A 240,179-nucleotide genomic window follows, 5' to 3' on the forward strand; every position below is an offset into this window, starting at 1 on the left:
GGCTCTGGTTGCAACAGAGCAATGCCCCAGATGGGCAGAGCATCACCCCCTGGTGGGCATGCCGGGTGGATCCCAGTCGGGCACATGCGGGAGTCTGTCTGACTGCCTCCCCGTTTCCAACTTCAGAAAAATACAAAAAATTTAAAAAAATTAAAAAATAAGAGAGTGTTGCCAAATCTTTTCTAATTTAACCTGTCTTCCTAACAACCTTGGGAGAAAGGAATGCTCCCATTTTACAGATGTAGAAAAGCAACCTCAAGTGAGAGCCTAGGAAAAACCAACTTAACATACTTACCTGGGTTCAAATTTCAGCTTTGACATGTAATGTCTGATCATAGGGAAGTGACTTCAATTCTCCCTCAATTTCCTTATCTATGCAATGGAATTAATACCCAGAGTCAGTTAAATAATGCATGAAAAACCCCTAACACAGTTCAAGTACCTAGCACCCAGCACTAGTGAGCCATGTAGCATTCGGATACCTGCCCAACATCAAACAACTGAGGCAGAGCTCAGAAATTTACATCTTTAATGTCACTGGTGTTCTGATGCCCAGGCCATGCTTTCATGCAGTAGATGTTGTGTACATAATATGTAAGTGTCCTGGACAAAGAGCAGTGAACAAAACAGGCATGGTGCCTGCCCTCTTGGCATTTGTCTAGTGCAGGAGACAGATATTAGATCATTACACAACTAATTATGTAAATTATAATTGTGATGGCAGCTCAAAGGAAAAATATGAGACACTTTAAAAGTATTTGCAACCTAGCAGCAGAACTTTTTCTTCTAAGGAAATATATTGAACTGCAGAAACGAAAACACACCCAAGAAGAATAGTTTCCCACCCAATGGAGCACCAAGGCCTCCATGGAACGGTTAGAAAATTCTACATTCCTTTGTGATGGTTGCTGAGTGTGCAACGCAGACTGGCTCTCATTCCTTCCCACTCCCCCACTCACCTGGGAAAGACCTCAGCTGGGTCCCTCTCTGGGAACTGCCTGTGTTGAAGAGCTACCTAGCTCATGGTGATGCCTCCTCCAGGCAGTCTGCCTCCAATGACTGATTGAAGGGAAAGGGGTGTACAAAGGCCTGGTTCTTTTACCTCCATTTGAAACAACTCTAAAGGATTAGCCCAGCTCTAGTGCTCCCTTGAGAATCAGCTGAGGCCAGCATGGCAGCCCAGTTTCCCCTGCCCAGCCCTGCTTCTCACTGGGCTATGATACTGATCCCCAGTAAATCCTTCTCAGAGGCTGCTTATACTTGACTTAAGACTCTCTTATCACAGATGGTGAAAATAAAAACCAGAAAGGGGAAATGACTTGCTTGAGGTCTCACAAGCCTGGACCTTCAGATCCTTTTCATAGTTTGTCAGCACTCTGTGTCCGAGTCCTACAACTTCCTGTGTAGACTTTCTTCCTGAGGTTGGAGGTGACAGCTGCAATGGTAAAAGGGCCACCCCCAGTCCCATGGCTGGAGACCTTGGGCAAGTCACTTCCCCTCTCTGGGGAGGTTAAATGCACTGCCTGAGTGCTCCATCTTCTCCCAAGTCAGCCCGTGCGTGATGCCCCTGGTCCTGAGAAAAACCATGTCTCAGCTGGTTATAGCAGCAGAAGTTCTTTCTCTTGTGTACGAATCACCTCTGACCTCACTGCTGGTTCCAGCTGCGGGAAGCCTTGACCTTCTGTCCCAATTCTGAGTTAGCTAAACTCATGTGTCAAGAAGGAACCCCTTGTTTGACCTCTGATGGCGCAGTGGATAAAGCGTCGACCTGGAAATGCTGAGGTCGCCGGTTTAAAACCCTGGGCTTGCCTGGTCAAGGCACATATGGGAGTTGAAGCTTCCAGCTCCCCCCCCCCCCTTCTCTCTCTCTGTCTCTCCTCTCTCTCTCTCTCTCTCCCTCTCCTCTCTAAAATGAATAAATAAATAAATAAATGAAAAAAAAAGAAGGAACCCTTGCCTTTGTTCACGCCAACATTATGGAGTGCTTTTTTGTCCCAGACACTGCTAGATGGCTGGCAGGACAGCAGTGAATGAGACAAACAGTCCAGGCCCTCACAGGACTTGAAGTCCCGTGGAAAAGATGAACATCACACAGGAATGTGATGAAACAGGCAAGCAGCAGCTAAAGTGGAGCAACTATGAGTTGATACTTCTCGCCACCCCCTTATAAAATCAATAAATAAAATCTTTATATATATATAAAAGAAACTTGTGATGAGTCCTGGGGGAGTAAAAAGCACCAGGAGCTATGAGAGAGTGAAGCAAGGGAAGCCCCACATTCAGAGTGGGAGTTTCCAGAGAAACTTCCAGACCTGAAGGATAAGAAGAGACTGGCCAAGGATGGGAAGAAAGAAGTGTGGGACGAAGATTCCTGGCAGAGGAAACAGCATGGGAGAAGACTGGAAGGAGAAGGAGAAGGCAGCCTGACAGGGACAAGGGAGCCGAGAGAATGGGAGGAAGGGCAAGGCTGAAAAGGAAGCCCAAGGCAGGTCTGGCATGGCCTTGCAGGGTATGTTAAGGACTTTGGACTTTATCCTATGGGCAGTGAGAAGTCTTCAAAGGAGATTTTGTTGTTTATTACAAAATAGATGTTATGGACTGAGTGTTCATGTCTCCCTCCAATTCATAGGTTGAAACAACCCTAGTACCCAGAGGCCTTTGTGAACTGATTAGGTCATGACTGTGAAGCCCTCATGATGGGATTAAGGCCCTTAAAAAAAGTGACAGAAGAGATTTTCCTCCTTCTCTCTCCTTCCATGTGAGGAAATAACCAAGACAAGGGGTCTAGTGCTCGCTTCGGCAGCACATATACTAAAATTGGAACGATACAGAGAAGATTAGCATGGCCCCTGCGCAAGGGGTCTCATCAGGAACTGTATTGGCTGATACTTTGATCCTGGACTTCCCAGCCTCCAGAATTGTGAGAAATAAATTTCTCTTTAAGCCACTCAGTCTAAAGTACTTTTGTTCTAGTAGCCCAAACTGACAAAGGAAATAGATAATATTTATTAGAAGACGTGGACAAAGTAGTAGGACTTACCTAGGAATTCCTATGTGCCAGATACTCTTCTAGGTACTTCTCAGGCATGACCTCATTTAATCCTCACAACAGATCTATATAGTAGAGCCTATTATTACCTATTATCTCCATTTTAATAATGGGCATAATCAGACCTGAACTCAAAAGTCCTCTTATCTAGCCTGATCAGTGGTGGCACAGTGGATAGAGCATCAATCTGACGCTGAGGTCCCAGGTTCAAAACCCTGAGGGGGCAGGCTTGAGCCTGGGCTCACCAGCTTGAGCACAGGGTTGCTGGCTTGAGCAAGGGGTCACTGGTTTGGCTGGAGCACTCCACTCCCGTCAAGGCATATGTGAAAAGCAATCATTGAACAACTAAAGTGCCACAACTACAAGTTGGTGCTTCTCATCTCTCTCCCTGTGTGTCTCTCTCTATAAAAAAAAAAAAAGTTCTCTCATCCAAAAAAGTTTCTCTAGCTCCCATCCCCACCACCCAGGGCATACCTCTTCTTCCTCTGAATTAAGCTTACCAATTGCTTCTGTTTTTCCAAGACATTTCTTTTCTGTCTAATATAATCATTCGTGTGGCTCACTCATCTCCCCATTCAATTTCAAGCCCCGTGAAGACAGGGGTTTTTGTCTAGTGTGTTCACTGCTATACCTTCAGAGCGTAGAGCAGGACCTGGCATGTAGTAGGGGCCGAGTAAATAAACTAGGTATGGAATATGTGTTTGTGTCCACCAGGATGCCTGGTCTAGGGCCTGGTGGTGGTGTTCCAGAACTAAGAGCCTCCCCATGTTTTGGACTCAGCCTTTGCTCTGACTGTCTCTCCCTGGCTGATTGTCTGTTAAGTTGCCAGCTCTCAGATACTCAGTGTCAGTCTGGTGTCAGGAAAAGAGCTTGGACTTTGGAACCAGACAGATGAGGCTCAAATCTGAGTGCACCTCCATCTGGAATGAGGCCGAGTGTAAATAAACAGAACCAAGTATATGACCTTTGATAGCTTTCTTTAATTTCCTCATCTATAAAATGGGAGCATTACTATCCAAAATTATTGTTAGGATCAAATGAGAAAATGCCTACAGAGAACTTGTTTATTTAATTTAGTTCCTCCCTTTGGTGGAAGATAGGGATTGGGCCAATGTCATCTTCTTAGACTAGCAGCCTCAGTTTCCACATCTGTGAAATGGGAGTTGTGAAATGCAAGATAATATAGAATCCCTATAACCTAAAATGTTCTTCTCCCAGATCTGTGTGGGAGTAGCTTTCTCTTGTTCTTCTTTTTTCTTTTTTTAGATTCTTTTGTTGATTAAATGATTTTTATTTATTTATTTTTATAGAGAGAAAAAAATGGGAGAAAGAGAGAAAGAAAAGAAATGGGAGAGAAAGGAATGGGGTTGGGGTTGGGGGTGGGAAGCATCAACTTGTAGTAATTGCTTCCCGTATGTGTCTTGACTGGGCAAGCCTGGGGATTCAAACTATAGACCTCAGCGTTCCAGGTTGCCACTTTATCCACTGTACCATCAAAGGTTAGGTGGCAATATATATAAGATTTTACTTGTTCATTATAGAGAGGGGAGGGGGGGAGAAGCAGGAAGCATCATCTCCCATATGTGCCTTGACCAGGCAAGCCCAGGGTTTTGAACCGGCAACCTCAGCGTTTCCAGGTTGACGCTTTATCCACTGCACCACCACAGGTCAGGCCTAGGTGGCAATATTTTAAATTTAATTTAAATATTTATTTATTATTATTATTTTTTTTAGATTTTATTCATTTTAGAGAGGAGAGAGAGAGAGAGAGAGAGAGAGAGAGAGAGAGACAAAGGAGAAGCAGGAAGCATCAACTCCCATAAGTACCTTGACCAGGGAAACCAGGGTTTTGAACTGGCAACCTCAGAGTTCTAGGTCATCACTTTATCCACTGCGCCACCACAGGTCAGGCTAATTTAATTTAAATATTTTTAAAGAGAAGGCATTTGAAAAGAATTAGGGATCAATACACATGATTCAATTTTTCTGGTTTCTTCTTTTAATTTCATGATACACAAATTAAAAATGATCTTAAAATTTCAAAGAAATGTCTACTTAAGGAAGAAATAGGGAGAAATGAGAAAGTTCTGTATAAGAGTCTGTTGTTAAATAAGAAGACAAAGAAATAGTAAATAAGCAGGAGAGGTGTTTATTCTAAATCTAAGGTGCTTAATGCTGAAACAATACCTGGACTATGTTATTGGGATAAATTATAGCAACTTTTTAAAAAATATTTAACACTTTTTAAAATGAAAAAAGCAACAAATTATATGAGAAAAAAAAAACAAATTGTCTTATTGTTTTAATCACATCAAATAAGTTTTAAGTAATCTGTCTTGTGTATGTAATTCTCCTGCTTAAATGTGTTCAATGAATTTCTTCCGCCATCCATTCCTTTAGTTTTGCATTAAATACAGATTAGTTTTGCCTGTTTTCTAATTTCATATAAGTGAAATTATAAAGAATGTACATTTTGTATGGTTTCTTTTTAATTGATTTTTAGAGAGAGAGGAAGAGAGAGATAGAAAGAGAAACATTGATTCATTATTCTACTTATTTATGCATACCTTGGTTGATTCTTGTAAATATGCCCTGATTGGGGATCAAACCACCACTTTAGTGTATTGGATCAATGCTCTAACCAACTGAGCTAATCTGCCAGGGCTGTATGGTTTCTCTGGCTCAGTATAATGTTTTCATAAAGATTTTATTTATTGATTTTACAGAAGGGGAGGGGTAGTGAGAAGTATCAATTCATATTTGCTTCACTATAGTTGTTCACTGCTTGCTGGTCATATGTGCCTTGACCAGGCAAGCCCAGGGTTTTGAACCTGTGACCTCAGTGTTCCAGGTCGATGGTCCATCCACTGTGGCACCACAGATCAGGCAGCATAATGTTGTTTTTTTGTTTTTTGTTTTTTGTTTTTTCCATTTTTCTGAAGCTGGAAACAGGGAGAGACAGTCAGACAGACTCCCGCATGCGCCCGACCGGGATCCACCCGGCACGCCCACCAGGGGCGACGCTCTACCCACCAGGGGGCGATGCTCTGCCCATCCTGGGCGTCGCCATGTTGCGACCAGAGCCACTCTAGCGCCTGGGGCAGAGGCAAAGGAGCCATCCCCAGCGCCCGGGCCATTTTGCTCCAGTGGAGCCTTGGCTGCGGGAGGGGAAGAGAGAGACAGAGAGGAAGGCGCGGCGGAGGGGTGGAGAAGCAAATGGGCGTTTCTCCTGTGTGCCCTGGCCGGGAATCGAACCCGGGTCCTCTGCACGCTAGGCCGACGCTCTACCGCTGAGCCAACCGGCCAGGGCTGTTTTTTTAATATTTTATTTATTGATTTTTAGAGAGAGAGAGAGAGAAAGAGAAGGGGGAGGAGCAGGAAGCATCAACTCCCATATGTGCCTTGACCAGGCAAGCCCAAGGTTTCGAACCGGCGACCTCAGTGTTCCAGGTCGACGCTTTATCCCACTGCGCCACCACAGGTCAGGCCAGCATAATGTTTTTAAAGTTTATTTGTGAGTTTCCTACATCATTAAGTCTTCCCATTTTATAACTGAGTACTGTTTCATTGCATGAATACACCGCAAGTTGTTCCTCTGTTCACCAGTTAATATTTGGCCTGTTTCCTGTTTTTGGAGCTATTTAAATTAAGCTACTATGAAGTTATAAGTGTTTTTGAGGAAACATATTTGCTTTTCTCTTAGCTAAACACCTAGAAGTGGAATTTCTGGGTAAATGTATGTGTAACTTCACAAAAACTGCCAGTTTCCTAAAGTGGTGTAATATTTTACACTCACCAACAATATTCAAGGGTACCGGTAGCTTCGCATCCTCAATACTTGATAGACTTGGTCTTTTCCATCTTAGCCATTCTAACAGGTTTGTCATGGCGTCAAAAAAAAATTTTTTTTTTAAGATTTTACTTATAGATTTTACAGAGAGAGAAGAAAGAGAGGGGGTGGAGCAAGAAGTATCAACTCATAGTTTCTTCACTTTAGTTGTTCATTGACTGCTTTTTGCATATGTGCTTTGACTGGGCAAGCCCAGGGTTTTGAACCAGCAACTGCAGCATTCCAGGTGGACACTGTAGTCACTGTGCCACCACAACTCAAGCAAAAGTTAAATGAGCCTTCTTGAGGTATAATTTGCATATAGTACATTCCACCCATTGTAAGTGTAGAGTTCGTTGAGTTTTGACCAACGTATACAGTTATGTAACCATCACCACAATCACGATACGGAATATTTTAATCTGCCTTCCCTCAATATTTCCTTTACTGTCAGTTTCTCCAACCAGTCCTATCCCTTAGCAACCACTGATCAGCCTCTATAGCTTCACTTTTCTAGAATTTTATATAAATGAAAGTATTCATTGTGTCATCTTTTGTGGCAGGCTTTCAGTTAGCATATGCTTGAGATTTGTCATATTGTGTGTATCAGTCATTTATTCTTTTTTATTGCTGAGTAGATTACTGTGTGTAGACACATTACAATTTGTTTATTCACTTACCAGTTAATGGACATTTGCTTACATTTTTGGCTGTTATGAACAAAACTGTTATTTGTGTAGGCATAAGTTTTCATTTACCTTGGATAAAAACACAGGACTGAAATTGTTGTGGCATGTGGTAAGTGTATATTTGATTTTATTTTTTAATTTTTTTTAAATATTTTTTATTTATTCATTTTAGAGAGACAGACAGACAGACAGACAGAAAGGAGGAGCAGGAAGCATCAACTCCCATATGTGCCTTGACCAGGCAAGCCCAGGGTTTTGAACCGGCAACCTCAGTGTTTCCAGGTCGAAACTTTATCCACTGCGCCACCACAAGACAGGCTATATTTGATTTTATAAGAAATTCTCTCCCTGGCAGGATGGCTTGGTTGGTTAGAGTGTCGTCCCAGTATAGAAAGGTTGCTGGTTTGATCTGGGGTCAGGGCACATACAGGAACAGATCAATGTTTCTGTCTTTCTCTCGCTGTCTTCCTTCCTCCTTCTCAAATCAATAAAAAATTAACATAAAAAAAGAAACTTCCAAATCATTTTCCAAAGTGGCCGTATCATTTTGTATTCCCACCAGCAACATAGAGGAATTTCAGTTGCTTTCCATCCTTGTCAACATTTAGTATTGTCAGCCTTTTTCATTTTAGCCGTTCTCATGGGTGGGTAACGGTATCTCATGATTTTTTTTATTTTTTTTATTATTATTATTTTTTTTGGTATTTTTCTGAAGTTGGAAACGGGGAGAGACAGTGAGACAGACTCCCGCATGCGCCCGACTGGGATCCACCCAGCACGCCCACCAGGGGGTGATGCTCTGCCCCTCCGGGGCGTCATTCTGTTGCGACCAGAGCCACTCCAGCGCCTGAGGCAGAGGCCAAGGAGCCATCCCCAGCGCCTGGGCCATCTTTGCTCCATTGGAGCCTCGCTGAGGGAGGGGAAGAGAGAGACAGAGAGGAAGGAGAGAGGGAGGGGTGGAGAAGCAGATGGGCGCTTCTCCTGTGTGCCCTGGCCGGGAATCGAACCGGGACTTCTGCATGCCAGGCCGACGCTCTACCACTGAGCCAACCGGCCAGGGCCTCATGATTTTTTTTTTAATTTTTTTTTTTTACTTAGACAGAGAGTGAGTCAGAGAAAGGGATAGACAGGGACAGACAGACAGGATTGGAGAGAGATGAGAAGCATCAATCATTAGTTTTTCATTGCGCATTGCAACACCTTAGTTGTTCATTGATTGCTTTCTTATACGTGCCTTGACCGCGGGCCTTCAGCAGACTGAGTAACCCCTTTGCTGGAGCCAGCGACCTTGGGCTCAAGCTGGTGGGCTTTTGCTCAAACCAGATGAGCCGGCGCTCAAGCTGGCGACCTTGGGGTCTCGAACCTGGGTCCTCTGCATCCCAGTTCGATGCTCTATCCACTGCACCACCGCCTGGTCAGGCTCTCATGATTTTTAATATGTATTTCTGTGATGACTAATGATGTTGAGCATCTTTTCATGTATTTATTGACCATTTGTATATTTTGTGTATCTATCAAAATGTCTGTTTTAAAATTTAATTCCATTCATTTGGCATTACCAAATTTTATTGATTGATATTTAGAGAGCCAAATGAAAGAGAAAAAGAAAGAAGCATTCATTTATTGTTCCACTTAATTGTGTGTTCATTGGTCACTTCCCTTATGTGCCCTGACCAGGGATCAAACCTGCAACGTTGGTGTTTTGGAACAGTGCTCTAACCAACTGAGCTAACTGGCTAGGGCTGTTGAAATGTCTTTTAAAATCTTTTGCTGATCTTCTCTGTAAGTGCTGCTTATTTTATTTATTTATTTATTACAGGGACAGAGAGAGTCAGAGAGAGGGATAGACAGGGACAGACAGACAGGAACGGAGAGATGAGAAGCATCAATCATTAGTTTTTCATTGCGCATTGCAACACCTTAGTTGTTCATTGATTGCTTTCTCATATGTGCCTTGACTGCGGGCCTTCAGCAGACCAGTGACCCCTTGCCCGAGCCAGCAACCTTGGGTCCAAGCTGGTGAGCTTTTGCTCAAACCGGATGAGCCCGTGCTCAAGCTGGCGACCTTGGGGTCTCAAACCTGGGTCCTCTGCATCCCAGTCTGATGCTCTATCCACTGCGCCACCACCTGGTCAGGTGAGTGCTGCTTATTTTATTATTAAGTAGTAAGAGTTCTTTTTTATACAGTGTGTCCATAAAGTCATGGTGCACTTTTGACCAGTCACAGGAAAGCAACAAAAGACGATAGAAATGTGAAATCTGCACCAATTAAAAGGAAAACTCTCCCAGTTTCATACCTATTCAGTGCAGCTCGATGTGGGCTCACACACAGATTTTTTAGGGCTCCTTAGATAGCTATCCCGTATAGCCTCTACAGACTCGTCACTGACTGATGGCCTACCAGAACAAGGTTTCTCCACCAAACTGCCGGTTTCCTTCAACTGCTTTTCCCACCGAGTAATGTTATTTCTATGTGGTGGCGCTTCGTTATAAACACGTAGATATTCATGTTGCACTTTGGTCACGAATTCGAATTTAGCGAGCCAAAGAACACACTGAACTTTCCTCTGTACCGTCCACATCTCGACTGGCATGGCCATGGGCTGCTCCGCTGTATACACGGTGTTATGTCATCATCTGCACATGCACACATGCTGCCACATCATCCTCCAGAAACTGGGAGGGTTTTCCTTACTTACACACTGTATATTCTAGATATATGCATTGCAAGTATTCTCTTCCAAACTATGGCTTGTCTTTTCATTCTATGAAAGAGCAGAAGATTTTAATTTTGATGAATCTCTTTTTTTTTTTATTTTGTGGTTTAGATGTTTCGTGTTCTAAAAAATCTTACCTAATCTAAGGTCACAGATATATTCTCCTATGGGTCTCTTTTCCCAGAAATTTTACCTTTAACATTTAGATCCATGATTCATTTCATGTTAATTTTTATATATGGAATGAGGTAATAGTAGAGGTTCATTTTATTTTTCTTCAAATATCCAGTTTTTCAGTACCATCTATTAAAAAAACTATCCTTTCTCCATTCAATTTTAGTATTACCTTTGTTGAAAATCAATTGACTACACTGTGCGAGTTTACTTCTGATTTCTTTAATATGTTCCATTGATTTATATGTCAATACTGGCCCTAATGTTTAAATTTTTAATGTATTGTTCACTATTTTATTACATATATTTTCTGTAAGTAAATTTCATTCCTTTGTGGAACCACACACAAAAACTAAAGAGATGTTTTCTATTCATTATTTTAAAAAATACAAATAAGCAACTTGACCTGTGGTGGCCCAGTGGATAAAGCATCGACCTGGAATGCTGAGATCACCAGTTTGAAACCCTGGGCTTGCTCAGTCAAGGCACATACAAGAAGTAATTACTATGAGTTCATGCTTCCTGATTCCCCCCTTCTCTCTCTCTCTCTCTCTCTCTCTCTCTCTCTCTCTGTCTCTGTCTTTCTCTTCTCTCTATCTAAAAATCAGTCAATAAATAAAAAAGTACAAATAAGCAGAAATAGTTTTGGCTGGTTGGCTCAGTTGTCACAAAACACCAAGGTTGCAGGTCTGATCCCTAGTCAGGGCATATACAAGAAGCAACCAATGAAAGCACAATTAAAAGCACATCTAAGTGGAGCAACAAATTAATGCTTCCCTCTTTCTCTCTACCTTCCTTTCTAAAATCAATCAATAAAAAATTTTTCTTAAACAAATAAACAGAAATAATAAAATTAATAAGAAAATAAAAGTTGTTAATAACCCACCCCTATAGAGTACTACTGTTATTTTTTATAGACTTTATCTTCTAGATCTTCCTTCTATGTTGAAATATGCTAACAAAGTGGCAACATATTAAACAGTCTGTCTTACAATCTGTTTTCCCCAACCACAGTATCTTGTGGAGTATATTCAATTAAATGAGTGGTGCGATGATTTGCCCCACACATTTGGCAAAGTTTGGAGACATTTTCTGGTTAGTATAAATGGGAGGGTGCTGTAACATCTAATGGGTAGAGGCCAGGGATGCTGGCAGGCATTCTACAATGCTCAGGACAGTCCCTGGAACAAAGAATTATTCAGTTCAAAGAGTTAATCGTCTCGAGGTTGAGAAATCCTGAATTAACTAGTGTACATAATATGTTCAATACAATACTTGGCACATATTGACTGCTTTGCAAAAGTAAAACGAGTAATTTTGGGGGGAAAAATGTTTCCAGAAGCAGGAATACGAGTTTGGTGGATCCAGAGTCGCACGGTGCTTTCCTCAAATACCTAGCCATGAGGCTGTTATGCGGTGAGAGGCTCACAATGAAGTGGTTTTGTCACCACAAATTCCTGGTAAACCAAAGGTGAGCAATACCTTCAAGACAAGAGACCTGCAGCTGTGGACCTTGGACTCTTCTGTGTGGGGTAGGATGTGCAGGCTCACACATTCCCCCTCCCCGACCAGGCAGCATCTCACTTGGCCAGAGTTCCAGCTGTTGTCTGGGTTAGTGCAAACAAAGACCTTTGGGCTGTCCCAGATTCAGAATTTATCACCCATGAGCCCCTCCCAGTTTACAGAAGTGCTAGGAAGACACATTCTAGGTCAGCAGGAATTAAGTGGGGCCCCTGGGGGGGGGTGTCACGTGGGCAGATGACACAAGCAGGATGAACTGGAGAGAGACAAACCGCAGTCCAGGGGAAAGTGCAGCCCGAGCGCAGTTTGAGCGCAGTTTGATTCAATTCAACAAAGCTAAGTGTTTAGCAATATTTATTGCATTCCTACTGTGAGGAAGGCTGTTTGGAATAGTGGTTAGAAGCATAGTCTGTAAGAAAGGGACATTTCAGTCCCAGGTTTGCCAGCACTAGGTGTTTGCCTTTTATAAGGCACATCATGTCTCTGACACACATAGTACATATGTGCTCAATAAATCATGTATGTGTGTTGTTCAGTGCTCAGACACAAAAAAGTTGAGCTCAGGGACATTTTTACACCTATTTTACAAAAGAATAAAGCAAGGCTCAAACAGGTGAAGGGTTTTGCCTGATGTCACAGGCCAAAGTAAGTGGAGAGAAGCGCTGTGACCAACATGGAAAATAGAAAGATGAAAATGATGCAGTCCTTGTCATCAAACAACCAGAGTCTCATAGGGGAGGTAAAGACAGGTCAAAGTCTAATTCCAAGCAAAGAGATGATGAGAGAGGTGCTATCAAAGAATGTTCAGGCCCTGGCCGGTTGGCTCAGCGGTAGAGCGTCGGCCTGGCGTGCAGGGGACCCGGGTTCGATTCCCGGCCAGGGCACATAGGAGAAGCGCCCATTTGCTTCTCCACCCCCCCTCCTTCCTCTCTGTCTCTCTCTTCCCCTCCCGCAGCCAAGGCTCCATTGGAGCAGGGTTGGCCCAGGCGCTGAGGATGGCTCTGTGGCCTCTGCCTCAGGCGTTAGAATGGCTCTGGTTGCAACAGAGCGACACCGCAGATGGGCAGAGCATTCCCCCCTGGTGGGCATGCCGGGTAGATCCCAGTCGGGCGCATGCGGGAGTTTCTGACTGCCTCCCCGTTTCCAACTTCAGAAAAATGCAAAGAAAAAAAAATGTTCAGGTGGGATGGGGCAGGTTGGAGGTCAATACTAGGTGGGGGCAACCAGGAAGGCTCCATGGAGGAACTGGTGGTCTTTGAAGATGGGTAGGCTTGGCTCTGGCTGGATAGCTCAGTTGGTTAGAGAATCCTCCCCAAGCACAGAGGTTGCAAGTTCCATTCCCAGTCAGGGCACATATAGGAGCAGATCAATGTTTCTGTCTCTCTCTTCCTCTCTCCTTTCTTCTTTCTCTCTAAAATCAATACAATAAGCATTATATAAAAAAGAAGAAGAAGAAGAAGATGGGTAGGCTTGAGAGTAGGCAGCCAGCCACATCCTTCAGAGTGATGTCCTAAGAAGTATGACCAGTGGGTTGGGCCATAGGATGTGTGTCTATGGCGGCAGGAAGACATGATCTGGCTGAGAAAGTTAATAAATTAGGGCAAGACTATTTGTTTGGTGGAAATAGGAAAGGGGTAATGTTCGAAATAATTTCAAACCAAAAGGGCACAGGCACCACCTGATCACAATGGATACTAAGCTGAAAACAACCCCATGGCCATGAGGGTGGAGGCAAACTGAATACCACACTAAATATCCTGGAGAGGTAGGCATCAACCTACGAAGACTCCCTTACAGCTTTTGGCAACAGCCCGTTCCTATACTGGTTTATAGATCCAGTTATCCTATTCTCATTATTTTTTTAACTATTGATTGATTTTTTTTTTTTAGAGAGAGAGGAACGTAGAGTGAGAGAGAAACATTGATCTGTTCTTGTATGTGGCCTGACCAGGGATTGAACAGCAATACTGCACATTAGGGTGATGCTCTAACCAACTAAGCTGCCCAGCCAGGGCTGATTTTATATTTTGTTTTCTTTCTTAAATTACATAATAAGTATTTTTTCATGTCAAAATGCTTTAAAGCCGGACAAGGCGATGGCGCAGTGGATAGAATGTCGGACTGGGATGCCGAGAACCCAGGTTCGAGATCCCAAGGTTGCCAACTTGAGCGTGGGCTCATCTGGTTTGAGCAAAAGCTCACCAGCTTGGACCCAAGGTCGCTGGCTTGAGCAAGGGGTTACTCAGTCTGCTGAAGGCCTGCGGTCAAGGCACATATGAGAAAACAATCAATGAACAACTAAGGTATCGCAATGCTCAATGAAAAACTAATGATTGATGCTTCTCATCTCTCCATTCCTGTCTGTTTATCCCTATCTATTTCTCTCCCTGACTCTCTCTCTCTGCCTCTGTAAAATAAATAAATAAATAAATAAAAATTAATATGTCTGATTATTTTTTAAAAAACGCTTTAGAAATATTTTAATGACTGCATTCTATCCTATAGTATATATTCATATAAATTTAGATAACCATATTTATTATACTTTAAATATAACTTAAAATTTTTTTATTATTTATTCATTTTAGAAAGGTAGGGGAAGAGTGAGAGGGAGAGAGAGAGAGAGAGAGAGAGAGAGAGAGAGAAGGGTGGGAGAGAAGCGGGAAGCATCAACTCCCATCTGTGCCTTAACCAGGCAAGCCCAGGGCTTTTGACAAGATCGGGCGCGTTCAGGGTGGTATGGCCGTAGACGCTTTAGCCCAGGGATTTTGAATCAGCAACCTCAGCATTCCAGGTTGATGCTTTATCCACTGCACCACCACAGGTAAAGCTAACTTTTTTGTTTTTAAGTGAAGGAGAGAGAGAGAGAGATGGACAGACAGAAAGGGAGAGAGATAAGAAGCATCAACTCATAGTTGTGTCACTTTAGTTGTTCATTGATTGCTTTCTCATGTGCGCCTTGACCACGGGGAGGGCTCCAGCTGAGCCAGTGACCCCTTGCTCAAGCCAGCAACCTTGTGCTCCAGCTAGTGACCTTGGTTTCAAGACAGCGACCTCTGGGCTCAATCCAGTGACCTTAGGATCATGTTGATGAACCCACACTCAAGCTAGATGAGCCCACACTCAAGGTGGCAACCTCAGGGTTTCAAACCTGGGACCACAGTATCCCAGGTCGATGGCTCTACCCACTGCACCACCACCTGTCAGGCAAGAGAAAAAATCCATTTTTTTAAAAAGATTTTATGTATTCTTTTTTTTTTTTTTTTTTTTTTGGTATTTTTCTGAAGCTGGAAACGGGGAGGCAGTCAGACAAACTCCCGCATGCACCCGACCAGGATCCACCCGGCACGCCCACCGGGGGGCGATGCTCTGCGCATCCGGGGCGTCACTCTGTCGTGACCAGAGCCACTCTAGCACCTGGGGCAGAGGCCAAGGAGCCATCCCCAGCGCCTGGGCCATCTTTTGCTCCAATGGAGCCTCGGCTGCGGGAGGGGAAGAGAGAGACAGAGAGGAAGGAGAGGGGGAGGGGTGGAGAAGCAGATGGGTGCCTCTCCTGTGTGCCCTGGCTGAGAATCGAACCAGGGACTTCCGCACGCCAGGCCGACGCTCTACCACTGAGCCAACCTGCCAGGGCTATGTATTCATTTTTGAGAGGAGAGAGAGTGTGAGCAAGAAGATGGGGGGGGGGAGCAGAAAGCATCAACTCTCATATGTGCCTTGACCAGGCAAGCCTGAGGTTTTGAACCAACATGACCTCAGCGTTCCACTGCGTCACCACAAGTCAGGCAAGGTTGGCATTTTTTCATTTGCAACCAAAAGACTTCTGACTAATACAATTATGAGGGATCTCAACTGTCATTCTAAGGAGTCCTACATAGACTCTAGAGAGACATGAAAGGGAGGGGAAAGCAGCCAGGAAAAAGGAAAAAGAAGATGTGATCATTACTGAAGCAAACTCTCTAGCGGGTAAAGAAAATTGAAGTGACAGTATAGGAAAGTAGAGGGAGCATCTACAGACCCCTCTTGTCAGAAAAAGAGGGCACCTAAGTTTTTGCTTAGATTTAAAGAGACAGGATCCAATAAATTAGTCTTTGCCATCATCCAGTTGTTTCTTCCTGAACCAGCACTTAAATGTTGGATCTGATTTTAAGTGTACCAAGATAAAGTCAGAGAGACTTCTGTATGTTACAGAACTCAAAATACTCACAAATATCATTTAGCCATTAAAATTACGTTATAAATGAATATGTATAATCATGGAAGATATAGCCAATATATCATTAAGGGATAAATCAAGTTACAAAATAGTATGTATAGCATGAAAGACATTATAACAGAATATTGTTATGGATCCAAAATCTCTTTCCTCTTTCTTCTTTGGTCATTGAATTCCAAGTTTGTTCAGGTATTCACCTTTTCGAACAGGTGTCCATATCTAGAACTTAACTAAAGATTTAACTTTAAGCCAGTCATGGTAATGCTAGTGATTGTTTTGGGGGCAGCCATGTGTGGGATTTTGTCTGGCCAATAAGAGGAAGGCGAATCTGCTGGAGAGCTACTGGTTTCCTGCTAGTTTAAAAAGAAGACTTAGCCTGACCAGGCGGTGGCTCAGTAGATAGAGCGTCGGACTGGGATGCAGAGGACCCAGGTTCGAAACCCTGAGATCACCAGCTTGAGTGCAGGCTCATCTGCTTTGAACAAAAGCTCACCAACTTGGACCCAAGGTCGCTGGCTTGAGCAAGGGGTTACTTGGTCTGCTGTAACCCCATGGTCAAGGCACATATGAGAGAGCAATCAATGAACAACTAAGGTGTTGCAATGAAAAACTAATGATTGATGCTTCTCCATCTCTCTCCTTTCCTGTCTGTCTGTCCCTATCTATTCCTCTCTCTGACTCTCTCTCTGTCTCTGTAAATAAATAAATAAATAAATAAATAAATAAATAAATAAATAAATAAATAAATAAAATAAAATAAAAAGAAGACTTACTCAAAAAGTAAAACACAGTTACCATATGACCCAGCAATTTTACTCTTAGGTATGTACCCCAAGAGAATTGAAAACATCTGTCTACATAAAAACTTACATACAAATGTTCACAGCAGCAGTATAATAGTCTAAAAATAGAAACAACCCAAATGTCCATCCACTGATGCATGGACAAAGAAAATCTATATTATAGAAAATTATTTAACCATCTAAAGGCATGAAGTACTGATACATTTTACAACATGAATGAACCTTGAAAACATTACACTAAATGAAATAAGTCAGTCACAAAAGATCACATACTTTAAGATTCTATTTAAATGAAACATCCAGAATAGGCAAATCCATAGGGACAGAAAGTGGATTAGTTGTTGCCTACGGTTGGGGATGGGGAGTATTTTGAGGAGAAATATTATAGCTAATGGATACTAAGTTTTTTCCTGGAGTGATAGAATGTTCTAAAATTGATTGTGTTGATGGTTACATAAATCTCCAAATATACTAAAAATAATTTAATTATATATTTAAAATTTTTTATTGATTGATTTTAGAGAGAAAGAGAGAGGAAGGGGGAGAGACAGAGACAGAGGGGGACAGAAAGGAAGAGAGACAGAAGCATCAACTCATAGTTGCATCACTTGAATGTTCATTGATTGCTTCTCATACGTGCCTTCACTAGGGAGCACCAGAGGACCCAGTGGCCCCTTGCTCAAGCCAGCAACCTTGGGCTTCAAGCCAGCGACCTTTGGGCTCAAGCCAGTGATCATGGTGTCATGTCAATGATCCCACACTCAAACCTATGTTTTTATTCTCAAGCTGGTGAGCCCATGCTCAAGCTAACGACCTCAGGGTTTTTACCCTGGGACCTCAGCGTCCCAGGCCAATGCTCTATCCACTGCAACACCACTAGTAAGACAAAAACCCTCACAATTTTAATTTTTAATTAAAATATTCACAGGGCCTTTACACAGTGGAATACACATAGCAAGATCTGTTGAACTGCTGACCCTGGGAGAGCTTAAGCTCTTAGTCTCTTCTCCAGTATGTGGTCTCTGGGGGCCTCCAGGTGCCAGGGTCAGTAGAATATGCTCAGTGCTCACCAAATCCTTAGGAAGCCTCTGCTCTGCTCTGCTCTGGTGTGGGTAACATTTGATCTTTTATGAATCAGGGCCCTTTTGAGTGTAAGTAACAGAAACATGCCAGGCTTAAGGCTAAAAAAGGGAATCTGTTATGAAGATACAAATAGTGCAGCTGAGGCACTAGGAAGTGGAAAATTCTGAAGATATAATCAGCAGCAGCCAGAGGGGCCAGTCCCATGATGCAAGTGTGCCACAGGCAAACAAAATGGCACAGAAGTCCAATGATTTGAGATGAAATCCTGGTTCTACCACTTACAAGCTGTGTGACCTCGGGCAAGTTATTTAACCCAGTTTTCTGATCTTAAAATGCAATAATAGCACCTACGTTATTGGGTTCATATGGGGAACTAATGGAGTTAATATATGTAAAATGCTTTAAAATGGTACCTTTTATGTAGCAAGTACTAAGGTTAATTCTTTATTATTATTGTTCCAGAATTAAATGAGAAGGCACTTAAACAATAGCACATTGTCTGGCTAGTATCCAGTAAATGTTTGATATTAGTATTATTTTTAACAACTTTATTTAGATACAATTTCCATACCATGCAATTCAATGGTTTTTAGCATATTCACAGAAATGTGCAATCATCACAGTAGACTTGAGAACATTTTCATTACCCCCAAAGGAACCTGCATGTCTTAGCCATCACCCCTAAATCTTTACATTCTCCCAGCCCTGAGCAACTACTGATATACATATTTTCTATCCCTTTAGATTTGCCCATTCTGATTATTTCATATAAATGGAACCATACAATATGTAAGTAATCCTTTGTGACTGGCTTTTTTCCTTAGCTTAATGTTTTCATTCATCCACTTATAGTATGTGTCAATACTTTATTCCTTTTCATTGTTGAGTAACATTTCATTGTGTGAATATGTACCAAAAGTATTAATTTTTATAATTAATAAGACAAATAGAGCCCTATTTAGTTTTCTATTGCTGTTGTAATTAATTACCAAAAATTTGGTAGCTTAAAGCGATAGAAATGTATAGTTCTTGGAGGCCAGAGGTCACACATGAGTCTTATAGGGCTAAAACCAAGGTGGCAGAACCGGTTCTTTCTAGAGACTCCAGGGAAAAACACATTTCTTACCCTTTCCAACTTCAGGGGTTGCTCAGATTCCTTGGATTGCAGACACATCACTCTAATCTCTGCTGCTGTCATCACAATGCCTAGTCCTCTTTTGCAGTTAATATTCCTCTATCCTCCTCTCATAAGGACACTTATGATTACATTTAGGGAACACCTGAATATTCATGCCATATAAATGTCCTTAACTTAATTAAATCTACAAAGTCTCTTTTGCCATATAAGGTAAAATTCATAGGTTCCAGAGATGAGGATCTGGATATCTTTGGGGGCCGATTATCAGTGTAGTATACTCTGTAATTAAAAATGTCTCGGCCCTGGCCGGTTGGCTCAGTGGTAGAGCGTCGGCCTGGCGTGCAGGAGTCCCAGGTTCGATTCCAGGCCAGGGCACACAGGAGAAGCGCCCATCTGCTTCTCCACTCTCCCCCTCTCCTTCCTCTCTGTCTCTCTCTTCCCCTCCCCCAGCCGAGGCTCCATTGGAGCAAATTTGGCCCTGGCGCTGAGGATGGCTCTATGGCCTCTGCCTCAGGCGCTAGAATGCCTCTGGTTGCAACAGAGCAACGCCCCAGATGGGCAGAGCATCGCCCCCTAGTGGGCATGCCGGGTGGATCCCGGTCGGGCACATGTGGGAGTCTGACTGCCTCCCGTTTTCAACTTCAGAAAAATACAAAAAAAAAGTCTCTTTATTGCCTCACCACTGGAGGTGCAATGGATAAAACATCAACTTGAGATGTTGAGGACTCAGGTTTGAAACCCCAAAGTCGCCAGCTTGAACATGGAATCATCAGCATGATCCTGGGTCACTGGCTTGAGCCCAAAGGTCACTGGCTTGAAGCCCAAGGTTGCTGGCTTGAGCCCAAAGTCATTGGCTTGAGCAAGGGATCACTGGCTTGGCTGGAGCTCCCCGGTCAAGGCACATATGAGAAGCAATCAATGAACAACTAAGGTGCCACAACTATGAGTTGATGCTTCTCATCTCTCTCCTTTCCTTCCTCTTTCTCAAGAAAAAACAAATGTCTCTTTCTCTTCTATTATTAGGAAATGAATCCTATAATCAATAGAATAGCAATAATACAACTGACTTGGGGCATGCATATATGACAACTGTACTGGTTGCTTTATCACCATGTCTAGCTAAGTAGGACAGTGCCACTGTGACATAAACCCTTGGCTCAGGAGGTGCAATTTCAGTTTGGAATGAACTAAGGGCCAGAGTTTTGCACAGTATCTTAATAACAATTTATGAAGAGGCTTTTTTTTTATATATAGGGACAGAGATAGAGAGGGATAGATAAGGACAGACAGACAGGAACAGAGAGAGATGAGAAGCATCAATCATCAGTTTTTCATTGCAACACCTTAGTTGTTCATTGATTGCTTTCTCATATGTGCCTTGACCATGGGCCTTCAGCCGACCGAGTAACCCTTGCTCGAGCCAGTGACCTTGGGTTCAAGCTGGTGAGCTTTTTTCTCAAGCCAGATGAGCCAGTGCTCAAGCTGGTGACCTCGGGGTCTCGAACCTGGGTCCTCCACATCCCAGTCTGACGCTCTATCCACTGCACCACTGCCTGGTCAGGCTGAAGAGTCTTCTATAGCCCAAGAAATTTACAGCTTTTACCTTTATAAGACAATTTTGCAAGGTGGACATTTTATAGAATAAGGAAATTAAAATTTAGCAAGGGTAAGCCACCTGCCCAAGGTCACAAGTGCAATAAGCAGCAGGATCTGAACTCAGGTCTGCATAATGTGGACACTGAAAGATCAGGCCCCAGTCACCATATCAAACAGCCTCTTGAGAAATAGGAGCTCCCTGGTTGTTAGACCAGAATAACAACCAAGAGAGGTATACAACTTGGGCATCCAGTTCAGTCATCTGTGACGCCTTAAGGGCCAGAGTTCACAGTTTGTGCTTGGTACCCTTGTCAGGGTTTTGACAGGCAATGTGTTTGTTAGACATGGTGTCCTTTCAAGACTGAACCAAACAGCCTCAGCCTGCCTGCACTGACCAGCAGAACAGGCCCCTCAGCTGAGTCACTGCCCTTGTTGTTTCACAACCTGTTTGTGCACTGAGGTGGCAGAGGCAGGGAAGGTCACCGTGGGTAGTGTCTTCTTGAGCTCCTGGATAGAGAGGAGACTCTCCGTGCCAGGTGCAAGGAGAGCTTGGCTCACCCTATGACCACCCAATTCTCACGTAGAAGTTTCTTGAATTTATTCTAGGCTCTCTTTTTGACCTTTGGTCCTATCCTGAACCAAGGGAAGTTTCAAAAAGCCTCAGTCAGTTCCTCATCTGTAAAGTGTGAAATGTATACATATTTAAGACATTGTGCACTCTACATCAACTATATAATCTCATATTTACAGCAAACCAGTGAGATAGATGCTATTATTTCACTTTACAAATGCAAATACTGAACATCAGAGATGTTCTATCACACAGCTAGTTAGTGCAGGGTCAATAATCAACCCCAAATCTGTATGATTTAAGAGCTTGGGTACAAAAGGAAATAGCAAGAAAAATTCTGTTCAGGGCCTGCCAGTCTATGCTGAGTCATTTAGCTAAGTCCCTTCTGCTCCTTGGACCTTGTTTTCCCCATATACTGTATTCTGTGGGTGGAGGAGAGGAAACTAAACTAGGAGGCTGAAAGCTCACTTTAAGTTTTTGATTCTATGATTTCATGTCAGAAGGTCTTTCCCTAAGTCACTCCTTAGGCATGGTCTCTATTCCCTACCCAGCCCATTCTTGCTTCTTCTGAGTGAAGAGCAGACAACACTGATGAAGAATTCCTCTAACATGGAGATTTCTCAGAAAGTCTCAGCTCTTGCTTACAATTTTTTCATGACTTGCATTGAGCCATGCCACATCCATAAAACTGGGATGAGTATAATACCAGCAACCCAGTTGCAGAACATACCACTGTGCTAGATGTGTCATACACATTTCCTTTTATCTTCATAATGGCCATAGGAGAGGATGTCACTGCTTGAGGTCATTTGGCTTATAAGAGGTGGAGTTGGCATCTCAGCCAAAGTGAGGTGTGTCCTTATCCTTTGCCTCATTGCTTCTCTTATATCTTACTCCTGATGGTGGGAGAATGGGCTGAAATGAATGGAAAGTACTTGGTGAACTGTAATTGCTGTAGACATGTGAACTATTAAAAGTTATTATTAGTTCTCTTTTCCCCAATCCAGCAGGAGCTCAGTTCTGAGTCTTCAACCATTATTGTGTCTGCAAATTGTGCCAAGATGAGCGGCTTTCTGTGGGTTCTTGGTGTATAATTGCCTACTGATATAATTCACAAGGACAAATAGGTGCGATCAGTCAGTGATACATAGGCCACACAGGAAAGATAATGATGTTGGGAATTAGCTCTGTGGGTGACTTGGTCACTACCAAGGACTCTATGCCCGTTTCATCCCTCATTTATTCTCAGCTTTTCTCTGCCATTATGATTTTGCCATTATGGCCACATTCTCACTCTTTCCCCAATGAAATGGGAAGAAAGAATTCTCAGAACAAGTGTAAAAGCCAATCAAATACACTTCCTTATCAGTTCCCCTATTCTGACTTTTATTCTCACTTCTTTCTTGCCTGTTGTGGTCTCATAGAGGTCACACACCTGTCCTGTCATCCCTGACAGCCTCATCCTCCAGCAGGGTTTCTTCTAGATTAACAGATTTCGCTGGCTGTTCCACTCTATTCACTCTTTTCTGCTTCCTAATGAAATTCTGTGTGTGTGTGTGTGTGTGTGTGTGTGTGTGTGTGTGTGTGTGTGTGTGACAGAGACAGAAAGACAGAGATAGCGACAGATAGGGACAGACAGAAAGGCAGACAGATGAGAAGCATCAATTCTTCATTGTAGTACCTTAGTTATTCATTGATTGCTTTCTCATGTGTGCCTTGACCTGGGGGCTACATCAGAGCAAGTGACCCTCTTGCTCAAGGCCAGCGATCTTGGGTTTCAAGTCAGCGACCATGGGATCATGTCTATGATCTCACGCTCAAGCCAATGACCCTGTGGTCAAGCGGGCAACCTCGGGGCTTCGAACCAGGGTCCTCTGCAACCCAGTCTCTATCCACTATCCACTGAATCACTGCCTGGTCAGGCCTGTAACTCTGTTTTTTAATTTACCAGTACTCACTGTGTACCAAACTCTGTGTTTAGAGTGACATTCCAATTTTTCAAAATGGAGAAAAATAATTTTTTCCTAAATACTAGAATTTTTTCTAAAATAGTAGAATTTCTTGCCTGGCCTGTGGTGGCACAGAATGCTCAGGTTGCTGGTTCAAAACACTGGGCTTACATGGTCAAGGCACATATGGCGAGGAATCAATCAATAAACAACTAAAGTGAAGCAACTATGAGTTAATACTTCTTGATCCCCATCCTTCTCTCTCCTCTTTCTGTAAAATCAATAAAAAAAATCTTAAAAAATAAAATATTAGAATTTCTTACAATAAGCATGTAATGATCTTGTAACCAGAAAATAACTATGCATTTTTCATTAAATTTTACTTACATAAAATTAAAATGCACCAATTTAAATGTACAGCTTGAAGAGTTTTGACTAATATACATATCTGAGTAACCACCACCACAATCAAAATATAGAATATTTCCATTTTCCTAAAAAGCTCCTTGTGTCCCTTTGCAATTAATCCTGCCCACTCCCTACTCCAGGCAAGCAGAGATCTGTTTTCACAATGAATTCGTTTTGTCTGCTCTGGAACTTCATATAAATGGAGTCACAAGTTATAGACTTTTTTGATGCCTGACTTCTTTCACTTAGAATGTAAGATTCATCCACTTGTTGTATCTATCAGTAGTTTTTTCTTTTTTTATTACTGAGTAATATTTCATTGCATAAATATATTAAATTTGTTTATCCATTTACCTGTAAATGGACATTTGGTTTGTTTTAAGGTTTTTTTTTTAAGTAACACATGTTCATCAAAAAATTGGAAAACAGAGACAAGTGGACGAAAAATAATCTTTGGCCTCATTAACCAAACAAAAGACAATTATTGTTAGCATTAGAGTGTGTTGTTTTTTCCTCAGTGCTCATATGTTTTGGAGATTCCATACAGTTAAAATCATATTGCACATATGACTTTGTAACTGGCTTTTTAGTTGACATGGAGACCAGAAACAAACACTTTTACTTCCAAAGATACTGCATGACAGACATAATTCATGCAGCTATGAAACTGGAAGAGCACCCCATGCTTCAAAAGGCTGGTATGAGGAGTAAATGAGTGTTGGGCAAACAAGTGTGTTAGGCTTGCTCGTTTTTTGTTGTTGTTGTTGTTGTTGTTTTTGTATTTTTCTGAAGTTGGAAACGGGGAGGCAGTCAGACAGATTCCTGCATGCACCCGACCGGGATCCACCCGGCGTGCCCACCAGGGGGCGATGCTCTGCCCATCTGGGGCTTCGCTCTGTTGCAACCAGAGCCATTCTATTGCCTGAGGCAGAGGCCACAGAGCCATCCTTAGCGCCCAAGCCAACTTTGCTCCAATGAAGCCTTGGCTGCGGGAGGGGAAGAGAGAGACAGAGAGGAAGGAGAGGGGAAGGGGTGGAGAAGCAGATGGGCGCTTCTCCTGTGTGCCCTGGCGGGAATCAAACCTGAGACTCCTGCACACCAGGCCGACGCTCTACCACTGAGCAAACCGGCCAGGGCCGGCTTGCTCATTTTTACTTTGCCTGATTGGTGCATGAGCACGGGGCAGCACCATGTGTGTATAGTCTATGTAAGACTGCAGGTGCTTGCCCTCAGAGTGGCAAATTGTAGATTGCAGATTGCCTGCCACCATTGGGAGGGGCCGTTTTTTGCTATTGTTTGTCAGAGAAGGGTTCCCCAACCCCCGGTCCTCTGTTGCAAGACTGTAATAAACGGAATGGCCCACCATCCTCCAGCTCCACAGTTCCTTTACCGTCTGCTTGAATTCAATGTGAACCTGCATGGCCATCGCCACCAGCCTTACAATGAGGGATCCAGATTCACAGAAAGTGCTTATCTCAGAGCTGTCACGGTAGGCAGTAAGCACACACTAAAGGGGAGTTGTCAAAGGGTCTCCATCTAGGAAATTTAAGAATCAGTGGGTTAATCATCTTCAGACAGAAAACAACATTGACTTCCCCAGACAGACCTGGGAGGGGATAAACCCAAACAGACAGTTACAGTTCACCTAAAACAGAGCTAATCGTTAATCTTTTATGGATATGTGTAATATATTAACTATTATAGCCTATCCCCCTTGAGGCACCTCAACACCTGGTCAACCAGAGGCTGAGGTTGGGTTGGCTGGGCTAAGTGGACAGGAACGAGTAAATAGGTCGACTAACCTTCTGCAACAGACTTTCTTAGGTCCCTACTTTAAGATTAATAAGAGGATGAAATGGTTGATGCTGCCTGTCATATGGGGTTAGGGAGGGGAACTCTTAACTCAGCAGTCGATGAAGACTATTAGGCACAAAATAACCTGGGCTATCTTACCTGTCTCTCAGAAACCAAACTCCTTAAGAGCAAGAATTGTATCATGTATTGTCATCGGGTGTTTGCTCTTGGTGGTTACTATTTATAATGATGCTGTCATTTTCATAACAGGAAAAAAATCCAAAGGTTAAGAATTACTAAGGCTAGGTATCTCTATGAATTATGAAAGATTCAACTACCATATTTTTTCAACTCTAACATGTACTTTGTGTCCATGTTTATTAGGCTTTGTCTTATAATACGTCACTTATAATGTGTCACTCTGTCTAATGTACATGGAGATGTTTCTCAATTGCCTGGAACTCTGTTATTAAGTAAATGCTGGAACTTAGACTGGATGTTGTCTAAGAACTGAGGCAATGTAATAGTGCAGTTTTCCATTCCAGGCAAGAATTCTTTCTACCATCATCTCTCCTTTAATATTTCCACTGGAACTAAGTTTACTTCTCATCCTTTCCATCACTGGATACCATCACTGTGATCAGTTGTTCCTCATATGAAGCTGAAATCTGTCTCCCATTTCCAACCAGCATTTCTAGTCCTGTCTTCTGGAACTACACAAAATAAGTCCAATTTGCTTAGGAGGGAGAGTGGCTTAGGACAGTAAACAAAGTCTCTGAAGGCAGGCAGATTTGGGTTTTAATCCTGACTCTGCCACTTATTAGCAAGTAACTTAACTTCTGTTTCCTCTTCTGTTAAGTGAGTTGAAGCACATATTGTCATGAGATTTAAATAAGATAAATATGTATAAAGAATCTGGCACCTGTTGCTCACTAAATATAAGATACTCTTCTTTTCTTTCTCTCCCCTCTCTCCTTGTTGGCATTGTTATAATCTTATATACTTGAAGATAAATGTATGTTCCCCCATTTTCAAGTCTTTTCCAAATTAAACACTCCTCAGTTCCTAAACCATTCTCCTAATTATGACTCTGATTCATGGCACACCTCCAACATACAGTATGTGCCACACATTGCCAAAGGCCTAAGAAGTGAAATAACTTGCCTAAAGCCATGTAATCAGTGGACAGGATTCAAACCTCGTTCTATCTGGCTCTCATCCCACACTTTTAAATCTAGACCAGTGCCGTCCAATAGAAATATATTGTTAACCACATATGTAATTTTAAGTATTCTAGGAGCCACATTAAAAAAAAAAGGTAACAAGAAACAGGTGAAATTAAATTTAATAATATATTTTATCAAACCCCAAATATCCAAAATATCATTTCAACATGTAATCAATATAAAAAATTATTGGGCTATTTCACATTCCTCTTTGCATAGTAAGTGTACAAAATCTCAATTGAAACTAGTCACATTTCAAGTGCTTAATCACCACGTAGGGCTCATGGCTGCTATGCTGTACAGCACTTACCTAGAGGACAGGTGCAATATCCCCTGCCTGGAAGTGAAGGACTTAGGTTCCAACCCTGAATTCAGTGCTAACTAAATATAGGAGGCCAAGAAAATTATTTAATAACCCCTTTGCTAACTTCTGTTATTCTCTCAACAAAAACAGTATTTATCAAGTGCCTACACTGTGTCAGGCATCATTCCAGTAGCTGGAGACATTGCAGTGAATAAAACCAAGCCCCTGGTAAGTAGGCATTGTGTCACCTAATTTATAAAGAAAAATACAGCAGAGTTTGAGGGGTGGGGCCAAGTCAGACAGCAGATTGCATTTTGAAATACAGTGTGTCCGTAAAGTCATGGTGCATTTTTGATCGGTCACAGGAAAGCAACAAAAGACGATAGAAATGTGAAATCTGCACCAAATAAAAGGAAAACCCTCCCACTTTCTGTAGGATGATGTGGCAGCATGTGCGCATGTGCAGATGATGACGTAACACCGTGTATACAGCGGAGCAGCCCACGGCCATGCCAGTCGAGATGTGGACGGTACAGAGGAAAGTTCAGTGTGTTCTGTGGCTCGCTAAATTCGAATCCGTGACCAAGGTGCAACGTGAATATCAGCGCGTTTATAACGAAGCGCCACCACATAGGAATAACATTACTTGGTGGGATAAGCAGTTGAAGGAAACCGGCAGTTTGGTGGAGAAACCCCGTTCTGGTAGGCCATCAGTCAGTGATGGGTCTGTAGAGACTATACGGGATAGCTACCTAAGGAGCCCTAAAAAATCTGTGCGTGAGCCCACATCAAACTGCACTGAATAGGTATGAAACTGGGAGAGTTTTTCTTTTATTTGGTGCAGATTTCACATTTCTGTCGTCTTTTGTCGCTTTCCTGTGACTGGTCAAAGTGCACCATGAGGCCCTGGCCAGTTGGCTCAGCGGTAGAGCGTCGGCCTGGCGTGCGGGGGACCCAGGTTCGACTCCCGGCCGGGGCACATAGGAGAAGCGCCCATTTGCTTCTCCACCCCGCCCCCTCCTTCCTCTCTGTCTCTCTCTTCCCCTCCCGCAGCCAAGGCTACATTGGAGCAAAGATGGCCCGGGCGCTGGGGATGGCTCCTTGGCCTCTGCCCCAGGTGCTAGAGTGGCTCTGGTCGTGGCAGAGCGACGCCCCGGAGGGGCAGAGCATCGCCCCCTGGTGGGCAGAGCGTCGCCCCTGGTGGGCGTGCTGGGTGGATCCGGGTCGGGCGCATGCGGGAGTCTGTCTGACTGTCTCTCCCCGTTTCCAGCTTCAGAAAAATACAAAAAAAAAAAAAGTGCACCATGACTTTACAGACACACTGTAGGTGATAAGGGAAGGCCTTTCTAATAAAGATTTGAGCAGAGACCAGAAGGAAGGAATCTCAGACTACCAGCCTCCAGAACTGTAAAAAAATAAATTTCTGTCATTTATAATCCACCAGTTTGTGGTATTTTGTTATATTAGCCTGAGCTAAGACATACACATAAAGAACATACATGATTCCTCCATTCTAAGATGTTTACAATCTATCCAGGGAGGTACAAAATATTTTCAATAAGATAGAATGTATTTGCTGAATTAAAAGTTATAAAATATATTAATAATAATAGCTACCATGTATTGATTGCTTACAGGCCAGGAACTATGCTGTGTTTCATAAACGTCATTTTATTTTTGCAACCTCTGCCTTAGAAAGTTTTTTTAATCTCTATTTTACAAAAAAAGGAAGCTGAGACTCAGAGAAGAAAAGTGAATTGCTCAAGGTTGCACAGCTGGGTAGTGGCAAAGGACAGAGTGAGTCCCATTCTAAGCTCCAGACCTCACATCCTTATCAGAGAAATTTATCACTATAACTTCTAGGCCTTGTCCAAATTTTACCATATTGTTCATCCATTTCCTGTCTATCATTTTTTTAATTTAACCTATTTCACAATGCTAGATTTGAGTAAAATACTATGGTGCCTCAAAGGACTCATAATTCACTGAAGTTCCCGTTCTTTTTTTTTTTTTTTTTTTTTTTGAGAGAGAGAGAGAAAGATTGAAAGAGAAACAGACAGACAGACAGGCAGGCAGGCAGGAGGGAGGGAGATGAGAAGCATCAATTCTTCGATGTGGGACCTCAGCATCCCAGGCCAATGCTCTATCCACTGTGCCACCACCTGGTCAGGCTGAAGTTTCCATTCTGAAGTTAGTGTCTGTATAGAAAAAGAGAGCCCAGCAATTTTACAGCCTCTTCCAATCATTAATTGCACCATTAGGAGTTCATCACTCTGTCTAATACTGTGAACCACCAGGCTGATTAGGAGGCACACCCTAAGCCCTGGTATATGCAGAGTCGCATGCAAGATCCAGGTCTTAGCTATCTTCTCTTCCTACTTATACTCTTCCAGGATGATCTCATTCTCACACCTTCAGCTACCATCTATGAAGCCCTGACTATGAAATCTCTATCTCTAGCCCAGCTCTCGCTCCTCTGAACTCCAGCTTGCCACTGCCACTTCGGTGTCCCATAAACACCTCATGCTTAATGTTATCTACATGTGAACTCATCTTTCTTGCCTCACCTACACTGCAATGTTTTCTAGCACAGAAAAAGGCACTACCATGGCCACCCAAGATAAAAATCTAGGCATTTGTGACTCCTCCCTATCTTTATCTCTGGTTACTCACTCTCTTTTATATTTTAAAATCTGTCTTTCCTTCTGCAGTTATCTCACAGCTGTGCCAAAGCTCCTAACTGCTCGTTCTCCAAGCTGTCCTTCCTGAAGATTTTCTCCACAATGTAACCAGAGTGATTTTTGTGTGTGTGTGAGAGAGAGACAGACAGACAGAAAGGGAGAGAGATGAGAAGCATCAACTCATAGTTGTGGCACCATAGCTGTTCATTGATTGCTTCTCATATGTGCCTTGACTAGGGGGGCTCCAGCTGAACCAGTGACCCCTTGCTCAAGACAGCGACCTTAGGCTCAAGCCAGCAACCGTGGGGCTCATGTCTATGACCCCACACTCAAGCTGGTGACCTCAGGGTTTCAAACCTGGGTCCTCAGTGTCCCAGACCATAGCTCTAGCCACAGTGCCACCACCTGGTCAGGAAAGAGTGATCTTTTTAAAGCTCATATCTGTGCTTTTGGTTGGCCATGCAAAGTCCTTCAGTATCTGGGCCCGACCTCTTCTCCAGAAATTTCTTACCCTTCCCAACTTCAAATTCTGTATCTTAATTCTACTTAATGACCTTTTGTACATGTTCCCATTATCTGGAATTCCTTTTTCTCCTTTCTTTATCTGGCTGACATCTATTGTTCCTTTGGGCATTAATTACCTTTTCTGGTAATCCTTCTCTTATGCCTCTAAGACGGATCAAGTGTCCTGACTGCTTCTGAAGCAGGTGAGCTGTTTATGTCCCATTGAATCAAATCACATGGTACTGTTTCCTTTAATTCTCTGATTGCCACAATTTGCCTATAAACTCTTTCGAGAGCAAAGTCAACAGCTAATAAAATGTCTAAAACATAATAGACTTTCAAGAAATATTCAATTTTAAAAAGTAAGTGAATGGGGCCCTGGCTGGTTTGCTCAGTGGTGAAGCGTCGGCCTGGCGTGCGGGAGTCCTGGGTTCGATTCTAGGCCAGGGCACACAGGAGAGGTGCCCATCTGCTTCTCCATCCCTCCCCCTCTCTTTCCTCTCTGTCTCTCTCTTCCCCTCCCGAAGCCAAGGCTCCACTGGAGCAAAGTTGGCCAGGGCGCTGAGGATGGCTCTGTGGCCTCTGCCTCAGGTGCTGGAATGGCTCTGGTCGCAACAGAGCTACGCCCCAAGATGGGCAGAGCATCACCCCCTGGTGGGCATGCTGGGTGGATCCCAGTCGGGCACATGCGGGAGTCTGTCTGATTGCCTCCCCGTTTCCAACTTCAAAAAAATACAAAAAAAAGTAAGCGAATGGGAAGTAGTATAGGTTATAGTGGGGGAACTAGAGCTAGAAGTGGCAATTTTGTGAAGTAATAAGAGAGGTACACTCTGAAGTCAGTGGCTTAGATCTGTATCTTCACCTCTCCACTCCCTTGCATGTATTTTTAATTTTTTTTTTTTAGACAGAGATTGAGAAGGACAGAGAAACATTGATTTTTTTTTTTATTCCATTTATTCAGCCGTCATTGATTGATTCCTGTTATGTACCCTGAGTTGCTGAGTTGGGATCAAACCCGTAACCTTAGCATGACAGTCCATGCTCTAACCAACAGAACTACCCGCCCAGAGCCCCCTTGCATGCTATTTAAGGTCTCGTTGCCTAACTTTCCCCATCAGTAAAATTACAGTAATAACTGTACTTGGTTCATAGGGCTGCTATAAAGATCAGTTTTACATTTTTGGTATTTTGTTTAAGGTTTCTTTTGTATTAAAAATTTAAAATATTGCATTAAAACATTATTTATCTTGACTACTGAGATTTTTGGTGTTCCCTTAAATTGGTCTGCAGACTGCCTCACTGACTGACTTCTAGTGCCCACTTCGTCCATATCTTATATGCTTGACAGGTAAGCAGGGTTCAGTATTCCTTGTATTTACTTATTTCCCTGTATTTTAAAATTGAAGTAAAATATGCACAGCAAAGTGAACAAATACTACGTATATTGCTGAGCTCCCTAGTTGTTCATAATATTATGCGAAGCAGTAAAGGGGGGTCTTCCAGTTTCACCTTCGGGTACCCAACAAAAAGTGTTTTATAAGAGTCTCCCCTTTTTTCGGCAGCTTCCTGCCCCAAGCTCTCTTTCCCCCCGTCAGTTCCAAGAAATTTCCCAGACAAAAACATCTCCAGGGGTTGTCGAAACTGGAAAAAAATAAATATTTTCCGGGAGGATGGCCCATGACGTAAACTTCTCCTCCCGGCCCCCTCCCGGCCGCCGGTAACGCCCCGAAGAACGCTTCAAAGCAGGCCGCCATCTTTCATAGCAGCATCGCACCTTGCGCATGCGCTTCTGCTTACTGGACTAAGAGAAAGTTTTAATCCCTCTCGGCACCCTTACATTGCGGGACGGAAATGAGAGGTTTGCGCGATTTCGGCTTCTTGCCGGAAGCTAGAAAAGGAAGAGGAAGTATTGCACTGTGCGGAGGGTGTGCCGAGGGCGTGCGAAGGGCTTTAACTTTAGGGTTAGGGGCTACTTGTCTCTCAAAATCTCCGAGGTGCTTGGGTGAATATAACTGCCCACTTTGCGAGAAGAGGCTACAGGGCGCGGGGAGGTGTGTTTCTGGTGTAAGTGGGTACGTGTTCTCGGTGCTGGCTTAGGAGGACCTATACCATCCTGAAAGAACAGCTTCTGCCTGGCTCGCTTTAAAAGGCATCCTGGGAGAGGCGGAAGGCCTAGACTGTTGTATGCTCCAGCCTCTGCCACTATTTGTTGTGTGTCCTTGGGTCCCTATCCGAGTCTCAATATCTTCATCTATAAGTTGAAGGGTGTCCCTTAAGTCACCATTCAGTTCTTTTGAATGTTATCATTTCAGCCACAAAGCCTTGGGGTTTTTAAAATATCATTGGCCCCAGATAATAAGACATTGAATCTCAGAGTGAGAAGTTTGATGACTTCCTCAAGATTGCACAGAAATGCCCTTGCTCAGTTGGTGGTTAGAGTGTCATCCTGACTTGCCAAGGTTGTGGGTTCGATTCTCTGGTCAGGGCACATACAAGAATCAATGAATGCATAAATAAGTGGAAAAATAAATCAATGTTTCCTTCTCTCTAAAATAAAATGTTTTAAAATGTTAGAGGTTTCAGACCTTGAGACTAGAGTATTGTACTATAACTCCATGATCAGGTCTCCATTGTATATCTGTATCATCAGTTCCTGAAATTGGCCTATAGCAGTAACTCAAAAAGTTTTGAATGGATGAATGAATCTTTTGATGTCAAGGCCAATGACAAAAGCATATCTGGTGTCTCCATGACTCTGATATATTAACAAATGTAACTCTTCTCCAGGTGTATCCTGTGTTTTACTCGACTGGGGACTCCTAGTCCAGTCTAAGTTCTTTAACTTAACCAGACACTATGGAGGCACCTCCTGTCACCATGATGCCTGTCACTGGAGGCACTATTAACATGATGGAGTACCTGCTGCAGGGTAAGTAAACGAGGGAGCTTGTTTTCCCCTTTTCTGTTCACCTGTGGAGATGAGAAGCTGTTATACAAAGGCAGCCTACATCATTTCTAACATCCAATAGATAACTTAAAAAAAAAATTTTACTCTTAATCATGGTCACAAATGCATAAAATTAAATTACCATTGTAAACATTTTTTTCTTCTATTCAGTTAGAGGGGAGGCAGAGACAGACTCCCATATGCGCCCCCACCGGATCCACCTGACAAACCCAGTAAAGGGCAGTGCTCTGTCCATCTGGGGCTTTGCTCCGTTGCTCAGCAACCAAGCTCTTCTTAGAGCCTAAGGCGGAGGCCATGGAGTCATCCTCAGCACAGGGGCCAACTTGCTCCAATCAATCCATGGCTGCAGGAGGGGAATAGAAAGAGAGAGACAGAGAAGTGAGAGGGGGAGTGGTGGAGAAGCAGATGGTTACTTCTCCTGTGTGCCCTGACTGAGAATTGAATCTGGGACATCCACATGCCAGGCTGACGCTCTACCACTGAGCCAATGGGCCAGGGCCCACCATCTTAAACATTTTTAAGTAGTGTTGTTATATTCACATTGGTATAGCCAATCTCTAGAACTTTTTCATCTTGCAGAACTGTACCCATTAAACCCGAATTCCCCTTCCTTCTTCCCCCAGCCTTTGGCAACCACCTTTCTACTTTCTGTTTCTGATTTTGACACTTTAGATAGATATCTCACATGAGTGGAATCATACAGTTTTTGTTTTTATGACTGACATTTCACTTAGTATAATGTACTCGAGGTCTATCCATATTTGTAACGTGACAGGATCTCCTTTTTTAAGGCTGAATAATTTTCCATTACTGTATATGTACATACCACATTTCTTTTGTGTGTGTGTGTGTGTGTGTGTGTGTGTGTGTGTGTGACAGAGACAAGAGAAAGAGAGACAGAGAGAGAGACAGATAAGGACAAACAGACCAGAAGGGAGAGAAATGAGAAGAATCAATTCTTCGTTGGGGCTCTTTGTTGCAGCTCCATAGTGATTCATTGAGTGCTTTCTCATACGTACCTTGACTGGAGGGCTACAGCAGAATGTGTGACCCCCTGCTCAAGCCAGGAACCTTGGGCTCATGCTAGCAACCTTGGGCTTCAAGCCAGTGACCCCTGGGCTCAAGTCAGTCACCATGGGGTCATGTCCATGATCCCACACTCAAGCCAGCGACCTCACGCTCAAGCTGGTGAGCCCATGCTCAAGCAAGATGAGCCCGCACTCAAGCCAGCAACCTCAGGGTTTCGAACCTGGGTCGTCCATGTCCCAATCTGATGCTCCATCCACTGCACCACCACCTAGTCAGATCATACCACGTTTCTTTATCAGTTCATCTGCCGATGTACATTTGGGTTGCCTCCACCTCTTGGTTGTTGTGATAATGTTGCATTCAACATGAGTGTACACATATGCCTTTAAGATTCTGCTTTGAATTATTTTGGATATATACCTGAAAGTGGGCTTACTGGATCACATGATAATTCTATGATACTATTATTAGCTTCATCTTACAGATCAGGAGACAAAGGTAAAGTAACTTGCCCAGATGAGAAAACTCAAGACCCAAAAAGGGTAATGATTTCAGAAGGTCATATATTTAGTGGAAGAGTTTAGGCTTTAATTAAGATAATTTATTTAGTAACTTCAGAGGAATGAAACAGGCTATTTTAATTCCTAAGCTGCCCTTCCTTCAGTCTTTTCTCATCTCAGTTAAGTGCCACTGTCATTCACCAGTTGCTCAAGCCAAGCATTCAGGAGTCAATCTCCATTTTTTTACTTTATCCCACATCTAGTTTATCCCTAAGTCCTATTCATTTTATTTCCAAAATATATATTTCTTTAATTAATTAATTAATTAATTATTTTAGCATGCATGCGAGAGAGACAGGGACAGACAAAAAGGAAGAGAGATGAGAAGCATCAACTTGTTGCTGCAGCACTTTAGTTGTTCGTTGATTGCTTTCTCATATGTGCCTTGACTAGGGGCTCCAGCTGAGCCAGTGACCCCTTGCTCAAGCCAGCGACCTTGAGCTTCAAGCCAGTGATTTTTGAGCTCAAGCCAGCGTTCATGAGATGTCTATGTTCCCAGCTCAAGCCAGCAACCCAGAGCTCAAGCCAGTGACCTGAGGGTTTCAAAAAAGTGTCCTCAGCGTCCTAGGTCAACGCTCTATCCTCTGTTCTACCTCCTGGTCAGGCTAAAAAATATATTTTATTTATTTATTTATTTATTTTTGTATTTCTCTGAAGCTGGAAACAGGGAGAGACAGTCAGACAGACTCCCGCATGCGCCCAACCGGGATTCACCTGGCACGCCCACCAGGGGCGACGCTCTGCCCACCAGGGGGCGATGCTCTGACCCTCCGGGGCATCGCTCTGCCGCGACCAGAGCCACTCTAGCACCTGGGGCAGAGGCCAAGGAGCCATCCCCAGCGCCCGGGCCATCTTTGCTCCAATGGAGCCTCCGCTGCAGGAGGGGAAGAGAGAGACAGAGAGGAAGGAGAGGGGGAGAGGTGGAGAAGCAGATGGGCGCTTCTCCTGTGTGCCCTGGCCGGGAATCGAACCCGGGACCCCTGCACGCCAGGCCGACGCTCTACCACTGAGCCAACCAGCCAGGGCTACAAAATATATTTTAAATGTCTTTTCTTCACCTACAGTACCACACTCTGGTTTATCATCCTTTGACTGAACTACTTTAGCATGCTTTTGCCTCTTTGCACTTCTGATCATGTCTCTTCTTTTTTTAAAATTTTTATTTATTGATTTTAGAGAAAGAAAGAGTGGAGCGAGAGAGAAAGAAAGAAACATAGATATGTTGTTTCACTTATTTATGTATTCATTGATTGATTCTTCTATGTGTGTTGACTGGGAATCTAACCTGCAACATTAGCATATTGGGATGACACTGAGCAACTGAGCTTTCTGGCCAGGGCCTGAACAAGTCTCTTCTCATAGAACAGCTAGTCTTCTTTTAAAAAGTTGTTTTACATTTATTTATTTATTTATTTATTTATCTATCTATCTATCTATCTATCTATTTATTTTAGGTGAGAGGAGGGGAAATAGTGAGGCAGACTTCCACATTCACCCAGACCGGGTCCACCCAGCAGCCCCATCTGGGGCCAATGCTCCAATACCAAGCTATTTTTAGTGCCTGAAGCTGATGCACTCCAACGGAGCTAACCTCAGCACCTGGGCCATGCTCAAACCAATGAGTCATTGGCTGCAGGAGGGGTAAGAGGGAGAGAAGAGGGAGAGGGAGGAGGAGAGAAGCTGATTGTCACCTCTCCTATGTGCCCTGACTGGGAATCAAACCCAAGACGTCCATATGCCAGGCCGACTTGCTATCCATTGAGCCACTGTCCAGAGCCGAAACTTGTTTTATTATTAAAAATTCAAACATACCCTGACCAGGCGGTGGTGCAGTGGATAGAGCGTCAGACTGGGATGCGGAAGGACCCAGGTTCAAGACCCCCGAGGTCGCCAGCTTGAGCGCAGGATCATCTGGTTTGAGCAAAAGCTCATCAGCTTGGACCCAAGGTCGCTGGCTCGAGCAAGGGGTTAGTCAGTCTGCTGAAGGCCTGTGGTCAAGGCACGTATGAGAAAGCAATCAATGAACAACTAACGTGTCACAATGAAAAACTGATGATTGATGCTTCTCATCTCTCTCCGTTCCTGTCTGTCTGTCCCTGTCTATCCCTCTCTCTGACTCTCTCTCTGTCTCTGTAAAAAAAAATAATAAAATTCAAACATAGCCTGACCAGGCAGTGGCGCAGTGGATAGAGTATTGGACTGGGATGCAAAGGACGCAGGTTCGAGACTCCGAGGTCACCAGCTTGAGCGCGGGCTCATCTGGTTTGAGCAAAGCTCACCAGCTTGCGCCCAAGGTCACTGGCTCAAGCAAGGGGTCACTCACTCTGCTATAGCCCCTGGGTCAAGGCACATTTGAGAAAGCAATCAATGAACAACTAAGGTGCCGCAACAAAGAATTGATGCTTCTTATCTCTCTCCATTCCTGTCTGTCTGTCCCTATCTGTCCCTCTCTCTGACTCTCTCTGTCTTTGTCACAAAAAAAAAAAAAAAAATTCAAACATAAAGAGAGTAGCCTGACCAGTGGTAAAGAGGATAAAGCATCAACCTGGAATGCTAGGTTGCCATTTCAAAATCCTGGACTTGTCTGGTCAGGGCACGTAGGGAAAGCAACCATGAGTTGTTGCTTCCTGCTCCGGCCCCCTTCCACCCTCACCCCTTTCTCTCTCTCTTATTTCTCTAAAAAAATCATTAAAATTAAAAAAAAAAAGAAAATATAAACTAATATAGTGACCACTCCATTTCCATCATCTAGATTTCAGTTTTATCATTTTGCCATATTTGCTTCATTTTCTTTTGCTTTTTAAATTTTTTAAAATTTATTTTATTTTTAAGATTGTATTTATTGATTTTAGACAGGGGAGAGAGAAAGTGAGAGGACAGGGGTGAAGAGTGGGAAGCATCAGCTTGTAGTTGCTTCTTGTATGTGCCTTGACTAGGAAAGCCCGGGGTTTTGAACCAGCGACCTTACCATTTCAGGTCAATTCTTTATCCACTGTACCACCACAGTTCAAGCATTTTTTTTTTTTTTTTTTTTCATTTTTAGAGAGAAAAGAGGGGGAGGAGCAGGAAGTATCAACTCCCATATGTGCCTTGACTGGTCAAGCCCAGGGTTTCAAACTGGTGACCTTAGCATTACAGGTCAACACTTTATCACTGCATCACCATAGGCTACACTGTTTTTTCTTTTTTTTTAAAGAAAACTTTAAGCAGTTAGAGGAAAAGTGGAAGAGAAGATGGGATCAGAGAAGGGAAAGAGATTAGTGAAATTATATAAACATAACATAGCATTATAGAGAATAGGACAGCAAATCCTGAAGGGAAGGGGGAAGGCATTGGGGGGAGGGGGCCAAGGGGAACACGGGGATGGGGGATGATATATTCGGTGGGACACTTGAATCTATGTAAACACAAGTTAAAATTTTAAAAAAATTAAAAAATAAAGATGGGAAAGAATGTGGATGATGCTGGAAGGTCCTGGCGCACCGTGCCATCTGCATATGGGGAAGTGTCTAAGGAAGAACACACAGGAATAAACGTTGCAGTAAATCTTAAAAAGAAAAAAGAAAAGAAAAGAAAATTTTAGACCTCCTAACATGTTACCCCTGGGCACTTCAGTATACATCTCAAAAAAACAAGGATGTATTTCTTTTTCTTTTTTTTTAAAGATATTTATTTATTTATTTACTTACTTACAGAGACAGAGAGAGGGATAGATAGGGACAGACAGACAGGAACGGAGAGAGATGAGAAGCATCAATCATCAGTTTTTTGTTGCGACACCTTAGTTGTTCATTGATTGCTTTCTCATATGTGCCTTGACCGCGGGCCTTCAGCAGACCAAGTAACCCCTTGCTCGAGCCAGCCACCTCGAGTCCAAGCTGGTGAGCTTTTGTTCAACCAGATGAGCCACCACTCAAGCTGGTGACCTCAGGGTCTTGAACTTGGGTCCTCCACATCTCAGTCCGACGATCTATCCACTGCGCCACCGCTTGGTCAGGCTAAGATGTATTTCTTCATAACCAAATTACCATTGTTATTATCTAAAAAAAATTAATAATATATTTTTAGTATCATCTAATATCTAGTCCATATTAAAAAGTTTCCAGCTAATTGTGCCAAAGATGTGTTTTGTAACCAAGATACAATCAAGTGTCTTGCATTACATTGGATAATTGTGTCTCTTAAATCTCTCTTAATCTGGACCAGTCTACCCTCGCCCCCACTTTTTTTCCTCATGACCATATCTTGTTGAAGAGTCCATACCAGTTTTTCTGGAATAATTTTTTTTTTTTTTTTTTTTTTTTACAGAGACAGAGAGAGAGTCAGAGACAGGGATAGATAGGGACAGACAGACAGGAACTGAGAGAGATGAGAAGCATCAATCATCAGTTTTTCGTTGTGACACCTTAGTTGTTCATTGATTGCTTTCTCATATGTATGTGCCTTGACCATAGGCCTTCAGCAGACTGAGTAACCCCTTGCTCAAGCCAGCGACCTTGGGTCCAAGCTGATGAGCCTTGCTCAAACCAGATGATCCTGCGCTCAAGCTGGCGACCTCGGGGTCTTGAACCTGGGTCCTCCGCATCCCAGTTTGACACTCTATCCGCTGCGCCACCACCTGGTCAGGCTGGAATGATTTTTTAAAATGTAAATGTAGTCATGTTCTTCTCTTTTGTGTGGAGAATAAAGTGTGAAACTAATCGCTGCCCAATAACTTTAGAATAAAACACAGCCTCTCGCATGGACTGTGTGTTAGGCCTGTGTTTGGCCTGTGCCGCATCCTCATTTCAGTACCATATTCCATCTCACGGCACTTCAGCCACACTGCCATTCTTTCATTTCCTTGGATTCCCCAGCCCTTTTTTCTGCCTCTGTGCCTTTGCATTTGATGATCCTTCTGTCTCAATACTTTTTTCCAGCTTTTCAAATAATCATCTCAATTTTGTCCTTCCAGTCTCAGCTCAGTTGTCATTTTCTTTTTTCTTTTTTTTTTTCAGAGACAAGAGAGAGTCAGAGAGAGGGATAGACAGGGACAGACAGACAGGAACGGAGAGATGAGAAACATCAATCATTAGTTTTTCATTGCGCATTGCAACACCTTAGTTGTTCATTGATTGCTTTCTCATATGTGCCTTGACTGCGGGCCTTCAGCAGACTGAGTAACCCCTTGCTCGAGCCAGCGACCTTGGGTCCAAGCTGGTGAGCTTTTTGCTCAAACCAGATGAGCTCGTGCTCAAGCTGGTGACCTCGGAGTCTTGAACCTGGGTCCTCCGCATCCCAGTCCAACGCTCTATCCACTGCGCCACCACCTGGTCAGGCTCAGTTGTCATTTTCTTAGAGAGACCTTCTTTGACTACTCTAACCCCTAAGAGAGGTCTCCTCGTATCCACCCCCACCAGTTGTTCTCTATCTTATCTCTCTTATTATTTTTTGTTTCTGTTTATTTGTTTACTTATTTATTTTTTATTTCCTCCACTAAACTATAGTCTCTGTGAAGGCAGGGTCCCCTACTTCTTCATATAGTGTCTGGCACAGCATTCAGTAAGTATATGTTACATGAGCTAAAAGCTCATGAAATGTTTGCAGAATGAACAGACACTTTTCTGACACTGTCCTGAATGTAAGACACAATGTATTGTATATAGGACCCATTCCCTGCTCCCATGTTCTCCTCTCCTATGATTACTGGGACCTGATCTGTGGCTTTTCCTTCAGCGCTACCCATTTCCAAAAATTTATTCAAGTGAGTCTTACTATAACTAGTTCCCATAGTTACATTAGTATAGCTTTCTTTTCTTCAACAGATTTATTCAATAAATATTTAATATGTCCCTAGAATTGGAGTATTAGCAGTCGAGGAAGAAAGATAACTAAAAATCAATATATTTAAGGATGACTGAAAAATAGAGGCGATAGTGCTAAAGAAAAATAAAGCAGGGCCTGACTCGGCAGTGGCACAATGGATAGAGCATCAGACCGGGATGTGGAAGACCCACGTTTGAAACCCCAAAGTCATTGGCTTCAGCATGGGGTTGCTGGCTTGAATGTGGAATTATAGACATGACCCCATGGTTGCTGGCTTGAGCCCAAAGGTCACTGGCCTGAGCCCAAGGTCGCTGGCTTGAGCAAGGGATAACTCGGTCTGCTGTAGCCCCTGCTCAAGGCACATATGAGAAGGCAATCAATGAACAACTAAGGTGCAGCCACAAAGAAATGATGCTTCTCATCTCTCTCCCTTCCTGTCTCTCTGTCCCTATCTCTGACTCTCTCTCTGTCTTTGTCAAAAATAAAAAAGAAAAAGAAAAAGCAGGGAAATGGAAAGAGATTTGAGGTAAATATGCTATTTTCTTTTTTTTCCCGATTTTTATTTATTGATTTTTAGAGAGGGGGAGAGAGAAATGGGGACGAAGCAGGAAGCATTAACTTGTAGTAGTTGCTTCCTGTATGTGCATTGACCAGGCAGGCCCAGGGTTTCAAACCAGTGACCTCACCATTCTAGGTTGACACTTTATCCACTGCATCACCACAGGGCAGGCAAAATACGCTATTTTCTTTGGGTGATTAGAAAGATCTCTCTGATAATATGACACAAGCAAAGACCTAAAGAAAGTGACCGGGTGAGACATGCAGATATCTGAGAGAAAAACATTCTAAGCATAGGGACTAAGGGAAGAGCCTATGAAGAGAAATACTTTGTTAAATATGTGGCATTTCCAGGAAATAGCAGGAAGATCCCTGTGGCTGCAGAGAGAGTAATGTAGGGGGAATAGTGGAAGGAAATTACGTTGGACAGGTAGCAAAGACAATATATAGGTCCATATAGATGATGGTAAAGATTTTGGGATTTATTCTGAGTGGCATGGAAGCCATTGGAGGGTTCTTGGCAGAGGTTTGTCATTATCTATCTGCCTTTTATTCTAAAGAGACATCTTGGTTATGGAGAAGAGAAGAAAGCAAAAGTAGAAGCAGGGTATTGTAAAATCAGGCAAGAAATGGAGGAGACTTGGACTAAGTGGAAGAGATTGAGGGAGTGAGAAGTGGTTGGATTCTGCATATATTTTAAAAATTTGGATTGGATGTAGGATGTGGGAGAAAGAAAGGAGTCAAGATGATCTGTGGCTTTTGGCTTGGGCAACTGGAAGCAGAGTTGCCCTTTACGTTGGGGAAGGCTGAAGGGGATTAAGATCGTGGAGGAAAAATCAGCAATTTCATATTGAACATATTAAGATGAAGAGCCTGACCTGTGGTGGCGCAGTGGATAAAGCATAGATCTGGGCCTGACCAGGCGGTGGCGCAGTGGATAGAGCGTCGGACTGGGATGCAGAGGACCCAGGTTTGAGACCCCAAGGTCGCCAGCTTGAGCACGGGCTCATCTGGTTTGAGCAAAAGCCCACCAGCTTGAACCCAAGGTCGCTAGCTCCAGCAAGGGGTTACTCGGTCTGCTGAAGGCCCGCGGTCAAGGCACATATGAGAAAGCAATCAATGAACAACTAAGGTGTTGCAACGCGCAACAAAAAACTGATGATTGATGCTTCTCATCTCTTCATTCCTGTCTGTCTGTCCCTGTCTATCCCTCTCTCTGACTCTCTCTCTGTCTCTTTAAAAACAAAAACAAAAACAAAAAAAGCATAGACCTAGAACACTGAGGTCACTGGTTCAAAGCCCTGGGCTTGCCTGGTCAAGGCACATATGGGAGTTGATGCTTCCTGCTCTTCCCCTGCTTCTCTCTCTTCTCTCTAAACTGAATAAATAAAATCTTTAAAAAAATAAAAGAGATGAAGATGTCTATTAGGCATCTAAGTGAAGAAGTTGGGTACATAATTGGACATATGAGTCTGTAGTTCATGAGATATAAATGTGGAGTCCTCAGGCATAACTGATATTTAAAGCCACAGGACTGAGTCCTAGGATCCTCCAATATTTAGGGAAAATCTTTAAGGAAGACTCAGCAAAGAAGACTTAAAATGAATGGTCAGCCCTGGCTGGATAGCTCAGTTGGTTAAGAGCGTCATATCGAAGCACAGAGGTTGCCTGTTTGATCCCCAGTCAGGGCACATACAGGAACAGATTAATGTTCCAGTCTGTCTCTCTCTCTCTTTCTTTCCTCCTGCTTCTGTTACTAAAATCAATAAATTTTTAAAAATTAAGAATAAAATGGTCAGTGAGTTAGGTGAGGAACGAGGAGAGTGTTGTGTACCAGAGGCTAAGGGAAGAAGAGATTGAGAAATGGGTATGATCTGTAACAACTATGTCAAGTGTTGCCAGGAGGATAAATAAGATGAGAACAGAGATTGGTATATTTCTGTGAAGCAGTTCCTTCTCCTTTTTTTTTTTTTTTTTTTTTTTTTTGGTATTTTTCCGAAGTTAGAAGCGGGGAGGCAGTCAGATAGACTCCCGCATGTGCTCCACCTGGATCCACCCGGCATGTTCACCAGGGGATGATGCTCTGCCCATCTGGGGCGTTGCTCTGTTGCGGCCGAAGCCATTCTAGCACCTGAGGTGGAGGCCATGGAGCTGTCCTCAGCACCCAGGCCAACTTTGCTCCAATGTAGCTTTGGCTGTAGGAGGAGAAGAGAGAGACAGAGAGAAGAGAGAGGGGGAAGGGTGGAGAAGCAGATGGGTACTTCTCCTATGTGCCCTGACTGGGAATTGAACCTGGGACTTCCACATGCCAGGCCGATGCTCTACCACTGAGTCAGCAGCCAGGGCCAGTTCCTTCTCTTTACTTAAATATATTACATAAAAAAGGAAACATATTTCTTCTATAAATGGAAACTTTTGCTATTGGAAATAGAATATAATTATGAAAATAAAGGACAACAAAAGAGTAGTATTAAAAAAAAAAGAGTAGCCTGATCTGTGGTGGCGCAGTGGATAAAACGTCAACCTGGAAATGTTGAGGTTGCTGGTTCAAAACCCTGGGCTTGCCTGGTCAAGGCACATATGGGAGTTGATATTTCCTGCTCCTCCCTCACCTCTCTCTTTCTCTCTTTCTCTCCTCTCTCTAAAATGAATAAATAAAATCTAAAAAAGAAAAAAAAGAATAGTATTGCATTCTAAATAGATACTTGTGCCTGTTAAAAAATCTGAGCCCCTGGCCCTGGCCGGTTGACTCAGCGGTAGAGTGTCGGCCTGGCGTGCAGGAGTCCCGAGTTTGATTCCCAGCCAGAGCACACAGGAGAAGCGCCCATCTGCTTCTCCACCCCTCCCCCTCTCCTTCCTCTCTGTCTTTCTCTTCCCCTCCCACAGCCGAGGCTCCATTGGAGCAAAGATGGCCCAGGCACTGAGGATGGCTCTGTGGCCTCTGCCTCAGGCGCTAGAATGGCTCTGGATGCAACAGAGCGACGCCCCAGAGGGGCAGAGCATTGCCCCCGGTGGGCATGCCGGGTGGATTCTGGTCGGGCGCATGCGGGAGTCTGTCTGACTGCCTCCCCATTTCCAGCTTCGGAAAAATGAAAAAAATTAAAAATCAATAAATATTTAAAAAATAAAAATAAAAATAAATAAAAATCTGAGCCCCAAGCCTGCTGGAGATTAACATTGTTAGAGAAGGCCTGAAGACTTCTTAGTACCAACTGACCTGTGGTAGCCACAGTGGATAAAGCATTGACCGGGAACACTGAGGTTGCTGATTCAAAACCCTGGTCTTGCCTGGTCGAGGCACATAAGGGAGTTGATGCTTCCTGCTCCTCTTTCTTTCTCTCTCTCCTCTCTAAAAATGAGAAAAAGGGATTAACTTTCTTATAATGTTATACAATATTGTGGCAGTATGACCCCTCTCATATACTACACTACATGTATGCTTTATAAAACACTTCACTTAAATGTCTGGTTCAGCCTAACCAGGTGGTGGCGCAGTGGATAGAGCATTGGACTGGCATGTGGAGGACCCAGGTTTGAGATCCCAAGGTCGCCAGCTTGAGCGCGGGCTCATCTGGTTTGAGCAAAGCTCACCAGCTTGAGCCCAAGGTCTCTGGCTCGAGCAAGGGGTCACTCGGTCTGCTGAAGGCCCACACTCAAGGCACATATGAGAAATCAATCAATGAACAACTAAGGAGCCGCAGTGAAGAATTAATGTTTCTCATCTCTCTCCCTTCCTGTCTGTCTGTCCCTATCTGTCCCTGTCTCTGACTCTCTCTGTCTCTGCCACACACACACACACAAATAAGTGTTTGGTTCACTTAAGTTTTTTCAAACTTTTATTAATTGCATTACCCAGAATGGAAGATGGGACTCAACAGTGCTTTTTCCTTCTCCAGGAAGCGTTTTAGATCACAGCCTGGAGAGCCTTATCCATCGCCTTCGTGGTTTGTGTGACAACATGGAACCTGAGACTTTCCTTGACCATGAGATGGTGTTCCTCCTTAAAGGCCAGCAGGCCAGTCCATTTGTTCTGAGGGCCCGACGCTCCATGGATAGGGCGGGGGCACCCTGGCATCTACGCTACCTGGGACAGCCTGAAGTGGGAGACAAGAACCGCCATGCCCTAGTGCGAAACTGCGTGGACATTGCAACATCCGAGAACCTCACTGACTTCCTGATGGAAATGGGCTTCCGCATGGACCATGAGTTTGTAGCCAAGGGACACTTGTTCCGTAAGGGCATCATGAAGATTATGGTGTACAAGATCTTCCGTCTCCTGGTGCCGGGGAACACAGACAGCACTGAGGCCTTGTCACTCTCCTATCTAGTGGAACTAAGTGTTGTTGCACCAGCTGGGCAGGACATGGTGTCTGATGACATGAGGAACTTTGCAGAGCAGCTGAAACCTCTAGTTCACCTAGAGAAAATAGACCCCAAACGGCTCATGTGACTAAGACAGTCCGTCCGCCATTGGGGCCTGTCTTCGCCTGTTACAAAGAAGACATGATAAATGCCCGACTGCCAGCCTGGCACTCTTCCCTCAGGAAGGAGGACGGTGAAAAGTTAATTGGTTCTTTTTCCTCATGTGGCTAGTTCCCCTTTTACGACAGCTTTTCTAAATTAAAGGCTCAGAAAAACATGGAGAATCTTCATAATCCTTCTGCCTAAAGAGGGAAAATGGAGATAAATTAGCTTCTGGGAAGAAAAATCTCTTAATTGTTTTGTCATTTGTGTATGAGGTTTTTAAAATAAGGCTGAGCTCATATTGTGTGATAATAAAGACTGTGAAGGGAAATGTCTGTATTTCTGACTCTACCCCATTACTGTGCTACTTTGGAATTAATTCATTACCGATTGGAGGAAAAAAAATGACAGTTTTTAGTTTTAATTTCAGTAGAGATGATACTTTTTACCTCATAAAAGTAGCATGTTTGTTATTGAAAAAAATTTAAATACAAAAATAAGAAAAATAACTTGTAATCCTATTAAAAGAGATGTGTTTCTATTTTGGTATAGATCCTTGTGGTCTATTTTTGTAAACTTCTGTATATCAGAAATACTTATAAAAATATTCTGTATATACTGGTTTATACCTATTTTTATTATTAACATCTTTCTAGGACATTAGACTATAGTATCCTTCTAAAAAATTAAAAACTCATTTATTGAGTTTTTATATGTCAGCGCTATCCAAAGTGCTTTAGGTAATGTTAATTAATCTTTTTTTTTTTTTTTTTCAGAGACAGAGAATCAAAGAGAGGGATAGACAGGGACAGAGAGATGAGAAGCATCAATCATTAGTTTTTTTTCATTGTGCGTTGCAACACCTTAGTTGTTCATTGATTGCTTTCTCATATGTGCCTTGACCACGGGCCTTCAGCAGACCTAGTAACCCCTTGCTGGAGCCAGTGACCTTGGCTCCAAGCTGGTGAGCTTTTGTACAAACCAGATGAGCCAGCGCTCAAGCTCGTGAGCTCGGGGTCTCGAACCTGGGTCCTCTGCATCCCAGTCCGACGCTCTATCCACTGCGCCACCGCCTGGTCAGGTTAATGTTAATTAATCTTTACAACAGACCCATATTCTTATTATTTTTTAAATGTGTAATTAAAATTTTTTTTGTTGTTTATCAATTTTAGGGAGAGAGAGAAAAAAACCGTGGATTTTTTTTTTTTTCGGAGACAGAGAGAGGGATAGATAGGGACAGACAGGAACAGAGAGAGATGAGAAGCATCAATCATCACTTTTTCGTTGTGACACCTTAGTTGTTCATTGATTGCTTTCTCATATGTGCCTTGACCGCAGGCCTTCAGTCGACCGAGTAACATCTTGCTTGAGCCAGCGACCTTGGGTCTAAGCTGGTGAGCTTTTTGCTCAAGCCAGATGAGCCTGTGCTCAAGCTGGCGACCTCGGGGTCTGGAACCTGGGTCTTCCGCTTCCCAGTTCAACGCTCTATCTATTGCGCCACCGCCTGGTCAGGCGAAAAACCGTGGATTTGTTGTTTCACTTATCTATGCATTCACTGGTTGAGTCTCAGATATTCCCTGACCGAGGATCGGACCCACAACCTTGGCATATCGTGATGACGCTCTAACCAACTTAACTACCATGCCAGGGAAACTGAAGTGCAAAGAGATTAATTATCTTTCCTTGAGCTATACAGATACTAATTAGCAGAGCTGGTATTTAAATATTGAGAATTCTAATTGCTATCTGTATCTCACCATATGGGTTTTTCCATAACTTAATTGATTCTGCTACTTTGGGATTTTCAATTTGATCTCAATTTTTTGCTTTTCTCAACAATCCTCCAATGCTAGTGCTTTTAATTAAATCTTTGTTGACATCTATGATTATTCTTTCGAATAAGTACTAGGGAACAGCTGAGTCAAAGGGTATGCATTTTTTGCACTATTTTAAGACTTCTGCCATGCATTGCCAAATGCCTTCCAAAAATGTCCCAGTTTTCACTCCTACCAGCTGTAAGTGAGGTTTCCAACACAACTGTGAAAACTGGGTGCGACCAAAAAATCTTTTTTCCATTTGATGATAAATGGTAACTAGTTTTTTTTGTTGTTGTTTTGTGGGGTTTTTTTTGGTATTTTTTCTGAAGCTAGAAACGGGGAGAGACAGACAGACTCCCGCATGCACCCGACCGGGATCCACCCGGCACGCCCACCAGGGGTGACGCTCTGCCCACCAGGGGGCGATGCTCTGCCCCTCCGGGGCGTCGCTCTGCTGTGACCAGAGCCACTCTAGCGCCCGGGGCAGAGGCCAAGGAGCCATCCCCGGCGCCCGAGCCATCTTTGCTCCAATGGAGCCTTGGCTGCGGGAGGGGAAGAGAGAGACAGAGAGGAAGGAGGGGAGGGGGTGGAGAAGCAAATGGGCGCTTCTCCTATGTGCCCTGGCCGGGAATCGAACCCGGGTCCCCCCGCACGCCAGGCCGACGCTCTACCGCTGAGCCAACCGGCCAGGGCCAAATGGTAACTAGTTTTAATTTTCAAAGTATTCAATTGTGCGATTTAAATTTTTATGTTTGTTAGACATTTTTTCTTATATAAATTTTCTTTTTTAATGGATTTTTTTTGAGAAAGAAAGAGAAACATGGATTTGTTGTTCCACTTACTTATGCACTTACTAGTTGATTTTTTTATGTGCCCTGACCAGGAATTGAACCCACAACCTGGTATATTGAGATGATGCTCTAACCAACATTAGCTACCCGGGGCCAGCGCCTCTTCTTCTTATTATTATTTTTTTTTAGTGAGAGAGAGGGACAGACAGGAAGGAAGAGAGATAAAAAGCATCAACTCATAGTTGTGGCATTTTAGTTGTTCTTTGATTGCTTTCTCATATGTGCCTTGACGGGGCGGGGCAGGGTGACTCCAGCTTAGCCAGTTACCCCTTGCTCAAGCCAGTGACCATGAGGTCGTGTCTATGATCCCATGCTCAAGCCAGCTACCCCACTTTCAAGCTGGTGAGTTGCACTCAGGCCCATGACCTTGGGGTTTCAAACCTGGGTCCTCAACATCTCAGGTCGGCACTCTATTCACTGTGCCACCACCTGGTCAGACTCTTATTTTTTAAAATTAACATTGCTTTTGTAATATGCTAACTTCCAACTCACATATGCTTTCATATTAACAGTGATATTAACACTTAATAGTCTTAACTCTGTGGCAGGTGCTTTATTTATTTATTTATTTATTTGAACCACCAAAGACCCAGAGATTTGGAACTCCCAGGTTCATTCTTCTTCTTCTTCTTCTTTTTTTTTTTTTTTTTTTCGTGGCAGAGAGAGTCAGAGAGAGGGAGAGATAGGGACAGACAGACAGGAAGGGAGAGAGATGAGAAACATCAATTCTTCGTTGCGGTTCCTTAGTTGTTCATTGATTTCTCATATGTGCCTTGACCGGGGGGCTACAGCAGACCGGGTGACCCCTTGCTCGAGCCAGCAACCTTGGGCTCAAGGTTGAGTCCTGCTTGAGTCCTGCTCAAACCAGATGAGCCTGATCTGAAGCTGGCGACCTTGGGGTCTCGAAACTGGGTCCTCCACATCCCAGTCCAATGCTCTATCCACTGTGCCACCACCTGGTCAGGTTGTGGCAGGTGCTTTAAATGTTTTAACTCATATACTTCCTACAACCACCATGTGCAGTAGATGTTATTACTACCACATTATAGGTGAGAGTGAGACAGAGAGGTTACCCAAATTTTCTACTTCCTTTTTTTAAAAATTAAATTTATTTGGTGAACTTGGTTAATAAAATTACTTCCATTCTTCAAAGTCAGAACTATTGAGTGGTGGAGGTGAATTTCAACTCAGGCAGCCTAGCTCCAGAATCCAGGCACATAGCCACAGTACATCTGACATGCTTTCCTTGTTCAGTCACTTCATAGAACCTTATACTGCCTTCACCTCTATTATCATAAAAAATGCTAAAATAAGCTAATTTGTAAATTGATGGGACTATTCCTCTGAGTCATATAGCTATGGACATGTTTCAACTTTTGCCAGATATTGCCAGATTACTTTTGAGAATGGCTGTACTATTTACATTCCTATCGCCAGTGCACAAGAACTCATAAGCTTTGGTGTTAGCCATCTTTCTAATTTTTGACAGTTTGATGAATGAAAAGTAGTAGCTCTTGTTTGTTCTTGTTGTTGGTTTTTTATTGAAGTACTATTGACATACAATATGATGTTGGTTTCAGGTATACATCATGATTCAACATTTCTATACATTGTGCAATAATCATCACCATAGGTCTAGTTACTCTGTAATTGTTCAGTGTTAATATTATTGACTAGGCCCTGGCCGGCTGGCTCAGCGGTAGAGCGTCGGCCTGGCATGCGGGGGAACCTGGTTCGATTCCTGGCCAGGGCACATAGGAGAAGCGCCCATTTGCTTCTCCACCCCCACCCCCTCCTTTCTCTCTGTCTCTCTCTTCCCCTCCCGCAGCCAAGGCTCCATTGGAGCAAAGATGGCCCCGGGCGCTGGGGATGGCTCCTTGGCCTCTACCCCAGGCGCTAGAGTGGCTCTGGTAGCGACAGAGCTTGGCCTCTACCCCAGGCGCTAGAGTAGCTCTGGTCGCGGCAGAACGACGCCCTGGAGGGGCAGAGCATCGCCCCCTGGTGGGCAGAGCATCGCCCCTGGTGGGCGTGCCGGGTGGATCCCGGTTGGGTGCATGCGGGAGTCTGTCTGACTGTCTCTCCTTGTTTCCAGCTTCAGAAAAATACAAAATATATATATATATATTATTGACTATATTGCCCATACTGTACATTATATCCCTGTGACTTACTTATTTTAAACTGGAAATTTGTACCTCTTGATCCTGACTTCATCCATTTCAACCTGCTCCTGTCAAAGTACTTGTTTGTTTTGATCTGTATTTCTATGATTATAATTAAATTTCAGCCCTTTTTTATATACTTTTCTGTATATGAAATTGTATAGACCAGTGGTCCTCAAGCTTTTTTGGGCCACGGACCGGTTTAATGTCAGAAAATATTTTCACGAACCGGCCTTTAGGGTGGGACAGATAAATGCACAAAATAAAATTATGCGACTGGCGTAAAAACTGTGGTGTTTTTAAATATAATTGTCGAACTTACGAGACAATCATCAAGAGTGATTCTTAGACGGATGTAACAGAGGGAATGTGGTCATTTTTTAAAAATAAAACATCGTTCAGACTTAAATATAAATAAAACAGAAATAATGTAAGTTATTTATTCTTTCTCTGTGGACCGGTACCAAATGGCCCACGGACTGGTACTGGTCCGCGGCCCAGGGGTTGGGGACCACTGGTATAGACTATTTAGTATGTGAAAGTAAGATATCTATAACCTTTGCCTATTTTTCTATTTGCTCCCCTGTCTTGTTGGTTTATAGGAATCCTTTGTGTATTCTAGACATTAATTTTTTGTTAGTTTTTAACATTGCAAATATTTCCTCCCAGTATCTACTTACATCCTTTGCCTATTTTTTTCTATTTGATTGCCTGTCTTGTTGTTTCGTAGGAATTGTGTTTTTTAGACATTATTCCTTGTTTATTTTAAACATTGCAGGCACATAAACAAAAAGTAAAAAAAAACATTGCAGGTATATTCTCCATTTTGTCACCTTCCTGTCAACTCTGTGAGTCACTAATTAAGCAGATGTCCTAAATTTTGGCCTTATACTTTAGTCTTGTTTAGGAATTCTTTATTTACCCCTAGGTAACATAGGTTTTCCTCTATTAGCTTTATTTATCTTTCACATGTAAAGCTTTAATCTATCTGGAGTCCCCTTTAATATAGTTTCAAGTAAAAATCCAGCTTTTTCCTCCATATGATGAATTTGTTTTTCTATCACCATCTGAAAAACAACATTATTAGTGCTTCGTGATGCCACCTTTATCACATATTAGGTTCCCATGGATATACTTTATTTCTAGGCTGTCCATTCGGTCCATTGGTCTTTTTCTTTGTTTCAGTGCCAGCAACACAATGTTTTTTTATTATGGTGGCTTTGTGGTAGAGCCAGTTCTACTAGTAGAGCAGGTATCCCTGCTTTTATTTCACCCTCAAATTAGACTTAGCTTTCATGGGCCTTTTATTCTTTTGTATTCATTTTAGAGTAAGTTTTAGTTTCTCTACATTATTTCTGGAATTTTTATTGGAATATCATTAACAAGATATAGATTAATTTGGGGGAGAACTGACATCTTTGATTGGAGCACTGCCTCCCCAGAATTCAATGTGGGAGGCTTCTTGCACCTCTTTCAGGTCTTTGCTAACATCAGATATGCCTTTCCTGACCAATCTAATTAAGTACCACACTCACTCCCCACCACTCTACTTTTATCTTACTTCATCTTTTCCATAGCATTTGTTACTAAACAACTTTCGATTATTCACTGCTTCTTTACCAGAATGTAAGACTCATGATGAAAGGTATTTTGTTTTGTTCTCTGCTGTATCCCTAGTACCCAAAACAATGCTTGGCCTTTGGTAGTCACTCTGAATATTTGTTAAATCAGTGGTCCTCAACCCCCAGGCCATGGAGCAGTACCAGTCCGTGGGCCATTTGATACCGGTCCGCAGAGAAAGAGTAAATAACTTACATTATTTCTGTTTTATTAAGTCTGAACGATGTTTTATTTTTTAAAAATGACCAGATTCCCTCTGTTACATCTGTCTAAGACTCACTCTTGAAGCTTGTCTCGTAAGTTCAACAATTATATTTAAAAATACCACAGTTTTTACGCCGGTCGCATAATTTTATTTTGTGCATTTATCTGTCCCACCCTAAAGGCCGGTCCGTGAAAATATTTTCTGACATTAAACCGGTCCATGGCCCAAAAATGGTTGGGGATCACTGTGTTAAATGAATTAATTCTTTACGGAGGTTATCCTAATTATAACATTTATTCTGGCCTGACTTGTGCAGTGGATAAAGTGTCAACCTGGAATGCTGAGATCACTAGCGCAAAACCCCAGGCTTGCCCTGTCAAGGCACTCACGAGAAGCAACTACTATGAGTTTATGCTTCCCTCTCCTCAATCCCTTTCTTTCTCCTTCCTTCTCTCTCCTTTCTGTAAAAAATCAATAAATAAAATCTTAAAAAAAAAAAAAAAGCACATTTATTCTGGTCTTCTTATGTCCTTTTATGGAGTTTATATTTTTTCTTGATAAACTTCTTGGGCATTGCTTTTAGGCCAATTACTATAGGCCAGGAACTGGCATATTATACCTGTGCATGTGAGCCTGCTGTTTGTTGTTGTCAATATAGTTTTATTGGAATATCCACATGCATTAATTTAAATATTGTATATGGTTTGTTCTGTACTACAATGACAAAGATGAGTGACTGCAACAGACACCATATGGAAACTTTATTGTCTGGGCCTTTACAAAGAAAGTTTGCTGATCTTTACCATAGACTGTCATTTAGTTGCTAGTGTATGTAGATTATGTTATAGTTTCATTACTTTGTGTGTGTGTGTGTGTAGTGACAGAGACAGAGAGAGTCAGAGAGAGGGACAGACAGACAGGAAGGGAGAGAGATGAGAAACATCAATTTCTCGTTGCGGCTCCTTAGTTGTTCATTGATTGCTTTCTCATATGTGCCTTGACCGAGGGGCTACAGCAGACCGAGTGACCCCTTGCTCGAGCCAGCGACCCTGGGTGCAAGCTGGTGAGCCTTGCTCAAACCAGATGAGCCCACGACCTCGGGGTCCTCCATATCCCAGTCCAACACTCTACCCACTGCGCCACCGCCTGGCCAGGCTAGTTTCATTACATTTTAAGGTAGTGTTCTTGGTATAGAAGAACACTATTGATTTTTGTAAGATGATTTCTATTCTTGCAAACTTGATAACTTTTTTATAGTTCTGATAGTTTGCCTGCTGATTATGTTGTGTTTTCCATATAGACTATTGTACCATTAGCAAGAGTGGCAAGCAGAAAGAGTACATGTCTTTCACCTTTTTCTGGTCTAAAAGAATTGAGCAGATTCTCAAATACTTTAGCTGATGCTAGTGAAAGTAATGAGATCCATGACTTAGCCCTGATTTTAATGCTATTGCATCAAGTTTCTCTATTATGTATGAAAAAATCGTGTGATTTTTATCCTTTAGTCCATTAATGTGGTAAATTATATTGACAGATTTTCTGTTGTTGGGCCATCCTTGTATTCCTGAGATAATTTCTATGCATCATAATATTATCTTTTAAATACACTGCTAGATTTGAGCACCTATTATTATTTGGTTTAGGATATCTGCATTCTGGGCTACCTTAATTGCCATCCAGAGATCTATGCAGTTTGCCTACTCCCTATTTTTCTAACCTCTCTGCTGGAACTGCAGTCTAAGCACTGTACAAGATGCTGGGTTACAGCAATGGCTAAGATACAGTCCCTGTCCATAATACTCCCATTATCATGGCAAAAACAGATTTATACAATTCAAATAGTCATAAAAGCTATGTGAACAAAAGGCTTCTTCCCAAAACAAACAAATCTTTAGCCTGACCAAGCAGGTCTGCTTCCTTTTCCTTGGATATACTTCAATACTCTTGCTTATGTATTATTTTTCTTTTTATTATTTAGTTTTTAAATTTTTTATTGAATTTATAGGGTAACATTGGCTAATAAAATTATACAGATTTCAGTTGCACAATTCCACAATACATACACTGTGCGTTGATCACTGTGTTATCTTTCTTAATGCCCTTTCACCTTTGCCTTTTCCACTCGTCTCTGCATATGTGACTCCTTCACAACCAAAAATCAAGATTGAACAATGGAAAGCATGTAACATAGTGGTTAAGGACTCAGGCTTGAGAGACAAACAGGTTCCAATTCTGGCCATACCATATACTAGCTATGTGACCTTGGTTGGACATACTTCATTACCTCCCAAAGAATCCATTTCCTCATCAGCAAAATTAAACATAATAACACCTTCATTACATAGAGGATACAATGAACTAACCTGTGTGAAGGCTTTCAACACAGGGCCTGACAAGTCACCAGGATTTTCCCTTTCTGTCCTGTGATTGTTCCTGGACCACAAGAAGGTCACAAAGTCTCTTTCCTCTGACTTCTGATGTTTGATGGCAGCTAAGTAGCATCACTTGTCTCATGTTTCATCATGTTCCCTATACAGTAATTCTTTATATTGTGGCTTCTAGTGCTACAGTTGAATAGCTGTTTGTTTCTTGGTCAAATTATTTAAACTCTCAGAACATCTATTTTTTCATCTGTAAAACAATCATAATTACAATACCTACATCGTAGTTGTCATATAAATTAAATGATCAATATACATAAAGACCTGGCAGAGTGCTTAACACATACCGTATTTCCCCAGGTTTAAGGCACTCCCATGTATAAGACACACCTTAATATTGAGGCCCGCCTGGCCGGTTGGCTCAGCGGTAGAGCGTCGGCCTAGCGTGCGGAGGACCCGGGTTCGATTCCCGGCCAGGGCACACAGGGGAAGCGCCCATTTGCTTCTCCACCCCTCCACCGCGCTTTCCCTCTCTGTCTCTCTCTTCCCCTCCCGCAGCCGAGGCTCCATTGGAGCAAAGATGGCCCGGGCGCTGGGGATGGCTCTGTGGCCTCTGCCCCAGGCGCTAGAGTGGCTCTGGTCGCAACATGGCGACGCCCAGGATGGGCAGAGCATCGCCCCCTGGTGGGCAGAGCATCGCCCCTGGTGGGCGTGCCGGGTGGATCCCGGTCGGGCGCATGCGGGAGTCTGTCTGACTGTCTCTCCCTGTTTCCAGCTTCAGAAAAATGAAAAAAAAAAAAAAAAAAAAAAAAATTGAGGCCCGAAATTTGAAAAAAAAACAAAACTATTACATAAAGTTATTGAACTCAAGTTTTTTTCATCATAAAATTCATACAAGTGTGAAGAAGCGGGAAATACAAGTTAAAAAATCTACAACCACTGTATAAGATGCACCCAGTTTTTAGACCCCAAATTTTTCAAAAAAGGGTGTGTCTTATACATGGGAAATGCAGTAAGTGCTTAATACTTATTATCCAATTTAAATTTTAGTATTATTGTCCATGTCCCTGAGTCTCATTTTTATGTCCCACCTATGTATGGAATCATATAGTTCTTAGTTTTTTCTGATTTACTTATTTCACTCAGTATAATGTAATCAAGGTCCATCCATGTTGTTGTAAATGATCCCATGTCATCATTTCTTATGTCTGAGTAGTATTCCATAAAAGTGTGGTGGTTACAGGGTGGGGGGGAGAGGAGGGACCTGTGTTGAAAGCCTTCACACAGGTTAGTTCATTGTATCCTCTATGTAATGAAGGTGTTATTATGTTTAATTTTGCTGATGAGGAAATGGATTCTTTGGAGATAATGCAGTATGTCCAACCAAGGTCACATAGCTAGTATATGGTATGGCCAGAATTGGAACCTGTTTGTCTCTCAAGCCTGAGTCCTTAACCACTATGTTACATGCTTTCCATTGTTCAATCTTGATTTCATCTGTAATCAAGATAGAAAGAAAACCAGATAGAAAGTGACAGAAGACAATTTGACTTTGGGTGATGGGTATGCAACATAATCAAATGTCAAAATAACCTGGAGATGTTTTCTCTGAACCTATGTACCCTGATTGATCAATGTCACCCCATTAAAATTAAGTTAAAAATTTTAAAAAGGAATAAACTCCTATTATTAAAAGTTAAAAATAGTCACTCCAATAAATTCAATTAAAAAAAAAAACAAGCCTGACCAGGCGGTGGCACAGTGGATAGAGCGTCAGATTGGGGTGCAGAGGACCCAGGTTTGAGACCCCAAGGTTGCCAGCTTGAGCGCGGGCTCATCTGGTTTGAACAAAGCTCACCAGCTTGGACCCAAGGTCGCTGGATCAAGCAAGGGGTTACTTGGTCTGCTGTAGCCCCGCGGTCAAGGCACATATGAGAAAGCAATCAATGAACAACTAAGGTGTTGCAACGCACAATGAAAAACTAATGATTGATGCTTCTCATCCCTCTCTGTTCCTGTCTGTCTGTCCCTGTCTATCCCTCTCTCTGACTCACTCTCTGTCTCTGTAAAAAACAACAACAACAAAAATTTTAGTATTATTAACAAGACTGTATGCTTCTTTTTATTTTATTTTATTTTATTTTTGTATTTTTCTGAAGCTGGAAACAGGGAGGCAGTCAGACTCCCGCATGCGCCCGACGGGGATCCACCCGGCACGCCCACCAGGGGGCGATGCTCTGCCCACCATGGGGCATCGCTCTGTCGCGACCAGAGCCACTCTAGCGCCTGGGGCAGAGGCCAAGGAGCCATCCCCAGCGCTCGGGCCATCTTTGCTCCAATGGAGTCTCGGCTGCGGGAGGGGAAGAGAGAGACAGAGAGAAAGGAGAGGGGGAGGGGTGGAGAAGCAGATGGGTGCCTCTCCTGTGTGGTGTGCCCTGGCCGGGAATCGAACCCGGGACTTCCGCACGCCAGGCCGAAGACTGTATGCTTCTTAAGGAAAGAAATTGTGTTTACAGTACAATAACATAAGAGCACAGACCCTGGAGTCTTGTGTTCAAACTGAACACAACCACAAGTATGTTGCTCAAGCTAGGTAAACCTTTCTAGACCTTAGTTTTCTTACCTACAAAATAGGGAGGATAATAGAACCCAGTTCCTGGAGGTTGTTCAGATAATCCACTCATTTAGCATTTAGCATTTAGCACAGTGTCTGGCAATAAATATTGATTTATTGATCAATTGTTATGTGCCAGGTACTATGCTAACTGTTTTAGTTAACACTATTCTCATCCTGGCTGATCGGCTCAGTGGTAGAGCCTCAGCCTGGTATGTGGATGTCCTGGGTTCGATTCCTGGTTGAGACACACAGGAGAAGTGCCCATCTGCTTCTCCACCCCTCCCCCTCTCGCTTCTCTCTTTCTCTGCCCCTCCTGCAGCCGTGGCTCAATTGGAGTGAGTTGGTCCCAGGTGCTGAGGATGGCTTCATGGCCTCCGCTTCAGTTGCTAAGAAGAGCTCAGTTGCTTAGCAATAGAGCAGCAATGCCCCAGATGGGCAGAGCATTGCCCCCTAGTGGACTTGCGGGTTAGATCCTGGTTGGGGTATACCTGGGGGTCTCTGTGCATCCCCTCCTCTCACTGAATTAAAAAAAAATTGTTCTAAATATTTTACTTCTGCCCTGGTCGGTGGCACTGTGGACTGAATAACCTCCCAGAGCACAAATGTTGCCCACTCGATTCCAAGGGCGCTGGCTTGACCCCAAGGTCACTAGTTCAAGCCCTGGTCAGGGCACCTATAGGAAGCAATCAATGGGTGCATAACTAAGTGGAACAACAAGTTGACTTCTCTCTCTCCCTTCCCCCTCCCCTTCCTCTCACTCAAAACTATAAAAATTTTATTTCTGTAAACCCCATAACTCTTGCCTACCTTAGTGCTACTCATATAATAACCTTTCAAATATTCATTGAATGAATGAGTGAGTGAATTAGTGAATGCTGAGTGGTAGACCACAAGAATCTTGCCTGCGTAAGCTGTTTTGTCCCAGGTTAACATTCCTCATTCCTGGGTGATGAGTTAGTGTGTAAACCATGACATTCAGCATCTGTAAAAAGCTGGTAGAGATTATGGAAATGGAGCCATTTTATATCCTGGCTCTTTTACTCTAGAGCAGGGGTAGTCAACCTTTTTATACCTACCACCCACTTTTGTATCTCTGTTAGTAGTAAAATTTTCTAACCGCCCACTGGTTCCACAGTAATGGTGATTTATAAAGTAGAGAAGTAACTTGACTTTATAAAATTTATAAAGCAGAGTTACAGCAAGTTAAAGCATATAATAATAATTACTGACCAAGTACTTTATGTCGGATTTTTGCTAAGTTTGGCAGAATAAATCTTTATAAAACAACTTACTATAGTTAAAATCTATCTTTTTATTTATACTTTGGTTGCTCTGCTATGGCCCACCATGAAAGCTGGAACGCCCACTAGTGGGCAGTAGGGACCAGGTTGACTACCACTGCTCTAGAGAAATTACTCATCCATTAGTGCTTGAATTTACTTATCAGAACTAGTAAAATGAATTTTTAAAAGTAGCTGTAGGCAAAAGTGCTAATATTTACAACATTCAAGGTCATGGAAAATATGGAGAAAGGAACACCTTTTTTGAAGGAAATAAAAATTAATGCAGCTGTTTTTGAGGGCATTTAGCTTAAGGAAATAAATAAGGATGTGCACAAAAGTGTAGTATAAGGCTGGTCATTTTAGTGATGGGTATAATAGCAAAAAAGGGTAATAATCTAGATGTCTCATAAATGGAGACAGAACAACTAAATGATACTTCATCCATACAATGAGATATGTTGCAGCCATTCAACATTTATAAACATGAATTTAACAACGTGGAAAAACATTCCAGATAGTTAATTTACTAACTTTGTGACCTTAGGCAAATTACTTAACTTCTCTGTTTCAATTTCCTTGTCATTAAATGGAAACACTAATATTGCCTTCCTTATAGAGGTATCATGAGGGTTAAAGGAGTTATTATGTGTAAAAATTCTTAGAATGTGATGCAGTGGATAGAGCATCGGACTGGGATGCGGAGGACCCAGGTTCGAGACCCCGAGGTTGCCAGCTTGAGCATGGGCTCATCTGGTTTGAGCAAAGCTCACCAGCTTGGACCCAAGGTTGCTGGCTCGAGCAAGGGGTTACGTGGTCTGCTGTAGCCCCCAGGTCAAGGCACATATGAGAAAGCAATCAATGAACAACTAAGGCATTGCAACGAAAAACTGATGATTGATGCTTCTCATCTCTCTCCGTTCCTGTCTGTCTGTCCCTATCTGACTCTCTGTTCCTGTAAAAAAAAAAATTTTTTTTTTAAATCTTAGCATCCTACCTGGCCCATGGTAAATGTTATATAGACTATAATTATTATTATGTAAACAAGAAATATTCAAAACAACATAAGTTATGCTATTATTTATAAAATATGTACATAGAGCCTGACCTGTGATGGTGCAGTGGATAAACTGTCGACCTGGAAGGCTGAGATCGCAGGTTCAAAACCCTGGACTTGCCCAATCAAGGCACATATGACAAGCAAGCAATGAACTAGTGAAGCAATTATGAGTTGATCATTCTTGCCCCCCTCCTTGTCTCTCTGTGAAAATCAATAAAGAAAATCTTTTTAAAAAAGCACATAGAGGCCCTGGCCAGTTGGCTCAGTGGTAGAGCGTCGGCCTGGCATGGAGTCCGGGTTCAATTCCCGGCCAGGGCACACAGGAGAAGTGCCCATCTGCTTCTTCACCCCTCCCCCTCTCCTTCCTCTCTGTCTCTCTCTTTCCCTCCCACAGCCAAGGCTCCATTGGAGCAAAGTTGGCCCGGGCACTGAGGATGGCTCCATGGCCTCTGCCTCAGGCGCTAGAATGGTCCTGGTTGCAACAGAGCAATGCCCCAGATGGGCAGAGCATTGCCCCCTGGTGGGCATGCTGGGTGGATCCCAGTCAGGCGCATGCGGGAGTCTGACTGTCTCCCCATTTCCAACTTCAGAAAAATACAAAAAATACAAAAAAAAAATTCTTAAAAAAAAAAAAGCACATAGAGAAAATGGTATAAGAGTAAATACTTCAAAATGTTCAAAGTTATTGCTTGGTGTTGGAAACATGCTGTCCATTTTGTTGTTTTTGCCTGTCTTTTTTATAACAAAGACAAAACAGAAAAAGATTATTGCTTTAGTAAGGAAGTAAGGGTTTCTGGAATTTCCCACCCTTCTGTGCCCTGATGTTTTGCCAGTGTGGCTACTGGAAGAATGTGAAGGAGGGGTCAGTCTTCTCAATTCACTTTAAATAGTGATCCCACTTCTTTTAGATTTGAGAAACTGCCACTCCCAGGATGCTTTTAGACAGTGACAGGTTCTTAGCAGTATGGGGCCCAACAATATGGTGCCAAGGCTGAACTCTAGAGGTAGACAGGATGTGAGTCATCACACTGGCATTTTTTGTCAAGTTGACTACAAGTGTTTCTGTGTTTTTCCTTGGAGGTGTGAATGTGAAGTGATGAGATTAATTTTTTAAACAAACAAATACATCAGAAGATAAACATCTAAATAAGTAGTTCCCTTCACAGTACTTATTTTGAGAACTCACACACTTATTTACAAATTTTACCATTTGCTCAAATAATTTTTCTTTATTTGGTGGGGGAAAGGGAAGTAAAACCTATTGACTTCAAAATCAATTTATGACACCATGGCCGGTTAGCTCAGTGGATAGTGCCTCAGCCCAGTGTGAGAACATTCTAGGTTCGATCCTCAGTCAGGGCACACATGAGAAGCGACCATCTGCTTCTCTTCCCCTTCCTCTCTCCCTATTCTTTCTCTTCCCCTCTCACAGCCAGTGGCTCAATTGGTTTGAGTGTCAGCCCTGGGCCCTGAGGATAGCTCAGTTGATTCAAGCATCAGCCCCAGATGGGAGTTGCTGGGTGGATCCTGGTCAAGGCGCATACAGGAGTCTGTCTATCTCCCCTCCTCTCACTTAAAAAAATCAGTTTATATAAAATATTTTTCTAGCTCCTAATGTATTAAAATTGTGATAACAAGTGCTTTCTTTTTGATGCAGTTAGATGGGTATTCTAATGTTTCTAGTGGCATTATAAATTAGTGAAAACCTATTAGAAAGCAATTTGTAAGTCAATACCTAGAATCATCAAATCCTTATACCCTTTGATCAACATTCCCCATCAGTAATTTGCAGTAATTGGAGGGGAGATAGACATGTACTTGCTTACTGTGTAACTTGGGAAGTTGCTTTACCTCCTGAACATCTGTCTCTTTCCTGTAAAACAGGTAATAGTTCTTATACCGTAGGGTTCTCATGAAGATTAAATGAAATAATGTATGAGAAGTGCCCTGTACAGTGCCTGGCTCATAGTATGCACTCAATGAATGAAAGCTATCATTATTGTTTTAGTAATAGAATAATTATAATAAGTAATTTGTGATTGTTGTTGTGATAGAAGGTCTGAACTCTTTCTACAGTATTAAATGAATTGTTTGTGGGTGGGTGTGTGTTTAGTGAGAGAGAGAAAGAAACGGGCAAGAAGAGAGATGAGAAGGATCAACTTGTAGTTGCAACACTTTAGTTGTTCATTGATTGCTTCTCAAAAGTGCCTTGACTGGGGCTCCAACCAAGCCAGTGACCTCTTGCTCAAGCCAGCAACCTTGTGGTTTCAATCCTGGGACCTCAGCATCCCAAGTTGACACTCTATCCACTGCGCCACCACTGATCAGGCAAAATGAATTGTTGAGATAATAATATAGCATATACAAAGTGGCACTCAATAAATATTAGTATCTTTTCTTGCATTTTTATGTTGAGACAAAGGGTAAATAAGCAGGTAAAAACACATGCATCGCCTGACCAGGCGGTGGCGCAGTGGATAGACCGTCGGATTGGGGTGCGGAAGATGCAGGTTCGAGACCCTGAGGTCTCACCAGCTTGAGCGCGGGCTCATCTGGTTTGAACAAAAGCTCACCAGCTTGAACCCAAGGTCGCTGGCTCGAGCAAGGGGTTACTCAGTCTACTGAAGGCCCACGGTCAAGGCACATATGAGAAAGCAATCAATGAACAACTAAGGTGTTGCAACTAAAAACTAATGATTGATGCTTCTCATCTCTCTCTGTTCCTGTCTGTCCCTATCTATCCCTCTCTCTGACTCTCTCTCTGTCTCTGTAAAGATAAAAATAAAAAAATTAAAATAAATAAATAAAAAACACATGCATCGTATATTTGAACACAACAGTAATCTTCCTGGTCCATGTGTCACAGAGCCAATTCTGGTCACTTCCTTAGCTACACAGATTTCACCTCTGGCCATATCTGAACATATGGAATGAGGCTGCATACCTCTCTGCCCACAGTAATCATGGAAACAGGATGTTCATATGGCTCAGGGCTGATGGCTGCCTCCTGCAGGGCACTATTTTCTCCCAGCTTTCTAAGCACAGCTTGCACCCCCTCACTTACTTGCTTGACACTGACTTTTGTTATATAGTTCCTTTTCTTTCCTGCATAGATATAAAACAAGGACTAGAGGAAGAGTATCTTGATACCAAAAATTTTGAGTTTTTGTTACTAATTAAATTTAAAGAGAATTCTAGAGGCAGATTTAGGCAGAATTAAGTGATAGAAATAACAGTATAAATATTTTGGCTGGACTCCCTGTTTTAGGGCTTAATTATTATACTATCTTATCACTAGATACATGTTGACATATTTCTCCCTTTGTTTTTTTTACTTCTCTGGAGAGTTTTACATTGATATTTGGCCTCTCTGGCCTAACCAGTGATGGTGCAGTGAATAGAGTGTTGACCTGGGATACTGAGGTCCTAGGTTTGAAAGCCCAAGGTCCCTGGCTTGAGCACAGGCTCATCTGGCTTGAGCACAGACCCAGCTTTAGTGCAGGGTCACTGGCTTGAGTGTGGGATCATTGCCAGGATCCCATGCTTGCTGACTTGAGCCCAAAATCACTGGCTTGAGCAAGGGGTCACTGGCTCAGCTGGAGCCCCCCGGTCAAGGCGCATATGAGAAAGAATCAATGAACAGCTAAAGTGCTGCAAGTATGAGTTGATGCTTCTCATCTCATCTCTCTCTCTTGCATGTGCGCTAGAAAAATAAATAAAGAAATAAACAATATTTCTCCTGTCTGCATGTGTGTATCTGGCTATGCAGATCATACCACATTTCCCTGGTTTTTTTGTTTGTTTTGTTTTGTTTTGTTTTTACAGGGACAGAGAGAGAGTCAGAGAGAGGGATAGATAGGGACAGACAGACAGGACCGGAGAGAGATGAGAAGCATCAAAATCAGTTTTTCGTTGCGACTTGCTTTCTCATCTGTGCCTTGACCACGGGCCTTCAGCAGACCAAGTAACCCCTTGCTTGAGCCAGCGACCTTGGGCTCAAGCTGGTGAGATTTTTGCTCAAGCCAGATGAGCCCGCGCTCAAGCTGGCGACCTCGGGGTCTCGAACCCGGGCCTTCCGCATCCCAGTTTGACGCTCTATCCACTGCGCCACCGCCTAGTCAGGCCATTTCCCTGTTTTTAACAAGCTAATTCTCCTTGCAGATATAGTATGGTGCGATGGTCTAGAGCCCAAGTTTTGGAATCAGGCAGACCTGAGTTTGAACTCTAGCTCAATTTACTAGCTCTGGGATCTGAGGTAAAAATCCTTGATGCTCAACTTTCTCATCTGTAAAATGGGCAATATTATTATCGTTAATACTCTGATATTAGCATGATAGAATGAACATAGATTAAAAGGATGAGGTTAAAACAGATAATATGTCTGAGCTGTGGTGCTGCAGTGGATAGAGCATCGACCTGGAATACTGAGGTCAACCTGGAATGCTAAGTTGCTGGTTTGAAACCCCAGGCTTGCCTGGTCAAGGCACATATGAGAAATAACTAATGAATTGATGCTTTCCACCTCTTTCTCTTTCTCCTTCTCTAAAATTAATAAAATCTTAAACTAAAAGCAAGAAAGATAATACATGTGAACTGCTCAACACAGTCTCACAGTATGTGTTTTTTAGTTTTTAGTTAAGATCAGGATCATGTTTATTTTCATTAACATATTTCATGCAATGCTTGGCACATGGTTGATGCTCGAAACCCTGTAGGTATTACAATAAGTTATCAAAGTTTCTAATTGTCAGAATTATGCCTTTGTTATTTAATGTTTTTCATTTGTTAGCAATTAAGACAATCTTTAGCCTAGTACTTAGGGACGTGTTTCATCACTGTAAATCTGACAGTGTTTGGCACCATTCCTGGCACATAGTAGGTACTCAGTACACAGCAGTTGAATCATATTCAGTTGACCTGATCATCCATTCAGACATTAGCACAAGAGCTGGGTCACTAAATAGCTGTCATTTCAGAACTGACAGCCAACCCTGACACAGACATGCTTGCACAGTTTGTAAGCCATGATTTCAACTTCCTGCATTGCAGACATTTCAGTCAACAGTCCATTCCACCCACATGATCCTTAGAAGGAAAGGACAAACTGATAGAAATATCTGCTAAGAAACAGCAGCTAAGAGAATGAGCTTTGGTCTAGGTATAGATCTGACTTACATCCTGGCTCCAGCACTGCCTAGTGGGTCAGTTACTTAATCTCTTTGAGAAAATCAGTTTTCTCATCCCTGAAAAGGGTATATTCATAGCATCTATATATCTTTTTTTTTTTTTTATTTATTTTAATTTATTCATTTTTAGAAAGGAGAGAGAGGGGGAGAGAGACAGAGAGGGAGAGAGAGACAGAGAGAGAGAAGGAGGGAGGAACTGGAAGCATCAACTCCCATATGTGCCTTGACCAGGCAAGCCCAGGGTTTTGAACCGGCAACCTCAGCATTTCCAGGTAAACGCTTTATCCACTGCGCCACCACAGGTCAGGCGCATCTATATATCTTACCAGGTTATTGTGAAAATAGTCACTTCTTTCAGAAAACCTCCCTGCCACCCATGGTAGGTTGGGTTCACTGGTATACTCTCCCTATAATACCTGGCAATTACCCTTTGTAATTACTTCAACTATTCATTTCCTTTATGGATTGTAAACTCCCACAGGACAGGGATGGTGATTAATTCTCTCTCTCTTTTTTAAGATTGTATTTATTCATTTTAGAGAGAGGACAGAGAGAGAGAGAGAGGGAAAGAGAGAAAGAGAGAGAGAGAGAGAGAGAGAGAGAGAGAGAGAAAGGGGTGTATGGGGGAAGAAGTGGGAAGCATCAACTTGTAATAGTTGCTTCCCGTATGTGCCTTGACCGGGCAAGCCCGGGGTTTTGAATTGGAGACTCAGTGTTCTAGGCTCATGCTTTATCCACTGCGCCACCACAGGTCAGGCAGTGATTAATTCCTGTGTCCCCAGTGCCCAACAATCCCTTATTACATAGTATTTTGGGTGGATATATTTGTTAACTGAGTGAAATAATGAGATAATAGTGCATACAAACACAGAAGCTAAATTTAGCAAGCTTTCAACAAATGGTATATGTTATTATTAACAATATAGTATTGGTGCTGAGTTTATTCATCTTGAGAAAACTATTATAGTTAAAGGAGGAACAAATTAAAGGTAAGTATTGTGAAGCTAGCTCTGTATCTCATCTGTTGTATGTCCTTGACCAAATCTTTATTTTTGTCATCTTTCCACTATTAGAACACAACATATTCACCTTGGTGTCTTACCTAACTTGGTTCTTATAAAGTCTACCCTTTGCCAGATGACACCTGACAGGCTGTCCTGTGTATGCCCAGAGTTTCTAGATATACTGTAGATTCTATACTGCACTAGTATACTCCTCTGCTTTCTTAGCTGCTAATTGTTAATCCCTGACCCTTCTCCAGTCTGACCCTATCTAGCCAATTGGCTATCTCCTAGATTCCAGCCCTGAACTATGCTTGTCCTCACAATAAAGTCCAAAATCCTCAAGGTGCTGAACAGAGCCTAAACGTCACCTTTTCCTTGCTCACTGTGCTCCAGCCACCAGGATTTTCTGATGTTACCTGATGGCATCAATCTTCCTGATTCAGTGCCTTTGGACCCACCAGTTTCTTCTTGGAACACTGTTCCCTTTACTCAACCTTCATGTCTTAGATTTTTTTTTTAATTTTTAAAAAATTTATTGATTTTAGAGAGAGAAACATTGATTTTCTTGTTCCACTTATTTATGCCTTCATTGGTTAATTCTTGTATGTGCCCTGACCAGGATCAAACCCACAACCTTGGCGTATCAGGGCGATGCTCTAACTTGCTGAGCTACCAGCCAGGGCTCATGTCTCAGCTTTAACATCACTGCTCAGGGAGCATTAGTTGACAACCTTGGCAGAAATGTTTTTTCCATGTTTATGCCGTCTTCCTTGCAGATCTGGTGTGGTACACTATTAGAGCTTCATATTTTAAAAGAGAAGTTAAGAATCCAGACTAAATGTGAAAATTTTGTTTTTATGGATGGCAGGTAATTTAAAACTTGTAAGTGCAAAAGGCTGAATGAAAATATCTTCAGGTTAGTGACCTTCTGCAGCCTGCCCATTTGCAAACTGAGTTGTCCACTCTTTGGCTCTACTTGGCAACTATAGCTGTATTAATCATCACTCCACTTGCTAACTGTCCAATCAATGTCAAGCACTATGCTTGGTGCTTTACATAGATGATTTCATGTAATATCCAAAAACACCTGTGAGGTCAAGTAAGGTTCAGAAAGGTGTAGACACTTGCCCAAGGTTACAAGCCTTAAGTGCTACTGTGTGTCAAGGTACAATTTGTTGGTTTAGAATGACAGAGGCTTCTGATGTTTTGGCTAACAACAACAACTACTAGTATTTGTTATATGCTCAGTATGTGCCAGGCGTTGTGCTAAGCTCTTTACATGATCTGATTCAATCAACATACATAGGAGCTTCTGTTATCATCCTCATTTTAAAAAAACTTTATTGATTGATTTTAGAGAAAGAAGAAAGGACAGAGACTGAGAGAGAAACATTGATTGGTTGTTGTACTTATTCATACCATCATTGGTTGATTTTTTTTTAAGTTTATTTTTTTAATTTTTTACAGAGACAGAAAGTGGGATAGATAGGGACAAACAGATAGGAACAGAGAGAGATGAGAACCATCAATCATCAGTTTTTCGTTGTGACACTTTAGTTGTTCATTGATTGCTTTCTCATATGTGCTTTGACCATGGGCCTTCAGCAGACCAAGTAACCCCTTGCTGGAGCCAGCTACCTTGGGTCCAAGCTGGTGAGCTTTTTGCTCAAGCCAGATGAGCCCACGCTCAAGCTGGCGACCTCGGGGTCTCGAACCTAGGTCCTCTGCATCCCAGTCTGACGCTCTATCCACTGCGCCACCGCCCGGTCAGGCCATTGGTTGATTTTCTTTTTTATGTTTTTTTTTCATCCTTTTATTTATTTATTTATTATATTTTACAGGGACAGAGAGAGGGATAGATAGGGACAGACAGGAACGGAGAGAGATGAGAAGCCTCAATCATCAGTTTTTTGTTGTGACACCTTAGTTGTTCATTGATTGCTTTCTCATATGTGCCTTGACCAGGGGGGCTACAGCAGACCGAGTAACCCCTTGCTCGAGCCAGCGACCTTGGGTCCAAGCTGGTGAGCTTTTTGCTCAAGCCAGATGAGCCCACACTCAAGCTGGCAACTTCGGGGTCTCAAACCTGGGTCCTCTGCATCCCAGTCCAATGCACCACCGCCTGGTCAGGTTGGTTGATTTTTATATTGTGCCCTGATAGGGGATTGAACCCACAACCTTGGCAGGTCCGGACAAGGCTCTAATGAACTAAGCTATCCAGCCAGGGCTCATACTCATTGGGAAACTGAGGTATAGAACAGGTCTCTGATTTACCCAAGGTAAAGTCTGATTTAAACCCAGACAATCTGACGCCACAGTTGCTACTCATAGGAGCCCCTATCACCAATTTGGGTTTGAATTGAAGGGGAAACAGGGGGAAAAAAATTTTTTTTAATCCAATGAGAGGAGGGGAGGCAGAGAGACAGACTCCCACGTGCACCAGGACCCAGGATCAACTCGGCAAGCCCACTAGGCGGTGATGCTCTGCCCTTCTGGGGCTTTGCTCCATTGCTCAGCAACTGAGGCAGAGGCCATCCTCAGCACTTGGGGCCAACTCGCTCCAATTGAGCCATAGCCATGGAGGTTATGGAGGGAGAGGGAGAGAGAGAGAGAGAGAGAGAGAGAGAGAGAAGCGATAGGGGGAGGGGTTGGGAAGCAGATAGGTGCTTCTCCTGTGTGCCCTGACCGGGAATTGAACCCGGGACCTCCACAGGCCCGGGGCCGATGTTCTACCACTGAACCAACTGGCCATGGCCAAAAAGGGAAAAAATTTTAAGTCATTCTTTCTTCAATCCAGAGCCCCAACAGAGGCTAAATTCCAGGCCCTACACCTCGGGCTATTTCCATGAGCCTGTTATTTATTTATTTATTTATAGATTTCATTTATTCTTTTTTAGAGAACGAGAGAGGAAAGAGAGAGAACAGAGGGAGGAGCAGGAAGAATCAACTCCTATATGTACCTTGATCAGACAAGTCCAGGGTTTTGAACCACTGACCTCAGCATTCCAAGTCAACAGTTTAACCACTGTGCCACCACAAGTCTGGCCATGAGCCTGTTATTGAGATGTGGCCTGCAGGTGGCAGCAACACCAAGTCTCTAAATTTTGCAAAACTCGAGTGAGGAAGTTTTATACAGATTCACTCGTTTGCATATTGTTCTCTGATTAGCCCAACTAATTCTTTGCCAGTTAATTGGACTTGGTTCTCAGCCCAGTGAGACCAGCCAGGCATGTAGAAGCCATTCTTAGCTGTGAAAGAGACCCCAAAGGATTTGAAACTACTATGAAGTCTTCCAGTCCAGCAACCATCCTGATGATTTTCAACTCTGTTGTGTAGAACCATGATTCAGTAGTCACCCCAAAACTTTTTGAGTTTTTAGATTTTTAAAAAACTTTTCCTCTTTTTTTGTTGTTATCATAAAGATACCATAAAGCATACATTTAAGGAAAAACTCAATAGTACAAAAGGATACACAGCACAGTTAGTCTATCATGGTCACCCCAAGTCACACTACAGTGTGTCTGTAAAGTCATGGTGCACTTTTGACCGGTCACAGGAAAGCAACAAAAGACGATAGAAATGTGAAATCTGCACCAAATAAAAGGAAAACTCTCCCAGTTTCATACCTATTCAGTGCAGTTCGATGTGGGCTCACGCACAGACTTTTTAGGGCTCCTTAGGTAGCTATCCCGTATAGCCTCTACAGACTCGTCACTGACTGATGGCCTACCAGAATGGGGTTTCTCCACCAAACTGCCGGTTTCCTTCAACTGCTTATCCCACCAGTAATGTTATTCCTATGTGGTGGTACTTCATTATAAACGCACCAATATTCACGTTGCACTTTGGTCATGGATTCAAGTTTAGCGAGCCAAAGAACACACTGAACTTTCCTCTGTACCACCCACATCTCGACTGGCATGGCCGTGGGCTGCTCCGCTGTATACACGGTGTTACGTCATCATCTGCGCATGCGCACATGCTGCCACATCATCCTACAGAAACTGGGAAGGTTTTCCTTTTACTTGGTGCAGATTTCACATTTCTATCATCTTTTGTTGCTTTCCTGTGACCGGTCAAAAGTGCACCATGACTTTATGGACAGACTATATTTTTCTATCCCAGAGGAAAGAATGTGTATGTATCCTTACAAGTATAAACGAAGAATATAAAAGTTCTGTATATGCATATATCCTTCTAAAGAAATAAATGATGACCTTAAACTATAAACTTCTATAGGAAAATATAGGGGGGGTGTCTTTCGCTGGGTGTTAGCCTCACCAGCCTCTCCCGCAGAAGGCTACTGCAGTCAGCCAGCCCCTGCTCCACTGTAACCATGTATGACTGAAAGGTGATGATCAACAATACTGATATGTTGAAGAAGACCTCACCAGACTACGTGAAATGTGCTACTCAGGCATTGGAGACATATACATATAGAAGAATATTGTGGCCCATATTAAGAAGGAGTTTGACAAGAAGTACAACCCCACCTGGCACTGCATCGTGGGGAAGAAATTCAGCAATTATGTGACATATGAATCCTAACACTTCATCTACTTATACCTGGGCCAAGGGGCCATTCTTTTGTTCAATCTGGTAAAGGCATGGACTGTACCGCACACCCAGTGATCCATCCAAAAATAAGGACTGCAGCCTAAATTCGAAATACCAGTTATTGAAATCTTCAGCCTATCCTAAAGGAAATCCTTAATTTTGAAATATTATTGTATTTTTTTCCCAAAGTTAGAAGTGGGGAGGCAGTCAGACAGACTCCTGCATGCGCCCGAACGGGATCCACCCAGCATGTCCACCAAGGGGCGATGCTCTGCCCATCTGGGCATTGCTCTGTTGCAGCCGGAGCCATTCTAGTGCCTGAGGCAGAGGCCATGGAGCCATCCTCAGCGCCTGGGTGAACCTTTGCTCCAATGGAGCCTTGGCTGTGGGAGGGGAACAAAGAGAGAGGAAGGGTGGAGAAGCAGATGGGCGCTTCTCCTGTGTGCCCTGCCTGGGAATCGAACCCTGGGATTTCCACAGGCTGGACTGACGCTCTACTACTGAGCCAACTGGCCGGGGCCTATTGTATTGTTTTATACAGGGCATTCTCTGTACTCATTTGTTGTGGTTATAAGACAATTTGAAAAAAAGAAAATATAGTGGTAAATTTTTGTGATCTTGGGTTAGGCAAAGATTTCGAAGATATGACATGATTCACAAGAGAAAAAAGACAAATTCAACTTAATCAAAAGTTTAAAACTCTGTACTGTGGCCCTGACCGGATAGTTCAGTTGGTTAGAGTATCATCCCAAAGCACAGTTTGACAATTCGATCCCCAGTCAGGGAACATACAGGAACAGATCTATGTTCTGGTCTCCTCTCTCACTTGCTCTCTAAAATCAATAAATAAAATAATGAAATTCTGCTTGGTGAAATATGCTAAGACAAACCACAGACCGGCAGAAAACATTTGTAAATCACATATCTAATAAAACTCTCATACCTAGAATATATAGGGTGGGGGAAAAGAAGGTTTAGTTATTCATATGGAAAGTAATACAATAATTAATAAATAATAATACAAGAATAAACTCTGTTTCATGTGTTTACAACTGTAAACCTACTTTTGCCCCCCCATAAAGAATTCTTACAACTCATTAATAATAAGAAAACACCCTATAAAAAAATGGGCACAGCCCTGGCCGGTTGGCTCAGTGGTAGAGCGTCAGCCTAGCGTGCAAGGGGTCCCGGGTTCAATTCCCGGCCGGGGCACACAGGAGAAGCGCCCATCTGCTTCTCCACCTCTCCCCCTCTCCTTCCTCTCTGTCTCTCTCTTCCCCTCCCGCAGTGAGGCTCCATTGGAGCAAGGATGGCCCGGGCGCTGGGGATGGCTCCTTGGCCTCTGCCCCAGGCACTAGAGTGGCTCTGGTCGCAGCGGAGCGACACCCCTTAGGGGCAGAGCATGGCCCCCTGGTGGGCGTGCCGGGTGGATCCTGGTCGGGCGCATGCGGGAGTCTGTCTGACTGTTTCTCCCCGTTTCCAACTTCGGAAAAATACAAAAAAAAAAAAAAAAAAAAAAAAAAAATGGGCACAGCCTGACCAGGCAGTGGCGCAGTGGATAGAGCATAGAACTAGGATCCAGCTTCTAAACCCCGAGATCACTGGCTTGAGTGCAGGTTCATCCGGCTTGAGCCTGAGCTCACCAGCTTGAGCGCGGGGTTGCTGGCTTGAGCATAAGATCATAGACGTGACCCCATGGTCACTAGCTTGAACCCAAAGGTCACTGGCTTGAGCAAGGGATCACTCAGTCTGCTGTAGCCCCCCCCAGTCAAGGCACATATGAGAAAGTGATCAGTGAACATCTAAGGTGCAGCAACGAAGAACTGATGCTTCTCATCTCTCTCCCTTTCTGTCTGTCCCTATCTTCCCCTCTCTCTGACTCTGTCTCTGTCAAAAAATTTTAAAAAACTAAAAAGAACGGCATAACTAATACAGATACTTCACTAAAGAAGATGACAAATCAGCATATGAAAAGAGGCTGAATATCATTAGTTGTTAGGGAAATATCAATTATCGATATACCACTACATACATATTGGAGTAGCTAAAAACAATAATTAAAAAATAATATGACAAGCTTCACCAGGCGGTGGCTCAGTGGATAGAACTTCAGACTGGGACGCAGAGGTCCCAGGTTTGAAATCCTGAGGTCACCAGCTTGAGTTCAGGCTCATCTGCTTTGAGCACGGGCTCACCAGCTTGAGCACGGGGTCACTGGCTTGAGTGTGGGATCATAGACATGACCCCATGGTTGCTGCCTTGAACCCAAAAGTTGCTGGCTTGAAACCCACAGTCACTGGCTTGAGCAAGGGGCCATTCACTATGCTGTAGCCTCCAGGTCAAGGTACAGTTGAGAAAGCAATCAATGAACAATTAAGAAGCCACAACAAAGAATTGATACTTCTCATCTCTCTCCCTTCGTGTCTGTCTGCCCCATCTGTCCCTCTCTCTGTTTCTCTGTCTCTGTCACACAAAAAAATGAATACAACAATATCAAATACTGATAAACATTACAGAGCAACTAGAGCTTTTATTCTTGCTGGTGAAAATTCCAAATTGTGTAGCTATTTTGAAAAAGAGTTTGAGTTTTTAAAAATAAAGTTACAGCCTGACCAGGCGGTGGCACAGTGGATGGAGCATTGGACTGGGATGCGGAAGGACCCAGGTTCGAGACCCCGAGGTTGCCAGCTTGAGCGCAGGCTCATCTGACTTGAGCAAAAAGCTCACCAGCTTGGACCCAAGGTCGCTGGCTCCAGCAAGGGGTTACTCGGTCTGCTGAAGGCCAGCGGTCAAGGCACATATGAGAAAGCAGTCAATGAACAACTAAGGTGTCGCAGCATGCAACGAAAGGCTGGTGAATGATGCTTTTCATCTCTCTCCATTCCTGTCTGTCTGTCCCTGTCTATCCCTCTCTCTGACTCTCTCTCTCTGTCTCTGTAAAAAAAAAATAGTAATAAAGGAAAAAAATAAAAATAAAGTTACATGTACACTTACCATGCAACTCAACAATCCTACTTCTCAGGATTTACCTAAAATAAAAGTTATGTTTATACAAAAAACTGTGCACAAATGTTTATGCTAATTCCATTCATAGTTGAAAAAACTATAAACAATTTCAATGGTATAAACTAGTGAATAAACATACAATGATACATTTATACAATGGAATACTAAGAAGGAACAACCTACTGATACGTGCAACAACATGGATGATTTCACATGCATTACTAAGTGAAAGTAGTCAGACTAAAACTCTACATACTTTTTTTTATTCCATTTGTATGACTTTCTGGGGAAAAAAAACCCAAACTACAATACAGAAAACAGATCAGCAGATGCCATGGTTGGGGGGAGAGGTTGATTATGAAAGATAGCATGAGGGAATATTTTGGAGGTAATGAGTAATTTAGATTATTATGGTGTTAGTTACCCAAGTGCCTGCATTTAATTCATAGAACTAAACACCAAAAAATGCAATTTACTGGCCCTGGCCAGTTGGCTCAGTGGTAGAGCGTCAGCCTGGCTTGCAGGAGTCCCGGGTTTGATTCCCAGCCAGAGCACACAGGAGAAGCACCCATCTGCTTCTCCACCCCTCCCCCTGTCCTTCCTCTCTGTCTCTCTCTTCCCCTCCTGCAGCCAAGGCTCCATTGGAGCAAAGTTGGCCCGGGCGCTGAGGATGGCCCTGTGGCCTCTACCTCAGGCGCTAAAATGGCTCTGGTTGCAACAGAGCAACACCCCAGATGGGCAGAGCATCGCCCCCAGTGGGCATGCCGGGTGGATCCCGGTCGGGCGCATGCGGTAGTCTGTCTGACTGCCTCCCAGTTTCCAACTTCAGAAAAAATAAAATAAAATAAAATAATGAAATTTACTGTATGTAAATAAAATCTGTTTAAAAAACAAAAACCCAACATTCCCACTACCCCTGATGACCACTACCACTGTGATAACCATTGATTTCAAGTTGGCATTTTGCCTTATTTTTCAAACAATTTTTTCAAGAAGTAAAATATCAGAGATATGTGTTTGTTTTTTTCTTTTGACAGAGACAGAGAGAAGGACAGACAGACAGGAAGGGAGATGAGAAGCATCAATTCTTTGTTGTGGCACCTTAGTTGTTTTCCTTTTTGTTTTGTTTTTTTTGTATTTTTCTGAAGCTGGAAACAGGGAGGCAGTCAGACAGACTCCCGCATGCGCCCGACCGGGATCCACCCGGCACGCCCACCAGGGGGTGATGTTCTGCCCATTTGGGGCGTCGTTCTGTTGTGACCAAAGCCGTTCCAGCGCCTGAGGTAGAGGCCACAGGGCCATCCCCAGCGCCCGGGGCCATCCTTGCTCCAATGGAGCCTCGGCTGCGGGAGGGGAAGAGAGAGACAGAGAGGAAGGAGAGGGGGAGGGGTGGAGAAGCAGATGGGTGCTTCTCCTGTGTGCCCTGGCCTGGAATCGAACCTGGGACTTCCGCACGCCAGGCTGATGCTCTACCACTGAGCCAACTGGCCAGGGCTTTTTTTTTCTTTTTTATTTCTATTTGGGTTTTTGGGGGGTGGTTTGTGGCAGAGATAGAGTCAGAGAGAGGGACAGACAGACAGGAAGGGAGAGAAATGAGAAACATCAATTCTTCATTGCAGTTCCTTAGTTGCTCATTGATTGATTTCTCATATGTACCTTGACTGGGGGGGGGGGGCTACAGCAGACCGAGTGACCCCTTGCTTGAGCCAGTGACCTTGGGTCCAAGCTGGTGAGCTTTTTGCTCAAACCCGATGAGCCCACACTCAAGCTGGCGACCTCGGGGTCTCAAACCTGGGTCCTCCGTGTCCCAGTCCGACACTCTATCCACTGCGCCACCACCTGGTCAGGCTGATTGCTTTCTCATGTGTTCCTTGACCGGGGCTACAGCCGAGCCAGTGACCCCTTGCTCAAGCCAGTAACCCCTTGCTCAAGCCAGTGACCTTGGGCTTCAAGCCAGTGACCTTTGAGCTCAAGGCAGCGACTATGGGGTCATGTCTAAGATCCCATGCTCAAGCTCGTGAGCCCGTGCTTAAGCTGGTGACCTCCGCATCCCAGTCTGACTCTCTATCCACTGCGCCATCCTGGTCTGGCTCAGAGATATGTTTGAAGCCCCAATGTATTCCTCCTTTCACCAACCGCTTTTCTTCTCTCCTTAGAAGTAATTGCTTGTGACGGTTTTATTTCCACATGATTTTTAAAACTATGTATGTATGTATGAATCCTTAAGTAGGTTATAGTGTTGTTTGTTGTCGATCAGGCATCCCTGATTCGACTTCCCTGTGCAGTGGGACACTCCTGCTTATCAGCAGCTCTGGCAGCCTCTTTGAGACTATTCTTGAGGCAGCTATGAGGATGCTACTGTTAAGTAGCTCTGGAGGAAAGACACTACCAACACACAAATTAGTTGCAATCAGACAGGCAATTTATTACTCACAAATTCACAAATCCTTTTGGCGTGTCTGGGTACAGCTCCAAGCTGATGAGCTTTTTGCTCAAACCAGATGAGCCTGCGCTCAAACTGGCGACCTCGGGGTCTCCAACCTGGGTTCGCCACATCCCAGTCCGATGCTCCATCCACTGCACCACCGCCTGGTCAGGCCATCTAACCACTTTTTAAGATGTTCTTATTTGCCTGACCTGTGGTGGCGCAGTGGATAAAGCGTCGACCTGGAAATGCTGAGGTCGCCGGTTCGAAACCCTGGGCTTGCCTCGTCAAGGCACATATGGGAGTTGATGCTTCCAGCTCCTCCCCCCTTCTCTCTCTCTGTCTCTCCTCTCTCTCTCTCCCTCTGTCTCTCCCTCTCCTCTCTAAAATGAATAATAAAAAATAAAAAAAAATGTTCTTATTTACATTAATTTACAACATTAATGTAAATAACACCAAGCCACTTCTTATCTATGTATAACTTCATACACATACTAACTGGGTAGTGCTTGTAAGTCAGAGTCTGTTTATCACAATACAGAGTTATGGCGCAAAGCCACTATATTAATTCCTATCCAAATGGCATAACTTTATTTAATTTTAATAATTATTTTTAATATCATTTTAATTACTTTTATATATTTTCCATATTTTTATATTTCTATATATTTAATTACTATAACCTTATATTACTACATTTGTCATATTTTAAATTTTTATATACATGGTGTCAAGCTGTATATAACCAGCTTTTCTCAACATTTTGTTTTATTCATGCTGTTATCTGTAGTTTTGGTTTATTTGGTTTATATTATGACTATATCACAGTAGATTTGCCCATTCTTTAGTAGATGAATGTTTAGATTGTCTCTATTATTATTATTTTGTAATTTCAAACATTGCTGCAGTGAACACCTTAATTCCTGCAGCCTGTGTCCATGTTCATTATTTTATTTATTTATTTTTTTTCATTTTTCCGAAGCTGGAAACAGGGAGGCAGTCAGACAGACTCCTGCATGCGCCCGACCGGGATCCACCCGGCATGCCCACCAGGGGGCGATGTTCTGCCCCTCTGGGGCGTCGCTCTGTTGCATCCAGAGCCATTCCAGCGCCTGAGGCAGAGGCCACAGAGCCATCCCCAGAGCCTGGGCCATCTTTGCTCCAATGGAGCCTCGGCTGCTGCGGGAGGGGAAGAGAGAGAGACAGAGAGGAAGGAGAGGGGGAGGGGCAGAGAAGCAGATGGGCGCTTCTCCTGTGTGCCCTGTCCGGGAATCGAACCTGGGACTCCTGCACGCCAGGCCGACGCTCTACCGTGAGCCAACCGGCAGGGCCCATGTTCATTATTGAAAAATATATATATAAAGATGAAAACTAGTATTACCCACCATAATAGTTATTGTTGATTGAGTATTTAACATGTATCAGGTATAGTGTTGGGCACCTTATGTGTGTTACTTTAATTCTCACACCAACCAACATATTAGGAACTATTATGTTTGCTATTGTACAAAGAGGAAACTGAATCTTAATGAGTTTAAATAACTTGGCCAAGGGCACACAGATAGGAAGTGGCAGAACAGGTTTCTGCTGCCAAAGCCTCTGCTTTTTTTTTTTTTTTTTTTTTTTTTACAGAGACAGGGAGAGTCAGAGAGGGGGATAAATAGGGACAGACAGACAGGAACAGAGAGAGATGAGAAGCATCAATCATCAGTTTTTTGTTGCGACACCTTAGTTGTTCATTGATTGCTTTCTCATATGTGCCTTGACCACGGGCCTTCCGCAGACTGAGTAACCCCTTGCTCGAGCCAGCGACCTTGGGTCCAAGCTGGCGGACTTTTTGCTCAAGCCAGATGAGCCCGCGCTCAAGCTGGCGACCTCGGGGGTCTCGAACCTGGGTCCTTCTGCAACCCAGTTCGAAAAGCCTCTGCTCTTAACATTATGCTCCAGTAGTGCCTCTAAGCTCCAATCCAGAAATGATAAAGGTTAGAAATAGTCGTTACTGTTAATTGGTCTCCCAGAAGACAAGAGAGGCCTGACCTAGGCCACTTTCCATTTAAAAAATTAATTTGGAGATCTCTGGCCAGATAAATTCAGTTGTTAAAGCATAGTCTCAATACACATAGGTTGTGGGTTCAGTCCCTGCTCAGGGCACATACAAGAAACAACCAATAAATGCATAAATAAGTGAAACAACAAACGAATGTGTCCGCCCCTTTCTCTCTAAAAATCAATAAGACATTTTTTAAAATAAAAAATTATATTGGGAGGCCTGACCAGGCGGTGGCGCAGTGGATAGAGCTTTGGACTGGGATGCGGAGGACCCAGGTTCGAGACCCCGAGGTTGCCAGCTTGAGCGCGGGGTCATCTGGTTTGAGCAAAACTCACCAGCTTGGACCCAAGGTCACTGGCTCAAGCAAGGGGTTACTCGGTCTGCTGAAGGCCCAATGTCAAGGCACATATGAGAAAGCAATCAATGAACAACTAAGGTGTCGCAACAAAAAACTGATGATTGATGCTTCTCATCTCTCTCCGTTCCTATCTGTCCCTATCTATCCCTCTCTCTGACTCTGTAAAAAAAAAAAAATATATTGGGAGTATAATATACATGCAGAAAAGTATAGTTTAAGTACAGAAAAATATACATATCCCAACTGGTGAATTTTCACAAACTGAATACATCCATGTGGATGAAAAAGGACTCTGGAATAAATCTGAGGGTCACATCTCAGGGTGATCTGATCATAAATTCCTAACTGGGCAGGTCCTGAAGAGTAGTCAAGTATCAGTCCTCAGTTCCCTAGTAAAAGGTTATCTTTGCCTTAACCAAGCCCTGTCCATTATTTTTGTGCATCTAGGTTAATACCCCTTTGAAATGCCTCTTTTTTTAAAGACCCCTGCAAAGCATAACCACCCTCAAGAGAGCACATAATCTTGCTAACTAACCCTAATTCAATCACAGAGATTTCCCTGCCTTGCTTTCTCCTGAAGGCATGAAACGAATTCGACTTGGAGTGATGTTGGTGGAATCCTAAAGGTAGCTGAGAAAACGGGAAGGAACTGAGGTATTTGGGATGTAGGATAATTGATTCAATGGGCTGAAGGAGGTATCAGGAATGATTCAGGAGTTTCTTCCTTATGCATAAAATTGAGGGAATTTGCTTCTACATTTTTTGCACTTCAAATTGGCCTTCAGTAGTTTTTTTTTCTTTGGGGGAGATTATACTTGAAATTTAGCGGCTCAGTTTTCTAAAACAGCACACTAACAGCAGCTTCCACCTGAGGTACTGACTGGAAATATACTGAACTTTGTCCTTCCAAATCCAAACACCTTTGTCTCCTCAGTACCAGGAATGGAGACTAAAATCTTTTCCACTCGGGGCTCCAGCAGGCGGCGCATGCCCAGAGAGGCCATGCGCGACGATAGCCCGGAGAAGCAAACGGGGAGAGATTTCCGCCATTTTGTCCGGCCTGGACACTGCTGGCCCCGGCTGGAGACTACAAGTTCCGTGAGCCCCCGCGGTGACACTTCCTACCCCCTCACTGTCCGGCCTGCTCCCTCTTTCCCCCCTCCTGGGGGCCGAAGACTCTGGCTGCCGTTGGTGGCTGGCGGGCCAAGTAGGATTTCCGGGGGAAACTATTGTGGAGGCTGAGGAGGCGGCGGCGGCGGCGACCCAGGTGAGTCCGGCGACCAAGGAAAGTGAGCGGGAAGTGCCCGGATTCGGGCTGCATCCACCTTTTAGGCTGGGACCGCATTCTTGATTCAGCCAGGGGGTCGCAATCAGGGGGAGGGAATGGCTCGGGCCGCGGTCGCGTTCGGCGGCAGACGGGGCGGGCCCGGGCCACCGCCTCCTCCTCTGCCCTCCCACAACGGTCCCGCGCTGGCTTCTCCTGCAGCTCGCCCCGCGCGGGCTCTGCCTCTCCGCTCCAGTCGACTTGGCGCGGCTCTTTTGTCTGGGCTGCTTTGCACCCCTTTGTGCCTGTGCTTGGAGTTGCCTCCTTGGGAGAGCCCCGGGGTCGGTCCCTGCCGGGGACCTGTCCCTGGGGGATCCGGTTACGGTAACCAGATCGGGTCAAAGTCCATTTTTCAAAACTGCCCGGCTTCAGACCTGGGCATCCAGGCTGGGCAGAGAGGAAGCTTCGGAGCCAGGCTGAGGCAGACGGAGTTTTTGTTGAAAACCTCGAGGTTATTGTCTCTTAAACATCAGCCCCGGGCAGCTTCAAGGCTCGAATCGTAAGGGTATTTTCGGTGTGGGAATGGACTTTGGAAAAGAAGTGAGTCCCACTCCCAGGGAAAAGTGGGAAGGGATAGAATTGGCTGCGATGTCTGTTCGGGGCGCAGCTGTGACCGAGGAACCGAAGAAACAATGCGGATGGGTTCGATGGTAGTACACCTCTCGAATCTCGGAGGAGAGAAAGGGATTTATTGCGGCGAGCAGCCTTTTCATTCATCCCACGCAGAGAAAGGCTACAGTTCTTCACCCAATTTCTCAATTTCTCGCTCTAATCCTTTATTATTTCTTCTGCTTAAAAAGTCGAAAGAAAACGTCTATTTAATAGAACGGTCTGCTTTATAGAGACAATAGAAACTAGTGGCTTCTAGAAAGCAAAAGAAAGGATTATTTCACCAAGTAATAGGAATGAAACCAGTCTGCGGGAGGAGAGGTAGTAAGTAGATTCTACAGCAATCCGTGAATTTTGTGGATTTGATCAAACTTTGTTAGATAGTGGTAACTTTATGTATGTCCTGTTGGAAGACTGAACTGCCATATATTTAGCTTAAAATAACGCTTTATAACGCCATTGCAGATACTCCTTAAAAAAAATAGATTTAGCACTTCAAGTCTCTGAAATGAGGACAGCAAGGACTCCTTTACACGAATCAGGGAAGGTTATTGGAGTTGTATAGGTTAAATTCCCATCCTAGCCATGTAAGCAAACAAAGCCCTTTGTATTTTATTACTTCCGTATCTCATAATGGAAGTGATTTACTCTAAGAATACCAGATTGTGTTAGTAAAATTGTATAGGGATGCAGGTCTTTAATGCAGTGTTCTTCAGTTTTTAATCTGGCAGTGAATGGGGATTGTTTGTGTTTCCCGGCTATGATTTAGAGAAGTATCCATAGAGTTGTTCTAGGAGTTTTAGAAATAATCTGAGGAATAGCAGTTGCTAATGACTGGCTCTTATTTGTTTCTTCAAGCATGACATTATTTTTTGAAAACAGCTCATAAACATGTAATTTTCACTACAATTCTGTGAGGTGGTTGTTCTCTCATTTTGTGGCTGACAATGTTAAGTTTACAGCCTCTAAATGATCTGTGACTTGCCCAAGGTTACAGATCACCTAGAAAGGAAATAGTAGAGTAAACCATACAAGTCCAGTATTATTATTATTATTATTATTATTATTATTATTTTTACAGAGACAGAGAGAGAGAGTCAGAGAGAGGGACAGATAGGAACAGACAGACAGGAACTGAGAGAGATGAGAAGCATCAATCATCAGTTTTTTGTTGTGGCACTTTAGTTGTTCATTGATTGCTTTCTCATTGATTGCCTTGACCATGGGCCTTCAGCAGACCGAGTGACCCCTTGCTCAAGCCAGTGACCTTGGGTCCAAGCTGGTGAGCTTTGCTCAAACCAGATGAGCTCGCGCTCAAGCTGGCGACCTTGAGACCTCGAACCTTGGTCCTCTGCATCCTAGTCTGACGCTCTATCCATTGCGTCACCACCTGGTTAGGCAAGTCCAGTATTCTTTCCATTATCTCGCCCCTAGTGCAGTAACACGTTGTACCACCACCAACACTTTTTGATTTACTGAAATTTAAGTGTTGGAGAAAATAATGAAAATACTTTCCAGTCAAAGCAAACTGATTTAGAAGGAACTGGAGTTTCTAGAATCATAAACAAGACCACATTGAACCATAGGTAAAAGTGAACATTGGTGCCATTACCTTATCTTATGGTATGCTGTGATTATCTTGTACCTAGACAGAAGGGCAATTTTATGGATCCTAAGGGTGCAGAGGGTGGTCGTTTCCTTGGCTGATGTTTTGACTAATTATTATGAACAGATTTTGACTAACCTTTTGCTTAAAAAGAAATACTATATTATATATACAGTAGTTTTGGCTCCTGGAACTAACATTGAAGAAAGACCTGAAATTCAGAAACTTTTCTAGACAAAGAGTCAAGAACCAAGATAATGTTTTCTTTACTTTTTACTTTTTATAAAAACTTTAAAAAAAAAAGCAAAACAAAAAAAACCCTTTTAATCGGTTTTAAATCTTCTCTTTAAGTCTTGGATTTATGTCAGAACATGCCATGAATGTGACATCAGAAATAGAAACTTACTTCACCTCCCTTACTTAAATTCTTTTTAGGTAAAATGCATAACATGCCAATGGAATGGAGTCAGTACAATTAGTCTAGCCTTTCTAACTAGTAAAAGCCTGTTTTAAATCTCTTACTATGCTACCATAATGGAATGGGTCATTTTGTCTTGTGGTTTTTTTGTTTGGTTTTTTTTTTTTTTTGCTGTAGGTCTTCCTTATTTCCAAAGCAATTCATTTAGTCAGTCAACAAATATTTAGTGAAAGCCTATTGTGTTCTAAGTACTATTGTAGACCAACCCTAAGGATAAAGCAGGGAAAACAAAGGAAATCTTTTCCCTTTTGGGGCTTATGGACTGGTTAGGGGTAGGTGGAAAGACAGAAGAGTCAGATACTTAAGTACTGTACTAAATAAAATTCTATTTTATTTACTCTGCAACTTGGAGGAGTAACCTCTTTGAACTTTATTTTTCTCATCTTTAACATAGAAATAATTTTCTCTGCCCCTACCCTCAATGCTCAGCTATAGAATATTCATTTTTTCTTGCTTAGTATATCTCTCTCACAGTCATCTAGCAAAACTTTTGTTGCACAAACACAGTTCTTAACAATTAAGTATACAATGGAAAGGTCTGATTTTACAGAACATGAAATGTTTAAGAATAGTACATGATACTAGGGTTACAAGAAGGGTGGTAATATCTTTCATTCACTTTGCTGTTTTATTCTCTTTTTTAAACATTAATCTCTGAAGTCTGTCAAGACTTACTCTCATTTTTCTCTTCTTCCAGTGTCAGTGTAACAATTTGAGTTCTCCTGCCTGGGGAAAAGAAAAATTATTCACTTAAAAGGGACATTTATTGACATCTAGCTGTTAGAACACAGACCACAGCACAAGTCAGTCATGCACAGGTGACTTATTACACTGGCATTGGTCCATGATCTCTACACGCTGTTGAAGAAGGAGGTTGAGTTCCTAAGATCCAGGACTAATACAATGTACTTGGCCAGCAGCTTCTCCCATTCTTGGGCACCTGGAATTTCCTCTGGGTAGGCTGGATGTAGGTTGTAGGCTTCTTCTCATGGTTCAGCAGCATATGAAACAGCTCTTGCCCATTGACCTCTGTCCTGGCAGAGGTCTTCATGAAGGCGCAGTTTTGCTCCAACATGTAGACAGTGCCATTCCTCTCTGTCAGATCCCAGTAGTGGCTGTCATCGCATTTGTTGCCCACCGGCACTATCGGGCACTTATGCAGGTTTCTATCTCTGATCTCGCTGACTCAGCTCATGGAAGGGCTTCAGCTCCTCCAGGGTTTGCTTCTTCGTGACCTAGCAGACCAGGATGAAGGTGTGGCCCCTGGCAATGGCAAGGTGCTGCAAGCCAAGTGACCACCAGCCGTGTTGGTAATATGCAGCATGCCCATGCAGCAATTGCTGCCCAGCACTTGGTGGTAGGTAGGTATCTTCTATAGTTGGCACGGACTTTTCACAAAAGTTGCCTTGCACCCATCTCTGCACCAGTGCACTCTTGGGAACACTCATGGAGCCTGGGGGATCACCATGCTGAGCTCTTTGCTTTTCCTCTGGGGCATGACAGTGTGTGGATGATCAGCAAAGTGGGCAGAGACTGCAGCCACAGTATCAGCTTTTCCTTGAAGCCAAAGCAGAAGTTGCCCATTGTCAGAAATGGGCATGAAGATGCCCACACAACTTTTCTGGCACTGAGCCAGCAGTAGGCAAGTCTCACAAAGATAGGAAGCCACCGGGTAAAACACTGGCTTCTGGCTCACAGTATCCTGCAGCATTTTCTATTTTCTCCACCAAGGTAAATCCCCAAGGGGTTTTAGGAGAGGAAGTGTGTTTAGTGGCTATTTGATATTTTAGGGAAGAGGTGATTGAAACTATACAGCTTTCAGATTCAAGCTCAATTTTCAGTTTGACTTCTTCAGTATGTTTAAAGTACCTTTTTTTGTGGCAGAGACAGAGTCAGAGAGAGGGACAGATAGGGACAAACAGACAGGAAGGGAGAGAGATGAGAAACATCAATTCTTCATTGTGGTTCCTTAGTTGTCCATTGATTGCTTTCTCCTATGTGCCTTGACCAGGGGGCTACATCAGACCAAGTGACCCCTTGCTCGAGGCAGCAACTTTGGGCTCAAGCTGGTGAGCTTTGCTCAAACCAGATGAGCCCGCTCTCAAGCTGGCGACCTCGGGGTCTCGAACCTGGGTCCTCCACATCCCAGTCTGTTGCTCTATCCACTGCACCATCACCTGGTCAGGCTAAAGTACTGTGTTTTTGAAGCCATTGAGATCTTGCTTCCCAGCATGTCATCAGTTTGGCTCAAATAAACTTATAAAAATTCAGACAAAAGAAAGCACACCAGCTGTTTTTCTGACATATTTACTCAACAAAATGCACTTACTACATTTGGAGTCTGAAGACCAAGGTTCTAGTTCCAGCTTTATCACATTTCACGGCTGTGAATACCAACTAAAATCTTTAAACTTTAGTTTCCTCATTTATAAAATAGGGATAGTAACAATTTCTTCAGAGCTGTCAGGTAGGGTAATGGATGTAAGAGGTCTTTATGAACTGTTTAGTGTTTAATAAGTATGAGAAAAGTTATCTCTGGCAAAGGAAAAGGGATCTAGTACCGTAACCAGTGCCGCACTAGGGACGGCGGGAGAGAACACTTGTTTGAAGTGCATCCTTTGATTCTAGAGTACTGAGTGGTAAGGAAAATCTCTCAGGTGTGAACCGTCAGGGCACTGAATTTAGAAATTTATTTGTAGTATATGATGTTGCTGGGTGTTTTTTCAAGTATATATTTAAAATAGAATCTAATCTTGAGTCAAATCTGTGACTTAAAAAAAACTCCATTGTTAAAGATTCTCTATATTTATTCTCTCAAATGTGCACTTGTTAGCCAAATTTCATGGACTATTTTTTAGATGGAATTTGACTCTTTTATTTAAGGGTAGATAACAATTTAATGATTGTTGGAAAGAACAATGCATTGCCTGGTATGTTTCCTCTATGGATGGCTAATTCTGATAGAACTCATTTAGTCTCTTACAGAGGACTCCCTGGGCTTGCCTTGACTCTGCACATGCCATCTAGTTGGTAACCAGTGTACTTGATTTTCCCTGCCCAGCTGCCTAACTCCCTTCTTTGCACTTTGGTTGACAACAGTGTCACAAATTGGTAGAAATGATTAATGATTCATCCTTACCTTGAGTGATCCCAAAGCACTTTGTTCATATTTCTGCAGGACATTTTTCCCTGTGTTATTTACTTCTCTATTCTCCCTATTAAACTACCTGTATATGAAAATAAAGTGAGTTTAAAGATTCCTAATGTTGTTGGTTTTAATTTATTTAACCATTACAAATGTTAAATAGTTATTATAAGTAATGCTATAAACAGTTCTATGTACATGTAATGTTTTTCTTTTAATATGCAATAACTGGATTAGTAGGTATGAACATTTATATATTTATCGGTATTGCCAAATTGTCAACAGTAATACTCTAATTTTCATTGCTGCTAACAGATTATAGTACTTGTTTATTTACAGCCAACCTTGCTAGTAATGGATTTTAATATTTTAAAAGAAATGTATTTCCAGCATCCTTGGGCTTCAGGCCAGCAACCATGGGAGCATGTCCATGATCCCGCGCTCAGCTGGCGACCCCGCGCTCAAGCTGGATGAGCCCTTGCTCAAGCCTGCAACCTCGGGGTTTTGAACCTGGGTCCTCAGTGTCCCACATTATTATTGCTCTATCCACTGTGCCACTGCCTAGTCAGGCACAATTTGTTTCTGTTTTTATTCAACAATATGTTGAATATATTCTTTTATGTTGGAACATAGTAGATATCTTGTATTTTTTAAGAGGATTTTAAAAATTGATGGAAGAGAGGAAAAGAGAGAGAGGGAAGAAACATTGATTTGTTGTTCCACTTATTTCTGCATTCATTGGTGGTTGTTGTTTTTTTTGTTTTTGTTTTTTTGTTTTTTGTATTTTTCTGAAGCTGGAAACGGGGAGAGACAGTCAGACAGACTCCCGCATGCACCCGACCGGGATCTACCTGGCACACCCACCAGGGGCGACGCTCTGCCCACCAGGGAGCGATGCTCTGCCCTTCCGGGGCGTCGCTCTGCCATGACCAGAGCCACTCTAGCGCCTGGGGCAGAGGCCAAGGAGCCATCCCCAGCGCCCGGGCCATCTTTGCTCCAATGGAGCCTTGGCTGCAGGAGGGGAAAAGAGAGACAGAGAGGAAGGAGGGGGGAGGCGGTTGAGAAGCAAATGGGTGCTTCTCCTATGTGCCCTGGCCGGGAATCCAACCCAGGTCCCCCGCATGCCAGGCCGACGCTCTACCGCTGAGCCAACCGGCCAGGGCCCATTGGTTGTTTCTTGTATATGCTCTGACCCAGCATTGAACCCAGAATCTTGGCATATAGGGATGACGCTTTAACCGAGTTACCAGGCCAGGGCTCTTTTATGCTTTATTTAATGTCTATGTAATATGCTATGTATAATATAAAGGTTGCGTACTTTAACCATTTTGCTGTTGACAGACATTCAAGTGTGTCTCCAATTTTTGCCAGTATAAATAGTGCTGCCACAATATCTTTGTGAGTAGAATAGTTTTTCTGTAGTTAGAATTGGAATTGTTGGGTCAAAGGTTCAAACATTTTGCATTTAATTGGTATTGCCAGAATGCCCCCCAGCCCTGGCCAATGGCTCAGAGGATAGTGTTGTGCTAGAGCACTGAAGTGTCCAGTTAGATCTCTGGGGTTGCCAGCTTGATCTTGAGGTTGCCGGCTAGAACCCCAACTGGCTGGAACCCTAGGTTGCCAGTTCAGTCCAGGGTGGCTGGCCTGATCCCCAGTCAGGGCTACAGTTAATAATAATATATTGCATACTTGAAATATGCTGGCCCTGGCTGGTGGCTCAGTGATAGAGTGTCGGCCCAGTGTGTCGATGTCTCAGGTTCAATTCCTCCGTCAAGGCACACAGGAGAAGTGACCATCTGGTTCTCCACCCCTCTCTCTCCCCCTTTCTTCTCTCTCTTCCTCTTTTCTCTCTCTCTCTCTCCCCCTTTTCTCTCTTTCCCTCCTGCAGCCAGTGGCTCTATTGGTTGGAGCCTCGGCCCCAGGCACTGAGGATAGCTCATGGGAGCACACCAGCCTCAGGTGCTAAAAATAGGTCAGTTGTCACCATGGGCCCCAGATGGGCAGAGCATCAGCCCTAGACTGGGGTTGCTGGGTATTTACTGGTCGGGGTGCATGCAAGAGTCTGTTTCTCTAGCTCCTTACCTCTTACTTGGAAAAGAAGAAATTAATAATAACTGTAGTCGCCATGCTGTACATCAAATCTCCAGAATTTATTCATCAACATCTCTTCTGCATCCCAGTTTGATGCTCTATCCACTGCGCCACTGCCTGGTCAGTGATCAGCATCTCTTATTCCCCCTACTCTCCCCACATACTTAAAAAAAAATCTTCATACTTTTAGTGATACTGATAAGCAGAAAAATCTAAAATAACTCATTTTATATTGGAATTTCTCTTATTAATAATTAGATCGAACATATTTTCATGTTGATTAGACATTTGTATTCAGTGATTTCCCTGTAATCATTCCATTTTATCTATTCATGTATTTTAATCACATAACTATTTTAAAAGGTCAAATTGATAGGGCCCTGGCTGGTTGGCTCAGCAGTAGAGCGTCGGCCCAGAGTGTTTAAGTCCTGGGTTTGATTGCCAGCCAGGACACACAGGAGAAGTGTCCATCTGCTTCTCCACTCCTCTCCTTCTCCTTCCTCTCTCTCTCTCTCTCTCTCCCCCTCCCTCAGTCAAGGCTCCATGGGAGCAAAGTTGGCCCGGGTGCTGAGGATGGCTCTGTGGCCTCCACCTCAGGTGCTAGAATGGCTCCGGTTGCAACGGAGCAACGGCCCAGATGGGCAGAGCATCACCCCTAGTGGGCATGCCGGGTGGATCCCAGTCAGGCGCATGCGGGAGTCTGTCTCTCTGCCTCCCTGCTTCTCACTTCAGAAAAATACAACAACAAAAAAGGTCACATTGGTAACAAATATGACTTTTGTTCCTTTACATTTTTAGTTTGGGGATAGAATTCTATTTAGAGATTTTATAAATAGTATTCTCAGTTAATATTTACTGCCAAATTTGTTTTTTTGTGTGTGTCTCTTTGGGGTTTTTTTGTGTGACAGAGACAGAGTGACAGAGAGAGACAGATAAGGACAGACAGACAGAAAGGAAGAGAGGTGAGAAGCATCAATTCTTTGTTGTAGCACTTTAGTTCATTGATTGCTTTCTCATATATGCCTTGACCAGGGGGCTACAGCAGAGTGAGTGACCCCTTGCTTAAGCCAGCGACCTTGGGCTCAAGCTGGTGAGCCTTGCTCAAACCAGATGAGACCACGCTCAAGCTGGCAACCTCGGGATTTTGAACCTGGGTCCTCCATGTCCCAATCCGATGCTTTATCCACTGCGCCACTGCCTGGTTTTTTTAAAAAATAATTTTATTTATTGATTTTTAGAGAGAAAGGCAGGGAGGAGAGAGAGAAAAAAAAGAAACCAATTTGTTCCACTTACTTATGCTTTTACTGGTTGATTCTTGTGTATGTGCCTTGACCAGGGTTCAAACCCACAACATCGGTGTATGGGGCTACCTGGCCAGTGCCCCAAACTTTTTTTTTTTTTTTTTTAGTAAGTGAGAGGCAGGGAGGCAGAGAGACAGACTTCCGTGTGCACCCTGACCAGGATCCACCCAGCAAGCCTCCTACCAGGGCAATGCTCTGCCCATCTGGGGCCGCTGCTCCATTGCTCTGCAACTGAGCTATTTTAGTGCTTGAGGCGAGGCCATGGAGCCATTCTCAGTGCCCGGGGCCAACTTGCTCGAACCATTGAGCCATGGCTTAAGAAGAAGAGAGGGAGAAGGAGAAAGAGTGGAGAAGCAGATGGTTGCTTCTCCTGTATGCCTTGACCAAGAATTAAATCTGGGACTTCCACACACTGGGCCAATGCTCTACCACTGAGCCAACCGGCCAGGGCACCAAATTTGGTTTTTAAAGAAGATTTGATGTATCACTGAACACTGTAGGTTTTTTTTTAAGATTTTGTTTATCGCCTGACCAGGCGGTGGCGCAGTGTATAGAGCTTCGGACTGGGATGCGGAAGACCCAGGTTGGAGACCCCGAGGTCGCCAGCTTGAGCGTGAGATCATCTGGTTTGAGCAAAAATTCACCAGCTTGGACCCAAGGTCGCTGGCTCAAGCAAGGGGTTACCTGGTCTGCTGAAGGCCCATGGTCAAGGCACATATGAGAAAGCAATCAGTGAACAACTAAGGTGTCGCAATGTGCAACGAAAAACTAATGATTGATGCTTCTCATCTCTCCATTCCTGTCTGTCTGTCCCTGTCTATCTCTCACTCTGACACTCTCTCTGTCTCCATAAAAAAAATAAAAACTAAAAAATAAAAAAAAGATTTTGTTTATCGAGCCTGACCAGGTGGTGGCACAGTGGATAGAGCTTCAGACTGGGATGCAGAGGACCCAGGTTCGAGACCCCGAGGTTGCCAGCTTGAGCGCAGGCTCATCTGGTTTGAGCAAAACGCTCACCAGCTTGGACCCAAGGTCGCTGGCTTAAGCGAGGGGTTACTTGGACTGCTGTAGCCCCCCTCCCCCTATCAAGGCACATATGAGAAAGCAATCAGTGAACAATTAAAAGTGCCACAATGAAAAACTGATGATTGATGCTTCTCATCTCTCTCCATTCCTGTCTGTCTGTCCCTATCTATATCCCTCTCTCTGACTCTGTCTCTGTAAAAAAAAAAAAAGAAAGAGAGAGAGAGAGATTTTTGTTTATTGATTTTTAGAGAAGGAGGAGGAGTGGGAAGCATCAACTCAGTAGCTGCTTCTCAGATGTGCCTTGACCCTGCAAACCTGGGGTTTTGAACTAGCAACCTCAGCATTCCAAGTTGATGCTTTATCCACTGTACCACCAACATTCAGGCTGAATATTGTAACTTTTTTTTTAAATCCAATCAGTGGAATTTAATTAGGTCTGTGTTTAACATAATTTTAGTCAATTGAATACTGTAACTTTAAAAAAAACTCTTTTTTTAATTTTAATTTAATTTAATTTTTTTAGAGGCAGAGAGAGAGTCAGAGTGAGGGATAGACAGGGACAGACAGACAGGAACAGAGAGATGAGAAGCATCAATCATTAGTTGCGCATTGCAACACCTTAGTTGTTCATTGATTGCTTTCTCATATGTGCCATGACCGTGGGCCTTCAGCAGACCGAGTAACCCCTTGCTCTAGCCAGTGACCTTGGGTCCAAGCTGGTGAGCTTTGTTCAAACCAGATGAGCTCGTGCTCAAGCTGGCGACCTCGGGGTCTCGAACCTGGATCTTCCGCATACCAGTCTGACGCTCTATTCCCTGTGCCACCGCCTGGTCAGGCAATGAATACTGTAACTTTTAAAAGTATGTTTTGTTTGGGGGCATTTTTCTCAAATGTGATATAAATAATTCCAGAAAGAAACAGCTGCATTTTTCTAGATGTGGATTTTGTCATACTCACTGATGACAAATTACCCTTGCTGAGGTATGTATTTTTCCTGAAAGTAATATTTTTTTTTAATTCACTGATTATATTTCCTGAGAGTACTTTTGCTTATCAGTGAGCCACACCTCTATTTTAAAGAGGTGATTCATGTCTCTTAGTGGGAACAGGAGGACTATGTTTAACTCTGAGGAGGAGGTCACAGTTTTTCTTGAAAGGAGAAATTAGTCCCTTTTTTATGTCTTTACAATATGTTAGTTATTATTTGTGCTTAAAAGTAAACTTTTCTTGAGTGCAGTTTATTTTTGTTTTATTGATTAATTTTAGAGAGAGGGAGAGAGAAACATTGATTTGTTGTGCCACTAATTTATGCATTCATTGATTGCTTCTTGTATGTGCTCTGACTGGGGATCGAACCTGCAACTTTGGCATATCAGGACTGTGATCTAAGCAATGGAGCTACCTGGCCAGGACAAGTGTAACTTCTTTTTTTTTATTATTTATTAATTGATTTCGGAGAGACAGGTAGAAGAAGGGAGAGAGAGAGGCATCTATTTATTGTTCTGCTTAGTAGTTGTACATTCATTGGTTGCTTCCTGTATGTGCCCTGACCAGGGATCGAACCCGTATCAGAATGAGATGCTCTATCCAACTGAGTTAACTGGCCAAGGCCTAGTGTAACTTTTTTCTTTTTAATTTGTAGTAAAAATAATATATATATATATTTATTTTATTTAGAAAATTAACTTTAACAGGGTGACATTGATCAACAAGAGTACATGGGTTTCATGTGAACATTTGTATAACACTTGTAATGTTGATTATGTTGTATACCCATCACCCATAGTCAAATCATTTTCCATCACCTTATATTTGTTCCTCTTTACACCCTTCTCCCCACCCTCTCCCCCAAGTGTAACTTCTTTTAATTTTTTTTATTTTACAGAGACACAGAAAGAGAGATAGGTAGGGACAGACAGACAGGAATGGAGAGATGAGAAGCATCAATCATTAGTTTTTCATTGCGCGTTGTGACACCTTAGTTGTTCATTGATTGCTTTCTCATATGTGCCTTGACCGTGGGCCTTCAACAAACCGAGCAACCCCTTGCTTGAGCCAGAGACCTTTGGCTGAAGCTGGTGAGCCTTGCTTGCTCAAACCAGATGAGCCCGTGCTCATGCTGGCGATCTCGGGGTCTCGAACCTGGGTCCTTTCGCATCCCAGTCCGACGCTCTATCCACTGCGCTACCGCCTGGTCAGGCCCAAGTGTAACTTTTTTTAACACACTTTTTAAAAGACATTTGTAAAACTTCATCTTTATTAAGAACATAATTATAAATCTCTGTTTCATTTTCTTTGTGATGAGGCAAAAACAAATTAAGTCATAAATTCATTCTATTTGTAGCTACCAAATTTCTGTGCAGAATATTAACAAAAAGAAAGCCATTTTAGGAAAGTAGGAGTTTTCTATGGCTTTCTATCTTCCAGTCAAAAGGGTAGATTCTGTAGTGATATAATAAGGATACATGTAGATTATAGTATTTACTCCTTGTATTAAGGTAGTAGTACCTGTGAACAAGTGTAGGTCTCTGAAAGAGCCGATGATACATTGTTTCTTTTTCTTTTTTACAGAGACAGAAAGAGAGTCAGAGAGAAGGATAGACAGGGACAGACAGGAAGGGAGAGATGAGAAGCATCAATCATTAGTTTTTTGTTGTGCATTGCAACACCTTAGTTCATTGATTGCTTTCTCATATGTGCCTTGACTGCGGGCCTTCAGCAGACTGAGTAACCCCTTGCTTGAGCCAGCGACCTTGGGTCCAAGCTGGTGAACTTTTGCTCCGAGATGAGTCCACACTCAAGCTGGTGACCTCAGGTTCTTGAACCTGGGTCCTCCGCATCCCAGTCCGACGCTCTATCCCCTACGCCACCACCTGGTCAGGTTATTTGTTTCTTAATTATGTTTATTTAATGATGTAAGTCAAGTCTAAGGAATAAACTGAAATGATACTTTAATTTTCTCTTCTCTTCAAATTAAATTGGCTTCATTATCTTTTTTTTTTTAAGATTTTATTTATTGATTTTAGAGAGAGGAGATAGAAAGAGAAAGGTGGTGGGGGAGGAGCAGAAAGCATCAACTCAGAGTTGTTGCTTTTGGGCATATGTGCCTTGACCAGGCAAGCCCAGGGTTTTGAACCATTGACCTCAGTATTCCAGGTCAACGCTTTATCCACTGCGCCACCACAGGTCAGGTGGCTTCGTTATCTTGATATAATGATTTTAGACATAATGTATTTTGATCAAGTGCAGGATCATGACGGAGCCAAAACCTACTGAGTTTTGTTTTGGAAGTAAAATCAAGGAGTGGAGTGAGTTTGAGCAACACCTAGAAGCCCAGCTCTACTTTTCATGGTTAAAAAGTGTAGAGGAACCCTTTTCTTTGCTACTTGTATTTCCATTATTTATACATCATATTGAATTAATATCCATTTATTTAATACATGACCATCTCTTCTCTATGGGTATTTCTTTGTTTTTTTACAGAGACAGAGAGTCAGAGATAGGGACAGACAGGAATGGAGAGAGATGAGAAGCATCAATCATCAGTTTTTTGTTGCGACACCTTAGTTGTTCATTGATTGCTTTCTCATATGTGCCTTGACTGTGGGGCTACAGCAGACCGAGTAACCCCTTGCTCGAGCCAGTGACCTTGGGTCCAAGCTGGTGAGCTTTTGCTCAAACCAGATGAGCCCGCGCTCAAGCTGGCGACCTCGAGGTCTCGAACCTGGGTCCTCCGTATCCCAGTCTGACGCTCTATCCACTGTATCACCACCTGGTCGGACTTTTCCTTTTTTATTTATTTATTTTTTTTAAGTTCATCATTTGCAAATATTTTTCCCATTGATTTGAGAGAGAGAGGGTGGGGAACGAAGACAGTGAGGAATATCAACTCGTTCCACTTAGTTCCATTTAGTTGTGTATTTTTTAAAAGGTTTTATTTATTAATTTTACGGGGGAGGAGGAGAAAGAGAGAGAGAAAAGGGGGGAGGAACAGGAAACATCAATTTTCATATGTGCTTTGAACCAGGCAAGCCCGGGGTTTCGAACCAGCAACCTCAGTGTTCCAGGTTGATGCTTTATCCACTGCGCCACCACAGGTCAGGCTTATTTTTTAACAGTATTTCATGAGATTTTCAGAACTTTTTTTGAGAGTGGTTATTATTAATCCCAATTGAAGTCACGAGGACAAGATTATTCTGTAATACTGTCTTTTGTGACTAAAATGATTTAGCAGTTTTATGTGAGTGATTGATATTTGAAACTAACTTGTGCTAATTTGTCCAATGAAAGATAATCAGATAAAAGTGAAGTGGTTGGCTCTGCCCAGTGGCTCAGTGATAGAGCATCGGCCTGACATACAGACATCCCATCCCGGGTTTGATTCCTGGTCAGGGCACACAGTAGTAGCGACCAGCTGCTTCTCTCCCCTTCCCTCTCCCCTTTCCTCTCCCCTTCCCTCTCCCCTTCCCTCTCCCCTTCCTCTCCCCTTTCTCTCCCTTTTCCCCTCCTGCTGCCAGTGGCTCAGTTGGTTTGAGCGTGGCCCCAGGTGCTGAGGATAGTCCACTGGAGCCCATTAGCCTCAGGTGCTAAAAATAAGCTCAGTACTCGAGCATCTACCCCAGATGGGGACATAAGCAGGAGTCTGCCTCACTATCTCCCCTCCTCTCACCTCTCACCTAAAAAAAAAAAAAAAAAAAAAAAAAGTGAAGTGGTTACCAGGGGGAGAGGGATGAGGGAGCCAAAACTGTGGCTACCATTGGCAACAGGAGTATTAAATATCTGTTAGATAAACTGTAGAACAAGGCTTCTAGTAGGGCAAATGTTAAATAAAACTTAAATGATTTTTCTAATTATTTGACTGAGATATTATAGATATTGTTACAGCTACCAGTTTAATGTAAACCAGACTGGCGAATGTCTGTGAAAGAGGAAGAGAGAGAGAAGGGGAAGAGAAGCAGATGCTTCTCATGTGTGCCCTGACCGGGGATCAAACTTGGGATGTCTGCACACTGGGCTGATGCTCTGTCCCCTGAGAAAATTGGCCAGGGCCTCTTACTTTCTTTCATATGCCCATTTTGTCAGCACTAGGAGGCTATAACAAGAGATGGATGATGTAAACTGGCTGAGTCATTGTTTACTTGGTTGTTTAGTGCCTCTTTCATGATAGTTGCTCTCTGCTGATACAAATCTTCAAATGTTGTATCTACTATTACCTTCTGTATGCCTCTATCCTAAGACCTCCTTTCCCCAATTTTTCCAGTATTTCTTTTCTTATACTCCCTGATCAGTATGTCAGGACATTTGCCTATGAGTCTGCCTGTGTTGTGTTCTAACTTCAAACCACACAGAGTAGGCAGTTCGGTGTGCTGTCTGAAGCTCTGCTCATTGGTAGGAGTTTTTGCTACTACTGTCTTTCAGTGCCATCCTCTGAGTAAGGCTGTAATGCAGCTACTACGTTTTTTATTTGTTACCGTATACAGCCATCTGTGGAGACGGTGAGGGTTTTTTCTTTGTCAACTGGCCATATGGGCTCCCATATGCCAAAGGTATGTGCTGAGGGAGTGGTGCTTGTGTGATAATGGCAGATTATATGATATGAGGGTTCGGGTTGTCTGCTAATGCATGTGACTTTTGGTCCTACTTGTACCTGATACTAGAGGTATCACTTTCATTATGCTGGATTGTTGCTGGGTCCACCCGACCTATGAGTTGGTGAGTTTCACAGAAACAGGTTATGATGGTGATTCTGGATAAATGTTCAGTTGGTGTCCCATAGTCAGATGCTCCCTGTCTACAAGGACCCAGTAGCACATCAGAAGTTGTTCTGCAAAAAGCATACAGTCTTCCACTATAAATGGATAGCCTTACTCTAGAACAGGGGTCCCCAAACTATGGTCCGCGGGCCGCATGCAGCCCCCTGAGGCCATTTATTCGGCCCCCACCGCACTTCTGGAAGGGGCACCTCTTTCATTGGTGGTCAGTGAGAGGAACACAGGATGCAGATGCTGCAAAGCGCAGCGTCGCTCATGTACAGTACTACTTCCGGTGACGTGGGATGCACACGTCACGGCTCCGGAAGCACGTCATATCACCTGTTATGGCTAGCAGTGACAAATATGGAACCGGACATTGACCATCTCATTAGCCAAAAGCAGGCCCATAGTTCCCATTGAAATACTGGTCAGTTTGTTGATTTAAATTTACTTGTTCTTTATTTTAAATATTGTATTTGTTCCCGTTTTGTTTTTTTACTTTAAAATAAGTTATGTGCAGTGTGCATAGGGATTTGTTCATAGTTGTTTTTTTTATAGTCTGGCCCTCCAACGGTCTGAGGGACAGTGAACTGGCCCCCCGTGTAAAAAGTTTGGGGACCCCTGCTCTAGAACCCCAGGGATCTCTGTAATGGTTCTCCCCTGGGGGTTTGCCATGATACTATAGGATCTGCCAGGTTATTTGCATCACCACCTGGACCTGCAGAGTCCTTTTCTGTTCTGGCTGCTCTCAAAAATGGCAACTTTTTGTGTCACTCAGTATAAAAGCCAGAACAGTATCTTCAGGTGTTGTGATTCCCTCTTAATGGTGGGAGATACAAGATTCAGTTATTTATTTGGATGCCATTACTTAAATGGCATATCTTATCAATCTCCTGACTACTTAGCTTACAAAAATTTTATTGATGAATTGGTATCTGACTCTTCATAACATTTATCTCTCGCCCTCTGGAGTGCAGGTTTCCTGACAAGGCCTTCAGTGTACTATCAGCTTCTTGCTTATCTATCCGGCTCAATTAGCATGATGTTTATTAACATGGTGGGTTAGTGTGATTTTTCTACAGGAAGTCCAGATGATCCTTGTCTCACTGTGTTATTGTTATGTGAGAGGGTGGCAAAATTGACATAATCCTGTAAAAGTACAATCCATTCTATATGAATGTGAGTTGTTTCTGATGTCATTATAGGGATAAAAGAAAGTTTATTTCTCCAATTTCTGTGTTAATCTGCTCTAGCAAAGATACCACATCTGGCATCTTTGGTGTTCCATGGTCACCAAACTGGCAGTTGCAGTTGTGACTACTATTAGATTGAGTTTATGGTAATCTGCTACCTTCCTTCAGGATTTGTCTGGTTTTTGCAGCGACCACACTGGTAAAACCAGCACCGTTTTAGGAGTATTGCACTAATTTCTGTCATCTGCCCTCCTTCACCCCAGAGATACAATACTGTTTCGTTTGGTTTTGTATTTATTATCTTAGCCTGTGGTGTGGGGAAGCCTTTAGAGGTTTCCTCCACTTGGCCTTCCACAGTATAACTCTTATCCCACATGCCAAGGAGTTAAATGGGGATTGCACTAATTTCCAAATATGCTTATTTCAATTATATACTCAGGGACCTGGGAAATGACCACTAAGAGGGTCCATAGACCCAGTGGGCCCATTGTGAGCTGGATCTTTTTTTTTTTGTATTTTTCTGAAGTTGGAAATGGGGAGGCAGTCAGACAGACTCCCGCATGTGCCTGATCGGGATCCACCTGGCATACCCACCAGGGGGCGATGCTCTGCCCATCTGGGGTGTTGCTCTGTTGCAACCAGAGCCATTCTAGCACCTGAGGCAGAGGCCACAGAGCCATCCTCAGTGCCCAGGCCAATTTTGCTCCAATAGAGCCTTGGCTGCAGGAGGGGAAGAGGAAGGAGAGGGAGAGGGGTGGAGAAGCAGATGGGTGCTTCTCCTGTGTGCCCTGGGCGGGAATCGAACCCAGGACTCCTGCACGCCAGGCTGACACTCTACCACTGAGCCAACCGGCCAGGGCTGTGAGCTGGATCTTAAGCCAGGATTCAATTTATTTTCTCTTAAGTCCATGATGACACTTCCAGACTCCAGATGTCAATATCAACCTGTCCTCAAAACGTTAGTGTTCCTATTTCCCCAGTTTACAGTTACCTGAACGAATGACACAAGGAGGGCCAACTACATAATTTGTTTGTCCAGTACTTCAAAATTGAGAGTGAGCAACAGAAATGGCCAACCAAAAGTGCCATGGTTCTCCCAGCCCAGGCAGGAAGAAGATGGCCAGGTGGGGCCAGTGTGTGTGGCCCAAAGCCCCTCTTTGAGAAACAGGAAGAGGTAGATCACGTGTGCGGTGAGGCTTCAGACCCCCAGCACATGTTTCATTTCGCCATCAGACTTCACTTACAGAACACACATTTATAGATAAAATTATTAAGAATTTTATTTATTTATTTATTTTTAAATGATTTTGAGGGGTTTTTTTAAAGACTTTATTCATTTTAGACAGGAGAGAGAGAGAGAGAAGGGAGGAGCAGGAAGCATCAACTCCCATATGTGCCTTAACCAGGCAAGCCCAGGGTTTTGAACTGGCGACCTCAGCATTCCAGGTCGAGGCTTTATCCACTGCACCACCACAGGTCAGGCTTATTAAGAATTTTAAAGACAGCAGCTGTAGGGCATTAAACTTCAAGTGTAGGTTTCCTAGGAAATTGTGGGGGTTATTTTGTTTGTTTGCTTGCTTTTGTTTGTTTCTTTGTTTTTAGGTAAGAGGAGAGGAGATAGACAGACTCCCGCATGTGTCCCAATGGGGCCAATGCTCAAGTACTGAGCTTTTTAGTGCTTGAGGCTGATGGGCTCCAATGGAGCTATCCTCAGCCTTTGTTTGTTTTATTGATTTTTGAGAGAGAGAGAGGAAAGGAGACAGAGAGAAAGAAAGAGAGAGAGACAGGAACATTAATCTGTTCCTATATGTGCCCTGACTAGAATTAAACTGGCAACCTCTGAACTTCGGGATGATGCTCTTACCAACAGAGCTATCTGGACAGGGCACTGCTAGCTTTTCTTTTTCTAGAGCATCAGTTGAATTTGACAATAGCCATTCAATTCCATTGTCATTATGTTAATTATTTCCCTCTTATCCTTCAAGTGCCTGATACATACAATCAACTAAGAGCATTCTCTTCCACAGATAGACAATCAGTATTCATCACTGGTGAAAGTTTAAAGAATTGGTTGTGCCAGGGATTATCGGTGTTAAACCTAGAGTCCTCTTTTACCATCTATTCTGTGAGCAGTTCAACTCCAAAATCACATCATATTTCCAGTTTTCTCAGATCACATGTGGCACCAACTGTTAGTAGGTGCTGTTCTCTGGAAAATATTTTGAATTGGGAGTTTAGTATTCAGATTGTTATGGAATGCCCTAAGGAGCCAAACCATGAAAGAGATAGGAAGCAAGATTGGGCAGATTTGATCCTTGTCTTGATTAAGGGTGAGGGAAGTTGGACATCTATACTTAGTCAAATTTCTTTCAAAACATTCTTTTGCTTTTTTTCATATTAAAGCATTCTAAACTTATGTAAGTCTTATGGCTTACTGTGCCATTTTTGCCATCACAGTAAGTCTTCTGACTTACTGTGCATCCTCCCACATCTAAAATAACTTCTACTTTCTTTAGGCAAACTAATTTCCTCCTAAGATATTCTCATATACTTTCTCAGGTGTGTATGTGAGTTGGGGGGGGGGGGTGCTTTTTGTTTTTATAACAAACATATATCTTTTCTCTTATAATCTAGTAAATTCAAGGTGGGTGTTGGAAAGGGAACTTATTTGAGTAAACTGAGAATGATACCATAGGATCTGCCAGGTTATTTGCATCACCACCTGGACCTGCAGAGTCCTTTTCTGTTCTGGCAGAGACAGAGAGTCAGATGGAGGGACAGATAGGGACAGACAGACAGGAAGGGAGAGAGCAGAGAAACAATTCTTTGTTGTGGTTCCTTAGTTCATTGATTGATTTCTCATATGTGCCTTGACTGTGGGGCTACAGCAGACCAAGTGACCCCTTGCTCGAGCCAGTGACCTTGGACTCAAGCTGGTGAGCCTTGCTCAAACCAGATGAGCCCACGCTCAAGCTGGTGACCTTGAGGTCTTGAACCTGGGTCCTCCACATCCCAGTTCAACGCTTTATCCACTGCGCCACTGCCTGGTCAGGCAAGAATAATATATTTTAAAATGAAAATTATCCTTAAATGTTTTATGATATTTTTATATAATCTGTATTTCAACTCCTTAAAAATAAATCTCAGTTGGCAATGTTCTCATTTAATAAGTTGTACATTTATATGATGTTCTAGTTTTAAGCCATAATCACTGTTACTGAACTTGGTTTATCTTTTTTTGAAAAAGATGCTGGACTTTGTGTTTTAAGTATCTTATTTATTCTTTTCTTTTTTTAGAAACTATACCCTACCTCCCTAAGCTGGTTAATAGTGGCATGGAAGATCCATTTGGTGAGTATCACTGACATTTTTCTTATTACTTGTGTTTTATCCTCACCTCTGTTAAAGCTTTGACAGTAATTTTTTTCATGTTTAGTAGGCTACTCTCTTGATGAGTGGCCCTCAAACTTTTGATCTCAGAATCTCTTTATGCTCTTAAATATAACTGAGGGCCCCAAAGAACTTTATTTGTATGACTTATATTTGTTGATATTTACAGTATTACAAATTAAAACTCAGAAAATTTAAAAATATTAATTCATTTAAAATAACATTAATAAATCCATTGTATATTATATAAGTAACATTTTTAATGAAAAATAACTCCCAAAATAAACAAAAACATTAGTGAGAAGAGTAGCATTTTGTTTTACATTTTTGCAAATTGTTTTCACGTTGTATTAGTAAAAGACAGCTGGATTTAAACATCAGCCTCTGCATTCAGCTTCTTGTTATCACATGCCATGTGGTCTCTGGAAAATTGTACAGTTGTAAGATAATGAGAGTGAAAAGACAAATAACCACTTTGTATTATTATACAGTAAAAAATAATTCTAACCTTAGGGATCCCCAGTGGCTCCTAGGCCACACTTTGAGAGCTACCTGCTCTAAAATGTTAGTTAATTCAAATAAAACAGGAATCACTTAGCAAGTTACAATAAGAAAATTAAAATTCTCTATCTAACAACATGGTTAAGGGAATATAAATCTTGATACACAAAGGTTTAGTATCTACCTGTATTGACTAAAATGGCAGTTACTGTTTATTGAACCCTATTTTCCTATTGATTCTAATTTCAAAGAGAGATATAGTCTAGGATATTCAATTATAAAAATATTATAGTTAGAAGTCTAGTTAGGAGGTACTTCACACTTAAAATATACATTAGCAAAAAGAAACAGTTTACCTTGTTTAACCACAGCACACATACTGGAGGAAGATTTTAATTCAAGCATTTGGTGATTTTGTTTTTTTTTACCAAATGTGAAAAGTCTGAATCTCTTTTTATGCTATTATAACTTGAAGAAGTATAGTAAAAATATTACCAAGTTTGTATTCTACTGATGCCCAGTTACCATAGATTACTATAGTTAGCACTTTGGCCTACTTGTACAAGGAATCAGGTCAAATGAATAGCTGTTTTCTTGGCTTTGAGAAGACTATTCTTGAAAACCTTGCAAAATCAGAGTTTCTCTGATTTTAATGACTTTAAATGGCTTCTTTAGGATCTTGGCTCTTTTTTTTCCCTGAAGGGCACTTAACATTACATCTAGTTCATCAATGAAATACTTAGTTTAAACACCAGAGGGCTGTCAGCACTTTATTTATAAATTTGTAGTTTCATTACCAAGTTAATTCTTGAGGGGATTATTTGTGAATAATTTAATAAGTCAAGTTGATTATAGTTGTCTGGGGACAAATCCTAAAGAGCATGTCCATATGGCCAATGAATAATGTACAATAATTCCAGAGGTTTTTATTGGAAACTTATTTTCTTTCTGACCTTCTGCAAACCTAACTCAAGCATAAGTTAAATTAATTAAATTTATCATTGAGCTAATTAAGTTTACCCTAAATTAAATTAAATATAGCTTAAATTTACTAAAGAATACCAAAGTGCGAGTTTCTATAGAAGTTATAGTTGGCCAATAGTGAATTGAAACATAAATTGAAATGTGATTTTGATGACTAATGTAAGAAAAAAATGTATGTTCTATGCTAGTGAAATTTTTTTTCTCTAATACTTTAAATCTTGGAATTTTAAGTTAATTAACATTTATATTCATAATGTGGATTTCAGAAAAAACAGAAACAATTCGTGGTTATATATTTTACAACCAATCTCATTGTTTCCCCCCTTTCTTCTTCAAATGTTAAACTGATTTTTTTTCTTAGTTTACAAAACATATGATAAGAATTTGGTTTATTGAGTACATTTCATTCAATGCCATTTGATGAAGGAAAGAATCTGAATGTAAAAAGAGTTTGTTTTGAAGAAAATGGAGTCTGTATAAGATGGGGTGAGAATTTTGTTACAGTTAGATTAGCTAACAGTTACGTAGATACATTGAAAAATAAATTTTGTTCTATTCTAAAAATAAAATGTGTTTTTATATATTAAGTTCCAGTGGGACTGACATAAGGCCTCTAGGACCTTTTCTATATGGATGGATGTTTACACAGTTTATTGTATTTTAAAATTCATTAATTTTATTAATATTAACATTCATCAACACCACCACTGATGTAACTGGAAATGTCTTTAAATCTTGGGAAGCTGTTAAACTCACTTTGGTGGATATGGTTTCCAAATTTTTAATTTTCTTTTGAAAGCTTGACAATATCACTGACAATGCATACTATCAGTTGTTTTGTTTTCAGTAACAGGCTTTATACAATTTTCAGTGTTCCAGATCAATGCTTTATCCACTGGGCCAGGATGGCAGGGATGAGGGGGGGTGGCTTTATACAATTTTGAGACAAAAGAGACTTTCTTGGGGCAATGGGCATATCATGAGAGCCAGAGGGAAAGAAGGCTAGGGAGTAGGTGGAGCTGAACTGATGAGGGACTGAACCCACAACCTTTTATATAACGGGATGATGCTCGAACCAACTGAGCTACTCCTCCAGGGCCTACTGTTGCCATCTTTGATGTTCCTTGCCTTGTGGTTGCATCATTCTAGTCCCTGCCTCCATCTTCACGTGGCCTTTTTCCTTGTCTTAGCGACTTTCTAATATGCAATACAGTATTATTAACTACTGTCACCATATTTTACATCACATTGCCATGACTTATTTATTTTGTAACTAGAAGTTTGTATTTTTTAATTTCTTCACACATGTCAACTTCACTCCACCCTCACTACTTTTAAAACTGACTCATTACTGCTTTGGCTTTCTTTCTTCCTCCCTTATCAAGTGTTAATGGGTTAACAGCCACTTTCCCCATAGCACGCCAGAGGAAAAGATTCTTCTAAAGGGTTTTTTTTTTGGTATAGGAGAGGACCTTTTATGTATATTAAGTTGACTTCCAAAATGTTTTTTTGGCTTTTTTAAAAGATTTTATTTATTCATTTTAGAGAGGAGAGAGAGAAGGGGGGAGGAGCAGGAAGTATCAACTCCCATATGTGCCCTGATCAGGCAAGCCCAGGGTTTCAAACCAGCGACCTCAGCATTCCAGGTCAACGCTTTATCCCATGTCACCACAGGTCAGGCCACCTTCCCAAAATGTTTTAAATCTTCTGACAACTTCTTTAAGTTTCTGTATTGACCTCCCTTCCACAGAAGTGAACACAATTTGTTGGTTGGGAAAAAAATTTTGGTATGTGTTTGATGAAATAATTATTTAATGAAACAGGTTATTTATGTGACCCATGAGCCTGACCTGTGGTGGTGCAGTGGATAAAATATCAACCTGGAATGCTGAGGTTGCCAGTTCAAAATCCCGGGCTTGCCTGGTCAAGGCACATATTAAAGCTGATGCTTCCTGCTCGTTTCCCATTTCTCTCTCTCTCTCTCTCTCTCTTCCTCATCTCTAAAATGAATAAGTAAAATCTTTTTTTTAAAATGCGAACCTTGCCTGACCTGTGGTGGCGCAGTGGATAAAGCATCGACCTGGAAATGCTGAGATCGCTGGTTCGAAACCCTGGGCTTGCCTGGTCAAGGCACATACGGGAGTTGATGCTTCCAGCTCCTTCCCCCTTCTCTCTCTCTGTCTCTCCTCTCTCTCTCTCTCTCTCTCTCTCTCTCTCTCTCTCTCTCTCTGTCTCTCCCTCTCCTCTCTACAATGAATAAATAAAAAAAAAATTAAAAAAATGTGAACCTTGAATATGAAACTAGGCTACAGGGGTCCTCGGGTTATGACAGTATTGATATATGTTTTTGCCTTTACTACATTCACTGCCATAAAAACTTTAAAAAATTGAGATGTGGGCCCTGGCTGGTTGGCTCAGCGGTAGTGTCGGCCTGGCGTGCGGGGGACCTGGGTTCGATTCCCGACCAGGGCACATAGGAGAGGCGCCCATTTGCTTATCCACCCCCCCCTCCTTCCTCTCTTTCTCTTTCCCTCCCACAGCCAAGGCTCCATTGGAGCAAAGATGGCCCGGGCGCTGGGGATGGCTCCTTGGCCTCTGCCCCAGGCACTAGAGTGGCTCTGGTCGAGGCAGAGCGACGCCCTGGAGGGGCAGAGCATCATCCCCTGGTGGGCGTGCCGGGTGGATCCCTGTCGGGCGCATGCGGGAGTCTGTCTGACTGTCTCTCCCCGTTTCCAGCTTCAGAAAAATACAAAAAATAATAATAATAAAATAAAATAATAAAAAATTGAGATGTGTTTCAGTTTATGCCGTTAGTGTTGAACTTATGGACTACGTGAGTGAAATAGTTTGGTTGTGTGATAGAAGAATATGCAGTAATCTGGCGTATGAGTAAGGGAGTTGGCATCCCCTAGTTTGCTTACCTACACCATTTTGAATTTTATTTATTCATCTTAGAGAGAGAAGGGGAGGAGCAGGCAGCATCAACTCCCATATGTGCCTTAACCAGGCAAGCCTAAGGTTTCGAACCGGCGACCTCAGTGTTCCAGGTGGATGCTTTATCCACTGCGCCACCACAGGTCAGACCCTACGCCATTTTAGACTCTTAAAAGCACAAGTGTTCTGTTTGTGTTAGGCTAGGGTGTATTTCGACTTACACCAAAATTTGGGTTACATCACTGTCGTAGGAATGGATCTATGTCGTAACATGAGGACCCCCTGTATTCACATGCATAGTTTCCTTTAGTTAGAATTTATATCACATAGGAAATAGAGAAGCAGTTGAGGTAGAAAAAACAAGCTATATCCTAAACAAATGTAGTCAATTATTTTCTTCTTACTCTGTATCTGAATTTATAAGTCATTATTATGCTATAACACAGTTTTTCCTAGCTGCTCAAGAACATATGTTAAGGAGACATGCTTAAAGTTAATGCACTTTACTTCAGAGTTCACAGGAAAAATTTTGTGACATTGTTGTTTCCATTTGAAGCTCAAAATGTGCTAATAAGACAATCCTTCCCTCCCTCCTCTTTAAAAAAAAGATGAAATATGAACTTAATTAGTTTTGAGATCCTTTAGGTGTAGGAGTTAAATTCCTCTAGAATGAAACAATGCCAAAAATGATGTTTTATTTTTTCCCCTGTGGTTTTGAGTAGAAATTTAATATAGCCTTGTTATGAACATATATTAAGTATCTCCTGTCATCTTATTTCCTGATAAGACTATATATAAACTTAGAGAGTGCAAGATCTTTTTTCTGTTATATCCCACTGCCCAGTAGTAAGCACACAGTACATATTTGTATGTATTTCTTACAGTGGTTTTAAATTTTTTACATGAGGTAGAATCACCAACACCAGTTTCTAAGAGCTTGAATAACATAGATGCCACATCATTTTTTTTTTTTTTTTGCCAATAGAAAAAGTTGAGCCATAGTAGTAGTGATGCAAGCCTGACAAGCAGTAATGCTGACGTTCTGGACAGTCTCCTATGTCCTCTCACCACTTTTCATCACTCTGACCACTATTTACTCCCTAGAAAATCAAAGCAAATGTAATATGGTAACTAAATATGTAGACTAGTTTCCATCTGAGCCCTTATCAATCTGTCATGGCTGCTGCATGGACAATGATTATTAAAATTAAAAGAGAGGGATAGGAGGGATGGATGGCTTTTACTTACCATTTCGTATCTTCCTGTTTGCATTTTCTAACTATACATATGTATTATTTTTATTTTTCAAAATGTGATTTTCAAATAGGGATTTTGTGTGGGTTGTAGGTTTAGGAGCATTTTTGTTTCTTCATTATAGTTCTCAGTATTAAAAATGAAATATATAAAACTAACTTTTTTTAAAGTGAGAGTAGGGAAGATAGTGAGACAGACCCCCTGCATGCGCCCCAACTGGGATCCATGCTGCAACCCCCATCTGGGGCTGATGCTTGAATTAGCCAACCTATCCTCAGTGCCAGGGCTGGTGCTCGAACCAGTCAAGTCACTGGCTGCAAGAGGGGAAGAGAAAGAGAAGAGGGAAAGTTAGGGGAAGAGAAGTAATGGTTGTTTCTCCGGTGTGCCCTTACCAGGATTGAACTTGGGTCATCTGCATGCTGGGCCAATGCTCTCTATCCACTGAACCAACTGGCCAGGGCCAAAACTAACTTCTTGAAGGAATAGAAAATAAAAAGGCATTGTTAAAGGGAAATAAACACTATAATAGTCATTCTATTAGAGATAGCTTACCTGCTATCTCTAAAATAATCACTTTACCTTTCTATTTAATGATGTGACCTTTTTCAAATATAACTCATACTTTACTCTTCCTATAAGCTAGATTCAGCCTACTCTACCAAATTCTAACACAATTGACTTATTTCTCATTTATTCATTTGTTCAGTAATCACTGAGCAAAATCAGCAAGGCAGTATATAGCCCTCAGGCTCTGGAGTCTGACAAACATGAGTTCAGGTCCCTATTCTGCCACTTTGTGGCTGTGTCCTTTTGGGAGGAAAGTTAGTTACTCTCTGCTCTTCTGTTTATCTGTAGAAGAGGGATATGAATTTTATCTTTCTCACAAGGTTGCTATAAGAATGGAATGAATTAATGCTTGCAATGTGCTTACAAGCACATAATAAATATATAATAGCTATCATATCCTATCCTGGTCTTTCAGGGCATGAACATGAATAAGACACAGCCCTGTTCTTTTTTTTTTTTTTTGTATTTTTCTGAAGCTGGAAACAGAGAGAGACAGTCAGTCAGACTCCCGCATGCGCCCGACCGGGATCTCGGTACGCCCACCAGGGGGCGATGCTCTGCCCCTCCGGGGCGTCGCTTTGTTGCGACCAGAGCCACTCTAGCGCCTGGGGCAGAGGCCAAGGAGCTATCCCCAGCGCCCGGGCCATCTTTGCTCCAATGGAGCCTCGGCTGCGGGAGGGGAAGAGAGAGACAGAGAGGAAGGAGAGGGGGAGGGGTGGAGAAGCAGATGGGCGCTTCTCTTGTGTGCCCTGGCCAGGAATCGAACCCAGGACCTCTGCACGCCAGGCCGACACTCTACTACTGAGCCAACCGGCCAGGGCCCAGCCCTGTTCTTTGGGAGCTTTCAGTCTGTGTTAAGCAGTTACAAGTTGCTCCCTAGGATTCCCCTTTTTTTTTCTTTTTTTTCTTTTTTTGTGACAGAGACAGAGAGAGGGACAGATAGGGAGACAGACAGGCAGGGAGAGAGATGAGAAGCACAGTTCTTCATTGTGGCTCCTTAGTTGTTCATTGATTGCTTTCTCATATGTGCCTTGACAGGGGTGGGGTGGGGGCTACAGTAGAGCAAGTGAATCCTTGCTCAAGCCAGCAACCCCACACTCAAGCTGATGAGCCTGGGCTCAAGCCAGATGTGCTCGCGCTCAAGCCAACAACCTGGTAGTTTCGAACCTGGGTCCTCCTTGTCCCAGTCCGATGCTCTATCCACTGTGCCACTACCTGGTCAGGCTAGGATTCCTTTTTAAAAAATAAATCAGATTAATTGAGATATAACTTATGTATAATAAAACTTACCTTTTTATGTACATAGTTCTGTTTTTTGACAAACATAAAAGGTTGAGTGACCACCACCACACTCAAGATAGAATTTCCTTCACCCCAGAAAGTTCCTTGCCTACCTTATATATAATTAATATTCTCCCTCTACTCCCAACCCCTGGCAACCACTTATCTGAGTTCTGTCCCTTTTTCTATAATATTATATAAACAGAATTGTATGGTGATTAGCCTTTTGCAGCTCGTTTTTTAATAGCAAATGCTGTTGGGATTCGTACATGTTGTTTGTATCAGTAGTTGATTCCTTTCATGCCTTTTCTAGAATTTCATGGAATTAGAATCATATAGTATGTATGTAGCCTTTTCAGAGTGACTTATTCACTTACTAATATGTATGCATTTAAAATTCTTCTGTGTCTTTTTGTGGCTTCATAGTTTCTTTCTTTTTTAGCACTGAATAACATTTCATTATTTTGATGTACCACAGTTTATTCATTCACCTAATGGACATCTTGCTTGCTTCAAGTTGTGACAGTTATGAATGAAACTACTGTAAACATCTGTGTGTAGGTTTTTATGTGGACATAAATTTTTATTTATTTGGGTAAATATCAAAGGAGTGCAATTATTGGAACATGTGGTAAGAGTATGTTTAATTTTGTTAGGAACTATTAGCTTATCTTCTATTTTGCATTTCCATAGCAATGAATGAGAGTTCCTATTACTCTCTATATGGGATTATTAGTGTTCTGTATTTTGACCATGTTTATTAGATATACAGTGGTATCTCATTTCTGGTTTCAACGTGCACTTCACTCATGACTAATGTTGTTGAGTAACTTATATGTTTACTTGCTGTACAATAAACTTACCATTATCCATATCTTTTCACTGATGAAATGTCTGTTCAAATAATTTATTCTTTTTTATTTATTTATTTTTATTAAGTGAGAGGCAGGGAGGCAGAGAGACAAACTCTTGCATGTGCCTCAGCCAAGATCCACCTGGCAAGACCCCTACAGGGCGATGCTCCATTGCTTGGCAGCCAAGCTATTTCAGTGTCTGATGTGAGGCCATGGAGCCATCCTCAGAGCTCGAGGCCGTCTTACTCACACCATTCAAGCCATGGCTGCAAGAGAGGAAGAGAGAAAGAGAGAGAGAAGGAGGGTAGGGGTGTAAAAGCATATGGTCCCTTCTCTGGTGTGCCCTGACCAGGAGTCGAACCTGGGACATCCACGTGCTGGGCTGATGCTCTACCCTTGAGCCAACTGGCCAGGGTAAAAGTGTGTTATTTTAATATAAAAAAAATAAAGTTCTTGAAATGTTTAAATTTTAGTATCAAGTGTTAAGTAAATTTAATTTAAAAATGTTTTCCTCCACTTTGGTTAAAATTCAGGTTAAATATGCGATTTAAAAGTTGGTAATGAAAGACAAATGAACGTTTCTCATTAGGCAGGGAACCATTAGTTTCAAAACAACCTTAGTGATTGGCTTCCTGCTTGCTCAGAGTTCTGTAATGTTAAAAATTACCTTTCATGATAGAGCTTTGACTTGACTCAAAGGCAGGAGGATAGCTTTTACAAGATTGCAGTGGAGTCCCAAACACATGTCTATGTGTACACATTCACCCAGCCCGTGTTGGAGGCTTCCATTAATAGAAGCTGATGGTAGTATAAGGTGCTAGTGGAAAGGTGCTGATGGCCTGTAATTCCTCAGTGAAGATTTTTTTCTCCTCATGAAAGCAGTGTTTATCTGTTGGTAGCCAGTGTGGACACTATATCAAATTGCGATCTGTAGCTACAGCTTTCCTTTATTCCATTGCATAAAAAATTAAATACTACATTTGACCTGACCATTTATTTATTTATTTTCATTTTTTATTTTATTTTTTGACAGAGACAGAGAGAGAGAGGGATAGATAGGGACAGACAGACAGGAACAGAGAGAGATGAGAAGCATCAATTCTTTATTGTGGCACTTTAGTTGTTTATTGATTGTTTTCTCATATGTGCCTTGACCGTGGGGCTACAGCAGACCAAGTAACCCCTTGCTCAAGCCAGTGACCTTGAGTCCGCGCTCAAGCTGGTGACCTGACCATTTAAACATTTACTATATTTAAATTTTTGTAAGTTTTCTTTGATTTTATATCTTTTGTTTTTCTTCTTAGATTTCACAAGAGTTTTTTATTTTTTTTATTTTTTACAGAGACAGAGAGAGTCAGAGAGAGGGATAGATAGGGACAGACAGACAGGAATGGAGAGAGATGAGAAGCATTAATCATCAGTTTTTTCGTTGTGACACCTTAGTTCATTGATTGCTTTCTCATATGTGCCTTGACTGCGGGCCTTCAGCAGACTGAGTAACCCCTTGCTCGAGCCAGCGACCTTGGGTCCAAGCTGGTGAGCTTTTGCTCGAGCCGGATGAACCCGCGCTCAAGCTGGCGACCTCGGGGTCTCGAACCTGGGTCCTTCCGCATCCTAATTCAACGCTCTATCCACTGCGCCACTGTGTAATCAGGCTCACAAAAAGAGTTTAAATGTTGTAAAAGAGGTGATTCTGGCTGCTTTGTTTTGTCCATTCCCCACCTCACCCCTCGGGTCAGTTTTTTCCCTCCACAGTTTAGAAATCAATAATCAAAGTGCTTAAATAGTAAGAACCCATAAGACTTATGTCTTAAATAGTAAAAGAAAAAAGTGGCAGCAAAGAAAAGACATTCCTGCTAGGATGAAAAGCTTGGCTTAATACAAAAGATGTGTGCTTGTTTAGTTCTGGTTATAATCTTATAATGTATCCAGGGCAATGGCTTAACATTGGTTACAATGAAGTCCATTTAGTTTTGCTTGAATATTTATTTCATACTCACTACATAACCTAATACCAACCAGAAGGTCAAAAGGTGAATGGATTCATTAAATCACTCAATAAGGTTTTTTTTGGCATATTACCCTATCTGCCCTAAATGGGAAAAAAAAATGAGTAAGACAGTTTCAGCTCTCAAAGAAATTAAGAACTATTAATGCTAAGCAGAATGATTTTTGTTTTTATTCAGATAAAAATGGTTGTGTTGAAGGAATTCATGCCATGTTATTCAACATGACTTGTATTTAAGGAAATTATTGAAACAAAACTTGCTTGTATAGCATCTGTATTTCCTTTTCTATATCTGTGTTCCTTGAACAGTTTAGTGATAATTTCTTTAAGGAGAGTTTTTTGTTTTATTGTTTTTGTCTTGTATCAGGAGAATTTGGTGAACATGAGGAAATTAGAAAAAACTAGCAGCTTCCTAACTGCCTTAGAGAGTATAGATAGACAGTTCTTGATGATGAACATACTTGCATGTTGCTAACAATAATGCCTCCAGTTGTGTAATGTGGGCTAAAGTGTTGTAAACCTATGCTTCAGTAGTTTGGGTTTCTCATGAAATACTGGGATGGAAGTTGTTTGGGGTTTTTTTGGTTTTTGCAAGAGAGAGACAGATACAGATAGACAGGAAGGGAGAGAGATGAGAAGCATCAACTCATAGTTGTACACCTTAGTTGTCCATTGGTTGCTTTCTCATATGTGCCTTGATGGGGGGATCTCCAGCCAAGCCAGTGACCCCTTGTTCAAGCCAGCAACCTTGGACTTCAAGCCAGTGACCTAGGGTCATGTCTATGATCCAACACTCAAGCCGGCGACCCTGCACTCAAGTTGGATGAGCCCACGCTCAAGCTGGATGAGCCCACTCACAAGCTGGTGACCTCAGGGTTTTTAACCTGGGTCCTTGGCATGCCAGGCCGACGCTCTATCTTCTGGTCAGGCAGGAATATTTTTTTTTAAATGATTGATTTTAGAGAAACAAAGGAAGGAGAGGAGAGAGATAGAAACATTCATTTGTTGTTCCACTTAGTTGTGCATTCATTGGTTTCTTCCCATATGTGCCTTGATCCAGAATCGAACCCACAACCTTAGCATTTCAGGACAATACTCTTTTTTTTTTTTATAAATAAATTTTTATTTTAATGGGGTGACATCAATAAATCAGGGTACATATATTCAAAGAAAACATTTCCAGGTTATCTTGTCATTTAGTTCTGTTGCATACCCCTCACCCAACAGGACAATACTCTTACTGACTGAGTGAACCAGCTGGGGACTGGGCTGGAGTACTTTTACTATAGATTAGTTTGAAGTATAGAAGAAATGTCTCTGTCCCAAATGGACGACTCCTTTTTTTTTTAGACCTTTCATTTATTTTCTAAGAAATTTTTTTAAATTGATTTTGAGATAAGAAGCATTATTCTTGTTGATGATCATACTAGAAATAATCAGGGGTGAGCCAAGAGAATAAACATTCGTTTTTTTATATTTACATTGTCATTTTTGGCAATTTAACTGCTTGTATCTGAATTTTGGCTTTTTTTTTTTAGTGAGAGAGGGACAGATAGGGACAAACAGACAGGAAGGGAGAGAGATGAGAAGAATTAGTTCTTCATTGTGGTATCTTTGTTGTTCATTGGTTGCTTATTCATATGTGCCTTGACTGGAGGGCTCCAGCTGAGCCAGTGACTCCTTGCTCAAGCCAGTGACCTTGGGCTTCAAGCCAGCAATCTTTGGGCTCAAGCCAGCGACCTTGGGGTCATGTCTATGATCCCATGCTCAAGCTGGATGAGCCTGCGCTCAAGCTGGCAACCTTGGGGTTTCGAACCTGGGTCCTCTGCATCCCAGGTCAGGCCAATGCTCTATCCACTGTGCCACCGCCTGGTCAGACTAAATTTTGCTTTTGTTAAAGTGATACCTCCTAGAGTTTTTATAAGGTTAAAAATAAATGTTCTTATCCCCTGGCCAGATAGTTTCATTGGTTAGAGCACTGTTCCACGGCACAGAGGTTGCCAGTTCGATCCCCAGTCAGAGCACATACAGGAACAGGTCGATGTTCCTGTCTCTCCCTCTCGCCCTTCCTTTCTCTAAAATCAGTAAAATAAACATTAAAAAAAAATCCTTATCTAAACATCTAAGAAGTGTTGTATGAATCCAATGTGTATTTAGGTCGATAGTGTAGTAGTTAGAAATGGAGATTCACATCCAGATGACTTAGATTATGTACCCTACCTTTGCCATTTACTAGCTCTGACTCCTTGGACAAGTTTACTCCTGTGTGACTCAGTTTCCTCATCAATTAAGTACGATAATAAATGGTACCCTTCTTATAGATTTGTGATAAGAATTTGATAAGTTAATGCATGTGAAACAGTAATTCCTGGCATTATAATACATGCTCAGTTAGTGTTAGCTGTTACTCATAGAGAATGGAGAGAAGAAATGCATGGGAAATTGAGATTAATTTATTTTTTCTAAGTTTTGGCCTTCTTTTTCATTATATCTTTTGTTAGAGATGTTCATATGTAAAAGAATAGATAATTTTGAATTTAGTATTATTTTACTATCTTTATGTTCCAATTTTTCTAGTGGAAACTTATCACTTGGTGAAATTATGGGAAACCAAGAAATAGGAATGAAGGGGAGAAAGAGCAGAGACCAGGAATTAGCTTTGAGAGATTAAAAACTGGTAGTGCTACTCTAGTCCTTGTGTTTCTCTCAGAAAGTAGAAGAAAAGCAGAGCTATTTTTTTATAAAAAAGTTTTGCCTGGCTTGTGGTGGCACAGTGGATAGAGTGTCGACCTGAAATGCTAGGGTTGCTGGTTCAAAACCCTGGGCTTGCTGGGTCAAGGCACATATAAGAAACAACTACTGTGAGGTGGTGCTTCTTCTTGCTTCTCTCACCCCCCTGCTTTTCTCTCTCTCTCCCTCTTTTCTTCAAAAAAATCAATAAATACAATTTTTAAAAAGAAGAAGAAGAAGGCTACCTAGAGCAAGTGACACCTAAAATAAATTTTGAAGGAGCACAATTTAGCCACACTGAGAAATGCAGGGAGGGAGAGGATATTTCAAGCAGCTAGAACAGCATATGAATAGGTTGATAGTGCTGGGCAAATATATTACCGTGTAGGAATTCCAAGTGGTATTAATAGGACAAAAGATAAGTTCTGAGTCTAAACAGCAGGTATGGGAGAGTGGTGAGAGAAGAGCCTAGATAGAAAGGTAGGCATTGGGTCAAGTCTTGAAGGATTTTTTTTGTTAGATGTGAAGAATACTGTTAAATTTGTGTTACAAAGATCACTGTGGCCTGACCGGTGTGGCTCAGTAGATAGTGTCAACCTGGGATGCTGAGGTCCAAGGTTCGAAACCCTGAGGTTGCCAGCTTGAGCATGGGAGTATTGACATGATTCCATGGTCTCTGCCTTGAAGCCCAAGTTAACTGGTTTTAGCTTGAGTTCCCCCTACCCCGCCAAGGCACGTATGAGAAGCAATCAGTGAACAACTAAAGTGACACAACCAAAGTTGATGCTTCTCATCTCTCTCTCCTCCCTTATTCCCTCCCTTCCTTTCTCTCTCTCTTAAAAAAATAAAAATAAAAAGATTACTGTGGAACACTGTGGAGAATAGATTAGAAAGGGACAAAAATGGAGGCAGGTTGAAAGTAATTATTTCTGCTCCACGCACACACAGGAAGATGTCAAATTTGAAAGCTGTCTTCCACAAACCTTTTGTCAGACCAGGAAGGTGTGTGTGTGTGTGTGTGTGTGTGTGTGTGTGTGAGAGAGAGAGACAGAGAGACAGAGAGATGGGAAGCATCAATTCTTTGTTGCGGTTCCTTAATTGTTCATTGATTGCTTTCTCATATGTGCCTTGACCATGGGGCTACAGCAGAATGAGTAACCCCCATTACTCAAGCCAGAGACCTTGGGGTCATGTTTGTGATCCCACACTCAAGCCAGTGACCCCACACTCAAACAGGTGAGCCCGTGCTCAAGCTGGATGAGCCCGTGCTCAAGCGGGCAACCTCGGAGTTTCAAACCTGGATCTTCTGCATCTCAGTCCAACATGCTATCCACTGCGCCACCACCTGGTCAGACAGAGCAGGAAGATTAGAAAATTGTTTAAGATATAGAATACTTTTTTTCCCCAAGTGAATGAATCCCAGAAGAATCATTTCAGCCCTTTATTTATTTTTTTCTTTTCAAATTAATACAGGAAACTGGTAGTCAGCTCTTCCTTGGATTTTAGGATAGGGAGTATTCTGGAGGCTTTTGATGTGTAGGCCTGGAGACAAAGTGAGTGTGGGTATAGTGTTTAATAGTTAATTGGATAGTTTAATTTAGGGCTTTTTCAATAAAAGAAATTATTTTTAGGCTGAAAAAAATTTTTACTTTTTTTTTTTTTTTTTGTATTTTTTCTGAAGCTGGAAACGGGGAGAGACAACCAGACAGACTCCCGCATGCGCCCGACCGGGATCCACCCGGCACGCCCACCAGGGGCAACGCTCCGCCCACCAGGGGGCGTCGCTCTGCCGCGACCAGAGCCACTCCAGCGCCCGGGGCAGAGGCCAAGGAGCCATCCCAGCGCCCAGGCCATCTTTGCTCCAATGGAGCCTTGGCTGCGGGAGGGGAAGAGAGAGACAGAGAGGAAGGAGGGGTGGGGGTGGAAAAGCAAATGGGCGCCCCTCCTATGCGCCCTGGCTGGGAATCGAACCCTGGTCCCCCGCACGCCAGGCCGACGCTCCACCGCTGAGCCAACCGGCCAGGGCCAAAAAATTGACATCTTAAAGGGTTTTATTTGGTGACTGCTGTTTTAGAGTCCCAGTAGCACTAATAAAGATGAGCTTTTCGGAAAAGGGTAACTAGGGTTGAACCAGTTGGCTTTAGCATAGACTAGTGAGCAAAGGCAAGTTGTCCATGTTTTCTCATACCTCACCAGATTAGTTTCCTAAAGTGTAAATGTTTTCACTCTTACAGTTTTTAAAACAAGATATAGAAGCAAAGGTATATGTAATCCAAAACGTAATTTCTCTTCGAATTTGGGAATTATATACATAACTTTTTTCCCCTGTGCTTCATTATTCCTAGGTGTTAAAGAGGGAGGGTTTTGAGGGGAGGGAATGGTACTGTAGGGATGCATATTTCATGCATGGAAAACAAAGAATGAAGTGCATTAGCATTACTGGCTAGAGCAAGTTTGGTAGAAACACCCTTCATGTAGTCATTCTTGCTTCTTTTGCAGGATTTACTGTTGACTCATTGTATAAACAGGTGTTCATCTGAGATTTTTATATCTAGTAGAAGATGGTTATATGTTTCTGCACATACACTGGGAAAAAATGATTAAGAAGATTCCTGTTAGAAATTTCTGAATAGAAATTTATTGTATTGCCACTGGATATGTGGCTGTGTTGGTCATATTTTTATTTCTTTCTCACTTAATATGAAATCAAGGGCCTGATGAGTTAGAGTTATGAAAGAGAGGAGGAAGGAGAGAAATGGCAGTGGCTAATAGTCATCTCTCTGAGTCACCAGCAATGAATGCCACTTTACTGGGGAACATTATTTGATTTCTGACTGCTTAGTTTCTATACATCTTTGATACCACCTGGTTCCTTAATAGAGGCCAGTTGGGATTGAATTTTTATGAATGTCATGTGATAAAGTATGTTTCCTTTAAGATTAAGTCTGTTCAGTTACTTTCACTGTAACTATGTAAAATATCTACTTTCGGCTAGTGAAAAAGTAGTTTAGAGTAGAATGAATATTATTAAATGGATGGCCAGTAAGTAGCAGTTGTTCGATTGATAGTACATAGATATAATTCTCAAAAGATCTTAGACTTTGAATTGTTATTAATAGTCAAAGACTTTAACTGAGTGTTGGTAGATAAAGAAGTAGTAAGTCAGTTACTAAAGAAAGAGTATAAATAGCTTAGCAGTTTGTACTGAATAAAAGGAAACTTTTTTTTTAAATGCCAAAGTTCCTTCAGAGTATACTGCTGTTAGGAATAGGTGTTCTATAGTTGGTGCCATGGAAAATAGATACCACATGCTGATGAAATGTGGAGTTGGTGCTTTGAAATACTCTGCTTTGTTATTATTGAAAGACTTCCGTGTGCTTTAAAATTTTTTTAGGCTCAGCATGTCCAAAAGAACTTTTTGCAGTATGGAAATGTTCTACATTCGTATTGTCCAGTGTAGCTTTTGAGCACCTGAGCACCTGAATGTGGCTAGCACAACTGAGAAATCAAATTCCACATTGTATTTAATATACACATATTAAATGTTAATATGAATGTAAATAATCATATGTAGCTAGTGATCATAGTATTGGACTGTACTGACCATCAGATATTTGAGAATTGAGCAGCACATATGATAACCATGTTATTAAAATAATATTTATTTTCAGTACATTTGGAAATGTCACTTTTATTTTGCATCAGTTAGAACTGAAGGAACTATATAATATTAGGAAGACAGAGAAAGTTAACTGAGTTTGTTATTTACTTCAGGTCTTTATATATAGGCATCTTCTCAGTGAGGCCCTTCTGCTCACATAATTATAATTTATCACTTTCTCTCCTAGCCACCCTGTTTCCCTTTCCTGAAAAATATTTTTCTATAGTACTTATCACCATCTAACATACTAGAAAGAAAGCATGGATTTTTTTCCTTATTGTAGTCATTTGCTGTGTTCCCAACACTGGAACAATACCTGATACACTAGAGGTGCTTAGGAAATATTTGTGGAATGAATAAATGAGGCTTGTGGTTTCCTGATAATGATCCAATTCATTAAACACCTATTTAGCATTATATGACAAGTATTGAGTTAGATTAGTTTTTTAAAGTCTACCATGACCACTTCTCTTTTCCATAATGAAATACTTCTTGGAGCCATTATTTGAAACACAACACTGAACTGATTAAATTATTGGTTTGGCTCTGCCATAGAATTTTAGAACCAGAAGGGAGCTTGGCAATTATTTGATTCAGCTGCCCAGTGTCACATAGTGGTTTGAAATTCCATCGATGTTATTTATATCTTCCTCTCACCTCCCTTTTTCTCTCATCCCCACAACCTATGAATCTTTTTGCTCAAGTGTGTTTTTCACATCCTCTCATTGCCAGCTAATTCTCACTTTCATCTAGGCCTACCTTTCCCACTTAGTCTACTGTACTCCAAGGAACCTCCCAAATCTTTAACCCAACCAGCCATAGAAAAACCCTTTTGTCTTTAACTGAAACTTTCCTGTTTAATTTGATTTCTTATAATGCTCTTCTCAGTTCCAGAAGCATCTCCTGACCTCTAGGGCATTCATAAGAACTTCCTGTCTTCAAAACAAAAACTTTTAAGAGAAAGTAAAAAGGCAGTGCCAGTTTCCTAGCCGAAGTTCTCTCATTCCATGGACCTGAAAGCAGTTCTGCCAGCATAATTTCAGTTGTTTCTTCCATAAACACAGACCATCATATTGTAGTCTTGCAAACATACACATTACTTCATGCCTGCCATATATGTATATAGTCTCTGTGGCATATAGGCATGTCAGAACTTCCCATTTTTCTTAAAGAACTGTGGTGTTTAAACTAAAACTGGTGTGTAAACTTAAACATTTGGCAGGGCTTAAACATTTGGCAGGGGTAGGGGGAGATTCGTTTATATAAAGAATCTAAATGGGACCTGACCAGGCGGTGGTACAGTGGATAGAACATCAGACTGGAATGCGGAGGACCCAGGTTCGAAACCCTGAGGTTGCCGGTTAGAGCACGGGCTCATCTGGCTTGAGCACGGGCTCATCTGGCTTGAGCACAGGCTCACCAGCTTGTGTGCAGGGTCGCTGACTTGAGTGTGGGGTCATAGACATGATCCCATGGTCACTGACTTGAGCCTAAGGTCGCTGGCTTGAGCAAGAGGTCACTCACTCTGCTGTAGCCCCCTGGTCAAGGCACAGATGAAAAAGCAGTCAATGAACAGCAAAGGTGCCACAACCAAGAATTGATACTTCTCATCTCTCTCTCTGTCTGTTCCTATCTGTCCCTCTCTCTGACTCTGACTCTGTCTCTGTCAAAAGAGAGAATCTAAATGGGACCCTGGCAAAGTTGTACAGTGGATAGTGCATTGTCCCGGCGCACCGAGGTCATGTGTATGATCCCCAATCAGGGCACATACGAAAAGTAATCAATGAGTGCACAACAACAAGTTGATGCTTCTCCTCTTCTCTCCCTCTGTTACTTCCTCCCTCTCTTTCCTTTCCTTTCCTTCCTCTCAAATCCAAAAAAAGAAAAGAACCTAAGTGGGATGAGAGGGAGCAAAATACAAGGTGGGGCAAAAGTAGGTTTGCAGTTGTGAATATGTGAAAGTTTATTCTTGTATTATTATTATTATTATTATTATTATTATATTTTTCCGAAGTGAGAAGGCGGGCTGGCAGTCAGAGAGACTCCTGCATGTGCCTGACTGGGATCCACCTGGCATGCTTACCAGAGGGAGATGCTCTGCCCATCTGGGGCGTTGCTCCGTTGCCGCCGGAGCCATTCTAGTATCTGAGGCAGAGGCCATGAAGCCATCCTCAGTGCGCGGGCCAACTTTGCTCCCATGGAGCCTTGGCTGCGGGATGGGAAGAGAGAGAGAAAGAGAGAGAGAGAGGAGGGAGAAGGGTGGAGAAGCAGATGGGTGTGTCTCCTGTGTGCCCTGGCTGGGAATTGAACCCGGGACTTCTGCATGCCAGGCCGACGCTCTACCGCTGAGCCAACCGGCCAGGCCCTATTATTATTACTGTATTAGCCTGACCAGGTGGTGGCACAGTAGATAGAATGTCGGCCCAGGATACTGAGGACCCAGGTTTGAAATCCCAAGGTCACCAGCTTGAGCATAGGATCGCCAGCTTGAGCGTAGGATCATAGACATGACTCCATGGTTGCTGGCTTGAAGCCTGAAGTAACTGATTTGAACAAGAGGTCACTGGCTCAGCTGGAGCCCCTGGTCAAGGTACATATGAGAAAGCAATTAATGAACAACTAAGGTGCCACAGCTCTGAATTGATAGTTCTCATCTCTCTGTCCCTGTCTTTCTCTCTCTCTCTCACCCACTCTTTTTCTCTCTCTCTCCCTAAGCGAGATTGCAAAGCAGTGAATTCTCAAAAACAATCATGAGCATGACATTTTCCCCCAATTAAAGTGAGATTTCACAGCAATCTCAGGATTGTTTGGAATGATAGACTAGTCCAGTGATGGGCAATCTTTTGAGCTTGGTGTGACAAAATTCGCCAAAAAAACGAGCATAACTCGGGTGGTGTGTCACTTCGAGAAAAAACCCCATAATTTTGCGATATTTATAGTTTTAATAACAAAAATGTATAATTATAATATATAACTGTATTTAATAAACCAAAAACTAATTATTTAACTTACCTGCTTAGTGACTTCTTTGTTCATCTGTCAGTCGGTTTCTTTTGTTGGCCTTGATATTATTTAGCTTGTGTGGGGTGCCGTGAACTAAGATAAGTGAGGGAGAGGGGGAATTCTTTAACTAACCTGCCTATTAGTGACTTTTTTGTTGCTGAATTTTATTGGCTAAATCTTCAATTGAAGGTTGGTATTTTGTACACTTCAAGCCCAAGCAAGCACTACTAACTTCATCTGTCCATCTGTTTCTTTTGTTGGTTTTGATATTATTTAACGCTGAGAATAAGGTCTCACAAAAGTACGTAGAGGGAAAAATTGTGAGTAAAGCAATTGCTGTGTTTTTTAGGATGCTAAAAGTGTCTGGTAATCGGTTCCAGGCACTCCAAATTTCCTGTTCATAGTGACACTCCTCTTGATTTTACAAGTGGCACCTTTCCAGATTCTCAAGCTTTGACCTCAAGTCAACAAACACCTGAGCCCAGATGCTGCTGTCTTGAAATTCTGCAAGTTGCATCTTATGTAAATTAAGATGGCTGCCGCTATTTCTAATGGCAGCAAGCGGCACCCATAGCACAGGCCCTCACCTCTCCCAGCTTCCCCCTCACTTATCTCAGTAATGATGGTCAATTAGAAATCCACGACACCCCAGAACAGTAGATTGGATGATGGTTGCTGTGGTCATGTGGTTGCTGGTAATGGTGATCACAGGGCCCCCAGAGATGCGTCCCCCATGGCATTCCGCTGCTCCCTGCTCTGTTCGCTGGAAGTGAGGTCAAAGATGGCCTAACCGAAGTCCCAGAACTAGTTGCTCTGTGCCAGAGTTCTGTTATTTTGGCCTACAGACCTCCGGCACAGAGTGTCTACACTACAGCAACGTCCTTCTCGGCATGTGGCCACATACTTCTCTGGTATGCGGCCGCATGCAGCCACGTGTCATCAAAAATGGCTACGCATGTCAGTGCTGACACGCGTGTCTTAGGTTCACCATCACGGGACTAGTCTACGGTCTCTACATCTCTTCCAGCCTCCATCTGTAGCACTTTTCACCTTGTCTTTTGTTACTAGAGGTTGTGAGCAAAGTTTGAAATTGAGGAATGCTATTTCTTCCCTTCTACTCAAGGTTAATATTTGTTGCATGTTCACTGTGCACTCAATTGTGCCAAATATTGAGGGTTGAAAGATAAATAATACATCATGGTTCCTGCTCAGGAGATATTTGTAGCCTTTTATAAAAGTCTGAAGATCATTGTAATTCAGGGTGATATGTCCAATATAATCAGTAATGACCAGCTTTTTACCTCTCCAATCTTTTATCTTGATGATTGTTCCTTTTTATCACCTCTGTCATCCCTTCTGTGACTGACTCAGTTTAGATTTCACTTCTTTCAAGATATTTTCTCTGATCTCTCAGGACAAAGCTAGACACCCAAACCCCAGCAATATGTGTTGGCATAATACCTAAGTACCCATTATACTCTATTATGATCCTATTTATTTGGACTATAATTTTGTTAAGGGCAGAAACTGTTGTTTTTAGCACCGTGTTGCCGGGCACATAACCAGTGATCAGTAAATGTTTATTGGAATTCTACTTGAGTGATTTAGGAAAGACATAATAATGGAAGCAACATTTGAGCTAGTTTTTTTTTTTTAGGATTTTATTGGCCTGACCTGTGGTGGCACAGTGGATAAAGTGTCGACCTGGAGTGCTGAGGTCGCTGGGGCTTGCCTGGCCAAGTCACACACAGGAATTGATGCTTCTTTCTCCTCTTCCCTTCTCTCTCTCTCTATCCTCTCTAAAATAAATAAAAATTTAAAAAATCATTAGGGGGGGAAAAAAGATTTTATTGCCCTGGCCAGATAGCTTGCTTGTTTGGAGCATCGTTCTGAGGCACAGAGGTTGCTGGTTCTATCCCTGATCAGACACATGCAGGGACAGCTTGATGTTCTGTCTGTCTGTCTCTCTTTCTCTTCCTCTCCCTTTCCCTTTCTCTCTTGCTGAAATCAATAAATAAAAGTTTTAAATTTTTATAGGTTTTTGCAGAGGGGGAACTGAGAAGTATGAACTCCTAGTTGCTTTACTTTAGGTGTTCATTGCTTGCTTGTTGCATGTTGTATGTGCCTTGACCGGACAAGCCCAGGATTTTGAACCGGCCACCTCAGCGTTTCAGGTTGACACAATATTCACTGTACTACCACCACCTGCCAGGAGAGCCAGTTTTTAAAAAATTTTACTTAATTTATTGATCTGATTTTAGAGGAAGAGAGAAATACTGATATATTATTCCACTTGCTTATGCATCATTGGTTGATTCTTGTATGTGCCCTGAGTGGGGATTAAACCTGCAACCTTGGTGTATCCGGAGGACACTAACCAACTGAACTACCCAGTTATTTCTTAAAGAAGAAGTAGGAATTTCCTTAGATGGATCTGGGAAAGAAATTTCAGGCCAAGGGAACAATTTATGCTAATAGATGAGACACTGAAGAGGTTTTTTTGTTATTTTATTTTAGAGAAAGGAGAGAGAGAAGGGTGGGTGTGATTAGCAGGAAGCATCAACTCATAGTAGTTGCTTCTCATATGTGCTTTGACCATGCAAGCCTGGGTTTTCAGACCTGCGACCTCAGCATTCCAGGTCAACAATTCAGCCACTGCACGTGGATAAAGCTTCGACCTAGAATGCTGAGGTTGCCGGTTCAAAACCCTGGGCTTGCCCAGTCAAGGCACATATGACAAGCAATAAATGAACAACTAAAGTGAAGCAGCTATGAGTTGATACTTCTCATTTCCCATCGCTTCTCCTTTCTCTGTAAAATCAATAAATAAAATACAAAATATCAGTGGATGCACCTTACTTTAAAAAAGAGATTCTGAATGCTCACCTATTCATAGGTTATATGCAGTGTTTAGAAACAGTTCTTTAATAAAACGAGGCTCTGAGTAGAGGGTTTCAAGTGCTGTCTAAATCTAAGCTATGGCGTCAACCTGGAAACGCTGAGGTTGCCGGTTCAAAACCCTGGGCTTGCCTGGTCAAAGCACATATGGGAGTTGATGCTTTCTGCTCCTCCCCCCTTCTCTCTCTCTCCCCTCTCTATAACGAACAAATAAAATTTAAAAAAAAAAAAAAAAAATCTAAGTTATGGCTTAGATTCCTTTACCTGTTAACTTTTATTTATTTTTTTATTTTATTTTATTTTTTTTTTTAGAGAGGAGAGAGAGTGAGAGAGGAGGGGGGGAGGGAGGAGCAGGAAGCATCAACTCCCATATGTGCCTTGACCAGGCAAGCCCAGGGTTTTGAACCGGCGACCTCAGCGTTCCAGGTCGAGGCTCCATCCACTGCGCCACCACAGGTCAGGCTTAACTTTTATTTTTATAAGACCTTGCTTTTCTCTTTCCTTAAATAAAATAGGAAGAGATTCATAAATTTTTATCTGTTACCTCCCCCATTTCTTGAACCAATAAGCTGTTAGGAAAAGTACTCTAAAAGGAGTATGTTTTATTATGTGACAATTTAGAATAGTTGTATATGGAAGCATTTTTCTCAGTCTGTTGAGATCTTGCTTCTGAGCTTTGTTTGGCTCAATTAAACTCTAATGTAAACTCTTTAAAAACAATAATAGTTGTGTATGTACTTATAAAGTTAAAGGGAGACTTCCCTTTGCATTTCTGAATTATAATGCATAGAATGAATGCATGGTTTTGATTGTTAAATTTTAAAGCCATTAATGGGCCAATATCTCTCCTCCTCTCTGCTTACCTGCTTTTACGAGTTGGCACAAAGTAAATATTGTTGGTAGAGGAACATTTATTGACTTGGTACATAGGCAGCAGAATTAGCATTTCTGAGAGATTTCTTATAGATACGGACTTCCTTGGGAAATGAATATATCTTTAGAAGTAAGTATTTTCTTTTCTTTTTTTTTTCTTTTTTTTTCTGAAGTTGGAAACGGGGAGGCAGTCAGACAGACTCCCGCATGCCCCTGACCGGGATCCACCCAGCACGCCCACCAGGGGGTGATGCTCTACCCATCTGGGTCGTTGGTCTGTTGCAACCAGAGCCATTCTAGCGCCTGAGGCAGAGGCCACAAAGCCATCCTCAGCGCCCGGGCCAACTTTGCTCCATTGGAGCCTCGGCTGCGGGAGAGGAAGAGAGAGACAGAGAGGAAGGAGAGGGGAAGGGGTGGAGAAGCAGATGGGTGCTTCTCCTGTGTGCCCTGGCCGGGAATCGAACCTGGGACTCCTGCATGCCAGGCCGACATTACCACTGAGCCAACCAGTCAGGGCAGGAAGTAAGTATTTTCTTGACCATTTATTCAAGAGCTGAAGTGAGTCCTGGGGTTAGAATTGAGAGACTTGGGTTTTAGTCCTGGCTCTGACCAAGGCATTTAACCTTTTGACCTTTTTCTGTATGGAGTAGGAGATTGAGCCAGATGATCACTAAGAATCTTGTCATTTTTCTTATCTTTAAGTTTTATTGCCTTACTGGTGGCGCAATGAATAAAGTGTTGACCTGGAATGCTGAGATCATGGGTTCAAAATCTGGGCTTGCCTGGTCAAGGCACATATGGGAGCTGATGCTTCTTGCCTCTCCTCCCTTCTCTTTCTCTCTCTCTCTCTCTCTCTCTCTTTCTCTCTTTCTCTTATTCTCTCTCTCCCCCCTCTCTAAAATGAATAAATAAAATCTTTTAAAAAAAGAAAAAGTTTTATTGCCAGCTTCACAATGACCTAAAATCAGCCGTGAGCCAAGCCAAGATGGGCATTTAAATTGGCAGATGGTAAACAGTGGCTATACCAGGACCCATAAATCTATCTGTTCTATTCTTGTGTGGTCCTGTCAGCATAGATTCTATAGAACTGTTTCTGGGTAGGTGGGTGAGTGTGTGTGTGTAATGTGCCTGATTTAAACTTATTGACGGTAATACTTTTATCTGGACTCTTCCATCTGCTTGATGTTTCTTTATATCAACTTTGATTGTATTCAGACTTCCTCCTTGTCCTGTGTCTTCCAATTTGTTCTTTGGATTCACGATACAGAAATGTCATCCTCTTCCGTTTCTGACTAATAACCTCTTTGTAATGACTAAGTTTTTTGTCATGTATCTGGCTGCTCTTGACCTGACCTCTCCTTTCTTGACTTGTTTTCTTTCTTTCTTGTTTTTTTTAAGAACTGTGATAGTTACTGCTTGCATTTATTGAGCTTTTCATGTGCCAGGCACATTACAAAGGACTTTTTTGTTGTTGTTTGTTTTTTTACAAAGAGATTTTTATATGTTCATGTCATTTCATCCCTATAGCAGTTCTGTACTGTTTTGTATTGTATTTTACAAATTAAAACAATAATTTGTAAAAATTATTACAAATCAGAAAACAAAGGCTCAGAGAGGTGAAGTAACTTGCCTGGTGTTACCATCAAGTGATAGACCTGAAATTAAATTTCGATTGCCTTCAAAGCTCATCCTCTTAAGCAGTATTATGTATTATCTTCATAATGATGGTGGTGATGACAATGGTAACTGATACATTGGGCACCTACTGCATGCTGAGCAGTGCATTTACTGCCTTTGGCCTCTCCATTTTGCAGTAGTAGAAACTGCTCTTACATAAGTTCCAGTTTTAAGCTAATAAATATAAGTGCCAGTGTTAGAAGGCATTGGACATTCTTACATTGGAGTATTTTTAAAATGTATTTTCCATAATGTTTTTCTGACTACTACTGGTATTACAATTAAATGTTGCTTTCATATTGAATATTTCTATACCTTTTTTCTTACTGATGCCTTAGCACTGTCATTTTCTAATTTGTTATTTTTGCTATTTTCTTTTCTGTATCAAAGCAGAAAATGAGGATAAGATAATGGGGAAAATGAGAAAGTGCTAAGGAGAGGCAAAAGAAAAGTCAAGATATTAGAAATCTCTCTGTGATTTCAGTTTGGAAAACAAAGATTTAAACTAAAAGTTCTGTGTTTGGGTAGCTGTCATTTGTTGAAGGGTTATTAGGGCTTCGGCACTTAAAAAAACTTGGTGACATAAGACACAGCATTTGACCTCACTAGTCTTAGTTTTCTTATCTGATAATAGGGTAAATAATATATTCTTAACAATACACGGTTAGTTATGGTGACAATTAAATGAAATAACCAGTGTAAAACTCCTTAAGATAACGTTCAAATTGTTAGTTCCCTATTTTACCTTCAAGTGTTAGTGAAATAGTCCAGAATATGTGGTCAAACACTGGTAAGTTCTGTTATGTGTGGCTTTTTTTATATTTAGAAAATTTAGTATTAGCTTACATAGACATATATATAAACAAAATTTATCAAGCTGTATTCTTAATGTTTATTTGCCTGTATGTAAATTAGTTATATCTCAACAAAAATGAAAAAGCAGTATGTAAGCTGGACTTTCAGTTGCTGCATGTGTTTAGCTGATATTTTCATGTATTTATTATACCTAGCATGTGGGACTACTCTTTTGGATTCCCCAAGATCATATGGTGGTTACTGAGCTTTAGCAAAAAGAGAAATATTGTATAATACCTTCCAAATATTTATTTCAACTTTACTATCCTAGTAAACAAAATTTTCAAAAATATTTCTTTTTATTTTTAGAAAAGGTATACTTAATCCTTAAATAATGTTCCTAATGTTATTAATTCCCACTATGTGGTTCTCATCCTGCTTTGGGTATGCCACTCACAGGTAGGAAATACACTTTTAGAGCAAGCAGGGAAATGTGAGAACAGTTTGATACTTTTGAGGCAAGCCTATATCGAAAGCATACCTTTGGATGTCTGCCCCCATTAGCTTGCTACACATAACCTGGATAGTTTTTTGTGTGATTAAATGTACAAGTTCTTCTTTGGCAGACTCTTAAAGCAAGTTCCCTTTGTTTTGTGTCTAAAGTCTAGAGAGCAGGAACCAAGCTCAATGTCAGGAAAAGTAGGTGTGGACTTTTAGGGCTGTGCCGCTCAGCAGCTAGAATGTGGTTGGCAGTCTCCTCCCCTTCCTGCACTTCTACTCTTCACAGTGTGCACCCTGGAATGACAGGCATTCCTGTGTGAAGAGAGCCAGCGTGAAGACGTATTTATAACAACCACAAGTACCCAGGCCGGGATACAGGGAAAGAGAAACTCCAGCAGATTGACCTCATGCCATTTCCTGATGTTTGGCAGTGACACTGAGAGAGGAGTGCATCCCCTCCTTATGTGGATTTATCTTTTAAGAAAAGTTCGCTTTGGTCCGGGACAGTTTGTTGTCGTGAGACACATCAGACAATATAATCATGGGGCAAGCTGATGTCTCCAGACCGGTAAATCCAGATGCAATTGGTGAGTAATAAAAGGCAAAGAAATAAAATCTTGACAGACAAGGAAGATCTACAGGTGAAGTAGAATATTTTGTATGGATTTGAATGTAAGGATTTTGATGTTGATAACTTTGGGACATTTATAATTTTGTAAAGAATGAATGAAAAAATACCAGTTATTTTTCACATAGTTATATTAATCTATGACACATAATTTTGTTTTACTTTTTTATATACATAATATTGCTAGGAAACTATTTGTTAATTTCTTGCCTTTGCTGAAAATAAGTGCTACAGAAACTCGTATTTATGATAAATTGGGGTTCTACTAGTAGTTTGCAGGGCTTGGGCAATTGATAGATATATGAGGTACAGAACTAGAACTGTTAAACAAGACTATTCTAAAGAATTGACTTAATTTTTTTAGAGTCATTTTTACAATTTCCAAATAAGTGTCAGACTTTTCCCATTATACTGGTGTTTCCAGTTCTCATGAGGCAACACTTCAGCATAAGCATTTCTGAAGTCAGTGTTTTACATTTGAAGTGTTATTATCTCAGAGATAGCTAGAGATCGGGCTGATCATTTTAAGTGTAGCTTAGAGTTTCAAAGTTTTTAAGTGAAATATAAGTCCATTGTTACTGAAGACTCAGATTTTCCCAAACTTCTGGGGTATTTTATAAGTTGAAGATGGAAAAGGTGGGGAAAATAGTTCTAAATGAATGTTCACTAAACAGTTATTAAATATAAGCAAAGTAGGGGAAATCCTGTGAATCATTTCTTGACATTAATCTATTTTTTAAAGACTTATACTTTTTCATTGACTTACAAAAGCAGAAAACATGTTCAGTCCTAGGCTTTTTTTCCCCCGGAAGTGAAAAGTATTGGTGACTTTAAAAAGAAAAGTGTGAAAGTGTGGGAACACAGGTGACACTCCCAAAGTCATGATTTAATGTAGTTTAGTTTCTTAAGGCATGTTTTCTCCTGAGAACTTGCCAGATGAAATTTCTACAAAGTATTCTTCATGTATTACTGATTCTGAGGCACATGGATCATTAAGTGAGTTATTCAGCAACAGATTTTTAATACTGAAGTCAAGACTTGACTCACTTTACCTTCCTTGATTACCAGTGCTGGGTGCATATCAATTCACTAACTCACTTTTTTTTTTTAAATAAAATGATTTATAAATAGAAAAAAAATGTAGAGAAAAATATAAAGAACCCTCTGGGGTCACTACCCAGCTTTAGAAATGAAATTTAAAACAGAGATATATCCCACTCCCTTTTACCCCTTTCTCTATGTCCACATTCCCTTAGGATGACATTTTGCTTCTTTGCTCTGAGGTAACCTCTCCAGAATTTAGCGAAATTAATTTGGGGTCATTAAATTCTCTTATGATTTCTACTCCATTGATTAATTCTTTATTAACAAGTATAATATGGACCTAAATAATGCTAAGCATTTATCTCTGAGATGAAAATGAGAAGACTTTGAAAAGCAAGAAATGGGTAAATAGGTATAAATTTGATGGGTGGTGATATTTATGAAGAATGCCCATCTAGGCCCTGGCTGGTTGGCTCAGCGGTAGAGCGTCGGCCTGGCGTACGGGGGACCCAGGTTCGATTCCTGGCCAGGGCACATAGGAGAAGCGCCCAATTGCTTCTCCACCCCCCCCCTCCTTTCTCTCTGTCTCTCTCTTCCCCTCCCGCAGCCAAGGCTCCATTGGAGCAAAGGTGGCCCGGACGCTGGGGATGGCTCCTTGGCCTCTGCCCCAGGCGCTAGAGTGGCTCTGGTCGCGGCAGAGCGACCCCCGGAGGGGCAGAGCGTCGCCCCTGGTGGGCGTGCCGGGTGGATCCTGGTCGGGTGCATGCGGAAGTCTGTCTGACTGTCTCTCCCCGTTTCCAGCTTCAGAAAAATACAAAAAAAAAAAAAAAAAAGAATGCCCATCTAACATCTATATACTAGATAAAAAATTTCATCTGAGTAGTTTGATATTTCTTATGCTTCTAAAAACAGTGAGAATCAAATTCTCATTTTTTCTATCAATATCACTAAATAAGAGATCTATAAAGAAAAAATAGAAATTACTCAAGTACCTAACTAAAAATTTTATGTTCTTTCTAGATTTAATTTGGTGGTTTTATTTTCTATTACCTAGATAATTTCTAGGTCACTATATAAGCTCCTTTCACGGACAGACTCAGTTTATATTATTTATAATTCAGGATGTATTCTCAAGCAGATCAGGACTTGGTCATGCAGGCTTATCATTGACTACTTGGAGGGCTTATACCGTAGTTTTAAAGGCTTTTACCAAACATAGTTTTTAATGAAATTCAAAAAGCATTTTAATAGTTAAGGTATCTGAAAAGTATTACCAGATTCTTTGGAAGGATGAATGTCCAAATAAATCAAGGCATAAATAATTTATGGTTCTACGCCTGTAATGTAGTAGTTAGTTTTGAGCTTTAAAATTGATATTACTAGTTTTGGGCAAGCCAAGTGATCTTAAAGAAGTTACTAAATAGATATATTGAATTGATTTATTATTTTCAAGGCACTGTGAATGTTTTAGTAGACTCTATATACATATAACTCATATCTGTATCCATAAGAAGTTTACTTTCTAGGCCTGACCAGTCAGTGGCACAGTGGATAGAGTGTCAGACTGGGATGCAGAGGACCCAGGTTTGAAGCCCGGAGGTTGCAGGTTGAGCAGGGGCTCATCCGGCTTAAGCAGGAAGGAGCTTACCAGCTTGAGCGCGGGATCGCTGGCTTGAGCGTGGGATCATAAACATGACCCTATAGTCTCTGGCTTGAGCCCAAAGTCACTGGCTTGAAGCCCAGGATTGCTGGCTTGAGCCCAAGGGCACTGGCTTGAGCAAGGGGTCACTTGCTCTGCTGCTGCAACACCCACCCTCCATCAAGGCACATATGAGAAAGCAATCAATGAACAACTAAGGAAACTAAGAGCCACAACGAAGAATTGATGCTTCTCATCTCTCTTCCTACCTGCCTGTCTGTCACTATCTGTCTCTCTCTATGTCTATCACACACAAAAAAGTTTACTTTTTTTTTTGCAATTTTCCAAAGTTAGAAGCGGGGAGTCAGACTCCTGCATGCGCCTGTCCGGGATCCACCGGGCATGCCCACCAGGTGGCGATGCTCTACCCAGCTGGGGCGTTCCTCCATTGCGGCCAGGAGCCATTCTAGCGTCAGGGCCAACTTTGCTCCAGTGGAGCCTTGGCTGCGGGAGAGGAAGAGAGAGACAGAGAGGAAGGAGAGGGGAGGGGTGGAGAAGCAGATGGGGGCTTCTCCTGTGTGCCCTGACTGGGAATCGAACCTGGGACTTGCACACGCTGGGCTGATGTTCTACCATTGAGCCAACCAGCAGGGCCAAGTTTACTTTTTAGTTGAGAATTTTAAATATTAAAAGAAAAAATTCAAAATATTTATAAATTTATTTAAGTTATTTGACTCCCTTGACTTATGATGGATGTACAGAGCTGTTAACCAATAAGAGCCTGCTTTCAAACAAATAACCATTGCCTGAGATTCATATACAAATTTATGAGATGTTATATCAGTATCCAATTAGAGTTTTTACCATAGGATCTTTCTAACAACTGGTGAATTCATTGAGTATTCAAATGCTGACTAGGAATTTATGTTATGCTTTCCATTCAAGGAAGTAAATAAGTAGTTATCCTCAGCAGTTTATACTTTAAATATTAACCTTGCCTGACCTGTAGTGGCACAGTGGATAAAGTGTTGACCTGGAATGCTGAAGTTGCTGGTTCAAAACCCCAGGTGCAATTGCTGAGTCAAGGCACAAAGGAGCAGCTACTACAAGTTGATGCTTCCCACTCCTACCCCACCTCTCACTCACTGTCTCTCTCCTCTCTTGTCTCTCCCCTCTCTCCTCTCTCTCTAAAATCAATAAATAAAATCTTTTTTTAAAGATAAAAATTAACTTTAAATTAAATATACCCATATGAGAGTCTGTAGATTTACTTAGATAAAACTTTCAAATAATATTTCCCAGTGTCTGATCAACATAAAAGCTGTTTCTTTGTTCCCTAGATTTCTTTACTTTGCATCATGTTAAAACAACAGCTAATTAGCACATGTCCTTAAATTAAGCACAAGACCAAAGGCTTTCTTTATTTATTTTTAAAGATTTTATTTATTGATTTTGGAGAGAAGTGAAAGACAGAAACAGGGAAGGGGAAGAGCAGGAAGCATCAACTCATAACAGCTGCTTCTTGTATAGGCCTTGACAGGGTCAAACTGGTGACCTCAGCATTCCAGGTCTATGCTTTATCCACTGTGCCACCACAGGTCAGGTGAGACCAAAGACTTTTTTTGTGTGTGCGTGTGACAGAGGCAGAGAGAGGGACAGATAGAGACAGACAGACAAAAAGGGAGAGAGATGAGAAGCATCGATTTTTTTTTTTGCAGCATCTTAGTTGTTTACTGATTGCTTTCTCATATGTGCCTTGACCGGGGGCTACAGCAGAGCGAGTGACCCCTTGCTTAATCCAGCAACCTTTGGGCTCAAGCCAGCGACCATGGGGTCGTGTTCATGATTCCATGCTCAAGCCAGAGACCTTGGGGTTTTGAACCTGGGTCTTCTGCATCCCAGTCCAGTGCTCTATTCACTGCGCCACCGCCTGTGCAGGCGAAACCGAAGACTTTTAATAAGTTCTACCCAACCATTTGGTCTGGAACTTTCTTATCTTTGCGTTTTCATTTCCCATCTCTAGCTTTTTTCTTTACTTTTTTGACTCTTCACATAATTCATTAATTAGCCTCTTTTTTATACTTTTCTTTTACATGGAATTTATTGTTTTAAAAGCTACTGTAGTATAATATTTCCTCTTACTTACATTCCTTTATCCATCATCATTTGATTCATTGTGCTCTGAAATCCCATGTATATGATAATGGGAATACTGGGAATGGTGATTTAGAAATATATCATCATTTGGAGGAAAATTAGTAAGGAGATTGCTAGATTTATAAAATTTAATGTAGCCTGACCAGTGATGGCACAGTGGATAGAGCATTAACCCAGAACTCTGAGGTCCCCAGTTCAAAACCTCGAGGTTGTCAGCTTGAGCGTGGACTGGTCGGCTTGAGTTCAGAACCATTATCATGATCCCAAAATCTCTAGCTTGAAGTCCACAGCCGCTAGTTTGAGCCCAAAGTCACTGGCTTGAGCAAGGGGTCACTGCCTCAGCTTGAGCTCCCCCAGTCAAGACATGTATGTGAAGCAGTCAATGAACAACTAAAGTGATGCAACTATGAGTTGATGCTTCTCATCTACCTTTCTCTCTCTCCCTTTCTCTAAAGAAAAAAAACAAATAAAAAATATAATGTAGCTGAATAACAGTATTAACATAGGAGTAAGTAATAGATGGGTTGATTAAAAATAAACCTCATAGGACTTTGCTTGACCAGGTGGTGGCGCAATGGATAGAGCATCGGACTGGGACACGGAGGACCCAGGTTCAAAACCCCGAGCTCTCTGGCTTGAGCACGGGCTCACCAGCTTGAATGTGGAGTCACTGGCTTGAGCATGGGATCATAAACATGACCCCATGGTCGCTGGCTTGAGCCCAAAGGTTGCTGGCTTGAAGCCCAAGGTTGCTGGCTTGAGCCCAAGGTCTCTGGCTTGAGCAAGGGGTCACTTGCTCTGCTGTAGCCCCCCAGTCAAGGCACATATGAGAAAGCAATCATTGAATAACTAAGGTGCCAAAACAAAGATTTGATGCTTCTCATCTTTTTCCCTTCCTGTCTATCTGTCCCTAGCTGTCTCTCTCTATGACTCTCTCTCTGTCTCTGTCAAAATAAATAAATAATTAAACTTCATAGGACTTTAAAGGAAAACACTTGGCATTATTTAGTAATCAGAGACGTTTCTCATACCTATATAGGTCTAACAAATGCTTTCTTCTGAGAAAGGAGTATGCATACTTCCTGCATGAAATCCAGGAATGAGGAGGAAGCAATAGTATAGGAGTCGGTCATGGACACCTTATAGAATTTTCTGTTTTCAAATGTGGAATACCAATAAAAAATTATTGTTCCCTCTTTCTGCTCCATTGGATTTTCTGAGTAGCCTATTGTCACTGCAATGTATCCCTCTTTCTGCTTGCAAATAAACTTTGGAAAGTTTAGGTTTTGTTTTTGTTTTTTTGAGAAAATATATTCTGGTACTTCACTATAAAAACTTACTCTCAACCTGGAATTTTTATCAAAAAAAGCAGATATATTAAGTTGCCAAGGGTGAAGCAGTATCAGTTCTTGATGCAGTCATGGTCAGAAAACTGTATCTTCCCAGAATTTGAATCTCAGGCCTAATTGTACCTGCAAGTACACAGAGAGAGACCTTCTCCCTATCTTCTTAAGTGCTTTGCCCACTTCTTCCTATTTCTCAAAGGTCAGAACTGTGCTGTACTTCCAAGTGAATACATGGGTCTGCACCAGGCAAAGCCTGATTTTTGTTCATTAGTGGCAGCTTTTGCTTCCTCTAAACCTTTTTTCTAAAAACAGTTTCTTAAATCCAATTTAATAATTGTTTTTTAGAAGGAAAAAAATGGGTAAGTACAATAGTATAAGTACCATAAATTAATGTTCTCCATTTATAAAGTTCTGATGCTGTTAAAATGCTTGTAAAAAAGCAAGATCTTCTATAAGTTAGATGGGCATAAAAGATAAATAGAACCATTAGATTATAAAGAGAATGAAACACAATATCTATAAATCAAGTCATTATGCTATGCACCTTAAACTTAAAAATAAAAGATAATGGAGTATGTATCTTGTTGCACAAAACTACAGATTAAAAAATTTTAGTCTGACCAGGCAGTGGCACAGTGGATAGAGCGTTGTACTGGGATGCGGAGGACCCAGGTTCGAGACCCTGAGGTTGCCAGCTTGAGCGTGGGCTCATCTGGTTTGAGCAAAGCTCACCAGCTTGGACCCAAGGTCTCTGGCTCCAGCAAGGGGTTACTCAGTCTGCTGTAGCCCCACGGTCAAGGCATATATGAGAAAGCAATCAGTGAACAACTAAGGTGTCGCAACGAAAAACTAATAATTGATGCTTCTCATCTCTCTTCATTCCTGTCGGTCTTTCCCTATCTATCCCTCTCTCTGACTCTCTCTCTCTCTGTAAAAAAAAAAAAAAAAAAAAAAAAAAATTTAGATAAGTAACTGGTTATAATAAAAGTTTGAGTAAAATGGGAGACCTTTTTACACTTTAAACATTTTAAAACCCAATAGGGTATAAGAAATAGAGGTAGAACTAAAAGCCAATAATTTTGTTGCTTATTACCAAACCTAGTGAGAAGGAGAGGAGAGAAGGCTATGTTGAAAACTAAGTTTTCTATTAATTCCCATTGTCTATGCCTTCCTTACCTTGCCTTCCAACATGGATGATTAAGAATTGGTTGAAGGCCCTGGCCGGTTGGCTCAGCGGTAGAGCGTTGGCCTGGCGTGCGGGGGACCCGGGTTTGATTCCCGGCCAGGGCACATAGGAGAAGCGCCCATTCGCTTCTCCACCCCCCCTCCTTCCTCTCTGTCTCTTTTCCCCTCCCGCAGCCGAGGCTCCATTGGAGCAAAGATGGCCCGGGCGCTGGGGATGGCTCCCTGGCCTCTGCCCCAGGCGCTAGAGTGGCTCTGGTCGCGGCAGAGCTACGCCCCAGAGGGGCAGAGCATCGCCCCCTGGTGGGCAGAGCCTCGCCCCTGGTGGGCGTGCCGGGTGGATCCCAGTTGGGCGTATGCGGGAGTCTATCTGACTGTCTCTCCCCGTTTCCAGCTTCAGAAAAATACAAAAAAAAAAAAAAAAAAAGAATTGGTTGAAGCCTGACCAGGTGGTAGCGTACTAGATAGAGCATCAGACTGGGACGCAGAGGACCCAGTTTTGAGACCCTGAGGTCGTCGGCTTGAGCGCGGGCTCATTTGGTTTGAGCAAGGCTCACCAGCTTGAGCCTAAGGTCACTGGCTTGAGCAAGGGGTCACTCGCTCCGCTCTAACCCCCCTCCCCCAGTCAAGGCACATATGAGAAAGCAATCGATGAACAACTAATGTGCCACAATGAAGAATTGATGCTTCTCATCTTTTCCCCTTCCTGTCTGTCTTTGCCTGTTTGTTCCTCTCTGTGTCTCTCTCTGTCTCTGTCACACACACACACACAAAGAATTGGTTGTAGTCTGACTGGCAGTGGCACAGTGGATAGCGCATCGACCTGGGCCACTGAGGTCTCAGGTTCAAAATCCTGAGGTTGCCTGCTTGAGCGTGGGACCATCAACATGACCCCAAGGTCACTCACTGGCTTGAGCCCAAAGGTTACTGGCTTGAAGCTCATGGTCCCTGGCTTGAGCAAAGGGTCACGTTCTCGGTTTGAGCTGTGCCCTGCCCCAAGGCATGTATCCAAAGCAATCTGAACAACTAAAGTGATGCAACTACAAGCTGATTGATTCTTCTCATCTTTCCCTTTCTGTCTGTCTGTCTCTCAAAAAAAAAAAATTGGTTGTAATATGGATTTTAAAATGAACACTATCTTTGACCTAGGCTTATTGTTGAACCCTGTTTTATCCGTTATCTCTAGGAGGTACAGTAGGTATAATGTGTATCTACAGCAAATTGTTAATGAAAATTTTATCTGAAGATGAAAAATGCTAAGTAAATTTTAATAATACTATATATTTACTTTAAAAATCACCCCAGAAATTCATCTGGAACAACTAAACATGAACTAAACAACTTGAATTAAATGTTGGCCAGAAAAACCTGGGCGTTGAGGAAAGAAACTACTAGAACTCTGCATAATACATGATATAAGAAACAAGCCTATGAAATGTGAGGTGCTACAACTTGAATAAGGGAGTAAGTAGTTTAAATACCAGGGCATAGTTTCAGGTTACTACTCAAACTGGAAACTCCGAATTCTAATTTGGTTAGTTATCTTCCTCTCCCAGCCTCCACCCCCTTCCAAGAAAACATCAAGACCTCCAACTCTGTGACTTGCTTTCCTAATGGCCTGCAGCTGCGTGACTCAAAGTAAAAGGTGTTTTCTTTGGAACACACAATCATAAAACTAAAGACAACATCCTACACCCTGTTTTCTGTCGAAGGGAAACTACCTTGTGTGGATTCTCACAGAAAGCACAGGGCCATAAGCCATTTTAAATTTCATCACTAGTTTAAACAAACAGTGGGATGTCAAAATGTGACTGCAAGCCTGTATTTCTTGTCAAATTGGAAATGGGAAGGAGATGGTCATGAAATCAGAATTGTTGAGAACAAGTGATTGATGTACAAATTTGCTTATGAACTCAAGTTTTAGACTCATCTCTTTCTGCCCTTTATTTATGAGTATAAAACAATTCTGACGTAATAATTGTATGATTAAAAAGAAGATGGTTTCTAGGTACTTGAAGATACTTTTTGTTGTAAAATTTATATGTTTCTCTTTTTTTTAATTTTTTTCTTTTTTTTTTACAGAGACAGAGAGATGGATAGGGACAGACAGATAGGAACGGAGAGAGATGAGAAGCATCAATCATCAGTTTTTCGTTGCGACACCTTAGTTGTTCATTGATTGCTTTCTCATATGTGCCTTGACCGTGGGCCTTCAGCAGACCGAGTAACCCTTTGCTCAAGCCAGCGACCTTGGGTCCAAGCTGGTGAGCTTTGCTCAAACCAGATGAGCCTGCGCTCAAGCTGGCGACCTTGGGGTCTTGAATCTGGGTCTTCGCATCCCAGTCCGACACTCTATCTACTGTGCCACCACCTGGTCAGGCCCAGTTTCTCATTTCTGTTGAAGTTTTCTAAGTGATAAAATTGAATTTATTCCTGTCAGACAAAAATTTATTATAAGAAACCTGAGCTGGTATACCAGTTTTAATGGATCCAAGAATGCTCCAGAGATTAGTGACTTTAGTTAGCTCTAATTAACCATTGCTCTCAAGGATTTATGCGTACTCAAATCCTTCATTCTACAGCTGCAATGTTTACACCTGGTGAATTTAGATCACCATTAAATTTGGTTTCTAACTCCTTTAGCACAAGATTGTACTCATGGCAAAGAAGAGTGGTATACTTAAAGAATGCAGGACTAGAAAGTGTTGTTTAGGTAATCTAAATCTCTGCTCTTTAATATGTGTCACTACAAATATCAAAGAAATATATCCTTGAGTAGTTTAATTTGCTTACTATTTCAAACTCTGATATTCATGTGGGAAAGAATTCATTTTTTATAGGACCTTATTGTTTAGAAATAATTGTTTTATTGTGTATATATATATGTCACACTTCACTTACTAACTGTGATGGTTTGAAAGCTCCCACTTCCCATTGCAAAATGTAAATTTGTTTTTGCTTGATTTGTGGTAGTGCAGTTGTAGAGCATTGATCTGGGAGACTGAGGGACCCAGGTTCAAAACCCCGAGGTGACCATCTTAAGTGCGGGCTCATCCAGCTTGAGCACGGGGGCACGGGCCTGAATGTGGGATCATAAACATGATCCCATGGTCGCTGGCTTGAGCCCAATGGTCTCTGGCTTGAATCCCAAGGTTGCTAGCTTGAGCAGAGGGTCACTGGCTTGACTGGAGCCCCCCAGTCAAGGCACATATGAGAAACAATCAATGAACAACTGAAGTGCCACAATTTCAAGTTGATGCTTCTCATATCTCTCCCTTATTGTCTGTCTGTCTCTCTCTGTCTTGCTAAAAAAAAAAAAAAAAAAAGGTGAGCTATGGCAGGGCTGCTGATCAGTAGCCAGTAGCATAAAGATATGAATCCTGCTTGACCTGGGGTGGCGCAGTGGATAAAGCATCAACCTGAAATGTTGAGGTCACCAGTTTGAAACCCTAGGCTTGCCTGGTCAAGGTACCTGCAAGAAGCAACTATGAGTTGATGTTTCTCAAATCAGTGAATAAAATCTTAAAAATACGATATGAGCCTGACCAGGCAGTGGCGCAGTGGATAGAGCAGCATCAACCTGGGATTCTAAAGACCTAAGTTTGAGGCCCCAAGGTCAATGGCCTGGCCCTGGCCAGTTGGCTCAGCGGGTAGAGCGTCGGCCTGGCGTGCGGGGAACCCGGGTTCGATTCCCGGCCAGGGCACATAGGAGAAGCGCCCATTTGCTTCTCCACCCCCCCCTCCTTCCTCTCTGTCTCTCTCTTCCCCTCCCGCAGCCAAGGCTCCATTGGAGCAAAGATGGCCCGGGCGCTGGGGATGGCTCCTTGGCCTCTGCCCCAGGCGCTAGAGTGGCTCTGGTCACGGCAGAGTGACACCCCGGAGGGGTAGAGCATCGCCCCCTGGTGGGCAGAGCCTCGCCCCTGGTGGGCGTGCCGGGTGGATCCCAGTCGGGTGCATGCGGGAGTCTGTCTGACTGTCTCTCCCCGTTTCCAGCTTCAGAAAAATACAAAAAAAAAAAAAAAAGTCCTGCAACTACAGTTGATGCTTCTCATCTCTCTCCCTTCCTCTCTGTCTCTCTGTCCCTCTCTCGCGCTAAAAAAAAAAAAAGATACGAATCCCATTTATATCATTTATGCTGTATGTAAATAGAAAGCATCTAAAGAATGAAATATATAAAGAAAAGCCAATCAAATGGCATTTATAGTGCTGAAATAAACAAAAAACTCAGCTCCCAACTGAAAATACTATACCCAGTGCAATTATCCTTCAAAAATGATGAAATAAAATTATTCTAGTTAGACACAGAATTGCAGAAAGAAATGGAGAGTACCTGAAAAAGCAAATATATAGGAAATATAAAATAATATTGTTTGTTAAAGCAACAACAGTAATTTTTTTTTGGTTTATTGTTATGTCTTTGTAGAAAAATATGACAATAACAGAGAAAGAAGTAGAGGTAAAATGTAAAATTCTTCCATTGTTCAGCAAGTAGTAAAAGTACTAACTTAAGGTAGATTGTAGTAAGTCAAGAATGCATAGAACAAGACAAATAGAAAGTAAATAGCAAAATGGCAGACCTAAGCCCAACTATGTCTGTAAAAACATTACCAATAAATGAACTAACCACTCTAAAAAACAATTGTCAAACTAGATAAAAAAACAAAATCAAGCCTGACCAGGAGGGTCAGACTGGGATGCAGAAGACCCAGGTTGGAGACCCGGAGGTCGCCAGCTTGAGCGCGGCTCATCTGGTTTGAGCAAAGCTCACCAGCTTGGACCCAAGGTCACTGGCTCGAGCAAGGGGTTACTCGGTCTGCTGAAGGCCCACGGTCAAGGCACATATGAGAAAGCAATCAATGGACAACTAAGGCAGGGGTAGTCAACCTTTTTATACCTACTGCCCACTTTTGTATCTGTTAGTAGTAAAATTTTCTAACTGCCCACCGGTTCCACAGTAATGGTGATTTATAAAGTAGAAAAGTAACTTGACTTTATAAAATTTATAAAGAAGAGTTACAGCAAGTTAAAGCATATAATAACAATTACTTACCAAGTACTTTATGTCGGATTTCGCTGTTTCCAGAATAAATCTTTATAAAACAACTTACTATAGTTAAATCTATCTTTTTATTTATATTTATACTTTGGTTGCTCCGCTACTGCCCACCATAAAAGCTGTAACGCCCACTAGTGGGTGGTAGGGACCAGGTTGACTACCACTGAAGGTGTCGCAATGAAAAACTGATGCTTCTCATCTCTCTCCGTTTCTGTCTGTCTGTCCCTAACTATCCCTCTCTCTGACTCTCTCTGTCTCTGTAAAAAAAAAATAAAAAGGCAAAAGTGTTATCAGAGTGATATAGGGCATTTCATGGTAAGCAGATCAATTCAACAGGAAGATATAACTAAATTTGTATGTACCTAATAATATAGTTGTAAAATATATCAAGCCAAAATTATTGGAACTAAAAAGAGAAAGAGAAATCCACTTCATTGGTAGAGATGTTAACATACCTCTCTCAGTAACTGATGTAACTAGCTGACAACAAATCAGAAAGGATGTTATTGATTCATACAGTATGATTTTCCAAGTCAACCTAATTGGCATATATAGAACACTATACTCAGTAACTGCACAATACATTTACTTTCCAAGTGCTCATGGAACATAGTATATTATAAATCTTTTTTTTACAGAGACAGAGAGAGAGTCAGAGAGAGTCAGAGAGAGGGATAGATAGGGACAGACAGAAAGGAATGGAGAGATATGAGAAGCATCAATCATTAGTTTTTCGTGGCGACACCTTAGTTGTTCATTGATTGCTTTCTCATATGTGCCTTGACCGTGGGGCTACAGCAGACCGACTAACCCCTTGCTCGAGCCAGTGACCTTGGGTCCAAGCTGGTGAGCTTTGCTCAAACCAGATGAGCCCGCGCTCAACCTGGCGACCTCGGGGTCTCGAACCTGGGTCCTCTGCATCGTAGTCCAACGTTCTATTCACTGTGCCACCGCCTGGTCAGGCAGTATATTATAAATCTTGAGAAAAATAACTGCAAACTTTTTTTTTTTTTAACTGCAAACTTTTATATTGTTTATTTCTAACTTAAAGTATAAGTGAAACTAAGAAACACAGAGAGACCCCCACAATCCTCTGTAGGGAATACTGTGTTTGAGTAAGAAGCACTGGAATGGAATGATGCCATGATTTTTGAGTTTATTGTTCTTCAACAAAGTATTAGGTTACAGACATACAAAGAATGTCTGCCTCTGTCTCTTTTAACAGGTGTCGGGTTTCCAGATAATAATATGGGATTGGGTTTAACAAACCTGTCTGATCAGAAACCTGTGATAATTTTTAAAAATAGATTCCTAGGTCCCACTTCCCATAGATTCTGTTTTGAAAAGACGACTGGGCTAATTTCAAAGTATTTGAACAGATTTTGGAGTCACTGAAATAATGTTCTGTTTGTCATATGGAGAAGAATAGAGGGGGAAGAATATGAGATTATAAAAATATAGATGAATGCCTGACCAGGCGGTGGCGCAGTGGATAGAGCGTCGGACTGGGATGCAGAAGACCCAGGTTCGAGACCCCGAGGTCGCCAGCTTGAGCGTGGGCTCATCTGGTTTGAGCAAAAATTCACCAGCTTGTAGATAAGGGCCTAATTTCCAAAATTTACAAAGAACTCATAAAACTCAACAACAAACAAACAAACAATCCAATAAAAAAATGGGAAGAAGACATGAATAGACACTTCTCCCAGGAAGAGATACAAATGGCCAACAGATATATGAAAAAATGCTCAGCTTCATTAGTTATTAGGGAAATGCAAATCAAAACTACAATGAGATACCACCTCACACCTGTTAGATTAGCTATGATCAACAAGACGGTTAATAGCAAATGTTGGAGAGGCTGTGGAGAAAAAGGAACCCTCATTCACTGTTGGTGGGACTGTAAGGTAGTACAACCATTATGGAGGAAAGTATGGTGGTTCCTCAAAAAACTGCAAATAGAACTACCTTATGACCCAGCAATCCCTCTACTGGGTATATACCCCCAAAACTCAGAAACATTGATACGTGAAGACACATGTAGCCCCATGTTCATTGCAGCACTGTTCACAGTGGCCAAGACATGGAAACAACCAAAAAGCCCTTCAATAGAAGACTGGATAAAGAAGATGTGGCACATATACACTATGGAATACTACTCAGCCATAAGAAACGATGACATCAGATCATTTACAACAAAATGGTGGGATCTTGATAACATTATAAGGAGTGAAATAAGTAAATCAGAAAAAAACAAGAACTACATGATTCCATACATTGGTGGAACATAAAAATGAGACTAAGAGACATGGACAAGAGTGTGGTGGTTACCAGGGGTGGGGGGAGGGAGGACAGGGGGAGAGTTAGGGGGAGGGGGAGGGGCACAGAGAACTAGATAGAGGGTGGCGAAGGACAATCTGACTTTGGGCGAGGGGTATGCAACATAATTTAATGACAAAATAACCTAGACATGTTTTCTTTGAATATATGTACCCTGATTTATTAATGTCATCCCATTACCATTAATAAAAATTTATTTAAAAAAAAAAAAAAAAATTCACCAGCTTGAACCCAAGGTCGCTGGCTCAAGCAAGGGGTTGCTCGGTCTGCTGAAGGCCCACGGTAAAGGCACATATGAGAAAGCAATCAGTGAACAACTAAGGTGTCGCAATGCGCAACAAAAAACTAATGATTGATGCTTCTCATCTCTCCATTCCTGTCTGTTTGTCCCTGTCTATCCCTCTCTCTGACTCTCTCTGTCTCTGTAAAAAAAAAAAAAAAAAAGAATATGGATGAATAAATTTGGGCTAATAATTAGGTCAGGGTTGGATGTGGCTGAACCCCACTGCATGAGGCAAGAGGCATATCCACTTCTAAAAGTTTTATAAACATAAAAATTGAGCACATTTGGATAAAGCATCAAAGAAAATAACTGGCCTTTTTGCTGACTCTTTTCAGTAACTTTCTTTACATAATGAGGAAGACTATTCTTAGCAATGGATGTAACAGTGGACACATTCATTTTTTATTGTAAGCTGTTGGTATTTTCCATACACACTGTACTTTTTTTAATATAAACAGAACTTGTTTTTAGTTCATATTTTAGCAGACATACATATATTTGAAAGGATATCTGATTTTGTTTTGTATATAAGAAAAGGGACACATAAATATATTACTTAATATAATGAAGAATTAAAAGGGAGTTTAATATAATGAAGAATTAAAAAGGATGAACTAAGTTCTACTTTAGAAAATAATCAGATATCTGAGAAGATGGTGGAAGCACCTGGATCGGCTGCATTTCATTTAAGGACTTTATAGCCAGAGACTTTTTAACATTCCTAAAGCTTAATGGCTTTATTTCCTTTGTAAAGATACCACATACTACTAATAACCCGTTTCTTCATATTGTTAGTCTGGTTTTTTGTTTTTAGGTTTATTTTTAATAATCTACCCTATTACTTTAAAAAAAAAAATTTTATTGAGTTTAGAGAAAGAGAGACAGAAACATTGATCTGTTCCTGTATGTGTCCTGAATAGAGATCAAAACTACAACCTTTTGTGTATTGGAAAGATGCTGTAAAACTAACCGAGCTATCTAGTCAGGGGCCGTTAATTTTAACTAAACAAGCATTTTCTTGTGTGTCTTTTAGAACAGAGTGAAATTTACTTAGTAGATGAGTTAGCAGGACATTTAATGTTTTAGTCCTGCCTTGGCCAGTTGCTCGGTTGGTTAGAGCATTATCCCAAAGCTCTAACCCTCCCAAAACAGAGATAGACAATTTGATACCCAGTTAGGGAACGTACAGGAATGGATTGATGTTCGTGTCTGTCTCTCTCTCCCTGCCTCTCTCCATTAAAAATGTGTGTGTGTGTGTGTGTGTGTGTGTGTGTGTGTGTTTTAAGTAAAAAATAAAGCTTTAGTCCCTCTTTGCCTCTGCAAGTAAGGCTACTATTTAAGAATGAGCAGCTTGTGTTACTTAGCTCCATTTCTGAAAGGGTGAGCATTAACATGTGTTAAATATTATATTATGAATGCAGTGAAATGTCTTGAGGGCTTATTGACATTCTCTAATTGGGAGAATACTGGCTTAGTTATAGCACTAAGTTTTTTGTTTGTTTGTCTTGTTTTGTTTTTTGTGACAGAGACAGAGAGAGACAGATAGGGATAGACAGGAAGGGAGAGAGATGAGAAGCATCAGTTCTTTGTTGTGGCACCTTAGTTGTTCATTGATTACTTTCTCGTATGTTCCTTGACCATGGGGCTGCAGCAGAGCAAGTGACTCCTTGCTTGAACCAGCGACCTTGGGTCCAAGCTGGAGAGCTTTGCTCAAACCAAATGAGCTAGGTGCTCAAGCTGGCGACCTCAGGATCTCGAACCTGGGTCCTCCACATCCCAGTCCGACGCTCCATTACCTGTGCCACTGCCTGATCAGGCGTTAAAGCACTAAGTTTTAAAAGCAATAAATACTATGTGTTCACTTTTGGTGGTTTATCCCAGGGTACCATTGAGGGGAAATTGTTATGACAGGAGTTCTTTTAATGTCTCTGGCAACTAAATTTTTAAAAATATGGTCCACTGTTATATGGTCAGATTCAACTGCATTTTATGTAGGGGATGACAATAGTTGAGATCCAGGATGCCCTTAACTAAATCAGGCAACTAGGAAGAAAAGAGTCACTGTCCTCTATTCTCTTAATCTGTTGTACTTCAATAACCAGGACCCTATTTTGCCCTAGTCATCTGGATACATCAAAATAATACATCAGCAGGCATTGCTGTAGTAGTCACTCTGATATTTACAGTTGTGTAAATCTGACCTTCACCAATTGGCCTTCTCTAGACTCAGTTGAAAAAATACTGATTTTGATAGTGTTTCTAAAAAGGTATTAATGCTTGTTGATTATGTATTTTCTCTTATGAAAATATTTCTATAGTATGTTAATAGATTTTTAGTGAATTTATATGTCCTTTTATATCCCCCCAAAAGCATTATTTGCTCCACATGTGATATTGTTTACAATAAACATGTTAACTTATTACATGTGATAATACAGTGTGTGGTCCTTGACCTACTTCTATAAAGGTCCCACTCTAGTTCCAGGACTGTTATTCCACATGACTTTTTTTTTCTTCTCCTCTAGACTTCTCCAGAGAACCCTGGGACAGTAGGTGGAGTGCAAAGCTATATTGTATTGACTTCCTGCTTTTATTTTGTTGTTGCCTTCCTGCTTTTTAAAAATTATTATTATTCTTGGCCCAGTCTTGGCTGCTCCTTTCTATGCCACTAAAGCTACCTAAATTAAACCCTGCATGTATAAACATTATGAAGGATTTATTTATGGTCTTTCATTTCATTCTGCACATTCATCATGTCAGTTATGTTTCTTGTGAAATCCTTAAAGTCAGGATTGTCCCTAAAGCAATATTGTGATAAGCAAACTGGAATCTCACCTCTCCTTTCCAAAAACAAATTTCCTTCCATTTTAAACCACTCTTCTTCCCTGCCCCTGCCCTCTCCCCAGTCCCCTTACAGTGCTCCAGAACTCCCTAGGGTCTTGTGAAGGCAGAAAAATAATCTGAAAAACACATGCAAGTAAGGTGTTAACACTTAATGTGTCACCTCCTCTCTGAACTATTTATATCCTGAAAGAGGAGGACAGGGAGAGGGCATTGTTGAACAAAGAATAATGAATGACTCACTCCAAATGGTGGAATTCCTTGCTTTGGTGACAGGGAAGATAGTGTTACTGGGAAAGGCCTTCCCCCATGCCAAAAGGATGACAGTGACAATAGAATGCATGAGGCAAGATCTCATGCATATTGGGAAGACGTCCACATTTGTGTATGTATCATTAAGAGATTTTAAGCTGGTTATGACCATCTTATTGAATTTTTGTGCTAAAATATGTCAGTTTGGTTTGGTTCTTTTTTCTCCTTAGTAATTTAAATATTATGTATTTTGATGTTTGGTGTCCACGTGCTGTCAAGGAGTCTTGACTGCCTGCATGATTGTTTATCATTGTTCTGATCCTTTCAACTACCACAGGAAGAGAGGGGCAGGGACAATTTTGAGATTATGCTAACATACTAATCAGCTATTCTCTTCCCTCTCTCCCTCTCACCATGCAACAGAGGAAGCAGGTCAGCCCACTGCCGACCCAGGCATGATCATGGACAGTGTAGAAGCAGGAGGAGACACGACGCCTCCCACCAAAAGGAAGAGCAAGTTCTCAGGCTTTGGTAAAATCTTCAAGCCCTGGAAATGGCGGAAAAAAAAAAGTAGTGATAAATTCAAAGAGACATCAGAAGGTGAAATATTAATATTTAAATATATGTTCTGAGTTAAAGAGTTTCCTGTTTTGGAAATACCTAATTTTTTCATTCTTTTCCCAAGATTAGATAATCTACCTTTGAAGAAGGAATTCAGTCTTTTAGAATTAAAAAACCAAGTAGTCATTCACTAAGCCTTATATACTATAGCAGGGGTCGGGAACCTTTTTGGCTGAGAGAGCCATGAACGCCACATATTTTAAAATGTAATTTCATGAGAGCAATACAAGGACCCATGTACATTACGCGTTATCCAATAAAAGTTTGGTATTGTCCCGGAGGACTGCTGTGATTGGCTCCAGCCACCCGCAACCATGAACATGAGCGGTAGGAAATGAATGGATTGTAATACATGAGAATATTTTATATTTTTAAAGTTATTATTTTTTTTATTAAAGATTTGGCTGCGAGCCAGATGCAGCCATCAGAAGAGCCACATCTGGCTCGCGAGCCATAGGTTCCCAACCCCTGTACTATATATAGCCTCACTCCCAAGGTGGTGATTCAGTGGAACTAAAGTTGATCAAGTGGTAAATGGAGTTCCTGAACTGTAGTGAATATGAGATGCTTCTTTGTTTCCTACTCTGGCCACTTTCTCTTAGAGAAAGTTCATTCATAACTACTATATTATTGAAATTTTAATTAAAAAAAAAAGATAAAACTATATAAGGTTAATTTCTTTTGGAAATGCTGCTTTCCTAATAATAGCACAGCATATGAAAGAAATGAAATTTTTTAATTTAAAGTTAGGTTTTCCTGTTTTTTTTTTTCTAGAGACTAGAAAATTGAACCATTTTATACTTTTACCTGTGGGGTTAGAATGCTTAAAGTTGACCTTTAACTGCCTCATTTCTGATTACTGTTTTCCAATTTAATGTTAGTTTTAGAGCGAAAAATATCTATGCGAAAACCGAGAGAAGAGCTGGTTAAAAGAGGGGTTCTGTTGGAAGACTCAGAACAGGGTGAGTTTGCAAACAAATAGCCTATGTCTCTGTACAGGTATTTGGTTCTGACTCGGTATTTGAATTTTCTTTCTTTGTTATTGCTGTTGTTGGGGAGGGGCAGAACTTTCAAAAAACAAACACTGTTAGCCCTGGCTGGTTGGCTCAGCAGTAGAGCGTCGGCCTGGCGTGTGGGGGACCCGGGTTCGATTCCGGGCCAGGGCACATAGGAGAAGCACCCATTTGCTTCTCCACCCCCCCCTCCTTCCTCTCTGTCTCTCTCTTCCCCTCCCGCAGCCAAGGCTACATTGGAGCAAAGATGGCCCGGGCGCTGGGGATGGCTCCTTGGCCTCTGCCCCAGGTGCTTGAGTGGCTCTGGTTGCAGCAGAGCGACGCCCCGGAGGGGCAGAGCACCGCCCCCTGGTGGGCGTGCCGGGTGGATCCCCGTCGGGCGCATGCGGGAGTCTGTCTGACTGTCTCTCCCCATTTCCAGCTTCAGAAAAAACAAACAAACAAACAAACAAACAAACACTGTTCATGCATCTAGAATGTTCTTTTTAACTAGCTATTAAAAAAGAAAATAGAAAAGTCTACAAAAGCATTGAATTCACTAATGATGCCCAATAAACAAATTAAAAAGTGGGGGTTTTTTTCTTCATTACTAATTAAGGAACACAAATTAAAACCAAAATAAAATTACCCTACATATAAATTAGAAAACCTAAAATTAATCAAAGGATCACGAACAAGAGTTGGTGAGGGTATGGAATAAGTGGAATTTATACACAACTGTTGGTAAAAGTGTTAAAGTAGACTAATTACATTGAAAAATATATATTTAGCTTGAGTAGGTGGTGGCACAGTGGATAGAGTGTCGGACCAGAAGGCGGAGGACCAAGATTCGAAACCCCAAGGTCGCCAGCTTGAGTGCGGGGTCATGGTCACTGGCTTGAGCCCAAAGGTCAATCAATGAACAACTAAGGTGCTGCAATGAAGAACTGATGCTTCTCATCTCTCTCCCTTCCTGTCTGTCCCTATCTGTCCCTCTCTCTGTCTCTCTCTCTGTCTCTGTCACACACACAAAAAAAAGAAAGAAAAAGAAAAATAAATATTTACCTTTCCTTCTCTGTCTAAATTATCTGGCTGTGTTCTTGAACTCAAACTCTGAAATTAAGTGATTAGCGGGGAAGGCATTCTCTGTCTCTACATCCTCAACTTTGTGCCAGCTGCAGTACTGTGTCATTTGTTTCCTTTTCCTTCTCTCTCTGTTTATTTTTCCTTTTTGACCAACTTTGTCTTATGCCCATATTGCTGTTCTAATCTTCTGCCTGTCATAAAGATTGTTTTGGCCTGACCAGGCAGTGGCACAGTGGATAGAGCATCAACCTGGGACACTGAGGACCCAGGTTTGAAACCCCGATGTCACTGGCTTGAGCACGGGTTCATCCGACTTAAGCACGGGATCACTGGCTTGAGCCCAAAGGTCACTGGCTTGAAGCCCAAGGTCACTGGCTTGAGCAAGGAGTCACTGGCTCAGCAGTAGCCCCACCCATCAAAGCACATATGAAAAAGCAGTCAATGAACAACTAAAGTGCCACAATAACAAGATGCTTCCCATCTCTCTCCCTTCTAGTCTGTCTGTCCCTGTTTGTCTGTCTCTCACTCCCTAAAAAAATAAAATAAAGATTGTTTTGGTATTTCAGTGCTCACTCCTGGTTTAATAATGTCAAGATTTTCTCCAATCTGTGACTTCACAAACCAGCTGATTAGGAGAGTTAAAATTTTGTAGTACAAGGTTGAATTTCATTTCTCTTTATTAGAATTACGTTGCATGAGACAAAATCTAAAAACTAAGTTTCAAAAATAGATCCTTTGAGCCTGAATGTGGTGGTACAGTGGATCAAGCGTCGACCTGGAACGCTGAGGTCGCCAGTTCAAAACCCTGGGCTTGCCTGGTCAAGGCACATATGGGAGTTGATGCTTCCTGTGCCTCGCCCCCTCTATCTCTCTCTCTGTTTCTCTTCTCTAAAATGAATAAATAAATAAATTTTAAAAAACAGATCCTTTGAATGATGGGAGAAAGGAGCCAATCTGATGGAGTATTAGACTTCTTAGATTTTGAAGCATCTAAATGTATTTCTATTCACACAATTTTATAAATTATGTATATTAAAGATTTATTATCTCAAAAAAATTTATTATCTGAACTATAAAAAACTAAGCAGAGGAAACAAGCTCGAAGGAAAAATATTGAAATACTAGCATTGGTTACCTCTGGGTGTTAAGATGGAAATATGGGGTGGGGGGTTTCTTTCTTTTTTCTTGAGTTTTCTACAGGGTTAGTTATGAGCATGTGTAACTTTTGTTTTATCATGAGTCTGTTTATTTTTTATAGTGGAACACAAAATCTTCTAAGTATCATATTTAGGTGTTTAATGGCAATCATAATGCTGCAGTGGCAGCACCTTTGGCCCTAGCCTTTGTGATAATAGCCATTTCCCGCTCCATGCTCTCACCTGCCTCTCACCTTTCTTGCTCACTCACCTCAAACCCTGTATATTACTTCCTTCTTGTTTTTCACCTTCATTGAGTCTCTTTTGCTATTTAAAAGTAGCAATCCTGGTTAAGTAACTTAAGAAAAAATTGATCACTTTTACATATATTTTAATTGTGTGTGCTGTGTAAAAACCAATTAATAATGTGTCTTAACCTTTCACTATATGGTTTTCAAAAGTAGTAGCCTGGCCTGACCAGGAGGTGGCGCAGTGGATAGAGCGTCAGACTGTGATGTAGAGGACCCAGGTTTGAGACCCCAAGGTCGCCAGCTTGAGCATGGACTCATCTGGTTTGAGCAAAAGCTCACCAGCTTGGACCCAAGGTCACTGGCTTGAGCAAAGGGTTACTCAGTCTGCTAAAGGCCCGCGGTCAAGGCACTATGAGAAAGCAATCAATGAGCAACTGAGGTGTCGCAACGAAAAACTGATGATTGATGCTTCTCATCTCTCTCCGTTCCTGTCTGTCTGTCCCTAACTATCCCTCTCTCTGACTCTCTCTCTGTCTCTGTAAAAAAATAAATAAAGTAGTAGCCTGTTGGCATTGGAATGATTCATTGCTTTATATTCTAGAAAGGCTTGTTTTTGTTAAAGTTGGTCTATGTTAACATAAGCAGCAACTTACTACATGTGCATAATTGTTACCATCTTGCCCCTCCTCTTTAAAAAAAAATTAGTTGTCAAAATACCTCAGCTTTAGAAGTACATTTTTATTTAGTGCCTTAATTTCTTCACTACTTTTAGCCCAACCTCCACCTTGTATTTAGACTGCCTGAAAAATGATACTGTCTAATTTTCTGGTACAAAGCGGTAGAATAGGGTGAGGGAGCCTGGTTGGTCTATGAGAACTTGAAGGACTAACTCAAGAGACAATAAAAGACCCTGCCCAGTTACCTCAATTGGTTAGAGCGTCATCCCAAAGCATGGAGATTGAGTATTCAATCCCCGGTCAGTGCACATACAGGAACAATGTTCCTTCTCTTTGTCTCTCTCTCTCTGCCTCTCTAAAAAGAGCGAGAGAGAGACAATAAAATACTACCCAGAGTGTCTCACCATGGAAAAAAAAGAAGGACACCATCTAGAGAGCAACTAGTCCCAGTCCCGACACCAGGAGATGAGACAGAGTTTTTCGTCTCTAACCTCAGGGGGTTTTTTAGTTTTCTCCTCCAAAGGAGTCTAGAAAACCTCAGCTGGGAATGTTTGTCTAATTGCCTCATGAAGGACTCTTACCTACTATTTTCATAGTGATGAGCAGTCATCCCAAAGCCTCCAGCCAAGTGATCATTCCTGCTGTTTAGTTTATAGGGATTTATCATGCATGTCAGTCATGTTTACCTCTGATCCATCTGTCAGTTCTGTCCCTTGCTCTCCACTCCTAATGCCTACAGGCACCCTCTGCTATTTCTCACCTGTATTCTAGTAGTACCTCATTATTACATTTCCTGTTCCAATCACGGTGCAATCCATTCTCCTCACAGCTCTGAGTTAACCTAAAAGACAGATCAGATCAGATCTCTCTCCTACTTTAATTCATTGGCTTCCTGTTACCTACAGGATTCAGTTCAGGCTCTTTTACATGGTGTTTAGTATCCTTCATCGCCTGGCTCTTGCTTGCCTCTCTAGTCCTGCCCATAACTTTATTCTTATATGCATCTATTCTCCTGCCAGACCTAACTAGTTGCCAGTTCCCAAACATGTTGAATAATTCCACACCTTTGTACATGTTACTCCTTCTTCCTAGATAGACTCTTTCATCATCTTGTCATCAGTCTGGTATGCTTCTACCCATCCTTTAAGACCCAGTCCAGCTTCCACTTTCTGTGAAGCTTTCCTAACCCCATTCCCACCCTAAGATAATTATATCTTCTTTATTCCTACCATTTCATCCATTTTAGCTCTTACTGTTTAGTATAAAAATTACTTATATATATATAGCATGACCAGGCGGTGGCGCAGTGGATAGAGCGTCAGGCTGGGATGCGGAGGACCCAAGTTTGAGACTCCGAGGTCACCAGCTTGAGCACGAGCTCGTCTGGTTTGAGCAAAGCTCACCAATTTGGACCCAAGGTCGCTGGCTCAAGCAAGGGATTACTCGGTCTGCTGAAGGCCTGCGGTCAAGGCACATATGAGAAAGCAATCAATGAACAACTAAGGTGTCACAACGAAAAACTGATGATTGATGCTTCTCATCTCTCTCTTCCTGTCTGTCTGTCCCTATCTGTCCCTCTCTCTGACTCTCTCTCTGTCTCTGTAAAAAAAAAAAAAATTACTTATGTATAGTAAGTTTGTCTTACTCATGTAGCAAGGCACTTGACACATATTAGGCAATCAAATGTCTATTATAAAAAGGAATTACTTAATTTCCATTACTACTATAAAGTTCCAAATAATTAAAAATAATAATAATGTAGATCTAAATAATAAGCTAAAAGTTTGAAACCCTGGGCTTGCCTGGTCAAGGCACATATGGGAGTTGATGCTTCCTGCTCCTCCCTCCTTCTCTTTCTCTCTAAAAATGAATAAATAAAAATCTAAAAAAAAACCCAAAACTCAAAAAATAATAAGCTAAAAAGGAAGAGGGGGAAATGGGATTAGATGACTGTGCCAGTTTCATCAGTTTGCTCTTTCCTTTTGGACCTTGCAGGTGGTGAGGAGCCAGGGAAGGTGAGCCATGCCATGTTAAAGAATGGCCATACCACCCCCATAGGGAGTGCCAGATCTTCCAGTCCAGTCCACATAGAGGAAGAGCCAGGAAGAATAGCAAGTCTCAGGAAACCTGTTCCAGAAGAGGAGGACTCAAAGAAGAGACTAGGTAAGAAACTGAGTTTTTGGCCCTGGCCAGGTGGCTCAGTTGGTTAGAACATCGTTCCAACATGCTGGCATTGTGAGCTCGATCCTTGTCAGGGCATATGTAAGAGACAACCAATGATGGCATGAATAAGAGGAACAAGTCTAACAAGTCAGTGTTTCTGTCTCCCTCTCACTTTCTCCTTTTTTCTCTCCCTTCCTCTCACTAAAAATCAGTTTTAAAAAATGAAAAAGAAAATTAAAAAAAGAAACTAGATTTTTGAGTTTAAGAGCTGTGGATCAGTCACTCTCATTTACCTCAAGAGTTTGCAAGAGCAAGGGGAGAACTAAAATCCAGAGGGAATTCTGTTCTCTAGCAGTTCCTCAGCTGATTATAACTTTAAGTCAGATTTCCCTTTCTCATTCATTCAGAAAATATCTAAAATTGTGATTCTCAAGGAGGATATCAAATATCAGACACCTGTAGAACTTTTTTAAGCTACACATTTTTCTCCTCCACCCAAGGGATTCTAATGTTCCTCCTCCTGGCTCTTGTGTGAAGAATCACTACAATGCCTGACTGGTGGTAGTTCAGAGGATACAGCATCAACCTGGGACACTGAGGGCCCCATTTGAAAACCCTGAGGTTGCTGGCTAGAACACGGGCTCATCAGCTAGAGCATGGGCTTGGCAGTTTGAGCACAGGATCATCAACATGATCCCAAGATTGCTGGCTTGAGCCCAAAGATCACTGCCTTGTACAAGGGGTCGCTGCCTCAACTAGAGCCCCCCAGTCAAGGCACGTGTGAGAATTAATCAATGAATAACTAAAGTGATGCAACTACAATTTGATCTTTCTCATCTCTCTCTTCCCCACTCCCCTTCCTATAGATTTTTTTTTTTTTAACAAGGCAGAGAGAGAGTGACTAACGCCAGACAGAAAGGGAGAGAGATAAGAATCATCAACTCGCAATTGCGGCACCTTAGTTATTCATTGATTGCTTCTCATATGTGCCTTGACTGGAGGGCTCCAGCTGAGCCGGCAACCCCTGCTCCAGCCAGAGACTTCAGGATTTCAAACTTGGGTCCTCAGCATCGCAGGTCGACGCTCCAACCACTGCACCACCACCTGATCAGACAGAAATTAAAAAATAAAAATAAATTTAAGCCTAGCCTGTGGTGACACAGTGGATAAAGCATCAACCTGGAACGTTGAGGTCGCTGGTTCGAAACCCTGGGCTTGCCCGGTTAAGGCACGTACAACAAGCAAGCAATAACTAAAGTGAAGCAACTATGAGTTGATACTTCTCACTTCCACCCCCCCATGAAATCAATTAATAAAATCTTTAATAAAAATAAATTTTAAAAAAAAGAATCACTACAATAACAAGCCTCTCTTACTGATTGAAAATGTATCATATACTTTTAAGTAAGTTGAGGTTAAATAATGAAGTTGATTATAAGTTGGTACATGTGTTAGCTTTCTGAGTCTGATTACTCTTTCTTCTTCTAAATTGTACCTGTTATTACACAGGCTCAGCTGGAAGCCAGCCTAATTCTGAAGCAGAGTCCATCCCTGAGAATGCACCCAAACAGCCCTTACTTCCTCCTAAGAGACCACTGTCCTCTTCTTATGAAGCAAGTGAAGGGCAAGCAAAGGACACTGCTTCCTCCGGCAGCACAGCAAGGTCCAGCACGCCCACCTCTGCCGCCGCCGCCACAGTGCCTGCCGCCGCAGCCACAGACCTCCCAAAAACTGTTAATCCCTTGGTGCCCCCGTCCCCAGCACCCAGGACTCTGCCTGCTGCTCCTGCCAGCACTAACACTACTGCCGCCCCGAGCCTCCCTCACACGGTCCCTGCCAAGCAGCCCCCCGTTCCTCCCCCTAAACCAACTCACAGAAATAGCAACCCTGTCATTGGTAAGTAGTAAGCCTTTGGGTTTCTGTTGTTTTGGGTTGGGCTGTATTTTGGATGGTGGCTTTATGGATAACTGGTCCAGTATTGATTTGGTCTGTGAGGGAGTTTTCATATCTTGACCCTTGGAATGTACTCAATATAGAGAAAAATCCTGAAAATGAGGGAGGTGACTATGAATGGAAACAGGCTGAGATCAGATATTACTAAAATTAGGTTGTAATTGGTGGGGATTCATATCTATTTTCCTACAACAGTGTTTCTGAAATACTATTAATATTTGTGGGACAGGTTCCCGACCTGTGGTGGCGCAGTGGATAAAGTGCCCACTTGTAACACTGAGGGCACCAGTTTGAAACCCCAGGCTGGCCCAGTCAAGGCACATACGAGAAGCAGCTACTATGAGTTGATGCTTCCTGCTCCTCCCCTCTTTCTCTCTCTCTCTCTCTTTCTCTCTTTTCTCTCTAAAATCAGTAAATAAAATTTTTTTTAAATCCTGACCTGTGGTGGCGTGGTAGATAAAGTGTCAACCTGGAACACTGAGGTTGATGGTTCGAAATCCCAGGCTTGCCTGTCAAGACACATATGGGAGTTGATGCTTCCTGCTCCTCCCTTGCTTTCTACTCCCTCTCTCTCTCTCTCTCTTTCTCTCTCTTTCTCTCTTTTTCTCTCTCTCCTCTCCCTCTCCCTCTCCCACTCTCTCCCTCCCCACCTCTCTAAAATGAATAAATAACATTTTTTTTTATCTTTTTTTTTTTTTGTATTTTTCTGAAGTGAGAAGCAGGGAGGCAGAGAGAAAGACTCCCACATGCACCCAACCAGGATCCACCCGGCATGCCCACTAGGGGGTGATGCTCTGCCCATCTGGGGCGTTGCTCTGTTGCAGCTGGAGCCATTCTAGCACCTGAGGCGGAGGCCATGGAGCCATTCTCAACACCCGGGCCAACTTTTGCTCCATGGAGTCTTGGCTGCGGGAGGGGAAGAGAGAGACAGAGAGAAAGGAGAGGGGGAAGGGTAGAGAAGCAGATGGGTGCTTCTCCTGTGTGCCCTGGCCAGGAATTGAACCTGGGACTTCCACACACTAGGCCGACGCTCTATCACTTAGCTGGCCCGCCAGGGCCTTTAAAAATCTTTAAATGAAATAAAAATAGTCAGGGAACAGGACATGTGAAGACCGCAACAGGTTTGTCCAGCATGAAGAAAAGGTTTCTTCTAACCTATTTTAAACAATACATTCCTTCAGCATAAGCCCAATATTGTATAAATGCCAATGTAACTTGTGATTCAGTGTCTGGCATAATAACTGCAAAATAGAGCATTTAAATTGTCCAGATAAAATCATGTTTTATCTTGGGAGAGATAAGAATGCTACTCTTAGTAAAATTAGTGGTGGAAGAGAGAAAAGGAAGATAGTTGGTTTTAGCAAATTTTTTATATTTATCTGAACTCCTTGTTAGGTGTGTTTTCTTTACATAAATGCAAACCTACTTAAGGGAACTTTCAAGAAAGGGAGGGGAGAAACGAAGATAGTTTTTCAGGAAAAATGATAACTAGACTTAGTACTGCTTAAAGTTCTTGTTAATGATTGGAGGAATAAAAACTATGCTTTTTAAATGGTTAATACCATCAAGTTGTGTGGGGTGACCAGAACCTTGAAAAACAGGCTTAGAACTCATTGTGAGTATGACAGGTTGGAGTAGCTTGATAAAAACAGGATGAAGGTTGTTATCATTATCACCACCTTGGATAGATACTGCCGTGGTGACTTATCTCTGGGGAACTTCAGGAACTTTCATGTACAGTACTTATTTTCAAAATCTACTTGTGAAGTAGGAAACTGATTCTATCTATTACATAGGGCAATTAGAACGTGAAGAAGTTGTGACTCAAGGTTGCAGTTAGTGAAAGATAGAAACCAAACATAGGCTTTTCAACTCAGTACAGACCTCTTTTGTGTATACCTTTGTTCACAAATGGTTGTCCAGTCAGATGTTCTTGTCACAGTCACCTGGAGGGCTTGTTAAAATACAGAGTGCTGGGTTCTGCCCTTAGAGTTTCTGATTCGATAAGTCTGGGGTAGAGCCTGAGACTTTGTATTTCTAACAAGTTCCCAGATGATGCTGATCCTGCAAGTACAGGGACCATCCATTGAGAACCACTGCTCTAAACCAGTAGTATACTCCACTCTTTCCAGGGTAGACAGCATTAAAAAAAAGGGGTATTATGTGTACTATATCCCAGGCTAACCTGCAGAGGCCACTCTTGGCCTAAGGTAAATAGCCCAAAGCAACAGGTCCTATAACTGAGGAATCCCTTTTATCAGTCTATGAGTGGTCCTCAGCAGGAGAAAAATAGGACAGTTCACAGAGTTTCTATCAAAATTAAGTAGATTTTATTTAAAAGTTCTTTATTCTGAAATTATGACCCTATTCTTTGGTATTAAAAGGCTATTTCTTTCATGAAAAGATTATTTTTGTAAGTGGTGTCCCTACTATCAAGCCTTACTTGGAAATATTAAAAATGACAACCTGAGGTTGGTTGGGAATTTCTTTTTAATTGTATTGGTCCATGAAATCTAAACATCTGGAAACCACTGCTGTGGACATTTCCGCATCTACTAATGGACATAACAGTCTTAGGGCTAAGGGCTAGTTAGGAATATTAGATCTAAGAAAGGAACATCATAGTAGCTAAATAGAAGAAGGAAATCTGTAACCCCACCAATAAACATTGTGGCATATTTCTCACAGAACTATAGCCAAATGCCAAGGGTATATGTACCAGAGATGACTTCCTTAACATCTTCAGGTATATGTTTTCCTTAAACTACTATGAGCCAGCCCTGGCTGGTTGGCACAGTGGTAGAGCATCGGCCTGGCATGTGGATGTCCTGGGTTTGATTTCCTGGTCGGGACACACAGGAGAAGCAATCATTTGCTTCTCTACTCCTCCCCCTCTGACTTCTCTCTCTTTCTCTCTCTCTCTCTCTCTCTTCCTCTCTTCTGCAGCCATGGCTCAAATGGAGTAAGTTGGCCCTGGGTGCTGACTCCATAGCTTTCACCTCAGGTACTAAGAAGAGCTCAGTTGCTGAGCAATGGAGCAATGCCCCAGATGGGCAAAGCATCGCCCCCTAGTGGGGTTTCTGGGTGCATCCCAGTCAGGGCACATACAAAAGTCTCTCTCTGTCTCCCCTCCTCTCACTGAATAAATAATAAATAAATAAATTACTAAAGGGTAATTTACCTTATTAATTCAAATGTTAAAATAGTCAAATTGGCAATGAACAACTAAGGTGTTGCAACAAAAAACTAATGATTGATGCTTCTCATCTCTCTCTGTTCCTGTCTGTCCCTATCTATCCCTCTCTCTGACTCTCTCTGTCTCTGGAAAAAAAAAAAAGTCAAATTTGGGGCCCTGGCTGGTTGGCTCAGTGGTAGAGCATTGGCCCGGTGTGTGGAAGTCCCAGGTTCGATTCCCAGGCAGGGCACACAGGAGAAGCACCCATCTGCTTCTCCACCTTTCTCCTCGCCTTTCTCTCTATCTCTCTCTTCCCCTCTCGCAGCCAAGGCTCCACTGGGGCAAAGTTGGCTCCGGGCACTGAAGAGGACTCCACCCCTCTGCCTCAGGTGCTAGAATGTCTTTGGCCCCAATGGAGCAACGCCCCAGAGGGGCAGAGCATTACCCCTAGTGGGCATGCTGGGTGGATCCTAGTTGGGTGCATGTGGGAGTCTGTCTGACTGCCTCTCCACTTCTAACTTCAGAAAAATACAAAAAGAAAAAAGGGGGAAAAAAGTCAAATTTGGTATTGTCATAGGTGGGTTTTGTTGTAGTTGGAATAGCTAACTGCTATTTTTAGAGAGGCAGCGCCTGACCTGTGGTGGCACAGTGGATCAAGCTTCGACCTGGAACGCTGAGGTCGCTGGTTCAAAACCCTGGGCTTGCCTGGTAAAGGCACATATGGGAGTTGATGCTTCCTGCTTCTCACCCCTCTTCTTTCTCTCTCTCTCTCTGTCTCTCTTCTCTAAAATGAATTTAAAAAAAGAATAGAGAAGCAGCAAAGTCCAGACTGCCTAAAAGAATCTCCTCCACTGATGCTAAAATTTACATTTTTTAATCTTTTCTTATGTGTATGCAATGTTTTTCTAACAAGTCCCTTTAAAAATATACTTATGATGTGTGACATTAAAACATCAGATTACCTACCCTTTTACTTTGCTGCCCATGGAATGGGATTTAACGCAAGAGAATTTTTATTTCAGGGAACCTTGAGACATGGAATCATGTGAAAACAATTGGTGGGACCAAAAAGAGGAGTTTGAGTAAAGGTTTAGAGGTTGGTGATCAGGAAAGCTATTTATTTTACCAGGTTTGCCCCTGTGTAATGTGATGATCTATTTCTTAAAGGCCATTTGGAGCACTTTAAAGGACTGTGCTCAATCAACATCTGAGTCACTGTGGGCTTTGGGGGATCATCTGGGGATACATATTGTCATGATATAGGGTAGGGGCCCCTCATCTAATTAACATGTATGAGGACCCACTATGTGCCAGGCACTGTGCCCAACCCTGTGGATATGTTGATGGAGATAAGAGGGTTGTCCTGTTTTCAAGGAGTCCATAGTGTAGTGGAGAGTGGAGATGGGGGATTGGGCATATAGGACAATAAGAGAAGTGGAACAAATAAAAATAAATACAATGAGACCCAGAGGATATAGCCCAATAATGAGACCTGGGAACTAGCTGAGCCTTTGCCAGTTTATAGTCTGATCTTGGACAATTTACCTGACTCCTGTGGTTTTTCCTTCTGTAAAATGGTAACAGTAATCTCTTACCCAAGGGGAATATGAAGTCAAGGATAGAAAAGCACTTGGACTTCTTCAAAGGCCTTTGCATTTGCTATGAAAATCCAAGATGTCATTATTGACAGTTTTGTAATATTGAGCTAAGAAACCTAGATATCACTATTTATCAGGTTAGGGCAACAGTATCTGAAAGTGTTTGTTCTTTATTGCTGTCAACATGTTTAATTTTTATTTTATTTTTTTTTATTTTTATTTTTTACAGAGAGAGGGATACATAGGGACAGATAGACAGGAACGGTTAGAGATGAGAAGTATCAATCATCAGTTTTTTATTGTGACACCTTAGTTGTTCATTGATTGCTTTCTCATATGTGCCTTGACCATGGGCCTTCAGCAGAATGAATAACCCCTTGTTCAAGCCAGAGACCTTGGGTCCACGCTGGTGAGCTTTGCTCAAACCAGATGAGCCCGCATTCAAGCTGGCGACCTCGGGGTTTCGAACCTGTGTCTTCCGCATCCCATCCAATGTTCTATCCATTGTGCCACCACCTGGTCAGGCATGTTTAAATTTTTTTATTTTTTTTTTTTGTCTTTTTCTGAAGCTGGAAACGGGGAGAGACAGTCAGACAGACTCCCGCATGCGCCCGACCGGATGTGTAAAATTTTTAATGAGTACTGTTAAACATAAGAAAACTTATTTGCTTTTTTTCTATCTCCATTCTTATTAACTTTACACCAAGATTGTAATAAAAAATTCTTTTTTTTTTTTTTTTAAGTGAGAGGCGGAAAGGCAAAGAGACTCCCATATCCTTCCCTGATTGGGATCCACCTGACAAGATGCCTACCAGGCAATGCTCTCCCCATCTGGGGCCATTGCTCTATTGCTTGGCAACTGAGGCAAGGCCAAATAGCCATCCTTAGCACCCAGAGCCAACTTGCTCAAACCATTTGAGCCATGGCTGCAGGAGGAGAAGAGAGAGAGAGAGAGAGAGAGAGAGAGAGAGAAGGGGGGAGAGGAGGTTTGGAGAAACAGATGGGCGCTTCTCCTGTGTGCCCTGACTGGGAATCAAACCTGGGACTTCCACACACCAGGTCAATGCTCTACTGCTAAGCCAACAAGCCAGGGCTAAATTGTCATATTTCTTATTAAAGAAGTAAGACATTTCTTATTAGGGTATTAAGGTAATGGTGTTTCTATACCTCTATACATTTATTAGGCCTCGTAGTTATTTAAATATAAATTTTGTTTTAGAATGAGATATGTAGGGAATGGCAAAGCCATGGAATGCTATATTTTGCCTGACAGATTAAGACTGAGCCAGCTCTTAACTCTAGGCCCTGGGCTGGCCCCCCAGAGCATTGTAAAACCATCTTAAATTGAGGTGTTGTTCTCTCTTTTCCAGCAATAAACAGTGGTACATTGTTATCAAAACCATCCCCACCCCTACCACCTAAGAGAGGCATTCCTTCCACCTTGGTACCCACCTTGGAGTCAGCCACCGCCACCACAAAAGCACCAAGTGATCAGAGAGAGAAGAGCACGTGCTCTGTGGGCTCCGAACAGCTACTGATGATCCCACCTCCCTCTCCATCCCCCCCACTTCCTACTCATATACCTCCAGAACCCCCACGGTCCCCTCCATTTCCTGTGAAGACTTTTCAAGTGGTGCCAGAAATTGAGTTTGCACCTTCCTCAGATCTACCCCAAGAGGTCCCTCAGCAGGAAGACCAGAAAAAGGAAGTACCCAAGAGGATGTTGGACCACAGCTTCGGGGAGCCCCACATACCCTGTAGGTTGCCCGCCCTCCCACTGCATATCCGAATCCAGCAGGCCCTGACTAGCCCACTTCCGGTGATTCCTTCCCTGGAGGGCTCTCACAGAGCTCACTCACTGCTCTTCGAGCACAGTGACAGCTTCTCTGAGGACAGCAATACCCTGGGTCGTACCAGGTCACTTCCCATCACTATTGAAATGCTGAAAGTGTGAGTGCCTTTAAAGCTTGCCTCTTGTTTCCTCTTTCCTTTCCTAGTTAGCCCTCCTTAGGAAAAAAAATTACTTATAGAAAGAAAATTTGAATAAATTTAAAGTAAGAATACTCAACAAATAAGACATGTTCTAGAATTTGGACTTTGTTTGTTTACCCTGCTGATGTCTATATTTTTTCCATGGCAGACAATTTCATAATAATACAAAAATTATAAACTTTTGTACTTGAAAATTAAAACCACTGTATTTTTCACCTTAATAATTCAATTTTTAAAAAAAAACACTTTTTTGATACATAGTACTTAAGAGTTTGGAGAAAGATAGCTCTGGCTTCAAACCCTAGCTCTACCTCTTATTACTAACTTGTAGTATTGTATGTTATATAACCTTTTTGCTCTCTAGTTGTCTAATCTGTCACCCATCCAAGTTCTAACCAGTCCTGACCCTGCTTGGCTTCCGAGATCAGACGAGATCGGACATGTTCAGGGTGGTGTGGGCATACACTAGTTGTCTAATCTGTAAACAGGAATAATGCATATTTACATAGCTTTGTGAGAAAGAAATCAGACAAATCTGAAAGCACTAGTGCCTGGCACACAAGCTGGGTAGAAAGGGGCAGTTAGAAGTCTAGAGGAAAAGAAGGGAGCTCTGAAAAACAGCTTAGCATTCCAGGCCCACAGACTGGAACTTGTCACCTTATTCTCTCCTTCATCTGTCCCCAAACACTGAATAATCTGTTCACACCAGCATCAGTACTAACACCTACTCTTATCTTTTTAAAATTCCAACAAATTGCAACTGAAGATTAACACCTTTCGGCAAGTTGCAGATGTACCTTACTAACTAGAAGAATTGTTATAGAGCTGTTGCAGCATCCTACTTGCTATTTATTTTGCCATAACCTTTGTGCTTGCTGTTATATTTATTTCACAGCCTGGAAAGAGACCATTTAGAAGGTGGACTAAGTAATAGTTTTATGCCTTCAGAGTTTAAAACGGGAAGTTATTTTTCATCTTTACTTCTCTTTATTTCCTGGGTTTAGATTTTCATTTTGTCTTACTGCATTGTTAAACCAAAGGGAAATGGGTTAAATATTTGTATTAAATATCTTCTATGAGCCAAGAACAGTGTTAGATGCTGTGCAATATTAGTATTCTCTTTTAACCAGACCAAAGCCCACTTGCACCTGCCTTGTAGATCAGTCAGTGCCCTGTGTGCCAGAAACTAGTGTAAAATTTGTCTCTTTCATCCTCATAGCAAGCCAGTGAGGTAGGTATCATTCCCACTTACAGAAAAGTAACTTACAAGTTAGTACATAAGTTGTAGAGCTAGGATTTGAACCCAGAGCCTTTAGATCAGGGGTCCCCAAACTACGGCCCCCGCCGCACTTCCGGAAGGGGCACCTCTTTCATTGGTGGTCAGTGAGAGGAGCACATTGACCATCTCATTAGCCAAAAGCAGGCCCATAGTTCCCATTGAAATACTGGTCAGTTTGTTGATTTAAATTTACTTGTTCTTCATTTTAAATATTGTATTTGTTCCCGTTTTGTTTTTTTACTTTAAAATAAGATATGTGCAGTGTGCATAGGGATTTGTTCATAGTTTTTTTTATAGTCCGGCCCTACAATGGTCTGAGGGACAGTGAACTGGCCCCCTGTGTAAAAAGTTTGGGGACCCCTTCTTTAGATTAATAGCTGCTAAAGAGTTTCTTAACAAGACTTAAAATTAAAGGAAGGAATTCTAAATTATTTTATTCATGAACTTTTCTATAGATATTCAGTATTTTGCCTTTAAAATCAGTTATTGTCCTTTATGTTTCTGAAAGGAAAATATAATTCTGTTAATTTGTTAGTCCAGACGATGAAGAAGAGGAACAAACCCATCCACCTACATTCAGTGAAGACATACCACCTACCTCAGTCATTCCTAAACTACCACAGTGTCTGCAGGAGGAAGAGGAAGAGAAGGAGAGCGACTCAGACTCGGAAGGTCCCATTCAGTACCGAGATGAAGAGGATGAAGATGAAAGCCAGAATAGTAAGAAAAGGAGGGAAAGAGAGGAGAAAATTCTCTTACAAATAAAGCTACTTGCTGGGGGCCTGACCTGTAGTGGCGCAGTGGATAAAGCATCGACCAGGAATGCTGATATCTCCAGTTCGAAACCCTGGGCTTGCCTGATCAAGGCACATATTGGAGTTGATGCTTCCTGCTCCCTCCCTCCCCCCTCTCTAAAATGAATAAATAAAATCTTTAAAAAAAAAAAAAGCTACTTGCTGGTCTTAGCAAGTGTAAGATGAAGACATATGGAAACAGGCACCTTCTCCCATCCAGTCATCGGACTAACTAATGTTGGCTTACAAAGGACTCTTGTCTCTGATACTCCCACTGTTATAACAAGCCAGAGGGAGGGAGCCAAGTAGATTGTCATTCAGATTTTTCATCATTTTTTGGTGTGTTTTGTTTTGTTTTTTAGAGAGAGAGAGAGATAGAGGGGAAGGGAAAGAGGATGGAGAGAGAGATGAGAAGCATCAGCTCATAATTGTGTTACTTTTTATTTTATTTTTTTACAGAGACGGAGTCAGAGAGAGGAGACAGAGTCAGAGAGAGGAATAGATAGGAACAGAGAGAAATGAGAAGCATCAATCATCAGTTTTTCGTTGTGACACCTTAGTTGTTCATTGATTGCTTTCTCATATGTGCCTTGACCGTGGGCCTTCAGCAGACCGAGTAAGCCCTTGCTCAAGCCAGCGACCTTGGGTCCAAGCTGGTGAGCTTTTTTGCTCAAACCAGATGAGCCGCGCTCAAACTGGCAACCTCGGGGTCTCGAACCTGGGTCCTCCACACCCCAGTCCGACGCTCTATTAACTGTGCCACTGCCTGGTCGGTCATATCACTTTAATTGCTCATTGATTGCTTCTTATCCATGCTGAGTCAGTGATCTTATGCTCAAGCCAGCAACCTTGGGCTCAAGCCAGTGACCCCAGGATCCTGTTGATGACCTTGCTCTCAAGCCAGTTACCTCAGGGTTTAGAACCTGGGACTTCAGCATCCTAGGCCAACACTCTAGCCACCATGCCACCACCGCTGAAGCTGTTATTTATTTATTTATTCTTGTTTTTACAAGAGAGGAAAGGGCAGAAGGAGAGAGAGACAGACAGATCGAAACATTGATCTGTTCCTATATGTGCCCTGACCTGTGTTCAAACCAGCAACCTTTCTATACTGGCATGATGCTCTGACCAACCAAGCCATCCAGCCAGGGCTCATCTGTTTTAGTTATTTACCTTGGTGGTATAAAAGAATGTGGAGAGGAAAGTTGGTATTTGGGCTCTGTTAAAAAGACAGAGTGATGCTCTCTTTCAGTCTAATGAGTTTACTGTATTCGTGGGACAAAGGACAAAAAAAACATGTTCATGTACACAAATATGAACAATGGAATCCTGATTTCTTAAAGTAGGAAAACAGCTCTAAGAATAGGAATTTTAGCCTGACTGGTAGTTGCACAGTGGATAGAGCATCGACTCAGAGCACTGAGATTCCAGGTTTGAAACCTGAGATCACCAGCTTGAACCCGAGATTACCAGCTTGAGCAAGAGATTGCTGGCTTGGCTTGAGCCTAAGGTTAGCAGTTCAATCCTCAGTCCAGGCAAGTATGAGAAGCAATCAATGCACAACTAAGTGGAGCACTGAGTTGATGTTTCTCTCGCTCTCTCTCAAAAAAATAAATAAATAAATAGAAATTAAAAAAGAAATGAATGGGAATTTTAGCCCTGGCTGGATGGCTTAGTAAATAGAGTGTTGTCTTGGTACACTGAGGTTGTGTGTTCAGTCCCCCGTGAGTCAGGGCACATACAAGAGGCAACCAATGAGTGAACAGCTAAGTGAAACAAGTTGATGCTTCTCTCTCTCTTCCACTTCCTCTCTCTTTCAAATCAGTGGGGGGAAAAAAGAGTAGGAATTTTATGAGGTATGTTAGTGTGAATGTCTTTTTGTTGCAATTTAGGAAGCTGTCCCATGCTTAGATTCTCTTCTGTAGCACTTCTTACTAAGAAGAAAAATAGAGAGGACTGGTAGAAAGGAAAAGATATCTTTAGCCCATCTGAGTCCATCTGGCAGAGATTTTTAGATGTCTTTAGCTTTACCCCCACATCTGTGGTAGCTGGATGGTTGGAGGCCACGTAGGAAGCTGGGAGATACAATGATATTGTTTGTTCAGACTCCTGCCTAAATCTCAACCAGGTGAGGTTGAGCCTTTATTAGCTTCAACATTTTTTTTCTTGTGCATAGGTTCTCTGGCCAACAAAGTGAAAAGGAAAGACACACTGGCAATGAAGTTGAACCACAGACCCACTGAACCAGAGTTGAACTTGAATTCTTGGCCCCGAAAAAGCAAAGAAGAGTGGAATGAAATACGGCACCAGATTGGGAACACACTGATCCGGTAGGCCCTTGGTTAGAATACATTTTGATTTGATTATGATAGTACATAGTTGGAGATTTACTTTCTTTTTTCTTTTTTTTTGTTGGAGACTTCTTTCCTTTTCTGTTTTGTGACAGAGACCGTGAGAGAGACAGAGAGAAAAACAGATAGGGACAGACAGACAGGAAGGGAGAGAGATGAGAAGCATCAATTCTTCATTGTGGCACCTTAGTTCATGATTGCTTTCTCATATGTGCCTGGACCGTGGGGCTACAGCAGAACGAGTAACCCCTTGCTCAAGCCAGCGACCTTGCACTCAAGCCAGTTACATCTTGGGCTTCAAGCCAGCGACCATGGGGTCATATCTATGATCCCATGCTCAAACCAGATAAGCCCATGCTCAAGCTGGTGACGTTGGGGTTTCGAACCTGGGTCCTCCGCATCCCAGTCTGACACTATCCACTGCACCACCGCCTGGTTAGGCTGGAGACTTATTTTCTAGTAAAGCATTCACTTATCTTTTTGTTGGTGTTTTTTTTATTTTAAAAATAGCATAATTTTTAAAAACATGATTTTTAAAAATACCTATTGCATACAATTACATATCCTCTTAAGAATTTGGAAATTAAATTATAAGATAGTCAATATAAATATGTTTTGTTTTATTTTTAAGTTTTTGAGAGTTCAGGTGGTTCCCAGGACAGCGAGAGTCTTCTGTCATTTATCCAGTTGCTCAAGCATAAGATGCCAGCCCAATTAAAGATCACATCCACATTTATATCTATTATACACGTTCCATGTAACTGCCTCCTTTCAAAGTCTTAGTATATTTTCCAAGTCAGCTGGAACCAAAAGTACAGAGAAACTAAATGCAGGCCAACTTCCTGCACATATAATACACATAAGAGTCCAGGTATGTAACCAGGAGTTTGCCCAACTCAAATGTGTATTTTGGTAGAATGAGAAAAAGGGGGTGGAACTCTTGACATATTAACTTACAAAGTAATTAAAGATGTCCATTAACTAAAATACATTTTCCTCTCTTCTCTTAGACACCTGGCTGTGACATTGGCCAAGATGTCAATTTTAATGTGAAACTATGGCCCTCTGATTGTCAGCAAAAGACTGTCAAAATTAGGAATTGGTTAAAAATGGAGATCTTTGATAATATTACTTTAAGATATAAAGCTAAAGTAACCGAAACAGAATGATATTATTTTGACATAAAGATAGACAAATAAATCAAGGGAACAGAATATAGAGCCCAGAAATAAGCCCACTCATATCTGTACAACTCATTTTTGAAAAAGATATAAAAACAATTTCATTGAGAAAGGATGGTCTTTTCCACAAATGGGCTGGAACAAACATAACCAATTCTTGCCTTGCATCATATGTAAATATTCACTCAAAATAGATTATAGACTTAAAAATGAGAGCTAAAACAGTAAAACTTCCAGAACAATATTGGTCAGATGCAGATTCTTGGATATGATCTCAAAAGCATGATTCTTAAGAGAAAAACATTGATAAATGACACTTAATACAAATTTAAATTTTTTATTCTTTGAAATACACTGTTAAGAAAATGTCAAAACAACTCACAAACTCGGAGAAAATATTTTCATACCATGTATCTGATAAAGGTCGTATATCTAGAATATATGAAGAACTCTCCAAACTCAATAAGAAAACAAGCCTGACCAGGTGGTTGCACAGTGGATAGAGCATCAGCCTGGGACACAGAGGACCCAGATTCAAAAGCCCACGGTCGGCCCTGGCCGGTTTGCTCAGTGGTAGAGCATCAACCTGGCGTGCGGAGGTCCTGGGTTCGATTCCCGGCCAGGGCACACAGGAAAAGCGCCCATCTGCTTCTCCACCCCTCCCCCTCTCCTTCCTCTCTGTCTCTCTCTTCCTCTCCCGCAGCCAAGGCTCCATTGGAGCAAAGATGGCCCGGGTGCTGGGGATGGCTCCTTGGTCTCTGCCCCAGGCACTAGAGTGGCTCTAGTCGCGACAGAGCGACGCCCCGGATGGGCAGAGCATCGCCCCCTGGTGGGCGTGCCGGGTGGATCCCAGTCGGGCGCATGCGGGAGTCTGTCTGACTGCCTCCCCGTTTCCAGCATCAGAAAAATACAAAAAAAAAAAAAAAAAAAAAGCCCAAGGTCACAGGGCTCATCTGGTTTGAGTAAGGGCTTACCAGCTTGAGTGTATGGTTGCTGGCTTGAGCGTGAGATCATAGATATAACCCCATGATTGCTAACTTGAGCCCAAGGTTGCTGGCTTGAGCCAAGGAGTCACTGACTCAGCTGGAGACTCCCTCACCCCCATTCAAAGCACATATGAAAAAATAACTAAGGTGCCACAACAAAGAATTGATGTTTCTCATTGCTCTCCTTTTCTGTCTCTCTCTCTTTTGCTAAAATAAATAATAAATAAGAAAACAACCCACCTGACCAGGCAGTGGCACAGTCGATAGAGCGTCGGACTAGGATGCGGAAGGACCCAGATTCGAGACCCCGAGGTCACCAGCTTGAGCGCGAGCTCATCTGGTTTGAGGAAAAAGCTCACCAGCTTGGACCCAAGGTCACTGGCTCGAGCAAGGGGTCACTCGGTCTGCTAAAGGCCTGCAGTCAAGGCAGATACAAGAAAGCAAGCAATGAACAACTAAGGTGTCACAATGAGAAACTGATAATTGATGCTTCTCATCTTCATTCCTGTCTCTCTGTCCATATCTGTCCCTCTCTGTGACTCTCTCTCTCTGTCCCTGTAAAAAAAGGAAAAGAAAACCCAATTTTAAAAGGGGGGAGGGGCAAAAGATTTTAATAGACATATCACCAAAGAAGGTATACAGATTGCAAATAAGCATATTGAAAGATGCTCAACATCATTAGTAACTAGGGAAATAAAAATTAAAACCATAATGAGATACCCTACAAGTCCACTAAGATCACTAACATTTTGCAATTTAAGATTGAAAATACCGCCTGACCAGGCGGTGGCGCAGTGGATAGAGCGTTGGACTGGGATGCAGAAGACCCAGGTTCGAGACCCCAAGGTCGCCAGCTTGAGTGCGGGCTCATCTGGTTTGAGCAAAAGCTCACCAGCTTGAACCCAAGGTCACTGGCTCCAGCAAGGGGTTACTCAGTCTGCTGAGGGCCCATGGTCAAGGCACATATGAGAAAGCAATCAATGAACAACTAGGTGTTGCAACGCTCAATGAAAAACTAATGATTGATGCTTCTCATCTCTCTCCATTCCTGTCTGTCTGTCCCTGTCTATCCCTCTCTCTGATTCACTCTGTCTCTGTAAAAAGTAAATAAATAAATAAAATTAAAAAAAAAAAAAAGATTGAAAATACCAAGAGTTGCTGAGAATGAGAAGCTGCTGGAATCACTGGTGATGGGAATGTAAAATAAGACCTACTTTGAAAAATAACTTTTAAGTTTATTTTTTAAAAATCAAACATACAGCCTGACCAGGCGGTGGCGCAGTGGATAGAGCATCAAACTGGGACATGGAGGACCCAGGTTCGAGACCCCGAGGTCGCCAGCTTGAGCGTGGGCTCATCTGGTTTGTGCAAAGCTCACCAGCTTGGACCCAAGGTCTCTGGCTCCAGCAGGGGACTACTCAGTCTGCTGTAGGCCACGGTCAAGGCACATATGAGAGAGCAATCAGTGAACAACTAAGATGTCGCAACAAAAAACTAATGATTGGCCCTGGCCAGTTGGCTCAGTGGTAGAGTGTCGGCCTGGCGTACAGAGGTCCCGGGTTCGATTCTCGGCCAGGGCACACAGGAGAAGCGCCCATCTGCTTCTCCACCCCTCCCCCTCTCCTTCCTCTCTGTCTCTCTCTTCCCCTCCCACAGTGAGGCTCCATTGGAGCAAAGATGGCCGGGGCGCTGGGGATGGCTTCTTGGCCTCTGCCCCAGGCGCTAGAGTGGCTCTGGTCGCAACAGAGCGACGCCCTGGAGGGGCAGAGCATCGCCCCCTGGTGGGCAGAGCATTGTCCCTGGTGGGCGTGCCGGGTGGATCCCAGTCGGACGCATGCAGGAGTCTGACTGTCTCTCCCCGTTTCCAGCTTCAGAAAAATACAAAAAAACAAACAAAAAAAACCCACTATGATTAATGCTTCTAATCTCTCTCCATTCCTGTCTGTCTGTTCCTATCTATCCCTCTCTCTGACTCTCTTTCTCTGTCTTTCTGTAAAACAAACAAACAAACATACACCCACCTATGATCCAGCCATTCCATTAACTAGTATTTTTAATAGCCAAAAACAAAAACAGAAATATCCATCAAAAGGGAAAAGGATGAACAAATGTGGTATAATCATGTGATGGAATAGTACACAGCAGTGAAAAAGGAATGGGCTATTTATAATGCCACAACTTGGCTGGATCTCAGTAATTATGCTAAGTGAAATAAGTGAGACCAAAAAAGAGTGCATAATATATAATTATATAAAACTTTTAAAAATTAATATTGGCCCTGGCTGGTTGGCTCAGCAGCAGAGTGTTGGCCCGGCGTGTAGAAATCCCGGGTTCAATTCCCAGCCAGGGCACACAGGAGAAGCACCCATCTGTTTCTTTCCCTTCCCCCTTCTCCTTTCTTTCTATCTCTCTTTTCCCCTCCCGCAGCCAAGGCTCCATTGGAGCAAAGTTGGCCCAGGTACTGAGAATGGCTCCGTGGCCTCTGCTTCAAGCGCTAGAAGGGCTCCGATCACAGAAGGGCCGAGCATCGCCCCCTTGTGGGCATGCTGGGTGGATCCGGATCAGGTGCATGCGGGAGTCTGTCTCTCTCCCTCCCGCCGCTTCTCATTTAAAAAAAAAAATTAATACTGCCCTGGCCGGTTGGCTCAGCAGTAGAGCATCAGCCTGGCGTGCGGGGGACCCGGGTTCGATTCCCAGCCAGGGCACATAGGAGAAGCGCCCATTTGCTTCTCCACCCCCGCCCCCTCCTTCCTCTCTGTCTCTCTCTTCCCCTCCTGCAGCCAAGGCTCCATTGGAGCAAAGATGGCCTGGGCGCTGGGGATGGCTCCTTGGCCTCTGCCCCAGGCGCTAGAGTGGCTCTGGTCACTGCAGAGCGATGCCTGGAGGGACAGAGCATCGCCCCCTGGTGGGCAGAGCGTCGCCCTGGTGGGCGTGCCGGGTGGATCCCAGTCGGGCGCATGCCGGAGTCTGTCTGACTGTCTCTCCCCGTTTCCAGCTTCAGAAAAATACAAAAAAAAAAAGATTAATACTAACATAGTGATATAAAGCAGAATATAAAAGAAAATGAGATTTTTGTGGAGGAGATTGTAGTAAGTAGAGTTGTATCCCTACAAAAAAGATAAAACCTCTGATACTTATGAATGTGACCTTATTTGGAAAGGAGGATCTATGTAGATCTAATCAAGCTAAGATGAGGCCCTATTGGGTTAGGGTAGGCTCTAATCCAATCACTGGTGTCCTCATAAGAAGAGGGATATTTGAACCGAGACACAGACACACAGGGAAAGTGCTATGTGACTACAGAGGCAGAGATTGGAGTAGTGCATCTAAAAGCGAAAGAATGCCACCTGACCAGGCAGTGGCACACTGGATAGAGTGTTGGACTGGGATGCGGAAGGACCCAGGTTCGAGACCCCGAGGTAGCCAGCTTGAGCGTGGGCTCATCTGGTTTGAGTAAAAAACCCACCAGCTTGGATCCAAGGTTGCTGGCTCAAGCAAGGGGTCACTCAGTCTGCTGAAGGCCTGCGGTCAAGGCACATATGAGAAAGCAATCAATGAACAACTAAAGTGTCACAATGGCAACGAAAAACTGATGATTGATGCTTTTCATCTCTCTCTGTTCCTGTCTGTCTGTCCCTATCTATCCCTTTCTCTGACTCTCTGTCCCTGTAAAAATAAAATAAAATAAAAATAAATAAATAAATGAAAAACACGGCTTTATTAAGATATACATGACATACAATAAAATGCATGATTTGATGTTTTGACATGTGTACACTTATGAAACCATCATCAGAATCTTGGTAATAAACACGTCTATCACCATAGTATTGGTTTTCTAGGACTGAAGTAATAAATTACCATGTAAACTGAGTGGCTTAAAACAAAAATTTCTCTCTCACAGTTCTGAAGGCCAGTAGTCCAAAATCAAGCTGTTGGCAAGACTGGTTCCTTCTGAAAGCTCCAAAGGAAAATTTGTTCCATGTCTCTCTCCTGGTTGCCAGCAATCCTTGGCATTCTTTCGCTTTTATATTTAAAATTGTTTTTTATTATTTTTTTTACAGGGACAGAGAGAGAGTCAGAGAGAGGGATAGATAGGAACAGACAGACAGGAACGGAGAGAGATGAGAAGCATCAATCATTAGTTTTTCGTTGCGACACCTTAGTTGTTCATTGATTGCTTTCTCATATGTGCCTTGACCAGGGGCCTTCAGCAGACCGAGTAACCCCTTGCTCAAGCCAGCGACCTAAAGAGTTATGAGCACGTGGTTATAAAATACTATCTGTGAAGTATTAATTAAAAGTAAGAAATGAATTATTTTCTGCCTCACCAATGGTGATACAATATATAGAGTGTCGACCTGAGATGCTGAGGTCCAAGGTTTGACCAGGATCTCATGGTCACTGCCTTGAGCAAGTGGTCACTGGTTCAGCTTGAGCCCTCCAGTTAAGCCCTCCAGTTCATGAGAAGCAATCAATGAACAACTAAAGTGATACAACTACAGGTTGCTTCTCATCTCTCTCCTTCCTCTCTCACTTCCTGTTGCTCTCTTTCTCTCTCTAAAAAAAAGAAAGAAAAAGAGTAACTTTCTGTCAAGACCAGAGCTCTACACTTGATCTTAGCCAAAAGGCCAAGAAGTGATAGAAATGACATGTTGTCATTAGTAATATCTGAGAACTATGAATGAAATGAGAAACTTCATCAAACATTTGTCAGAGGGGACCTAATTTTAAAATTTCAGTCCTATTCTGGTTTCCTTAATCAGAATTTCTGCTAATATTTCTTGAGAATCTGTTTTTAACAGATGTGCTAAAGGAGCAAATCTGTTTGGGAGCCACCAGTCCAGTCCGAACTTTCATTTTACAGATGAGGACACTCCGGGTCTAATTGAGTTTTTTGGTAGTTATAGTTTTTTGTCGACTTCAGACCTAGAACTAGAATCACAGCCTCCTGTTTACATGTACAATTTTTTTTAATGATTGTAACATCTGTATGAATACTTTCAATGTGAAAATTGTTTCATAAACAGGAATTAGATAAACAAATGAAATATAAAAACAGTTTGAAATTTTATTGATTTCTTGCTAATGTAGGGACTAATGTAAACTAAGACCAAAACAAATCTTTATAAACACAGTTGGGAGGTTTAACATAGACAATACTCTTTTTTATATCTTTTTAGACGACTAAGTCAAAGACCAACACCAGAAGAACTTGAACAGCGAAATATACTACAGCGTGAGTCCAGATATAGAAATAAAGTTGTATAGATTTTCTTTGTATATTTCTGACTTTAGTATACATAACAGAAAACATTTTATGCGAGGGCCAAGGAGACAGTGTTTCAGTCAAGGAAGGACTATTCATAGCTTTTCCCCTAAAAGAACAGAGTTCCCCCAAACTTTCTTTATAAGGTATCATTGTGGTATTGTTTCATGTACTGAAATACTATAGAAAATTTTGTTTTAATGTTCTCACGGTATCTTGAGACTACCTTGGGCATTTAGGAGAATTCCCCAGTGTGTGGTAGATACTGCCCAACTTGTCTCTATCTCCAAGGAAGTAGAGTAGTGGCTGTGCATTTGGAGGGGACTGTCCTGTTCCTAGTGGAATCTGAGGGTTGGGCCCAAAGAAAGTTCCAAAAGCAGCTGACTTCCTGCCTTTTTCATCTCTTAAGACTTTCATATCTCTAAATTACAAAATAAGACCATGTATTTATTTTCTTTTTGTGTGCATAATTAACTTCCTGAAATAGCATTCTAATCTAGTACAGATTTATTTTTCCAAATTGTGGGGTGAAATTCGGCCCTAAAACCCTCGACACCAAAGAAGATGAGATTTTATAGGGTTACTTGTGGGCATGCTCAGTTCCTTCGCTGTTCTGTCATCAAAATTGGGATATATGCGGCCCTGCCGGTTGGCTCAGTGGTAGAGCGTCAGCCTGGAGTGCAGGAGTCCCGGGTTCGATTCCCGACCAGGGCACACAGGAGAAGCGCCGATCTGCTTCTCCACCCCTCCCCCTCTCCTTCCTCTCTGTCTCTCTCTTCCCCTCCCGCAGCCGGGGCTCCATTGGAGCAAGGTTGGCCCGGGCGCTGAGGATGGCTCTGTGGCCTCTGCCTCAGGTGCTAGAATGGCTCTGGTCGCAACAGAGTGATGCCCCAGATGGGCAGAGCATCACCCCCTGGTGGGCGTGCCGGGTGGATCCCGGTCAGGTGCATGCGGGAGTCTATCTGACTGCCTCCCTGTTTCCAACTTCAGAAGAAAAAAAAATACAAAAAAAAAAAAAATTGGGATATATGCAACTTAATCACTTAGTAAATTTTAAAGTGTGGGAGTCTTTATAGACATATCACACAAAACTTAGTGTGATCTCCATTCTCCTTTTTAAGTGGTTACCTTTGAGCAAAAATCTGCAAAGGATTTTTTAAAGGACATTGTAAATACTTTGAGCTCTGTTGGTGAAAAACAGAAGGAAGCTACTATTTAGGTACTTATCAAACCACTCAAAATGTAATCATTTAAAAAAGTAAAAACCAGTCTCAGGTCATGGGCAGTAAAAATACAGGCCACGAGCCGGACTTGGTGCCACACTTGGCTGCCCTTTCTCTTGCGTATTTGACTATACCAGATGACAAGAGAATTGTCCTGGTTAGCCATCCCCAAAGTTCATGTTATTCTGACTTGGAGCCTGAAAGAAATGTCTGCACTGTAATTAGTGAAAAGCTTGATGTGCAGATTGCCACTGGGAAGTAATATTTATTGTTTCTGTCAACTATAGCTAAAAATGAAGCTGATCGTCAAGCAGAAAAACGAGAGATTAAACGTCGGCTCACTAGAAAGGTACGGTGCCCCAGTGTTTGGTTTCCGTCTGTCTGCTGAGTGCCTGTCTTATATTTGAATGACCTGTTTGATTGGAAAGAAATATTTGACTTGAATTGCCATCGATTGTTGTGAAAGTAGAATGCATGTGCAAATATAGAAAACACAGCATTAAGAGCATTTTTTTTTTCATTTTTACTATTGAAATAAAGCCTGGCACAAGAAGGTGCTCAATAAATGCATAAAATTTTGCCTTATCTTTGGGTTTTGATTTAGACCCTGAAACCTGTTGAAGTACAGAAATGGTAAAAGGAAGAATGTGTAGCATTCAGTTCTGTGAGGCAAACTGGTTATTTTATTTTGTTTATTGAATTTATTGGAGTGATACTGGTTAACATAATTATACAGGTTCAGATACCCAGTTCCACAGCATATCTCTTTACCCCCCCGTATTTTGCATTCACACACACACATACACACATCCATGGTTATTTTCTAATCAGGGAAAGAACTAAACTGACCGTTAGTTATATCTGAAAAGTATGAAAAACCAGCTAGTATTTTTCCCTTGTCCCAAATCAATTAGGGTAGAATATTATCTGTATCAGACAGGTATTAGCTTTTAAACTCTGGTATTAATACCTTTTTCTTTTCCTTCTCACCATAACAGTTTGTGATTGCCTCCTGTAGATTTGATTTGGTTTGAGTTCTCCAGATATTTCTTAAAACATAAGAATGCCCAGGAAAGTAAGGGATCTAAACATTTTCTTCCTGATTTCTCCCACTTCTCCCCTTCCCCAGAATCAGAGGAATTATCCTTGATAGAATAGGGTAGCTAGAGGCCACAGCTGGACTTGATGCCTTCAGATTGAGCAGGACACTTGATTGTGCAATCTTAAGTCATAATTATCGCAGAATCTAGTATCCTGGACATTGTTCATGTTTAAAGAAAATCCACCCTTAAATTAATTACCCATGAGGGCCCTGGTTGGCTCAGTGGTAGAGTGTTGGCCCGGTGTGTGGATGTGCTGGGTTCGATTCCCAGTCAGGGCACACAGGAGAAGCAACCATCTGCTTCTCTAGCCCTCCCCCTTTTACTTCTCTCTCTCTCTCTCTCTCTCTCTCTGTCTTCCTCTCCCACAACCATGGCTCAACTTGCTCAAGCAAGTCAGCCTCAGACATTGAAGATGGCTTCGCCCATGAGAGTGAGTGATCCCTTGCCCCGGTCAAGGTACACATGAGAAAGCAATCAATGACTAACGAGCCACAACAAAGAATTGATGCTTCTCATCTCTCTCCCTTCCTGTCTTTTCCCATCTGTCCCTCTCTATGTCTCTCTGTCTCTGTCACACACACAAAAATTTTTTTAATAAAAATATACATTACCCATGAGATATTGATTTTGTATTAAATGTATCCATTTTCTTGCCTGACCTGTGGTGGCGCAGTGGATAAAGCATCAACCTGGAACACTGAGGTTGTGGGTTCAAAACCCTGGGCTTTCCTGGTCAAGGCACATATGGGAGTTAATGCTTCCTGCTCCTCCCCCTTCTCTCTCTCTCTCTCTCTAGCTCTCTCTCTCTCCTCTCTAAAATGAATAAAATCTTTAAAAAAATTTTTAAAACAAGAAAATAAATTTTCTAATTGTATTATATATGAGTTTATAGCCAGCTCTAATCCTTTTACTACTCAAAATGTGCTGGCCCATGGACCAGCTGCATTAGCATTGCCTAGGAGCCTGTCAGAGATGCAGACCGGCTTATTCAGAATCTGCATTTTAACCAGATCCCCAAGTGTTTGTATGCATGTTAAAGTTTGAGCACTGGTAATACTGTTTATACTGGTTTATAGCAGTGGTTTTCAATCTTAGTTGTGCTTTTAGGAGCTTAAAAAACATTTTTCAATAGCCAGAATCTCTGGGGATTGACCCAGGCATCAATAGCGTCTGAAGGTCCCCATGTGACCATGTGATTCCGGTGTGCAGCAAAGGTTGAAGCACTAGTTTAGAGGCATTTGGAATGTATGATTGATACCTGATTTCTGATATAGTCAACTAAGAGGCTCCATTTCTTTCAGCTTAGTCAAAGGCCAACTGTGGCCGAACTACTTGCCCGGAAGATTCTGAGGTTTAATGAATATGTGGAGGTAACAGATGCTCAGGATTATGACCGGCGAGCCGACAAACCTTGGACCAAACTGACCCCTGCTGACAAGGTCTGTCTCTCCTTATGCAAAACACTTAACTAGAGCCTGACCAGGCGAGGTGGTGGCGCAGTGGATAGAACGTCGGACTGGGATGTGGAGGACCCAGGTTTGAGACCCCGAGGTCGCCAGCTTGAGCACGGGCTCATCTGGTTTGAACAAAGCTCACCAGCTTGGACCCAAGGTCGCTGGATCAAGCAAGGGGTTACTTGATCTGCTGTAGCCCCGCGGTCAAGGCACATATGAGAAAGCAATCAATGAACAACTAAGGTGTCACAATAAAAAAGTAATGATTGATGCTTCTCATCTCTCTCCCTTCCTGTCTGTCTGTCCCTGTCTATCTCTCCCTCTGACTCTCTCACTGTCTCTGTAAAAAAAAAAAAGACACTAACTAGAAAAAGGAACCGCAAGTAAGATTTCTACTTTTAATGTAATGTTAAATTTGTAATCAAGATACAAAATACCAAGATGTATAAACCAAAACTTAAATGACTAACCACCACCACCAAAACTGGAAGAAAATATAGTCCTTGCTACATCACAGTACACAAATCTGGAAGGAAAAAAATTTACTTTAATGGCGGATATGTTGGTTGGAGGGAGTAGCAGTGTTTTAGTAATTACCATATTTCATCTTTTAAACAGGAAAAGCATTTTTAGATGCTGTAGAAACTCTAGAAGCTATAATATCTCTTTTAAGCTCTTCGAGTGTTTTTGATTTAACCAAAGATTATAAGTTTATTAGGAGATGAATGGTGTCAGGCTCAGCTTCACCCAATGTGTTGACTGGACTTCTTTCCCTGTTCTGGGTTTGGCGCTGTGGGTTACAGTGACTCACAAAGTTAAGCACAATAGAGAATGGATGGCAGATCACACTGCTGTACCAGAGCAGACAGAAAATGTTGAAACATTTTTGTTTTTACTCCACAGGCTGCCATAAGAAAAGAATTAAATGAATTTAAAAGCTCAGAGATGGAGGTTCATGAAGAGAGCAAACATTTTACACGGTAAGAGCCAAAAGACCCAAATACTTTGAGCTAATTAATGTGCCACCAAAAAGCAAATGTACCAGCAGAATTGTTGTGATAGGAAGGACCGTAATGACATCATTTAAAAGAAGGACACTCACCTGGCCAGATAGCTCAAGTGATTACCCCAATATACCAAGGTTACGGGTTCAATCACCGGTCAGGGCACATGAAGAATCAACCAATGAGTGTGTAAATAAATAAGTGGAACAACAAATTGATATTTCTTTCTCTTCTCTCTTCCCTCTTTTTCCCTTTCTCTCTCTAAAATCAATTTAAAAAAAATAAATAAAATTAAAGAAGGAGCCTGACCTGTGGTGGCGCAGTGGATAAAGCGTTGACCTGGAAATGCTGAGGTCGCCTGTTCGAAACCCTGGGCTTGCCCAGTCAAGGCACATATGGGAGTTGAAGCTTCCTGCTCCTCCCCTCCCTCTCTCTCCCCTTCTCTAAAATAAATAAATAAAATCTAAAAAAAAAAAAAAATTAAAGAAGGACACTCAGCCCTGGCCGGTTGGCTCAGTGGTAGAGCGTTGGCCTGGCATGCAGGAGTCCCGGGTTCGATTCCCGGCCATGGCACACAGGTGAAGCGCCCATCTGCTTCTCCACTCCTCCCCCTCTTCTTCCTCTCTGTCTCTCTCTTTCCCTCCCGCAGCCAAGGCTCCATTGGAGCAGGGTTGGCCCGGGCGCTGAGGATGGCTCTGTGGCCTCTGCCTCAGGCTCTAGGATGGCTCTGGTTGCAACAGAGCAACACCCCAGATGGGCAGAGCATCGCCCCCTGGTGAGCATGCCAGGTGGATCCCGGTCGGGCGCATGCGGGAGTCTGTCTGACTGCCTCCCCGTTTCCAACTCAGAAAAAATACAAAAAATAAAAAATAAAATAAAAAATAGCCTGACCAGGCGGTGGCGCAGTGGATAGAGTGTCGGACTAGGATGCGGAAGACCCAGGTTCAAGACCCCGAGGTCGCCAGCTTGAGCGTGGGCTCATCTGGTTTGAGAAAAAATTCACCAGCTTGGACCCAAGGTCACTGGCTCAAGCAAGGGGTTACTCGGTCTGCTGAAGGCCCCTGGTCAAGGCACATATGAGAAAGCAATCAACGAACAACTAAGGTGTCGCAATGCACGACTAAAAACTAATAATTGATGCTTCTCATCTCTCCGTTCCTGTCTGTCCCTCTCGATCCCTCACTCTGACTCTCTCTCTGTCTCTGTAAGAAAATAAAAAATAAAATAAAGAAGGACACTCAGTGTTGACTGCAAGAAGACTATATTTAGAGAAAGGAATGAGAATCAGGATCATTAGTAAATGCCTATACTGAAGGTGGCATTTTATGTTTAACTTAATCCTTGCAATAAATTTTCAAGGTGATAATATCCCCATTTTATTGATCAGGAAACAGGCTGTCTCATAAGCATTAAGTGACTTGCTTGACTTGCTGGTAAATTGCAGAACCAGGATTCAGGGAAAGTAATGAATGACTAAAGCCACTGGGTTCTCTCTTCCCTGTACTCACTGTCCTGGGTTATATGTGAGGAAATTGTTGCTGAGTTAGACAAGATCTTGCCCTCTCTGGTTTCAGTTCTTTCTAGCACAGTTGATGTTACCAATTTTGTATATAAACTTTATTTTAATTAGCTGTCTTCATGAAATAAACCAAGAACTATTTTGATTTGGAATTACTATTGTGAGTAAGGGCCTACCCGGAACCTAAGGAACCAGCTAGCCAAGAATGAAACCACTGAACATATCTAGGTGACTCTCAGAACATTTATATAGAGGCTAAATAAAAAGATAGAATGACAATTCCAGTTTGCTATAAAAAGAAGGAATAAGCACCTGACCAGGCGGTAGCGCAGTGGATAGAGCATTGGACTGGGATGCAGAGGATCCAGGTTCGAGACCCCGAGGTCACCAGCTTGAGCGTGGGCTCATCTGGTTTGAGCAAAGCTCACCAGCTTGGACCCAAGGTTGCTGGCTCCAGCAAGGGGTTACTTGGTCTGCTGAAAGCCCGCTGTCAAGGCACATATGAGAAATCAATCAATGAACAACTAAGGAGCTGCAACAAAGAATTGATGTTTCTCATCTCTCTCCCTTTCTGTCCATCTGTCCCTATCTGTCCCTCTTTCTGACTGTCTCTGTCTCTGCCACACAAAAAAAGGAAAAGGAAGGAATAAGCAAAGTTGGAAAATATTGTTAAACCGTTTTCTTTGTGTGTGTGTGTGTTTCTGAAGTTGGAAACGGGGAGGCAGTCAGACAGACTCCCGCATGCGCCTGACCAGGATCCACCCGGCATGCCCACCAGGGGGCGATGCTCTGTTGCATCCAGAGCCATTCTAGCGCCTGAGGCAGAGGCCATGGAGCCATCCTCAGCGCCCAGGCCAACTTTGCTCCAATGGAGCCCCGGCTGCTGGAGGGGTGGAGAAGCAGATGGGCACTTCTCCTGTGTGCCCTGGCCGGGAATCGAACCCGGGACTCCTGCACGCCAGGCTGACACTCTACCACTGAGCCAACCGGCCAGGGCCTAAACATTTTTCCATCACAGTATAGGCAGATGGTTATTAGAGATTTTTTGTTTTGTACTGAACTCTGACAGCAGTAGACAAGGCAGAGTCTGTGATCAGCAGGGCTGCTATTCAGGGCACTATAATGTAAACTGAAATAACAAACCATACTTGCCAGCAAGGTGATTGTAATCTAACCTGGGACCTGTGTACTACAGTCGATACGATAAAGGCTTCAGTCATTCTGAATCCTTGGTCCACCAGGTTCCGTAGCTCAGTGCCCCCATTTCCTCGCTATGTCAGTGCTCGCTTGTTTTCTTTTTCCATTGATCTGAGGGTGGGGGCAGAGGGAGAGAGAGAAAGAGAAGCATCAGCTTGTTCCACTTAGTTCCATATTCAGTTGGGTACTCATTGATTGCTTCTCCTATGTGTCCTGACTGGGACTGAACCCATAACCATAACCTCAGCTCCAGGACAGCGCTCTGCCTAGCCACCCAGCCAGATCCTGTCAGTGTTAGCTATTTTTATTGTTATTAGTAATCGTAAGACAGTACTATAGTGAGAAAAAGTCATAGAGAAGGTGACATTTAGGCTGGATCTCAAAGTATATAAAATAATTTATTTGGACAGAAAGGAAGGAAGGAACATTGTAAGCAGAGGCCCAGAAGAGGCAAAGCTATGGGAAGCAGGAAAGTGCATGCTGTTTCTGGGTAACAGAAAATGTAGCTGGATCAGAGGACATACGGGGACAGGGTAGAGAAGCTGAGGCTAGCAAGATGGCTTACAGTCACACTTTAAAGAACTCTGACAGGCCTGACCAGGCAGTGGCGCAGTGGATAGAGCGTCGGACTGGGATATAGAGGACCCAGGTTTGAGACCGCGAGGTCGCCAGCTTGAGTGCGGGCTCATCTGGTTTCAGCAAAAGCTCGCCAGCTTGGACCCAAGGTCGCTGGCTCGAGCAAGGGGTTACTCGGTCTGCTGAAGGCCCACGGTCAAGGCACATATGAGAAAGCAATCAATGAACAACTAAGGTGTCTCAACGAAAAACTGATGATTGATGCTTCTCATCTCTCTCCATTCCTGTCTGTCCCTATCTATCCCTCTCTCTGACTCTCTCTGTCCCTGTAAAAACAAAAAACAACAACTCTGACTGTTACGCTGGGGTGCCAGAACCGTGGGCGTGTGTTTCATCAGAACAAGTTCTGGTGGAACTATGCGAGGTGAAATGGAAGGATGGAGAGGCTCGCAGCAGGAAACCAGTTAGGAAGTAACTAAAATATCCATCGTGAGCGTATTGGTAGCTCAAACCAGGGAAGCGATGGTGATGAGAATGCAAGAGAAATAAATTTGAAAGACATTTCAAGCATAGTATTAACAAGATTTGGCAGTCTATTGATTCCAGGGATGAATCAAAGGAAGTAGTCAAAATAACTCTGATTTCTGCCTGACTACTGGTGGTGCAGTGGATAGAGCATCAACCTGGGACACTGAGGTCTCAGGTTCAAAACCCCAGGGTCACTGGTCTGCCTGAGTGTGGGCTCATCTGGTTTACATGCAGGCCCACCAGCTTGAGCATGGGATGATGGACGTAATCATAGACATGATTTCATGGCTTTAGGCGACCCATGTGTTTTGGTCGTTCGACCCCCACTGGGGTTGCGACCCACAGGTTGAGAACCGCTGCTCTAACCAGTCGAGCCGCTGGCTGCAATAGGAGAAGAGAGATAAAAGGGGGAGACAGAGGGGAAGAGAAGCAGATGGTCGCTTCTCATGTGTGCCCTGACTGGGGATCGAACCCAGGATGTCTACATGCCTGGCCGACACTCTATCCACTGAACCAAATGGCCACAGCCAAGAGAAGAGAGTTTTGAAGAAGGAAAGAGGAGGGTCAGGAGTATCAGATGCTACAGAAAGAATTAGAGTGGAGGAGAGGCAATTTTTAAAAATTAAAACATAATATTCATTACTATTAATGCAATGATAACAAAGCAGTCTACAGATCTGGTAACTCAGCTGTTTTTGATCATCTGTTTTAGCTACCATCGTCCATGATGCTGAAGTTTGAGGAACTAAACAACTCTCCAAAACAGGGCTACTTTGCTGCTTCAGTCTCCAGAATGACACGGCGGGAACTTCAGCACTTACCAGCCCAGCCAGAATCAGTCCTCGGGGATCTATGTCTGGGGTGAACAGCACTTCTATGAATGTAGCATTTCACTGGAATGGGTTCTCATGTGTTGCCTTGGGCAAAACTGAACACTTGTCAGTGCTTGAACCTTTTAATATTGCAGCACACTTGAGGGGTCCTTCCCCCCACAGCCACAAATGTTCTGGGCCACTTGCAGGTTCCAGGTTTTACTGGCTGCACCCCACTCTCACCCCAGGATAACTGCCTGTGCTGAGGCCCAGTTTGCACCATTAGCCTTACCTGCTCTGTCTGGTTGTGAGACCCACTTCTGTAGGCGCTAAATTCCAGACATCAACTCCAGTTGGTGGTGGGCAAACCCTGGAGGGCCCCAGCCTTCTGGCAAGGGCCCCTCTCCCAGGGAAAGCCTTCATACCACACTGGCGTGTCAGCACTGCACTGTACTTCTCGTAACAGCAATATAGTCCTTCCAGGCACCCAGCCTGGGAGAAGCTCAGGATCTGACAAGTGCTTCCTCTTTGACACAGCTTATCCGGATTTCTTTTTTTTTTTTTCTTTAAATCTTGAAGAAGTTATGGGAACTTAGGTTCATTCTGCCTTGCAACTAGATTCCAAGTTGGGAAAATGCAAAAGCATGTATGATTTCTATATACAAAACCAAAAAGTCTCCCCTAACAACCATTTATGTTAATGCCAACTCACAGAACACTGAGTCATGGCCTAAATGTTAAAAGCTGTTATACTCTGCCCTGGTCAGATGGCTCGGTTGGTTAGCATCATCCCAATACGCAAAGGTTGTAAGTTTATCCCTGGTCAGGGCACATGCAGAAACAGATCAATGTTTCTCTCTCACTCTCCCTAAAATCAATAATTAAGTTTAAAAAATAAAATAAAAATAAAAAATAAAATAAAATAAAATAAAAAGCTGTTGTACTTGTGTTGTACCAAATGATGCTATAAGTCATTTTGACCAGTACATATATATTCTCCATAAAGCAGAGCTGTAGCGACTCTGTGGGAGCCCTTGTGTGCTGTCGGCCCATATACTTCCAGCCGTAATCACAGTGAGGGCCTAGGGATGCTGGGTGCTAAACGGGAAAGGTCTTCAGAGAAGCAGGAGCGGCACAGGCCTGACCCACTGCTGCTGTCCTCCTCGCTCACCCTCACTCTTCCAAGCTGGCGCCCACGTACTCAGTGCCTGGGCATCACCTCAGCCCCCACCTGCTTTTCCTGTACTGTATATTAATATAACTTCCTAAGATAGAAAATTCAGTAGCTTTCTTTGAATTTTATTGAAAACTTTACAGCCTCACTATTTCCTTGTCCACACTAAAAGGAAGGAGAAGAATGAATGTGGCTTTTTCTCTTTAATGTTCAGAAAATTGTGGCTGTTTTATCATTTCTTCCGCAGTTCCCGTTGTTCTGTATGTAATCTTTTAGGAGATTGGAGATTTTTCTTTTTTCTTTCATGTCTGTTTCCAAGTTGCTGAAGAACCCAAATATCATGTCAAAACAAAAAAGCTAAAGGGACCTCTGTAGGGGGATTACGAGGTATTGGATTTCTCAGTTACTGCCCACTGCTTTATGGCTATGGAGATGTCCTGGGTCACCTCTCCCTGAAACTAACATTGGGCATGACTGAGGGAAAGATAAATGACAACGCTGCCAAGCTGTTAGAGGTCTTTATGGAAGGTGGCCACACATTAATGGCTGTTGTGACTTCTGACCTTTCTATCTGGTTGGTTTGGAGATAAGATGACATTTTCAAACCCTTCCTTCAGTGCCTTTCTTTCCCTTAATGTGCCAAGCTAGAATTAGGACTTGATTTCCTGAGCTATTTGTCTGCTTTCTTTTACTTGTGCCACCAAGGAATCTAGTTCATCTTTCATCTCAGTCATGTTCTTTTGAAACAAGATACTTTGGGGGTCAAGTCTTTTCAGGTGTTTTATATATATATATATAAAGAGTGGAGTTCATGTCCTTTCCATGTAAGTAACAATTCACAATCATAATGTATAGAAGAAATGAAAGCCTGATGTATTGTACTTCACGTTTCCCTGATGTACAGAATATCCCTGTAAAATAAATAATTGCATTGTATATCAGTCTTCCTACCAATATTAATTATTAAAGTATTTTAGAATTTAAAAAAACTATTCTGGTATGAAGTGTTTTTTGTGGGGGGGGTTTTTTGGGGTTTTTTTTATGTTATGTAATTATATTTTTATTAAAATACATTTTTTTGTGTGTTTTTTTAATTTTTATTAATTTTAATGGGGTGACATCAATAAATTAGGGTACATATATTCAAAGTAAACATGTCCAGGTTATCTTGTCATTCAATTATGTTGCATACCTATCACCCAAAGTCAGATTGTCCTCTGTCACCTTCTATCTAGTTTTCTTTGTGCCCCTCCCCCTCCCCCTCCCCCCTCCCTCCTGCCCCCCCCCCCCTAATCACCACACTCTTGTCCATGTCTCTTAGTCTCGTTTTTATGTCCCACCAATGTATGGAATCATGCAGTTCTTGGTTTTTTCTGATTTACTTATTTCACTCCATATAATGTTATCAAGATCCCACCATTTTGTTGTAAATGATCCGATGTCATCATTTCTTATGGCTGAGTAGTACACCATAGTGCATATGTGCCACATCTTCTTTATCCAGTCTTCTATTTTTTTTTTTTACAGTGATTAAAGCCTTTAAGCAAACTCTTGGCCAATACAGCAAGAATCCATAAAAGAGCCTGCCCAGGTGGTGGCGCAGTGGATAGAGCGTTGGACTGGGATGTGGAAGGACCCAAGTTCGAGACCCCGAGTTCGCCAGCTTGAGCGCGGGCTCATCTGGCTTGAGCAAAAAGCTCACCAGCTTGGACCCAGGGTCGCTGGCTCCAGCAAGGGGTTACTCAGTCTGCTGAAGGCCCGCGGTCAAGACACATATGAGAAAGCAATCAATGAACAACTAAGAAGTCGCAATGCACAACGAAAAACTAATGATTGATGCTTCTCATCTCTCCGTTCCTGTCTATCCCTCTCTCTGACTCTGTCTCTGTAAAAAAAAATTAAAAAAAAAAAAGATATTAAAAAAAAAAAAAAAAAAGAATCCATAAAAGAGTAGTGTCCTTAACAAGTAAAAGTAGTCCAAGTTGGCACCAACACAATTCCAAATCCCTGCAAATGCAACCCAACTCCAGTTCAGTCTGTTACGAGCTGTCACGAGGAGCAGGAGTCCAAGAAAAGTCCACATCCAGGAAAAATCCACATGGCACTGGAATTGTCACAATTCTATACTTTGCAGCTCACATCCAAGTTCCAATGACTGCTGCTTCTAGCTGGTAATGATTCAGGTAGACTGGAAAAGCCATCTGCAGCATGTGTGGAGATGGAGCTTCTGTTCTCCTCTGCCTGGAGAGATGAGACCAGGTTGCTTTTCCCTGGAGCTCTGCGACTGTGGCGTGGTAAAGAGAACCTTGGGATACACTAAGCTGGGTGGCAAAGGTAAATTCATAATAGAAGTTGGCAAAAGGGGGAAAGAGAGCTCTAAATTAGTAGGTCCCAGCCTGAAATATGAGTGGGGCATTGAAGTAGGAGGAATAAAGGAAACACTATATATTAAACAAAGCAGCAGAAAATAGGACTATTAATACCCACAACAGATCTTTGAGGGAAGAATAAAAAACCTGACTATTCAGGCAAGACATAGTTAAGTGGCCCTTGTGCAAATGAGATCAGTTTACCTGCTTCTTGGAAGAAATACCCTAGGCTCATCCACAGTGTCATAGATGGGGCCGAAGGCCCTGGGCACCTTCAGCCTTTAGTGGCAAACCCCAGCATTCTGGGCAAGGTTAGGTCATAGGTGGCTGGAGCAGGGCTGGAAGAGACTGAACCCTCCCCTAGAGGAGCAAGGGGGAAGCCTACCTTCCAGTGTTCCTTTTTCCTCACAGCAAAGGCATGTAAGCCTGGCAGGCTTTAGCTCAATGACCTTCCTATTCACTATTGAAGCAGGACCCAGATGGAATCCTATGAGACCCCTTTGGGGCGTTGGAGCCTTTAAGGGCATATCCTAAAAGCTGGTAGTTCACCTGATCTCTATTGGGCTTTTTCTGCCTCTTGGTACCTTAAAAGCCATGCTCAGAAGATCTCGCTGAGAGGTTTGAGGATCCCCATCCGCCTATATAAACCTTTTCCGTATATCTGGAGCTATTTGGAAAGAGACAAAACAGTGTTACTAGCTGGATCAAATAAAAGAAGGCAGAAGTTTGCAGGAGAAAAAGATTTGGCGTCTACTGTTCATCAGCATTCAAAAGAAATTTAAAATTTTTTAAGTGAAAAGCATGATATGGTAGACCCGTAGGAGTTCCAGGATATGACTCCCCCCTTTTAAATTTTTTTTACCTTAAAATATTTATATTTGCTGGGTACACTTTAATAATACCTTGACTTTAAAGATTGTAAGAAATACCCATAACTCGAAAGGTTTGACAAAACACAGTAAATGCTTTTGCTACATATGCAGGAGCATTGTCAGTTTAACCAGTTTAGGAAATCCAATAATAGAAAAATGCATACAGACAATGAGCTATAACATGCTTAGCAGCCTCTCCTGTTCTGACAGAGGTTACTATAAATATAAATCCAAAATAGGTATCCACTGTAACGTGGACATAGGACTGTTTGCCAAATGAAGGTATATGAGTAACATCCATTTGCCAAAGTTGTCCTGGTAGGAGTCCTTGAGGGTTAACTCCAAATGAAGGGGCAGATTGTAGTATAGGACCCCTTGGACAGGATTTACCAATCCGCCGTGCTGCTTCCCGAGAAAGTTGAAACTGTTTACACAGGGCTACAGCGTTCTGGTGATGAATAGTATGAGACTGAATTGCTCGATCTGTCATGGTTGCTCCAAATAATTTTCTTTTGGGTAGCTTGATCAACAAGGGCATTCCTTGTGCTAAAGCTCCAGGGTGGTATGAAGTGTTTTTTATGTTCTACCTTATTCCAAAAGATTTAAGCCTGCTTAAAAATGATACCTAAAATACTGCTAGGCACTTCAATGAGAAATGGAAGAGGGGGTAATAATAGCAAGAACATTAAGTGTAGCCAGGTGAAAGTCAGTCATGTTTGTGTCTGCCTGTGCACCCATATGGAAAAGCAAAGTTGGCCCTGGCCGGTTGGCTCAGCGGTAGAGCGTCGGCCTGGCGTGCGGGGAACCCGGGTTCGATTCCCGGCCAGGGAACATAGGAGAAGCGCCCATTTGCTTCTCCACCCCCGCCTCCTCCTTCCTCTCTGTCTCTCTCTTCCCCTCCTGCAGCCAAGGCTCCATTGGAGCAAAGATGGCCCCGGTGCTGGGGATGGTTCCTTGGCCTCTGCCCCAGGCGCTAGAGTGGCTCTGGTCGCGGCAGAGCGACGCCCCGGAGGGGCAGAGCATCGCCCCCCGTGCCGGGTGGATCCCGGTCGGGCGCATGCGGGAGTCTGTCTGACTGTCTCTCCCCGTTTCCAGCTTCAGAAAAATACAAAAAAAACCCAAAAAAACAAAAAAAAAAAAGCAAAGTATGTACCAGGTATTGTCCTCAGTCCTTCACACTGTTATTCCCATTCCGAGTCTGGGAGGTAAGTAGAAGTACACCCATTTTATCAGTGAAGAACCTAAGAGGTGTAGTTGCTTTCCCAAGTCAACACTAATTATGTAATCACTCGTATATACTATTCAAGGACAAGCAATCGTATCCCAGTCATTCCTACAAGGATTACTCTGTATGGTCCACATATAATTAGACCTCAGGCTGATATCACAATAAGACAGTTCATATCTCATATACTCCTCTCTGGCTAGCAGCCCAGTTTCCTTCCAGGTAGCCACACCAGTGACTCACTTTCTGCTTGTCACTTGAGAGACTGGCCTTGATTAGTGCACCACCCTTTACCAAGGGTTAAAGAAACCATGAGTCAGAACTCATGTCATTGGCTTTCACCTGCTCTCAGATTTTCCTTCTACTGGTCCATAGAGCCCTCAAATTGCTATCATGGCCCTGGCCAGTTGCCTCAGCAGTAGAGTATTGGCCTGGCGTGTGGAGTTCCTGGGTTCGATTCTCGGCTGAGGCACACAGGAGAAGCACCCATCTGCTTCTCCACCCATCCCACTCTTCTTTCTCTCTATCTCTCTCTTCCCCTCCCACAGCCAAGTCTCCATTAGAGCAAAGTTGGCCCGGCCAAGGATGGCTCCATGGCCTCCTCCTCAGGCGCTAGAATGGCTCCGATTGCAGCAGAGCAACGCCCCAGAGGTGTCGACCATCGCCCCCTGGTGGGCATGCTGGGTGGATCCCGGTAGGGCACATGCAGCAGTCTTGTCTGTTGGCCTCCTCCCCGCTTCTTACTTCAGAAAAATACAAAAAAAAAAAATTGCCATCACTTTCTGAGGTTAAGCATTGTTTCCAGAAGGGCATTTTGCAGGTGTACATTGCCCAGAGTCAGCTGAACCAACTCTGGATTTAGATTACTGTACCCCAGGATAGGGAGGACTGTAATAGAGTGAGTGGTTTGGAAAACCACTATCGAAAAGGGGAAGTCCTGTGGATGTGAAGTAGGAGAGGAGGAGACAGGAAATGTACTTATAAAAGATGAGAATGTACAACAAAAAGCCAATTCCTGAAACCAAAACACAGCCAACCACGGTTTCAGTTCCAGCTCTAGGAAGCATGAAGGGAAAAGCAGACCCACCAGTAACCTGGACTGCTTGGTCCTTTGGTCTCTTTTGTAGATACCATTAATTTCTTCCCCCAAGAATTTTTGCCTCCTTCATAAAACATACAGGTCATTTGACAAGAACAAATACCCTCAGTTTCCCTCTATCTGGTACTGAGGAAACACATGATTTAAATTTTTTTTTATTTTATTCATTTTAGAGAGGGGAGAGAGAGAGAGAGAGAGAGAGAGAGAGAAGGGAGGAGGAGCAGGAAGCATCAACTCCTATATGTGCCTTGGCCAGGCAAGCCCAGGGTTTCAAACTGGCGACCTCAGCATTCCAGGTCAATGCTTTATGCACTGCGCCACCACAGATCAGACCACACATGATTTATTTATTCATTAACCTGTTTAATGTTTACCTCCTTCCTTCCCCCCTAAAAAATAAATCTTCCTTTGACCCCATTTTCTCTTCAATCTATGACCCTATCTCCTGCTTTTCCTACACTCCCTTCACATAATCTATTTTTAACATTGAACAACTTAAATTTCTGTACTATCCAAGCAATTGAGCTAACCGAGTGACAAGTGGAGGAGAAAGACCTGATGGAGATGTAACCTGAACAGGCTTCATGACTGGTTATGACCTCTGCTCTCTATGCCCTGTTTTCCTGCTGGCTTCTTCCCTGAGCGTCATTTAAATTATGGGTTTTCATGTCCTCTCATCACTTTCCTTGCTCTCCCAAGGTGACTTCAGGCATTACGTTTTTGTTTTGGAGGGTTTTTTTAGCAAAAGAGGAAAAAAAGAGAGGAAGGGAGAGAGATGAGAAGCATCAACCCATAGTTGCATCACTTTAGTTGTTAATTGATTGCTTCTCCTGTGTGCCCTGATCAGGTATATAACCTGGAATGTCTACTTGTCAGGCCAATATTCTATCCACTGAACAAACTAGCCAGGGCCAACATTTTACTTTTTTTTTTTTTTTTTTGTGACAGAGAGTCAGAGAGAGGGATAAATAGGGACAGACAGACAGGAACAGAGAGAGACGAAAAGCATCAATCATCAGTTTTTCATTGTGACATCTTACTTGTTCATTGATTGCTTTCTCATATGTGCCTTGACTGTGGGCCTTCAGCAGACCGAGTAACACCTTGCTCGAGCCAGCGACCTTGCGTCCGAGCTGGTGAGCTTTCCTCAAACCAGATGAACCCGCGCTCAAACTGGCGACCTCGGGGTTTCAAACCTGGGTCCTTGGCACCCCGTCTGATGCCCTATCCACTGCACCACTGCCTGGTCAGGCGAGAGAAGCATCAGTTCTTCGTTGTAGCTCCTTAGTTGTTCATTGATTGCTTTCTCATATGTGCCTTTTTTTTTTTTTTTTAATTTTTAGAGAGGAGAGAGAATGAGAGAGAGAGAAGGGGGAGGGAGGAGCAGGAAGCACCAACTCCCATATGTGCCTTGACCAGGCAAGCCCAGAGTTTTGAACTGGCGAACTCAGCATTCCAGGCCGATGCTTTATCCACTGTGCCACCACAGGTCAGGCCTCATATGTGCCTTTGACTGGGGGGGCTCCAGCAGAGGAAGTGCTCTCTCTCTTGCTAAAGCCAGCAACCTTGGGCTCAAGCTGGTGAGCTTTCCTCAAACCAGATGAACCCACACTCAAGCTGGCGACCTTGGGGTCTCGAACCTGGGTCCTCTGCATCCCAGTGCAACATTCTATCCACTGTGCCACCATCTGGTCAGGCAACATTTTACTTTTTTTTTAAATCTCTTAGTGTCCTGGCCAGTGTCACAGTGGATAGAGAGCATTGTCCTGAAGCGCTAAGGTCACCAGCTCAGTCCCAAGGTCGCTGATTTGAGCCTCAGAGCACATATGAGAAGCAATCAATGGCACAACTAAGTGAAAGAACCAGTTGATAGTTCTCGCTCTTCCTTCCTCTCTCTCAAATAAAAAAAAAGAAGAAAAAAATCTTTTAAAATCTGGTTTAATAGAAGACAGCTCAACTCTAATATCTGCTTCTGCATTCAGTCTGTTACTATATTCTGTTTCGTATGTTTTTTTTTAATTATTTTGCAGTTTTTTATTTATTTTTTTAATTAATTAATTTATTTTTACAGGAACAGAGAGAGAGTCAGAGAGAGGGATAGACAGGGACAGAGATACAGGAACGAAGAGAGATGAGAAGCATCAATCATCAGTTTCTCGTTGCTACACCTTAGTTGTTCATTGATTGCTTTCTCATATGTGCCTTGACTGGGGGGGCTACAGCAGACCAAGTAAGTTCTTGCTCGAGCCAGAGACCCTGAACACAAGCTGGCAAGCTTTTTGCTCAAGCCAGATGAGCCCGCGCTCAAGCTGGCAACCTCGGGGTCTTGAACCTGGGTCCTTCCACATGCCAGTCTGATGCTCCATCCACTGTGCCACCGCCTGGTCAGGCTTTAATTATTTTTATTTATTCATTTTAGAGAAGAGAGACAGAGAGAGAGAGAGAGAGAGAGAGAGAAGAGAGAGGAGGGGGCAGGAAGATGAAGCATCAACTCCCATATGTGCCTTGACCAGGCAAGCCCAGGGTTTTGAACCAGAGACCTCAGCGCTCCAGGTCGATGCTTGATCCACTGCGCCACCACAAGTCAGGCTATTCTGTTTTGGTTTTAAGTAAATGCATAAAATCCCTTTGTCATTCTATCCACTGTGACACTGGCCAGTACACTAAGAGATTAAAAAAAAAAATGCCTGACCTGTGGTGGCGCAGTGGATAAAGCCTTGACCTGGAAATGCTGAGGTCGCCGGTTCAAAACCCTGGGCTTGCCTGGTCAAGGCACATATGGGAGTTGATGCTTCCAGCTCCTCCCCCCCCTTCTCTCTCTCTGTCTCTCCCTCTCCTTTCTAAAATGAATAAATAAATTTAAAAAAAATTTAAAAAAAAAAGAGAGATTAAAAAAAAAAAGTAAAATGTTGCCTGACCAGGTGGTGGCACAGTGGATAGAGTCTCAGCCCTTGCCAATGGCTCAGTAGATAGAGCGTAGGACATCTCAGGTTCGAATCCCAGTCAGGGCACACAGGAGAAGTGGTCATCTGCTTCTCTCTCCTTCCTTCTCCCCCTTCTCTCCCTCTTCCCATCTCACAGCCAGTGGCTCAATTAATTCATGCGTTCACCTCCAGTGCTTAAGATAGCTTGGTTGCGTTGAGCACCTCAGCCTGAGGTGCTAAAAATAGCTCAGTTGATTCAAGCATCTGCCTGACAGGGGTTGCTGGGTGGACCCCAGCCAAGGAGCATGTGGGAGTCTATCTCACTATCTCCCCTCCTCTCACATTAAAAAAAAAAAAAATCGCCCTGGCCGGTTGGCTCAGCGGTAGAGCGTCGGCCTAGCGTGTGGAGGACCCGGGTTCGATTCCCGGCCAGGGCACACAGGAGAAGCGCCCATTTGCTTCTCCACCCCTCCGCCGCACTTTCCTCTCTGTCTCTCTCTTCCCCTCCCGCAGCCAAGGCTCCATTGGAGCAAAGATGGCCCGGGCGCTGGGGATGGCTCTGTGGCCTCTGCCCCAGGCGCTAGAGTGGCTCTGGTCGCAATATGGCGACGCCCAGGATGGGCAGAGCATCGCCCCCTGGTGGGCAGAGCGTCGCCCCATGGTGGGCGTGCCGGGTGGATCCCGGTCGGGCGCATGCGGGAGTCTGTCTGACTGTCTCTCCCCGTTTCCAGCTTCAGAAAAATGAAAAAAAAAAAAATCTAGCCTGATCTGTGGTGGCACAGTGGATAAAGCCTCAACCTAGAACACTGAGGTCACCAGTTCAAAACCCTGGGCTTGGCCTGACCAGGCGGTGGCGCAGTGGATAGAGCATTGGACTGGGATGCAGAGGACCCAGGTTTGAGACCCTGAGGTTGCTGATTTGAGCGCGGGCTCATCTGGTTTGAGCCCAAGGTCACTGGCTCGAGCAAGGGGTTACTCGGTCTGCTGAAGGCCCACAGTCAAGGCACATATGAGAAAGCAATCAATGAACAACTAAGGTGTCGCAACAAAAAACTGATGATGCTTCTCATCTCTCTCCGTTCCTGTCTGTCTGTCCCTATCTATCCCTCTGACTCTCTCTCTCTGTCTCTGTGTAAAAAAACAAACAAACAAAAAAACCCCTGGGCTTGTCTGGTCAAGGCATATATGGGAGTTGAAGCTTCCTGCTCTTCCCCCCCCCCTTTTCTCTCCCTTCCTCTTTCTCTGCTCCTCTCTCCCCCCACCTCTCTAAAATGAATAAATAAAAGTTTTAAAAAATCTAGTCTCACACAGATATACAGTTGGTAATGATGTCTGCTGTTTTTTTCAAGTAAAATAATATTCCATGAAAAATGTGGCAATTTCAGTTCACAATTCAATCACATAAGTTCTTTCCCTGGAGATAACCACTGTTTTAGTATGCAGCAAAAGCTCTTTGTGTATATTTCTCACTTTGTCACTCAATATTAAAAAGATGCATACTCAAAAGTCAAGAATACAATTAATGATTATTACTTCATCAAGGATGTTCTTAGGTGAATGTGATTTGTTAAAAAACTGTAAATTTATGATGATGAAACAACACGACTATCAGTACAGCTGGCTGACGGGGCCTTGAAACATACTAAGGCACCAGCAAATTTATCCACAATTTCATTTTACATCAGTTCAGGGTCAACACAGTGAAATAGGGACCAGGAGGTGGCGCAGTGGATAGAGCGTTGACTGGGATGTGGAGGACACGGGTTTGAGACCCCGAGCTCGCCAGCTTGAGCGCGGGCTCACCAGCTTGAGCACAAGGTCCCTGGCTCGAGCTAGGAGTCACTAGCGCTGCTGCAGCCCCTCCCCCCCACCAAGGTACATGAGAAAATAATGAACAACTAAGGAGCCACAAGAAAGAATTGATGTTTCTCATCTCTCTTCCTTCCTGTCTCTCTTTATCTGTCCCTTTCTCTGTCACTGTCGCAAAAAAAACAAAACAAAAAAACAAAAAAACACCACCACAGTGACAATAGGGAAAGAAAGTATGAAACAGTTGGACCCCAGGGTCTGCCAACTACACTTTGAGAATACTGCTCAGGGCCTGTTTTGCATCTTAAAATTTGGGTAATAACACCAATATCTTAGAATTGGTGTGATAGCAATAACGTTTGTAAAACACCCAGCACAAAATATTGTTCTTGTTGTTTTTTTTTTTTTCTTGTTTTTTTTTCTTTTTTCTTTTTTCTGAAGCTGGAAACGGGGAGAGACAGTCAGACAGACTCCCACATGCGCCCGACCAGGATCCACCCAGCACGCCCGCCAGGGGCGACGCTCTGCCCACCAGGGGGCGATGCTCTGCCCCTCCGGGGCATCGCTCTGCCGCAACCAGAGCCACTCTAGTGCCTGGGGCAGAGGCCAAGGAGCCATCCCCAGCGCCTGGGCCATCTTTGCTCCAATGGAGCCTCCGCTGCGGGAGGGGAAGAGAGAGACAGAGAGGAAGGAGGGGGGGTGTGGAGAAGCAAATCGGCGCTTCTCCTATGTGCCCTGGCCAGGAATCGAACCCGAGTCCCTCGCATGCCAGGCCGACGTTCTACCGCTGAGCCAACCGGCCAGGGCCTTGTTCTTGTTTTTTTGTTTTGTTTTTTTACAGAGACAGACAGAGTCAGAAAGAGGAATAGTTAGGGACAGACAGATGGGAACGGAGAGAGATGAAAAGCATCAATCATTAGTTTTTTGTTGCAACACCTTAGTTGTTCATTGATTGCTTTCTCATATGTGCCTTGACCGCAGGCCTTCAGCAGATCTAGTAACCCCTTGCTGAAGCCAGCAACCTTGGGTCCAAGCTGGTGAGCCTTGCTCAAACCAGATGAGCCCGTGCTCAAGCTGGCGACCTCGGGGTCTTGAACCTGGGTCTTCCGCATCGCAGTTCGATGCTCTATCCACTGTGCCACTGCCTGGTCAGGCCCAGCACAATATCTTATAGGAGGAACACCATAAATATTTCTACCCATTATAGTCCAGCTGTGCTGTCAGTTCATCTAACATTTATGCACATAACACCATACTTGAATTTCTTTTTTTTTTAGATTTTATTTATTCACTTTTAGAGAGAGAGGAGAAAGAGAGAGAAGGGGGGAAGAGCAGGAAGCATCAATTGCCATATGTGCCTTGACCAGGCAAGCCCAATGTTTTGAACCTGCTACCTCAGCATTCCAGGTCAACATTTTGTCCACTGCGCCACCACAGGTCAGGTGAAATTACATTATAGAAGTTCACTGTAATATGAATGTTTAGCCTTGGCTGGATAGCTCGGTTGGTTGGAGCATCTCCCAAAGTGCAGAAGCTGATAGTTCAACCCCCAGTTAGGGCACATGCAGGACTGCCTGTTCTTGTCTCTCCCTCTCCTCTCTCTCTCTAAAATCAATAAAATACTTTAATACATTTTTTAGTTAATTAATTTATTTTTTACAGAGACAGAGAGTGAGTCAGAGAGAGGGATAGACAAGGACAGACAGACAGGAATGGAGAGAGATGAGAAGCATCAATCATTAGTTTTTCATTGCGCGTTGCAACACCTTAGTTGTTCATTGATTGCTTTCTCACATGTGCCTTGACCGCGGGCCTTCAGCAGACCTTGTAATCCCTTGCTTGAGCCAGCAACCTTGGGTTCAAGCTGGTGGGATTTTGCTCAAACCAGATGAGCCTGCGCTCAAGCTGGCGACCTCGGGGTCTCGAACCTGTGTCCTCGGGATCCCAGTCTGATGCTCTATCCACTGCGCCACCGCCTGGTCAGGCTCAATAAAATACTTTAAAAATACACATATGTATCTTCAGAATTCTTTACTTGCCTATTTTTTAACTGAATTTTATTGGGGTGACAATTGGTTAATAAAAATGTTAGGGCCTGACCTGTGGTAGCATAGTGGATAAAAGCATCAACCTGGAATGCTGAGGTTGCCGGTTCAAAACCCTGGGCTTGCCTGGTCAAGGCACATATGGGAGTTGATGCTTCCTGCTCCTCCCCCTTCTCTCTTTCTCACTCTCACTCACTCGTCTCTCTAAAATGCATACATAAAATCTAAAAAAAAAAAAAAAAAAAAAAGTTAAAAAAAAAAAAAATGTTAGGGGCCCTGGCCTGTTGGCTCAGCGGTAGAGCGTTGGCCTGGCGTGCGGGTGACCCGGGTTCGATTCCCGGCCAGGGCACATAGGAGAAGCGCCCATTTGCTTCTCCACCCCCGCCCCCTCCTTCCTTTCCGTCTCTCTCTTCCCCTCCCGCAGCCAAGGCTCCATTGGAGCAAAGATGGTCCAGGCGCTGGGGATGGCTCCTTGGCCTCTGCCCCAGGCGCTAGAGTGGCTCTGGTTGCGGCAGAGCAACGGCCGGGAGGGGCAGAGCGTCGCCCCTGGTGGGCCTGCCGGGTGGATCCCGGTCGGGCGCATGTGGGAGTCTGTCTGACTGTCTCTCCCCGTTTCCAGCTTCGATTAAAAAAAAAAAAATGTTAGGTGTACAATTCTATAATACATCTTCTGTGTACTGTATTGTGTTCACTACTCAAGTTTCCTTCAATCACTATTTATCCCTCCTTCACCCTCTTCTTACCCCCACTCACCTTCCTACTTGCCTAATTCTGTATAGAAGGTGTGTTTGTTAAAATATACCTAACATAAAATTTACCAGAAAAAGATACAAAAATGGAGGGAAAAAAACCCCAAAATTTACCATTTCAACCATTTAACCATTTGTAAGTATACAGTTCAATAGTATTGTACATTACATTGTTGTGCATAGGAGGCTTATAATTTTAGCCAATTCGTGTAGAAGAGCTTGTCTTATTATTTACTTACGCATTTATCAAACATTTATTTTATACATGACAAGGTTGATTCAAACCCTTTTGAGACTTTTCGCATTTTTCGAAATGGCTTTCATATTTTGTACACTTAATATGCCAAAGTTATTTTTGGCGTGTTTACTTAATAGCACATTCTAAAGATTCGGTGAACTAACGTAAACATGCTACTAGAAACGGACCTGTCCGCCTACATGTGTAACTAAATCGCTTCCGGTAACTTACATTTCCCAGGCAAAGTCGCGCGCGAAGACTCTAGTGTCGCGAGATTCGTCTGGGCCAGGTAGGGGTGGGTTTAGCCGGCGGTAGATTCTTGAGCACCCTTAGCGAATTTCTGATTCCCTAACTGCGCATGGCGGAGCGCAGGCGTAGTAGATATATCCGCTGGCTTCAATAGGTATAAATACGGGTGCCTTGGGCTCGCTCGGTCTTTTGGAAGAAGATATTTGCTGAGGTAGTGTCATGTATGGTGAGTGATTTTATCCCCCTGATTTGTCAGTTCTAGGTCTGATGCCCGGACCTGTCAAGCAGCCTTTCCTTCGGAGATCATACGGCTTAGAAGGATTGCTTTCAGCGGTATTGTTCTAACTGCCCTTAGCTTCTGCGCTGGGGCTGGATCTATCAGGGCCTGTGAAGGTCTCGCGATGCGCGGGTGGCGGCCATAACCAGGGGGCGCGAGCGCAGAGCTTCCACCCTGTTCTCTGAGAAGCTGAAAACGCAGTTCTCACCCCACCGTTGCCAAGTGATTACCTTGCCTCCTGGTCGTCGCGCACAGTACATTTTATTTCTGACCCCTATCTGTGTTTGAGTCCTGATTTCGAGACGGACAACTGTTAGTCCAACTTGTTTGATTTTTTTTAAGGTAGTGTTTTTCAACCGCCTTGTCCAGAAGGAATTTCATGCCTGTCGGGAGTCAGTCAACCACTCTGATGACTAGCGGACCGGCGATGGAAAAATACTGATTTAGGGTCATTACACGGCTCGAGATGAGAGGTTTAAAGATAGGAAGATTTAACTGCTGTGTAAATGTCTGCATTTATCACTTCTTTGAGTTTCTAAATGTTTGCGATGCCTGGCTGAAAGTAAATTTAGTCTTGAATACGAGTTTTGTTGACTTTTGAGGGAACTAGGATATTCCTGTGAGCTCGCTGTTGTCTCAATGAAATTTCTAGTACAATAGTTTGAATTAAATGAGTGACCAACGTGGATATCCCCGGGAGGTCACTCTCCCCGGGGCTCTGTCCAGGTGGCGAAGGGGAGCATAGGGCTCTGCCCCATGATGTACAGTCCCTTTCCACAACGTTGGAGAGAAAGCCGGGCCCTGAGTCTGCGCCTGCATATTCCTACAGCTTCTCAGAGTCCTATGGACAATGACTGAGGAGACAAACCATGCAGGAGACATTCTTCTAGAGCACCCTATGTGGGTATGGGTTGATCAGAAGTGAAAGTAATCAATTGTATTGTTGCACTGGATTAAGCTCTTTACCTACCTTGTTTTGCAGCCTTCAGTTAAGATTCCAAATACAGTAACTTGATTTGAGGTAAGTAGATCTATGAACTGCTTTTGGCTTTTCAGTGTTTTCTTGTCACCATTTTGCATGAAATATTTAATCATTCTGAGCTCAGGCCCCATTCATGAGCGTGCTGTTGCTGGTTAATACACCCAGATAGAAATTTTGCTATGTTTTTGTGTGTTCATGTTCTGTGAAGGTAACCTGTATTTTCCCCAGCAAAACTAAGGTTTTCACATCTTTAATTCTCATATAAGAGAAGTTTCTACAGTTAGAAGGTGACAGAAGACAATTGGACTTTGGGTGATGGGAATGCAGCATAATCAAATGTCAAAATAACCTAGAGATTTTTCTCTGAACATATATACCCTGGTTTATCAATGTCACCCCATTAAAATCAATTTTTAAAAAATGAAAAATAAATCCAAAGGGGGAAAAAATAAAAAATAAAGGAAATCATGCAAAAAAAAAAGAGAGGTTTCTATTTAGCAAATAAAAAACCTTGTGATAGCTTGGATTAATTTCACCAGTCACAGAAAAAGATGATTAAGTAGTTAAACCATGAACTAGTATATATATATATAGTAATGACTGGTTTGGAGTTGACTAAAAATATTTTCTAAATCAGACCCTGGCCAGTTGGCTCAGCGGTAGAGCGTCAGCCTGGCGTGCGTGGGACCCAGGTTCGATTCCCGGCCAGGGCACATAGGAGAAGCGCCCATTTGCTTCTCCACCCCCTCCCGCAGCCAAGGCTCCATTGGAGCAAAGATGGCCCAGGCGCTAGAGTGGCTCTGGTTGCGGCAGAGCGACCCCCCCCCCCCAGGGGCAGAGCATCGCCCCCTGGTGGGCGTGCCGGTCGGGCGCATGCAGGAGTCTGGTTTCCAGCTTCAGAAAAATACAAAAAGGAAAAAAATATATTTTCTAATCAACAGATACTCCCTACACTACATGTGTACTGTGGGTTGAAGAAAAGTGAGATCTCGAAAAGGTTTTGAAGAGGAATACTATTCAGAAGTATTGTATTAATATGAGTTCCTCCAGTTTGTGATGAATCAAGCAGTCCCAACGTGGATACCCCCGGGAGGTCACTCTCCCCTGGGCTCTGTCCAGGTGGCGAAGGGGAGCATAGGGCTCTGCCCCATGATGTACAGTCCCTTTCCACAACGTTGGAGAGAAAGCCGGGCCCTGAGTCTGCGCCTGCATATTCCTACAGCTTCTCAGAGTCCTATGGACAATGACTGAGGAGACAAACCATGCAGGAGACATCTACTAAAGTTTAAATCTTATAAATTTAAGATTCTAAATATGAGCCTAATCCTTTGTTCTGTTTTTATTCAGGAGAAGAGGAGCCTCACCGTACTTTTCAGCATTTGACCGTGTGTTTTGGATCCTTGTTTTGACAGTTGGTTATGGTGGTTCTGGTTTTGGCAGATAAGTAACTGCCCTTGGGAGTAAAAAGTGGGAACAGGGACAGGAATGCAGGTTCTCGGGCATAGCCCTATTGACCAGGTGGCCCACTAAACTATTTTTTAAGGTCTTATTTATTGTTTTACAGGAGAGAGAAAGGCGAGGTTGGTGGGGTACAGGAAGCATCAACTCGTAGTTGCTTCTCTTCTGTGTACCTTGATCAGGCAAGCCCAGGGTTTTGAACTGGTGGCCTCAGTATTCCAGGTCAACGCTTAATCCACCATGCCACCATAGATCAAGTAGCCTGTTGAAATTTTTAAGGAGTTAATTGTAGGAGCCATTGAGTATGGCAGGTTTATTAAGACTGTATGGTCCTTGGACCTAGGAGGCTCAGAGAAGTTTTCAGAGTTCGAGGCGAAAAATTGAAGCTAAGACAAGCTAAGACGATGCCTAACCTCTTTCATCTTTAAAACGAGTCCATGGCCTGACCTGTGGTGGCGCAGTGGATAAAGAGTCGACCTGGAAATGCTGAGGTCGCCGGTTCAAAACTCTGGGCTTGCCTGGTCAAGGCACATATGGGAGTTGATGCTTCCAGCTCCTCCCCCCTTCTCTCTCTGTCTCTCCCTCTGCTCTCTAAAAATGAATAAATAAAATAAAATTTTTTAAAAAAAGTATTTAAAAAAATAAAAAAAACGAGTCCATGAAAACCTGTCTTTGTAAAGATCAATTTCTAATGTATTTATTAGTTGTAATAAAGGTGACTATATATTTTTTTAAGTGTGATTTCTTTTTATATGTAAGTGTGATATCAACCAAAACTATTCTATGAATTTAGTACTATAACAGTTAATGTCTGATTGGTTCCACCCTGAAGACACTTGGCTCTATTCTGGGTGTCCTGTTGTGCTCTATGTATTTAACTTGATATTGGCACTTTGCCATTGGGAAGAGGTGTGTCCAGTTAATGTACCCAGGTGAAAGCTTCCCAGCTAGATCCATCATATTCTACAGTTGAACAAATAAAGTTCAAAGGGTGGATGATGCTTCAGGGAACTGTCGATGAATTAAGGTGTGGTCTGCTAACGCACTAGCCCTCTGGGCAAGGGTGTTAAAATGATAGGTCCAGGTTGCTAGTTAGACCAATTCTTGTTTCCTATAATGTGCAGGGAAGTTGATAGCAATTAAAAGATTAGTTATGAATGTTTTAAGTTACAGTTAAAACTGCTATTGGTGTCCCAGTGGCAAGTATGCTAGCCTGGAAGAAAATGGCCTGTGAGTGATGTGAGGGGTTGAATCACAATGAAAGCTTTGTTAGGCTGCTAGCATTGTAGGGAAGTTACAGACCCTGAAGGATGGAGACTGGCCAGGAACCATCTGGAAGGTAGAGTACATCTTGGATGTTCAGGACCCAGTTTGGGAACTCTCATGGCCATAATTGTGGAGGACATTCAATCTAATATAGCAACATCTAGATTATCTACCTAAAGTAATGCATGCAGTGCTTAGTTTTAAGTATGCATACATTAGTCCCCATAACTATGAAGTGGGTATAAAGCTAAGCCAGTTTCAAATGGGAAAAGGGAACAGCAAGGTAAAATTGCCCAAATTCACGACTAGTGAGTGGATCCTCTATACAGAGGCAACAAATTCCTGCAGACTTGCTGAGGGAGCTAGATGCATGGCAGGATCCTATTTATTCCCAGGGCCAGCCCAGTGATCATTACCATATACTGTCTGGAGAGTGGGTCCTTGAGAAAGGTTAGTGTTTAGTACAAGTTCTCAGGGTAGACCTGGATAACTAGTGCTGGGTCACAACACGTTTTTTTTGTTTTTAATTTTTCTGAAGTTGGAAACAGGCAAGCAGATTCCCACATGCGCCCTACCAGGATCCACCCAGCATGCCCACCAGGGGGCGTCGCTCTGTCGCAACCAGAGCCATTCTAGCGCCTGAGGCAAAGGCCATGGAGCCATCCTCAGCACCCCCACCAACTTTGCTCCAGTGGAGCCTCAGCTGTGGGAGGGGACGAAGAGGAAGGAGAGGGGGAGGGGTGGAGAAGCAGATGGGCGCTTCTCATGTGTGCCCTGGCCGGGAATCGAACCTGGGACTCCTGCATGCCAGGCTGGCGCTCTACCACTGAGGCAACCGGCCAGGGCAAACACGTTTTTCCTGATGTCCAAGTATAGCTAAAACAAACCGGTCAGCAGGTATTCTGGTCCCACCCTTGCTGCTAAATTTCATATTGCAACATACCTGTCTGAACTTTCCAAACAGGCTTTGGCCTTTTCCTGCAAGTAGGCAATCCTATTGGTTGTTGCCAAACTTGGGAGTCCCCACATTGCCTACATTTGAATACTGACACCACTACTTGCAGTCCATTTGACTTGGGGGAGCCATTTAATCTCTGCCTCAACTTCCTCACCCATAGAATGGGGATGATGAAAGTACCTACTTGGTGTTGTAATGAGAAACGAGTTAATATTTATAAAAAGTCTCTTACAGTCTCATAAGTATAATGAGTTTGTTATATAAAAGTCTCTGATTCTCAAGCAAACAACTAAGGATACAGTATCCAATAAATTTTGTTGAGTGAATAAAGTACCACCATTCATTTACTACTAAACCAGGCTTATCTCACTCAGAGCCACCCTACTTTTCCCACAGAGGTAAGGGGAGAATTGTGATTAGCAACTTGCCCAGGATCACCTAACTAATAACAGAAATAGGATTTGGATCTAACTCCAGAATTAGAGCGTAATATACTATTAGCTTTGAACATGGCAGTGTGGTAAGATTATATGTACATTATTTCATCTAATACTCTAGGTACCTCTATAAAGTAGGTACTCTGTGCCTATTTTGTAGATGAGGAACTTGCCCAAGACACAGCCAATAAGTGACACAGTATGAGTAAGGCAGTTGACTACAGAACCTGTACTCAATCTACATATCACACCTCTTAAAGCATTAACTATTTCTGCCCAGTTTAAACAGAAATTTTCATGTACTAAACTAATGTAGTAACCACTATACCAGGAAAACTCACTTTAATTTGTAATGAATTATAAACCTCCTGTGTGCCTAGCTTTACTTAACTCTGGAAAATTCTGAAGTGAAGATGAGTAGTTCCCTGGGGACTGAGAGCACTTCCTGGGCGATGCCTCCCTCTTTCACCCCTTTCTGTCTTTGTCTCTCCTTCCATGGAAGGCACCCAATTTATGTCAGTACCTGACATTTAATGAGTATTTGCTATTCTTTAAGCCTTTTAACAGCTCTGTGGCATAGGGACTTTTATTAAATATATACATGTTATAGAAAGGAAGACAATCAAAGATGGTTTGCCCAAGGTCACACAAAATGGGACTTCAAGGTTGGAGTCTCTAGAGCCAGAACTCTGTTTTTTTTTTAAATTTTGTTTTGTTTTAAGATTTTATTGATTTTAGAGAGAGGAAAAAGGTAAGGAGGAGAAGGAGTGGGAAGCAGAGTTGCTTCTCCTATGTGCCTTGACTAGGAAAGCCCAGGGTCTCAAACCAGCAACTTCAGCGCTCCACGTCAATGCTTTATCTACTGCACCACCACAGGTCAGGCTAGAGCCTGAGCTCGTAACTACCATCCTTACTTTTTCTTTCCCTAAGTATCTAGTACCTCAAGCATTCCATCATGAAAATGAGCGTGCTTATTTCTTTTTTCTTTTTCTTTTTTTTACAGAAACAGAGAGAGAGGGATAGATAGGGACAGACAGGCAGGAATGGAGAGATGAGAAGCATCAATCATTAGTTTTTCGTTGCGACACCTTAGTTGTTCATTGATTGCTTTCTCATATGTGCCTTGACCACGGGCCTTCAGCAGACCGAGTAACCCCTTGCTCGAGCCAGCGACCTTGGGTCCAAGCTGGTGAGCTTTGCTCAAACCAGATGAGCCTGCGCTCAAGCTGGCAACATCGGGATCTCAAACCTGGGTCCTCGGCATCCCAGTCCCACGCTCTATCCACTGTACCACCGCCTGGTCAGGCTAGCATGATTATTTCTGATGTGATTATTTTCCAATTAAAATCCATCTAACCTACTAGTTGGGGGATCCTCAAGGAATGGGGCCATATATGTAAGCTCAGTGCACTGGTTGATGACTTATTGTGTTCTATTTCATTGAATTCTGCTTTGATCTTCATTATTTTCTTCTGTTTTCTTGGAGTTTAGTTTGCTCTTCTTTTCCTAGTTTCTAGAGGTAGAAACTAAAGTCACTAATTTTAGACCGTTAATTTTATTATTATTATTATTATTATTGATTTAAGAGAGGGAGAAGAGAGAGTGAGAAGCATCAACTCACAGTTGCTTCACTTTTTTTTTTTTTTTTTTTGTATTTTTCTGAAGTTGGAAACCGGGAGTCAGTCAGACAGACTCCCGCATGCGCCCAACCGGCATGCCCACCAGGGGGCGATGCTCTGCCCATCTGGGTCGATGATCTGCTGCAACCAGAGCCATTCTAGTGCCTGAGGCAGAGGCCACAGAGACATCCTCAGTGCCCAGGCCAACTTTGCTCCAATGGAGCCCTGGCTGCGGGAGGGGAAGAGAAAGGCAGAGAGGAAGGAGAGGGGGAGGGATGGAGAAGCAGATGGGCACTTCTCCTGTGTGCCCTGGCCGGGAATTGAACCCAGGACTCCTGCACGCCAGGCCGACGCTCTACCACTGAGCAAACCGGCCAGGGCCAGTTGCTTCACTTTAGTTGTTCATTGTTTGCTTCTTGTATGTGCCTTGACTGGAACGGGGAGCTCAAGCTGAGCCAGTGTCCCTTTGCTCAAGCCGGTGACCTTGGGCTCAAGCTAACAACCTTGGGCTTCAAGCCAGGGACCATGGGGTCATGTCTATGATCCCACGCTCAAACCAGCGACCCCGTGCTCAAGCTGGTGACCTTGGGGCTGTGAACCTGAGTCCTCAGTGTCCCAGATCAGTGCTCTATCCACTGCACCACTGCTTGGTGAGGTGACAATCTCTGCCTCTTTTTTTTTTTTTTTTACAGGAACAGAGAGAGTCAGAGAGAGGGATAGATAGGAACAGAGAGACAGGAACAGAAAGAGATGAGAGGCATCATAATTAGTTTTTCATTCCAACACCTTAGTTGTTCATTGATTGCTTTCTCATATGTGCCTTGACCGTGGGCCTTCAGCAGACCAAGTAACCCCTTGCTTGAGCCAGCGACCTTGGGTCCAAGCTGGTGAGCTTTTGCTCAAACCAGATGAGCCCGTGCTCAGTCAGGTGACCTCGAGGTCTCGAACCTGGGTCCTCGGCATCCCAGTCCAACGCTCTATCCATTGTGCCACTGCCTGGTCAGGCTCTGCCTTTTAATTGGAATGTTTAGACCATATTTTATATGACTAATGTGCTTAGGTTAGAATCTTAATCATCTTGCCTGACCTGTGGTGGCGCAGTGGGATAAAGCGTCCACCTGGAACACTGAGGTTGCCGGTTCGAAACCTTGGGCTTGCCTGGTCAAGGTACATATGGGAGTTGATGCTTCCTGCTCCTCCCCCTTCTCTCTCTCTCTCTCTCTCTCTCCCCTCTCTCTAAAAATCAATAAATAAAATATTTAAAAAATTAAAAAAAAAATCTTAATCATCTTATTTGTTTCCTTTTTTAAAATTTTTTCAATTTTTAAGAAAAATTTTTTTTTCAGTTACAGTCAACAGACAATATTGTTAGTTTCAAGTGTATAACATAGTGATTAGACATTTATATAACTTATGAAATGATCATACCAATTAGTCTCTGACACCATACTGGTTGATATTTGTTTTCTATTTGTCTCATCTGTTCTTTGTTCCTATGTCCTCTTTTTCTGCCTTTAAAAAAATAGTATCTTTTTAAAATTACATCTTCTTCATTGGCTTACTAGCCATAACTTTCTAGTATATTAATTTTTTTTTTGGCAGGAGGGTTATAGTATACACCTTTAACTTATCAGAGGCCAAATTCAATTGATATTATACCACTTCGCTTATTATAAGAACTTTACAATATATTTCCCACCCCACAGTCTTTGTCATTATTGTCATATATATTTCACTTTTATATATGTTATAGAACCCATGGCCTGACCTGTGCTGGCACAGTGGATGAAGCATCAACCTGGAACTCTGAAAAAGCTGGTTCAAAAATCTGGGCTTGCCCGGTCAAGGCACATACGGGAGTTGATGCTTCCTGCTCCCCCTTTCTCTCTCTCTCACTCTCACTCACTCTCACACTCTCTCTCCCTCCCGCCTCCTTAAACTGAATAATGAATAATCTTTAAAAAAAATTTTTTTAATAGAGACAGAGAGAGAGTCAGAGAGAGGGATAGATAAGGACAGACAGACAGGAACGGAAAGAGATGAGAAGCATCAATCATCAGTTTTTCATTGCGACACCTTAGTTGTTCATTGATTGCTTTCTCATATGTGCCTTGACCATGGGCCTTCAGCAGACTGAGTAACCCCTTGCTAGAGCCAGCGACCTTGGGTCCAAACTGGTGAGCTTTTGCTCAAGCCAGATGAGCCCGCGCTCAAACTGGCAACCTCGGGGTCTCGAACCTAGGTTCTTGGCATCCCAGTCTGACGCTCTATCCACTGCGCCACTGCCTGGTCAGGCAATCTTTAAAAATTTAAAAGCAGCCTGACCTGTGGTGGCGCAGTGGATAAAGCATCGACCTGGAAATGCTGAAGTCGCCGGTTCGAAACCCTGGGCTTGCCTGGTCAAGGCACATATGGGAGTTGATGCTTCCAGCTCCTCCCCCCTGTCTCTCTCTCTCATCTCTCTCTCTCTCTCTCCCCTCTCTAAAATGAATAAATAAAATTTTAAAAATTAAAAAAAATAAACACAAAATAAAACCCACAATGCATTATTACTTTGGTTTAAATAGGCAACTGTCTTTTCTTCAAAAAATTTTTAAATTTATTTTAATTATTCTTTTTAGAGAGGAGAGAGGGAGAGGAGAGAGAGACAGAGAGAGAGAAGGGGGCAGGAGCTGGAAGCATCAACTCCCATATGTGCCTTGGCCAGGCAAGCCCAGGGTTTTGAACCTGCGACCTCAGCATTTCCAGGTCTACGCTTTATCCACTGTGCCACCACAGGTCAGGCTTTTTTTTTTTTTTTTTTTTAATTTTTCTTCAAAAAATTTTTTTTTTCTTTTAATTTATTGATTTTAGCCAGAGAGGAAGGGAGAGAAAGACAGGAATATCAATCTGTTCCTGTATGTGCCCTGACTGGGGATCAAACTGGCAACCTCAGTGCTTCAGGCCGATGCTCTTACCAGTGGAGCTATCCAGCCAGGGCTTTTTCTTCAAATTTTAAAAAGAAAAAACATTTTAATATATATACCCATGTTGTTATATTTACAGTGTCCTGCATTTCATTGTATGGGTCCAGATTCTCATCTGGTTTCACTTGCCTTCTGCCCAATGGTCTTCCTCTAACATTTCTTTTTTTTTTTTTTTTTTTTCATTTTTCCGAAGCTGGAAACGGGGAGGCAGTTAGACAGACTCCCGCATGCGCCCAACCGGGATCCACCCGGCACGCCCACCAGGGGGCGATTCTTTGCCCCTCTGGGGTGTCGCTCTGTTGCGTCCAGAGCCATTCTAGCGCCTGAGGTAGAGGCCACAGAGCCATCCCCAGCGCCCGGGCCATCTTTGCTCCAATGGAGCCTCGCTGTGGGAGGGGAAGAGAGAGACAGAGAGGAAGGAGAGGGGGAGGGGTAGAGAAGCAGATGGGCGCTTCTCCTGTGTGCCCTGGCCGGGAATCGAACCTGGGACTCCTGCACGCCAGGCCAACGCTCTACCGCTGAGCCAACCAGCCAGGGCCTAACATTTCTTTTACTATGAGTCGGCTTTCCTGTCTGAGAATTCCTTAATTCACCTGCATTTTCAAAGATATTTTTGCAGGATATACTTTATGAGATATGATTTTGCTGGTGTACTTCAAAAATGTTGCTCTGCACTGTTTTGGTTGCACTGTATCCTTGTTTTTGTTTCTCTGTATATAACATGCTACACTGTGTCCTTGTCTTGTTCCTCTGTGCATAAAACTTCTTTTTTTTAACTGCTTTTAAGATTTTTTTATCATTGGTTTTGAGCAATTTTATTTTGATGTGCCTTGTTTCTTGCACTTGGCGTTCCTTGAACTTCTTGGATTTTGTGTTAATCAGGGTTATCTGGAGAAACAACCATTAGAATGTATGTGGGTAGATAGTTAGATAAGTACTTAAAGGAATTGGCTGGCAAGTCTGAAATCTTTTGGGTAGATTGGCAGGCTGGAAATTCAGAAAAGCTTTATGTTGCAGTCTTGAGCCTGGAGACAGAGTTGACAGAATTACTGTATTTTCGCTCCATAAGATGCACCTGACCATAAGACACACCTAGGGTTTTGAGGAAAATAAGAAAAAAAATATTCTGAACCAAATGGTGTGCTAAAATATTTAATAAAATACCGTATTTTTAGCTCCATAAGATGCACAGGCATTTTTCCCTCCACTTTTGGGGGGTGAGTCTTTTTTTTTCCTTAAAATTTTTTGTTTATGTACTTATTCATTTTAGAGAGGAGACAGAGATAGAGATAGAGAGAGAAAGCTGGAAGGAGCAGGAAGCATCAACTCCCATATGTGCCTTGACCAGGCAAGCCCAGGGTTTTGAACCTGCAACCTCAATGTTCCAGGTCGATGCGTTATCCACTGCGCCACCAGAGGTCAGGCAGTGGGGAGGGGGGGGTGTGAGTCTTATGGAACGAAAAATATGGTACTTCTCTCTCTCTCTCTCTCTTTTTTTTTTTTTTAACAGGGACAGAGAGAGAGTCAGAGAGAGGGATAGATAGGAACAGACAGACAGGAATGGAGAGAGATGAGAAGCATCATTAGTTTTTCATTGTGACATTTAGTTGTTCATTGATTGCTTTCTCATATGTGCCTTGACCGTGGGCGTTCAGCAGACCGAGTAACCTCTTGCTCAAGCCAGTGACCTTGGGTCCAAGCTGGTGAGCTTTTTTTTTTTTTTTTTTGGCTCAAACCAGATGAGCCCGCTCTCAAGCTGGCGACCTCAGGGTCTCGAACCTGGGTCCTTCCGTATCCCAGTCCGATGATCTATCCACTGCGCCACCGCCTGGTTAGGCCAGTACTTCTCTTAAGGCCTTCAACTGATTGGACAAGAACCACCCAAGTTATGGAGGTTAACCTGTTTTCCTCAAAGTCTACTGATTTAAAGTTATCATATCTAAAAAATACCTTCACATCAACATCTAGACCAGGGGTCCCCAAACTTTTTATACAGGGGACCAGTTCACTGTCCCTCAGACCGTTGGAGGGCCAGACTATAAAAAAAACTATGAACAAATCCCTATGCACACTGCACATATCTTATTTTAAAGTAAAAAAACAAAATGAGAACAAATACAATATTTAAAATAAAGAACAAGTAAATTTAAATCAACAAACTGACCAGTATTTCAATGGGAACTATGCTCCTCTCACCGACCACCAATGAAAGAGGTGCCCCTTCCGGAAGTGCGGTGGGGGCCAGATAAATGGCCTCAGGGGGCCGCATGCGGCCCATGGGCCGTAGTTTGGGGACCCCTGATCTAGACTGAAGTTTGACCCAACAACTGGTCCAATAGCCAAGCTGACAAATAAAATTTACCACCACAGATCTGTAGGTTTATAGTTTGGACATTTTTAGCTATTACTTTTTTTTTTTTAAATAGGAGTAGAAGAGCTAGAGAGACAGACTCTCTCATGTGCCCCAACTGGGATCCACCCAGTGACCCCCATCTGGGTCCAATGCTTGGATCAACCAAGTTATCCTCAGAACCCAGAGTGGTGCTCAAACCAATTAAGCTACTGACAGTTGGAGGGGAAGAGAAAGAGAAGAGGGAGAGGGAGGTGGAGAGAAACAGGATTGCTTCTTATGTGTGCCCTGACCGGGGATCAAACCCTGGATGTCTGTACGCAGTGCCGATGCTCTATCCACTGAACCACTGTCCAGGGTCCAGCCTCACCCTGGTGCTGAGGACAGCTCAGGTGGTCTTGTCAACCACAGGAGCTAAAAATAGCTGGGTACTCAACCCCAGACGGGGTTGCTGGGTGGATTCTGGTCTGGTCACATATGGGGGACTCTGCCTCACTGTCTCCCATCCTCTCATCTAAAAAAAAAAAAAAAGAAAGCCTGACCTGACCTTTGGTGGTACAATGGATAAAGTGTCCAGCTGGAATGGTGAGGCCATCAGTTCAAGACCCTGAGCTTGCCCGGTCAAGGCACATGTGAGAAACAAGTTGAAGCTTACCATCTCCCCACCTTCTCTCTCTAAAATCAATAAATAAAATCTATTTTTTTCTAGATTTTATTTATTGATTTTAGAGAAAGGAGGAAGAGAATGGGGGTGGGGGAGCAGGAAGCATCAAGTCATAATATTAGTTGCTTCTTGCATGTGCTTTGACCAGGCAAGCCCAGGGTTACCAACTGGTACCACCACAGGTCAGGCTTTTAAGAATTCTTTTTTATCTGTGTTTCATTTTGGATTGTTTTTATTGCTATGCCCTCAAGTTCACTATTCACTGCTTTTACAATATGTCATCTATTGTTAATTACATTCAGTGTATTTGTTACCTTAGATATTGTCAAAAATTTCATTTTGGGCCTGACCAGTGGTGGTGCAGTGAACAGAGCATGTACCTGGGACACTGAGGTTCCAGGTTAGAAACCTAAAGGTTGCTGGCTGTAGTGCGGGCTCATCCGGCTTGTGTGTGTGCTCGCCAGCTTGTAGAGGGACACAGGCTTGAGCGTGGGATCACAGACATGACCCATGGTTGCGGGTTTGAGAGTTCAAGGTTGCTGGGTTGAGTAAGGGATCACTGGCTTGAGCAAGGGGTCTCATCTCTCTCTATTCCTTTCCCTCTCTCTCTTTCTTGCTTAAATAAATAATTATTTTCACTTTGGGTCTCCTTACATCTTCCATGTCTCTACTTAACTTGAGCATATGGAACACAGTTACAATAACTTTTTTTTTTTTTTTGTATTTTTCCGAAGTTGAAAACGGGGAGGCAGTCAGACAGACTCCCGCATGTGCCTGACCAGGATCCACCCGGCACGCCCACCAGGGGGTGATGCTCTGCCGATTTGGGGTGTCCGCTCTGCCGCAATCAGCGCCATTCTAGCGCCTGAGGCAGAGGCCGCAGAGCCAACCTCAGTGCCCGGGGCCATCTTTGCTCCAATGGAGCCTTGGCTGCGGTAGGGGAAGAGAAAGACAGAGAGAAAGGAGAGGGGGAGGGGTGGAGAAGCAGATGGGTGCTTCTCCTGTGTGCCCTGGCCGAGAATCGAACCCGGGACTTCTGCATGCCAGGCCGACGCTCTACCACTGAGCCAACCGGCCAGGCCAACAATAACTTTTAATGACCTTCACTTCTAATTCTATCATCTGTGTCAGTTCTGGGCTGGGTTTGACTACTTGTTCTCCTTATTATGGTTTGTGTTCAATAAATAAAATAAAACAATCATAGAATGTGGAAAAAATAGAACTGAATTGAACCTTAAAATATGATATATCAAGAATTCACTATGAGCCCTAGCTGGATAGCTGTTTGTTAGAGCATTGGTCCAAAATGCAGAGGTTGCTGGTTCGATCCCTGGTCAGGGCACATACAGGAACGGATTGATGTTACTGTCACTCTCTCTTCCCCTTCCTCTCTGGATAAAATCAATTAAAAAAAAAAAAAGGGATTGCCCTGTGGTGGGGCAGTGGATAAAGCGTCGACCTGGAAATGCTGAGGTCACTGGTTCGAAACCCTGGGCTTGCCTGGTCAAGGCACATATGGGAGTTGATGCTTCCAGCTCCTCCCCCCCTTCTCTCTCTCTGTCTCTCCCTTTCCTCTCTAAAAAAAAAAAAGAAAAAAAGAAAAAGAAAAAAAAAGGAATTCACGATGAGAACACAATGCAGTATGCAATGATATTTTGTTGAGTTGTACACTTGAAACCTGTATGGTTTTGTGAATCCATATCACCCTAATAAATTCAATTTTAAAAAATCCCAGTTAGGCCTGACCAGGCAATGGCGCAGTGGATAGAGCGTCGGACTGGGATGCAGAGGACCCAGGTTCGAGACCCTGAGGTCACCAGCTTGAGCGTGGGTTCATCTGGCTTGAGCAAAAACAGCTCACCAGCTTGGACTCAAGGTCGCTGGCTCGAGCAAGGGGTACTCGGTCTGCTGAAGGCCCGTGGTCAAGGCACATATGAGAGAGCAATCAATGAACAACTAAGGTGTCAAAACGAAAAACTGATGATTGATGCTTCTCATCTCTCTCTGACTCTTTGTAAAAAAAAAAAAAAAAACTCCAAAAAAACAAAAAAACCCAGCAAGGCAGGAAGAAAGGCATGTGCTCAAATAAAGGTGGTAGAATAACAGCCCAGATAAAAGTGAGAAGGTACGAATGAGCGTGAATACCTTCAGAGTATGGTGCTGAGGTTAAGGGGGAAACGGGAAACCAATAGCTTGGGAAATTTGCCACTTGGTACTGCAAGAACAGCACCAAAAAAATATCTTAAGTTTTAAAAGATTTTTAAACAGGGCAAAGCCTTACAGCCATGGTTTAGGGAGACTAACCTGGGGATATTAGTGCAATGAAATGAAGGGGGGCCCTGGTGTAATAGGTTGGTTGGTTAGAGCATTGCCCTGAAGCGCAGAAGTTGTCAGTTGGATCCCCAGTCAAGACACATACAGGAACAGCCTGACCAGGCGGTGGAGCAGTGGATAGAGCGTCGGACTGGGATGCGGAGGACCCAGGTTCAAGACCCCGAGGTCACCAGCTTGAGCGTGGGCTCATCTGGCTTGAGTGGAAAGCTCACCAGCTTGGACCCAAGGTCCTTGGCTCAAGCAAGGGGTTACTTGGTTTGCTGAAGGCTCGCGGTCAAGGCACATATGAGAAAGCAATCAATGAACAACTAAGGTGTCACAACGAAAAACTGATGATTGATGCTTCTCATCTCTCTCTCTTCCTGTCTGTCCCTCTCTGTCCTTGTAAAAAAATAAAAAGTAAATAAAGTGTATTATTAAAAAAAAAAAGACACATACAGGAACAGATCAATGTTCCTGTCTCTCTCTCCAAAATCAATAAAATGAACATGAAGGAAGGAAGGAAGGAAGGAAGGGAGGGGGGAGGGGGGAGGGGGGAGGGGGGAGGGAGGGAGGGGAGGGGAGGGAGGAAGCAAGCCTGACCAGGCGGTGGCGCAGTGGATAGAGCGTAGGACTGGGATGCAGAGGACCCAGGTTTGAGACCCCGAGGTCGCCAGCTTGAGCATGGGTTCATCTGGTTTGAGCAAAGCTCACCAGTTTGGGCCCAAGGTTGCTGGCTTGAATAAGGGGTTACTCAGTCTGCTGTAGCCCCATGGTCAAGGCACATATGAGAAAACAATCAATCAATGAACTAAAGTGCCGCAACGAAAAAAATTGATGCTTCTCATCTCTCTCCCTTCCTGTCTGTCTGTCCCTATCTATCCCTCTCTCTGACTCTCTCTCTGTCTCTGTCAAAAAATTAGAAAAAGAAAAAAAATAAGGAAGGAAAGAAGAGAAATGGAGGGGAAAAAATGTGACATGGGAGCAGAGGCCAGGAGGGTGCTGCTTTTGAGCAGAGGGGCAGAAATAGAAACACAAAGAAGAGAGGAGAGAGAGGAATCAGCAAAGAGGTTAAGGTTTGAATCTACTTTACAGAGAACTCATCTTTGGCTGGAAGATGTCTAGATCCGTGGGTATTGAGTCATCTGGGTAGAGATGCAGAGCTGAAACTAAGGGAGGAGTTCAAAACCAAACAGGATAGACTGCCCTCTCAATTAAAAGGTGACGGTTCAGGCCTGAACAAGAGTTCTGGTCCCCTTCTACCACTTGTATGATGACTCCAGAGAATGTCCTTAACCTCTTTGAATCTCATTTTTCTTTTTCCAGCTGTCATGAGGTTTTTGTGGGGAACAATTGTGCTAGAGAACATTGGTAGACATGTTTCTGTAGTTAACAAAGTGAAGGGTTTTATAAAATAGGTGATAATAATAATAATTTTTATAATTACATTAAGCCACATGAATGAGTAAGATCTTGGAGGAAGACAGCAGAGAGAGATCAAAGATCCCAGGGATTAAACTTGGAGAAACTTCACGGTACTATATCATCCAAAGGAGGAATCCATGATGGAGGCAGATGTAAAATTGAAGAGGTAAGAGACCCTCAAGATGGGGAGTTCTTTGGGGTGGCTTCTGCCTAATAAAAGAAATTCAGTTGGTAAATTCTCATCAAAAGTGTCCATCTGTTTGGGTGTGACAGAATGACTTTCAGAGTCAGAATCAACATGAGATGGAAAAATTCTTTTCTGCAGAGGTCAGTGCCCGGACCTGGAGAACCCCCCAGACAATCAAATAGCCAGAGAGGTCACAGCAGAGAACACCTGAAATCCTCAAGAACTGTTTGTGTCCATCCTGAAGAATGAGTGTGTTAAAAAGAGAGGGTCATCTGCTTGGTGCCTATTTTCCTTCTCTAGCCCCCAACCCCAGTTCATACCTTCTTCTTCTGAGTCTGGCCTCCTTCACTCCACTTGCTTCCCTGGCTCTTGGTTTCCCCTTCCCCCAACTCCATTCTCCCTTCTGTTCTAAAACAGAAATCTGCTCATATAACTCACATGGCCAAACTCCTGCCATAGTTCCCCATTGCCTCAGAAGTGAGACTGCATTCCTTAGACACACAAGACCGTGCACCAGTGCTCACCTGCTCCAGTGCTCTCCCATGTCACTCCCACAGGCGCTGTCTGCTCCAATCAGACCTTTTTAGTAGTTTCCCACAACCACCGTAGGCTCTCATCGCTCTCTCTTTGCAAAGATGTCCTGGCTTCTTCAAGTTAACTTGAAAAGCCTTTCTTAAGTCCCAGGCTGAGCCAGATGCCCCTGTGCAAACCCTTGTCATAGCTTCCTGTGGTTGTTGATAGTCTGACTTCTCATCTTTCTCCAACAGAGACCCTCTTGAGAACAGGGAAGATCAGTATCTTTTTTATGTACAATACTTCCACATCAGATTTCCCCAAACAAACCATGTTTTCAAGTCGTCTCTCTGGCTGTTAGTCCATTTGTTCCTATTTGGGGTCTCCAAAATTCACACCCATTTTACCCGCAGAGTACAGGTGAAGAGTCAAGTCAAGAGCTTTCCATGTGGGGGTGTCACTTGCACTTCTCGGGTCTGCCGCCAGAGGCCGCCGAACTCTTTGTTTTCCTTTCTGGCCCGGGTCGGGCCGGAGGCCTCCAGAGCGCATGCTCTGGGGCAGTTCGCGGCCCAGCCGGTGAGCGAAGGAGTTCCTTGTAGCTGACCTGCATCGAGGTAGGTCGCCCGCGTCGCGGGCGAAGGGTCTTGGAGGAGGGCGGTGTGCTGAGTGACCACCGCCAGGGCACGGGAGGTTCCTCGGTGGGCCGAGGCCGTGCTCGTGCTAGACCGGTCGCGCGGAGATGGCTCCACGTGAAGTCGGACGACCGGAAAACGCGGGTGCGGGTGCGCATGTCCCGGGTCCCGCGGGGTGTCCGAGTGCGGATTGCGCGTCGCGTGGCTCGAGCGAAGGCCGGGTGCCCCTCTGCAGCCGCGCCTCTCACGCCCGGCCGGCGGCGCCCGCGCGGGCGGGAGATTCAAACGGCCCGAGCGCGGCCGGCCGGGGCGCGCGGCCGCGGGGACCTCGCTGGCCCGGGTGCGCAGACCCGCTCGCCTCGCCGGCGGAGCCGGGCGCCCTGGAGGGGGCTGCATTTCCGGAGCTGGAAAAGTGATTTTGTCCAGCCTTCGTGTGAAGAATTCGGTGTGCAGCGTGGGGAAGGAGTCCTTCCCAGCGAGAGGCTGCTTTAGGAGGTCGAGGGTAGGCTGGTGAGGATCTGCTGCAGGGAAAGAAATCTCAGCGTCAGCAGGCACCAGGGACAACTGTTGAGCGGTTGGAGAGGTGTGCGGTGAACGCCGCACCAACTCCTCTGCCAGCAGATTACTTACTGGCTGTCTACTCCGTGCCGCGCTCGCAGGGCTGGGGAACAATGGTAAGAAGGGCCCCTGTGGCCTTTACAGAGCTCCGGTCTCTTTGGGGAGACCCACGTGGGACCGCAGTTATGTAAGGGCCAGTGTGATCACCGTTGTGTGCTGCGGAGCCCGGGGCGCTGCTGCTGGCAAGTCATTCATTTATCAAATAGTAATTGAGGTGCACCAGCCAAGTTGTGACTCGTGAGTTCTAGCAGAAGTTGAGTGTATAGAGTGTAACACGGGAACTCTAAGAGGGTCCCCCGACCCTGCCCAGGACGGTCAGGGATGACTTTCCAGGTGAGGTGATGCTTGAGTGGGATTTTACAGGAAAGGATTAGGGTGATCCAGCAGAAGGAACAGCAGTTGTGAAAGTCTGTGTGAGTGTTGTGATCAGGGATTACACCGGTGTTTGGCTGTGACTGGAACACAGGGCACAAAGAGAGGAGTAATGAGATGATATAACAGGGACTGAGTCTGAAAGGTCTCGGTTGCAAGACCAAGGAACATGGGGTAATGGTTTCACCCAAGAAAGGTATTAGAATGGGAGTCTGGACCAATGTATTAAGAGTTCATACTTGTGTTTTCGAAGACATCCCAAGAGCAGGAATAGTGTTCAGTTTTCCAACTTACTAGTTGAGTCCCCTAGCCCCCTGGTCGGCAAACCGCAGTTCACGAGCCACATGCGGCTCTTTGGTCCCCTGAGTGTGGCTCTTCCACAAAATACCACGTGCAGGCGCTACCTCGATAAGGAATGTACCTACCTATATAGTTTAAGTTTAAAAAATTTGGCTCTCAAAAGAAATTTCAATCGTTGTACTATTGATATTTGGCTCTGTTGACTAATGAGTTTGCCAACCGCTGCCCTAGACCACCCACTCAGTCCCTGTATTAGTTTCTGTATCTGTAAAATGAAGGTAAAGGCTTGTGGTGAGAATTGCTAATATCCTGTAATATCCAGAAAGCAGTGGTTCTAACCTGGTGGAAGATGTGATCCCTCTCCTTCTGGAAAAAAATAAACAAAACACATAACCCATGCACAGCTCTGTATATAAGAGGGACCCCTTGGTGAGTAACTCTTGGGGTGAAAGATCCCAGTGCTGTGCCTGGCACACACAGCAGGAGTTCAACAAGTGTTTGCTGACAGATGAGCCCCTGTCCTCCCTTCCGTGGGGACCTTTCTCACAAAGAGAGTCTTCAGCCTCTGGGTCTGGCAGGCAGGTGTCTGCCTTCTGATACTGGGGATCAGGGGATGGTGGTAGGGACAGCTGCTGTGGTCAGAGAGGGCTCTGTCTCCCTTTGCAGAAAAGAGGCTGTGGTGAGGTCACAGGGGGTCACAGCAGGAACACCAGGCTCCTGGGAGAATGGTCTGGTTTGCCTACCTTCATCACAGGAAGAAACTGAGGCTTAGGGGGGAGGAGGAGCTCTGGTCCTGGTGGGGAGGGGCCAGGAGACCTGCTGTTTCGTCCCATTCCTATGTGGCCTGGGGTGCCTTTCCCTGAACCTCAGTTTTCTTGTCTGTGAAACTAGGATGATCACACTTACCTCAGAAGGCAGGTGTGAGCATTTTAGGAGAGTTGACTCTGTATCTGAATTTTAATTATTTGGGACTGTGTGTCAGTCTTCCCCCAGACTGTGAGAGCTCCTTGGAGAAAGAAGCTGTGTTTGTCCATTGTGTGTATGTGGGGAGGTGAGAGTGGGGAACAAAAAACTACTACTCATTCCCAGCTTAGACACTCACCGTCTGGTTAAGAAGACACACCCAGAGAAGCTGGAGAGGGAGTGTGCACAAAGGACTGATTTGTGCACTAGGATGCCGGTAGGTAGTGGGTGTAGGACTCCACCTTGAGGAGGTGCCCTCTCACTCTCATCCCCTGCCCCGCCCCCCCTAGGATTGCTCATAGGAGCACTATGGTGCCCAGAGACCTCCAGTTGAAATTTGAGGATTCTCAGGCTTTGAGAGTTCAGGTCTGTTGGACTCTTAAGCCAGTGCTCAACTCCAACACAACAGGGAGTCATACCCATTGTCCTTTCCTATGTCCTTCAGATTCTTCACCCACCTGGCCCACCCTCTTAGCAGTTGTCCCCAAACTACAGCCTGAGGGCTGCATGCAAATCCCTGAGGCCATTTATCTGCCCCCCACCCCACCCCCGCAGCACTTCCAGAAGGGGCACCTCTTTCATTGATGGTCAGTGAGAGGAGCACTGTATGTGGTGGCCCTCCAACTGTCTGAGGGACAGTGAACTGGCCCCCTGTTTAAAAAGTTTGGGGACCCCTGCTGTTAGGCCTTAGCTGACTGTCTCCTCTTTGGTCTCACTATCCTCTTCTTGTCATCTGTCTCTGCTCCTTGTGTTTGGCCAAGCTAATGGGGGATCCTGGAGAGATCTGCCCAGGCTGCCTTCACCCCTGCCCAGATTATGGCCTATACCTGTTCTTGTGTGTTTGTGTTCATGTGAGTGTTCGTGTGCATTAACCTAACAGATAGATCTGGGTTCTGTTCCTGGCTCACCTTTACTGGCTGTGTGAACTTAGGCAAGTAAATTTACTTCTCTGAGCCTCAGTTCCCTCAACTGTGAAACAGGAGTGAGAATACATTCTTTAGCTTATTGTGAGAAATAAAATGTTGTTGGCATATAGAAGAGTGACCAGTGCCCCAGAGGGGCTCATATTCTAAGGAGTAGATTTTTAGGGTGGATAGACATATACTGTAAATTAAAGTAATTATAGTCCAGCCCTGGCCTGATAGCTTGGCTGATTAGAGCCCTGTCCCAAAGCACAGAGATTGCTGGTTCGCTCCCCAATCAGGACACATACAGGAACAGATTGATGTTCCTTTCTCTCTCTCTGTCTCCCCCCTCCCTCTCTCCCTCTTTCTTTCCCCCTCTCTTCCTCTCTAAAATCAATAAACATTTAAAAAATAAAGTAGTTATCGTCCAAAAGTCTGTCTTAATTTCTCTAGGAGAGAATGATCCTTTAGGATTGAGAGAGGGGTGAGAGATGGTTTACCAGTGGAGTTGACTTTGAGACTTGATCTCTTCCTGTAGGATAAGACTACAGGGATGGGAAGGTATAGAGATGCAGATAGTATGGAGAAAACAGTAAATAGTCTAAGACTGACTATGTGGGAAGAGAAAGGAGGGTGTAATGGATCAGGGGTAAGGCCAAAAGTTAAGTGAGTACCAGAGCCTGGAGGTCTTGAGTACCAGGCTAAGAAATGTGGGCTTTATCTTCCGGGCAAAGCAAACCACTGAGGATTCTGAGCAAGGAAGCATCTTTTTTGAAGTTTGAGATTTAGGAAGATCAGGAATGACTTATAGAAGGGGATGGTGGTGGAGAACAGGAAGGCCAGAGACCAGTTACTGTTTTTTTTTCTGGGGGAAGAGGATATGAGAAATAGTTCTCAGGCAGAGAAACTGAGCAACTGGGGCGTGTGGGGAGGAAGCTGATAAGGGTCCTAGCTCTGCAGTCCGACCAGCTTGGTTCAGATCTTGATTTCCTCTTCCAGTCTTGGGTGAGATCCTTCACCTCTCTGAGTCTCAGTTTCTTTATCTGTATAATAGGATCAATGTGGCTAGCTTACAGTGAGCTGCCCCAAAATTTTAGCCAAAACGGGTGACTTAAGAGTTGGTTCCAATCCACAAAAATTTTTTTGTTGTTGTTAGTGCCCCATGACACCAACCACCCATGACACCAACCACCTCCTATAAGTTTTTCTGTCTCCACTCCAGGCCTTCTCTGTAGGTCAGCCCAGCATCAGCACCAATGTGCTGACATAATTCATGGTTTTTCACTTGTATTTTTCATGCCACTACCATCTCCCTCCCACGCACAGCAAACTGTGGGAAGGAACAAAGTTTTCTCCCCCTCAAGGTTCTTCTGACTGGTCTAAGAATCAAATAGACATGAGACAGGTTAGCAAGAGAAAATAACCGAATTTAATACACACGTGTATGGGAACCCTGCATACGTGAGAGGGTCAGAGACCCCACGTGCAGGAGAGGTTCAGAGTCAGAGGGAACATGGGTATGTGACATCCTGAGCTAGGGATGAGGTGAAGTGTCTTGGGGGCTTCATTGCAGCATGAGAAGAAGAGCAAATGTTTACTAAATAGAAGTTTGCCCTGTTCTGTAGATAGGTCAAAGAGGTCATCTTTTTTTAAATGTATTAAATATTTATTTATTTGTTTGATACATAAACATTGATTTGTTGTTCCACTTAGTTATGCATTGATTGCTTCTCATACATATCGGTCACCCTGGGGTTTTTTTTTGTTTGTTTGTTTTTTTGTTTTTACAGGGACAGAGAGAGGGATAGACAGGGACAAACAGACAGGAACAGAGAGAAATGAGAAGCATCAATCATCATTTTTTCGTTGCGACACCTTAGTTGTTCATTGATTGCTTTCACATATGTGCCTTGACCGCAGGCCTTCAGCAGACTGAGTAACCCCTTGCTCGAGCCAGCGACCTTGAGTCCAAGCTGGTGAGCTTTTTGCTCAAGCTGAGCCCGTGCTCAAGATGAGCCCGTGCTTAAGCTGGCAACCTCGGGGTCTCGAACCTCGGTCCTCGGCATCCCAGTTCGACTCTCTGTCCACTGCACCACCACCTGGTCAGACCCTCCCTGGGTTTTGAACTGGCTACCTCGGCGTTCCAGGTTGATGCTCTCTGTTCACTGCACCACCACAGGTCAGGCCATTGGTTGATTTTGTATGTGCCCTAGAGTGGGTATCAAACCCACAACTTTGGCATATCAGGATGATGCTCTAATCAACTGAGCTACTCGACCAGGACAAAGAGGTTATCTTTGATAATCTCTTATTATGGGCAAACTGCCTAATTTAAATTTTTCTAGCCTGACCTGTGGTGGCACAATGGATAAAGTGTCGACCTGGAAATGTTGGGGTCGCCGGTTTGAAACCCTGGGCTTGCCTGGTCAAGGCACGTATGGGAGTTGATGCTTCCAGCTCCTCCCCCCTTCTTTCTCTCTGTCTCTCTCTGTCTCTCCCTCTCTCTCTCCTCTCTAAAAAAAAAAAGAATAAATAAAATAAAATAAAAATAAATTCTTCTAGGTAGTTAAGAAGGAAGGGGCAAAGTTTCTCTTGCCTTTACCTCAAAACAATCTGCATACCACAGAGGTGCTCCTTGGGGAGACTTTCCGGACCCCCACAACAGCTACCGGTTATTTTGAGGAACTGACTGGAGATTTGCCTTTGGCAGGATGGTACCCTGGGCACAGGGAACTGTCTGCCAGCCTGGCCAGTGGTACACTGTCTACCTGAACCACAGGGATACTTGCTACAGCTCACAGCCCTTAACCCACCTAGCTCTTGTCTACTTAACGTCCCTTCTTGGGTGGCTCCCAAGCACTTAAGACTTAATGAAAACACCTAATAAAATGGAACTTCAGGTCTCTCCTCTCCTGTTTGTCCCACAGTGTTCATCTCACTAAATGGAAATCTACCATCCACCTAGTTGTTTAAGTCAAAGCCTGGGAGTCCTTGTGTTTGGCCAAGCTCAGCCCTAACCAGGATCCCTTGGATTTTTTAGAATGGAAAGGTCATTCTGGATTCATCCTCCCCTTACTTCTGTCATCTAACCCACTGGCAAATCCCGGCTCTCTCCTCAGTTGATCTACTTTGTCTACTTTTCTCTGTTACCTGAGGGCAAATCAAATCAGTATACTTCTCATTTGGATGCCCGCATTAGCCTTTTTCTCCAATCCAACCCATTTTCTGTGCAGGAGCCAGAGCAATCATTTCAAAATGCAGATCTGCAGAAGACATTCTTAAAATATTTTTGTTGCCCTACAAGGCCTTGCGCGGCCCAGCCCCATTGCCCCTGTACCCTTTGACTAATTTCTCCGGCTATGGCCTCACTGGCCTCCCCAGATTCCTCAGTGTCACACAGTTTACTGGAACACTTTTGTCTGGCTCTTCCCCTCCTGGCTCTCTGTAGTATTTCATGTCTTAGCTTAAATGTCACTTCTCTGACCACTTTTCTCTCCTATTCCAGGTATTTTCTCCTTTTATTATGGCAAAATATACATAACATAAAATTTACCATTTCAGCCATTTATAAATGTCCATATCATTAAGTATAGTCAAACTGTCATGTGACCCCAAGTTATTCTCTTACTATTACCTTGTCTGTCCTTCACACAGCACCATCTGTCATAATATTTTATTTTCCCACTAGAGTATAAGCTCCATGACAAACAGGGAGGTTAGTGTTCTTTTTTCTTGCTACACCTGGCCAAAAGCCAAGCAGTGGTAATAGGCACTCAGTAAATACTTGTGGAATGAATGAATGCTTCTGTGTATTGAATACAGCAGGTCATTGAATAATAATATTTCATTCAAAATTGTTTTATTATGTTGATGAGACATTGTAGTCTGTTCACTTAAAGTCACAGAACCCATTGACAGTGTTAAAAGATTTTATTGATTTTAAAGAGAGCACAGAGAAAGAGAAGGGGGAGAGAAGCAGGAAGCAACAACTCAGTAGTTGCTTCTTGTATGTGCCTTGACCAGGCAAGCCCAGGGTTTTGAACTGGTGACCTCAGCATTCCAGGTTGATGCTTTACCCACTGCACCACCACAGGTCAGGCAAAAAGAAATTGTTATTAAGAAAATCACAAGGAAGAGAAAATACAGTATTGTACATATTGAGGGGAAAAAATGTATAAGTGGATCTGGGTAGTTAAAACCTGTGTTATTTAGGGGTCAACTGTATTTAGTTTTGTAAGAAACTGTCCGACAGTCTTCCAAAGTGGCTGCGCCATTTTGTATTCTCATCAGCAATGATGAGAGTTTCTGTTGTTTCACATCCTCACCAGCATTTGGCATTGTCAGTATTCCAGATTTTGTCTCTAAAAATTGATGTGCAGTGGTACATTTCAGTCAGTCTTTCTTTTTTTAAGTTTATTTATTCATTTGAGAGAGAGAGAGAGAGAGAGACAGGAACATCGATCTGTTCCTGTATGTGCCTTGACTGGGGATTGAACCCATAACCTCTATGCTTCAGGGAAAAAGCTCTAACCAACTGTGGTATCCAGCCAGGGCCATTTCATTCCGTCTTGATGGCAGCCCTAAGTAGTCCCCTTTTATAGATGAGGATACATTTCAAAGAGGTTAAGGCTGCTAGCCAGCCATGGTCACAGTAGCTGAGTAACAAGGCCCAACTCTGACTGGTGAATGAAGTTCCCACTAATCCCAAAGAATGTGCATTTTTAATGTGGGAAGAGGGGTCTTAGAGGCGCATTGGAGGGGTGGGAGAAAGAAAGTTGGGTGAAGCCCAGAACTGCCACCTCATCAGAGTCAGTTGTGCAACCTGTAGTTCATCCTGCATGGCCACTTCCCTATCTTCAGTACTTTGTTCTCCTCCTACAGGGTAGTCACCAGAATGTGCCCCAAATTTAGAGGCTTTCTGCTCATATACTTTGGAGTGGGAAGCTGGGAAGACAGGCTCTAAGACTACTGGAAGGAAAGAAGGGAGAGAGGGACAGAGGAAGGGGCCTGGGCTCTTGTAGTTCTACAAATTCTATTTGTAGCCTTGGCGGGAGTCTCCATCCCTCATCTGTGCAGTAGGGGAGAGGAGGGTTAGGTTAGTTTAGAGCAGGGGTCCCCAAACTTTTTATACAGGGGGCCAGTTCACTGTCCCTCAGACCGTTGGAGGGCCGGACTATAAAAAAAAAACTATGAACAAATCCCTATGCACACTGCACATATCTTATTTTAAAGTAAAAAAAACAAAACGGGAACAAATACAATATTTAAAATAAAGAACAAGTAAATTTAAATCAACAAACTGACCAGTATTTCAATGGGGACTATGCTCCTCTCACTGACCACCAATGAAAGAGGTGCCCCTTCCAGAAGTGCAGCGGGGGCCGGATAAATGGCTTCAGGGGGCCGCATGTGGCCCGCGGGCCGTAGTTTGGGGACCCCTGGTTTAGAGTTGTGTCTGAATGTTACCTGAGGCAGTTCCTAGACATTATAATAACACCAATATTGATACACTGAACACTTTTTTTTTAATTTATTGATTTTACAGAGGGTGGAGGAGTGAGAAGTTTCAACTCATAGTTGCTTCACTTTAGTTGTTCATTGCTTGCTTGTATTTGTCTTGATCCAGCAAGCCCAGGGTTTCAAACCCGTGACCTCAGCATTCCAGGTTGACGCTTTATTCACTGCGCCACCACAGGTCAGGCCTGAGCACTTTCTATGTAATTACTTTTACAGTATTAGTTCATTTAATCCAACACATCACAAAAGTGTAGGTAGTACTGTTATTATTCCCACTGTACCGAGGAAGAAACTCAATCTTAAAAAGAGATTAAGTAACTTTACCCCAGGTCAAACAGCTAGAAAGTAGTTCAGCCCAGATTCTGGCTAGAAGCTGTCCTCTTTCTTAACTGCTCATAGGCTACACCGCCTCTTTATCAGGATAGCTTGAAAGTGTCCGGCCCCCAGGACCCCATCCATACAAGAGAGGTCACAATCCAAAGTTTGGGGACCCAGGCTTGGACAACTTGAATATCTTGCACAACCTTAAAGACCAAAGCTCAATAAAATGTATTTCCAGAGCTGCTTTTGAAAAACATTCGGGACATAGTTTGGAATTGAGAGAGAATGTCTTTGTTCTCAGTGGACTGGGGGAAGACCTGAAAACCCTGGGAGCAGTAGCAGTTAGAGGGGAGGGGTTCCGGCCGAGGCTTTCAGCTGCCCTTTCACCTGTCCAGCATCCCTTCTAGTCACCCACCAGTGCTTTCCTTTCCCTCTTTTGTAACATCTGGTGTTTGTTAGTGTGAGTGTATGTACAATGCTTATTTCTTGTTGGACTCTAGAGAAGCCAGGCTCCTCCTCCTCCCAGAAGTGGCGCTTTTAGTTTTTGGGAGGTTTTTTTAGTTCTTTTTTTAATTTTTTTACAGAGACGTACAGAAAGTCAGAGAGAGGGATAGATAGGGACAGACAGACAGAAACGGAGAGAGTTGAGAAGCATCAATCATCAGTTTTTCATTGTGACACCTTAGTTGTTCATTTATTGCTTTTTCATATGTGCCTTGACTGCGGGCCTTCAGCAGATCGAGTGACTCCTTGCTCGAGCCAGCGACCTTGGGCCCAAACTGGTGAGCTTTGCTCAAGCCAGATGAGCCCACGCTCAAGGTGGCTACCTCGGGGTCTTGAACCTGGGTCCTCCGCATCCCAGTTCGGCACTCTATCCACTGCACCACCACCTAGTTAGGTAAGAAGTGGCGCTTTTGGATCAAAGGGCACAAATGGACTGGTTTGGTTTCACTTAATGAGAATAGCTTTTTAAAGTCTGATAATAACAGTAATGCGTCCAAGTTACATACATAATATACACAGATTGAAAAACAGTCCACCCCATATTTGAAATATAAATGTTTACACACATGTAAAAATAAGTAGAAAATGTGTAGAAGGAAATATAACCATTATTAACAATGGTGACCTCTGGAAAATGGGATTATAGACTTTTACTTTTTCCATTGTTCCTATATTATCTAAGATGTTTAACAAGAAGCATTACATATTTTTTTAATAAAAATTTAAAACACTGAAGAACATTAGGTATCTCTCATAACTGCATCAACTGAGATAATCACCTGTAACTTTGTAACTAATAGTTAACTACATAATTGTACTGCTTACAAAAATTAGGGGATATTTCAAAATGAATATGAAGTGATTAAAAAACAAAGCTCTTAGCCTGACCTGCGGTGGCGCAGTGGATAAAGCGTCTTCCTGGAATGCTGAGGTCGCCAGTTCAAAACCCCGGGCTTGCCTGGTCAAGGTACATATGGGAGTTGAAGCTTCCTGCTCCTCCCTTCCCTCTCTCTCTCTCTCTCTCTCTCTCTCTGTCTCTCTCTCTCTCTCCTCTCTAAAATGAATAAAGTCTTTAAAAAAAATAAAAAAATAAAATAAAATAAAAAACAAAGCTCTTGGCCCTGGCCAGTTGACTCAGTGGTAGAGTGTCGACCTAGCATGTGGAAGTCCTGGGTTTGATTCCCAGTCAGGGCACACAGGAGAAGTGCCCATCTGCTTTTCCACCCTTCCCCCTCTCCTTCCTCTCTCTTTTTCACTCCTGCAGCCAAGGCTCCATTGGAGCCAAGTTGGCCTGGGCGCTGAGGATGGCTCCGGCCACAACAGAGCAATGCCCCAGATGGGCAGAACATCAACGCTAGAGGGCATGCTGAGTGGATCTGGGTTGGTCACATGCGGGGGTCTGACTGCCTCCCTGCTTCTAACTTTGGAAAAATACAAAAAACAAACAAACAAACAAAAGACAAAGCATTTGATTTTTTTTATTAAACAAGAACATCAGAAAAGCAAACATCAAGTCAAAGAAAGTTGTTCAATTATGCAAATGAGCAAACTCGATTATCTTGATTGAGTAGCAAGTGACATATTGGTGGGGGTGAACAGAAGCATGTCAAACTGGACGAGAGTGCCACACATTGACTGTTCAGTAGGGTGTATGGTCACCCAAGACTGCCAAAACACACTGACAGCGATGGGGCATGGACAGGATCAGATTGTCCAGCAGTTCTTGTGGGATCCTCTGCCCATCTTGCTCCAGTGCAACTTCCAACTCAAGAAGTGTTGTGGGAGGCATTGGACGGTTTGCCAGATGTCTTCCCAGTGCATTCCAAGTATGTTTAATGGGATTTGGGTCTGGAGAACGTGAAGGCCAGTTCATGCACTCGAGTCCTGCCTCCTGAGACATGTTGACTTGATGCGCACAGTGGGGCCTTGCAATATCATCCATGAAGAGAAAGTTGTTTCCGGGCCTGACCTGTGGTGGCGCAGTGAATAAAGCATCGACCTGGAATGCTGAGGTCACCGGTTTAAAACCCTGGGCTTGCCTGGTCAAGGCACATATGGGAGTTGAAGCTTCCTGCTCCTCCCTTCTCTCTCTCTCTCTTCTCTAAAATGAATAAATAAAGTCTTTAAAAAAAGATTAAACATTATTAAGAAAAAAAAAAGTTGTTTCCAACTGCTCCAGCATAGGGTACCACTATCAGGTGCAGGACATGATCTCGATATCTAACAGCAGTTAGGCATCTGTTTCTGATGATGTGAAGGTCGGTACAACCACCAATGCTGACGCCAGCCCACACCATGATTCTACTACCACCGAAGGAGTCCCTTTCTTGTGTGAAACATGGCTTCCTTCTCCTGTGTTCCTTATTCATGCCAGATCAGGACACGATGATTGTCAGGCTACAGACTGAACTGTGACCAATCACAGAAGAGCACAGTTGACCACTCATCATGGGTTCAATGACAATGCTCATCAGCCCACCTTCAATGAGTTCTACAGTGTTCAGCAGATAACGGAATGCATGCCATTGGTCACCGGACATGCAGTCCAACACAATGGAGCCGATTTCATATGGTCTGGGTGCATATCCATTGTCTAGTGGCAGCAAGAAACTGTCCCTGCAGCTCTGTTGCATTACTGTGCCTGTTCTTCCTTGACAGTAAGGTCAAGCAGCGGTCATCCCTTGCTATTGTGGCAGATGTGCGACCCTGCCCTTGTCTTCTTCATACTGTGCTAGTGTCTTGAAAGCAATTCTACAGTCAGCTAATCACACTTTGGGATGTTCCAAGTGCTGTTGCCACTGTCGTCTGCGTTTTTTTTGTTTGTTTGTTTGTTTTTTGTATTTTTCTGAAGTTGGAAACGGGGAGAGACAGTCAGACAGACTCCTGCATGCGCCCGACCGGGATCCACCCGGCACGCCCACCAGGGGGCGATGCTCTGCCCCTCCGGGGCGTCACTCTGTTGCAACCAGAGCCACTCTAGCACCTGGGGCAGAGGCCAAGGAGCCATCCCCAGCGCCGAGGCCATCTTTGCTCCAGTGGAGCCTCGCTGCGGGAGAGGAAGAGAGAGACAGAGAGGAAGGAGAGGAGGAGGAGTGGAGAAGCAGATGGGCGCTTCTCCTGTGTGCCCTGGCCGGGAATAGAACCCGGGACTTATGCACGCCAGGCCGACGCTCTACCACTGAGCCAACCGGCCAGGGCCTATCGTCTGCGTTTGACCAGCTTCAAGAAAGACATCCTATGGCTCTCCAGGCTTCGCATTCAGTCAAATCGTGTTGCAGGGGCATTGCAAGGACTGGGAAATTGCGGGATGTGCACTTTCAAGATCAGGGATCATGCAGATACTCCAATACTTTCAACCTTTTGCATAGTGCATTTTCACCAATGAAATAAAAGTTGGTTTTGTGTCTCATTTGCATAATATAACTTTTTTTTATTTGTTTCCTTTTCTGATGTTCTTATTTAATTTAAAAAAATCAAATATTTTTGTTTGTTTGTTTGTTTGTTTTTTCTGAAGCTGGAAACGGGGAGGCAGTCAGACAGACTCCCGCATGCGCCGGACTGGGATCCACCCGGCATGCCCACCAGGGGGTGATGCTCTGCCCATCTGGGGCACTGCTCTGCCTCGACCAGAGCCATTCTAGTGCCTGAGGCAGAGGCCATAGAGCCATCCCCAGCGCCCGGGCAAACTTTGCTCCAATGGAGCCTCGGCTGCGGGAGGGGAAGAGAGAGACAGAGAGGAAGGAAAGGGGGAAGGGTGGAGAAGCAGATGGGCGCGTCTCCTGTGTGCCCTGGCCGGAAATCGAACTCGGGACTTCTGCATGCCAGGCGGACGCTCTACCACTGAGCCAACCGGCCAGGGCCAAAAATCAAATGTTTTTTATCACTTCGTGTTCATTTTGAAATATCCCCTAATTTTTGTGAGCAGTGTATTTGGTGATGGTAAACATCTTCCTATACAATAAATCTCTGAAACCATCATTTTTAGTGGCTTCATACTGTTCTATCATGAATATATCACATATTATCTAGCCAGTCCCCTACTACTGAGCATGGGTTACTTCATTTTTTAAAATGTTATAAAGAGCCGTGGCCAGTTGGCTCAGCAGTAGAGCGTCGGCCTAGCATGCGGAGGACCCGGGTTCGATTCCCGGCCAGGGCACACAGGAGAAGCGCCCATTTGCTTCTCCACCCCTCCGCCGCGCTTTCCTCTCTGTCTCTCTCTTCCCCTCCCTCAGCCAAGGCTCCATTGGAGCAAAGATGGCCCGGGCGCTGGGGATGGCTCTGTGGCCTCTGCCTCAGGCGCTAGAGTGGCTCTGGTCACAACATGGCGACGCCCAGGATGGGCAGAGCGTCGCCCCCTGGTGGGCAGAGCTTCGCCCCTGGTGGGCGTGCTGGGTGGATCCCGGTCGGGCTCATGCGGGAGTCTGTCTGACTGTCTCTCCCTGTTTCCAGCTTCAGAAAAATGAAAATAAATAAATAAATAAATAAATAATAAAATGTTATAAAGAATATAATAGAAAGTATTTGTGGAACTTAATCTTTGGATGTATTATTCTGTTCTTGTGCTTAAATAAATTCTGAGACGTGAAATTGCTAGGCAGTTCCTCTCTCTTGCCTGTTTTCAGGGTTTCTTTTCTTTAAAATTATTATTTTTTATTTATTGATTTTAGAGTGTGAGGAAGGAGGAGAGACAGAGAAATATTGGTTGTTCCACTCATTTATGCATTCATTGGTTGATTCCTGTATATATCCTGACTGGGGATGAAACCTGCCACCTTGGTGTACTGGGAAGATGCTCTAACCAATCGAATTACCTGGCCAGGGCTCGCTCTTTGTTTATCTCTCTCGCCTTTTTTTTTTTTTTTTTTGTATTTTTCTGAAGTTAGAAGCGGGGAGGCAGACAGACTCCCGCATGCACCCAACCAAGATCCACCAGGCATGCCCACCAGGGGGCGATGTTCAGCCCATCTGGGGAGTTGCTCCATTGCGGTCGGAGCCATTCTAGTGCCTGAGGCAGAAGCCATGGAGCCATCCTCAGTGCCCAAGCCAACTTTGCTTCAATGGAGCCTTGACTCTAGGATGGGGGGAGAAAGAGAGAGAGAGAGAGAGAGTGTGTGTGTGTGTGTGAGAGAGAGACGAAGGAGAGGGGGAAGGGTGGAGAAGCAGATGGACGCTTCTCCTCTGTGCCCTGACCGGCGTCAAATCTGGGAATCAGAATCAATTCCGATTGGACTTCCACACACCAGGACAACGCTCTACAGCTGAGCCAACCAGCCAGGGCCTATCTCTCTTTCTTTAAACATTACCTAATTTCAGCAGGAAAATGATTTTCATTTCTGATATGGAGTATTTGCCTGGGTTTTTCAGGACAAGAAGATGCCACCAAAGCGTACAGCTAAGAAAAGGTCACCCCCAGAAGATGCCCTCCCCAAAAGCAAGAAGGTAAAGGGTAAGTTGTCATTTACCAGGATAAGTGGCCTCTTGAATCCTCCAAAATCTGGGACTGGGCTTCTTCCCCTCTGTATTTGAAGTTGAGGGTCTTGGAAATACAGGAACGCTACTCAGGTGGAGTGTTTCCTATAGGTGATTGAATCCCATGTTCTAAGAATCATAAAGGCACAGAGACTTGTCTAAAAGTACTCAGGTAGGACTAGCAAAAAACTAGACCCAAAGGCTTGCCCCAGACAGTAAATAAAGGGTTATGGTTTGGACTAATGACTTTCAGATGTGGGTTCAAGGCCTGGCTCTGCTACTTCTAGATGTGTAGCTTTGGGCAAGTATCATAATCTCACTGAGCTTGGATTACTCCTTTCTTATAATAAGAGGCGAGAACAGTACCAACCTCACTGGACCGTTGAGGAAAATGAGATAATGTCCTGGTAGCATTTGAAGGAGGTGTCTGTGGTTTCCTCTTTCCTGGAACCCTGAAGGGATACAGGGAGGAGAGATTGACCCCCTCTGGAAAGGGGGCCTGTGGGCCCACATTCAGACAGTGTCTGTCTTTTGCAGACCCTCGTAACCAGGCAGTGAGGGCCATTGCCTCCCACCGCGTTCCAGGCGCCCGCCAAGTCCGAGGTGCCTGCATGCCGAGCCCTCCTGACCAGAAAACCCGACCAGGTGGCTCCCTGCCGGATGCACCCTCTGCACTCCCGTAGCCACACCCCGGGGAGGGGCTGGATACCATTGGCTATCTGGAGCCATGGGCAGTTGCAGTTGGCCAGCAGATGGCATGTGTCAGCTCTTACTGCTATGCCTTCCTCTTCAGCTGTCGCTGGTCTGCCCCTATAGGAATGGAGGGTGTCAGTGTGAATATATTTAGGAGTTCAGTCACACCCTGAGGATGGAGGCTAGGGAACGTGCTCAGACCCATGTAGGTTCCCTTGGTTTCATTGCAAACACTGTTACTTATTGGCTCTGTTAACCTCTGAGGCTCTGGTCCCTTTCCTATAAAATGGGATCTTAAATATGGAGGGTTATAGTATAATTTGTAGGACTACAATGCAATGCAATTTAACATTAGTAGAGTTAGCAGTCAGTAAAGGGTAGGCATTATTACCTGAGCCCTATCTGTTGGCTCCATGGTGCCTAATCAAGAACTGACTGCTAGCCTGACCAGTGGGTAACACAGTAGATAGAGCTCAATGCAGAACACTGAGGTTGCTGGTTTGAAACCCCAGGGTTGCCGGCTTGAGTGTGGAGTCACTGACTTGAGCGCAAGATCATCGACATGATCCTAAGGTCACTGACTTGAAGCCCAAGATGACTCACTGAGCAAAGGGTTGCTGGCTTGGCTTGGCTGGAGCCCGAGGTCTGATCCTTGGTCAAGGCACGTATGAGAAGCCATCAGTGCACAACTAGAGTGAAGCAACTATGAAATGATGCCACTCACGCACTCTCTTCCTATCTATCTGTCTCTCAAAAGAAAAAAAAAATCATTAAAAAAAAAAAAGAATTTGAGCCCTGAATGGGTAGCTCAGTTCATTAGAGCATCGTCCTGACATACAAAGGTTGCAGGTTCAATCCTCAGTCAGGGCACATATAGAAGCAGATTGATGTTTCTGCCTTTCTCTCTCCCCACCCTTCTCTCCCCCTTTCTTTCTCTCTAAAATAAATCAATAATTTAAAAAGAAAAAGAAAAAACAAGGAATTAATAGCTAATCAGGAAAACTTTTCTTGTGTACTCACTGTTCTCCGCACCGAGATTCATTTCACAGTATTGTCTCCTAGTTTCCATTTCCTTCCTCTCACATTAGTAATGTGCTCAATTTTTTATCTTTACACAAACCCTATGATATAGAAACTTTTGTTATCCCCATTTCATAAATTAGGAAACTTGGGCTCAGAAAGGTCACTCTAATGGTCTGTGGTGAGCAGGGGCTTGAACTGAGGTCTGTGGGATCCCAGATCCCATGCAGTGATGGCTCCTTCTCCTGTCATCCTCCACACTCAGGGGCTATCTTCTTTACTCTTAGTCTCGCATAGGTCCCACAGAACAGAACCGGGCTTGGTGCTTACACTGGGCCAGGGCGACGTGGGCCAGCTGGGGCTGGGCGACAATGTGATGGAGAGGAAGAAGCCAGCCCTAGTACCCATTCCGGAAGACATTGTACAGGCCGAGGCTGGAGGCATGCACACCGTGTGTCTAAGCAAAAGTGGCCAGGTAGGTTGCGGGGTGGCATGGGATTGGACAGGGTCTAGGGTTGGGGGCTTGGAGAAGGAGCTTTGCACCACATGCATTTCTCGATGGAGGTGGAGCTGGCTAGCTGAGCAGGGGGTGGTCTGAACAAGAATGGACTGAAAGGCCGGAACTTGCACTAATGGGGGAATCCTGGGCATAGGTCTACTCCTTCGGCTGCAATGATGAGGGTGCCCTGGGAAGGGACACATCAGTGGAGGGGTCAGAGATGGTACCCGGGAAGGTGGAACTGCAAGAGAAGGTGGTACAAGTGTCAGCAGGAGACAGTCACACAGCGGCCCTCACCGAGGATGGCCGTGTCTTCCTCTGGGGCTCCTTCCGGGTAAGCTGGTGTGGAAGACCGCATGGGGGCTGCCAGGCAGAATTAACTGGTTGGGACCCCAAGGATAACCCATCTCCATGTCACTGCTATACTTACTAGTGGGGACATCAAGTCCCAGAGGTAGATCTTGAGCCCAGACATAGGTCGCTGGCGTATTCATTCAGGCCTGTCCATACCACTGGCTGTGTCCTTGAATCTGATGTTATCAAGTCTATGTTTTGGGAAGGGGGTTGGTCAAGGATGTCTTTGGGCTGCTGCTGATCCAGGAAACCTGTTGTGCTCACCCATCTCCCTGCCTTCAACCTCGCCTCTCTCCTTTCCAGCCGCTTCCATACTTCTCACGGGTATTGGAGAGTTTGGGAAGGAAATTGTCACATATCAGAATTTCCAAGGAATGGGACTGAAGTTTAAAAAGTACTTTCAGCCCTTGCTGGATGGCTCGCTTGGCTGGAGCATTGTCTTGGCCGGGGCACATACAAAAACAGATTGATGCTTCTGTCTCCCCCTTACCCCCCTTCCTCTCTCTGGATTCAATAAAAATAAAAGATTAAAAAAATAGAGAAAAATAAAGACAAAAATAAAGGCAACAGAGAACATTAAAAAAAAGTACATTTAGCCTGGCCTGTGGTAGCACAGTGGATAAAGTGTTGACCTGGAACGCTGAAGTTGCTGGTTCAAATCCCTAGGCTTACCTGGTCAAGGCACATACGGGAATTGATGCTTCCTGCTCCCCCCCTTCTCTCTGTCTCTCTCTCTCTCTCTCTCTCTCTCTGTCTCTCTCTCTCTCTCTCTGTCTCTCTCTCTCTCTCTCTGTCTCTCTTCTCTAAAATAAAATTAAAAAAAAAAAATTACATTCAACTCTGGCCAGATAGCAGAGTTCGTTAGAGCATTGTCCCAAAGTGCTGTTTGCCGGTTCGATCCCCTCTCAGGGCACATACAGGAATGGTCCCTGTCTTTCTCTTTCCTTATCGCTCTCACTAAAATCAATACATAGAAACTTAAAAATATATAAAGTAAAAAAAATAAAAAGCAGATTCAACCTTAAAATTGTTTTTGGTACTTTGATATTTTATTTTGAAATATGAAATATAAAGGAATGATGAGGTGTTTCCTCATCAGAATTATTTTAAAATTTTTTATGGAGAATTTTAAACACAGAAATAATCAGAATAACTTATTGGATACCCATGTATTATTTTTTAAATTTATCAACATTTGGCCACATTTGTTTTCTTTCTATTCCATGCACTCACTCCTTTGTTATTTTAATGCAACTCACAAAATGTGATTTCATTCATAAGTATTTCACAATGTGGCCTGGTTCCTCCCCACCTCTCCATCCCTATCTGGCACCACTGCCCCTTACCAGACAGCTCTGTGGCTGCTGCAATCCTGGATCTGGCTTGTATGGGGCATACAGGATTAGCTGATAAGTGCTGTGCCCGTACCTTCCAGGACAATAATGGTGTGATTGGGCTTTTGGAGCCCATGAAGAATAGCATGGTACCTGTGCAAGTGCAGCTGAATGAGCCTGTGGTGAAGGTGGCCTCAGGTGAGTCTGATATTACTTGCTGTGGGCAGGAGTTGGAGAACCTCATTTTGGTGCTGGCCCAGCCGTGGGCTTCACAAACAAGCCCTGTATCTCCTGCCTTCCTCTCACCCTCAGGAAACGACCACTTGGTGATGCTGACAACTGATGGTGACCTCTACACTTTGGGCTGTGGGGAGCAGGGCCAGCTGGGCCGTGTGCCTGAATTATTTGCCAGTCGTGGTGGCCGGCAGGGTCTTGGTAGGTGGCTTACGTTCCTGTGCCAGGACAGTGTGGCAGTCAACCCCGATGAAGGTGATAGGCAGGGAGGATTCTCTGTGCATGTTTAGGTTTACATCACAGAGACTTTTGGAGGTAGTTAAGAGCTTTACTCTAAGCCTGACCTGTGGTGGTGCATGGATAAAGCCTTGACTAGGAATGCTGAGTTACCCAGTTTGAAACCCTGGACAGGCCTGGTCAAGGCACAGATCAGAGATAATGCTTCCTACTCTGCCCTCCTTCTCTCTCTCTCCCTCTCGCCTCTCTAAAATGAATAAGTAAAGTCTTAAAAAAAATCAATTGAAAAAGATAGTACTTTGACTCTAGAGCCAGGCTATCCTAGGTTGAATCCTGGTTCTCCACCTATTGTCTAAGGGACCCTGGACATACCCTGTGGGGTTATGAATTTAAATGAGTTAACAAGGAAGAATGGCTGGCACCTGGTAAGTTCCATGTAAATATGACCTGTTGGTGCTTGTGAGTCTGGTTGAGGCACTTATACTCTCTTGGCCTCACTTACCTCTTCTGTATAATAGGGAGAAGTGTTCCTGCTTAGTCTCCCAATGAGGGTTTTGGCCATGTGGGAGAAACCAACACTGGGCCGAGGGGAGGGGCTGTGTGTATCTACCACTGACCCTGGCTGCATCTCTGCCTGCAGAACGACTCCTGGTCCCCAAATGTGTGCTGTTGAAATCCAGGGGAACCCGGGGCCATGTGAGATTCCAGGATGCCTTCTGTTGCACCTACTTCACCTTTGCCATCTCCCTTGAGGGCCATGTTTATGGCTTTGGACTTTCAAACTACCATCAGCTTGGTGAGTCCCATACCCAGCATCTAGCATAGTCTGAAGTGACCTGGGTTACAATCCTGGCTCTACTGCTCATTGTACACCCTCAGTGGGGTCACCCATCATGAGTTTTTTCATCTGTAAAGTGCAAATATCTATATGCTGGTGGGGGGTAGGGTGGCCTCAGACTGACAGGTGGGGTGGTGGTGAAGAAGGACAACTCCTTGAACACTTGCACCGCTGACTACTCTATCTTGGCCTTCCCTCCAGGGACACCAGGGACAGAATCTTGCTTTGTACCTCAGAACCTGACATCCTTCAAGAACTCTACTAAGTCCTGGGTGGGCTTCTCCGGTGGCCAGCACCATACCGTCTGTGTGGATTCAGAAGGTGGGATCTTAGGATCGAAAGTCCCCTGTTCCCTTGGCTGAGGCCTGGCCTGACTACTGAAACCATGGCCCTGGGAACCTGGGTCTGCTCCATGGGTTGGGCCTGATGTGGGTCCATGAGGGCCATACCCATCCCCCAGAGTCCTGGTGCTCTTCCAAGTAGTTCAGTGCGGACCTATGGAGGTTCTCCCCCTAAATCTGGAAGAGACACTGCAGACCTTGTCACCACCATGGGAATGGGGCCCAGCTCCCATTGATACGGGAACTCACTGGCCGACCTGGAACACACCCTCTGCTATTCCTTCTCTCTCTCCGTGCTCCCACAGGAAAAGCATACAGCCTGGACCGAGCTGAGTATGGCAGGCTGGGCCTTGGTGAGGGTGCTGAGGAGAAGAGCATCCCCACCCTCATCTCCAGGCTGCCCGCCGTCTCCTCAGTGGCTTGTGGGGCTTCTGTGGGGTATGCCGTGACCAAGGACGGTGAGTAGGGCTGCCCACACTCGGTGTGGTTGGGGAGTGGGCGTTGTGATTCTTGCCAGACTGCCCAGCAGACTGATGTCCACCATCAGATGCAGCTGTGATGCAGAGTGGTGTTGATAACATTCTTTTTTATCCCGGTTGTCAAAAACTCTGGCTTCGATGAACTCCAAATGAATAAATGAATTATCTTTTTTTTTTTTTTGAATTATTTTAATAAAGGTGATTTGTTCAGTAGAGGAGAAAAGTAGCAAAGGGGTATATATAACTGACTCAGCCAGGCAGTAGGACTGGAACCCAGGTCTCCAGACTCCTCACTCAAGCTTTTCTTTATATTTCCTACCATGGTGACCCCTTTGTTTGCAACCTAGTATGTGCCAGCTTCCCAGGGAGTTATAATTAGGATTTTATTAGGAGAAGAAGTCTTAGAAGTCGGGGTTCTGGCGAGCACAGCAGGAGTGAGTGAGCAGGCAGTCACCGAGCCTGAGTGGGCCCGGGTCTCAGCCGTGGAGACCTTGAGCAGTCAGGCTGGGGGAGATGCTCGATCTGCCATTATCTGGGAAGAGTTCCTGAGGAAGTAGGGCTTGTACTACACCTTGGACGTTTATGATCAGCAGAGGGGGGCATCCTGGGCACAGCAATATCCAGAGCAGTCTGACGGGTGGTGGCCGGTACTGGGAATGGAGACTGGCGAAGGGGTTTGCAGAGGGTCAGTCATAATAGGGCCTTCAGTGCCATGCTTGGGAGTAAACACCGTTCTTTGGCAGTATGTAGGGACTGTGGTCCTGGTACGACTAAGCCCTTGGCCATCGTCTCCTTGGCTTTTCACATCTTCCCTGAACTCCCAGAGGCTGGAACGTTGCCAGGCTGGTTTAGGCCAAGGCTAAAATTCACCCTTATGTCCCAGGCTTCTTGGACTACGGAAGGGTGAGGCTGGGATCCTGACGACAGCTGCCCGTTTCTCTTGTAGGTCGTGTTTTTGCCTGGGGCATGGGCACCAACTATCAGCTGGGCACAGGGCAAGAGGAGGATGCCTGGAGTCCTGTGGAGATGACCGGCAAGCAGCTGGAGAACCGTGTGGTTTTATCTGTGTCCAGCGGGGGCCAGCACACAGTCTTACTGGTCAAGGACAAGGAACACAGCTGATGAAGCCTCTGAGGGCCTGATTCCCGGCCCCTCCACCTTCCCGCCCGGAACACGGAAGCCGTGATGACTATGGGCTCCAGCAGGACTCCCGTAGCCCCATGTACTTTGTCATCTCCTGCCTTTTTTCCATCCACACAGCAGAATCAGTTTCCTCTGTTTATTCCTCCTTTCTGGAGCCATCCTGTGACCTACAGGATGAGGGGGGGATTGGAAAAGGGGAGCAGGTTTTGTCAGAAGCAATGTTGCTTGCCCCAGAGCTGTGTGATTAGAAGTTGCCCCGTCATCCCTGCCTCCCATGGTCCTGGCCATCCCTGGTACGGCTACCAAAACCCAATACTTCCTCCTCTGGAGGGTGCGGTTCCCATACCTTGAGAAGCTGGGTCTCCATCGAGCCCTACTCTAGTCATGTGCCGCCCTTCCTGTCCTTCACAGTCCACAGGCAGACAAATGGTACAGTTGTCAAACCCAGCTGTCATGGACCTATGCCTGGGGGAAACTGGAGAAGGGGCAAGGCTACCAGCCGTGGACAAGCCTGAGCCAAATATTTGGCCCCGAACAGGTGTTCATGTGGCAGAGAAAAACAATGACCTTCTACTTGATCAAGAAAAAAGCCAATCAGCCTTTTTCCCAGAAGCACAAAAATCTGTCCTGCACTGTCCATCCAACCTGCCTCACCTGCAGCCAAGGGCCTGCAATCGGAAAGAAAGCTACACTGGCAGAGCAGGACCTGGTGGGGAGGTGAGAGGGAAAGGAGGGTTTTATAAACAAACAGCAATACTGAGAGTGAAGGGAGGGCACAGAAGAGGGTTGGATGGGCAGAGGCCAGTCCCGGCAAAGGGAAGCAGCAGCTTGTACTGTGTCTGAGAAAATAGCAAGCTGGTTTGTTTTTTTTTAATGAAAAGTATTTTAGAAGGAAGAGTGAAATCTTTTAACATTTTTAATAAATTTAGAGTTTTATAAAATAGGCCGCTTGTTTTCTACACACTCCCTACTTTTTTAAGGGAGAATCTGCTGTGTTGGGAAGGGCAGGATAAATCCACGCCTCTGAACTTGGTCAAGACTAGGACTTAAGTTGATGTTCTGATGTGTGCCTGTCAGTTGTTGATGTGACTGTCCCATACAAATCAAAGAAAGTTGATTTTTTTGCATAAGTGTTTATTTTTCAGGAATCACTGCATTTAAAAAAAAAAAAGTTATGCGCCCTGTCCAGATAAATCTCTTGGTTAGAGATTGTCCTGGTTTCTCAGAGGTTGCCAGTTTAATCCCTGGTCAGGGCACATACAGCAACAGATCTATGTTCCTGTCTTTCTCTCTCCCTTATTTCTCTAAAATCAAGAAACAAAATTTTTTAAATTATGCTGCTTAATATGAGAGACATGGAATGGTTCTTTGAATATTCTAATTCCAAACCAAGACAGTACATCTCTAGAAATATTAAGCTTGCTATTGTATCATTTTCAACAGCTGATATAATTGATTTAACATGTTGAACTGCACAATAACTTAAAACACAAGCATTTGAGCAAACAAATCATAGAGTTGGCCTGTCCAATATGGTATCTTCATGTGGCCATTTACATTTAAATCAATTAAAATTGGTCAAAACTAATTGTTCAGAACTAAGTTGTCTGTTGCACTAGCCATTTTTCAAGTCCTCAGTAATTATATGTAGCTAGTGCCTATGGTATTGGGCTATGCAAATAGGGAACTATATAACATTTCTGTAACTGCAGGAAGTTAAATTGGACAATGTTGATATGGAAGTCTATATTATGTGTGTATGTATAACAGGAAAGTTCTATTAGTGCCAGGAGGATTCTCTTTGGATAAAAGTGACTTGGAAAAATGAATAAGATGTAAAATAACTTAAAATGTATTGTTTTTTTTTCCCTGCTTTGAACTTTTAGTGGTTTTTGTTTTTGTTTTTGTTTTTTAGAGTCAGAGAGAGGGATAGACATGGACAGACAGACAGGACTAGAGAGATGAGAAGCATCAATTACCAGTTTTTTGTTGTGTGTTGCAACACCTTAGTTGTTCATTGATTGCTTTCTCATATGTGCCTTGACTGCAGGCCTTCAGCAGACCAAGTGACCCCTTGCTCGAGCCAGCAACCTTGGGCTCAAGCTGGTGAGCTTTTGCTCAAACCAGACGAGCCCGTGCTTAAGCTGGCGACCTCGGGGTCTCGAACCTGGGTCTTCTGCTTTCCAGTCCGACGCTCTATCCACTGCGCCACTGCCCAATCAGGCGAACTTTTAGTTTTAATGCAGGTACTATATGGATTAGAAATTGACTTCTTAGAAAATCACACTTTTTCTTTGTAAAGAAGCACTTATGTGTCTGATCTACTCCCTTTGCCCCTGCCAAAGTCCAAATGGATTAGATTTACTAGAGTTTCTCCCCTTTTAATAATACAGCAGGTTGAAAGTACCTTGTTCTTTTTTACTTTTTATTTTTTTATTTTATTTTTATTTATTATTTATTTATTTATTTTGTATTTTTCTGAAGCTGGAAATGGGGAGAGACAGTCAGACAGACTCCCGCATGCGCCCGACTGGGATCCACCCGGCACGCCCACCAGGGGCGATGCTCTGCCCACCAGGGGCGATGCTCTGCCCACCAGGGGGCAATGCTCTGCCCCTCCGGGGCGTCGCTCTGCCGCTACCAGAGCCCCTCTAGCGCCTGGGGCAGAGGCCAAGGAGCCATCCCCAGTGCCCGGGCCATCTTTGCTCCAATGGAGCCTTGGCTGCGGGAGGGGAAGAGAGAGACAGAGAGGAAGGAGGGGGGGGGGTGGAGAAGCAAATGGGCGCTTCTCCTATGTGCCCTGGCTGGGAATCGAACCTGGGTCCCCTACACGCCAGGCTGACGCTCTACTGCTGAGCCAACCGGCCAGGGCCTTATTTTTTATTTTTTTAATTGATT

The 240,179-nt window shown here is 43.2% G+C and overlaps 3 protein-coding genes, 2 long non-coding RNA genes, 3 other non-coding genes and 2 pseudogenes across 20 annotated transcripts; 8 read left to right on the plus strand and 2 right to left on the minus strand.

Annotated features, from left to right (window-relative positions):
• Positions 1 to 2,787: 2,787 nt before the first annotated feature.
• Positions 2,788 to 2,893, plus strand: LOC136401974 (U6 spliceosomal RNA). Its single transcript, XR_010750892.1, has one exon. It is a non-coding gene; the product is annotated as a U6 spliceosomal RNA (small nuclear RNA).
• Positions 2,894 to 6,395: 3,502 nt separating this feature from the next.
• On the plus strand, positions 6,396 to 200,499 carry LOC136399856 (uncharacterized). Its single transcript, XR_010750216.1, has 3 exons — positions 6,396 to 6,530; positions 198,350 to 198,388; positions 199,697 to 200,499. It is a non-coding gene; the product is annotated as an uncharacterized lncRNA (long non-coding RNA).
• Positions 32,022 to 45,975, plus strand: MED18 (mediator complex subunit 18). 7 transcript variants are annotated; one of them, XM_066372077.1, is made up of 3 exons: positions 32,022 to 32,254; positions 33,040 to 33,181; positions 45,069 to 45,975. In XM_066372077.1, the coding sequence occupies exons 2-3, from the start codon at positions 33,109 to 33,111 to the stop codon at positions 45,620 to 45,622; spliced, it is 627 nt and encodes a 208-aa protein (XP_066228174.1). In that variant the 5' UTR covers positions 32,022 to 32,254; positions 33,040 to 33,108; the 3' UTR covers positions 45,623 to 45,975. The 7 variants fall into 7 exon arrangements, with proteins under 7 accessions (XP_066228174.1, XP_066228175.1, XP_066228173.1 ...); XM_066372078.1 differs by having other exon boundaries at positions 32,022 to 32,177; XM_066372076.1 differs by having other exon boundaries at positions 32,022 to 32,168.
• On the plus strand, positions 70,156 to 70,451 carry LOC136397228 (dynein light chain 1, cytoplasmic-like; annotated as a pseudogene).
• Positions 79,273 to 184,479, plus strand: PHACTR4 (phosphatase and actin regulator 4). Of its 4 annotated transcripts, none has more exons than XM_066375605.1 (15): positions 79,273 to 79,482; positions 100,039 to 100,092; positions 144,850 to 144,873; positions 145,841 to 146,017; positions 146,920 to 147,000; positions 152,176 to 152,343; positions 153,853 to 154,239; positions 160,440 to 161,019; positions 162,876 to 163,060; positions 165,311 to 165,464; positions 172,836 to 172,891; positions 174,432 to 174,493; positions 176,549 to 176,686; positions 177,605 to 177,681; positions 182,238 to 184,479. In XM_066375605.1, exons 2-15 carry the CDS (start codon positions 100,077 to 100,079, stop codon positions 182,251 to 182,253), a joined length of 2,121 nt encoding a protein of 706 aa, XP_066231702.1. In that variant the 5' UTR covers positions 79,273 to 79,482; positions 100,039 to 100,076; the 3' UTR covers positions 182,254 to 184,479. The 4 variants fall into 4 exon arrangements, with proteins under 4 accessions (XP_066231702.1, XP_066231703.1, XP_066231701.1 ...); XM_066375604.1 differs by lacking the exon at positions 144,850 to 144,873 and adding an exon at positions 126,939 to 127,239 and having other exon boundaries at positions 79,274 to 79,482; XM_066375607.1 differs by having other exon boundaries at positions 79,336 to 79,482; positions 144,850 to 144,877.
• LOC136397230 (GTP-binding protein Di-Ras3-like) lies at positions 83,084 to 83,816 on the minus strand (annotated as a pseudogene).
• LOC136399859 (uncharacterized) lies at positions 186,121 to 197,309 on the minus strand. The gene is made up of 3 exons (XR_010750221.1): positions 197,042 to 197,309; positions 186,465 to 186,547; positions 186,121 to 186,228 (listed from the first exon to the last, which is right to left on the minus strand). It is a non-coding gene; the product is annotated as an uncharacterized lncRNA (long non-coding RNA).
• Positions 198,046 to 198,251, plus strand: LOC136402042 (small nucleolar RNA SNORA73 family). Its single transcript, XR_010750939.1, has one exon. It is a non-coding gene; the product is annotated as a small nucleolar RNA SNORA73 family (small nucleolar RNA).
• Positions 199,421 to 199,626, plus strand: LOC136402041 (small nucleolar RNA SNORA73 family). Its single transcript, XR_010750938.1, has one exon. It is a non-coding gene; the product is annotated as a small nucleolar RNA SNORA73 family (small nucleolar RNA).
• A 13,334-nt stretch (positions 200,500 to 213,833) lies between the features above and the next one.
• Positions 213,834 to 237,510, plus strand: LOC136399855 (regulator of chromosome condensation). Of its 4 annotated transcripts, none has more exons than XM_066375614.1 (11): positions 213,834 to 213,971; positions 230,005 to 230,086; positions 230,647 to 230,754; positions 232,110 to 232,297; positions 232,476 to 232,655; positions 234,111 to 234,207; positions 234,322 to 234,444; positions 235,121 to 235,276; positions 235,520 to 235,639; positions 235,965 to 236,117; positions 237,085 to 237,510. In XM_066375614.1, exons 2-11 carry the CDS (start codon positions 230,014 to 230,016, stop codon positions 237,258 to 237,260), a joined length of 1,374 nt encoding a protein of 457 aa, XP_066231711.1. In that variant the 5' UTR covers positions 213,834 to 213,971; positions 230,005 to 230,013; the 3' UTR covers positions 237,261 to 237,510. The 4 variants fall into 4 exon arrangements, with proteins under 4 accessions (XP_066231711.1, XP_066231709.1, XP_066231712.1 ...); XM_066375612.1 differs by lacking the exon at positions 213,834 to 213,971 and adding an exon at positions 215,023 to 215,119; XM_066375615.1 differs by lacking the exon at positions 213,834 to 213,971 and adding an exon at positions 215,023 to 215,119 and having other exon boundaries at positions 230,647 to 230,712.
• Positions 237,511 to 240,179: the final 2,669 nt, after the last annotated feature.

The sequence above is a fragment of the Saccopteryx leptura genome, chromosome 3 (genome assembly GCF_036850995.1).
Source record: "Saccopteryx leptura isolate mSacLep1 chromosome 3, mSacLep1_pri_phased_curated, whole genome shotgun sequence".
Taxonomy (NCBI): domain Eukaryota; kingdom Metazoa; phylum Chordata; class Mammalia; order Chiroptera; family Emballonuridae; genus Saccopteryx; species Saccopteryx leptura.

Coding starts and splice junctions, on each gene's coding strand:
- MED18 (XM_066372077.1), top strand. CDS start 33,109: ATGGAGGCACCTCCTGTCACCATGATGCCTGTCACTGGAGGCACTATT. Junction 33,182..45,068: donor GATGGAGTACCTGCTGCAGG/GTAAGTAAACGA, acceptor TTCCTTCTCCAG/GAAGCGTTTTAGATCACAGC.
- PHACTR4 (XM_066375604.1), top strand. CDS start 127,194: ATGGGGCAAGCTGATGTCTCCAGACCGGTAAATCCAGATGCAATTG. Junction 152,344..153,852: donor GGACTCAAAGAAGAGACTAG/GTAAGAAACTGA, acceptor GTTATTACACAG/GCTCAGCTGGAAGCCAGCCT. Junction 163,061..165,310: donor TGAAGATGAAAGCCAGAATA/GTAAGAAAAGGA, acceptor TCTTGTGCATAG/GTTCTCTGGCCAACAAAGTG.
- LOC136399855 (XM_066375614.1), top strand. CDS start 230,014: ATGCCACCAAAGCGTACAGCTAAGAAAAGGTCACCCCCAGAAGATGCC. Junction 235,277..235,519: donor TTCAAACTACCATCAGCTTG/GTGAGTCCCATA, acceptor CCTTCCCTCCAG/GGACACCAGGGACAGAATCT. Junction 236,118..237,084: donor GTATGCCGTGACCAAGGACG/GTGAGTAGGGCT, acceptor TTTCTCTTGTAG/GTCGTGTTTTTGCCTGGGGC.